This window comes from Juglans microcarpa x Juglans regia, chromosome 2D (genome assembly GCF_004785595.1).
Source record: "Juglans microcarpa x Juglans regia isolate MS1-56 chromosome 2D, Jm3101_v1.0, whole genome shotgun sequence".
Lineage (NCBI taxonomy): Eukaryota > Viridiplantae > Streptophyta > Magnoliopsida > Fagales > Juglandaceae > Juglans > Juglans microcarpa x Juglans regia.
In genome coordinates, this window is record NC_054596.1 from 3,470,265 (window position 1) to 3,721,887 (window position 251,623).

The 251,623-nt window shown below is 37.2% G+C and overlaps 21 protein-coding genes, 3 long non-coding RNA genes and 1 pseudogene across 60 annotated transcripts; 8 read left to right on the forward strand and 17 right to left on the reverse strand.

Moving 5' to 3' along the window:
• Nucleotides 1–1,093: 1,093 nt before the first annotated feature.
• LOC121249125 (pentatricopeptide repeat-containing protein At5g40400) lies at nt 1,094–3,778 on the reverse strand. The gene has a single exon (XM_041147801.1). The coding sequence runs from the start codon at nt 3,680–3,682 to the stop codon at nt 1,745–1,747; it is 1,938 nt and encodes a 645-aa protein (XP_041003735.1). The 5' UTR covers nt 3,683–3,778; the 3' UTR covers nt 1,094–1,744.
• A 5,260-nt stretch (nt 3,779–9,038) lies between these two features.
• On the reverse strand, nt 9,039–42,245 carry LOC121249122 (protein RST1). Of its 6 annotated transcripts, XM_041147798.1 has the most exons (25): nt 41,829–42,245; nt 41,125–41,409; nt 40,898–40,984; nt 40,454–40,730; nt 39,596–39,846; nt 39,061–39,244; nt 38,755–38,942; nt 38,522–38,622; nt 37,381–37,456; nt 36,771–36,902; nt 36,607–36,688; nt 27,859–27,931; nt 27,336–27,504; nt 26,892–27,022; nt 26,711–26,802; nt 25,428–25,519; nt 25,148–25,363; nt 24,949–25,026; nt 24,284–24,466; nt 12,117–13,016; nt 11,717–12,013; nt 10,814–11,440; nt 10,358–10,517; nt 10,044–10,162; nt 9,039–9,553 (listed from the first exon to the last, which is right to left on the reverse strand). In XM_041147798.1, the coding sequence occupies exons 1-25, from the start codon at nt 42,219–42,221 to the stop codon at nt 9,176–9,178; spliced, it is 5,571 nt and encodes a 1,856-aa protein (XP_041003732.1). In that variant the 5' UTR covers nt 42,222–42,245; the 3' UTR covers nt 9,039–9,175. The 6 variants fall into 6 exon arrangements, with proteins under 6 accessions (XP_041003732.1, XP_041003729.1, XP_041003727.1 ...); XM_041147795.1 differs by lacking the exon at nt 41,829–42,245 and having other exon boundaries at nt 40,902–40,984; nt 41,125–41,260; XM_041147793.1 differs by lacking the exon at nt 41,829–42,245 and having other exon boundaries at nt 40,454–40,733; nt 40,902–40,984; nt 41,125–41,260.
• LOC121249128 lies at nt 30,911–36,600 on the reverse strand. The gene is made up of 2 exons (XR_005937596.1): nt 36,255–36,600; nt 30,911–31,061 (listed from the first exon to the last, which is right to left on the reverse strand). It is a non-coding gene; the product is annotated as an uncharacterized LOC121249128 (long non-coding RNA).
• A 153-nt stretch (nt 42,246–42,398) lies between the features above and the next one.
• Nucleotides 42,399–48,716, forward strand: LOC121249126 (protein ANTHESIS POMOTING FACTOR 1). The gene is made up of 10 exons (XM_041147803.1): nt 42,399–42,576; nt 42,752–42,852; nt 43,901–44,010; nt 44,101–44,167; nt 44,653–44,752; nt 45,010–45,126; nt 45,203–45,340; nt 45,584–45,665; nt 47,241–47,290; nt 48,310–48,716. Exons 1-10 carry the CDS (start codon nt 42,508–42,510, stop codon nt 48,490–48,492), a joined length of 1,017 nt encoding a protein of 338 aa, XP_041003737.1. The 5' UTR covers nt 42,399–42,507; the 3' UTR covers nt 48,493–48,716.
• A 212-nt stretch (nt 48,717–48,928) lies between these two features.
• LOC121249127 (oleosin 5-like) lies at nt 48,929–49,817 on the reverse strand. Its single transcript, XM_041147804.1, has one exon. It carries the CDS (start codon nt 49,713–49,715, stop codon nt 49,251–49,253), a length of 465 nt encoding a protein of 154 aa, XP_041003738.1. The 5' UTR covers nt 49,716–49,817; the 3' UTR covers nt 48,929–49,250.
• An 11,319-nt stretch (nt 49,818–61,136) lies between these two features.
• Nucleotides 61,137–63,246, reverse strand: LOC121249139 (LOB domain-containing protein 25). Of its 2 annotated transcripts, none has more exons than XM_041147837.1 (2): nt 63,003–63,246; nt 61,137–62,158 (listed from the first exon to the last, which is right to left on the reverse strand). In XM_041147837.1, exon 2 carries the CDS (start codon nt 62,145–62,147, stop codon nt 61,635–61,637), a length of 513 nt encoding a protein of 170 aa, XP_041003771.1. In that variant the 5' UTR covers nt 62,148–62,158; nt 63,003–63,246; the 3' UTR covers nt 61,137–61,634. The 2 variants fall into 2 exon arrangements, with proteins under 2 accessions (XP_041003771.1, XP_041003773.1); XM_041147839.1 differs by lacking the exon at nt 63,003–63,246 and adding an exon at nt 62,615–62,976 and having other exon boundaries at nt 61,137–62,156.
• A 5,852-nt stretch (nt 63,247–69,098) lies between these two features.
• On the forward strand, nt 69,099–75,222 carry LOC121249136 (mitogen-activated protein kinase kinase 3). 2 transcript variants are annotated; one of them, XM_041147834.1, is made up of 12 exons: nt 69,099–69,256; nt 69,341–69,378; nt 69,467–69,582; nt 69,728–69,985; nt 70,565–70,783; nt 70,901–71,038; nt 71,186–71,353; nt 71,543–71,656; nt 72,178–72,285; nt 73,282–73,373; nt 73,929–74,319; nt 74,969–75,222. In XM_041147834.1, exons 3-11 carry the CDS (start codon nt 69,481–69,483, stop codon nt 74,296–74,298), a joined length of 1,569 nt encoding a protein of 522 aa, XP_041003768.1. In that variant the 5' UTR covers nt 69,099–69,256; nt 69,341–69,378; nt 69,467–69,480; the 3' UTR covers nt 74,299–74,319; nt 74,969–75,222. The 2 variants fall into 2 exon arrangements, with proteins under 2 accessions (XP_041003768.1, XP_041003769.1); XM_041147835.1 differs by lacking the exon at nt 69,341–69,378.
• LOC121249140 lies at nt 73,420–100,030 on the reverse strand. The gene is made up of 3 exons (XR_005937598.1): nt 100,020–100,030; nt 95,316–95,321; nt 73,420–73,526 (listed from the first exon to the last, which is right to left on the reverse strand). It is a non-coding gene; the product is annotated as an uncharacterized LOC121249140 (long non-coding RNA).
• LOC121249138 (denticleless protein homolog) lies at nt 82,036–86,723 on the reverse strand. The gene is made up of 17 exons (XM_041147836.1): nt 86,449–86,723; nt 86,236–86,348; nt 86,001–86,109; nt 85,821–85,885; nt 85,172–85,210; nt 84,813–84,909; nt 84,612–84,708; nt 84,391–84,454; nt 84,243–84,319; nt 84,043–84,121; nt 83,714–83,793; nt 83,502–83,586; nt 83,334–83,402; nt 83,190–83,257; nt 83,065–83,113; nt 82,476–82,977; nt 82,036–82,389 (listed from the first exon to the last, which is right to left on the reverse strand). Exons 1-16 carry the CDS (start codon nt 86,513–86,515, stop codon nt 82,600–82,602), a joined length of 1,536 nt encoding a protein of 511 aa, XP_041003770.1. The 5' UTR covers nt 86,516–86,723; the 3' UTR covers nt 82,036–82,389; nt 82,476–82,599.
• LOC121249135 (pescadillo homolog) lies at nt 89,829–97,958 on the forward strand. Its single transcript, XM_041147833.1, has 13 exons — nt 89,829–89,993; nt 90,121–90,206; nt 90,754–91,002; nt 91,129–91,254; nt 91,414–91,498; nt 91,602–91,715; nt 92,300–92,393; nt 92,580–92,866; nt 94,540–94,647; nt 94,791–94,912; nt 96,993–97,212; nt 97,351–97,566; nt 97,742–97,958. The coding sequence occupies exons 1-13, from the start codon at nt 89,970–89,972 to the stop codon at nt 97,829–97,831; spliced, it is 1,821 nt and encodes a 606-aa protein (XP_041003767.1). The 5' UTR covers nt 89,829–89,969; the 3' UTR covers nt 97,832–97,958.
• A 26-nt stretch (nt 100,031–100,056) lies between the features above and the next one.
• Nucleotides 100,057–127,270, reverse strand: LOC121249133 (titin). 22 transcript variants are annotated; one of them, XM_041147827.1, is made up of 28 exons: nt 127,030–127,267; nt 125,391–125,530; nt 124,606–124,772; nt 124,183–124,473; nt 123,901–124,002; nt 120,355–121,566; nt 119,745–119,873; nt 119,487–119,648; nt 118,264–119,394; nt 117,606–117,893; nt 117,392–117,511; nt 116,784–117,287; nt 113,134–113,652; nt 112,508–113,026; nt 111,883–112,401; nt 111,269–111,787; nt 110,661–111,164; nt 110,049–110,567; nt 109,426–109,944; nt 108,809–109,321; nt 108,183–108,701; nt 107,566–108,078; nt 106,940–107,458; nt 106,315–106,833; nt 103,226–106,207; nt 102,939–103,109; nt 102,662–102,856; nt 100,057–101,053 (listed from the first exon to the last, which is right to left on the reverse strand). In XM_041147827.1, the coding sequence occupies exons 2-28, from the start codon at nt 125,485–125,487 to the stop codon at nt 100,328–100,330; spliced, it is 14,478 nt and encodes a 4,825-aa protein (XP_041003761.1). In that variant the 5' UTR covers nt 125,488–125,530; nt 127,030–127,267; the 3' UTR covers nt 100,057–100,327. The 22 variants fall into 22 exon arrangements, with proteins under 22 accessions (XP_041003761.1, XP_041003747.1, XP_041003749.1 ...); XM_041147813.1 differs by having other exon boundaries at nt 120,355–124,002; nt 124,183–124,455; nt 127,030–127,268; XM_041147815.1 differs by lacking the exon at nt 116,784–117,287 and adding an exon at nt 115,569–115,631 and having other exon boundaries at nt 117,455–117,511; nt 120,355–124,002; nt 127,030–127,268.
• A 16,181-nt stretch (nt 127,271–143,451) lies between these two features.
• On the reverse strand, nt 143,452–145,347 carry LOC121250382 (EIN3-binding F-box protein 2-like). The gene has a single exon (XM_041149507.1). The coding sequence runs from the start codon at nt 145,086–145,088 to the stop codon at nt 143,661–143,663; it is 1,428 nt and encodes a 475-aa protein (XP_041005441.1). The 5' UTR covers nt 145,089–145,347; the 3' UTR covers nt 143,452–143,660.
• A 1,604-nt stretch (nt 145,348–146,951) lies between these two features.
• Nucleotides 146,952–153,213, reverse strand: LOC121250152 (glycosylphosphatidylinositol anchor attachment 1 protein). Of its 7 annotated transcripts, none has more exons than XM_041149118.1 (8): nt 152,988–153,213; nt 152,792–152,883; nt 152,598–152,697; nt 151,178–152,036; nt 150,879–151,012; nt 147,987–148,801; nt 147,763–147,805; nt 146,952–147,233 (listed from the first exon to the last, which is right to left on the reverse strand). In XM_041149118.1, the coding sequence occupies exons 1-7, from the start codon at nt 153,077–153,079 to the stop codon at nt 147,780–147,782; spliced, it is 2,118 nt and encodes a 705-aa protein (XP_041005052.1). In that variant the 5' UTR covers nt 153,080–153,213; the 3' UTR covers nt 146,952–147,233; nt 147,763–147,779. The 7 variants fall into 7 exon arrangements, with proteins under 7 accessions (XP_041005052.1, XP_041005051.1, XP_041005049.1 ...); XM_041149117.1 differs by having other exon boundaries at nt 146,952–147,263; XM_041149115.1 differs by having other exon boundaries at nt 147,763–147,808.
• A 7,120-nt stretch (nt 153,214–160,333) lies between these two features.
• LOC121250780 (nuclear pore complex protein GP210) lies at nt 160,334–189,552 on the forward strand. Its single transcript, XM_041149992.1, is given in 42 exon segments — nt 160,334–160,751; nt 161,228–161,493; nt 161,644–161,810; nt 161,898–162,114; nt 163,213–163,559; nt 164,082–164,261; nt 164,614–164,752; nt 164,879–165,027; nt 165,907–166,018; nt 166,103–166,698; nt 166,803–166,926; nt 167,024–167,301; nt 168,578–168,688; nt 168,935–168,997; nt 169,579–169,770; nt 173,331–173,390; nt 173,461–173,529; nt 173,696–173,842; nt 173,948–174,067; nt 174,334–174,453; nt 174,705–174,860; nt 174,933–174,995; nt 175,120–175,229; nt 177,377–177,788; nt 178,319–178,421; nt 178,509–178,621; nt 178,870–178,941; nt 180,249–180,324; nt 181,735–181,842; nt 181,976–182,117; nt 182,547–182,630; nt 182,714–182,930; nt 183,301–183,355; nt 183,845–183,936; nt 184,566–184,626; nt 184,767–184,960; nt 184,963–185,093; nt 186,981–187,021; nt 187,122–187,285; nt 187,405–187,504; nt 187,605–187,774; nt 188,618–189,552. Coding segments are annotated over 42 exon segments (6,816 nt in total). The 5' UTR covers nt 160,334–160,566; the 3' UTR covers nt 189,128–189,552.
• A 4,757-nt stretch (nt 189,553–194,309) lies between these two features.
• LOC121250187 (protein kinase PVPK-1-like) lies at nt 194,310–199,266 on the forward strand. Of its 2 annotated transcripts, none has more exons than XM_041149186.1 (3): nt 194,310–194,607; nt 195,376–196,555; nt 198,188–199,266. In XM_041149186.1, exons 2-3 carry the CDS (start codon nt 195,396–195,398, stop codon nt 199,056–199,058), a joined length of 2,031 nt encoding a protein of 676 aa, XP_041005120.1. In that variant the 5' UTR covers nt 194,310–194,607; nt 195,376–195,395; the 3' UTR covers nt 199,059–199,266. The 2 variants fall into 2 exon arrangements, with proteins under 2 accessions (XP_041005120.1, XP_041005119.1); XM_041149185.1 differs by having other exon boundaries at nt 194,310–194,604; nt 195,373–196,555.
• A 1,609-nt stretch (nt 199,267–200,875) lies between these two features.
• Nucleotides 200,876–204,538, forward strand: LOC121249978 (altered inheritance of mitochondria protein 32-like). Its single transcript, XM_041148868.1, has 5 exons — nt 200,876–201,287; nt 201,648–201,733; nt 202,254–202,559; nt 202,660–202,743; nt 203,801–204,538. Exons 1-5 carry the CDS (start codon nt 200,928–200,930, stop codon nt 204,153–204,155), a joined length of 1,191 nt encoding a protein of 396 aa, XP_041004802.1. The 5' UTR covers nt 200,876–200,927; the 3' UTR covers nt 204,156–204,538.
• A 1,172-nt stretch (nt 204,539–205,710) lies between these two features.
• Nucleotides 205,711–207,250, reverse strand: LOC121248551 (U-box domain-containing protein 41). Its single transcript, XM_041147046.1, has 2 exons — nt 207,036–207,250; nt 205,711–206,652 (listed from the first exon to the last, which is right to left on the reverse strand). Exons 1-2 carry the CDS (start codon nt 207,248–207,250, stop codon nt 205,851–205,853), a joined length of 1,017 nt encoding a protein of 338 aa, XP_041002980.1. The 3' UTR covers nt 205,711–205,850.
• On the forward strand, nt 206,476–207,165 carry LOC121248552. The gene is made up of 3 exons (XR_005937478.1): nt 206,476–206,617; nt 206,794–206,934; nt 207,029–207,165. It is a non-coding gene; the product is annotated as an uncharacterized LOC121248552 (long non-coding RNA).
• Nucleotides 207,251–209,491: 2,241 nt separating the features above from the next.
• On the reverse strand, nt 209,492–210,878 carry LOC121251240 (annotated as a pseudogene).
• An 8,111-nt stretch (nt 210,879–218,989) lies between these two features.
• Nucleotides 218,990–220,623, reverse strand: LOC121249171 (alkane hydroxylase MAH1-like). Its single transcript, XM_041147877.1, has one exon. The coding sequence runs from the start codon at nt 220,537–220,539 to the stop codon at nt 219,028–219,030; it is 1,512 nt and encodes a 503-aa protein (XP_041003811.1). The 5' UTR covers nt 220,540–220,623; the 3' UTR covers nt 218,990–219,027.
• Nucleotides 220,624–225,538: 4,915 nt separating this feature from the next.
• Nucleotides 225,539–228,960, reverse strand: LOC121249174. Its single transcript, XM_041147880.1, has 6 exons — nt 228,824–228,960; nt 228,612–228,668; nt 227,159–227,317; nt 226,246–227,072; nt 226,042–226,153; nt 225,539–225,954 (listed from the first exon to the last, which is right to left on the reverse strand). The coding sequence occupies exons 1-6, from the start codon at nt 228,833–228,835 to the stop codon at nt 225,805–225,807; spliced, it is 1,317 nt and encodes a 438-aa protein (XP_041003814.1). The 5' UTR covers nt 228,836–228,960; the 3' UTR covers nt 225,539–225,804.
• A 5,312-nt stretch (nt 228,961–234,272) lies between these two features.
• On the reverse strand, nt 234,273–236,084 carry LOC121249173 (alkane hydroxylase MAH1-like). The gene has a single exon (XM_041147879.1). It carries the CDS (start codon nt 235,953–235,955, stop codon nt 234,411–234,413), a length of 1,545 nt encoding a protein of 514 aa, XP_041003813.1. The 5' UTR covers nt 235,956–236,084; the 3' UTR covers nt 234,273–234,410.
• A 956-nt stretch (nt 236,085–237,040) lies between these two features.
• Nucleotides 237,041–239,354, reverse strand: LOC121249172 (pentatricopeptide repeat-containing protein At4g21065-like). Its single transcript, XM_041147878.1, has one exon. The coding sequence runs from the start codon at nt 239,154–239,156 to the stop codon at nt 237,279–237,281; it is 1,878 nt and encodes a 625-aa protein (XP_041003812.1). The 5' UTR covers nt 239,157–239,354; the 3' UTR covers nt 237,041–237,278.
• Nucleotides 239,355–239,412: 58 nt separating this feature from the next.
• On the reverse strand, nt 239,413–241,881 carry LOC121250913 (putative pentatricopeptide repeat-containing protein At3g01580). Its single transcript, XM_041150160.1, has one exon. It carries the CDS (start codon nt 241,704–241,706, stop codon nt 239,598–239,600), a length of 2,109 nt encoding a protein of 702 aa, XP_041006094.1. The 5' UTR covers nt 241,707–241,881; the 3' UTR covers nt 239,413–239,597.
• Nucleotides 241,882–247,155: 5,274 nt separating this feature from the next.
• On the forward strand, nt 247,156–250,807 carry LOC121250543 (putative glucose-6-phosphate 1-epimerase). 2 transcript variants are annotated; one of them, XM_041149676.1, is made up of 9 exons: nt 247,156–247,517; nt 247,618–247,765; nt 248,504–248,578; nt 249,091–249,147; nt 249,234–249,391; nt 249,522–249,653; nt 249,874–249,976; nt 250,117–250,216; nt 250,310–250,807. In XM_041149676.1, exons 2-9 carry the CDS (start codon nt 247,688–247,690, stop codon nt 250,525–250,527), a joined length of 921 nt encoding a protein of 306 aa, XP_041005610.1. In that variant the 5' UTR covers nt 247,156–247,517; nt 247,618–247,687; the 3' UTR covers nt 250,528–250,807. The 2 variants fall into 2 exon arrangements, with proteins under 2 accessions (XP_041005610.1, XP_041005611.1); XM_041149677.1 differs by having other exon boundaries at nt 247,158–247,279.
• Nucleotides 250,808–251,623: the final 816 nt, after the last annotated feature.

Below are 251,623 nucleotides of genomic sequence, written 5' to 3' on the forward strand. Positions count from 1 at the left end.
TTTCAGTCTCAGCGGCGTCTGTTACAACAAACCTAGTCGAGTCCTCTTTGTCGGCATCTATTACTTCCATGGCAAACGAGATCGAGAGAGTTAGATCGAGAGAGATTGAGAGAGTTCGAGAGAGTTTGCGTCCTTGGGAGTCTGGGTCTGGGACGAGAGAGTTCGAGATCGAAAGACGGAGAGAGATCGAGAAAGAGAGAGAAACTGAGGAAATGAAGGGGGTTTGACATGCGTGAGCGGGGCGGGGGATTTACGGAGAGGGGCTGAGCCTCCTCTATCCCGCGCCTTCGTAACGCCCCTTTTATACAGGCGGGGGGCCTTGCCCCCGTCTGTGAGGAGTGGATCCCCCGCCCCACCCAGGCGGGGGCGGAGTGAACGGGGCGGTGCAGTGGGTGGCAGGCACCCGCTGCCCACCCCTAGGCGAGGGGGAATTAGACTCCGTTTAGATACAGAAACACTCTCAATCCATTTCATATCATATCATCTTTACAACTTTATCAAATTCTAATATAAAATATAATAAGCAATTCAACTTTTTCAAATTTTAAAATAATAATAATATTAAAAAATAATATTCTAATAATATTTTATTCAACTCATCTAAAATTATCTCATCTCATCTCACTATTCAAACAAGTTCTTAATGTTCTATTCTTAAATTCTTGGCTTTTGTCTAAAAAATAAAAAAGATGTGATTTGGGCTGTACAATTTATTGGACTAGACCTAATCAATCGAGATCTACTTCGCAAAATTTTGGGTGATAATTTGTAACTATACTTTATGCACTGTAACTGATTTTAAACGGTACACTTAATGTGCAAAGATGGAATCCGAACCCTTTTCCTACCGACTATTGTAACTCTACCACGGTCCACGACCGAGAGCCTCGCAGTCTATCGGTTTGGCTCTGCTATCGATTCTTGAAGATACCAGAGCACTTTAGAAACTTCAATATCAGACGTGTTCAGCATCTCTGTGTAGAAAACACAGAAGCTAAGAAATCTTTGGTTAGCACGCAATCTCATGTGGTTGATATAATTTTTTACATGAATTCAACCACCAAAGTGGGCACTGTACAGAACATGTTTCCCATTAAGTTTTCGTTCTTTCATTTTCATTTGCAAAACTATTCACGAGGGTTCTACTTACACCATGGATTGGAACTCAAACTTCTACTGTGATACTTGAGGTCTAGATCAATTTGAGGACATTGACAAGATTTTCACAAATAATTATCCCGAAACTCATCAAAGCTTCTATTTGCATGTGGTGAAATTGAGGATCCTACTTACCCATAAAAACCATGTCCAACGGTCCCATGCTACTTCTCCGGTGGTAGATAATGACAGCCGCTGTACTTGTACCCTACTACGGAAAAGTGGATGCCATTCTCTTTGCCATTTAGTGCCCAACTACCACGCCCAGAATTGCCATGAGTAACCATGACAAAGTGAACATGCAAGATCCACTCAAAATATATAACCATGACAGGTTGCCTACTGCAGCCTGCCCTTATATATACCATGTCAGCATTAAGCCCTTAAGTTTATAATCCACATCACCAACCAAGCAGCTCAAGGACCACCACAGAACCACCACTGTAAGCGCAATTTAAGCTGATGCAGAATGCAGTATACTTGATATAAATTGCTCCCGACTGTGGATACTTGTCACTTGATGCATAACCCTAGCTAGCTCATCTATCTGGGAAAAACAAGGCACTCTGCCCTGAAATTTCTGTCCCTACACGCATTCCACGTTGAGCTTGAGTTTGACCAGCATTGTAGCTTTCCATAATCCATCGATCACAAACTTGCATGTTAGGCTATTCGGAGCATATCCCACTTTTTGCATCCTATCCTGGATTTGCATTAAAGAATCCACATCAGCATTCTCAGAGAGGACTTTGACTAGTGCATTGTAACTTTCAGTATCAAAAATTTGAAATTCCTTGGCAAAGAAGCCCAATAATGATTCTGCCTTTAAAACATCTCTTTCCTTGCAGTATCCAGTAACTAAGGCCTTGCATATTGCTGGATCAGGTGGCACACCAAATCTAACCATCTCTTCCACTAAAGATTCACCATCCATGCTTCTGCTTATTTTACTCAAGCAGCTTATCAGAGCTAGGTATGTACTAAGATTGGGCTTTATATTTTTAGTTACCATCTCAGATTTCAAATCCAATGCCTCTGCCACATGATTGCATTTGCAAAGCGACTCAATCAAATCATTGTAGACAACAATATCAGGCACATAACCATACGGAGAGATTCTGTCCAGAAGACTTCTAGCTGCAAATGGCCGATTTTCCTGACACAATCTGACCATTAGATGACCATAAATGTCATGAGAAATTGGGATTCCAAATCTCTGAAGCTCCACAATCAAATTCAAAGCTGAAAGTAATCTACCTTCTTTTACATATCCCTCCATGATAATCTGACAAGTGAAACTATCTGGGCAAACCCCATTTCCTATCATCTCGTACAATAATGACCTAGATTCTTGCATCTTTCCCTCCTTGCAATACCCACAAATAAGAGTGTTATAGCACATAGTATCTGGAGTTATCCCTCTATGAACCATCCGATGAAAAAGCTGATGAGCCTCCCTAACCTTCCCTTCTTTACAAAGACCATTCATCAAGGCAGTATAAGAAAACAAATCTGGCAACACGCCCCTCCGATACATAATCGTATACAAATAAAACGCATCTTCAAGCCTTTCTTTTCTACAATAGCTGTTAATCAACGTATTATATGTCACCACATCGGGAATAAACCCTTCTTCTTCCATCTTCTCCAAGAACCCATTCACCTTATCCACATCTAGATCCTTGCACAAACTATGAGTCAATATATTAAATGTATGAGCATTCGGGTGTATCCCAATTCTCCCCATTTCTTCATATACTTCCCAACATTGATCAACCCAATTCAGCTTCACCAACCCATTCAAAAGCCTATTACAGGCAATCACGCTGGGGACAAAACCAACCTCCACAGTCCTGCTAAATGTCCGAAAGCCTTCCTGAATCATGTTGGCTTTCACATAAGCCTTGATAAGCATATCAAAGACAAGCGGATCCCAATTACAATCTTCACTGTACAAAATCAAACTTTCAAAAACATCATCATTTGGTGACACATCCCTAGCAATTTCTATCAATTCAGACAAAAATTTCATGGCTTGAGAAAGTTGTCGAGACCAGGCCAATATATGAACAATAATACAGTAATTCTGGGTAGTGGGTTTCAGACCCAAATCACTTTTAACCCAATTGAAGAAATTGAGAGCAGAAGAGAAATCAGATTGGCACCTCAACAAAACTCGAGAAATTTCATGGGCACCCAGATGGGGAAGAAGCCCTTTAATGTCATTTTGAAGAAGAGCTAGGTGAGTATTTTCTTGTTTAAGGTTTAAGCAAATGAGATTCACTAAGTTGTTGGGATTCCGGGTTTGGGGTAGAAACTGGTAAAGCGGCTTCGAGATTGACTTGGATTCTGAGTCTGGTAATGTTTGCAGAAACGAAGAAGAACAAGAGGAAGAGAAAGAGCAAGTTGATTGGAAAACGAAATTGATGGTCGGGAATGGTCTTGACGGAGATCTCGTAAGAGATGCAGAACCGGTTAATACGATGAGGATTTGATTAAAGGAATAAACTGAAGTTCGATGCATTAGTTGGCAGTTGCTATGAAGGCCGAAAACACAGAGAGAGAGAGAGAGAGAGAGAGAGAGAGAAGCGTACCAGGCGTTGGATTTGGAACGAAAGGGGCAGGCGTCAGATACCGTCTTAAAATTAAGATGAACGAGTTTTCAATGATCATTTATTAAAAACTCAGATCGAGTCATTTTTATATAAATTTCAAATTTATCCATTTTTTTTAAAGAAAAATTCTCTCTGTAATTCTTACTTAAAGACTATATATGTAAACTTTTTATTAAATGAGAAAAAATATAATTTTAGGAAGGATATTTTTGTAACTTTAAAAAATTTAAAAGATAAAATTACCTAGACTTGCATTACAGTCTCCAAAATAGAGACTGTACGTAACATTGTTCTTTTTAAAAAAGAATAACAATTTAAAACTGTAAATATTATTTATATTTAAAAAAATCTTATTTAGTTGATGCTAAGGGGAATAACAATTTTTTCTTTAAATCAGTGTTCATGATTTTTCTTCAAAAACAAGTTTGAAGACTGATTTCAGATTTAATAACGATGAGAATCCTCATTAGCTTGATCAAATTCATTTTCAAAATTTAGTCAATATTACATTTCTTTACATTTGCCTATTCCATTTAAATTCAATCCTTATATTGGATTATCCATTCACTCTCTATATAATAAAAAAATATTATTAATTTAATAATTTTTTATTTAATTTATTTTTATCACATTTTTTAATTCTACCAGTTAAATGTTAATAATAATTATATTCTAATTAAATTAATATTAAAAAATCATATTTTTAAGAGTCATTTAATATTGCTAATTACAAAAAATATTTGATTAAACTCATCTAAAATTCTATTTAAATTTCTTAATTACAAACCAAATGGTATTTTTGTTTGGAATAAAAAAACTAGTATTTTAATGTTTAATAAGTCAGCAATAGTTTTCTATATTTGGCCAAGCACTGTAGCTGAAATTTTAGATATGCCTAACCTAATATGAGGTCTTTTTGGTACAAATTACCCAAATTTTGGCTATCATTCTCATTTGACCAAGTCAATGAGGATGCGCTTATAGCGGTTCGAGTTGCATATAGCTTCAAATATTTTCGGTAGCAAATAGCCTTGAAAAGTCATAAAGATTGGAGTCGCAAATTGTAATGAGCGTCAATCAAATCTGTAAATAAAACTTTTTATAATTCAGCAAACATTTCATTAACATAACTAAATCAAGATACGTGAGGAGAGGGAGTGGGTTTTTCCGATAAACATGCCATTACAACAAACACAATACAAAAGTGGAAAAAAGAAAAATTGGGTCTTGAGACTAAAAACTTGGTCTCTGCCCATTCCATGCAAGAAGGTCGCTGTCTTAAATGACCCTTTTTTACAGTTTGCATAAATGTACGAATTGTGTTGCCATCGTTGGAGGTGGTGGATGTTGGTGGTATACTACAGTTTGTCATCTTGAAAGGTTTATAGAAGAGATAGGTGTTCCCAACCTCAAGATCTTCAGTTAGGGAAAACAAGAACATAATAAGGTGACCAACATCGATTGGCTAGAACTGCTACTTGCCGAGTTTCTTCACACTTGCCAGTGGCAGCGTTGTGGATTTCACACGCCGGTGATAGCGATATGGGGTGGGTCAAATCTAAAAGATCTTGGAGTGGCAAAGCTGTTGGTATGACACGTGTAACCATCATATGCTTTCCAGCGCAGTGGCGCTGATGGCCATGTTGTCAAGATCCTATAAAAAACCGCCCTATGACATAGTCCTAGGCATACATGGGCCAGCCAAGGCCCAATGTCGTGGGCCCCCATGAGTTCCACACCACTATCAATTCTTTATTTATTTATTTTATTTATCAATGGACCTATTAGGGTTTCCACTTTGTATTCTCTATAAATAAGACCCTTAGGCATTTAGTTTCATCTTTTGAACCTTTGACAAATTCTCTAAGTGAGTAGACTTGTTCTTGAGATCATCCTTCGGTGTTTAGTACTTGGGCTACTTGTGTGCAATTCGTGAATCCCTAATAGATGATCATCACCTTGTAATTCGTGAATATGTGTGATTCAACTTATCTTGTTCTTGCAACTTGGTGCAATTCGTAAATCCAAGTTGTTATTATCTTTGTTACTTTCAAGTTTATCAATAAAGAGATTTATTTCATCTATGTGCAATTCGTGAATCATAGTTGAATTGGCTATCTTTTGTTCACTTTGTTCTTGAGTGTTTATCACTTGTTCATTGTGTTCTTCATTTGTCTTTGATGTTCATATATTTTATTGCATATCAAAATATCCATATAAACAAAAAATAGAGTCTTAATATTCCTTTGTTGAGTTCATTCATCCTTTTATCATACTCTTCCATCTTGTTCATCCATATTGTTCATCCATCTTGTTCACTCATATTGTTCATCCATCTTGTTCATGCGTGTTTATCCATATATTTCCATTGCCTCATTCAATCCATCCATACACTATAATTCGACCACTATAGTGTTTGCCCTAGTTTTCCATATCCCATATTTACCCTTCATCCATCATGGCCATTAGCCCTAATCGAAATTCACTTAACCTTCATCTTGCCATACACAAATCTTCTCTTCTTTGGTAACCCTAGCCTTCCATAAGGATTTCTTAAACTGTAGGAATCCTAACCCTAGCCACCCTTCATCCAATCCATTGACCTAGCCGAAATTCCCTTGCCACCATCTTTCCATATTAGTCACTTACCATACCTAGTCTCCATCATCTCCATAAACTCTAACCAAAACACTCGTCTTCCATAAACCCTAACCATCCCTCAAGAGTCCCATTTGGCAACTTCCTTAATCTTAGGAAATTTGACTCATCCTTAAAATCACTCAATCACTCAAATCACCCAATCCCTTGATCCTAGGAAATTCCATTCCATTCTATCTCTTATCTCTTAAATCTCTTCATCCATCTAATCACTCAATCAATCTCATAAATCACTCATTTCCTAAAATCACTCTGGTCAACTAAAATCTTCTCTACTTACCAAAATCGAAACTCTATATTTCCTTGATAGATTCCTACCACTTAGGAATCTTCCCTCAATCATCTCTATCATTCCAAAATCCTACCACTCCCTAAATCATCTCCTACAAGTTAGGAACTCATCTTCCATCTTCCAATTCTTCCCAAATTCAAAATACATCCATTGCCTTAGTTAAACTTCCAATTCCTAACAACTCCCATGCATCTTACCATTTAAGATTATCCCTAGCCACCTTACCTATCATTCAAATCCTATCTTCAATCTCCAATCCCTTAATTCTCGAAACTTCCTTAGAATCACCCATCCCTTAAATCTCTCAACTCCTTCTATACACCTAGTCAACCAAAAACTCAATCTCTTACCATAATCAAATCCTACATTCTTTATTTTATCCTAGTCAATCCCTTAATCCTAGGAATTTCCTTAGAATCACTCAATCCCTCCAATCACTCAACCAATCCCTAAAATCCCTCAATTCCTAGAATCTCTCAAGTTAACCAAAGACTAATAACATCTTACCATATCCAAATCCTATCTTGACATATTCAAATCCAATCCTCCATTCCCAAATCCCTAAACTCAAGGAACAATCCTTAACTCATTTAAACTCCATCTCATCTACCATATCCAATCCCTCAAATCTCTCATTCCCTAAAATCACTCTAGTCAACCAAGACTTTCCTCCAATTGCCAAAACCGAACCTTTCCATTCTTGATCCTACATTTTAGGGATTACATTAACCATCACCATATTCGGCCAACCCTAGCCTCATTCTTCCACATCATTCCCAAACCCTAGCATCTCATCCAAAGACTTCAACCTTAGTCCATCTCTTTAAATCTCGAAATCATCCTTAGTCACCACACAAAACCCTAGCTACACTTCATCTTACCAATCCTAATCATCTTCCAAGTGTCCCCAACATCAAGGACAACCTTCTAGCCATTCCACATTACATCAAACACCCTTATCCATCCCATAGATTACCCAACCATAGATTACCCAAACTCATCATCATTGCCACTTCATCACTAAACACCATTCCTTCATCAACATATGAACTTATCATTCCTATAATATATTACCATTATTGTTCAAAGTCCAAGCAAGAGGGCTTAAGCAATTGGTCATCACAAGGAAAACCAAGGCGAGGACAATCCAATGTTTAGGAACTAGACCGAGGTCCCTAACACATGCACTGTACAAGCCGCGTGTAAGGATCAGACATAGAGATTTTTGTCGTGGTTTTGTTTTGTACCAATAGATCGGGCCTAAACTAAATTGGTAGAAATAAAAGTTACAAAAACTTACAGAAAAACCTATAAGGCGGTGCAAGAAAAGGAAAAGGAAGGGAGAGGAGGATGAAAGCTCCTCCGCTCTGGCAGAGCAACAAAATGGCTAGGATGAGAGACTTTTTTTCAAAGTTTTAAATATTGTACCGTACCGATTGGAATGGCTGGAATTTATAGTGTCGGAACAATAACGGGCACATGATAAGTCAAAGTTTCATACCAGATCAAATACCAACCATTTTGGTACATTTCAGTCAATATCAACAAGTTTTCAGTGTTTCGCCCTGTATGCAAATTTTAGTCCTATACGTAAAACCCAGTGGCATGGAAATTTTGTAATTAAAGTTACTGATAAGGGCTTTTCTGTAAAGTTGGACTCAAAATGAAGGTTTTTTCTGGTTTTTTTCATAACCCCACATCAGACCGTCAGGCCTGATAAAAAGCATGTGTCGAGTCTTTTCACACTAAAAGCATGCATAAAATATTTATATATATATCATTATTTTTTAAAATTAACCAAAAAATAAAAAATAAATTTAAATAAAGTAGATAGTATACGAATTCAAAACTTTGTTTTTTCCTCTAGAGAGAAGGACTCTCTCTTTTTAAGAAAGAGAAGCAAAAAAGATAATCTGTACGTAAAACTTGAGTTGCAGATTCTGCTCCAAAACTTTGTTCCTATTTTATTTTCTGAGATGTTACCTTACGGAAAATAATCAGGGGCACTGTTAAATTCATAATCAGGGGCACTGTTAAATTAAAATTTATGGTTGATTTTCCAAAAGATTCTCGACATGGCAGTGGAAAGAATGAGTGGAGACAACATAGAACTCAAAACCAATGCTTAGAAATCAATCCATTAAGCGAGTAAATGATATTCACCTCAAAAGAACTTCCCATCCAATGAACCCATGTCCTCACTTATGAATCTGAAATGATTTCTGAACTTAATAACTCTCTTTGCTCCATGAAAATCTGTAGTGGGGGCCAATATCCAAACTACAGATACCAAAATTAAATGAAAAGAAGAAAAGGAAGAAGAAGATAACTATCATTATTTCTAGAATGCAAACGGAAGTCATCTGAAAATTTACATGCAAATTTAGAAGACCACAATTTGGCCAAGTAAAGAGACACAAATTGCCCGCGCACATTCTGGTTTTAACCTCATTCAAAAGCCCACGTTTTCAAGGATAACCATATTCGCAAGCTTCAGCTGTTTGTCTAGAGGCAAGTGGTCTTTCAAATATCCACAAGTCCTATGCATTACACGCAATAGAAAAACAGCCATATAACTCTCACTTTCATCTATAGGTTGTGTGTCAGCTGTATCATCACTGCATACTTTTTGTGTAGCCCATTTGTAAATGCGCTCCGTTGATGCCCAGAGATTAGAAACAACCGATTCTGCAACAACATCCCAGCTGGAGTCTGACATGAGAGAAGTGAGGGTAACTGGTAGATCACTCAGCACAGCATGTTGATCCACAATCAGAAGAGGCATGTATTTGCAGCAGCTACCACATAGCAGACCGAGAAACTGAAGTGCCTGTGGAGAAAGAATTTTAGTAAAAAGCATGGGCAAGTCAAAGGTAAAATTTAGATTTCATTAAATCCACAGCTACCGCAAGTCATTACACTGTCCAGAAAGGCATACGGATCAATTCACCAAAAAGCAAGGCAAGGGGGAATACCATCCAAAAAAAAAACACTTGAAACTGTTCACCTAAATGATTTTACTGTTAGCAGCACTTAACAAAATATATGTAAACTGTGCCATCAGCACTACCCTGCATGTCAAACAAAACGGTTTTAGGCTTCATTAAAGAACTGTAACGAATCCTTGACATGTCATCAATACTGATTTGCTGTTTTTCATTGTACCTCATTTCTCCCCATTCAAGTCACCATTAACAAGAGTTTTTTGTCTTACAATCCTAACAGATGTGAGAGTGACCATGCCCGTATTTATAATGGTCCCCTATGTTCTTTTAATTTTAATCATTCCACATTGAAGGGATTTGATGCTTAATGCCTACCGTGGAAGGATAACTTGATATGCAGCTAACTTCTACTGCATCGGCAACCCACTGTCTTTTGACACTTTGCTCTGCATGTTGCAAAGCTGCTACAACTTCAACGAGCACATCCCAGATACCTGCAGATAATATATTTCATATGTCAGAAGCTTTAGATGCTTTCAGGTATGTAAGAGTACCATAAAGCAATTCTCATTCTCTTCAGCATTGTGGCTGGTAACATGCAATTGTTCAACAATTTTTTATTTATTTTTTATTGGGTTTTCTTATCTTCCCAAATTTTATGTTGGTTACCATGGCATAGAGAAACTAACCATGTGATTCAGAGTTTAATATATAAGCTTTTAGTCTTCCCAGCTCAGTCAATGGGAGGGAACCCATCCTAACTAGCTTGGCTTTGGCTTGCATCTTTTTAATTAATTCGATAGACTGAGTCAACTGACCATCTCTTCGAACTGGTTCCTCCTCTGCAACCTGTGATATAATTATGAATTCATGTAAGTCGATCAGTATTCACAAGTTAATGTAGTGAATTACGAGGGAAAAAGTTCAATTAATTTGTACCTGTATAAAAAAAGTTCAATTAATTTGTATCAGAAAAACAATGGAAAGCATGATATTCCTTAAAAAAGTGTAACCAGTAAAGAAGGCTCATACTATCTCAGTGTCATTGGGGTTCCGTCCTCTTCTAAAAAAAAATGTTATCTCAATGTCAGCATTTCTATGAAGCAGCAAACTAGAACAAGAATTTTCTCAAGTGACAGGCATACCTGCAGAAAAGTCAATAACCAAACCCGTCGAGCCTTCCCTAAACATCTAATGGCCTCAGACCACTCTACAGAACTAAGCTGATCCACTTCTATGATGGCTGCTGCTCCCAATACCGGCAACTGGGCAAATAGCACCTCCATGCACCTTTCAATGTGGGATATGTAGTCTACAGAGTCAAGAGAAGCTTCATCTAGGCACTGATATAGACCCTTCCAGCACGAACTCCGCAACATTGAAGTAACCGAAGGCAAGTAGTAAGTTAAATCATTAAACAGTTTCTCAATCCTGGAACCTGAAAATACTTTTATCAGGTCTGCCAGGTGAATGAGCAGACATGATTGCAGATTCAGTTCAAGTGTCTTAAATCTGGACAGGTCAGACATCTCATCGAGGAAAGTTGCTAGTGGATCAAACTGGTTTGCATGAGCTAATGAAAACTGCAAACATTGCTTCCTGAGGATTCCTTCTTCAAGAGATGAATCAGGTGTTAACAACTCAGCAACTTTAGCCTCGTATCTCATGCAGCGTCTTATGATTGCACCCCAATCCAAGACTGGCAACCTAGGAGCACGTGAAAGGCACCTGAACACAGTAGCTACAGTGCCAACATGTGCAATGGGGCCTGTCTGAATGAATGAAAATTAAGAAATTAAATAGATTCGTCAACAGAATCCTTTTACAGGACATACTTTCCAGTATTAAGATTATGTCAGCCAATCAAGATAAATGAGAGTAAATGTACTAACCATAACCATATCAACAGTGAGAAGAAATGGTAGTAATTGACAAGCATATTGGATATAGACACACATATCTTAGTTTAAAGGAACTGCCAGACAGCCTGAGAAAATAAAAAAGCTTTGGACATAGTGAACCCACAGAACTTGAAACAACAGACTTACCTCAGAAACATCCAGATGCATTAACCACAAACAGAGCCTCATAACCACACTGTCCTCAGAAAAAATTTGAGACACAGATTTTGAACCAGCTTCACTAGTCTTGATACCGCTGTCAATGTTGAGAGGTTCCTTGTACCACAAATGATGCCGAAGAAATGAAACTGCCCATGCTGCATATTGTTGCAGCTGATGCCCATCAGAATTTTGGGCAACGAGAAATATCTCCTGCATCAATGATGTCAAATTTGGCTCACAAACTGGACTTGAAAGTAAAGGACCCCTGAGATAGCGAGATTCCTGTTCAAAAAACACGAATAGTAATTTGAATGCATAACTGAACAAGAAGTGGAAATCGGTTAAAAAAAGAAAGATGTTATGGTAAGAACAACAAAAAAATTACCTTTCGCTCAAAACCGGTCTGCATTGAGGAGGTTAGAGGATGCACATGAACCAAAATCCCAGCACCTGCTCCCATGGCATTGACAACTCCAAACACCCCACCCACTTGGATAAGAGGAGGGGAAGGATTGGAATAACACTCTCTAAACAACTCTAGTAAACCTTTGACACACTCAACTTCAATAGGATGCACCCCTTCATTCAAAATGCAGGCAAGGAGGCCTCCAGCTCCAATGCATGATGCCATTAACAAACACTGACGAGAAATGCTAGATGCTTTAACAGAAACTAAATCAGAAATGAGCTCCCTATAGCCATTCACAAGATGATCTAGTTCACTATCATTCATCAATTCTACTCTCTGGCAGAAAGTCACGACAATGGGAAGTGCAAGACAGGAACCTACTGACAATACAATCTCAGAATCTTCACTGCAAGAATCAAAATTTTGAACAAGAGAGTTCACATGTGGAATCCACGATATGATTAAGTCCTTTATCTTGAGCACAGCATCATGTGCCCCAGCTCTGTATATTGCACCAACAGAGCTCGCCAAACCAAGGACAAGTCCACCAACACCCCAGATATCTTCCTCCAAGTCATCACAGTTCTCGCACAGTAGATCAGCAGTTTTAACAGCATCAAGATCAGATGCATCTGGCATGATAGATGCAGAGAGACTTTCCACTATATCAGATGAGGACTGAGTGAGCTTACATATCATTAGCGATAAGACCTTTACAATCTTTCTTACCAAGTCCTCTTCCTGCATCTTTCTGGTGTCTTTGTCCAAATTAGAGTTATCAGTAGCTTCAACCCTGGTTAGAAGATCTTGGCATGAAAAACCCAAGCCAACACCACAAGCTCCTTTGACAAGGATGCTTTTGCTACTACCTAAAACCTGAAGCGAAGCACTATTGGTAAATACACCACCAGGTAATTCATTTAACCTTCTTAAATGCACACCGAGTATATATAAAACTCTTGATGCTTTACAAGCAATAAGGATTAGATGGCTAAGCTGGACAAGAAGATAACACAGGAGTAACAACTAAATGTCAAGTAATTGTACCCTATTTTCAAAAACATTCTAACCCCTAAGACTTGTGATCCAAATAACAGGTAAACCCCATGAAACCCTCCATCACTTGTCATTATTAACTGTGGCAGAATATTCTTATTTCAAACTAATTTTTCATGCAAAAGTAAACCCAAGTGATGATGCAGTTCCCTCTGGATAGATAAGGAAAATTAGAAAACAAAAACATGACTACTTCAAAGGGTGAGTCTTCATTTTTAAAATAGGAGATAAGTGCTGCACTGCTGGCTATTTACCAAACCTCAAGGTGCATTTGCATAATTTATCCTAAATGGTCAATAATCTTAGATTCTTAACCAATGAGAACAAAAATCTAAAAATATTGTACGAGAAGAGTGACCACGAAGTAAATTGCACAATCTGGGAATTCAAATATCTACTCTAATCTTTAACGAGTGGGCATTCAATTGGAATCATATGGTGAGAAGAATAGATAATGAAACCAAACAATTAATTCAAAAGTCCAAGACATATAACAATGTTTGAGTTCATGAGTAATTGTTCATATAAGCAATTAATGACAAAGGATTTCACTCTACTCAAGGGACCAAATGAAATTGCTGCTTTCCTTAGACTGGAATGATCAAGCCAAAAAAAATCTAGAAATGTAAATCTTTTTATTTATTTTTTATCGGTAAACAAATATATATTGATCAAAAGTGTAGGCAAGGGCCCAAGTATATGGGATATACAAGAGCAACGCCTAAGCATGCTAGTTTAAAGATACAAGGAATCCATGGAAGGTCATGCCATGAAAATCAATTACAATCGACCAATGAAATAAAGTGTTGAAAAATAAGTTTCTAAACTCATCCATTGATCGTTTTTAATCTTCAAAACTTCTTGCATTCCTCTCCCTCCAAATGCACCACCATAAACATGTTGGGACCATCTTCCATATTAATGCAATTTGAGAGTTGCCCCAAATGCCTCTCCAAGAAGCTAGAAGATCTCTTACCCTCTCAACATATCCCAAGCTAGTCCCAACCGAGCAAAGACTTCATTCCACAAAGTCATGGCAATCTCACAATGAAGTAATAGGCGGTCAACGGACTCTCTGCTCTTCTTGCACATACAACCAATCCATGACTATGATTCGACTTTCGTCAAGTTTTCTAGAGTGAGGATCTTCCCTAATGAAGCTGTTCATACAAAAAAGGCTTTATAGGTGCCTTTGTCTTCCAAATGCTCTTCCATAGGAATGGATTTGTGTTGTGCGTGGTCAAGGCCTGGTAGAAAGATCGGACTGTGAAATATCCCTCTCTTAGAGGGGCACCAAAAAATCTTGTCTTCAACTCTCCCCAACAAACGGGTGTAATACACAAGGTCAAAGAATGTCTAAAAAACATCAATTTCCCAATCTTGTGCATCTCTAAGGAATATAACATTCCATTGGGGAATACCATTGAAGATGATTAAATAGATCCGCAATCGAGGCTTCTTTCATTCTTTGCTAAACCATAAACTTGTGGATAGGTTTCCTTGAGTGCCCTTTCGCCGCACCATGCATCATGTCAAAATTTGACCTTGGCTCCATTGCCCACAATAAAGCAGGTATTAAGTGCATATATACCCCAACCTCTTCTTATGTGCTTCCACAACCCCACTCTATAAGGCGATGAGCCACCTTAGCGGGGAACGGGAATGATGAGAGGAAATAAGTTGGCAAATTGGAAAGAGTACTTTTGATTGAAGTGACCCTACCACCTTTGGATAAATACATCCTCTTCCCACTAGCTAATTTCCTCTCCATTTTTTCTAGCACATAATCCCAAATAGATTTCGATTTGAATTTAGCACCCAACGGGAGGCCAAGATATTCCATGGGCAGTTGAGATATCTTGCATCCATTTTCTCCACATTAGGAACATCCCCATTGACACTACTTCTGATTTTGCCAAGTTCACCTTCAACCCAGATACAACTTCAAAGCATAATAATAGTAAAGCCCTCAAAGCTTGAATTTGATCAAGGTTGGCCCACAAAAGATTAAGATATCATCGGTGAATCATAAATGAGATATGTTGAGCGAGCCAGTAGTAGCCTCTCCCACCAAGAATCCAGATATGAACCCACCCTCCACAACACTTGAAATTATCTTACTAAAGTAGTGGAGATAGAGGGTCACCTTGTCTTAATCCTCGCAAGCTTTTAAAGAAGCCTTTTGGCGTGCCATTCACCAATATAGACAAATATGCTGTAGAGACACAATGATGGATCCATGTACACCATTTCGTACCAAAGCCACGTCTCTCGAGTATGTATAGTAAGAAACTCCAATTGACATGGTTATATGCCTTTTCCATATCCAGCTTGCACAAGAGCCCCAACTCTCCCGACTTGAGTCTACTATCCAAGCATTCATTGGAAATAAGCACTGAGTCAAGGATTTGCCTACCTTTGACAAAGGCATTCTGAGGCTTCGATATTAACTTCTCCAACACCTTGCACAACCTATCCGCCAATACTTTGGAAAGAATTTTGTACAACCCACCCACCAAGCTAATGGGACGGTAATCTTTTACCTCTAGCACTCCACGAACCCACCCACCAAACTAATGGGACGGTAATCTTTTACCTCTAGCACTCCACGCTTTTTTGGTACGAGCGCTATAAAAGTTGCATTTAGGCTTTTTTCAAACCTTCAATTTTCATGAAATTCATGGAAGACCCCCATGACGTCTTCTTTAAGCACTTCCCAACATGTTTGAAAAAAAGCCATAGAAAAACCGTCTGGACCTGGAGCTTTGTCACCCCACCATGCGTTTCAATACTTGTCTAACCTCTAACTCATCAAATGGCCTTTCGAGTTGTTCCATTTCCTATGGATCAAGGACATAAAAAGCAAGCCCATCTAATCTCGCTCTCCAAGAAAATTGTTTTGTGAGCACATTCTCATAGTAGTTGACAATGTGATCTATGATGTTGGTTTGGTTGGAGGAAGCCACCCCATCAATCATCAACATCTCTATAGCGTTATTTCTCTTATGTGAATTAACCACCCGAAGGAAGAACTTGTTGCATCTATCCCCTTCCTTCCACCATAATGCTCACGATTTTTGTCTCTAGGATATTTCTTCCAATAAAGAAACCCCTTCAATGTCTACAATCACTTGGGTTTTACGAGCCCTCCCTGCTTCAGATAGTTCCCTCTCCTCTTCCATTCCCTCCAATCCCTTGAGTTCTTCCAAGAGAATATTTTTGTAGCTTTCCACATCACCAAATACTTGCTCATTCCACACCTTCAAATCTTTCTTTAGGGACTTCAATTTGCATGCCAGGATATAGCTTGGGTTGCCATGAAGTTGGAAAGAAGACCACCGTTGTCAGACTTTGTGAAATCCCTTTGACTTCGACCACATGTTCTCAAACTTGAAATACCTTGGACCTCTATGAAGACCACCACAATCAAGAAGGATAGGAAAGTCATCAGAACACAACCTGGGGAGTCTCTTTTGAAAAAGGTTCGGATATTGTGCTTCCCATTTCGGTAAGATAAGAAATCTATCAATTCTTGACCAAGAGGGGCGTTCTTGGTTGCTCGACCAAGTGAAGGAGCTACCTGCAAGAGGAATATCCAATAAATCTTGTTCAAAGATGAAGTTAGAGAAGTCTACTATAGCTGGTTTGAAGCTAGAACCACCAAATCTTTCACTCGGGAACCAATGACATTGAAATCACCATCAATACAACAAGGTAGGTCCCATGTGCTGTATAGTCCAGCCAGCTCATCCCATAATAAATTTCGCGTGCAATCTAGGTTAGGACCATAAACTTGTCAAATTGGATTGAATGCCTCCTTTGTGAGGATTTCCTTTCATTACATAGGCACAAGTGTGTGTGATACAAGGCTAGAATCAAGCCAAATTTACAGCATTCAAATCTGTCTACAAAAGGAAACTAGGACTATTTACATAATTTGTCTAAGTAAGGAACATGATCTGTCTAAGTAAGGAGGTATATATATACAAATTAGGAAAGCTAAATAAGGAAGGTCTTGTCGTCATCCCCCCCCAAATTGATGCTGGTTGGTCAAGACACATCAATTTGCCCACAAGAAACTTATGACGTTGTCGTGTCATGGCCTTTGTAAACACATCAGTGATCTGGAGGTCAGTAGAAACATGAGGAAGAGAAATGATACGAGTGTCCAAAACTCCCTGAATGGAATGACAGTCCACCTCGATGTGTTTTGTACGTTCATGAAGAACAGGATTTGCAGCAATCTTAATGACACTAGTGTTGTCTGCATGGAGAGGAGTAGGATTGGACTAAACACAACCAAGCTCAGCAAGAAGACCACGAAGTCATAGAATCTCAGAACAAGTAGTGGACATCGCATGATATTCGGATTTGGTGGAAGATTTGGAAACACGATCCTGTTCTTACTCTTCCAAGATATCAAAGAGTCACCAGGAAACATGCACCAACCCATAACAGATCGTCGCGTATCAGGACATCCTGCCCAATCAGCATCACTATAAGCCACAAGGCGAAGAGAAGTTCCAGTAGGGAAGAACAGGCCACGACTAGGAGATCCTTGAAGATATCGAATAATATGATGAACAACAGCTAAATGTAGATGACGTGGAGCCTGCATGAGCTGACTAACCTGCTAGACAACAAATGAAATATCAGGTCGAGTAATAGTCAACTAGTTCAGGCTACCCACTAACTGTCGATACATAGTAGGGTCAGAAAGGAGATCACCCTCCTCCCGACGATACTTCGTGTTTACTTCCAGAGGAGTATCCACAGAAGAAGTATCTTGAAGGCCAGCCAAAGTAATCAAATCCTGAGTGTATTTACGCTGATTCAAAAAAATTCCGGATGGATCAGTATGAACTTCCAATCCCAAGAAGTACGTAAGAGGACCAAGATCCTTCATATGAAATGAGGCTTGAAGATGTTGCTGCAATCCGGTGATTAAGGCGGAATCCGTCCCAGTAATAACAATATTATCAACATAAACCAGAAGAAGAACAATACCAGTAGATGTCTTGTAGAGAAATAGAGAAGAGTCATATAACGAGCATCTCAACTTACAGACATCCAAGGAAGAAGAGGATGACGAACCAGATGGAATGGTCATGTATATCTCTTCTTTGAGATGACTATGAAGAAAGACATTTTTTACATCCATTTGATGAAGAGGCCAACCTTGGGATGTAGCAACGAAAGGACAATCCGCACCATAGTCATCTTGGCAACGGGAGCAAAAGTCTCCTAATAGTCCACCCCATACTCTTGCCTATTGCCTAGTGCAACCAATCGTGCCTTATACCGATCCAGAGTCCTGTCAGAACGCAGCTTGATAGAATAAACCCATTTGCAATCAATGGCTTTAACCTTAGCAGGACAGGGGACAACATCCCATGTATGATTATCCTGAAGAGCCCGAAGCTCTTCGGCCATCGCCTCATGCCAACAGTCATGTTTAGCCACCTCGGAATAACCTGACGGAATGGGAATAGAAGACAAAGTAACATGAAGAGAGGTATGCGAGAAACCATACCGATCCGGTGGAGGAGACACTTTAGTCAAACGTCGAGGAACTGTGGGGTTGTCCGAATCATCCGTAGAAGATATAGTCTGAGTAAGCTCATATGGCGGATCAGGCTTAGGAAGGGGCAAAGTGGGTCGTCGTCGTTCATATACAAGTCCAGGTTTGAATCGGTCAGGAGAAGGAGTCAAGTCAACAAAATGCGGCAAAACATGCATCTTAGGCAAACACTCAACATGAGAAGAAAATAACGACTGATTTTCAAAGAAGACAACATGACGGGAAATGCGAAATTCGTTAGTGCATGGATCATAGCAAACATAGCCTTTGTGTGAAACACTATAACCCATAAAAGCGCACTTAACAAATTGAGCAGATAACTTATGACGTTCATGGATGGCAAATGAACAAAACAAACACAACCAAAAGTATGCATATCAAGATAACAAGGATGTCGATGATAAAGACGAAAGCAAGAAGTTTCAAAATTCAAGACACTTGACGGCAATCTATTAATTAAATCAACTGCTATAGATAATGCTTCAACCCAAAATTTAGGTGGAACATATGAATGGAGCAATAAAGTACAAACAACATCAGACAAATGTCTACTTTTACATTCAACGACACCATTTTGCTGAGGTGTATAAGGACAAGACCGCCGAGAAAAGTCTTTTTGTTGGAGAAAATTGTGAAACTCACAAAACATATATTCACCACCGGAATCAGACCTTAGAATTTTGATTCTGGAAGAAAATTGAGTCTCAACATAGGTGATGAATTGTTGGAAAACAGAAAAGACCTCAGATTTAGACGAATAAAATAAATCCAAGTATACTTGGTATAATCATCAATGAAAGTAACAAAGTAATTATAATTCGCATGTGAGATAACAGGAGAAATTCCCCACACATCACTATGAATCAAATCGAAACAACTTTCAGCATGACTACCATGAGATGGAAATAAAAGAGACTTACTTTTACCTAATTTGCATGTGGAGCAATCAAAAGAGAGATGAGAAGAAGAAAATTGTTCTTTATTGCCCAACAAACCAAAGTTTATTAAATGAGATAAAACAACAGAGTTAGGATGACCCAACCGTTTGTGCCATACTTCACCCTTATTGTTTACAGTATTACAAGAAAATGAAAGAACAAGAAGAATGGAAAAATGTAGAGGAAATAAACGTCAAACTTTAGGCCCATTCATGAGTATCTTAACCGACATCTGATCCTGCACAAGACAACCATCACGAGAAAAACGAACATCACAGTTGTTATCAACCAACTGACATACTAATATAAGACTAGTGGAAAGCTCAGGAGATACAAAAACATCTCTAACTGTGGAATTAACATCCCCAATAGCATGAATAGGTAACTGACTACCGTTAGCAATCTGAATGTGCGACAAGCCACTATAAGTCCGAACATTGCTAAGTGTATCAAAAGAACTAGTCATGTGATTAGACTCACCCGAATCAACAAGCCACAATAAGGATGGAAGTGAACCATTACCTTGCAGCCCTAAGGCTGAAAATGCTGAAATAATCATCTGTTGTACCATCTCAGGAGTAAGAGCAAATGAATCACTAACAATAGTAGAGTTAGCGGAAGTAGATGGACTCACAGTAGCCTAATAAGCATTAGCCTGACAATTCTAGGAACGTATATGACATTCTTTGATAATATGCCCTGGCTTCTTATAGTAATTGCAAGATTTCCTCGCACAGTGAGCAGCAATATGGTCGTATTCCTTGCATTTGAAACATTGAACTTTCCTCATGTCGCGTCCCTTGCCTTTCCCATGAGTCGCATAAGCCACTGCATTTGGTAGCATTTTGTCTTGCTGACAAGTGGCCTGTGTGGCAAGATGTTGTTCCTCACGAAATAACTCTCCAAAACAAATGTCCAAAGAAGGCAATGGAGCACGGTTCATCAAGTTGGAGCGAGTGGCCTCAAATTCAGGTCATAACTTCATTAAAAACTGATCTCGCTTGCTTTGTTCATGAACTTTCTGCACAACAAAGAGAGATTCTTCTGGTACCTTGGCATAAATCATGTCAATAAATTCTCCCCAGAGATTATTAAACCCAGAAAAATAATCTTGAATGGAGAGATCATCCTGAGTGTAACTGGTGATCTTATACTCCAACTGAAAATGCCGAGCAGAATTGTCCTGATTATACACTTTCCTTAAGTATTCCCACATAGTTTTAGCAATCTTATATGGCCTCAGATTAAGAATAATAAGAGGATCAACAGAACTTAAAATCCATGTCATCACCCTAGCATCTTTGATTTTCACTGAGCCAATTTAGAAAGCTCAGTAGGAGCGGGATCACTACCATCTATATGACCCCATAATTCTTTCCCCAAGACAGATAAGCGAAATTGAAATTCCTAGGCAGAATAATTCTTACCAGTGAATTTCACAGCAAAAGAGTCTGAAGACATGATGCTCATAAAAAAAACAGCCAAGAAGAATACCTCACATATCTACGGAGCATCAGAAATTGAAAAAGACGAGAACCAAAAAAGAGAACTGCCGCAAACCAAAAGAACAAAAAGCGTCGGGAACTTCAACAACTCACAAAAACTGCCGAGAAGCCTAAATCCTTCACAGAGAATGCCGAAAGCAACAAATCCACCACAAAAATTTCCGTAAACCTCAAATCCTTCACAGCCCAGCAAAATCGAAGGCCACAATTCGCACAGACAGTGCCAACGATGGTAGCACTAGTGTCCACCAACGAAAAAAAATTCCCACGAGGAAGAACTAGAAATATTTCTAAGGTTTGGCTCTGAAACCATGTTAAATTGGATTGAATGCCTCCTTTGTGAGGATTTTCTTTCATTATATAGGCACAAGTGTGCATGATACAAGGCTAGAATCAAGCCAAATTTACAGCAATCAAATTTGTCTACAAAAGGAAACTAGGACTATTTACATAATCTAAGTAAGGAACATGATCTGTCTAAGTAAGGAAGTATATATATACAGATTAGGAAATAAGGAAGGTCTTGCTGTCAAAACTCCTACGAAAGCCTACTGGTATCCATCCACGACATTCTTAAACAAGCAAGTCACCATAAAGTCTCCCAAACAATCATCTATCTTTTCCACCACTCTTTTGTCCCACATCATTAAGATACCTCCCGATGCTCCATTGGAAGGTAAGTAATGCCACCCCACTTGGTTACAACCCCATAAACTCCTTATAGTGTGAAGGGGGATAAATGCCAATTTCATTTCTTGCAAACATACAATGTCTACTCTCCGTTTGCGAAATTGATTTCTAACTTTAAGGCATTTTTCCTTCTCAATTAATCCCTTTACATTCCATGAAAAAATTTTGGGTTTCATAAAACAACCGTCATTGCCCTTCCCTTCAATCTTCTGCAATTAGAGCTCCTCTCTCTTGCTCCATCATTTACTGTCCAGTCAAGCCTCTTTAATTCTCTAGCTCCCTTCTTAGCTGAAGTGAGCTCCCCAGGTGAGCTAGAATGGGTTTGTCCGACCTCTATAGCTGCAAGGAGAGCTATGAATTGGTCTTTAAAACCGTCGCACACGATCCCCACACAAGTTTGAATCTCCTTTGCCTTGTGTATAACCCATTATAAGACCTGGAAACCGTGGCTTGGATGTAGGGAAGACAGTGGGATTGGTTCATCCCAATGATCCTCTTCACTAACCAAGGGGTTTGTTCGTACTACATCCATCTTGTTTGAGACATGATCCAGCACCTGCCAATGCTCTCCCTCAACCCCAACCGAGTCATACACAACCAGTGTATTGTCTAAAAATCTCATTTCCTTTGTGATACTACCTTCACAAACTCCTGCCTCTGTTTGAGCATTTCCTAGGAACGAAAGGCCTTCTTTTTCCACAAACAGCATGTTATGGGTTGATACGTACGTGTTTCCGTCGATTTGGACACTCCAGGAGATGATTTTTGCATTAGAAACCAGTCCAACATCCATTATCCTCAGCGCCGGCACTGCCCCTCATCGGCCGAGTTGCTGGCAACCGAGTCGAATGCCTCCGTTGGTCGGTTATGTGGTGTCACCATTCGGTGTATCGTCAACATCGACGGTAATGTTGCAGCTCCGGAAGATGACCTAGTTTCGTATGTGGAGAAGCCCAAGTGTTTGACCCGCCATGGCCTAGTTGGGCGCCTTGTTGGATCATGGGCTTTCTGCTTTCCTTTCTCGCACCCTTGTTCTACGTGGTTCTCTATTTGCTTCTGAGCCCCTCTGTGAGTCCATAAACTTAGGCACGTATCGGGCTCTAAGCCTAGCCCCATGTCCTGATTTAACTTGAGGATTAAACCCATGACCCACTCCCTTAAGTCAATCAGCTCCTCTTTTATGCTTTGTATAAACTTCTTCTTTGCACCATGCCCCTTGAATAGAGAGCCCCATCCCTTCTTTTTTTTGATCGGTAAACAAAATTTTATTGATCAAAAGAGAGACAAAGAGTGTCCAAGTATACGGGACATATACACGAGCACGTTCACAATGTCTAGCTTAGAGATACAAGGAAATCATGAAAAGTCCTGCCATGAAAATCAATTACAATCGACCAATGGAGTAAAGTATTGAAAAACAAAATTCTAAGCTCTTCCATTGATCTCTCTTGATCTTCAAAGCATCTTGAGTTCCGCTCCCTCCAAATGCACCACCATAAGAGCCCCCATCCCTTCTTGCGTAAGGCCTTCTAGCTGGTGGCACATCAGGCCTTTTCTCTTTGCCTTGCTCCACAACGGTAACTTCTCTCTCTTTCAAAATACCATTACAACCCTCTACATCTCAGTACAACCCTACTCTTATCAGATACTCCTCTGTTCTTCCGACGCCTCCTTTGATGGCTGGAGTAGAGCATGAGACTACCTCGGTGTAGGTCTTGCATGTGACTATTTTGCAAGGTTGCTGTATGATCTCAGCACCCCCATATTTCTTCCCTCCAGCTTTATCCACATTGCCACACAGCTCACTAAGTTCCAAAGCCATCTTTCTCCAACCTTTGCCTTCCACTTCCTAGGGAAGATGAGTAAACTTCTCCTTCCACCACCTCTGTACTCTACTATGGTCAGATAACGACCATAAGCATTTGAGGACCTTTGTGCAATATAGGCACTGCCACCAAAGCTGAATGCTCTAATAAATTCTTTCTTGCCATCCGATTGAACGCAATCTTCCAGAGACTGAACAACCCAGAGCATTGTTAAACTACTCAGTACTAACTCTTTAGTCACCTTCCTTCCTCTCTCTATAATATGAACAGCATGACTTCCTGAGTATGAAAGCTCAAAAGTCTTTGTCTCGATGAGGACTACCTTCGAGCAACCCATCCAAAAAAGTCAATGCCTACGATAAGCAAGAATTCAACCCGAGATTTTGAATCTAACAATGGCCCTTTTTTATAATACAATCCAAGATATCAAAGCTTAAAACATCACAATTTCAGAGCAAAGAGATCGTTCCCACCAAGTCAAAACAGATATTTTTATTTTTTGAAATACAGTAATGAGTTTTCTTAAAAAATCCAGAACAGCGAACACCTCAACAAGTCCAGTGATGATCTGAAATTTCTGCTCATGATCGGTTACATGAAGGCAACTTGAGATCAATCCAAGAGAAATAGCAGCTGACCATTGGCGGTGTTCATGTTCATGCTGGAACAACCAATTAAACAGGAACTCTGAAGCAGTTGATTTAACAGTATGGGCAGATGGAGGCAAGACCTGACAAAAGAATGTCAATCGTGAAGTCAAATTCTTAAAAGAATACATTACTGAGTGCTACAATTTATTAAAAAATGTTGAATGCATGGAAGACACTTGAGAGGACCACATGGGGCCAGGGTCCTTTCTGAGCCTACCATTTGATTCTAAAATTTCAATTTTTAATGAAGAAGACAGAATAAGTTACTCTGAAAAAAGGACGACTTGCCATCTGGCACATTTATAATGCAAAATTATCCATAACTGAGGCATATGAGATAGGGTTTGTTCCCACAATCTAGATATTCCATCTTGGAGTACACAGGAATAATTTTAAAGTCTTTTCACAATGATTCCTTTGATCTCATACGTTTCCTTTGACAGTTGACTGACAATATGCATTTTTTTTTTTTTTGATGAGAAATAGGCAGTTGACTGATAATATGCACAGCAGTAGATTATAAATCTAGAAAAAAAAAATTACAATCCTGTAAAATTCATACTGAACAAAGTGCACCAATGGCTAATGCAACATTTTCAGAAGCTCTAAGGATGGCTTCTTCTGCTATTCGTATCATACTCTGCATGATAAAAAAATATAAAAAGAATTAGACCACCTACTACACAGAATCTCTTTGATATTAATGCAATAAATACAAGGTTGTAGAAGCAGTATTTTGAAAGTTCAAGGCGATGGTCAACCTTAAGGATATCATTAGCCGCTTTGGAAGATTTATCCAAGACAGTGGGAGGTGATTTAGCATCAAAATACAACATATCAGCTCTCATCCAACGTCGCACAAAGGGATCCCATGACTGCAGTGAAAGAAGTGCAAAGAAAATATTTCTTGAGAGCTGAAGAGATGCTGCTATTTCCACCATTGCATTCTCATATCCAGCATGTGGATCTCGTAATCCCTGAACAAAATACAATCTTAGAGTAAATCCTCAAGAAACACAAATCATCAATTATGTATCTTACCCTTGATGGCCCCTGATTGCTCACATCTTTAGGAGTGAAGGAAAGAGATAATAGAGCTGCACCGGGTAATTTTTTGGCATTACTTCTTTCCTCTGCAAATGCAATGCTTAAAAGATCAGAACAGAAATAGCCATGGGGAAGGGTGGAGGGGACTATGCTGTTAAGATTTGATTAGTTATCATCACAGAAAAATTCACCACCATAAATTATTTGATTAATTGCAATCATCAAAAGCCGCTGCCATCACTTCGCAATATGCCTAGTCTTTTCAATGAAAAAATAATGGAAAATAATAAACCGACAATTAGTCTACAACTATTTTACCACTCTACTTAAGATGAAGGGTAGCTATGTAAAATATAAATTATTTTTTAATGAAGTGTCACAATTACATTGGTTGATTGTAAACGAATTTTAAAATATTTGTAACCAAAACAAATCAAGCTTCAAGAAAAGTAGGGAGTTACAACGTCTTTTTTCGGCAATCAACTACGACGCTAAGAGTGGTAGTTCAACTAGAGGGAAGTCTAAAGGAAGGGCATTATCAAGGTGTTGGGGTTGGTGTTCGGGTAGAGTTTTAGTTTTACGGGAAACAAGGGATTGGAGTCGAGTTTGATGTACTTTGGGTTGGTTTTTTTATGGGCTTTTTGGGTTATTAGGGGCTTGTTGGGTCATTTTGGGCAATGTGTTTTCTTGTATACATTCAGTGTACTTGGTTTCTCCCTTTGATATATACAATATTTTTACTTATAAAAAAAAAAGTAAGATAGTTAGTTGTACGTGTATCATTGTCCAAAAATAATTATCTTTTGAAACCTATTGCTTTATACTTTCATCTTTCTCTTATTTTACCTATGAAACTTTGTGCATTGTGCAGGCAAAAGTAGTTAAGCAACTTTTTGAAATAAGAAAAATTTGTTTTGAAGCCACCGAAGCGATGATTCAATACTATGCATGTAACGACCAAGGAAAGCGCTAGCCACATTTGTGCTATAAGCCCAAAAAGACTAGTCAATTTGAAGTTTCCTTAGAATCACTTATAAAGCCCAATTTCACTTAGCAATTATCAAATGTGAGACTTAGCACCCATGACTACTTTTATGACCTACCCACTCTGTGGATCATTCATATTGTGGGATTAGAGAGTTACAAAGCACTATCATCCATGCATTTTTTTTTCAGTCAACAAAGAACAAAGTCAAAGTAACTAGCATTAATTTTGATGGCACGAGCAAATTAGCATTTCTTTTGTGGATGCCATATGGACCAGTAGCTCACGATACCTGAAGAGAGGATAACCTGAGGAAATACATCCAGCAGCTTCTCAATCTTACTTCCTGCAACTCTTTTCTCCTTGATCAATCTTCGGCGAGTGCTGAAGCATGTTGACAAAAAGTTCATCCGTCTCCAATATATCTTGAACATATGGAGCAGTAAAAAGTTGAAAGGAAATTTAAAGCTTACACGTGCTCATATGTTATGATCTTGACATGAAATTCTTCCATGGCCCTGAGTACATTGGAGTTGGTCTCAGAAAAAAGCAGCTCCAAGCTCCTATTCTTGAATTCTGGAATACTTTTATCAGCATGTGGTACCTGAAGAACATTATATAGAAAAAAAAAAATTATTTAAGAAGATTGCATTGAAAAAAAAGTAAATTCAAAGCAGAAAAATGCGATAATATAACCACCAAATTGGATGCAGGATTTAATATAGTCTACACATCAAAGGCATAAAGTAATTAAGATTGGGGGAAATTTACTGCAACTATTCGTAAAGTAAATTCAAAGCAGAAAAATGCGATAATATAACCACCAAATTGGATGCAGGATTTAATATAGTCTACACATCGAAGGCATAAAGTGATTAAGATTGGGGGAAATTTACTGCAACTATTCATAATATTACCTCATATTGGATCAAGGCCACAAAAGCAGAGGTCCTTGCCTTTGCCCATTTTAAGTCATGACCAGGATGGGCAGAGGTACCAATGCCCCATAAAATATGCAAAACATTCTTTGAAGCTTCTGGGTATGCTTCAGCATCCATTGCACCCCATCTCAGCAGAAGGCAAATGCTGCCAATAAAACAGTCTTTTGTAGGTAAGAATAAAATTTTATTAATATGATAAAAGGGTGCTGCCTTGTACAGAGGAAGTATATGGGAGATCCACCTAACAAGCAAAATGAAAGAGCTCTAAAATTCTAAAAAAGAAGAGATACAAAAAGTTGTACTACTCTCAAAAAGGTATTAAGAAATGATGCCTTGAATGCCAGTAACCACACTACGTGCATTTCTTTCCTGACAACAAGCAAGACGGAATAATTCTCTATAGTAATGCGCATTGAAGGCTACTAAACTGCCCTTTCCAACTTGCTAGGAGCTCCCTCCCTCCCCATAATCCAAAAATATCATACCCAGACATACTTACCTATGTGCAAGAGCTGGGTCAGTGAAGTAATCTAGCAAATGCTTCGCAATAACATCCCAAGCTGTATAAAAATCTGGACATATGCAAACATTGAATACTTTCAGGATACTTTATTTTAGTGAAATACCTATAATTCAATAACAAATAACACTTGAAATTAACAATTTCTTAGGAAAAACAACAATATTGAAGCATTCGCAAAGTACAAACGGATCCTGAACTTTGATTCTGTCTTTCCCAAATATCTTTTTTTTTCAAAAAAAAGAAGAAGAAGAAGAAGATAGAGAAACGATTTGGGTTGCATGGAACAAAAAGACTTTCCTCAGATAACTTCAGTTATCCACCCTCATCCTCATTAAAAGGTTCTCAACTGAAACCAAAGAAAAATGCTCATGTAAGCCCAGCCTGGGCTTATCATTCACTAAAATGTTGGACAAGGCTTAACAGCATATCCATATACTGCAAGAGTTATCGCCAAAGGTTCCAAACCAATTGTTAAAACTTTGAAGAAAATAATAGGCCAATAATCATGATTATGGAAGCACTGCTACGACTATTTCTTCAAACTGTGTATGCTCTTCAGGATTCCAATCAAGCATTATGTGCAGTAAAAACAGCACCACAACCAACTAGTAGGTGAATACTGTACTCGTTTCCAAGGCCCGGTTTGTATTCGCAACCCATCTCAACTCATCTCACTACTATTCATTACTATTCATCAACTTTAACTCACAAATCTCACTACCATTCACAACTCATCTCATTACTATTCACAACCCATCTTAACTCATCTCAACTCATCTTCGAATCCAAACGACACTTTAGTTAACTCAGAAGAGTGCGCTGATTGATGCCAAGTTAATCTGCCAATTAGGGATCATAGGACCTTGAGGGCACCCTTTTTTTGGCATATAGTCTAGTAGACTACTTTAAGGTATTTGTTGCCACAAGGATGCTATTTTTTTTTATTGAAAGAAAAGTTAATATTTCACATTAAGTTTGGCAAAATAAAAATCAAGCCGTTATTTTAAGTCCAACCAAGCTTTCATTTTTTGATCGGTAAATAAGAATTTATTGATCATAGAAATAGGCAAAAGCCCAAGTACACGGGTCATATACAAGAGCAACGCCTAGGAGTGATGTTCTAGTGATACAAGAAACTCATAGATGTTCATGCCATTAAAATCTACAACAATCAACCATTGGAACAATGTGTTAAAAAAGAAGGTTCTAAGTTCATCTAATGACCGTTCTTGATCTTCAAAGCTTTACTCGTTCCTCTCCCTACAAAGACACCACCATAGGCAGATTGGAACAATCTTCCAAATTGCGGCAATCTAAGAAGTGCCTTGGAGACCTCTCCATGATTTGCCGTTTCCTTAGGTTGCCAGTAATGAGAATCTTCCCCAAAAAAGCTGTCCATACAAAGAGGGATGCCTTTAAGGGAGCTTTTGTCTTCCAAATGCTCTTCCACGAGAATGGATTTACATTACGCTTAGAAATGGATTGGTAGAAGGAGCATACTTTGAACTTCACTTTCGCCGAGGGTTGCCAAAAAAGCATGTCTTCACCTACCTCCCCTCATAAGAACAGAATATATTAGATTGTAAAATTCAGAAATTGCTTCAACTTCCCGATCATGGATAGCTCTAAGAAATGTGATATTCTTTTGGGGATTACTGTTAGATTGGTCAAGGAGGTCCACAATCGAGGCTTCCTTCATTCTTGCTATACCAGAGAAGTCGAAATAAGCTTCCTTAAGGGTACGTTTGGATCTCAAACTCATCTCAACTCATCATTACAACTTTTTCAAATTCCAACACAAAATATAATAAACAATTTAACTTTTTCAAATCCTAAAATAATAATATTAAAAAATAATATTCTAACAATATTTTATCATCTCAACTCAACTCAACTCAGTTCAACATCTAAATGCAACCTAAGTGCCTTGTCACCACACCACATGCCATGCCAGAATTTGATTCGGGACCCATCACCCGCCTCAAAACGGGTAAATCTAGAAAATTCAGTCCATCCACGTTGAATGTGCTTCCAGAGTCCCACCCCATAGGATCCACTCACCTCGGTCGAGCAACAATCTCCCCATACTCTACCATACTTTGAGTCTAAAATTGTTCTCCACAAAGCTCCATGTTCTATGGGATACCTCCATAGACATTTGCCCAACAACACCTTATTAAAAGCTGCAAATCGCGAATACCCAAATCTCCTTCGAAAATTGGGGAACAAACGGTGGCCCATTCTACCAGATGAAATTTGAACGCATCGTTCATCCCTCCCCATAGAAAATCCCGCTGTATTTTCTCCATGCAGTGAGCCACCTTTGATGGAAGCGTCAATAAAGAGAGGCAATAAGTCAGTAGGTTGGATAGGGTACTTTGATAAGTGTAACTCTGCCACCTTTGGATAAGTACATCCGCTTTCAACTAGCAAGTTTCCGCTCCATCTTTTCTAGTACATCATTCCAAATGGATATCGATTTGTAATGAGCACCCAACAGGAGGCCAAGATATTTCATAGGTAGATGAGAAATCTTACATCCCAAAATAGTAGTCATACTATCCACATTATGCACATGCCCACCAGAACTACCTCTGATTTGCCCAAGTTCACCTTCAAACCGAAAATGACTTTGAAGCATAGAAGGAGAGCCCTCAATGAATGGATATGATCCTAGCTGGCCTCACAAAATAACATGGTATCATCGGCAAATAAGAGATGAGAAATATTGAGTGAGCCAATATTTGCCTCCCCCATTATAAAGCCAGATATAAAACCACCCGCCACAGCCCATCGATCATTTTGCTAAATGCTTCCATTACGAAAACAAATAGTAATGGAGATGAGGGATCCCCTGTCTCAATTCTTGTGAGCTCTGAAAGAAAGCATTTGTTGTACCATTAATCAAGATAGAGAAATGTCCCGTAGAGATGCAATGTTTGATCTATGAGAACCACTTCACCCCGAAACCACATCTTTCTAGCATATAGAGTAAGAAGCTCCAATTGACTCGATCATAGGCCTTTTCCATGTGTAGTTTGCAAAGAAGCCCTGGCTCTCCCAACTTGAGTCTATTATCCAGACATTCGTTGGCAATAAACATCACATTGAGTTTTTGCCTCCCCTTCACAAAGGCATCTTGGGGCCTTGATATTACTTTCTCCACCACTATGCTTAGCCTGTGTACACAAGAAGTATACAAAAGAACACCTAAATACATTCTAAAATCAAGAGAATAAAGAGAAGAAGTCATGCACATTGTTTCGATTTAGCACAATGGCTGAAAACCAAAGCATTAAAGTGTGTAAGAAAAAATTCTGTAGTTCCGCCATTGTGCGCTCCCTATCTTCAAAACACTGTTCATTTCTTTCTGACCAAATACACCACATGATGCACAATGGAATCATTTTTCACACTGCTGCCACTTGAGGATGGCCTTGAATCTTCCTCCAACAAGCCAATAAATCCACCACCCTCGAAGGCATCACCCATGCAACGTCAAGTCTTCTAAAAATCATATCCCATAACACCTTTGTCACCTCACAATGTAAAAGTAAGTGGTCCACTGATTCTCCATCCTTCTTGCATAAATAACACCAATTCATCACAACGTAGCCCCTCTTTCTCAAATTATCCGTGGTCAATATTTTCCCAAGAGCAGCTGTGCATACAAAGAATGCCACTTTAGAAGGCACACGAGACCTCCAGATAGACTTCCAAGGGAAATGTGCATCAGCTTGTGATAATAATATTTTGTAGTACACCCTGACTGTACATTTCTTGCTGCCATTAATCCTCCACTGCAGCTTATCCCCCTGTGCGGTGGGAAGATTAGTTAGAGTACTCTTGTGAGCCGACCCCCTTTCGATAAATACGTCCGTTTCCAACTAGCCAGCCTTTTCTCTATATTCTCCACGACCACATCCCAAATGGCTCTAGCCTTAAAAGTCGCCCCCAAAGGGAGACCAAATATTTCATAGGCAACGAGGATACTTTACAATCCAGGAGACTAGCCAAACTGTTGATGTTGGGCACTACACCCACTGCGACCATCTCGGATTTACTCAGGTTCACCTTAAGCCCCGATATAGCTTCAAAACATAATAAGAGAGCTCGTAGAGTTTGAATCTGGCCATGATCCACTTCACAAAAAAGAAGAGTATCATCTGCAAACAAGAGATGAGAAATTATGACTGAACCATTATTGCCATTACCCACCGAGAAACCTGATAGAAGACCCCTCCCACCGCCGCCTTAACCATCCAGCCAAGTGCCTCCATGACTATAATGAAGAGAATGGGAGATAATGGATCCCCTTGCCTCAACCCACGAGAACTGTTAAAGAAGCCAGTAGGGGTGCCATTCACTAGCATTGAGAAACGGGCGGTGGAGACACAATGTTGAATCCAAGAAATCCATCTATCACCAAAGCCACATCTCCCAAGTAGGTATATGAGAAAATCTCAATTCACATGGTCATATGCATTTTCCATGTCAAGCTTACATAAAATGCCGGGGACTCCATCCTGCAATCTATGATCCAGGCATTCATTGGCTATAAGAACCGAGTCTAGGATTTGTCTCCCTCGAACAAACGCATTTTGAGGCTTAGAAATAATTTGTTCCAAAACCAAACTTAGGTGATTGGCCAAGACCTTCGCAATGATCTTATAAACTCCACTTACTAGGCTTATGGGACGAAACTCCTCAATTGTCGTGGCCCCATGTTTCTTTGGAATAAGAGCAATGAAAGTCGCATTGAGGCATTTTTCAAGCTTTCTGAAAGAGTGGAATTCCTCAAAAACCTGCATGACGTCACATTTTATAATATCCCAACATGTTTGAAAAAATCCCATCGAAAAGCCATCCGGACCCAGTGCTTTATCCTTGGCCACGCTAATAATAACCTAATGAATTTCATCTTCTTCAAAAAGTCTTTCCAGCCAACTCGCACTTGGCGAATCAATGGACTCAAACAAGAAGTTATCAAGCTCAGCCTCCAACATGCCGGTTCCGTGAGGAGATCCTCATAGTAATGCACAATATGATTCTCTATCTCAGAGGGAGAAGTGAGCACTTGAGTACCTGAATGAAGAGTCTCAATGGCATTGTTACGCCTATGAGAATTAGCCACTTTATGAAAGGATTTCGTACATTTATCCCCCTCTTTCAGCCATAGAGCCCTGGATTTCTGTCGCCATGAAATCTCCTCCATCAACAGAACCCTCTCCAAATCCGTCACTACTGAATTCTTCCTCAATTTCGCCTCCTCCAATGTATCTCCCATCAACTCCCTTCCCTCTAAATCATGTAGTTCCTCCATAAGAGACTCTTTTTGGTTGACAACATTACCAAAAACTTCCGAGTTCCACTTTTTTATATCTTGTTTCAACGCCTTAAGCTTACCAGCTAAAATGAAACTGGGGGTACCTTCAAAATGATAAGAGGCCCACCAAAATCGCACCTTCTCCCCAAAACCATCATCTGCTAACCACATATTTTCAAACTTGAAGTACCGACGTCCCCCATGAATGCCTCCACAATCTAATAGGATAGGAAAATGATCCGAGCAAGCACGGGTTAGCCTCTTTTGGCACAAATCTGGATAATGGGCCTCCCATGATGGAGAGGCTAGAAATCTATCCAATCTCGACCATCCCTGACTATTAGACCATGTGAATTCACCACCAACCATGGGAAAATCCATGAGATCTAGATCAAAAATGAATTCTGAGAACTCTTCCATAGCGAGAGAGAGTCGACAATCCCCCGATCGCTCGCTAGGAAAACGGACGATGTTGAAATCCACACCCATACACCATGGCACCTCCCAAGAAAAGTACAAGCCCACCAAATCCTCCCAAAGTCTTCTCCTATCTCTATCCGAGTAAGGCCCATATATACCCGCAAAAGCCCACTCCCACCCATCTACCACATTTTTAAAACGGCTAGCAACCAAATAAGAGCCAACACCCTCCTCTACCACCTCCACCACCCTTTTATCCCACATAAAGAGAATACCACATGACGCTCCAGACGAAGCCATATATGACCAACCCACATACAAACACCCCTACAAACTACGAATAATTCTTCTATCAATGACCCGTAACTTTGTTTCTTGTAAACACACCACATCAACCTTCCATGATCGCAAGAAAGATTTAATGCGAAGGCGCTTATTGCGATCATTAAGCCCTCACACGTTCCAAAAGAAGATCTTAGGCTTCATAAGCAAGAGTGGCTCCCTTCCCCTTGAGTCTACCTCTTCCACCACTCCCTTCCTTTGCTGCATATTTAATAGTACATTCCAGCCTTTTAAGTTCCCGATCTCTCTTAATGGTTGACTTCAAACTATTGTCTTCAATGGCCACTAGAAGAGCTCTAAACTGTTCTTCATAACCTACACAGGACACCCTAATGATATCTTGAATCCCTTCAACTTTCTTAAAAACCCACTCCGATATGAATCTTTCTGAGTTAGGGCTAGGATGAACCATACTTATGGGATCAGCAACCCCCCCCCCCTCTCAAGGCAGTCCCCTTCAGTGCCTTCACAGATGGCCAACTGTAAATTTCCAGCTTTTGACCCCCCTAGGGAGCACCTCAAAGTGGTCCCCTCCAATGTCCGATGAGTTCTCCAACTCACGAACTCCAGTGGGAGAGTTACAAATACTCTGCTAGCCAGCGACATAGGGGATCCCGATGGGATTAAATCCCCAGTTATCACCTCTTCACTTTCCGACGTGCTAATCACCTGGGTTAAACACAAGGGAGCACCAGAAGTCACCGGTGAGAGGTTCTGTGCAGATTCCGACATTGAAGGATCGCCAGCGCCCGCAACAGAGTTATTGAGAGAAGCTCGACAACTGAGGTTCGCGTTTCCGTTCTCTATAAAGGTAGTCGACGTCGGCAAGGACTGCGACGGAAGGTTGGCAACCTTCGGAGAGGTCGCCTGACCCTCCACCTGCGACGGTGGCTCAGCTACAGTCACAGAGCCCATGCCCCGTTGCGTTTTCTTTCTCCATACCGTGCCTTGCTGATTACACGATGGAGGCCTCCCCGTGGGCTTAGGCCCAGCACCAGAGCCCAGGGCCCTTTCAACTTCCTTTGGCTAGCCAGTGACCTTGCAACCCATGGGCCCTTTATCTCGGCCCGAGTAGGAGCCCAAAATGCCACAAGCCTGACCCAATCCCTCTTGCAGAAGTCCCTTACCCTTTACACACCGTTTTAGTCCCTTCACTTCCTCAACTATATCACTCAGATGCTTCTCCAACTCGTTCAAAGCCATCAGTAAACTTTCTTCTTTCAGGCCAACCAATTCTCTGCCTTCCCCCTGACGATTTTGAGCCTCTACCGAAAGAGTGGTGCCCCTATACCTGACCTGCCATCCGTAGCACTGCACTGCACGTCTCGAGGCGACCTCTTCTGGGTTTGAAGCATCTCCATGTACGACCGAGAAGTTGACGTGTGCCCCGTCGTTGTTGATGGAGGCAGACGCAGACAGCCACCTCCAGCTTCCAACAGCTCCTGTGCAAGTTTCCTCCATCCCACTCCATTCCTATCTTCAGGAATAAAGATGCAACTCCGACAACCTCCCCCGCCGTACTCCACTAACGCCATGAAGAAACCTCTGAAGTTCAAACACTGCTGGGCTATATACCCTCTATCTCCTTCTCGATATGCAGAGTAGAACTCCTTCCTCCCAACCTCCAGGCTATCTTCCAATGTTTTAGAGAACCAACGAGTTGTCGCTAGACCCAAACTCATCTCTGTTGCAACTTTCCAACCCTTCTCAGACAAAGTAACCTGGCATCCATTTCTTATCACCACAAACATTTTATGTTCTATTGTAATGCCCTTCGGAAGACCCATCCTACTTGATCCCAACGCAACAACAAAAACTCATACAACGCAAAAGAACAACTAAGAAAGCTAATCATCCCAGGATTTTTCCATCGAAGCAGAAAAATTTCAACAACAAAACGAAAACAAACATTTTTTTTCTCGAGTGTATGGAGAGAAAAAATGCCTTGTGCACTTATATTATACAATATGTATGGTCATCAACATTTTTATTCTGGCAAGGCCACATGTTTGCTAATTCAGTAGTCACTACAATATTTCTCACTACCAAGTCACATCCTAGTTGGCCTCTCACTCATTCACATGTAAATTGACCATATGATTCCTTGCCAAGTTAGTTTGGTTAGAGTTTGAGATACGGATATTTGAAATGGGGGACAGAGACAAGATTTGATTATGGCACAATGTATGATGTGGTGGTAGAACTCTCAAGGAAGCTTTTCCAAATGTCTGGTGTTCTGCATGTTAAGGACTCTTTTATTGTAGAAAATCTGGAGATGATTAACCTGTTCGCCAGACTTTTGAGATGATTTTATACATCCCACTCACCAAGCTAATAGGGCGATAATCCTTAACCTCAACCACCAACCAAGCTTTTATAACGGGGAAAGGAGCATCATAATTTATGATGTTGAAATCTCTCGTTGGTTGATCAAGGAGTGATATTCCGAATCCTCATTACTAATAGTTGCTAAAGATATCATGAGGTTTTTAGACAAATCAGATATGTTCAGAAAAATCAGGAAGCCAAGTCTCCATGTTTAAGCTTTTTTATAAGTATTTTTCAATTTTAAGCTTTACTTGAGGAGTATATGGGAAATGGAAAAAGAATTTAAGTTCACAGAAAACTAGAGTTACCAATTACATCAGCTTCACAGAGGTGGGCAAGACTTTGAAAGCCAAGAGCTTGAACTACAGGATCTCGATTCTCAATGCAAGCCTATTAATTTGAAGGCAAAAAAAGTTGATCTTAGAATGGCACACATAAGACGAAGAAAAGAAACAGCTTTGAAAACTCATACCGAAACAGACAAGATGAGGTCCACACCCCTATCAGGGTTTTTTCTGCAAACATCCCGAATGGAAGCAGCAATACTGATACATATATTTCTCTGAGACACGAATTCATTGAACCGTTTTGGGAGTAGGGCACCCTAAATGATGAGAATAAGAGAATTATAAGAACAACTTGGCAATAATAACAGAAAAAATGGCAAGTGCACATCATATGACATATTTTGCTGGGGTTTGGTGTATCTGCTATGAATTCTGATGGTTCTTAAGTCAATATTTTAGGGGGGAAAGGTCATCTGTATCATCTTATAAACCAAGAAGAAAAGAAATTTTTTATTTCATCTTTTTTCCTTAATCAACATGCAGCTTTAACGCATTGATTAGGAACAGAAACTAATATCTACGTTACTAACAAGAACTGTCCTTTGATATAGCCCTAAATATAGGGCCAAGCTTCACCCAAGTATGCTCCGAGTGTGTCCAGCCTGCTCAGGCACTGCTAGAGTCATGGTGAGTAAATTGTAGCAAAAAAGGCCAAAAACTTGTCTTATCCACATTCAATTAAAATAGGATAGATGCAATCAGACAATAGAGAAAGAAGCAAAAGAAAGTTCTTACCTGCAAACTCCCAAAGGTACGGTCATTGGTCTCCCAGGTTTGACAGAGCAAACGAGTCGCTGTAGCATATAATGTTCTGCATATAAAATAAAAAGCTATTAATGCAGGCCAAAAGCAACATAAGTCATAAGAAGACCACCTAATTTTACATGTTAAATTCACAAAGATAACAAACATAAGAGGCAATTAAATCCCATCGTAAGAGCCACGTGAATTTCATATGAGACCTAGGTGAGGATGAAGAGCACCACTAAGTAGTGCCAACAAGTCATCAGTCGAGACCAGATAAGCAAAAGTGGGAGGTTTTTAATAGATTCAGAGTCATGGGATGGTTCAAGACCACGTTTGGACATTAAAAAGACTCCATACATATTGTTAGCTTGGGGATAGTGTGAGATACACTGATAGGGACAGCGAGCCAATGGAACGAGAAATTTTAAGAGAGCCCTTGTCTCCTAAGAAACAAACAAGACAGGCCCCAAAGACCTATATAATATGGTAAGAGATATTGATGAATATATATATATATATATAAACAAATCCAAATGATGGTATATGGAGTTCAATTATGGCACCTGCATTTATTTAGAATGGGAAAGGCAAAGCAAGCCACGGTCCTCCCAGAAGATAAAACTTGTGGTCCTATCACATAGGATTTATGAGATGTTCCTTCTGGTACAAGCATTTGTGAAGGAATAATGTCACATTACTTTGACTGCCATATCTTAGGATAATTAGATCTGTGTGCGTGGCGTAGAGCAATAGCACCGGGCATACATATGAGCTCTTATTATTTGCCAAATTAAATAATCATTCATGCAACAAAGCTAAAGAGTATATATGTCCAGGAAAGGACTGAGCTACAAAATAAATACAAATAAACATGAAGATTTATCACATTTCACTCTCAAGTTATGGCCCTTCGCCAGCTACATGTGATAATTAAAAGCGAATTTTCACTCTAACAAAACAAATGCCGCATAGAACAATTTAAGCATCAGCATCCAGTATGTGTTTGATGACTACGCTCCATGACAGAGCAAAATTGCCACAAAACATGCAGTCACAAGTTAAGGCCACCAAAATGATCACAAAAATATAAAATGAAAAACACAAAGGATGCTTTCTTCGGAGTACATACGGTTTTGCATCCTTGTGAAGCATTGGCATGATAGTTTGAACTATGAGTGGAATCATCACAGAATGCGAACCAAGTGATGGAAGCATTCCCAAACTCTTTAGCTGCAAGAACAGTTGGAGGAAGAAAAAAAAATACCTAGATAGTATGGTAAATGGCAGAGCCAAAAGACAAGGATACTATGCCCTGCATTAATGATAAAAGAAACAAAACCAGCATGGGAAAGGAAAGCTTACCAACATATTCTGGTTTAAGATATCATTCCTGGTGAAAATGTCATTGTAAAATAAAATTGCTAGCAACAACGGAACTCCCAGTTTAGCGTCCATAACACCAATAGAGGCCAAAGAATCTAGAGCAGCACTTCCCAGCGACTGATGGATCACCAAAACACCAGCAACAGCACTGAGTAACAGGGGCATTTCTACAACGCATATAAGGCAAACATGTGACATGACGCAAATGAAACTTATCTTCTAAAACAATTAGGCCAAATCAAACCACTTTTTAACATTGCAAGCTACGTAACACCAACCAATTACCATTTAAAAACAATTCTTGAGGCATATAGAGATGTGGGGAGGATTTTCGTCTGTCAACGATCCATAAAGAATATTGTCTTAGCAGAGACGCCCAAGATCTTGGTAAATTAAGCATTTCTTTGCCATCAGCTTTACAACTAGAAGAAAAATTTAAAAAGAAGAAACTGGATGATGAATACTGATCCTGAAAAGACAGAACAAAAAGGAATTTTATATTGCTGGCAAGAGTTCCATAGCTATAAGACTATATTCCTAATATTGGACCATCCTCTCACTTTGAACCCTAAATTAGAGACTGGTGAACAATATTGTGATTATTATTAGATTCAACCTTATTTTAAGAGTAGGAGTCATATAAAACTTGAATATAGAATGAATGTCATGAAGTTGAAACATAACACTAGTCCACTTTAAGCACATAAAGTATTCCGCTCAACATTGAGCTTAGCACTCTAATAAGTAGTCATGGGATCCAAGATCAACAAAATATAATTTCAAACATAAATGGTCCAGATATGAGATAACAAAAAGAAACCTGAAACCATAAATGTTGCAGGAGCCGAAAAACAATAAATCCAGGTGTGCTGACAGATGGAAATCTCCTTTCCATTGCAAGTTCATTCTTCGTTGCCACCAATGTTTTTACTAGGAGCTTTTCTAATGTGACAAGCAACTCAGTTGCTGCTCCTTTGACACACTTAGAAGGTGATGACATGAGGCTGATGACAGGAAACACAAATAAAAGCTCTTCGCTCAAAACAGATACAGTTCTGCCGATATCATACCCTGCAGTTGCAAATTTTATATAAGCAAAGTATTTAACTTCTCAAAGAAAAAAGATATATTACATAAGCAAAGTGGCAGGAGAAAGAAGAAAAATATTATATAAAATAATCATTAGCACTTCTGAATAAACAGAGCAAGTCAGAACCAAACTAAGCCAGATGAACAAAGATCAGCTGTTGCTGGAAAATAAAGATCAAAGTGTCGTTTCAGTAACTACACATTCATTAAAGAAGCTAAGCATATATTATATAATCAAAAGGGTCGATTGGTGAGTATGGCTATCAAGACATATAGCGGACATAATTTGTGGGACCCTATAAGGAAACAGTTTATTATCACACGCATGTGGTAAGAACAAGAATGGGAATCAAATGAAAATTAAGTTCCCGAGGCGTATAAAAAGATTGAGTGGATGTAATTCCCTGCATAACTGCATGGATATTCTTGATCAATAACATGGATTCACATTTTTTTTTATCAGTACTAACATGGATTCACATTGACAGAAACCTCTGAACATAAAACTAATGTAATTAATTAACAGAATGTTTATGAACTTGCTATTTTTTTAACCTATAAAAAAAATGAACTTGCTGGTTTAACTTACCATTTTCACATTTCCACTTTAGGAGGAAGTGGAAAATTTTCAGTATCGAAAGTTGTTCATGTTCAAGCTCTGACTGAATGAGGATAACAAATAATGATAGCACAGATGATGATAATTCAGGTACATATTGCAAACCATGATCTCTTTGGACAAACAATATTCGCTTCCCCAGTTCAACTATGGGCTCATTTACACCTGAGAACCCGTGATGACATGTACATAAAGAAAGAACAGTCTCCAACATTTCCACACCGCATAGTTGAGCTTCAGTAATCAGCTGCTAACATTGACAGAGACAACAAGAAAGGAACAAAAAAGTAGTAACTACAAATGAACCAATGCAAGAGAAACAAGGTAGTACAGTCAATGTACATCGTGACAGCCGATTGAAGACACAACAATAAAGAAAAATTATTTCACGTGCTGAAGTCAAGTCATAAGAGCATACCAATCCCTTCCAGCCAAATTTCTCAATACCACTATATACGTATCCACCATACATTCCACAAAGTACGTATAATTCCTACATCCCTGACAATTATCAAGACATGAGAACCCAATTAGCATGAAGCTGCATTGAAACAATCAATCCTATACTTAAAATTATCACCTTGACAGGAGGAAATGAAGCCTATACTTCTTAGACAACACTTTGCCAAAGAAGTACTTACTTCTGAGTTTTTCCGAGGAAGATACTTGGTGCATTTCATTAGCAACTTCAAAATTGGCATTGCCTCAAGAGGGAATGAGCAAGAAAGAGATGCCATTGATGATACTAAATGCCTTGCAAACAGAGAGGATGAAGAATCCGAAAAGGGTATCCTTAAAATTGAATAATTCAAAAAGGGTCTTAAAAATTCGCAAACTTCCACCATTCCCAGCCGCTTATTTTGTGCCATAAACAATAATACTTGCTGCACGAGCTCAGACTGAACCTCTGGTCGGCACGAGAGAACCTGCCACCCATTTCAAACACTGCTTCAAGGCTAAAAATCTACAATGACTTGGCAAAACTAGGGTCACCAGCATCCAAATTTTCCAATAACGACGATTGTTTAGTTATATCGAATTTATACCAGAAGTCTTACTTGAAATTCTATCGTAGATTGCTTTAGCAACAATAATTTGCACTGTATTCACATATATAAATCGTAAAATACGAATTTAAGTTCTACGCTGAAAATTACAGTCCTGAGACCCAACGACACACGATGAAAGTTAGGACAGCAAGTGATGATATGGGTCGCCGACCCTCTGGAGTTATTTCTCAAGCGAACTCCATTTGAAAATTAAAACATTCCTATGAATTCCTTCCAATCTACTTAAAACTCTATACTACACAGCCCAACTCAGTTAAGTCATTCATTTCTCGCACCTTGACAAAAGGGTGAGTCTCCGTCGAACTAAATCTCCACGATCCATTATTCTTCTCAAACCCAAACCGAACCAGAAACCCCAGCCCTTTAACAAAAAGGTCGATGTATTTCGGATCAGATCCTTCCAGGGCGGACTGGAGCTCCAGCAACCCGCGAGGGATATCCATTTGCGAGTCCGTTACGAGGCGGCATAGCTCTCGAACGGATTGATCCACAACGGCCGGGGAGGTTGAGTGGAGACACTGAGAGATGGCCTCTCTTCCGGGTTTGGATTCGGAGTCCAGGTACTTCGGTGCGGACCGCAGCTTCGAGAAGATCGAAATAACTGCGAACTTCTGGAGCGAAGGCTGTGGCACTCTGGTCTTTTCGAGTAATGGAGCGTAAGAGTCCATGGAGACAGAGAGAGAGAGAGAGAGAGAGGATCGAAAATTGAAGACGACGATGGCGGCAAGCAAACGACGCCGTGTAGTGTGGCAAACATACGTACAATTCGTAATGGGTTCATTTACGGGCCCGTCCAGCCTCAACAACATAACTTTTAGCAAAACGGTGCGCATTGTCGTATTGCGCTTGCACACCTTTTCAAGAGGTCAGGACTCAGGTCGTCAGAGAAGACAGAAGGGTACTCGGTCTGTCTGTCTCTCTCCCTCTCTCTCCGAGAATCAATCAACGAGAACGATGTCGCTTACGGTGCTCGACGATGATATGGTTCGCAGCATGTCAATTGGAGCAGTTTTCTCTGACTTCGTAAAGCTTCCGCTTCCTCTTTTAACTTCTTAAGTCTTTATTTGTTTGTTAAATCGTATACAAGGATTGTATTTTTATTCTCCAACACCATACGACACTGAAACTGGAAGTATATATGAAGTAAAGTCTAAATGTTTTATAAGCCATGGTATCTAAGTTACTGTTAAAATTTCAGGTTGGAAAGATAAATTCGATAGATTTCCATCGGAAGGAAGATTTATTGGTCACAGCCAGTGAGGATGATTCGGTGCGATTCTACGACATTGCAAATGCTAAGTGAGTTCTTATCTTTTACCATGTTTGAGCAAAGATGGTGATAACAGCATGTAGCACATAGTTTTTTGTGTTATTTCAGTGAAGCCTTAAGAAAGTTTTTGGCACATTAGTGCTTATTCTTCAAGTTGAAAATGCACCAAAGCTTATGTGGCTAGTAAAAAATATGGGTTCACATTAGCACCAGTAATTTTTGCCACCATCTGCAAGTAATTTCTGACATAAATCTGGATAGTGAGTCTCCCAAGAAGGAGAAACTAGAAATCTATCCAACATTGACCCCCATCTACTGTTAGACCAAGTATAATCCCCTCTGCCAATGGAAGATCCACAAGATTCAGATCAAAAATCAGCTCCGAAAACTCTTCCATAGCCACAGATAAAGTAGATGCAGCCGCCCTCTCACTAGGAAACCGAACAATATTAAAGTCCCCGCACAAACACCAAGGCACATCCCACAAGTAAAACAAATCTGCCAACTCCTCCCACAAAAACCTTCTCTCCCTATCCACATTAGGCCCATACACACCTACAAAAGCCCATTGCCAGCCATCCTCAATATTTTTAAAAGAACCAGCCACAGAATAATTCTCAATGCATTCCTCTACTAACTCCATCACCCTCTTATCACACATCAACAACACACCTCCTGAAGCACCCAACGAAGCAAGATAACTCCAACCCACAAAAGAACACCCCTAAAAACTACGAATGGTGCTTTTATCAATAAAACTCAACTTAGTTTCTTGAAGACATACAATATCAATTTTCCAGCTATGGAGGAGGGATCTAATACGGAGACGCTTGTTGACATCATTAATCCCTCTTACATTCCAAGAGAGAATTTTAGGCTTCGTTTGATGACCAAGATCCCCTCCCTTTAAAGACAGGCAAATAGGAAGGCACATCATACATAGTAGAATAAATTGTGAAAACGAATTATACAGTACTTTATTTCCTTCCTTCCTTTCTTTCTTTCATTTCATTTTAATTTTTCTTTTGTTTTTGTTTTTGTCCTTTTTTTTCTGTTGCAATTTGTTATGAGCTTCAGGTTGCTCAAGACCACATATCATAAGAAGCATGGTGCTGATCGTATATGCTTTACCCACCACCCTAGCTCTGTTATATGCTCTTCAAGGCACAATTTGGAGTCCACAGGAGGTGAGCTTCTTGGCATAAACTAATTGGTTTGAGGATCAGCTCCAGTGTTTGTATTTGAGAAATGATTTCTTTTTGGGTTTATCTTGCCAGAATCCCTGCGGTATTTATCAATGTATGATAATCGGTGCCTTCGTTACTTCAAAGGCCATAAAGAAAGGTTTGGATCTCGTGACGATTGTCACTTCTGCTAAAAAAGCAGGAAAGTAATTTTGTAATCTGTCATCTCTTTGAAATTAGAATATGTTCCTTACCTTATATGGTATGTACATAGTAGTAGAATCTTTACCTTCTCATTCCTGTGTACCTGGCCTTGGCCTATTTCTATTAATAATATTTCAATGATTACCTATCAAAAAAAAAAAAAAAAAAAAGAATCTTTACCTTCTCATGAAAATCATGCCACTCTTCGGCTATAGTAATTTTGGCTCTCTACCAACCTTATAGAATTGCCCATTTTTTGTTTTGGTTTAACCAAAAGATAATGAAAGAGTTCGTCATCTTTTGCATCTTTTAATTGCTGATAGAACGTAAATTTATGTGCATGGTACATAAAAATGGATCTATCAATACTGTTTATTTATTTTCCTTACATATCTTCTACGAGGTTGTGATGCTGATTACACTGTAAATATGTTGCTGTAGAGTTGTTTCGCTCTGCATGTCTCCAATTAATGACAGCTTCATGTCCGGTTCTCTCGATCATAGTGTCAGAATATGGGATCTTCGTGTAAATGCCTGCCAGGTTTGTTTCTGTTGTCTTATGATTGATATGAAATTATGAATACTGTTGGGTGAATGAGTAATCAAGCGAAGCTGAAGTATACTAATAAATAACATACCTAGCAAACTAGAGACTGAGCGCCCCCCCCCCCCCCCCAAAAAAAATAAAATCAATATCGGACCAAATTAATTTGACATGGGCAGTGGAGAATTCATCTGCATTTTCAAGTCTTAAAGAAATATGTGATTATGATTTATTCTTACTTTCATAGTTTTCAGGGAATTCTACGCTTGCGTGGTAGACCTACAGTTGCGTATGACCAACAAGGCCTTGTCTTTGCTGTAGCGATGGAAGGGGGTGCAATTAAATTGTTTGATTCACGTTCCTATGACAAGGTTCTTACACATAATGCTCTAACTTAAAAATCTCCCAATCCATATGTCACAGTCTTCATTTATTTTCCACTTGTAGGGTCCCTTCGACACTTTTTTAGTTGGCGGAGATACAGCAGAGGTTTGCGATATCAAATTTAGCAATGACGGAAAATCAATGCTATTGACGACCACAGATAACAATATTTACGTTCTTGATGCTTATGGAGGGGAAAAGGTTGGCTCCTATTCATGACTTTTTTTTATCTGTCTCATGAATTCTTGGAGTTTTGTGTGCATGTGCCTGTGGGTGGTTGGTGGGTTTCTGTGTGTATGAACTTCTAAATCTTGTCTGCTGTCCAATGGGGTGATTGAAATTTTGGAAGTGGGCCTATAGACTCTGTTGGCTCCTTGGTCTAGTTAGGTTCTTGACATAGGTATGAAATGTCTACATTAACATATCAATCTTTCCTTTCCGCAGCGCTGTGGGTTCAGTTTGGAACCATCTCAAACAACAAATATAGAGGCAACTTTTACCCCAGATGGCCAGTACGTGGTCTCAGGTATTTAGTTGTTCTGTTTTCGATGTAGATATAGAATTTGAATTTAAATTAGCTTTCATTCAAATTAAAAATTTATGTATCTTACTCACACTACATATCCAATGCAGATATAGAATTTGAAATATCTTTCATTCAAATTGAAAATTCATGTACCTTACTCAAACTACAAATCCAGTATTCCGTATATATGGATCATAAACCTTTACTGAATGTGGTATTGAATATTTAACATAAGTTTTCAGTCTAGTAAAACTTGTAAATGAATTACACATAATTTAGACACCAGAGAATACCTTTCATTTATTTTTCTTTTCGAGCTATAAATTCACTTATCTTCCACAAATATTAGAGAGATATCCAATGTCAATTGTTAATGTTGGAGTTTTCACTAGCCAACAGTTACACAGAATGATACGGGATGATAGGGCTAGTTTGGGCACTAAGGTATTCTCATATATTCTTAGATATTTTCTTTTCCAAACATCACTCAAACTCAAAACACATTTCAATTTCAAATATTCAACTTTTTCATATAATCATTATCCAAACACAAAACCCAATACAACTTTCTTCATTTCCAAACAAAACACAAAAAACAATACAACTTTTTCAAATTTTAAAACAAAAATAATATTCAAACAATTATATTCAAACAATTTTTTAACTTTATAATATTTTTGTTTAACTTTTTCTCACCTTTCCCAAAACTCAATAAAATATCTTAACTCAAATCATTTCACTACTATTCACATACCATTTCGCTACTATTTACAAATATTCTGAAATATTATAAGACTTTGTTTTTGTACACAGGTATTCTCAAGTATTCTCAGATATTTCTTTCTCAAACATCACTCAAACATAAAACACGTTTCAATTTCAAATTTTTAATTTTTTATCTAATCATTAACTAATCATTATAATTTTTCTAAACTTTCAAACAAAACACAAAAAATAATACAACTTTTTCAAATTTTAAAACAAAATTTATATTAAAAAATTTTATTCAAACAATATTTTAACTTTATAATATTTGTATTCAACTTTTTTTTTCTCATTTCTTAAAATTCAATAAAACATCTTAACTCAAACAGTTTCATTACTATTCGCAAATCATTTTACTATTATTAACACATATTCTGAGATATTCTAAGTGTCCAAAGAAGCTCTTATTTTTTTATGTTTTGTTCACTTTTCTATAAGTTATACTTCAAGAACAATGTCTCTTCAACAAAGCATATTTTCGTTTTGTGTTTTGTGTTTTGATTAATTTGGTTAAAGTTTTTATTCTCTGCGGCCCGCATTATTCTTTCCCGATCCCTCACGACTCTTTCGTACGGGAACACGTTAATGCCGTTCCTTCAAAATTCTCTCATTTCCAATAACTGCACAAACTTGAAGCTCTCCCAATCCTATTTAACTTTTGCACAAACTACTATATGTCAGATTAAAGTTTGACATCTAAGATCTTTTTGTGATTTATTAATGCTAATCAAATGCACATTTAATTTTGTTCTTCTTCCTCCTTTTGTTTGGGACATCGGAACTATTTTTTTCTTTTTGTTTTTGGTCAAGGCTCAGGAGATGGAACCATACATGCCTGGAGCATCAACATGCGTAATGAGGTATCAATCTATTGTAATTTCCTGCCTGACAAGGTTTTTGAAGAAACCTGTTCGTGGCAAGGCATGGACATGGCTAAATATTATTTTGTTGTCTCTCTCCCTTTCTCTCCATCCCCTTCTCCCTTATGTCAAAAATAGGCTAGAATGGCAGAAAACTGTACCTATTAAGGCTGTGTTTGGATGTTGAGTTGAGCTCAGCTGAGCTCAGTTCTTTATGAATAGTAATGAGTTGAGTAGTGGAGGGAGTTATGTAGGGCTCATCTAAACTGAGTTTAAAGTGTGTTTGGATGTTAAGATGAGTTTAGTACTTTTTATGAGAAGTTGAAAAAGGTTATTGGTCCCACGTATAAAGATGCGTTAAGTTGAAAAAAGTTATGGGTCCTATGTGTAAGGATGTTTTGAGTTAAGATGAATTTAATAATTTGAGAGTTGGGTGTTTGAATGTTAGACTTAGTTTAAAATTAGACTGAGCTTAGCTGAGTCTTGCAACTAAACGCAGCCTAAAACTTAATTTAGTAGGATAGTTTATCAGTAGGAACTTAACCTTGATGACCTTTTTAGTTGCTAAAGAAGGACGCTTCACTACTATTGATAGTTGATACTAATTACTGAACCTCTACTTTTGGAGCGAAGTGGGAGTTCATTGCCATTGGATATAAACGGTTTTTCTGAGAGTACTCTCGAGGAAATCTATATGAAAAATCAAAATCTTATATGTGATATCCCATATGATAATGATAAGGATAGGTGGTGAATGAGATTCCACATTGCTTGAGAATGAAAAATTATTGCTCTTTATAAGATTCTAATTGAGCTCCAATTATATCATTGACTAGACTAGTTTTTTTGGAGTATACGGCATGTAATTTAGACCTTCCATTAGGACGTTACATTATTGATCACCTTTCTGTTGATCGTAGTTCATTATATCACTTGGTCGTGTAAAATTCTGGACACTGGTATCCTCAGTCGAGGGTATGATTTATGATTTGATTTGGTGAACAATATGATTTGTGTAGGTGGCATCCTGGAACAGTAACATTGGGGTGGCATCGTGCTTGAAGTGGGCACCCCGTAGGGCCATGTTTGTTGCTGCATCAACTGTGCTCACGTTTTGGATACCCGACAATTCAAAGCTCAATGCTGAGTCTGGTTCTATGGACACCGAACCTGCGACTCAATCCCAACATATTTCCCAATGAACCAGCCTCTGTTCTATATTCAGGAAACTTTTCGTTCTCAACCATTTCAATTTCCAAAACTCTTTACGTCGAAGAAAATGGTTGCGACTAAAAATATTTGTATCATGTTTGCTGGAATTTTCGATCAGGCGAGGATCGAAATTAGTTTTTGTAAGCGATTATATGCTTGGCCAAGTGCCAAAAATTTGGTTGCGATCGAAACTGCTGTATAAGTTCTGTTTATACTCCCTGGTGCCCATGCTTCTGCTTATACTGATGGATGCCCTTTTAGCGTTGATTATTCAAGTTCTAGTTAATTTCTGAGCTCCATGACTGAATTAAATGGTGACAACGAATTGAGTACCTCGAAAGGACACTAGATGAATTGCCCTCGCGTGGTCTTTCCAAGTCCTGAAAAGGGTATGACACTAAATACAAGTGAAGCAAATCAAGGACATAACTAAACACGTTTTAATTCAACCATGCAACCATAGAAAGAACACAAAACGCTAAATTTCCAAGAGTTCCCCAGAGCTTAATGCCAAATCTACTTCTAAACACGCTGACAATTACATGAACAAACACGTGCACTTAAAAACCGACATTAGCACTTATAAGAAACCCTTCAAAGGTACATTACTTCCATTCCTCAAATGCTCCTCCCTCTCCCTCTCTCTCTCTCTCTCTCTCTCTCTCTCTCTCTCTCTCTCTCATTATTTATTTTTTACCCACCCAGAGGGATGGTTGTTAAAAGCACAAACCGGCCTCTAGCCTGTTTTTCATGTCCTCCTTCCCTCTTGGGCCTTACTCTGGATCTCTTGGCCCACCTCCTTGGTCTTCTGGCCCACGTAAGCCGCCATGTCCTGCATGCGCCTCTTTGCCTGATCCATCTCCTGCGGCAGGGACCGGCTGGCCTGTCGGAGGTAATTAAGTACCCAAGACAGCGATACCAGCCCCGTCAACCCTAAAGCTCCCGAGCTCAAAAATCCAATGATAGCGAGGCCGATAGCAATGGCGGCCGGGACAAGAACAGGGCTGCAGATGATAAAGAGTGGGGTGGTGATAGCAAGCCCAATCATGCTTCCAACGAGCGTCAAACCAGCAAGTGCAAGCAAAGTGCCGCCTACAGGGAGGCCGCCGAGGACTGCTAGGATCTTGGTCGCCGATGGGCCTCTCTGGGACTTTGGACCACCGTTATAATGGCGTTGCGGGTGAACTAGGAGCTGGTGTGGACGGTCAGCCATGGCTGATATGTGGTTGAGCTCTGTGAGCCAGCAAGGAAATTAAAAAATATATATACGATTTTGTTCAGAGTGATCAGAAACAAAATATACAAGAGAGAGACATGTGAGAAAGGCGGGCTTAATGGTATTATATAGAGGGGTGGAGGGTGCAAGGCGTTGACACGTACATGTTAGATGGTGAGTTGGGGCTTTGCATGAGGAACAAGTTTCAGGGGTGACTTTTTAGGAGCATTACCCAAAAATTAAAAAGGGTGTTAAAAGGAGGTGGCTCCTTTGGCAGGAGTATGTTGCCAAATTTTTGTTTCTGTTCGGCAAGATCGATGTGCTGTGCCTAATGTAGTACATGCAAACTCAACAAGTGGGTTTTGGTTCCTGGAGCGTGACTCGTGCGCACACCGCTGCATGTGTTTGCTGGGTTCAAAATTTTTGCATGTTCGGGTTAAAGCCGCTGTGTGCTTGCGACAAAAGCCGAAATGGCAATCTTCCTTTCATGGGCTTTCGAGCTCTTTCTTGTTGCTTACAATGCATGGTTTTGTGGTTTGCATCTGTACTTACTTGATTCCTCGAGAAGTGGTGGTATTTTGGACTATGAAAAAAGCTGTTTTGCCCATCAAACTTAGTTAAAAAAAAAAAAAAAAAATCTTAATTATTTTTTTATTTAATGATTAAGGAAATGATTTGAAGTGTATTTTTTTATTTTTTTATTTTTTAAAAATATTTAAATATATTAAAAAATTGTGAATAGAAAAATTTTAAAAAAAACTACAAAAGTAACTAGCGGTATGAATGAGCAGCGTTACTCAAGCAGAAAAGTAGCACTTCGCTTTGGACTATTGGGCTGGCGAGGACACTGAGATCAAGTCGACATTAAGAGTAGTGCTACTCTGCCTCCTAAGTAGCACCGCTCCATTTGACCACTAGGCCATTTTGATCTCTTTTTTTTCATTTTTTATTTTATATTTTTTAAATATTTTTAAAAAATAAAAAAAATACATCAATACGTTAAAAATCACTTTCTTAATCATTAAGTAAAAAAAATAAATACACAAACAATCAAAACGAGTGGGCAAAGTAAGAGGGCAAACTAACATTTTTCCAACATTAATACAATTGTCGGGTGTGGGAACTCAACCCGAATATGGATGAGTGGAAAATACTCTCCCTAAAAAGAGATTACATAAAAAATAATCTCACACTAATGTAGTTTGATGTGGTTCGTTATATTATAAAGTTATTTTTATTATAAAATGAATCTAACGGATTAAAAAAAACCACATCAATTTATGAGATTATTTTTATGTAATTTTTTTGTGAACGTAGCATTACTCGACTGAGTTATTGCCTATACACACGACCTTTTGCGTGATTACAGGTATGCCACTTTTATGAAATTGATCCCCGTGCATGCCTTGTCTATCTCCTTTTAAACGACCAATCTTTCATGATCAAATATAACTTAATGAATGAAAACATACAACTTCTTAAGTGAAAAATATAAACAAAAGTAAATTTTAATATATTTATTGTAGTCTATGTGAATTGTTCTTGTGAGGGGAGTAATCCTCAGGGCCAGGTCCAAGCATAAGATCTGGGCTGGGCCGAGTCGGCCCAAGAGGCCCAAAAAGAGAAGTAACGAGGCAAGGTACACTAACAAAAAGACGAGAGGGAAGATAGTTTGACACCATTACTGGTCGACAACTCAGGACATCCCCTGACCTCGAATCCTGGCTTTTAGACGAGTCAGAGAGGTGGATATGCCTGACTACAACCACGCTGCATTAATGAGACAAAGGCAGGCACACCAGGAAGGAAAGTCACGCCGCATTTAACGCTTCCCGGGGCTCTGCACGCTACGACGTGCCTCCTAGCGTGTTAGGGACAATTGCGAACAGGTTTAACTGGTCTATAGCACTGTAGCACAACAGGTAAGTGGCAAGGACATTCGTCCTCGTACGGAACGGCACACCCACTACCTCCACCTCGGAGACCAATCCAGCCAGGTATAAATATCCCATCCCACGACCGGGGAAGGAGTTCACACTCTTCAATACTTTAACTTTCATCTTCCTTTATTGGTCATTTTTTATTTTTTCTATCATACACTGAAACTAACTTAAGTATCAAAAGTACCACGGCCCTCGAGCTCCCCATTCTTCATCTCAACAACAACCAGGTCCGAGCTCAACTGTGTAGAGTTGCCCAGGCCGTGAAACACGACATCAACAATGGCACCTTCTGTAGGATCTTATTTCCTCTCTTCGCCAGAGGTGGGAGAATGACGATTTTTCGGCATGCTGAATAATTACTAGACGAGCAGATAACATCCTCCATATAAGTATTCTTAGTTTTTTAACTTTTACATTTATGAAAAATACTGTTGTAGAAAATGGGCGAGTAAATCTTTTCTCGCCTAGACGAGAAACCGAGCTCTGCCAAATCAACAGCTAGTTGGGTACAAGTCCATTGGCTTGCCAACCTTCATGCTACAAGCTCAGTCTCAGGACTGGCCGCGATGCATTGGTTAAATGCTAAAGCCTACCGAGCTCTGCCCCATCTACAGCCAGTCGAACACAAGTTCCTTGACTCGCCACGATGCATTGGCTAAGAGCTAGAGCCTACTGAGCTCTACCCCGTTCACACAAGAGTAAAAGAGTAAGGGAACGAGAATAAAGAAAACACGATCGCGGCAAAATTATCAAATGTATATATATTTCATTATCCTTTTTACATTGATAGCCTAGGCGGGCATAAAGAGTGCAAAACAAAGTAAAGCACCAATATCAATAGGGCAGTAATCTAGCCTAGCTAAGCTGGTCTTTGGCTTACCGAGTTTGACTTGACTCAAAATACTCGAGTTTGAGATTTTTTTATATTCTTTGTTCGAACTCGACTCAATAAACTAAACTTTGAACTCGAGCTTGAGCTCGTCTCACAAACGAGTTCGAGTCGAGCCGAGCTTGAGCTTGGATTGTTTATTTTTTTAATAAAATTTAATAATTAATAAATTAAATAAATAAAAAATAAAAGATCTAATATTAAATTTATACAACTAACAAGTATAACTTTTATTGAATTATAAAATTTTAAAAAATTTATAAATAATTAATATCTAACTAATTGATATTTATCCAAAATAACAATATATTATACGCCCACATATATTATTAATACTTAATATGATAGCATATATCTATTTCATATATGGTTCCCACATACTAATATATGAAATTATTAAATTTTATCAACTAATTATTATACAAATTATAAAATATACCTACGAAGTATATTCACTACATAGACATAAGTAATTAGATTTCATATTATATACTTAATTATAAAAGTGGTGTGCTTATATTATTAGCTAAATCCATATATGTATATATATATATATGTATATATAAGTAAGTGTATGTATATATTTATCAATATATGAAAGAGTTTTAAACGAGTCGAGCTAATGAGTTTTGTCGGGTATGTGTCATTTACAAATCGAGCAAGTATCTGCTTTCACGAACGAGTTTTTTTTTTTTCACGAGTAGAGTTCAATTCGATTTTAACCGAGTGGGCTATTGAACAGACTGGTTCATTTACAGCTCTAAATATCAAGACGGAGGAGGAGCATTACAAAAGGCCAGCGGCTTGTTCTCTGAACGCAGGATTTGGTTAGACTTCGCCAACCTGTCCAGATCTTTGGCGGACCTCCATACGAGCCAGAAGGCACAAGGAGCAGAGTGCCCTGTTCTCCTCATCGAGGGCTTCCCGTTTGCTCACAATCATATTCGCGAGCTAATCAACAGCCTGGAACGAAAATGAGTTAGAGGAAAAGCTAAAATGCGGGAATCGTCGATACCTAAGCAAAGTGGGGCCTGAGCTTCTGAGCCTCTCGCTCGACTGCTTCCGCCCGGGCCTTCTCAAAGCCTGGGCCAGTCTCTTGGGTACTCCTGCCCGCCGAATGAAAGGACAGCTCGGCACCAGCCAGCATCGAGAGAGATGAAAGCACCTGAGGAATGACCTCAGGAGAAGCCAAGCTCGGGCTTTGTTGAGCCCCACTAGCAAGAGCGGGTCCCTCCGAATTTAGGCCCCACGAGAAGAAGAAGGCTCCCCTGGTTGGTGACCTGACCCCGAGACTCTTGCTCGGCTCTGGCAGACATCCCCGTCAAGACATCGTTCGGCGTCGCAGCCTCCTTGCAAATGACAAAGGTTGAGGAAGAGGACAACTCCACCATCACGGGTGTTTCCTCGACCACTCCAACCTGGGGGACGTCGGACCTGAGAAGGCGGGCTGTTGCATTTGGTTGTCCAAGACCATGAAAGACTCAACGTCGATCTCGAGAAAATGCCCCAGCATGGGCAAGGGACTGGAAACCCGGTCGTCGATGGGCTCTTGTACTTAGGGGGAGCCTGGCTCAGGCTCCCTGTGGTGAGTAGTAGTCAGAAGCATCAAGGGAGAGGGGAATCCATCTCCTAAGCCGGAGGCGCGGCATGAGTAGCTTCCTCCTTAGTGAGAGCGTCTTCAAATGAAAGTTAAGGCTCGACCGGTGGGCTGGCCCCACGAGGGGCAAGATTGAAAAGGCATTAAGGAACATGACATTTAGGGCAATGTCATACTCCTCATCCTCACCGACACCAAAAGCAACTACCGACGGTGGGAACACAGGCAGCAGGGGCGAAGGGCGAGCAGCGCCAGTGGTCGAGACCTGACGAGAAGAGCTAGGTCGGTCTTGGTGGGAGGAGCTCGCCAGAGTTGGGGAAGAAGTGCTGCCAAAGGTACTCTGGGCAGGCCCCAATGACCCTCGGCAAAATGGGCTGCGAGAACCACCACGAGGAGGGCCCAACGGAGACAGTCAGGAAGTAGTATCGAACTCACTAAAGGGAGACCCCTGCAGAGGCCGACGTGATGAACTAGCAGGGGCCCCATGAGAGGAGGACGATGGAACGGAGTGGGAAGAGCTGGGATGGGAACAACGGCCTCGAACCCCTGGCCCAGGGGGGACCCTAGCATCGCTGTCATCGAACAGACATCGTTTGCCCCGATCGTCCCTTACGGGATGAATAGACTGACGCTTCCTTATGGGAGAAGAATGGGAACAGACAAAAACTTCCAACCAAGCACGAAAGATCGATCTTGCGAGAGCAGGTGTCGCCTGATGTTTACCTCCATTAGCAGTGCATCTGTCTCAAACGCAGAGGGGTGAGTGGCCACCCAAGATAGAACAGTGGCCACTCGGGACTCTTCTCTCTCGAACAACTTGATCAAGAGAGCTTGACTCCTCGGCACATTGGCCTAAACGACCCGAACGAGAAATTCTTGATGAGCTTCCTCTCCCTAGGGTTACTCCCAACCGTAGCCGGTGACAAGGAAGAAGCGTCGTTGTCATTCCTTGATGGAAGAGAAACACCTCTCCAGTATGACGACATGCTTCTCAGCAGCTCAAGCTTGGAAACTGCACAAGCTCCCATCAAGTCGGAGGATTCTGTAGACCAACAAGAATTCTTGAGCAATCAAGTTAGGATAGTCTTCGGAGCCCTCACTCAACACTTGTCAGAAAACTATACAGCTTGCCACCATGATTCGCCAGGTGTTGGGGTGGAGTTGCGCGGGAGTTAACTTCAAAAAATCAAGGATGTCCTAGATGGGATGGCAAAACGGCAGTCGTAACCCGTTGGAGAACATCAACGGGAATAAAGACACTCACGTTTCCATCCCCTTTGCATCCACAACGGAAATACGATGATCTCTATAACCACCTCGAAGGAATGTTGTCGGACCTTCGCCATGCACGCAAATCGTCAGTAGTGACGATCAACTCTCAGTTCCTCCTGGTGAAATAAATGAGCCAACCTTCGTTTTCACTAAAAGCAGCTATGATAGGACTTGCAAATGAAATGTGGAAGAATCAAAGATTTTGGGAACTCAAGGGAAAGCTCGAAGAAGAGAGAAATAAAAGTTTCGTGAGCTTGGAAGCAAAAATGGGAGGATCAAAGTGGGAAGAAGGGTTTAAATAGGAGGGTAGATGATGGTTGGTGTTCGGCGAACAGCGAAGCGACCATGGCTTAGAAACCGAAGGGACATGACAGTCCTAGGGAAGAGAACGGGTTGACAGGATGACGCCAACAGCCGCCAGATGGGCACATGGTCAGCACGACTCATGGGGAAGCCGAGGCATCGCAAGGTCGTTCCAAACCGTTGCATCCTCAGGAAGTCAAATGCGCTCTACCTAGTTCAACAGTCGGGAGACGTAGGGGCCACAAAAATCGAGGTGACGCCAGCATTGACTCACGTGGGCAGGTGGCCTCGGGAAGCCCAAACAGTGCAAGGTTGCGCAAACATGGGGGTCATGTTTGGCATGTGACGAGCACGCTCCAATGCATGGCTCGGGACCTTGGACCACCTAGGTCCAAGGATAAGGCCAGGGCTAGGCCGAGTCGGCCCAAGAAGAGAAGTAATCGGGCAAGGTACACTGACAAAAAGACGAGAGGCAGGACAGTCTGACACCATTACTAGCCGACAATCTAGGACATCGCCTAACCCTGAATATTGGCTTCTGGAAGGGTCAGAGAGGTGGATGTGCCTACCCAAGACCACACTGCATTAATGGGACAAAGGCGGGCATGCCAAGAAGGGGAGTCACGCGGCATTTAATGCATTCTAGGGCTCGGCACGCTACGACATGCCTCCTAGCGTGTCAGGGACAGTCATGATGAGATTTGACTAGTCTGCAGCACATCAAGTAAGTGGCAAGGACATCCTACCCAGTACGAAACGGCACACCCACTACCTCCACCTCAGGGACTAACACAGCCAGGTATAAATATCCCCCTCTCATGGCCAGGGAAAGGGTTCACACTCTTTAATACTTTAACTCTCATCTTCTTTGGTTGATCATTTTCTCTCTTTCTCTCCTACACTGAAACTAACTTAAGTATTGGAGGTACCACTGCCTCCGAGCCCCCCATTCTCTATCTCAACAAAAACCATGTTCGAGCTCAACTGCATGGAGTTATCCAGGCCGCGAAACACAACATCAACAGTTCCAACGATATATATATATTATATTATATATATATATATATATCTATCTGATAAAATTTTTAACCTCGAAAATCTTGATCCATCTCGAGACTTGGGTGGTGATCATTTTGGACAATCTAATACGCCAAGCCAGAAAACAATCGATCTCTACATATATAGTCATGTTAATTTTTGTCCGTTGATGATCACCATTCAGTACATACACCATGATGATCATGATCAGGCCTTCCTTTGTACAGTACTCCATATTTCTAGCAATCACTTGGGATTATTTGCTTGTACGTACGTTTGAACTAAAATCAAATTAGTTAGATTAAAAAAGATATGAAAATGATCGTTTGATTGAACAATTCCGACCAAAAAAGAAAAGGAGAAGGCGAGAGATATACTTAAAATGTAGAATACATACTATATCAAGGCTTAGTTCTTGTAGCCTCGTACGTGTGTCTCATCTCAACTATATAATTATTAAGGCTAATTAGTTATCCAACGGTCTATTGGAAGTAAATTAAAGTACTAAATTAAAGTCAACATATATATTGGGAAATCTTTTGATCAGCTTAATTACATTTGAGTCGACTAATTTAATTAATTAATTAATAAATTGCTAAATCTTTTTTAAAAAATGATATATGATAAATGACTTCTAAATAAAATTTATATTACATTTGAACTTGAAATTGAAAATGACTATTTGATATTATAATTGGAGTCCTTTAAAATTATTATAAGTCGCAACAAATTCTCCCTCTTAAACCATGATATATGCGTAGAATTATTTGAGTAATGCTTCATACAGTCGTAGAGTACGCAAACATCGTGTAATCGCTTTGAAGAGTAAGGTCTACTATTAAAAAATTAATTTTTTCATGTAAATGTCGTATTTATTTATTTTTTTCAAAGTGATTGCGCAGTGCTTGCATAGTCACTGCTACAACTATTATTTCTTTTTATGTTATAAATATAATTTTTTTAAATCATTATATAAATAGCAAGAAGTTCTCCCACCTAGCTATGACCATTTTCTCGTTCCTAATTTAGTGACCTTTACTATAATACATTCTCGTGTCATTCATCATGATTAACCTCTTTTTCTCGTTTAAAACTTGATCTTAATTTTTTTGTCACACCATTTTCATATTTACTTGTTTTTTTTTTTTTTTTTTTTCACTTTTGAAGTTTTCTTCTATGAGCGAGACAAAGCTCATGTGAGCCCCTTTAAATCCGGCCGTTGTCGACCACAAAGGAGGACCGTGATCCTTTTCCATGCAGGTGAATAGTCATGCTTCAGTTTGGCTTTCCTCGAAGAAGTTCATGTACATGTTTAAATGAATGAGATAGAATGGCTCCTGATTAAGACCCCCGGCCCCATCACGTCGGCATGTGCACACACAAACACAAACGCAAACACAAAGCTCACAGCCTCACACACGGCTTGGGGCACGTCCAATCAATCAATCGGCCACAGATTGCAACGTTTTGCAATGAAGAGGGAGCATGTCTTGGTCTTGGACCTTTAGGGTCATGAGTTTGATCCTTTGGGCGGTTGTGGGTGGCCCATGCCTTTGGAGTGTACGTGATGTATATAGACGTGACCTAGGACCCATGCATGTCCTAGATTAAGACATTCTGAATGCACCCATTCTGTTACCCCTGCAGTACGCGTGCTCATTTTTGCATGACAAAGAGAGACATCGAATATCTTTCCTTATCATTATTTCATATATTTCATGATCCATTTCTTCTCCACTTATATACAGCTTCATATTCTCTCGATCGGCTACGTACTAATTCATGTGATGTTGATCGTGTATGATGATAAAAAAAAAAAAAACTCGAGTATATATTTATTAAGAATATAATATAATTAATTAAATCTATATCTTTTAATCAGTTTAAATTTTTAAGACAAACATTAATTTCACATTATATTATATATAGCAGATATTTCAAACTCAAAACCTGACTAGCTACACTCTACCACATTTAAGGTGAGTCCGACTCACACATGAGGCAAAATATTAAGAATATATATAATACAAATAATTAAATCTATATCTTTCAATTAATTCAAACTTTTAATTAAGACATGCTTCAATTAAACCTATATCTAATAGTATTAATTAGGACAATATGTATATAGTTAAATTGGGATTATATATACAGCAACTTTACAGCCAATAAGAGGTGAACCTCAATCAAATCAAATTAAAGTTTATTTAACTTTGTGAACTTCTTTATGAATTTAAAATTTATTTCAAGTACCAATCCTAGCTAATTAAGTGCATCTATAAAGAGAAGAATGAGGGGAGGACGGTGCGTGCTAGATAGCATGCATTTCCCCCTCAGTTTTGTGATTACTTTTGAATTAAAAAAAAAAAAAAAGTAATTTGATGGAACGGAAAAGGCAGTCTTCTTCTCATGACTAGGTTAGAGAAAAAGTTCAGATTGGATAGGCATGAAATCTTTATCATCCCCGCCCGGAATTCTGATCTCTATTAATTACATGAAACTCTAGAGATGTAATTGATCGACCAGCTAGCTAATTGGATTTGGGATCATATATATTATAATCATTTTTTTTTTTTGGTTGTAAAGAACGCGGCTAGCTAGATCATATTGACCCTGATGGGGGATCGGCCACTAGCCGGTTACTGCATTTTTCCTGTAGGTTAGAGATCAAAAAGAGATATTGATAAATGAGTTTTTTCTACTGATCATCATCATTACACTATATATATACTGAAAAATAATAAAAAGTTAAAAAAATAAAAGAGCGTAAATCGTGGGTGGTGTAGAAATGATGAGTATAATTTTCTTGATGATAAATAACAAGTGAAGGGTAGAAGAAGACATGAAAGTAGAGGTTCAAAAATCAATTAAGTACGATCGATCCGCATGCATGAAGGAATTTTTGTAATTTTTCTCCTTTTTTTTTTTTTTTTTTTTTTTTTTATGGTGGTTAAATGTTCTTTCAGCACATGGGAGAACAATCCCTTGGATGGGTCTACAAGGATAGGCATCTCTGGAACTCACTGCTTCAGATAATGACAATATATATATGTTACCATATGGCGGCAATTGAATTTCACAAATAAAAGCTGCACATGATGACAACACAAACGCACACGCACACGCGCGCATATATATATATATATGTATGTATGATAATGTAGTTCCTGTACATGGACTACTTCAAAGAAAAGTCAATAAATTTGCAGTTTCACTTTTTCTTTGTCTTGAGTATCATAATCTCTGCTGAATGGATGAGAATTAATTAATCAAGTTGTAACTAATTAGCAGCAGCTTGATTTGCCAAAAGCTCAAAGAATCTCATTAACATACTCATGGATCATGTGTTCACACTTAGGCCTACAACATTAATCTTCACGCTGAACAAAAAGGGGAACCCATTTATTGGCAGGATGAAATCATGCGTGTGTACATTTCCTTTTCACTGTGATTTGATATATATATATATATATATATATTTATATATATATATATAGCAGCTTATAATAATTTTCCCGATTAATTTCTAACGAGAATATGCAGTACAGTAGTTAACTCCGGTCTAGCTATCTTGTAATTAGAGGCAGGTGATCTTTTAAATTAAGAATATATTCTGCTAGCTAGAAATTAAAGCTATCATGAATATTTATTTAAGAATTATCATGGATTGAGTGGCATAATTCACATCAGCTTCAATTGTAGTACATGATGTACGTAAGGACCAAGCACATGCATCATGTACGTACATGTGGACCAACAAATTGTAATTCTACCCTGCAGTAATTAATATGATGTCACTGAATTACATGAGATAATTATAAGGTCATATATGAACCAATTACAAGATTGATGATCGATCTAGACACAACTCAGTACATGAATTGATCAATCAATAGCTAGCTAGAGGCCGGATTGATCTGCACTAACAAATTATGCCATATTAATGGACCATTGAGCTAAGTTTGGCAGTAAAATAAACTATAAAAGTGAGGTTGGTGGCCGCCTTCAAACTGAAGGCCAGACACCATCAATCATTATCATAAATTAACCATTGAAATTAGAAAATACAAGGAAAGAAATAATATAAGGATCTTCTTGATCATCATCATGATCATATTAGAGTTAGTACTACATAGATTGGCCGGTACCTTTTGGATATTTTTGTTTATTAGTAAAAGAGATAATATGATGATGATCATCATCTTTTCAAACCAAAGATCACCCATATATTCATTGATCATCAGATAAGCAAAAGGTTGGAATACATCATATCAGAATTAAGAAACTTCATATATAAAGCTTCTTTATAAACAACGGATATATATATATTGATTATCGCAGTCTTCATACCCTTATTAATATAGGAAACATTAAGATATATCAAAGATCAGAAACTTCCAATATATATATGTACATGCTCCAAACCATACCCAAATATTAATGCACCAAAGATATATATAGTGAATTAACATTAATGATTAATAATCAAGCTTAGGAACACCCTCTCTCTCTCTCTCTCTCTCTCTCTCTCTCTCTAAAAGCTTAATAATTTACATATATATAGAAGCACTCCCACCTCGGCCTATATACACTATATAGAATCTTGATGGTGCATATAATTTAAGTTGACTCATTTGCAAATTACATATATAGCAATATTCGGTGCATATACCGCATAGTAATCTAGTCATGAGCGGCCGGGTCTTCGCAGCATAGCACATGCCATGTTATAGTACCGCGCATGATAGGACCTTCCCGGCCCCTTTCCAATTCATTGAGAATCTCCAGATGGTAAAATTGAGTAGATGTCTCAATGTACGTACGTACGTAGTCATATATAGACATAAGAATGGTCAATACAATTAACCAGCTGCTTACATATTTCCATGATCTCCTCCTGATCTATCTTGGCTATCCTGATCACAGGGATCATTATTCCATGGAGAAGAATAATACGAACCAGAAGTACTTTGACCAAAAGAACTTCCTTCATGAGTACCCATCCTCCTTCCAAACTGGGGTGTTGATGTAGGCATCTCGTTGCAGGCATACCGCATCAGGTCTGCATTTGTGGCTTCCAATTCCTTCTGGAGCCGAAGGACATGCCTTTGGAGGACTGAGATGGCTCCAACACAGCCATAGACCGGGTCTTTTATTCGTGCCTCGGCTTCATAGGCCAGAGAGTTGACTGCATCCTCTCTCTGATGGGGAAGGACTTCGTTGAGGAGCTTACTCACATTGCTTGCGCCAAAAATCTTGTGAACATTGGCAAATTTCTGTGGCTCTTCTGGCGGAAAATATGGTGCAAAAATGCAATCTGGCATGCATTTTCTCCGCAAAAATTTACAGGCAGCACAGGGAGAGTTGGAGTAGCTAGAAGAGGCCATATTACTTCACTGCAAGATCAGAATTAAAGCCCATCTAATTTATTATCAAGCAGTTTGTAGCGAATTCACTTGAAGTTGGAAGACATTATAAGTTCCCAGCTTTATGGATAAATTAATATGTTCGGTTTTTCGAGTAAACTAACTAATTAGAATATTACTGCTGGCTTCTTTGAACTGGAAATTAAAGGCTCACACATATTGAACTAGGGGATTTCTGGGACAGTAGAACTAGGGTTAGCACCACATGCTTCTGTATATATAGCTGCTAAAACATTCAGTACTTATCTTCTTTTCAGATATTTTTAAAATTTTTTTTTCTTTTCTTGAAATATACATGATCAGTGCCATTTTCTGTGAATATTGCATAGCAAATCCCCGCCTCCCCCACTTTGTTTATACAAATAATAACAATAAAAAAAAAAAAAAAAAAAAAAAGAATAAGACACATGAAGATAGGGATGTTTTACTGTGTTAGGATTCTCCATGATGAATTTGCTCAATAGTTTTGTAATTCAACTAGTATGCTAGTTGTCCTTTGAAAAAGTCTGTCTGTCTCTCTCTCTGTTCTTCTCTCTCTTTTGTTAGTCAATAGAGCATGGGTCGATATCCCTACTGTAATTTCAGCTTTTCTCTCTTTCTTCACATCACTGGAATTCTACCTGTCCAATTCCAAACCCCAAATAACCCCGGGGATCAACTTCTATAACCTAAAAATTGAAGAAACATTTCATTCGAAAGAAAGGAAAGTACGTTTTATATGATATAAATAAAATAAATTATTTGAAAGGCTGCACCTTGTACCTACCCTCTTATCTATGTCGAGGTCTATTCGATCAGAAATATTAATATTATTACCTTTTTTTCCGAGGCGTAGGCTAGCTAGCTCCTTCAAGATCTATTCTCTGAGAGGTCCCAAGGATAAGGAAGCTGCAGCTGTATAGAGGGAACTTCAAAGAAAGAGGAAACCCTAGTTGCAGGTTAGATATATATAAATATAGTACTGATAGAAAGGTAGACGAAGATGAAGGGAGGCAAAGAGCATTTTCAGTGAGAAGGAACGGGGAGCAAAAGACAAAGGGAAATAAATGGGGTTACAAGAAAAAGAAGGATGACTATGACATTGCCTTTATAATAATATCAAACACTGTTCAACTTCAATCGACAGCTTAATTAAGTTGAAACTTGTCCGACAAATTTTATCTATTATTAAATTTAAGCACAAGCGGTGATTTTACATCCCATCGTAATTTTTTTTTTTAACTCCCGTTATATATATATATATATATATTAATTACAAATTAATTGAGATCTACTAATTAAATGCAAAACATTAATTTGAAATGCTTGTCTGGCTCTTTTATTATTGTAGATGAAAATCTCTTTTCATTCTATCTCGTTTATTTTTACAAAAATTTTTATCTCATCTCATCTCATTTAATCTTTACAATTCTTTTAAATTTTCACACAAAATAAAATAAACAATTCAACTTTTTCAAATCTCAAAACAAAAATTATATTCTAACAATATTTTATTCAAATTTCAACTTTTATCTCAATTCATTTTATATTATTTATAAAAACAAACGAGACTTAAAAGTGCATCCATGCATAGAAATTAATTTTCGCGCGCATTTGTTTAATTAGACTCGATCCTAAGATATTCTCTTAAGCTTGCATGTGATCAAAACCCTAGAAACATATATAAATTTCAGCATCGCATTGAAGTTTAAAAAAAAAAAAAACAAGTAAATTACCTGGTCAAGGCAGTCCAAAGAGAAGAAATCATACTTTTAGATCATATAATTAATTTGAACTTTGCCTATTATATATTGTGCCAAACATTCATGATCGGTATAATGTTCTCTCTCTCAGAAAAATTTCAGGGTCGACATTGTTCATGATTTGTTTAAAACCATGCGGTATATATGCAGGGATGCCATCCAGCCTCAGAGATATTATATATACTGTTGGCTTCAATTATTGAGTTCGAGACTCGAGTAGCAGCACGGCCAAACTCCGAAAGTAATTTTACTGTTTGCAGCTTCCATTATTGAATTCAGTAATTTTCAGCAAGCATACAGCGCTGCGAATCATTTTCAGTACTAAAGTTACAGATCGACAAACTTGACTGAAATTTATTTTATATATATATATATATATATATCTGTGTGTGTGTTTTTGGTTGACTTACCTAGCTAGTACGTACGTACTGATCATCACAAAGTCATACTTGCTGCAGTATATATTATGGAAAAAGATAGGATCCGGATTACTACCATTCTACTATTCTTTTTATATATTTTTTTATATTTTTTTATTTTACTTAATAGTTAAAGGAATGATTATTAGTACAATTATATATAATTTTTTTTAATGATTAGGGATGTTAAAAAAATACTTAAAAATAAAAAAATAAAAAATATAGTATTAGTAGTAAAGGAGCCGGAACCGGTTGCAAGGGTATCATTACGCTATATTTATTGCTGCCAATACGTAGTGATCATGAGATACAGCTTGCAGGTTGCAAGAGAATGAAAAAAATCCTTACAAAATTGAAACAAAAACCCAGATCATCGATGTACGTACCAACATTAAGGCAACAATATATATCTATATATGTACGTACGTACATATACATGATGAATGCACTATATATGATGGATCGGATGACAATTTCGTATAAAGAAAATGAGGCATATACGTAGTTAATTTCCATGCATACAATATGATTGATATATATAGAAGTTCATGTGTACGTACGTACGTAGTACTATTCTTGAATACTCATACGTACGTCGAAAATGAAGATTTTCTTGCAAGGGTGCGTGTGTATATATATACAATCTAGTTCGTTTGGTCTTTCATAGGCCAAAAAGGCATGATAAGGCTACTTTATTTTTAAAGGTAATTGGGTGGTGGGGGTCGATCGTTCCGTCTTCTTTCTTCTTTTTTGGCTTTTTGTTTAAACGGTTCCTGCAGGTCCTAGAGGTAGCTAGCTAGTTAGGTAGCTAGAATGCTTTCCCAACTTTGATAATATAGAATTCATCCCCAATATTTTTCAAATCACAACTTCTATATATCAAATTAATTACTTGATTTATTATAATACACAATATAGTTTATATAATTAATTAATTAGTTGATAAAGTTATATGTTTATTTAATACCATGTTACATGATCATTGTCGAATGGTAGTAATGAACATGGGATCGATGATTTTTATTTAGATCTCCTGATCATTAATGTACGTACATGATTCTACTTAATTTTTGTAGCCTCTTATCATATGTGGACAGGTATCTGCGCGCATATATATATATATATATATATATATATATATGGATGTATTTATGCATATTTAAACTTGATCTATTTTATTATTATTTGGCTGGGTTATGATCATGGCCTAGCTTTGGGCATCAAGAAGCTGCAAAGTGGAGCTAGAGATCATGATGGGCACTTTGATCAGATCCATATATATATATATATATATATATATATATATATACACACACTCATGCGTTTCGGCCAAAGTGCGAGTCTCGATCCTTGCTAGCTGCATCGATCGTCCTCATGCTGGGATTCTTTACACAGTACTAGTACTATTGATTAGGGTCATGTTGCAATTGTTTATCAATAATTAAAGGAATAATGGCCCTAATGATTAGAGCAGCAATTATTGGTTGATAGCAGATATATTTATATATCACGCTCGGTTCAATATATGTTCAACATAATGGCTTAATGATTCTGTTATATATTTTGAACTCGAAAGATTGGTTATTGATTATAATATTGATTGACAACAAAAACGGCCTGCCATCCGTCCAGCCTTTTCTTTAATTAGCAGCTTCTACAATCTATAGGCATAATAATATAAATCTTATGATTTTTCAGTGTAAAAAATTAAAGTTCCAACTCGATCGATCATGTGTAACATTAATAAGGCCTCCAGTCCAAAATATTTTTTTTTTTTTTTTCTAAAGTCCAAAATAATTTGGTTCAATCTTTAAGAATGGTTAAAAAATAAGGCCCCCAGCACGACATGGACTTGATCATCTAGATAGATCTTTGTACAAAGTTTAATTATTAGGGTTCTTCACCTGCTTGATACTACTGGAAACCATTATCTTTTTTAGTACTGCTTTATACATTTACTATGCAGGCAAATTAAAATGTGGTTTGGAAAGTGAGATGAGATAGTTTTAGATGAAAATTGAAAGTTGAATAAAATATTATTTTTTAAAATTATTATTGTTTTGAAATTTAAAAAAGTTGAATTGTTATTATATTTTGTATATGAATTTAAAAAAATCATAATGATCATGAGAATAAAATATTTTCACTATATATGAACCTAAATGTCCTGTACGTGATATCGTCCACACGATCGAGATACGTACTAGTAGTAGTACGTACTACTACATAATTAAGCCTGACGGCCTGATCTATGATCGAGCAACCTCACATTTTTTTTTCTACAAGCTGCAATTTGAGGAGGTGGCCGGGGCCATCGATTCCTAGCCTAAATGATCCGACAGTGTAGGAGGGCCGGTTGATCATTTATCAACGTCCTTAACATGTCTGTAGACTAGTACTCTCCATGATCATTTACTACATAATCTTCTCTTTGTCACTTAAAATGTTATCAAGCTCGGACATGACCAGTTCATTAATTATAATGATCTGCTGATCGAGCAACATCGATCGATCGCTTTGATTCAAGTTTAGTACTAGTAGTGTTGCGATCTTTCGTACTGCCCATGTTTTGTATCTGTTATGGGAAATGAGTCACCATGAGTACCCCATGCATGCATATATTGTTCTTCCCAAAGCTGGCAGGCAGGCGCTCCAGATCATAGAATTCAAAGATGATTCCGTGGTCGTAGTTTTCTCGGTGCATGGGTCATTCATTAGATTAGAGGCACTGAGAGATAGCTACGCTTACCAGGTTACAACATCAAAATTTCCCTCCCGCTTTAAGATGTCCAGATCGATCTAGTACGTATAGACGAATCAAGCTTTTCAGCCGCTTTCTTCCCGGACAATTAATTAGCTCGTAGGCCTTATAGTACTAGTTGAAATTCCTTTATAACACTACTAGCGACCTTCAATTACTTACACGTACTTCTACGTACGGACCTCGATCCGGATCATGATCCCTGCCCATCTGCTATCAATTTATTGACTTGAATTATTTCACAGTCATGTTCCACTTTTTGAAGCCACCTGCCCTCTAGTAATTACATGGTCCAGAGACCCCCACGGCTGCATTTGTACGCGCGTTGTCCCTCGATCTCTGCTTTTCGACTAACATCAATGACATTCCCGATCAAGTACTCATGCATATGTATATACATGCAATTTCTCCTGCTGGTCCTTCAGGAAGCAAATATTGTCAGCCACGTTGAATATTGAGATTAGGATATAACAAGTTACACCCATATTTAGCAATTAAAGATGTCAGAGCTAGGGAGAACAAATTAAAGAAAAGAGATCGATCAGTGACGGCTGACAAGTGTTTTTAGGTAAAATATAATTGCTGCTTTGGCTTTATGTTTCTACAAAGTGGAAGGCTGTCTTAGAATAGTCGATCATGCTTGCTGAAGAAGACTCATGAAACGTCGCGGCTCTTGCATAAAAGGGAAATGGCTTTTGAAGTGGAGGATGGCGGCGGCCGGGTGACTTTATGAATAGACGTCTGAAATTAAACAGATCGAGAAAACTCTTCAATATTAAGCTGCACCTCTGATCAGCAGTGTCTTATATATAGAAGTGGGGTTATTCGATCCATGTAATTACTTTCACCAGTAGCTAGCTAGCTGATTTATAAGGCATGACTTATTTAAGCATATATATGGTCGTTTCTATAAATATATATATATATATATATACACAGGAGGAAATCATTCTACATAATTATATATGTCTATACGAGGAATGCACAAATGAATCGTCGTAGACGGCTAAATTTAGGTCAAGAATATTCTTTAGAATTCTCTAGTCTCTTTGTAGATCTGAACTTCACGATAGAAATTAACTATCACATGTTGATTACTTCAATGATAATGCTTAATTTAAAATAAATAAATAAATTCAAATACAAGACGGATGCATGCCTTCATGCATCTTAATTAGATATCGACAACCAAAACACTCACTACAAGAAAATACGTCATTTTGCGAGTGTTTTCATTTAGCCTCAAAAGAAATTGTCACAAATAGACCTTAATTAATTGCAACGTTTGTCATTTTGTCGTTAAATTCCAGTGCAAAGTTGGAAAATGCTGATGAGAAATTCATTGTGCAATCATTTACGGCAACTTTATACCTATTTTGACCTTTTTGTTGTCGCAATAAACATCAGTAGTACAAGAAAACATAGTTTTTGCGAGATGGGAGATGGTGATCACGAGTACTAAATGTAATCATGTTTCCATCACCTTAATTGGATGCCTTTATCTTCAATAATATTATAGCCTAGGGGTATCCATGAATTTCTCAATATTCCATCTTCTGATCAAAGTCACTTTCTTTTGCCAATATATATATATATAAATATATATATATATATATAAATATATATATATATATATATATAATATAAGGTGATAGAAAATGAAAATACTAAACTACCCATATAAGGTAGTATTTCTTGGGACGCAATTATATTGAACGTCCCCCATTTATAAAATAATATTTTTTAATATTAGCGAATAAATTAAAAAATAATGCTTTAAAAAATTTGATTGTTTCTTTTTAAAAAAAAAATATTTCAAGTCGATTGGAAAAAAAAAAAAGACACGTTTGAACAATTCGCTGTATGAGCTGGAGCCCATAAGCGTAGTGAGCCTCCACTGAAGCGTATCAACGTCGTACTAGGGCTCGGCCCAAATGGAAATTACATAATGACGACCAAAACGACGACGTCGCCTTGAATGCGAGTATTTCGCAAAATTCAGATTCGTGGCGCTACATGATTTGTGTGTCATGCCAATGCTGCAGAGACCCTAAACGCAACGAAACCATGGTCTGGTTGGCCTAGGATTTGAAGCACACCAAAATTGAAAATCCGTGAGAATTGAGGAGTTCCAGTGTTTCTTCACTTGTAAGTGTCTTCCCCCATTAACTCGCTTTCCATTGCTATTTCCTCTCCGTTTGAATCTCTTTTTCGCATTGGTTCAAATACTAGGTTATTACCTGCTTATTACAAGCTTTAAGAGCCAAGAGGTATAATCTAGGTTATTTTTTCCAGTAAATTGAATTGATTTTAAGCCAAAAATAAGGTAATTTTGGGTTTTAATTTGATGAATTACAGTAGCGAAACCATTTATGGCTGGATTGGAGGAACTAAGAAAAAAGCTTGCGCCATTGTTTGATGCCGAAAAGGGCTTCTCACCCGGCTCGACGTTGGACCCTTGTGATTCTTATACGGTAATCTTTATTGCATTGGAGTCGGAAATCGAGATTATGGAAAATGGAACACTAAATTGTTGTTATTATTATTATTATTATTATTATTATTATTATTATTTATCAAAAAAATTGTTATTGTTATTATTATTATTTTTTTGTGCAGCTATCGGACGGTGGGACTGTTAATTTATTGAGTAGATCCTATGGAGTGTACAACATTAACGAGCTGGGGTTGCAAAAGTGCACGTCTTGGCCGCTGGTGGACGAGACAGACAGAAGTGAGAAGACGTACCGGTGTGCTTCACATGAGATGAGGATATTTGGAGCCATAGGTAGTGGAGCAAGCAGTGTTGTTCAGAGAGCTATACATATTCCTAGTCATAGGATTTTAGCCTTGAAGAAGATCAATATCTTTGAGAAGGTATATTGCTAGCCTGCCAAGTCTTACTTTCTTTTAGAATATAATGCTGTGAGAGTTTGACTTGCTTTCCCATGCACTAAGATTTAAAGAAATAGATCAAGTGGTTTACATATTTATCTCAATCCGAGGAGGTCAAGAGGTCATGTTTCTTATTATTTAACTTTCCCATTTGGTGAAATTGGATTCTTGATTGTAAATGAAATGCTTGTGAAGTGTGCATTAAAACTAAGGTCAGTTTTGGCCTGCTCTTCTGGTGTTTAAATAATGTCGTGAAGGAGGAAATTTAGAGAAGCATTCTTTGCTTAGTCTACACTCTTTAAAAGTATCTGAAGTTGGTTTGCACTTGGTGCCTCAACAAGTTTGCATATGTTGCATGCCCTGTTGTGTATGAATAGGCAGTATCGTATATGACTCAAAAAACCATTAAACACGTCCTACCATTCTGGATTATGATAGCAACTTAGGCGCCTCTACTATAGAATTACATTATTTCGCTCCTAAAGTGTATTGAAAGGAACTAATTATATTCCTATTCACTTGTCATATTGTTTTACATAAGTTTTCACTTGTGCGTGCCAGGAGAAAAGGCAGCAACTTCTCACTGAGATACGGACATTGTGCGAAGCTCCTTGCTATCAGGGTCTCGTAGAATTCCACGGGGCATTTTATACTCCAGACTCTGGGCAAATAAGCATAGCTCTGGAATACATGGACGGAGGGTCTTTGGCAGATATCTTAAGATTGCAGAAAAGAATACCTGAACCTGTCCTTTCATCTATGTTTCAGAAGCTCCTTAACGTAAGAATATCTTTTCAGTTTCAGATGGATTTTCCTCCATATGGAGGATTCTGATTGACATCTAGTATGAACCTGATACATTCTTGTTTACTAAAATTGTGTTTTTCATCCTGGAAGGGGTTAAACTACTTGCATGGAATTAGACATTTAGTTCACAGAGACATCAAGCCAGCAAATTTGCTTGTGAATCTGAAGGGGGAGCCAAAAATAACTGACTTTGGCATAAGTGCTGGTTTAGAGAATTCAATGGCAATGGTTAGTTATACATTCTTGATGAATCTAGTAACATAAGTACTGGTTTTATTTTCATATGCTGCTTTCTTGTTAATGCATGTTGAGTTTACACTGAAGATGATTATTGAGCTTTAGAGTCGTTACTAATCTCTGAATTTAATTTGCCAGTGTGCTACTTTTGTTGGAACTGTTACATACATGTCACCTGAGCGAATTCGAAATGAGAGTTATTCGTATCCAGCCGATATTTGGAGCCTTGGTCTTGCTCTATTCGAATGTGGTACAGGAGAATTCCCATATTCAGCCAATGAAGGACCTGTCAATCTTATGTTACAGGTGACATGCCAATACCCATTCAAAATCATGTAACCAAAATGCTATTTCAGTGGTCTAATTCTCTTAGCCATCAAGAATGAGGAAGTTGTGCTCCCATTTATAGATGTTAGGGATATATGTATTCATATGGATCCTATTGCCCACATTTCATGCCTTTGTCTAGCAGCTAAAAGTTTCTCGGTTTGGCAGATCTTGGAGGACCCGTCACCGTCACCATCAAAATTAAATTTTTCACCAGAGTTCTGCTCATTTATCAATGCTTGCTTGCAGAAGGATGCGGATGCTAGGCCCACAGCAGAGCAGGTGAGTAAATGGCAGAAGTTAGCTGCAATATGGAACATGATAAAAGCTGTGCTCAATGATAATGGAGTATAAATCCATGGTTTTGATTTCCCTCATCTAAGCATAAAAGAAGATTTTAGTGCCTGAATTTAAAAGAAAAAACTGAATTGTGGAAAATATGCGATGATTAACTCAACAAACTTCTTTAAATTTTCAAAATCACTATAAACAGATGCCTTTTGTGCTGCCTCCACTTGGAGCATGTAACTACTTGTGTAGACATTTAGTTCTAAGTTATTACAGTGGATTTCCATTTCTCCTTTTTTTAATTATTCCTCCACTTATCATCCTTGCCTTTTTAATGTGTCATTAGAGAAATTATCTACTTTATCATTGTCAAATGCAATTCCTCTGGTCAATGTAGTAGATCAGTTCATTTTTGATGTACTTCATTAAATGTCGATATGATGCTTCAACTTACACTTTTTTTTTTTTATAGGTAGCTTAAACTTACACTGTTAATTAATATTCTTGAATTGCAGCTACTTTCACACCCTTTTATGACAAAGTATGATCATGCTGAAGTAGATTTAGCAGAATTTGTCCAAAGCGTTTTTGATCCAACGCAAAGAATGAAGGATTTGGCAGATGTAAGTACAGTAAACTTTTACTTCTATATCACCCACTAAGTGTGCTTACACAATAATAATTGTCAATGTGAGATAGGTATTCATGGGTTTTTAAGAAAAATGTAATCCAATAACATTGGGTCAATATGAGGAAGTTAATTAATTATGAACGAGGTTGTTGTGTGCGAATCAGGCTATTATGCTTGTACATATTAACTTTCAGACAACGAAACTTCTATATTCCTGCTTTAATTGCAAAAATGGAGGCCAGCATCTTCTGACCTTAATATTGCACCCAAAATTCAAGTTTTAGTTTTCACTTGCATAGTATCTAAGAACCTACACCTAAGGGGATGCTTAGGGAATGAGATGAGATGAGGATTTTGTGAATAGTAGTAAGATGGTTTGTGAATAGTAGTGAGATAGTTTGAGTTAAGTATTTATTGGCTTTTGGAAAAGGAGAGAGAAAAAGTTGAATAAAAAATATTATAAAATAAAAATTTTGTTAGAATATATTTTTTTAATATTTTTTTTGTTGAGATTTGAAAAAATTGAATTGTTTTTTGTTTTTTATTTGAAAGTTTGGGAAAGTTGTAATGATTAGTTTGAAATTATTTGTGTTTGAATGATGTTTGGGAAAGAAATAAAACGAGATGAAATGGGATGAGATGAAAAACTTTTCCAAACATCCCCTTTAGGAAAAAAAAATCTTAAAACGTACACACTGGGTGATCCTTTTTAGGGATTTTCCTATTTTAAATTTAGCAAATTCAGATTAGATGCAATAGTTTAATTTGCATTGAATTTTTCTGTAACATGTTTTTCGATCAGTCTCCATCATTACAATGACACAAATATTGGGCCTTCCATTATCATTTAATCAACCTAAATTCTATATGTGGACATGTTAGGTTGTGCCAATAAAATGTTTTGATATGGTTGCAGACCTGCATGAGAAGTAATCATATGTGCATATGCATCATGGATACTGATCAAGCTCTTTGTGATTCTAATCAGATGCTGACGATACATTATTACCTACTCTTTGATGGACCTGATGAACAGTGGCAGCATATTAAGACCTTATATAAAGAAGGTTCAACTTTTAGGTGCTGAACTATGCCGCAACAACATTTTACTTTTTTTTTTTTTTTAATTTTTCTAGAAGAAAATTCTAATTCTGAAAGGTGAAAGGTTTAAATTGATCAAACATTGTCTGTCTACTCAAACTTCTTCAGAAAGGAGCTTCATACATCTTTCAACTAAATATCAATGGAATCTTTAGTGTTGAAGATTAATTGTTCCACCTTTTTGCCAAAAAAATACCATCTGCAAAATTTAATCGCAATAGGAAAGAAACATGTAATTTTTTTTATCGGTAAAAAAAACATATAGAATGTCTCACAGCTAACTGAAGAAGAACAACAGCTAGCTTTTTTTTGGATATCTATTTTATAGAACAGCGGAATAATTGCATAAATGTCACACAACAGATAAAATCTCTCTCTCTCTGGGGTGGGTAGTTTTGTCGAAAGTCATTTTTAAACTTTAAAAAAGGAGAAACTGGCAGTGTAGTATGTTTTTCCCATTTCATGCCCACTACTTTTGTTTTTGTTGATAAGTAACACTTGTAGTGCCAGTAATGTGATCTTTTATCCTTCTAGTTTCTCTGGGAAGAACTCTGTTGGTCCAAATGATATCTTTACAACTCTTTCAAGTATCCGGACTACATTAGCAGGTGACTGGCCTCCTGAAAAACTCGTGCATGTCGTGGAAAAACTTCAGTGCCGTGCTCATGGGCAAGATGGAGTTGCCATTAGGGTATCCGGATCCTTCATTGTTGGGAATCAGTTTCTTATTTGTGGAGATGGCATACAAGTAGAGGGTTTGCCAAATTTTAAAGATCTTTCTGTTGATTTATCTAGCAAGCGAATGGGAACGTTCCAAGAACAATTAATTGTGGAACCAAGTAATCTCATTGGCCATTACTTCATAGCTAAGCAGGAGCTGTATATATCCAGTAGAGAAAACTAACAGTGAAGATCTTCCTCCCAGGTCAGTAGATTCGGCATTTGTTAACACTTTATTGATTTTTTGAAAGTGTTTCTACAATACTGTAGCTATTGCTAGTTTTAAATTATTTTGAATGTGAAGGTATTTCTTTTTAGAAAATTATCTTGGTTAAGGAGTAATATGCAATTATTACAAACGATTTCAGCATGTTGTATCTGTCTCTGTATATTGCTAGCTGCCAAATGGGAAATGCGTTCTCTAGACTGAAACTGGTTTGTGTTCATGGTGTTTAGGCATGGAGCAAATATTTGTTTAACGATAATCAGTAGTGATAATTGTTTGCTGCTATCATGAATTTCTTGTATCACTAGAACATTACTCCTAGGCGTTGCTCTTGTATATGATCCATGTACTTGAGCTTTGCCTATTCTGATCAATAAAATTTTATTTACCAATCAAAAAAAAAAAAAAAACTGTTTGCTGCATCATCGCTGCACCTCAAATGGCTTTCGATGGGTTCAATTCTCACCAAGTCCCTTTTCAAAAATTTGAATACTTTTAATTTCAGATGGAATTGGTTTGGGACTTCTGTTCTACTCGAATTTGAAAATTGCATTTGACTTTGCATTCTCTTGATATGCAATTTTGTTCTTCGAGTACAACTCACATGAAACTTATATTTTGTTGACAGATATTTCAACTGTGGCTCCGGCAAAGTCAAACTAACAAACTCTTCTCTTGTTTCTGTGACCCCGCTTTATAGGAACGAATAATTATGAAAATGTATTACTAGGTCACAGAATTTACGTTTATTTCGATTGGCAGTGTTAAAGTGGAAGCATGTATACAGCCAATGTAATTATTCCATCGGTAAATTTTCAATTGTATCCTTGAACGTTGTAAAAAAATATATATATCTCCAAAGCTTTCCTAATTTTCTGTTCATCTGGACAAACCTTTTTATGTATCATTGACATTATTACAGTTGTGAAAAATTCGTCTCCACATCTTTTCTAATTTCCTGTTCATCTGGGGAACTTTTTATGTACCATTAACATTATTGTAATAATTGTTTCGGCTTTTGTTGTATCCTTCGGCCTTTATTAGAACGGCTTATTGATGCAAGGTCTTTAGCTTCAGATGTTTCTAGCTTAAACCAATTGGTCTGGATGTATCATAGCATTTCCATCTATTTTCCTAAATTTTAGTTAAAAATGACACTCCCTATAATTTTATCCTAAATTTTACTAATCTTCAAAAAACTTTTTACATCTCATATCCTATCTTTTCTCTATTCTATTAAAATAAGTTTCTTGTATTCTTTTTTTATTACTTTTTTCTCTCACTTCTATTTCCATTCTTAACTACCAACTCTTTTGTCTTATTATCTTCTTTTCAAATATCATATTCTAATAATTTTATAAATACTTATACAAATTTTTTTTTTCCAAATACAATATTTTTTTCAATCCAACATCAGTATTAAAAGTAATATTTTTTTTTAATGTGTAATTTCCAACACGATGGTATTTTCTAATTTGATTTGGTTTGCATATACTTGAGTAATATTTTATTTGCATTTGTCTAACGGTAACATTTTTTTCATTTTCATATATTGGTAATATTTTTTTCAATTTCTCTAACGGTAATACCTATCCGCGTATTAATGATAAAATTTTTTATCTTTTCTCCAATGGTAACATTTTGAATTCCTGCCTCTAACGGTAACATGCTTTGTCCTTTCTCCAACGGTAATTTTTTTTGTCTTTTCTCCAACAGTAACATTTTTTGTCCTATATGTAACGATAATTTTTTCGTTTATAAATACGCCTTTTGTTGCATTCACATTCTCAGAAACCCAAGTTTCATTTGATCTAAGAATCAAAATTCAACATTCCCCCCTCATCTCCAACTCCCTTCATCAAATGGCTCGTTCCTTCTTTCACAAATTGCTCACATACTTATCCTCTAAAGATGAGTTGGATGTTGTTCTTAATGCTAAAGCCGATGGAGAGTCATTGAGGCATCGTGGCAATCGCCAACACCATAAGTTTATTCGACGTGATTATATTCAAGGGCACGAGCGCCTTTTTCGCGACTATTTCGCAGAAAATCCAGAATATCACTCGAATCTATTTCGAATGAGTCGTCTCCTATTTCTCCGTATTCTAAATGAAATCGAGGCTTACGAACCATACTTCGTCCAGAGAAAATATAATACCAGAAGACTCGGTTTATCTTCTATGCAAAAGATAATCGCAACACTTAGAATGTACAAGCCATACTTCGTCCAGAGAAAATATAATACTGGAAGACTCGGTTTATCTTATATGCAAAAGATAACCGCAACACTTAGAATGCTGGCATATGGAATTGTTGGAGATTTTATGGATGGACATATATATTGGAGAAAGCATCGCAATGGAGAGCCTTAAAAAATTCTGCAAGATAATCGTAACTGTTTTTTCATATGAATATTTGTTGTCTCCAAATGCTAATGATATTGCTCTATTATTTGCGGTTGATGAAAAACGTGAATTCTCAAGAATGCTGGAAAGCATTGATTGCATGCATTGGAAGTGAAAAAATTGTCTCGCTGCCTGGAAATGTATGTACTTCGACCACATCCGTGAACCAATTATTATTTTAGAACCAGTTGTTTCTTATAATCTTTGGATATGACATGCATTTTTTTGTATGTCTGGTTCACACAATGATATTAATGTGTTAGAGATATCTTTTATTTTCACGGAACTTGCTCAATGGCGTGCTCCTCTAGTCAATTACACAATCAATAGCAACGACTACACTATGGGGTACTACGTTGCAGATGGTATTTATTCCAAATGGTCAACGTTTGTGAAGACGATTTCATCACTCCAAGGGAATAAGAAGAAAAATTTTACCGCAACACAAGAATTCGCAAGAAAAGATGTCGAGTGTGCATTCAATGTACTTTAACAATGATTTGCAATTGTTCATGGACCATCCCGAATTTTCAAAGTTAATGAGCTAACAAATATAATGAAAGCATATGTTATTCTACATAATATGATCATTGAGAACGAGCGTGATGATAGTCAGGGTCCGAACATGGAGTATAATCAAGTTAATGATGATATTTCATAACTGTCACGCAATCCAACAAGCGAATTTATCAACTTCATTCAGTGCCATCATGAGATTAGAGACAGCTCGGCACATCATCAGCTACAAGTATATTTAATTGAACATCAATGACAAATTTATTCCCAACAATAGAATAGAATTTTCTATTGGATTTTTTATCTTCTCATTATTAGCGATTATGTATTCCTGTTTCCACAATTTTCATTCCAAAAAATATATTTTCTTCAAGAACATGCTAATTGTTACTGTAATATTTTCAGTATCTGTAATAGTTTAAACATTTGTAATGTCGAAAGTAATCAAGCAACATCTATCCATATTAGACTCAAATTCAATGACCACATGCCATATGTCATATCATAATTACTTACTAACGTACAAATTATAAAATACAACAAATGTGTCAAATATTTAACAATAACCCTCAATATCAGTCTCAACACTCAAGCAAGTTATACAAATGTCCGAATACTGGAAATAAATTGTTACAAAAAATATCAAAATCAGTTATCTAATGCATTGCGTATCGCCAATATCTCCCTTTGAAGTTGCTAGAAATATACCTATTGAACTCCAAGCACCGTACTCACATCGAGCAACATTACTCGCTCCTCTCTCTCCCACCGGGCAATTTCTAGTTTCTCCGCCTCCAACCTCAGTCTCTCATCCTCTTGTCTAATTTTATTTCTCTCACTTTCTCGACCATATGTCATCTTCTCGAAAAGTATACTTACGCTTGCTCAGCTCCACAAACTCATCTGATGGCCTGCCTTGGGCCTTACGTTTTCATTTCTTAATTTTTCTTTCCATTAGCCTATCCAATTCAATGACATTATTATTCATAACATTCTCGACTTCTGTACCACCAAATGAATACATAGGTGAATCAAGTGCAACTACTGAGCTATGCGAATAAGTTGGGGACATCGTCGACCTTCGCTTCATCTCGTCTTTTGTGCAACGCTGAATCCATTTCAGTTGGTCCTTCAACAGCTGCCAACAATGCTCGAACTGAAATGACGTTTTCTCAAGCGATTGGTACATGATCTTTGCTTTGTCAAACTTACAATTCAAGCATAAAATCAAATAATTAACCACTTATTAAAGATAAAGGAAACATAATGCATAAATATCATAATTAAGTGTAACAATAATATAAAAGTGGATGTTTATACCTTGTCTTGCTCAATCATACCACTTTGATTCTACCATTCAACTCGGGCGAGTTTAGCACAAAATTTGTTCGTCGTCTTTTGAATGGCAGACCACTGATGTATTAAGGACCCAATACTCCGCTCATTTATACTTTATTTATACTCATTAAAGTATTGACTAACTTTTTCTCAAAGTTGGGCGTGTTTTTTGTTCGTTCCCTGTAACTTGTCTTCTTCGGGGTGAAGTTTGGACCCCTAACTGATTTTTTTTTTTAGAGAAAGGCTCTACTTGGGATGGGGGTGGAGAGTCATCTAAAGTCATGGGAGATTGTTCACTTTGACCACCATAAATGTAGTGAATTTCAGGCTATTGAGTCAAGAGGCTAGTGAAGAATATATTTCCATAGTTTTGTGAATCCATCTCTAAAAGATCTTCAACACATAATAATTGGTATACATGTTAGACAATTAAGAACAATATTTGCAAGTGAGTTTGGTAGCCAGCTCAGGAATCCTATGATAACATATGACCACACTTGACACCCTCTCTCGCATGGGTGTAACAATCGGTTGCCACTATTTATTGGTCATCCGAGTTACTATACCATGAAAGTATGTGTCAAAGTGCCAAATGTCCCCACGAGGATTTCTCATCATCAAAGCTGAGGGGTTAGAGAACTCAAATCCAATAGTAAACAATTTGCAAAATAGAAAATAAAAGCATTCTCATCCACTTCCTTAAACACTTGTGTGTTTTAAATGTTGCTCATAATGGTTTGCAAAATTACATCATGTGTGAGACTAGGGGTGTGCAAAATTCTGAAAATTTCGACTCCGTCCGACTTCCGCTCTGACTCCGACTCCGACTTCGTCGGAGTCATTGGAATTCGGAGTAGCTCCAAATATCTATTCGAAGTCGGAGTCGGAGTTGGAGCTCCAAGAAGCTCCGATTCCGACTTTGAAATTTTTTTTTACTGTACACTTTCGCTCGAGCGAGGTGTCGAGCGCAAGTCGAGCACATGTTGTATTGAACATTGGCTCGAGCGACATGTCGAGCGGAAGTCGAGCGAACATCTCTGGAAGAGTTATGCTCGAGCGACATGTCGAGCAGAAGTCGAGCAAACCTCTTCCAGAGAGGTTCGCTCGAGCAACATGTCGAGCAGAAGTCGAGCGAACCTCTCTGAAAGAGTTCCGCTCGAGCGTCACGTCGAGCACACGTCGAGCTCCGATCTTATGTCGGATCGGAGGAGATCGGAGCTCCGACCTCTGATCGGAGTCGGAGTCAAAGCTCCAATTTGGCTCCGACTCTTGTCGGAGTCGGAGGTTGGAAACGAGCACTCCGACTCCGTCGGAGTCAGAGCCCAGCCCTATGTGAGACAGAAGTTCAACTAAGATAATGGCTACAACACCAAAAAAACCCAGTTGCCATTTACGAAAACGACTACAAAATAGTTGGTGGTCATCCGGGTTTGGATTACCATGCCAAATCGATGGAGCCCCATTAAAAACACTTGTCTCATGGCCCCCTCCCATAGAGTCCTACATCCCATCATCACAGCCTTACACTAGACATGTAGCCCTGGAGAATAGGCCTAAATCAGTATCAAACAGTAAATGAATGCATACGAATGCATTGGGTAGAATTCAATATAACAACAAGACAAGATATACCATCACTACAAATAATAATGGTAATTAATAATTACTAATGATGCACAAACTAATCACAAGTTCATGGCCAAATAGCTCTAAACAAACCAATACCAACATTCTGCAAGAAAGTCCATGTCGCGAAAGTAGCAAGCTACCTGAGATTGTTCAATTTTTTCTAATTAATAATGATGCACAACTGAGCACAAGTCTATGCACAAACTAATCACAAGTCGTAAGAAAAGAACACGACCCAACTGAATAGTTGCAAAACGAACCATGAATATCAACTCAAACACATTATAATTTATTTTACCCAATTCCAATACTAATCAAAAGAAAATTAATCAATTAAGCCAAAAAAAAAACATCTTTCTAATTCCACTCAAAAGATTTAAATTAGTAGATTTAAAATCATTCAATCAGTTTAGTAGGAAGCTATGTATAGGTTAACATGGGTTGAAAAAGAATAGATTATGGAGATCAGAACAATATGCATAATGATACTATAAAATGCTGCAAGCACAACTTGCAACATCATGGAAAGCTCTATTTATTAGCACAGGTCCATGCCTAACCAAATCAAATATAGGATTCCTTAAGCCAACAAAGAACCAACAAGCAGTGAATAATAAAATGCCCAAAAATCTATTAATTTATTGAAATTGCTCACAACATCTCAAGAACAAACAAAAAGTCCAAACTCAGCATAGGGTCCAAAGACAAACAACTAAGAGTTGATTTTTGAAATTGCTCACAGTAGCTCAAGAACAAACAATTTTCTCAAACATCACCTCTCAGAAAAATGTCTCAGACCACCAAATCAAATATAAGATTCCTTAAGCCAACATAGAAACAACAAAACAATGAATAATAAAATGCCCAAAAATTCATTAATTGATTGAAATTGCTCACAACAGGAACAAACAAGAAGTCCAAACTCAACACAGGTCCAAAAACAAACAACTAAGAGTTGGTTTTCGAAATTGCTCACAATAGCTCAATAACAAACAATTTCCTCAAACATTACCTAAAAGAAAAATGTCTTAGACCGCCAAATTAAATATGAGATTCTTTAAGCCAACATAGAAACCCTAGAGCAATAAATTATAAAATGCCCAAACAACAAACAATTAAATCAATGTTAACCACACTTCTGAAAAAGAAAAGCAAATCAAGATGCATAGCTCCACGAAGTCGAAAAGGCAACACAAAACACAAGCCATGGCAGATTTTGAGAACAGATCCAATCAAAATGCCAAACCCAAAAAAGCACTGTCACAAGGACAAGGGATCGCAAACATATTTCAATGGCCAAAATTAGATCCAAAGGTAAGTAAAAATTATACAGAACAATATGCATCAAATTCAGCCATGAGAGAGGGATGATGTGTAAAATCGTGCATCAGAGAGGACAAAATCAAGCTATGGGAAAGGAGCTTCAGTGAGTAAAATCGTGCAAGAGATGAGTATAACTTACATATACTTAAGTCGATGAAGAGAAACCATTGTCAATAGTGGCAACAGGTGCGACAAAGGGCAACGTTGAAGAGGACAACCAAGAGTGGAGAAAGAGGAACGCACGAGATCAACCGTCCGAAAGGAATGTAAGAAAAAGATTGATGATGTACAATAGTAATATGGGGAATCATAAAATAGGGAATGGGATGGGAAGATATTTTTCATCTTCTCCCTAAATTTTCCCCCAAGATTTGGAAATAACAGTAATCGAGTTCAATTAGCAATCACATGACAAGGCCACAAGCTAGCATTGAAATTCCGACAGGAAAGATGATGCAGGCGGGAGTTGAGGAACTCGGAAATAGGAACCGAGAAAATAGTTTAGTACCGCTTGCAATTATTTTTATATATGTATATATTGGGCTAAAGTCATGATTTAGATAGTTAGACCCATTATTTGTAGGCCACACCTCCAAACTCAGAGTTTAACTCCCTGAAAAAAAAAACTAATTTACACGATAAATTCATGCATGTGAATGAGCTACATAGATTTTGATAACTCCAAAAACTCTTTGTATTTTATAAGAATGTACATCTATCCCGTCTGGTGCATATTTTTGTTCAATTCCTAGTTGACCTGAATCCTGAGGGAAAATTGACGAGATATAATAGTCAAAAAATCCTGCAGCATCTCTCGCTTGCAATTTCCGATGCAACCCTGCAGAAATAAAAAGCAAAGGTTACAATTCTCCCTCGAAATAGCCATATTAGAAACTCAAAGCTTTCAGGAAAAAAGGTACTTACTATAATGTGAGAAAAGAGTGATGCACCAGCTCCTCGGTTCGTCAAGTCGTTGATCCAGCAGCGAATTAAAGAAGACTTCACTATAAAAACTCTGATAATTATCCCAAAAATAGAAACCATCAAATTATGAAGCCGCATGAAAGTAATCTCGGATTGTTCTTTTTGTAGAGGAAGGAGGGTTCAAGACAGAAGATGGGCTCTTCACTGTAGCTTCAGGGGTTTTCTCAAATGCCTCATTTAAATCAGAACCAGAGAAAAATCTTTTCTTCTGGCCCTCAGGAGTGCTGATTTCGGGCATGATGATTGTGTAGGATGAGTTATTTTGGTGTGATACATCATTGGAAGGAAGCCAACTGTCTGGATCCTCTTTAGGACAACTTGGTTCATTTACCATAAGCTTTCTACATTCCACCCTAGGGATTGCCATTACTCTCCTTCGATTGGAAGATGGGGGGGATCCTGTGCTCGAGCAAATACCGTTCTGGGTGTTCCACATGCGAACCTAACACATTAACTTAGAGTTGTGATACAGGGATTACTAAAGGGAACAAAGACTGCTATAGATTTTTTAATTTAATAACTTGCTTACCGTGAAATCATCTGAACAAGTTGCTATCTGCCCATCCTCAAAAGGACACCTACAAAATAAATTTGAGAACTTTACCTTTTTTGCTAGTGAAACAATTAACCGCAGCATTAAGTTTAAAAATTTACCAATCTACTGCTGTGACTTCTCCATCATGGCTTTTAAATGCAACGGGATCCTCATGCGGTTTGTTAACCTGGTTTGACTTGGCAAATTAATTTAGACTCCAAAGAAACTCGAACAAAGAGCCATTTATAAGAAGGAAAGCTAACCTGCCAAATATAGGCATTTCCATCGCTAGAACCACTGATTATGTGAGTCGCATCAGGGCTGATTGCTGACTGCAGTTGAACAAAGTATATTAAAGATACATTAATACATTGATTATCAATTTCAAGATGATTAGGGTTCTTTGAGCTCGCAAAAAGCAATTGTCGCACCTTTACATAAAACGATTCTATCCGGCATCCAGAGAAAGATCTCAAAGGTCCCTTTTCAAGCTGAAGTAAATTGTACAAGTATATTCTGGAAGAAACAAGAGTAGCAGATTTAAAATATTTATTATTACGCAGATTTTAGGATAATGTAGTTTGAACAGTGTGTAAGTCAGTTTGTTTGATAGAAATAGACGCTAATCAATACAGTGAAGTACCTATTGTCCATGCATGATGCTGAAAGAAACACTCCATTCAAATCTTGGGACAAGCTAGATATACCATGTAATCTTCTTTCCTGAAATGAGAACAAAGAATCAGCAATCACCAAATCATCGATGAGTCAAACTATCAAACTCTATTTCAAAACTTCTGTTTATGGAACAATACCCTGACCAAGAATTCAGCCTTCTAATTCATAAACCTAAGCATAGATCCTGACATACCTAAGTGGATAGCAATGCTCAATAAATATGACACTTGATCTGTTGCTTACTGCAAGGAAATAAGCATTACACAATAGGTTCGCAAGCCAGTAAAATCTAACCTTTTCGGTTGACTGGGGATGAGGGCATGTCTGTGTTACCACACTTTTCAAATTTCTGCTATCCCAGAACTTCAAAACGCTGAAACAAACCAATCAAGGGAGATACCAAACAATGATTTCAAATTATCAGCATGAAACAGCTTCTGACCGCAGAACCAAGGGTTTAATTTCATATATCCTTGCAATCACTACACTGATACCTGTCCACTGCTCCCGCGGTAGCAATTGAAACCTCATCTTTGAGATAAAGAACCGATGTAATGCTCATGGAAGCTGCCTGAAGAAAAAGAAATAATCAATAAAGAGATGAAAAGCACTGATCATGAAGAAACTGAATCAGCAATATACCTTGCCCCGCCTAATCCGTTTTGCTTGAGGGGGAAGATGTGCTCCTTTAACCACAGCAGTTGAACTGTGTGAAGTAATTAAACATTAAAAAAATGCTATAAATGGTAAAGGAAAAAAGAACTACATTGAGGTGAATGGGGGATAAAGACAAACTGATAAACTAGAACTCAAAATTGCCAATGTTTGGCTCACAAAGACAACCTACTGGAGCCTTAACTTACCCTAAGCAAAGCTCCCCGTGAACACTTCTGGAATTAGAATTACATCTCAAGTCCCACAGAGCGAAGGACCCATCTCTTGAACCGGAGACAACAATGTCTGTCGGAATAAAAAAAAATGGATTCAAATGTTATCATTCTAAGACAATACGAGGGAATTTAGGTGAATATAAACTAATGATATACGTGGAATTAGAGACTTACCAGGATTGGTTGGATGAGAACATATAGACTTTACACTTCCAGTGTGCCCCATCAACTCTGCAATGCATTTCATTTCCTGGACATCCCATACCTTCACCTGTGAAAAGGACAGAGATAGACATAACTAGCATAGAAACTGAATATTCAAATTATTTTGACATCAATAGTATCTCTTTTTTTCCCAGGAAAGTTCCATATTCTAACTTCTGTTAGTTACATCTTCCTAAATTCTAAGCCTTAATTCATGTATATTCATAATGTATGCCTTGCGTGTTTGAAGGTAAGACTTGCCAATAAAAGTGAGCCTACGCTAAACAGATTCAAATTTCAAGAAAGCTGCCATAGAGTTTATAACTTACTGTTTGATCACCAGAAGCCGTCAGAATTTGAGCGTCTTCCTGCAAACAAAATGTTGAAATTACAAAGAATATTAAACAAACTTTTGGATTGGTCGAAATTAAAAACTAATTACACCAAACAATAGCATCGCCAAAAGGTTTTCTGTTTGAACCAAAACTCTTTTACTTGATTAAATTGACAAAGAAAATGCTATATACAACACTTCCTGATATTTCATTCCCAATCAACCCTTGAATCTTTAAAAAAAAATAAAACAAAAGTTTATCAATGGCTGATGACAATAAACATATCAACGTGATAGAATGAAATTGTAACAAAGATGAAATTGACAAAGAAACTGCTATATATATACAACACTTCCTGATATTTCATTCCCAATCAACCCGTGAATCTTTAAAAACAAAACAAAAGTTTATCAATGGTTGATGACAATAAATCATATCAAGGTGATAGAATGAAATTGTAACAAAGATGTAGTATATGATCTAACGCGATAGAGAAATACTACCCAAATTTTCCACTTCCCATTTCTCACAAACAGTTTAAATACCCAATTGGCACAAATAGGAGGATTGTAAATTTTATCTTCTTTTTTCTTTCCTTCCATACGGGATCCACTTCGAAATTACCAAAGGAATTCGGAAGTACCTTAATCCAACGTACATCGAACACGGCATTGTGATGCGCGACCCAGTCGCAAACCTTGGCTTTCTCTGAGAACCCGTAGTTTTAAAAAAAAATCAATACTTCATGAAATCAGTAGAAACAACAGTTATAATAGAGAGTTTCGCCGAAATACCAGAATAAATCTGATTTAGATAATTAGACCTGCGTTTTCTTGGTGAGATGCGGAGCAAGAGAACTTGCGGCGAGTGTCGAACAAGCTCACGTACCCGTCTTCGTCGGACACGGCAAGGATGTGCGAATTCTTAATATTCTGGAAAAATAAGAAGATTTAGGCTTTCGAACGTACTAATCAGAAAGAGGTAAATATTGGAAATAAGTACGAATAAACTATGCAGTTAAGAGACAACAAATTGTTAACATAAATGTATTCATATACCTTGCAGAATGAGATGGCCAATGGCGGAGTCTCATCGCCGCAGTGTTCAACAGTCACAGCTCCAATCTCGATTATATCTGATGCGGCGTCGCTAATATACGGTCGCTTTCGGACTGGAACATACGCATTTGATGAGAGTGAGAAAATTATTGTATACACTACCTTACATATACATGTGCATGTGCATATAGGAATAGAGAGAGGGAACGGGACCTCTGAATCCGCTTAGTTCTCTGGATCTGATCTTCCGAAAGAATGATCGGGGGCTTGAGCTCTCCATTCGAATTAGTCTGTAGCTGCACAGAGAGCGATAGAGTAATGGCGTTGGGAGTGATATGGAAACTTGGAAAGGATGAAAAGGAGAGGAAGATGGAGGTGTGTACCGATCAGATGGTTTTATTGTTTATGGGTTTGGCGCGAGCGAGGACCATCTCTCCGAGTGATTGGCGGGAACTTCTAAATTTCAACGTTGGCGGACGCGGGTTTCGTTTGCATCTCCTTTTTCTTTTTAATTTTTATGGCTTTTTTATGTAGCAGTGATGACTAATGAGTTGTGACGGCGAATTATCTCGATTTAAAAAGCCATTCCTTAACTGCTTAGGATATTCGCTTTATTGCATCGAAAATTCTGACTAATAAGGTTAATTCCCATCATACTTGGCTTCCCATCTGCTATAATTTTTTTTTTTTTTTTCCCTATCAATCCGAAAACTTTATCGGTTACCTTCCCGTAAATTATTATTAATAAAATAAAAACAATTAGAAAGTGAGAAAAAAAAACCAATTAAGGTTTCGTTTCCATAGTTTCATTTTATCTCATTTTATTATTATAATTTTTTTAAATTTTTATATAAAATATAATAAATAATTTAACTTTTTCAAATTTTATAATAATAATAATATTAAAAAATAATATTATAATAATATTTTATTTTATTTTTAATTTTTATCTAAAATTATATCATCTTATCTCACTGTCTAAACGAAACCTTAATGAGCAAAAATTCGTGACCACCTGCAGAATAATTTGTTAACCCATTTGTAAGACTCTCGTGCTCTCTGCAGACATTATTAAGCTCTATTTGCATATAAGCATGAGGATTTAAAGTAATTTGAGAACAATGGAGAAAATGATTTGATTGAGGTATGTTTTCTGTTTCGCATTAACCATCGTTACACGTGCCTGTGATTAAAAGTTTAAGATGAAGGTGTGTGTATATATGTATATATATTGTAATAAATTATACCGTAGAAGTAGAATATGTAAATGGCAATGATTATTTATAACACAATCAACATGTGATCGTCATCTTAGGTCTCGTTTATTTTTAAAAATGAGATGAGTTAGGATTAAAGTTAAAAAGTTAAATAAAATATTGTTATAATATATTTTTTAATATTATTTTTGTTTTATAATTTAAAAAAGTTGAATTGTTTATTTTATTTTGTATTGGAAATTAAAAAAATTATAATAATTAAATGAGATGAGATGTGATGTTTTCTAAAAACAAATGAAATCTTAATATACAAAAGATCATAGTAATGATGTATACGATTCTCGGTGCATATATACTAAATGGTTGATTGTGTTATAGAAGCACCTGTCCTTTTTTTTTTCTTTTTTTTTTTTCGTTTTTTCATAAGAGATACACTTCAGCCTTCATTCATACTTGAATAATCAATAATAAGTTAAATCAACATGTACAGTGACAATTAAAATATACCAAACGTAGGCAAAGGAATTACTAATTAACTTCCAACAATACTCTATTCAAGATCAGGATAGGTATGCTGCCATTGAGCTGCATCATAAACTTTGTGAGCATGTATAGCTAACAATGTGTTATGTCATTACCCTGTTTACGAACATAGCAAATGTCACGAGCTGTAAATTATTGAAGAAGTTTATGTATTTTCATAAATTTGACTTTAGAATTATTATCATAAGTCCTGCAATCCAGTCTATCTATCAAATCCGCTCATCCCTTAAGGAACGGACGAGCAACCAACCCACTCGAAATAAGGATAAAATCTGAATGAGAAAAAATGTATAGGGGTGATGGACAGGGGGTGGGTGAACCGTGGGGTACCCACCCGCCCGTATACTTACAAAAAAAAAACTCTTAACTATAAATAGATTAAATTTTATCTATCCTCTCGTTTTTCTTCTTTCTCTTCCTATCCTCAACTCTTACCATTTATGCCTTCTTATCTTTTTTTATTTCCTCTCCTCCTTGTCTTTTCTTCACGCCTCAATGGCCTCACAAGTCATTATCCTCTCTTGTATTTCATTTATGTTCTCCTCCCAATTTGGCCTATCTCTTTGTTGCTGTGGATCACAATTAGGTGTCGTTTGGATAATGAGTTGAGATAAAATAAGATGAGTTGAAATTAAAGTTAAAAGTTAAATAAAATATTTATAAAATATTATTTTTTAATACTATTATTGTTTTGAGATTTGAAAAAATTTAATTATTTATTATATTTTATGTAAAAATTTTAAAAAATTATAATAACGAGATAAAATAAAACATTTTCACTATCTAAACGGGGTTTTAATTTTATTAATATCAAGAAGAATTAAAAAACAAGTTGTATTTATAACATTTTGTGTAAAAAGTAGAAACCAACTTGATTTATTTACCCGGAAAGCCTGTTAATTGGTTCCAATCGATGCTAGGGGTGTAAAATATAAGGTTTTTTATTTTATTTTTTGATATATGGAAAGGGAGGATTCAAACATTGGTTTTTTAGGTGTTGTTAATTGATCTAAAAGTTATTGGCATAAAATATGAGGTCAAGAAACATGAAATGATAAGTTAAAAAAAAAAAAAAAACTAAAAAGTGAATAAATATAATTTCGAGGCCAAGAATTAGAATGGTACGACGCTTCTCAATAAACTACAATCGTTTTGGGGCCACTGGCCGATGCCGATATATATTCGTTTCTTTTAAGAGTATTAGTGTTGGTATATGTATATGCATATATAAACTCATATTTATATAATATAATCTTAAAATTTTTTATATTAGCTTATACATATCTAAATATTTAGCTATTTATGGACAATACTTATCTAAATTTGGATAATTACTATTCACTTTACAAATCATATTTTAATCATTATTTATCTCTCCTCCCACTCTCTTTCATAATCATTTCATTTTCTCACTCCTTCAACAATACAATAAATCTTCACTTGCACATTTATTTTATTATTATAATATATTATATATTTTTTTAATTTAATATATTTTTAATATAATATATAAAAAAATTATATTTTTTATTATTACATTTGTATTATTAATGTTGAATGTATGTAGTAGATGTTAATTGTAAACTATATATAAAAAAATTGATTTTAGCAAAAAATTAATAATAATAAAATAATAATTTTGTCTCAAATATGCATAAACTAATATGGAAATTTTGCTTAAATGGCAAAGTGATATGCATAGAGTCATAGACCAATACTAATGCTCTAACACGGTCAAAACGACGCTCAGCTTAGAATCTTATAGATCATTAACTACCCGACTATCTGCGGGCGGGTTAAGATTAAACTCGACCCGACATCAACCGCCCTTACTAGTGACTTGTAAAGCCTTAAACCCTAACTTCCATTTGTTACCGTTCCTCTTTCCCCCAGCCTCCATCAATCTCTCTCTCTCTCTCTCCCCCTCTTTCTCTCTCTCTCTTTGTCCGTGGCTCGGCTGGTTTCCCTGTAACGATGGTGAAACACTACAGGCCTCCCGTACGTTCTTATTCTCCACTGTGGAGTTTTTCGATAACCTGTGACCGATGTGCAAATGGAAATTCCTATTTAGTACTATCTGTATTTTGTCATACTCTCGGCTCAAATTTTCTCTCGTGTTTTCCAGGGAAAGAAAAAGGAAGGGAACGCTGCTAGGTACATCACCAGGTCGCAGGCAGTCAAGCATCTTCAAGTCACTCTTCCTCTTTTCAGGTCCCTCGCTCATACATACAGTGTGTACATGTAGTTAAAATCTTGCGGTTATTCATTAGGGGTGTATACTAGGAAAATCATGGATATACAAAATCGTTTTAAATTTGAACTCGATTTTGCTTTATCTTGGCTGCAGCGAAATCATCAGTTACTCATTTTCCGTTTCTTAAGTAGAATTTAGTTACGCACGATTACTAGGCATAATATCTGTCATTTTGGGATATCAGCTTTGGCTTTGGATGGTTTGAGCAACACTTCTTAAAAAAATAACAGGTGGAAAATGCCAAATAAAATGTACCTTCGATATTAATGGGCAATAACGTAGCTTTTATTTGAGCTTTCAGGTTCTGTTTCAGATTTACGGTATCGGGGAAATTCGTGTTTGGTCAAAAGTTGTTTATAAATTCTTACTCAATAGTTTTCAGTCAGTGCTGTTCTGTACGCTTGTCGGGGCTGTTAAATCATGTTAGAGGCTTCTTTTACTTAAACCAAGTGGGCAGCAGCGCAGGAGTATAGACTCATCATTCTAATGGCTTGAAAATTGTAGGAGACTGTGCATTCTCAAAGGCGTATTCCCCCGGGAGCCAAAGAAGAAGGTGAAAGGAAATCACCACACGTATTATCACGTGAAGGATATTGCATTCCTGCAGCATGAACCCTTACTTGAAATATTCAGAGATAAGAGGGCATACGAGAAGAAGATAAAGAAAGCTGAGTCAAAGAAGAATCCAGACCTCGCAAATCGTTTGCGAACCCGCATACCTACTTATACGCTGGATAGGATTATTCGGGAGAGGTTTGTTTCCATTCATTGGCTCTGAAAGATATGGTTGCCAGTCACTTAAAAAAGAAGATATGATTTCCGGTTGCTTGTTGGTGATGAAAAATACTCATATTTGCTTTCGTAATGCTTGGATTGTAGGTATCCAAAGTTTGTTGATGCACTCCGAGATTTGGATGACTGTCTCACGATGGTGCACCTTTTTGCAGCATTACCTGCATTGGAGAGGGAAAAATTGGAAGTGGACCGTGTTCATAACTGTCGAAGGTATATATATTTCACATGCCCAAAAAAGACACGAGAATGGCCTAAGATTTATGCTAGTGTTCCTCCATAAAAAAAAGGAGAAGTGGTTTGATGACATTTCTGTACAGACTTATTGACTTATGAAAACTTATCTTCACTAAATCATGGCTTATTTGGTAGGCTGAGTCATGAATGGCAAGCATACATATCTCGCGTTCATAAATTGCGAAAAGTATTCATATCTGTAAAAGGCATATATTATCAGGTACCATTACCGTTGTTTATCAGTACTGTTAATATTTACCTCGCCAGCATGTGGAGATTATCGTTATTTATACTCTAGATCTTTGTGCTGTTTCTCCTTGAAGGCCGAGGTCGAAGGTCAAAAGGTCACATGGTTGACCCCTCACGCTCTGCAGCAAGTTTTGCCTGAAGATGACGTTGACTTCAATGTCATGCTAACTTTTCTTGAAGTTTATGAGGTTTGTTTTTGGTGGTTCATTTGTTTTATTTTTGTATTTGTTGTTCCCATCAATTTTGCCCTTATAAGGGGGAAAAAAGGTTTTATATTTGTGCCTATCAAACTACAAAAGTTTAATAATACTGCCTGCCATGAATTTTTGACTACCCAAAAATGAAAGATGAACTAGACTGTTGGACAAATGCTTGTTGGGATGATGAACTATGGAAGGGGTTTTGGGCCTGGCTTGATATAATTAGGAGTGTGTTACGAAACACACATGAATAAGGAAGCTATAAATTTTTTTTAAAAATGTTTTTGTTTATTATTATTATTATGAAAAGAGGGAAGGCATCTCTTAAATCAGAAGAAGCAAAGATAAAAGAGGTTAAATTCAGGCACCCAATGAAGGTCCCTTTTATTGCTAAAGATTTTTTAAGATGACTTTGTCAAACAGAAAGTTTGATTATATTGGATGATAATATTTATATTTCCGATGACTTCTTTTTCTATCTACCAAAGCAAAACAATCTCGTGATCGGCAGATGTTTGTTCTAATACTTCCCCCTTCTCATTGTCCATTGTACTTATATGTTGTGGGTGCAGACTCTTGTCACCTTTGTAAATTTTCACCTTTATCATTCAATAAATGTGAAGTATCCACCCATTCTTGATCCTCGACTGGAAGCGTTAGCATCAGGTACGGTTGTCATTGTTCAGGACAGAAATCTCCAAGTTCTTATTTAGAAAATGTGACTCTCATTGAAGTATTTTGGCAATCTTGAAGCTATGTGGAGAAATTCTGTTTTTATGGTTTTGGTTGGTAGTTATTCTCCATGCTGTTTATTTGTTAAACATGTAATCTAGTACTTTATCACCTATGCAGATCTTTATGCATTGTCAAGATACTTTGATGCAAACTCTAGGACTTCTATGGTGGATCCCCAAGCGTCCAATACGTCTGGATCTGAACAAGTTGAGGCCCAGCAGAAGGGGACACCACCTGATGAGTCCGAGCTAAGACTAGCTCAACTCCAACATCATCTTCCTTCAAATGAACCTGGTGCACTGATGCGCCTTGTGGAGGATGTTGCTGGTGAGGATGAAGAAGATGAAGATACAAGGGAGTGCAAAAAACTCTTTAAGAATCTGAAATTCTTCTTGAGTCGTGAGGTGAGATCCGTTTTTTGTTATTGACTTTGATAAGATAGTGATCTCTGTTGGGACCAATCCATGGGATTGTATTCCTCTGTCTTGTTTGGGTGGATGGGGCAGGGGAGTTTACATTACAAGAAGATAACTAAATGATGTAAGAAGAGGTCAATCCTTTCTCATTAAATAAAACCATGAAATGAAAATATAAAAGCTGGCCAACAAAGTTGCAAGTTTCCAGGTAGAATGTCAACTTCTTAAAACCTTATTAATCAGTGACGTTCTCTTTGAGAAGAAATAATCATCTTCTGAATTAACCGTGATGGGAGTCAATGAAGTTTGGAATGGCCATCAGTTTCTGCATTAGTTCTGAAGTCTACTTTGTTCCATGTCCATTGACCAGACCATATGAATGCTTTGCACTAACCACTACAGCTTCGGAAGCTGGACCCTTTCTTATTGTATTGTCTATTATCCTGAATTCTAAATTTTATGCTGGTTTTTTGGTGGGTCTTCATAATTTAGTTCTGGAGATTTTTGTTCCCCATACTCTACCAAGGCATAGATTTACTGTAAGAAAAAAGCTACTCAGCTGCCGGTTCCCTTAAGGTACACAACACACCTGATGTGTGAACCCGGTTTAAGGCCACGTCACGGTTTAAAGAGAAAAAAAAACCTATTTCCCTCTTCCCTCTCCCTCTGAAAGCAGATGTCTCTATTCTGTATGGCTTTTCTCTTCCCTCCCCCTATCTGAAAAATTTGTCTATGTGCTTCGTCCCTCTCTTCCCTCAAAACTCGTCTACTGTGCTTCATCTCTCTCTTCCTTCCCCTCTGAAATTATCTAACTTCCCTCTCGAGCTCCTCTCTCTTCCTCTATCCCGTCCCAATTTCATCCTCTCTCTTGGCGTCCTGTCCTGTGATCTGCGAACTGGAGTTAATGTCAAAGAGAAACCACACCTCATTCCAGATCTGCTGCCACATCACTGTAACTTTGAGAGAGAGAGAGAGAGAGGGCTGTGTGAGATAGGGGGTTCAGTGTGTGTGAGAGAGAGAGAGAGGGGGTGAGAGAGAGAGCTGATGAGAGAGAGATGGGGTTCGGTGAAAGAGATGGAGGAGAGAGAGATGGAAATCATTTCTGATGTGGATGGGTCCTGACATAAAAAAAGAAAAAAGAAAAAAAGTGTGCTGTGTACAGGCTGCTGTGTAGCAGCAAGAGCAGTACTCTTGCTGTAATATCGGATTATATTATTGAGTTAACTCTTTTGGTAAGCAAAGCTTGGAATGTGAGACCTACTCCTACTTATTGTTTTTTGATAATTGACCTACTCCTACTTATTCAGGACATATATTGTGTTGGCTAATAACCAGGGCATATATGTCCATGGATTGACAATTAACTAACACAATTGCTCTCATCTTATTCAGAGATTTGACTGTCATACCAACAAAATCCTCCTGCACATGCTTGTTTGGTTGTTTATTTTTTTAATTTGCTGATTTTAGTGCTTTTCACACCTAAACAGGATATTATACATAAAAGACTTGGGAAGAGACGAAGATTAGAGATATAATCAATAACCATGACTAATCCCTCTGTTTTTTTATTTTTTATTTTTTTTAATAAATTAAATTAGATTGGAGATATAATCAGTTGCTTATTGTCTCTTTTTATAAATTAAATTTCTTACTTTCAGGTTCCTAGAGAGTCTTTACTTTTTGTTATTCCTGCTTTTGGTGGTGTTGTTTCTTGGGAGGGAGAGGGGGCTCCATTCAATGAAGCTGATCAGAGCATTACTCATCAGGTTTGCCGTTAAACAATTATATATGACAAGACTTTTTTTATCAGTATGTATGAGAACACATTAACAAATTAATACCTGTAGCTATAGAATTGTTTGAAAATGTTTAAAAATGATAACTTGAGGGATTGCTTTTTTGTGTGCAGATTGTTGACCGGCCAACACAAGGCCATAAATTCCTCTCCAGAGAATATGTGCAACCTCAATGGGTGTATGATTGTGTAAATGCACGTATCATTCTGCCAACTGAGAATTATATGGTGGGAAGGTAGTTTTTCTTCAAGTCCCTGCTATGTTTTTGTAATCTGATTAAAATATATTAACCTCTCTTTCCTTTGCCCATCATTGTTATGTTTTTGTTCTCTTTTATGGATGAGCTTTGGGTTTTCTTTTTTAATAGTTTACTCCATTGGTCGATTATATTAGACTTCAATGGTCAGAATGTTCATGAATTCCTTGTATCCATAGCCAATCAGGCCTCTAGGTGTTGCTCTTGTATATGTCCCGTGTACCTGGGCTATGCCTAGCTCTCATTAATAGAAATCTTATTTACTGATAAAAAAAAGGAGTTTAACTTCACGCTGGACGCAGTGTTAATAGTATCCATTAGCCTCAGCGCAAGATCAAAACATGTTTTAAACCAAAAACACTTTGATTGCAGCGCCTCTCACCCCCAGCTGAGTTCGGCCCCGTCCCCCCATCCGTCCCCAAAACATAGATCACTTCTGTAGATCTTTAATTTGTTTGAATAGTATCCATTGGTCTCAGCACAAGATCATCCAATAATCAATTGACCATTTTCTTCCCAATTTCAGCCACCGAACATCCCATTTCCATTCCCTCCGTCCCCCCTTAACCCATTTTTGTCGATTCTCTTGCCATCGTGAAGCATTACTGCAACTCAGTTTGGATTCAATCTTTGACAGGTGATCAGTATATCTCTCCCCAAACTCCTTGTTGAGGGCCTATGCACCCTCGGGATTAGTCGGGACGCTGTTCCCGGACACCCGGTGCCAATAAAAAAAAGAAAGTATATCTCTCCCCATATGGTCTCTCTTTCTCACTCCGCCTTGAGCTGCTCTCTTGATCTGACCACACCAGAAACTCATTTACAAAGATAAATCATGGAACTGTACTGGCCACCACCAAGCCATTTAAGGACAAAGTGGAAAAAAAAAAAAACAAAGTAGCTCTGCAAGTTTGCTTCTTGGTTTTCTTTGGACTCCAAATGCAACGATTTTTGGGACTTGATTCTTGGTCTGGAAGATCCTAAGGTTTATTCTTGGTCTAAGTTGGATGCTTCTGTTTGGACTTGATCGAAATTAAGGTGCTTAAGCTTTTGTATTTATTTGAGCCACCATACTGTGCAACTCCAAAGATCTTATGACTAGTTTTTGAATTTGGGGTCACCTATAAAGCAAGCTGGATGGAGATTGTTCTGGGTTACTCAAAAGATTGTGCTATAGTATTAAGAGGCGGAATTGTCATGTCGGGTGAGTAGGGGACTTGAACAAGTCAGACTTAGGCCTCGTTTGGATAGTGAAATGAGATGAGAATAATAGTGAAATGATTTGTGAATAGTAGTGAAATTGTTTGAGCTGAGATGTTTTATGGGGGTTTTGGAAAGAGTTGTGCTTCAGGCTGGATGGGTGCCCAACGTGTTTTTTCACCGGCCAATAGGAATATGCCATGTAGGCATTTCATGGAAGAGTAAAATGAAGTGAAATGCACTGGATTTTGTCTTATAGTCACAATAATTACTTCTCTCATTCTCTCTCCCTCTCCCTCCCGAATTTGAGTTCATTTTGAGTTATCAACCAAACACAAAATCACTTCCCTCTGCCTCTCCCTCTCCCTCCTGAATCTGAGTTCATTTCTCAGCCAAACACAAAATCACCTCTCTCATTCTCTCTCCCTTTCCCTCCCGAATCTGGGGTTTTATGTGGCATAATCTTATTGAAACCACTCACTGATGTTTTCATGATCCATGTGGCGAAGAAGCTTGATCTTGTGAAAGGTTTCTTGCGAGCCTCGTATGCTAGTGTCAACAGCAAGAAATGAATTATTTGTCATTAAAGCTTTCCGCTATTGTGCTTAATGGAGGGTCTGCTAATGAATTTTTGTTTTTGTTTTCTGTTTCTAGAATGTAATTTGGTGTTTCTTTTGTATACTTCTTGTATTCATGGGATTTGCCTATTTCGTTCGATGAATAAAAGTGTCTTTCTTATAAAAAAAAAATTATTTTTCATTAAAGATTGATAATATTCCTTTATACTTTTGATGTCAAATCTAGTGCACATTTTTTTTTTCTATATCTCAATGCTTGACTTAGTGTTTATTGTCAACAGGGTTCCTCCACCACACTTGTCGCCTTTTGTCGACAATGAGGCTGAAGGTTATGTTCCTGAGTATGCGGAGACCATAAAACGGTTGCAGGCTGCTGGTAGAAATGAAGTCCTTCCACTACCGGGTGTGGGGAAAGAAGATTTGGAAGATCCTCAGAAATTACTGGTTGAAGGTATTATTGACCGGGCAGAAGCTAATGAAGCTGCTGAGAGAAAGCGGAAGGTAGGCATTCTTTTGACTAATTGAATTGTGGTGTGGGACAACTGGATACAGGGACGTGTTTTATATAAAATATGATGCTATTTGATTTTTTCATTTTTGTGGGATGCTCATAACTTCATCCTCATGGAATGGATGCAGATGATTCTTGAGCAGAACCGTTATCTTGATGAATTGAAAATGGAAGTTGATGGTGTCCGGTCTTCTTCAACTGTCCCAGACAACAAGCAGACTTCTAAAGTGAAGAAGGCTGGGGAAGAATCTGATCCTGATATACAACGGGTTGTCCAGGATCATGCAAACATGTCAAAGGTTGTGATGTCACGTAATAAGAGGAAGCTTTATGAAGCCATGGAGGTAAATGTGTCAATTATGCTCTTTTTATTGTTTTCTGATGGAAAAAAGAATGCATGTATCTTGAGTTTACAGAGTTAAGCTGCCTTTGATTACTGAGTTCGTTTTGCATGTGGTCTAATGCATGTTCGATGTGGATACTGTTTTCTTCTGTGGTGTGACGTTCTCTCTCTCTCAGATTGGTAAAAAGCGGAAGCAGGCTCATGTTGATCTTCTCAAGGAACGGAAGAGAAAAATTGAAGGAGCTAAGAAGTCCGGGGAGACTTGAAGTGCCCTTGGAATTTGCATGTGTTGAATTTATTGCCTGACTTCTTGTCTGTGATATTTGGTTAGATAGCTATTTATTTACTTGATTACCTTAAGCTATATAACGACGCATATTAAGTTGAACATTGCCAATTGAGGTTGTTATTGGCTAAAATTTTGGTAAATATGTATGAGATTTCTGTATTCAATAAAATTTTCTTTTTACTTTAAAAAAAAAATATTTCTTCAATATTAAGCGCACATCATTACCTTTGCTTGCTGAAACCAAACTCTAGGGTCCCGTTTGGGTTGAGAATCATCTTAACTCATCTTATCATTATAATTTTTTCAAATTCTCACATAAAATACAATAAATAATTCAATATTTTCAAATTTTAATTCAATTTTTTCAAATTTTAAAATAATAATAATATTTTATTTAATTTTTTTTAATTTCCATGTTGTTGCGACCATCTTCCGAGTTATAGCTGAAAATTGAAGGGGGTGGGGGCAGCTGACATTGTTAGGTAGCCCTTCTTGAAGCAGTTACTGTATTTTTCGTAGATAAGTTATAAAATCTTGTATTACACCACATTTTCTTCCCCTCAAACTAGGTAGTATTACAAGTTTTGCAGCTGACCTTTACCATCCCGTGTATGGATCAAGGCTACTTCTCAAAGTTGATCTGAACAATCAAATAGATTCACCTGCAAATGTGAAAGCTGAAAGCGAACTTTTACTATTCTTGAAATCTGACACTGACAGCACTGGTGTCAACTCTTATTAGTGTGATTGCTGAAAATCAATTTTATATAGCAGCCTTTTGCGAATCTGTTACAGAAGTTAAAACATCATGCTTGCTAGGTTATTTTGATCAACGATAATGGAAATTATGATACCTGAACGTGTTCTGGAACGTATACTGCCGTCCCTTGCAGTGAGGAATTAGGCAGGTAGTATGGGCCCTCTTGAGTCTCCGACTTCCAGCTATTTGCTGTGCGGCTCCCGCGAAGCGAATGAAGGTTAGTGCAGAAGTACAGCCTTTAGTATTTGCAGTAGCCATTGCAGATCAATATCAAAACCATGGGATCCTCCTGCTGATAACGCCCGGCAATGAACACTTGAATCGAGAAAGGACACTGGGGCTGAAGTTGAATAGACCACGTTCGAGGTGTAGTTCCTCAAGCAAAAATGATGACAGACTAAAATCGAAAAAATCATGATTGGAATAGAAATGGGTTGCTGCTGGCACCGACTCTTACCCACTTTTTTTCTTTGAATTTGCACTTTTTTTTTTTTTGAATTACTATATGCATACAAACCCAAAGAAGGATTGAAAAGGGGAGTTAATCCGGCGGGGTCGTTTCTTTTGAATTCGGGTTCATTTTGGCGCGTAGTGATCCTGAACCAAAAATTATATGAATAGGTAGTTTGGCACCTACACGGTACCGTGCACCTTCTTCAACTCTAGACAGAGTCGACATTTTCAAACCAAGTTCAGAACTCGCGGTCTCCGAGAGTACTCCGTCTCCCAAGCGTTCGCCGATGACGGTTTGTCGCTGCCCAACTGAAAGATTTCCTCGACAAAGTTCATACGGTCAGTTCCAAACCCCTCTTACCTTTTTTTTCCCTTTCGGTTTGGTTGATAAATTACAGCCGCTCGGTAATCTTCTGCCTTATCAACACGGTGGAATTTGGGATTCGAGTGATTTAGATTTTGCTGGATATTAACATTTTTTATTGGTTCGTAACACGTTGCTTAGATAAATATTATCGTTATTTACGCTTGTTCCACAGTCAGATATAATTCTTTATTCTTAAAAAAAAGAAGATATAATTCTTCATTTATATGTAATTATGTATTGAGCGTTGACGTATGTCGTGGTGGTGAATTGAAACGTAGCATAATCATTTTAATAACGTAGCATAGTCATTTTCGAAAAACACTATGCCCACAGAGGATTTCTACCGAAATTCTTTATCGAATTTTTTTTTTAAATTTTATTTTATTTAGTGATTAAGTAAGTGTTTTTAAATGAATATGTGATTTTTTTTTTAAAAAAATATTTAAATAGTTTAAAAAAATAGTGAAAGAAAAAGTAATAAAAAAAAAAATTTAAGTGATCGGTAAAGGATTTCGGTAGAAATCCTCTGTGGATGTAGCAACGTCTCAATCATTTTCATGTGTAAATCAGTATCAAGGTACTGACGGGGGTGGCTCTTTCTTGTTCATGGAATCTCCCTACCTTCAAGCAAATAATCACTTTGATTTATATAATCACATCTTGATACTTGTCTGAGCAGAATATGTTTTACAATATGAGGTTGGCTATACAATAACAATCATGCCGTTGTTCGCTTGACTCTTCACAAATAATGAGTCCGAACTTATTCAAGCTGTACAAATACACACCACACTCAAAGAATTTTGAAACTTCAAACTAACAACAAGCCCTTTTTACATAACCGTCTCTGCATCTGAATTTTTGCAACTGAAGGAGTCATCTGCTTTCTTATATTATTTCAGTGATGATGTCTTTGGATGAGAAGACTTGCCGGTAATGGCTTTCTTCACCTTGGAAATTGAATGCTTGACCTTTGATCCAACACCTGATAGGATATTATGAGATTTCTTGTGAGGAACCTTAGCCTCGGTATCTTTAGAGGCTTCTACCATGACTGGAGCATCAGAATCTGGTTCTGATCTTTTGTGTTCATCTCCTTCCTCCTCATCTGCTCTTGCTTTGTCAATTTGTGTCGTTTCTGCCCCTTCATTTTTTATTTCTGCTTTGCTGGGCATTGGTTCTCTCTCCTTTGTCAAGTTTTTAGCCGCGTGCAAACTTTTTTTCATGGATATCTGCATGAGGTCGGATGATGACATCTTTTCTGAATCCACTGATGCAGACTCCTTGTTTATTTCACCTGAACCCCCCATTCTTTTTTCTCCTTCACATTCAATCCTTCTCTCTTCTGCATCAACCTCAGTAGCTTTTCCAGGTCTTTCATGTTCTAGCTCAACTTTCTGCAAGGCTTTGTCACTTGGATGCTGTAGCACTGGTAGAACATCTTCATTGTCTGTTATAAACGCTGCCTCTTTGTTCTCACTGGGCTCTTCTTCTACTGGAATCTTTTTTTCAGATGCTGCATAAGAGTTCTTCTCCAGCTGCTGAATGTCTTCAGTGATTTCGTTGACTTCTGAAAAACCTGCAGTGCCTTCCTTCTGTGATATCTCTACAACCACTTCCTAGATATAAGACAAATAAAAAAGCTTCTCAGTTTTTTCTTTTCTATGCAACTTTGATCTTTAGGTTCCATTCAGATTTTCAAATGATTGGGTATATGCTAAGAAATCATTAAAATTAAACTCAACAATGGCTACATTAGTACCGTTCCAGGCATACTTTGTTCTTTCCAAAGTTAAAATAACAGTTGAAGATACATCCTTGCAGGGGCGAAGGTAGGATGTTTATCTTTGGGGAGGGGGGCTAATATAATTCTAAGTGTGATCTAAACATATTTGATTAATAATTGATTTAAACTAAAGCTTCAAATTCTTGTATAAAAACATATTTTGTGTGGTACCATCCATGTCCCAAAATGATTATACAACTCAAAGAACAAATAACAATATCTATTACCTATTCAAAAAAAAAAAAGAACAAACAAAAGTATCTCGTTAACATTGAGTTCTGGTATTCAGAAGAGAATAACAAACAATAACATAAATGTACTCAATGCACCTTCAATGAATAAAAGTCATTAGTTACTGAGAAAGAAAAAGGAATAAAAACCATCAGCTATAAGTAAAAAAAAGATCTAAGGAATAGTCAAATTCAATTAACAAGACATTAGGAGATATAAAATAGCTTTTTTATGTGTGATGCGTCTATAACATTAAAAGAGAGTTTTGGGAATAGAAAGTACAGCACGGCACGAATATGAAAGTTTAAGGAAGTATTAAGACATTAGAGTTTGAAAATAGGAAAATGATGATAGAAAAAAGAAAGAAACGAAAATGAAAGGAAACAATAAGAATTTTGTAAGCTCCATACTTGTGTCATTTTATTTTTAGTTTTTTTTTTCTTTATATGCACTTGCATGCAAAATATCCCAAAAAACGCATAGCTGTTGAGAAAAACAAAAACTAGTCTTTATAAACTTCAAAAATAATTTTCACAAAACATGCCCAAAATGGTTGAAAAGTCAAGCAGTATGGGTGATAATAACAAAGGAAAGCAAAACAAAGCATTATGGGGTATAAGCAGATAACTAAGGAAAACAAATATGTATATGGTTGAAAAGTCAGGCACACTCATTTACAATGCAGCTCAAACGATGTTTCTGCCGGTGATGTTACTCTTGTTTTCAAGCTGCGTTTGGATGTTGAACTGAAACTCAAATCTCAAGATTCATCCTTACATCCTTGGAAATGATCGCAAATCTCAAGATTTTTTAGGTTCTCTTTAATTTTGTAGTAGTAAAGGGAAGAGAGGTGATCTTGAGTGCATGACTCCATGTGGTTGGCTTCTGCATTTATTTATTTGTTTATCATTATTATCAACCTCTCCAGGGGAAAGGCTAAAGCTCTTGTCATTTATGATTTGATAGGAACATTCCTTTTAAGATAATCGGCGACTTTTATTTATTTATTATAAATTATAATCAGTGAAAATTCTTACTGAATCCTTGTTTAGAGCGAAAACATGTTCAAATCACTTTAGCTATGTCATTTTCAGTATTTCTGTGGAGATCTCATAACAAAATTAAAGCGACAAAGTTAGAATCCATTTTGTTTTCTAAAATTTTGACCTCTATGGGCAAGGAAGGAAGGAAGGGTTGAAGGTTATCTGACCTTTTCACTGAGAGCTATGACTTCTGTTTTCTCCTTTGTGATGTGTGTTTCACCACTTTTATAATCAAGGTCCAGCTCACTTACTGCCTCCTCAATGTTCTTCCCCTCTGCTTCATCCAGATAGCTGCTCTCTTCTGCTGTAATCTTCTTTTCAATGTTCTCGCTTGCACTGTCCTTGTCAATTAGTTCAGGCAACTGTATAATAGATAAAAGCTTGATCTTTATAGTTCAACAGAATCAGGAAAAGAGATAACAAAAGCAAAATTTAAATTTGTACCTTGAGTGCTTCATGCTGATTTGCATTCGTTGTGGCTTTAAAAGTTTTGTTCGTCTCCTCTTCAGGACACGCTACTGCTTTTAGTTCATCTCCTTGATGGCTCTCTATAATTGTTTCGTCACCCAGAGAAACTGATTGAGAATCCTTAGCAACTTCATTTTCCTCCATGACCTGTTATATTTTCACACCGAGATTATAGTTTTTCAATTTATAATAGTTACAGAAATACAAGGGTGAGAGCAAAAAAAAAAAAAACTAATCTGCATGAATAATAAACCGCGATTTACCTCTCTGACCTCTTCCATAGAAACTCGGTTCTTGAATATTTGATTTTCCTCAACTGTTTCCTTGCACTGACTCTCTTCAGCGTTCAAGTCAGTCATTGCTGCCTCAAGATGCTTTTCTTTCATATCTTCTGATTTTGGGAGTACTTGATGACTCTGGACAACTGATGGAGAATCATCATATTTCATCTCTTCTTTCTCATGAGGCTCTAGTTTTGAAGCTTGATCTAGCTTGCTGCCTTCTTCCTCTTGTACTTCATTTGAGCTGCCCCTATGTGTGGCCTTACTGCTTTCAAGCCCCAGTGTGGATACCTCGAGCTCCATGTGCTCTTTCATTTTTAAGCATGTTCCTTCTGTTGTCTTTGCAGCAGAAGAATTGTCAATACTTTCGTCACCTATCATTTTAGCTCCCTTCATTTCCTCTTCTTCTGTCCTCTCGCCTGCGGTTGTGGTTCCATGCTCCTGTTCCCTGGAAAGAAATGAAGAAAATATAGTTTGAAGTTGGTCTCCCAACTTCCCTGCAGCGAGTGTCTGACCAGCAATGACATCATCTTTGCTATCTGCTTCAACACATAGAGCCTTAGAGTTAGATGATGTTTCTGAAGTTCCTTTGGTTTCTTTACCCTCAGCTGCATCCAGCTTCTCCACTGTTAGTCTCTCCCCAGTTTCATCAGTTTGATATTTGGACTCGAAAACAGCACCAGAAGCTGTTTTGGTTTCCTCAACTTCATTTGCATCTATACTTTTCTGGCTTTCACTTGCTTTCTCTGAATTTTTGTCAACAATATTTGGGAGTTGAGTCAGAAAGCTTGATGAAGTTTTTTCAAGATTCATGCTAGCAACTTCTTTAGCCAGTGTACTGGACACCGTTTTAACTGTTTCTAGACTACTCTCGACTGAGCTAGTATCCTTTGTTGACACGTCATTCAGTGCAGCTTCCCCTGAGCTTGATTCTGTTGTTTCCACATTTGAAGTTGCATTTTCAGTCTTATCACAACTATTATCCACTTCAAGCTTCACAATACCTTCATCCTGTATCTTTTCTTCTGGGTTGAGTAGTACTTCCTGACAGTGAACATGCAACGCAGATTCAATAGATTTTTCACTTATTTCAAAGCGAATATTGGAAGCTTCCTCAATTGGTTTTGTTAGTTCTCTGGTTTCTGATACAATATGAGGGTATGTTCTCTCTTCGTTTTCCTCAGTCTCTAATTTTGAAAATCCATCTAAAGTGCAATATTCTTCCTCAAGTGATTTATTTAAGCTGCCCTTCTGTACTTCTTTGTTGATTTCTAGACCCAATGTGGAGACTTTGAGCTCCCTATGCACCTCTTGCTCCAAGTTTGTATTTTCTGTTGCCTTTATTGCTAAATTGTTGATATTCTTGTCGCCTAACATCTCCATTTCCTTTATGCTGTCTTCTTCTGTCTTCTTGAATGCTGCTTTAGCAATGTGTTCTTGTACCCCGGAAAGCAATGTGGAAGAGAGGGTTTGAAGTTGCTCTTCCTTTTGCAGGCACGTCTCATCATCAAGCATCTTCGCTTCTGTTGTCTTGATTGCTTCTGTGTCCATAACTGCAGTTGTAGGTCCATGCTCTTGTCCCAAAGAATGCAATTCAGAAGATTCTATTTGAAAGTGCTCTTCCAGATTCACTGCAGGGAGAGTCTGATCAGGAGTCATTTCATCTTTGGTAACCGTTTCAATGCCCAGAGATTCAGATTTAAACACTGTCACAGAAGATTCCTTGACTCCTTCCTCATTTCCTTCTGAATCCAGCTTTTCAACTCTAAAACTTTCCCCAATTTCATAAGTTTCTTCACCACCAAAGTATTTGGGCCTAGAGTCTGCGGCAGAAACCGTTTTGGTTACCTCAACGTCATCTGTATCTTGTTTCTCTAGAGTTGCACTCTCTTTCTCCACGTGTTCATGATCCATGGGCTCCTCTTGCTCCAAGCCCGTCTCTTCTGATTCCTTTATTGCTGAAAAATTGTTGATATTCTTGTCATCTAGCGTCTCCACTTCCTTTGTGCTTTCTTCTTCTGTCTTCTTGAATGCTGTTTGAGCTTCATGCTCCTGTTCCTTAGAAAGCAGAGCAGAAGATAATGTTTGAAGTTGCTCTTTATTTTGCAAGCATGCCTCTTCTGTTGCCTTTGTCGCCAAAGAATCATCGATATTCTTATCATCGATTATCTCCTCTTCCATTATTTTGGTTGCTTCTGCCTCCTTGACTACGGTTGTAGGTCCATGCTCCCGTTCCAAAGAAAGCAAAGCAGAAGATGGTGTTTGAAATTCCTCTTCCAGATTCCCTGTAGGGAGAGTCTGACCATAAGTCATTTCACCTTGGGTAACCATTTCAATGCCCAGAGATTTGGCTTCAGACATTGTTCCAGAATCTTCTTTGATTCCTTCCTCAGTTCTATCTGAATCCAGCTTTTCCACTCTTAAACTTTGCCCAGTTTCCTGGGTTTCTTCAACACCAAGGTACTTGGAGCTGACAACTGTGTTGGGACTTTTTTTGACATCCTCGACTTCATCTGCACCTGGTTTCACCGGAATTACGCTCTCTTTCTCTTCATTTTTGTGAACCATGGGCTCCTCTTGCTCTAATCTTATGTTCTCAATTGTGATAATTTCTAAACTCTCATCCGAGCTAATTTCCTTGATAGCTTCGACGTCCATATGAGCTTCTCCTATGCATGATTCTGCAGGTACTGCAGTAGCATTGTCATTCTCATCTAGAAACTTATCTGCTTCCACTGCGGTATATTCTTTAATCTTTTCTTCTGCATCTTTAGCTTCTATTGTCAAGACATTTGCAGGCTTGAGACTAACCTCATCTTGTATATTTTCTTCTTCCAAAGCTTTTGTGCCGGATAATTCTGTCTCCATTGTTTGTTCTTGGATATTTGCTTTAACTGTTGCTGTCTGCTCACTGGGGTCTGTTGCCTCTAGGTAATTAAAAGATTTTGTTCCACAATCTTCCACCTATTTAACAAATGGCATATCAAAATGATGTTCACTGGAAGAATAAAAAAACCCAACACTATGTAAGATTTATGCAACATAGGATTTCTTTACTAATTGATCGTCACCTTCTGAAGTATGTCATCTTCAGCAGATACTCTATGAATTTCCTTCAACTCACGCTCTCCATGCATGGCCAGTCCTTTGATGCCTTCACTTCCATCAACTTCCTCAATTGGGAGTTTCTTGCTGCCAACGTCTTCAACTTGTGGACAAGGCTGAATTGTGACAGTTTCTAAACTCTCGTCCGGGCAAGTTTCCTTGACAGCTTTGTCATTCATGTAAGCTTCACTTATGGGTGACTCTGCTGGTACTGCAGTTGCATTGTCATCCTCATCAAGAATATTATCTGCTTCCACTTTGATCTTTTCTTTAATCGTTTCTTCTGTATCTTTAGCTTCTGTTGTCAAGACATCTACAAGCTTAAGACTGACCTCGTCTTGTATGTTTTCTTCTTCTGGTGCTTTTGCACCAAGTGCTTCTGTCTCCCTTGGTTGCTCTTGAATAAATGCTTGAACTGTTTCTGTCTGGTCACTGGAGTCTGTTTCCTCTAGGTAATCAGAGGATTTTGTTCCACAATCATCCACCTGTTTATCAAATAGCATATCAAAATGATGTTCACTCAAAGAATTAAAAAACCCAACAATATGCAAGATTTATGAACATAGGATTTATTTACTAATTGATCCTCACCTTCTCAACTATGTCATGTTTAGCATATACTTTATGTATTTCCTTCAACTCACTCTCTCCATATATGGCCTTTTCTTTGGTGCCTTCACTTCCATCAACTTCCTCAAGTCGGAGTTTCTTGCTGCCAACTTCTTCAGCATGTGGACAAGGCTGAATTGTGATAGTTTCTACACTCTCATCCGACCTAGTTTCCTTGATAGCTTTGTCATCCATGTGAGCTTCTGGTATGGGTGACTCTGCTAGTACCGCAGTTGCATTGTCATCCTCATCGAGGAAATTATCTGCTTCCACTTTGATCTTTTCTTTAATCGTTTCTTTTGTATCTTCAGCTTCTGTTGTCGAGATTTCTACAGGTTTCAGACTGACCTCGTCTTGTATCTTTTCTTCTTCCGGTGCTTTTTTTCTGGATGCTTCTGTCTCCCTTGTTGGTTCTTGAATATCTGTTATAAGTGTTTCTGTCTGTTCATTAGAGTCTGTTTCCTCTTGGTAATCAGAGGATTTTGTTCCACAGTCTTCCACCTGTTTATCAAATAGCATATCAAAATGATATTCACTGGAAGAATAAAAAAACCCAACAATATGCAAGAGTTATGTAACATAGGATTTCTTTACTAATTGATCGTCACCTTCTGAAGTATGTCATCTTCAGCAGATACTCTATGAATTTCCTTCAACTCTTGCTCTCCATGCATGTCCTGTTCTTTGATGCCTTCACTTCCATCAACTTCCTCAATTGGGAGTTTCTTGCTACCAACGTCTTCAGCTTGTGGACAAGGGTGGATTGTGACAGTTTCTAAACTCTCGCCCAGGCTAGTTTCCTTGTCAACTTTGTCCCCCATGTGTGCTTCACGTACGGGTGACTCCGCTGGGACCGCAATTGCATTGTCATCCTCATCAAGAATATTATCTGCTTCCACTTTGATCTTTCCTTTAATCGTTTCTTCTGTATCTTCAGCTTCTGTTGTCGAGACATCTACAGGTTTAAGACTGACCTCGTCTTGTATCTTTTCTTCTGCTTTTGTACCTGATGCTTCTGTCTCCCTTGTTGTCTCTTGAATATTTGCTGTAAGTGTTTCTGTCTGCTCACTGAAGTCTGTTTCCTCTAGGTAAGTAGAGGATTTTGTTCCAGAGTCTTCCACCTGTTTATCAAATAGCATTTCAAAATACTGTTGACTTGAAGAAGCAAAACAAGCAATTTGCAAGATTTATGTAACATAGGATTTCTTTACTAATTGATCATCACCTTCTCAACTATGTCATCTTTTGTAGATACTTTATGTATTTCCTTCGACTCACTCTCTCCATGTATGGCCTTTTCTTTGATGCCTTCACTTCCATCAACTTCCTCAATTCGAAGTTTCTTGCTGCCAACTTCTTCAGCTTGTGGACAAGGCTGAATTCTGATAGTTTCTATACTCTCATCCGACCTAGTTTCCTTGATAGCTTTGTCATCCATGTGAACTTCTGGTATGGGTGACTCTGCTGGTACCGCAGTTGCATTGTCATCCTCATCGAGGAAATTATCTGTTTCCACTTTGATCTTTTCTTTAATCATTTCTTTTGTATCTTCAGCTTCTGTTGTCGAGATTTCTACAGGCTTAAGACTGACCTCGTCTTGTATCTTTTCTTCTTCTGGTGCTTTTTTTCTGGATGCTTCTGTCTCCCTTGTTGGTTCTTGAATATCTGCTGTAAGTGTTTCTGTCTGCTCACTGGAGTCTGTTTCCTCTTGGTAATCAGAGGATTTTGTTCCACAGTCTTCCACCTGTTTATCAAATAGCATATCAAAATGATATTCACTGGAAGAATAAAAAAACCCAACAATATGCAAGAGTTATGTAACATAGGATTTCTTTACTAATTGATCGTCACCTTCTGAAGTATGTCATCTTCAGCAGATACTCTATGAATTTCCTTCAACTCTTGCTCTCCATGCATGTCCTGTTCTTTGATGCCTTCACTTCCATCAACTTCCTCAATTGGGAGTTTCTTGCTACCAACGTCTTCAGCTTGTGGACAAGGGTGGATTGTGACAGTTTCTAAACTCTCGCCCAGGCTAGTTTCCTTGTCAACTTTGTCCCCCATGTGTGCTTCACGTACGGGTGACTCCGCTGGGACCGCAATTGCATTGTCATCCTCATCAAGAATATTATCTGCTTCCACTTTGATCTTTCCTTTAATCGTTTCTTCTGTATCTTCAGCTTCTGTTGTCGAGACATCTACAGGTTTAAGACTGACCTCGTCTTGTATCTTTTCTTCTGCTTTTGTACCTGATGCTTCTGTCTCCCTTGTTGTCTCTTGAATATTTGCTGTAAGTGTTTCTGTCTGCTCACTGAAGTCTGTTTCCTCTAGGTAAGTAGAGGATTTTGTTCCAGAGTCTTCCACCTGTTTATCAAATAGCATTTCAAAATACTGTTGACTTGAAGAAGCAAAACAAGCAATTTGCAAGATTTATGTAACATAGGATTTCTTTACTAATTGATCATCACCTTCTCAACTATGTCATCTTTTGTAGATACTTTATGTATTTCCTTCGACTCACTCTCTCCATGTATGGCCTTTTCTTTGATGCCTTCACTTCCATCAACTTCCTCAATTCGAAGTTTCTTGCTGCCAACTTCTTCAGCTTGTGGACAAGGCTGAATTCTGATAGTTTCTATACTCTCATCCGACCTAGTTTCCTTGATAGCTTTGTCATCCATGTGAACTTCTGGTATGGGTGACTCTGCTGGTACCGCAGTTGCATTGTCATCCTCATCGAGGAAATTATCTGTTTCCACTTTGATCTTTTCTTTAATCATTTCTTTTGTATCTTCAGCTTCTGTTGTTGAGATTTCTACAGGCTTAAGACTGACCTCGTCTTGTATCTCTTCTTCTTCTGGTCCTTTTGTTCCAGATGCTTCTGTCTCCCTTGTTGGCTCTTGAATATCTGCTGTAAGTGTTTCTATCTGCTCACTGGAGTCTATTTCCTCTAGGTAATAAGAGGATTTTGTTCCACAGTCTTCCACCTGTTTATCACATAACATATCAAACTGATGTTCACTAGAAGGAGAAAAACCAGCAGTATGCAAGATTTATGTAACATTGGATTTATTTAGTAGTTGATCGTCACCTTCTCAAGTATGTCATCTTCAGGATGTACTTTATGAATTTCCTTCAACTCACTCTCTCCATGTATGGCCTCTTCTTTTGTGCCTTCACTTCCATCAACTTCCTCTATTCGAAGTTTTTTGCTGCCAACTTCTTCAGCCTGTGGACAAGACTGAATTGTGATAGTTTCTACACTCTCATCCGAGCTAGTTTCCTTGACAGCTTTGTCACTCATGTGAGCTTCTAGTATGGGTGACTCTGCTGGTACCTGAATTGCATTGCCATCCTCATCAATCAAATTATTTGCTTCCACTTCGATTTCTTCTTTAATCGTTTCTTTTGTATCTTCAACTTCTTTTGTCGAGATTTCTACAGGCTTAAGACTGACCTCGTCTTGTATCTTTTCGTCTTCCGGTGCTTTTGTTCCGGATGCTTCTGTCTCCCTTGTTGGCTCTTGAATATCTGGTGTAAATGTTTCTGTCTGCTCATTGGAGTCTGTTTCCTCTAGGTAATCAGAGGATTTTCTTCCACAGTCTTCCACCTGTTTATCAAATAACATATCAAAATGATGTTCACAAAACCAGCAGTATGCAAGATTTATTTAACATTGGATTTATTTAGTAGTGATCATTACCTTCTCCAGTATGTCATCTTCAGCATATACTTTATGAATTTCCTTCAACTCACTCTCTTCATGTATGACCTGTTCTTTGATGCCTTCATTTCCATCAACTTCCTCAATTTGGAGTTTCTTGCTGCCAACTTCTTCAGCCTGTGGACAAGGCTGAATTGTAATAGTTTCTACACTCTCATCCGAGCTAGTTTCCTTGACAGCTTTGTCATCCATGTGAGCTTCTGGTATGGGTGACTCTGCTGGTACCGCAGTTGCATTGCCATCCTCACCGAGCAAATTATCTGCTTCCACTTGGATTTCTTCTTTAATCGTTTCTTTTTTATCTTTAGCTTCTGTCATCAAGATTTCTACAGGCTTAAGACTAACCTCGTCTTGTATCTTTTCTTCTTCCAGTGCTTTTGTTCCGGATGGTTCTGTCTCTCTTGTTGGCTCTTGAATATCTGCTGTAAGTGTTTTTCTCTGCTCTCTGGAGTCTGTTTCCTCTAGGTAATCAGAGTCTTCCACCTGTTTATCAAATAACATATCAAAATGATGTTCACTAGAAGAAGAAAAACCAGTAGCATGCAAGATTTATGTAACATTGGATTTATTTAGTAGTTGATCGTCACCTTCTCAAGTATGTCATCTTCAGCATATACTTTATGAATTTCCTTCAACTCACTCTCTCCATGTATGGCGTCTTTTTTTATGCCTTCACTTCCATCAACTTCCTCTATTTGGAGTTTCTTGCTTCCAACTTCTTCAGCCTGTGGACAAGGCTGAATTGTGATAGTTTCTACACTCTCATCTGAGCTAGTTTCCTTGACAGCTTTGTCATCCATGTGAGCTTCTGGTATGGGTGACTCTGCTGGTACCGCAGTTGCATTGCCATCCTCATCGAGCAAATTATCTGCTCCCACTTGTATTTCTTCTTTAATTGTTTCTTTTTTATCTTCAGCTTCTGTTGTCGAGATTTCTATAAGCTTAAGACTGACCTCGTCTTGTATGTTTTCTTCTTCCGGTGCTTTTGTTCCGGATGCTTCTGTCTCCCTTGTTGGCTCTTGAATATCTGCTGTAAATGTTTCTGTCTGCTCACTGGAGTCTGTTTCCTCTAGGTAATCAGAGGATTTTCTTCCACAGTCTTCCAACTGTTTATCAAATAACATATCAAAATGATGTTCACAAAAACCAGCAGTATGCAAGATTTATTTGACATTGGATTTATTTAGTAGTTGATCAATACCTTCTCAAGTATGTCATCTTCAGCATATACTTTATGAATTTCCTTCAACTCACTCTCTTCATGTATGGCCAGTTCTTTGATGCCTTCTTTTCCATCAACTTCCTCAATTTGGAGTTTCTTGCTGCCAACTTCTTCAGCCTGTGGACAAGGCTGAATTGTAATAGTTTCTACACTCTCATCCGAGCTAGTTTCCTTGTCAGCTTTGTCATCCATGTGCGCTTCTCGTATGGGTAACTCTGCTGATACCGCAGTTGCATTGTCATCCTCATCAAACAAATTATCTGCTTCCACTTTAATCTTTTCTTTAATCGCTTCTTTTGTATCTTTAGCTTCTGTTTCCGAGACATCTACAGTCTTAAGACTGACCTCGTTTTGTATTTTTTCTTCTTCTGGTGCTTCTGCACCAAATGCTTCTGTCTCCCTTGGTTGCTCTTGAATAAATGCTTTAACTATTTCTGTCTGGTCACTGGAGTCTATTTCCTCTAGGTAATCAGAGGATTTTGTTCCACAATCATCCACCTGTTTATCAAATAGCATATCAAAATGATGTTCACTCGAAAAATAAAAAAACCCATCAATGTGCAAGATTTATGAACATTGGATTTCTTTACTAATTGATCGTCACCTTTTCAACTATGTCATCTTTAGCAGATACTTTATGTATTTCCTTCAACTCACTCTCTCCATGTATGGCTTGTTCGTTGATGCCTTCACTTCCATCAACTTCCTCAATTCGGAGTTTCTTGCTGCCAACTTCTTCAGCCTGTGGACAAGGCTGAATTGTAATAATTTCTACACTCTCATCCGAGCTAGTTTCCTTGACAGCTTTGTCATCCTTGTGAGCTTCTCGTTTGGGTGACTTTGTTGGTACCGCAGTTGTATTGTCATCCTCGTCCAGAAAATTATCTGTTTCCACTTCGATATATTCTTTAATCTTTTCTTCTGCATCTTCAGATTCTCTTGTCGAGACATTTGCAGGCTTGAGACTGACCTCATCCTGTATATTTTCTTCTTTCGGTGCTTTTGAGCCAGATAATTCTGTCTCCATTGTTGGTTCTTGGACATTTGCTTTAACTGTCGCTATCTGCTCACTGGATTCTATTGCCTCTAGGTAATCAGAGGATTTTGTTCCACAATCTTCCACCTATTTATCAAATGGCATATCAAAATGATGTTCACTGGAAGAATAAAAAAACCCAACAATATGCAAGATTTATGTAACAAAGGATTTCTTTACTAATTGATCGTCACCTTCTGAAGTATGTCATCTTTAGCAGATACTCTATGAATTTCCTTCAACCCACGCTCTCCATGCATGGCCTGTTCTTTGATGCCTTCAATTCCATCAACTTCCTCAATTGGGAGTTTCTTGCTGCCAACGTCTTCCGCTTGTAGACAAGGCTGAAATGTGACCGTTTCTAAACTCTCGTCCGGGCTAGTTTCCTTGATAGCTTTGTCATCCATGTGAGCTTCATGTATGGGTGACTCCACTGGTACCGCAGTTACATTGTTATCCTCATCAAGAATATTATTTGCTTCCACTTTGATCTTTTCTTTAATTGTTTCTTCTGTATCTTCAGCTTCTGTTGTCGGGACATCTACAAGCTTAAGACTGAACTTGTCTTGTATGTTTTCTTCTTCTGGTGCTTTTGTACCCGATGCTTCTATCTCTCTTGTTGTCTCTTGAATATTTGTTGTAAGTGTTTCTGTCTGCTCACTGAAGTCTGTTTCCTCTAGGTAAGTAGAGGATTTTGTTCCAGAGTCTTCCACCTGTTTATCAAATAGCATTTCAAAATAATGTTCACTTGAAGAAGAAAAACCAGCAATTTGCAAGATTTATGTAAAATAGGATTTCTTTACTAATTGATGATCACCTTCTCAACTATGTCATCTTTAGCAGATACTTTATGTAGTTCCTTCAACTCACTCTCTCCATATATCGTCTTTTCTTTGATGTCTTCACTTCCATCAACTTCCTCAATTCGGAGTTTCTTGCTGCCAACTTCTTCAGCATGTGGACAAGGCTGAATTGTGATAGTTTCTACACTCTCATCCGACCTAGTTTGCTTGATAGCTTTGTCATCCATGTGAGCTTCTGGTATGGGTGACTCTGCTGGTACCGCAGTTGCATTGTCATCCTCTTCGAGCAAATTATCTGCTTCCACTTGGATTTCTTCTTTAATCATTTGTTTCTTATCTTCAGCTTCTGTCGTCGAGATTTCTACATGCTTAAGACTAACCTCGTCTTGTATCTTTTCTTCTTCCGGTGCTTTTGTTCTCTCCCTTGTTGGCTCTTGAATATCTGCTGTAAGTGTTTTTGTCTGCTCTCTGGAGTCTGTTTCCTCTAGGTAATCAGAGTCTTCCACCTGTTTATCAAATAGCATCTCAAAATGATGTTCACTAGAAGAAGAAAAACCAGTAGCATGCAAGATTTATGCAACATTGGATTTATTTAGTAGTTGATCGTCACCTTCTCAAGTATGTCATCTTCAGCATATACTTTATGAATTTCCTTCAACTCACTCTCTCTATGTATGGCGTCTTTTTTTATGCCTTCACTTCCATCAACTTCCTCTATTTGGAGTTTCTTGCTTCCAACTTCTTCAGCCTGTGGACAAGGCTGAATTGTGATAGTTTCTACACTCTCATCCGAGCTAGTTTCCTTGACAGCTTTGTCATCCATGTGAGCTTCTGGTATGGGTGACTCTGCTGGTACCGCAGTTGCATTGTCATCCTCTTCGAGCAAATTATCTGCTTCCTCTTGGATTTCTTCTTTAATCATTTCTTTTTTATCTTCAGCTTCTGTCATCGAGATTTCTACAGGCTTAAGACTGACCTCATCTTGTATCTTTTCTTCTTCCGGTGCTTTTGTTCCGGATGGTTCTGTCTCCCTTGTTGGCTCTTGAATATCTGCTGTAAGTGTTTCTATCTGCTCTCTGGAATCTGTTTCCTCTAGGTAATCTGAGTCTGCCACCTGTTTCTCAAATAACATATCAAAATGATGTTCACTAGAAGAAGAAAAACCAGTAGCATGCAAGATTTATGTAACATTGGATTTATTTAGTAGTTGATCATCACCTTCTCAAGTATGTCATCTTCAGCATATACTTTATGAATTTCCTTCAACTCACTCTCTTCATGGATGTCGTCTTTTTTTATGTCTTCACTTCCATCAACTTCCTCTATTTGGAGTTTCTTGCTTCCAACTTCTTCAGCCTGTGGACAAGGCTGAATTGTGATAGTTTCTACACTCTCATCCGAGCTAGTTTCCTTGACAGCTTTGTCATCCATGTGAGCTTCTGGTATGGGTGACTCTGCTGGTACCGCAGTTGCATTGCCATCCTCACCGAGCAAATTATCTGCTTCCACTTGGATTTCTTCTTTAATCGTTTCTTTTTTATCTTCAGCTTCTGTTGTCGAGATTTCTACAGGCTTAAGACTAACCTCGTCTTGTATCTTTTCTTCTTCCGGTGCTTTTGTTCCGGATGGTTCTGTCTCCCTTGTTGGCTCTTGAATATCTGTTGTAAGTGTTTTTGTCTGCTCTCTGGAGTCTATTTCCTCTAGGTAATCAGAGTCTTCCACCTGTTTATCAAATAACATATCAAAATGATGTTCACTAGAAGAAGAAAAACCTGTAGCATGCAAGATTTATGTAACGTTGGATTTATTTAGTAGTTGATCGTCACCTTCTCAAGTATGTCATCTTCAGCATATACTTTATGAATTTCCTTCAACTCACTCTCTCCATGCATGGAGTCTTTTTTTATGCCTTCACTTCCATCAACTTCCTCTATTTGGAGTTTCTTGCTTCCAACTTCTTCAGCCTGTGGACAAGTCTGAATTGTGATAGTTTCTACACCCTCATCCGAGCTAGTTTCCTTGACAGTTTTGTCATCCATGTGAGCTTCTGGTATGGGTGACTCTGCTGGTACCGCAGTTGCATTGCCATCCTCACCGAGGAAATTATCTGCTTCCACTTGTATTTCTTCTTTAATCGTTTCTTTTTTATCTTCAACTTCTGGTTTCGAGATTTCTACAGGCTTAAGACTGACCTCGTCTTGTATCTTTTCTTCTTCCGGTGCTTTTGTTCCGGATGCTTTTGTCTCCCTTGTTGGCTCTTGGATATCTGCTATAAGTGTTTCTGTGTGCTCACTGGAGTCTGTTTCCTCTAGGTAATCAGTGGATTTTGTTCCACAGTCTTCCACCTGTTTATCAAATAGCATATGAGAATGATGTTCACTAGAGGAAGAAAAACCAGCAATGTCCAAGATTTATGTAACATCTTTACTAATTGATCGTTACCTTCTTAAGTATGTCATCTTCAGCATATACTTTTTGAATTTCCTTCAACTCACTCTCTCCATGTATGACCTGTTCTTTGATTCCTTCACTTCCATCAACTTCCTCTATTCGGAGTTTCATGCTGCCAAGTTCTTCAGCTTGTGGACAAGGCTGAATTGTGATAGTTTCTAAACTCTCATTGGAGTTGTCATCCATGTGAGTTTCTCGAATGGGTGACTCTGTTTGTACCATAGTTGCATTGTCATTCTCATGAAGAAAATTATCTGCTTCCACTTCGATCTTTTCTTTTATCATTTCTTCTGTATCTTCAGCTTCTGTCTTCGAGACATCTACAGGCTTAAGTCTAACCTCATCTTGTATCTTTTCTTCTTCTGGTGCTTTTGTACCAGGTGCTTCTGTCTCCCTTGTTGGTTCTTGAATATCTTCTTGAACTGTTTCTGTATGCTTATTGGGGTCTGTTGCCTCTAGGTAATCGGAGGATTTTGTTCCACAGTCTTCCACCTGTTTATCAAATAGCATTTCAAAATGATGCATTGGAAGAGGAAAAACCAATAGTCTGCAAGATTTGTGTAAGGATTTGTTTACTAATTGAACGTCACCTTCTCAAGTATGTCTTCTTCAGTAGATACTTCATAAATTTCCTTCAACTGACTCTCTTGTTGTATGGCCTGTTCTTTGCTGCTTTCACTTCCATCAACACCCTCGATTCTGAGCTTCTTGCTGCCCGCTTCTTCAGCTTGTGGACGAGGCTGAATTGTGATAGTTTCTAATCTCTCATCCGAGCTTGTTTCCTTGACAGCTTTGTCATCCATGGGAACTTCTCCTACGATTGACTCTGCTGGTACCACAGTTGCATTGTCATTTTCTTCAAGGAAATGATCAACTTCCACTTTGATCTTTTCTTCTGAATCTTTAGCTACTGCTGTCATGACACCTTCAGGCTTAAGACTGAACTCATCTTGTATCTTTTCTTCTTTCAGTGCTTTTGTACCAGATGTTTCTGTCTCCCTTGTTGCTTCTTGGATATCTGCTTTAACAGTTTCTGTTTGCTCACTGTCTGTTGCCTCTAGGTAATCAGTAGATTTTGTTCCACAGTCTTCCACCTGTTTTTCAAATAGCATTTCAAAATGATGTTGCTGGAAAAAGAAAAAACCAACGGTATGCAAAATTTTTGTAACATAGGATTTCTTGACTAATGGAACATCACCTTCTCAAATGCGTAGTCTTCAGCAGATACTTTATGAGTTTCCTTCAACTCAATATCTCCGTGTATGGCCTGTTCTTTGATGCCTTCACTTCCATCAACTTCCTGAATTCTTTCATGCACCTGTTCAATTATTTTAATATCATTAGAACAATTAGAACCTCGGGAATCGCTCATATAAAGAAAATAATGGCTATGTATGAGTTGATCTCCTGACCCCTTCAGTTACAGTGTGAGTTGTAATGGTCTCTTTTGTAGTTGGTGATACATTTATTTGATCTTCAGCCTTCAATTTGGTCTCCATTGCCATTTTTGTCTCTGTTTTACCTTGAACTTGTGGTGTAATTTGTGGTTCAACTGATTCAAAATTCCAATCCTGAACATCATTGCTGTTCTCTTCAGTTTGGCTCTTGTTGGTTTGAGGTAGTGTTTCATGACTTGGATCTTTGGCCTCTGATTCGGTGCCGAAAACTAGCTTTTGACCCAGATCATCTGATTCAAGATTCTGTTCCAGACCAATATATTATTAAAAATATCAATGCTGTTCATTATAGTAGAGAAAATTCAATTGGTGGTGACCTGATTTTCCAAGGGGAAAGAGAAAGAAACATAAGAAAGTTATTTAAACACCCTGGTTAGTCATGTAAGGAGTGCTCAATTTGAAATTATGATATCAATAACTGAAAGAATGTCTTCTTTTTATAATTTAATATACAATTAGAAACAATGGGACAAATTGACTTTCTCAATTTATTAAGCCCTCAATGGTTTCATCTCTAATACTTACTCGCTTCTTATGAGACAAAAAAAGTAAGCAATTTAAGTTGAATCTGTTTTTTAGTGCTCGGTCATTAGAGTGAAGTAATTTATTTTACCTTTTCTGCCAATAGTTCATTGGTTTTGGCGTTTGTTGGTTCACATTCATGGCTACAAACATTTGTTTTCATGCCAGTTGTTCCTTTCTCTACTAGAACACCTGTTAAGATTCCTTCAGTCTGAACAAAGTCCCCTTGTTCCAAGATAGTCTTTTCGCTACCTTGATATGGACTGACTGCAATGGGCTTTGAGGGGTCATCAGATGGATTTTCAACTTCCAAAGACTCCAATTTGCATACCTCTGTTTGATCTGCTAAAGCACTTGTTTCTCCTCTCTTTGATATCTCCACATCTTCAGTTTCATAGCTGTTCTTTTCAATGTGTCGCTTTGGGGGCATGTGCAACTCTGCATCCTCGTGCTTTAGTTCTTCAATCGCACCATCCTTCCCGTCATCTGAAGACAAAAGTTCAGAGACATCTGTTGGATTAATGGATTCATCTTCCTTTTGTATTAACTTCTCGTCTGTTTTTTGCACACTTGAAGGAATTTTTGCAATTTCATCTCTTGCCGAAGTCTCTTCCATTATCTTGCCCACTTCGGTTGTTGTGGGCTCATGTTCTTGTAATGGCATTATGTAAGAATCTCGAGAGCCATCTTCTGATATGCCATCTAAAGTTGTCTCCCTACTGGTCAATGATAATTCATTGTCAATTCCCCCAGTAGGAGCTTTATCTTCCATTTGATGCTCAATTTTTTCTCCAGTTTCATCTGCTACTGTTAAAATCTTCTTGCTCATATTCTCTTCCGACTTTGAATTTTCCTCTGATTGCACCTCAATATCTACAGAGTCTAGACTAACTCCTGTTTCAATGGTTGCTAGACCCTTCTCTTCAGGAACAATATCAAAGCTTTTGGCATGCTCTTTGTTATCTGGTTTGGTTTCTTTCAACCCTAACTCACTCACAACTGCTTCAGATGCAGAGTCAGAATCAATAATTGTGTTTTTTTCTTGCTTCAGAAGCTTTTCATTAATCTCTTCCACAGGCACCTCAGGAATAATAAAATAGTTCTCTATAGTAGTCAAAGCAGTGAAGTCTCTACTTTGCCCTGCACAGTCCTGTAAGGTCTCTGCTTTTGCTTTCTCTGTCAAATCTGTCTGTTTTATGAACTCCAAAGCTGTGCCTCCAGCCTGTTAAACAATTATAATTGTTAGTCAAAAACTGGGAATGGACACAAAGTGGAAGATTTGGGAACCAATTCAGATTTTGTGTGCAAGCTGACCTCTTCTTTTAACACCGTAACATCACTTTCTTCTTCCTTTAAGCTTTCCTTTACTGTTTCTTTTTTATCCGATGAAGACGGGAGTTCTGCAGTAGCTGGTTTCTCTATGACTGATTTTTCTGTATTTGTACTTGAAGCTGCTGTCTCTAATGCCCCACATTGCTATTGGAAAAATAAAGAAGAAAAGTTTGTTAGTTATAGAAAAAAGAACATAGACGAGGTCATTTATTGAGCTTAAAATTTGTATCTTAGTCCAACCTGTTCTTCTATGGAGTTTTCTTTGGTTATTTCCTTCTCATTGAATTCTGGAGACCGGTCCCGAACATTATGAATTTCCTCTGCCATTTGTACTCCAGTTTCTTCGCTGAAACTAGTAGTATTGAACACCTACATTATAGATGAAGTTTTGAATTAGGGTTCCATAGTTTCAATAGAAAAGGAAATGAGCAAAGTGCACCAGTGATGTTAAATTATGCACACATCTTTGACACTTGACAGTAATGCACAATATTGAAATCAATGAAATATGTTAATCCCAGACCCCTATGATGAGTATAAGGAACTCAGTTTCCTTGTTTTCATTTAATTTTAGGTTGTCTTCTGCAAACTATCAATTCTCTGTACTCCTAACAGCTGGGCAATGGGTTCTCAATATTTCTAGTGCCAAAAATGCTTCGAAAAAATGTATGACATTAGAAAAGGAAAACACAATGAAAACTACACCACCCAAATTGTACTTTTCATCTCCCTCAAAGACTCCTCTGGTTTAAGATCTACCAGCTTGGTGGTCAACTTAACCTATGTGGGGAGACAGCTTTCCTGTGCATGACCAACTAGTGACTTTTAAGAATTTTATTCTATTATTTACCTTTTCTATTGCAGCTTCTTTTTCTTTTTTATCATCCACAGTTTTTGTTTCTTCTTTCTTTTCTACTTCCGAAGTTTCTTCAAGATTCTGAATGATTCCTTCCTCTTTCACGAGGGTAGTATTTTCCATCTTTTCGAGTATATATTCTGCCTCCTTATCTTCAGATACCACATCTAGAAGTTGTTCAGGCTCCTTTCCTGGTTCATCTTTCTGTAAGACCTCTTCCAAATTTTCTTCACCTTTTCCTGTTGCCTTAACACTAATGTCTGCAGCCTCAGCAGCAAGCCCATCATTGTCATCATTATTGTTACCTTTGGCTATTTTCATGTAAGATGTGTTCTCGTCTCTTCTCTCCACTGAAGCTTCTTTTGAAATCAGGTTCTCACCTTCTCTCTGCAGAAATACCTCTTGGTTAACCAATGGACTATTATCAAATTTTTCAAGGCCTTCAATTTCACGATCTGCCTCACAGCCAATGATCTCTTGTGCATCTTTACTCAAACTATGTTCTGAATCTTCAACTTTGGGTGTTCCCTTTGGACTGTTTTCTCTGTCCTCATCTTGCATGTTGTTTTCGGCTTTGTGTCCAGCCATTTTGACAGGAGGTATGTCCTCATCTTTATTCTCCATTGAAGCTTCTGTTGGAGCCAAGTTCTCACCTTCTACTTGGAGGTCTTCCTCTTGGTTCACCAGTGACTTATCAAGATTTTCTTCAGGTTTTTCAACATCATGATTTCTCTCCTGTATGGGTTTCTGTTGTGGATCATCTTTCTGCAAGACGTGTTCTGAATCTTCTTCACCTTTCAGTATGACCTTTATACTGTTCTTTGTAGTCTCAACCGGCCCGATATTGTCTTCGTCTTCAGCCACTTTGATAGAAGTTTTTGTCTGACCGAGGTTATCACTTTCTCCTTGCATACCTTCCCCTTGTTTCGCCAACAAAGAATCAAGATTATTTTCAGGGCTTTTGACATTGTGATTGGTCAGACCTCTAATAGTCTGTCCTGGTTCATCGGTCAGCAGTACCTTATACGAATCTTCTCCAGATTCTGATAGTATCTTTGTATTTCTTTCTGTATCCTCAGCTAGCTTGTTATTGGCATTGTTGTCTTCAGCCACTTTGAAATAAGATATGTCCCCCTGTCTTTTCTCTATTTCAGCCTCTGTTGGAGCCAACTTCTCACATTCTGCCTGCAGTCCTTCCTCTTGTTTCACCAATGCGGGATTGGGAGTGTTTCTGGGGCCTTCAACTCCATGATTTGCCTCATGTGCAATGCTCTCTCCTGTTTCATCTCTTTGTAAGGCATGTCCTGAATCTTCTTCACTTTCTGGTGTTGTTTTTGCACTGTTTTCTGTAGCCTCAGCTTGCCCGTTATTCTCAGTCTTGTCCCCAAACACTTCAACAGAAGATGTGAGCTCATCTTTTTTGTTAATTAAAGTTTCTGGAACCAGGTTGTCATCATCTCCCTGCAAGTAATTCCCTTGTTTCACAGTATCAAGAATCTCTTGAAAGGCCTCACAATTTGTCTCTCCTGATTCATCATTCTGTAAAACATGATCTGTTTCTTCATCACCTTGTTGTACTACCCTTGCATGGTTTTCTGTAGTTTCAGCTGGCCTGTTATTTTCATCATTGTCTTTGGCCACTTTGATGGAAGACATCTCCTCATCTCTGTTTTCAATTGAAGATTCAGTTGAATATTGGTTCTCAACTTCTCCTTGCAATACTTCCTCTTGTTTCACCAATGCAGAATCAGGAATGTTTTTGGGACTTTCAACTCCATGATATGTCTCAAGTGCAATGCTCTCTCTTGTTTCATGTTCATGCAACGCATGCTCAGAATCTTCTTGACCTTCTGGTGTTGCCTTTGCACTGTTTTCTGTAGCCTCAGCTAGATTATTATTGACATCTTTGTCCTCAACCACTTTGACACAAGATGTGTCCTCATGTTGTTTTTCTATTTCAGCTTCTGGTGATGCTATCTTCTCACATTCTGCCTGTAGTCCTTCCTCTTGCTTCACCAATGCAAGATCAGGAATGTTCTTTGGGATTTCAACTCCATGTGCTGTCTCGAGTACAATGCTCTTTTCAGGATCTTCTTCACCTTTTGGTGTAGTTTTTGTACTATTTTCTGTACCCTCAACCAGCTTGTTATTGGCATAGTTGTCTTCAGTCACTTTGACATAAGATATGTCCCCATCTCCTTTCTCTATTTCAGCTTCTGTTGAAGCCAACTCCTCACATTCTTCCTGCAGTCCTTCCTCTTGTTTCACCAATGCAGGATCAGGAATGTATTTGGGGACTTCAACTTCATGATTTGTCTCAAGTGTAATGCTCTCTGCTGTTTCATCTCTCTTTAAGAGAGGTTCTGAATCTTCCCCTTCTGGTGTTGTTTTTGCACTGTTTTCTGAAGCGTCAGCAAGCCTGTTATTCTCATGGTTGTCACCATACATTCCGACAGAAGATATGAGCTCATCTCTTTTGTTAAATGAATTTTCTGGTGGAACCACTTTTTCATCGTCTCCCTGCAAACCATTCCCTTGTTTTACAGTATCAAGAACCTCTCCAGGGCTTTCAACTTCACAATCTGTCTCTCCTGGTTCATCATTCGGTAAAATCTGATCTCTTTCTTCTTCACCTTGCTGTATTACCCTTGCATGGTTTTCTGTAGTTTCAACTGGCCTGTTATTTTTGTCATTGTCTTCAGCCACTTTGATGGAAGATGTCTCCTTATCTCTGTTCTCAATTGAAGATTCGGTCGAGTATTGGTTCTCAACTTCTCCTTGCAGTACTTCCTCTTGCTTCACCAATGCAGATTCAGGAATGTTTTTGGGCTTTTCAACTCCATGATTTGTCTCGAGTGCAATGCTCTCTCTTGTTTCATGTTTATGTAACGCATGCTCAGAATCTTCTTGACCTTCTGGTGTTGCCTTTACACTGTTTTCTGTAGCCTCAGATAGACTATTATAAGATGTGTCCTCGTGTCTTTTTTCTATTTCAGCTTCTGGTGGAGTTATCTTCTCACATTCTTCCTGCAGTCCTTCATCTTGCTTCACCAATGCAAGATCAGGAATGTTCTTTGGGATTTCAACTCCATGTGCTGTCTCGAGCGCAATGCTCTCTCCTGTTTCATCTCTCTGTAAGGGAGGTTCTGAATCTTCTGGTGTTGTTTTTGCACTGTTTTCTGTAGCCTCAGCTAGCCTGTTATTCTCATGGTTGTCCCCAAACGTTTTGACAGAAGATGTGAGCTCATCTCTTTTGTTAATTGAGGTTTCTGGTGGAACCAGGTTATCATCGTCTCCCTGCAAACCATTCCCTTGTTTTGCAGTATCAAGAACCTCTCCAGGGCTTTCAACTTCGCGATCTGTCTCTCCTGGTTCATCATTCTTTAAAGTGTGATCTGTTTCTTCTTCACCTCCTGTTACCCTTGCACCGATTTCTGTAATTTTTATAGAAGATGTCACCTCATCTCTGTTCTCTATTGAAGATTCGGTTGAATGTTGATTCTCAACTTCTCCTTGCAGACCTTCTTTTCGTTTTACCAATGAAGCACCAGGAATATTTTCCAGGCTTTCCGTATTATGAATTGTCCCCAGTGCAATTCTCTCACATGCCCTGACACTGGCAGTCTGCTGCTCATAAAAAGTCTGCATCATAATTAAGGATATACAAGTTGAGATTTTGAAAGAAAGACCAAGTAAGCCTTATTATTTAGAAAAAAGCTAATCTCTCCTTTGTACTTCTTTGCTTCCTTCTTTAAATATAAAACTTAATATTTTGAAAGAAAGACCAAACAAACCATATTATTTAGAGAAAAGAAAGCTAACCTCTCCTTTGGAAAGGTTTGTTGTTTCCTTTTTATCATCTTCAAAGTTCTGAGTTGGACCTACTCCTATAGACTCTTGCGAAAGGTCATTGACATTGCCTTCTTTTATACTCTTTAAACAGCCATCCTCTTCTCTTGAATCTTTTGTTTCATTTTCTCTGTCTTGATGGTTCTTTGGCATTTCTTCTTCAATTGGTTTTGGGGTGACAAATACAACATTGGCTTCTGCAATCTGCTCTCTGGGGATGGCTTGTATCCCATGTCCATCATGAACCTGTTTTGACAGATGAGGCTTCAGGATGAAAAGAAATTGAGATCAGAGGATGAATATGGTCACACACACAAATATATATGTATGAATCCATGCACATGCATGTGTATATGTAGTATGTACTAGATTTTAAATACTACAGTAGATTCAAACCTCTTCCACTGTTGTATTGTTCCCCTCATCTTCACCACTCGATTTTGATGCTGCTTCCTCAGGACTTTCCACCTGAAAGCTTGGCTTTACAATCTTCTCTCCAGTATGTACAGTGCTGTAGACTTTAGTGGTGTCATCTTCAAGTAAACCTTCTTCAGTGTCATTACCTGCATTAGATGTTTGAGGTCATTATTACCGGATCATGGTACTCTCTCTCTCTCTCTCCACCCCCAGATGACACACACACCGACAGATGCATTGTTGAATGCACGTGTAGTTATATATTTCAGCCTTACTAAGTGCTGTTGAAGCAGTGAACCGTCTAGGGCATTAGGTTGTAGCTTGTTATTGTTCATTAGTGTTTATCCAACCTATTTTGTAATTCCCATCTTTATGGATAGAGGGCATTAGCACAATTACAAACTTTTGCTTGTGATAAGAGTGTGCACGGTTCAATAAATCAATTCATTTGACTGGGAAAGAGGACTATGGTGCATGCTTACTGAACTACGGTTCCATCCTTGCAGCCAAAGCTCCAAAAGTTATAAATTTTTTTTTTTTTTGTTGAGTATAAATATCTACATAGGATAGAATTTCTCCCTGTATATGGAGATTGTTGTCTTTTTGAGTGACCAGGATCACTGTACAGAGATCATATATGCTGTGATCCAAAGCTTTTGATCCATTTTCTTGATTTGTTTAAACTCTGAAGTTGGTTTTAGATATTACTAGGATGTCCATGAAAGTAAGAAGACAACAATGTTTGAAGTCTTGAAACAACTCACTTCTTGGCATTTTATCTTTTACTCCCCTTCCTGTCTCTTCTCCAGCCTCAAATCGCTCGCCTTCCTGGAGCTGCTCTTCATCCTCTGATAGCACCATTTCTGCTTGACTTGATATTTCATCAGCCTTACAATTTGCTCATCTGCAATCAATTTAGGGACAGTCATTTATATTTCTCATATGATATATCCTATATGAATTAAGTATCATATCCTCCTTTACCCTCATCTTCTTAACCTATACTTGCAATATTATTTTGTCTAGATCAAAGGAAACAAATGAGCCCAACTTGTTAACTGTGCTATGCACATTTGACTCTTGTCTTGTTGATCACGTTGTTGCGTTTGACATTACATCTGGTTTCTCAGTGCAATGAGATGATTTAAACTCCTATACAAGCAACAAATACAGGTCTTTCCCTGCAAATAACGTTCCTACATTTTTGTTTGGATCTTTAAACTGGATGATTAATATGAGATACACAACTATTTAGCAGAGTGTATCTTTTTTTAATCTTCTGAGCCACCCGTAATGAGTTAATTTTTAGTTTGCTATATTTGCTAGCTATGCTCCTATAATTGACTACTTAACCATCTTTATTTATTGCTGGTATAATTAATCGATTTCATTTTTCCTACAGCTATGTCACGTCAAACCTGATCTTTCTACTTCATAGACTTTGATTCTAGTGCTGTAGAACTCATTTCAAATGTTCAATCTATATTCCATTGAATATCTAACAGTATTGGAATAGAGGGAGTGTAATGTACAAAATTGTGCAAAATTGTGCTTCTTTCTTCTTTGGAAATGTACAAAAGTGTCATAACTAAATGGTAGACATTAGATTCTTGGGTGCCCGGCAGAAATAGAAATATAGAGCATGTGCATATTTTTCTGTGACCATTGTTGCTTCCATTTCTGGGAAAGCTTTTATTCTCCGGTGAAAAAAAATGAATATCGGCCAAGTATCATTGTTTGGTCGTTCCCTAAACTATAAACTAGGGCGCCATCGCCTACATATGAGATGCAGTATGGAGTTTAGAATAGGTTTTATTGTCTCAAAATCAACTATCTGGCCATCCTAAAGATGTTTCATGACAAATTAGAAACCACACGATGTGATACTTGCATCATGGATGAACTGTTGGTTGCCTCTGAAATTTACTCTATTATTTTGCTGTATCAAGATTGAGACAGATTTTTGTAAATATTATTATGATCTTGAAAACTTTAGGACTAGTAAAGAAGTATCAAAAGTCTGGTCTGCTGTAAACCTTTTAGGTCTAATTTATAGAATTCTAAGCTTGTAAAAAATTATTTTATCTATAGAATTCTGCTTGGATGTAAGATATTGATTTCAAGATTGCAGAAATTTAATATCTTTCTGTCAAGAAAAATGTATCTTGTAAGTTTCTGTTGCTAAAATGCTGTTTCCTAAAATTTCCGTGCGATTTCAGTAACCCAGAATCCCATGTCTCTACTAAGCCGATCTTTACAAATTTTCATTTACCATATGCAGATATATAAGCTTCTATCTAGCAAAAAAGAAAAAATATATATGTAAGCTTATCTTACAAGTAAATTTAATGCACAGAGTAGAAACCATTTGACAATATAAAGACTTAAGGTCGGGAGCCATACCAAAAGAAACAGATTATGATATATCATCATTAGTTGGTATTTTGCATGCTGGGGTGCTTGAATCTACTGTGAATTGTCGTTTGAAACTGCAAAAACTGGCTGAACTTCTCTGTATTGCCTTCTGAAAGTTCTTGTACCTTTGAGTTGAAATTCTGGTCGTGTTCAAAAGATCTTGTGGCGTGCAGTTGAGTCTGTGGATCCTTAGATATATGTATTAATCTCTTGATAGTCTGTTACTGAAGTAGGCAAGAACTGACAAGAGGCCACTTATATGGCAATATATTGGTGAGTTGGCCACAAAGGAAATGGTCCTACTGATTGATTAGTCACATGCCCTACTAGACTAACAAACCTTTAGTGAAACAGCACATTCAATTAGGAAAATTATCCTAGACTAAAACTTTTATGATGTCCCCACCTACAAAAAGAAGAAACCAAACTTTGAACAGTTTCTTTTTGTCAAAGACTATGTAAGTTGTCTTGTGAGAGGTGATATTTCCCCTGTTGGGGGGGTTTAATAGTTCCAAGGATAAGTCCCCTTATGTTCATGGCAGAAGACAAACATGACCAAATGACCTTGTTCATACCAATATGTTGCTCTGCCAACTTCAAGATATAAATCTAAAGTCACTTTAGTGGAGGTTCTATCTATGCCTCATTTGAAAGTCTGCTTTTTGCTTTGTTTAAAGTGAGATCCACTAAAGGATTTGCTCTTAACTCATTCGAGCTAGTTTAAAAGGTGATACTCACTAAAGTTTATACTGAAATCATGGTATTAATCTTTGTACCTTAGAGTATACAGCTTGCATACTGGTGATTATGTTATCCAATATTATATCTTCAACTAGAAGAAGATTGCATTTTGAAGCTAGTTTGAGTGGTCAAAGAGCAATTAATAGGGAGAAGAAAATTCGAAGAGGCAGATGGTTTATAATTGGTTAGCTCTGATAATCCTCATGATAGCCATAACAATAATCATACTGAAGGCTCATCTAAGCAGAACATGGTGGAATCTTCTGTTCTGTATTACAAGATCTGATTATGTATTTTATAGTCGGAATTAGCCACCACAGAGGGTCCCACTCTTACGTGTACTCTAAAATCCATCCATCTACCAATAAGCTCTCAATGGGAATAGTAGTTGTGAATGTTAGAAAAGAAGAAGAAGAACAAGTTTTTAAGGTTTGAAACTACTTTCTATATATTAGTCTCTGTAAATTTGGTAGTGTATGACAACTGCTTGATGTTTGGACCTCTGGCTCGAGATAACGTTGACATCAAAATTAGGTAGTCCCCCCTGATATGATAGACACCCGAGATGATTATTTCTTAATTTGGTGAGTTTGTTGATAAATTGCTTAGAAAACTTGAAAATATTTATATATAAATAATGAATTATGTTTTTTAAGCAAAAAAAAAAAAAAAACACACACCCACACACACACGTGTGAGGATCAATTTTGTATCATGCTTAAGAACTTGAATTTTTTGTTTTATTTTTTACAGTTGATGATTTTAAATGGGTATAACCAGAACCGAACATGAGAGGATATATTTTAGGCGAAAGCAATGAATCTATAACATTTAAATCATTGTTAACACAATTTTACTCTTACTTCTAACCACTTTTATAGGAAGTTGGAACTTTTCACTGATGGCGTTAGGACGTTGGCACGTCAATGTAGTGTTCATACAGCTACATAATTGGTCTTTGATGGCCATTTTAAGCTTGGCATAAGATAAAAGAGTAATTCTATTTGAAAATCTTTACACCACACACCATTAACATAATATAATTTGATTTAGAAAATAAATTTATCTTGAGTTTTGTCATGCTCGGTCACACTAATTAATATATTGGAAAATGCTAAATGTACTTAAGAAAAATTTATAAAAAATAAAAAAAATAAAAAAAAAAACTTGCATTTACACGTGTAAGTTATTGATATGTTGAAAATTATGAAATTCAAAATTAAAAAAAAAAACTAATAAAATCATTCTTATAAGTAAAAATGTAAGTACATGTAATACTACTCAAATATATTATATTCTAAGTGATTTTGTATTCAAAGTGATTGATTTATGAAACAACATAAAATGCATTGTATATATCAATATGATAAAATCATGAACGAGGAATAACATTATTGTTCTAAAAAAGATAAATTCTTGATGATTTATAAATAATTATCACTAAATCCAAGCACAATACCTCATTTTTGTAAGCCTCTGTAAATAATCCCGAATAGATATCATGAAGCACGCCTGTAAAGCATAACATTACAAAACAAAGGATCCCAATCAGACCGACCAAACATTTTTTCTATGCGCCGCCCTTACGATGATAAGGAGGGCCATGAGCCATCTCCCAAGTTGGCCTTGCCTTTTCATTAAAAAAATGTAATTTTAAATTAAAGTTTTAACTGCTTTTAAGGAATGCCATGGTGGATATTTTGTCAAAACACGGATGCCTTGAGCATCTTCTTCTTCAGAAGAGTTCAAGCATGCATTATATAATATCAACAAGTAATTTCTATTTTATGTCAAAGTCATATCATCGATGCTTTGTGTGACGGTGCCATGTAGAATTACCTCCCCTCCCCCCCGGGGGCGCCAGCGCTTACATCACCTGACATGCTTTTCTTATCGTAACCATTGTATAATGGATGGAAAGGGTATGATTAATGCAATTTTCAAGCACACGGATAATATGTTTAATTAAATAAATTAGGCAGCGGAAGCGTGGTTGTAAATAAGTAGACCTCACCAAAAAAAAAAAAATATAAACAAACCTTTTATTTTTTAGTGGAGCTCACATTTTTATAAGACTTATACGAAATTTTGTTTATTTAGAACTTATATCTAACATTACTCATCATTTGTAATACTTCAAATGAGAATCAAGTTATATTTAGGCTTATACTTCAAAAATATTAATTAATAATATAATTTGAGTCTCATTTGAACTTTGATAAAAAATAAGAACTTATCATTTTTAAATAATGAAAAATTTCATACACTATCTATCTTTATCATCCAGTATGGGGTATCAAAATTTTAAAAAACTAATGCCTCTATATTTTACACATAATTTGTAATATCTGATTTGCAGAAAAATATTGTCAAATATATATATATATATATATATATATATATATATATTTAGCATGTCTTCAATTTTAAGTAAAACTTGCAGTTGGTCAAATCAGAAATGTTACTCATCATCTTTACACTACATATCAATATGTGATTTATCATTTTTATTCTTGATGTGTAAATATATATATTTACACATCAATATATGTGTATTTGAATAGAATGATAAAAATGACAAATCACATGTTGATGTGTGATGTAGCGAATGATGAGTATAATTTTTCAATCCTCAATTGGGTATATGTTTATGAGGTGAGAAATTTTACTCATCATCTCTACACACTACACATTATATTTATTTTTTATTTTTTATTCTCTTATCAAATATATAGTATATGGATGATGAGTAAAATAATTAAATTAGATTAAGAAAAATAAAACAAAACAAAAATTAAAAAAATAATAATAAGTGTGAGTAGAAAAGGTCGGCTGGGGTTGCTGCACTCTCCTGCTAGAATCTGATATTCTGTTTTACCTGTTGTTCTTCTGTTTTTTTACCACCTGGGTTTCATTTTCCTGAGAAAAAAAAGGGGCTTGTGTCAGACTTGTTGTCAGGGCCTATTTTTCTTGGCAAGTTGGCGACACCGCACTAACCTTGCGTTACGTATTCAAAAGCTGATTTGGATATTCGAAAGCTGATGTGGTGATAAGAACTTTACCATATAATAATAACAATACGTATCCAAGCTGATGAAGATGGAGGGCCATGATTCTCTCTGAAGTGTTAAAACATGGGGCGGGTCATTTTCATCACCACCATCCAAAACGAAAGAGAGGTACGATCAATGTGGTCATTGGGCGGTCTAAAATTGGCAATTTGGCACCGTCTTCTTTGGTCTGGCAAGTGGCAATGGCATGGGGAGGTGGGGGAGAGGTTCTCGTGGGATCCACATATTTACAAAGACCCATGTGAAATTGACAATGATGTGATCCCTCCCTCCCAATAATTCTTAAAGTGACAGCCTGATTATCTACGTGGCACCAAGTCAGCAGCAGTTCCCAAATTGGCTTCCTATTGGGTGGGCTAGGCCCTGGACCCCACCCACAACAGTTGCTCTACCGTATATATCTGGGTTTGTTTTTGTCATTTTGTACTGATTTTTTTATTTTATTTTATTTTTAATTTTGGCAGGCATATATGAGGAAGGCCTACCCGACTTTGAGTGACTGCTTATTTCAGCACACATCTTCTTTGCTCGTTTTAGGGATTAAAATAAATAAATAAAAAGTCCAATTAAGGCTCGAAAAAGTAGCATGTATGTATTAAAATTTTTTGATATTATTATTATTTAAAAATTTAAAAAAATAAAATTATTTATTATATTTTATGCAAAAATTTGATAAAGTTGTAATGATGAATTGAGATTATTTGAGGTAGATATCCAATCCAAACCAGTGTTTCAAAACCGACTGATAAGGCCAAAATATACTGTACCGGCCACTGGTTTGGTATAGGTATTAGATACATTTCGTACCGGTCGGTACCTGCTATATCGGTCTATATTTCAGCTTGTATTTCGGCTCGTATCGAACGATATTTTGACCTATAATTTAATTTTATTTTCATTTTTTTAAACTACAAACTCATTTTTTGACTCTTAATTCAGACTAGACTATTTATAATTTATATATATATGTATTTATATATAATTTATTCATATATCGAATATCCTGAAATAGTATCAGTATCGAAATATTTTGTTTCAATATCTTGACTGATACAACATCTGATACGGTATTCAAAATATTGATCAAACTGGGACTAAATCTATCCCCATTGATGTGTGTATTAAAATTCTCATTTAATTTGTTGATACGTATGTTGCATGCTTCCATACAGTTTTTTTCTAAAGAAAATAAGTGAAGTCATTGTCATGTTCAAAGATTCTACCCAAGTTTATTTTACTTTATTTTTTTCCTGACAAGAAAAAATCGAACACATTTATTTATTTATTTGTGAAGTGGTCGGGTCAAACCCAATAACCTGTGCAATAAATTCACCCTTTAATATCATATTGGATTCCAAAGACTAGGCAAGCTATGAGAGCTAGTTTTTCTGAGAGACTGACTGGGGCATCATCATACATTTACAAAGACCTTGGATCTGGTTCTGGTTCTGCATGCATTGGGATGGTCATGACGGACGGAAGGACGGGCTTGCTTGCTTGAATATTTATTGTGGAGACTAGAGGCCCAGTAGTTGCCTAGTCAGTCAATACAAGACTTGTTTTATAAGCAAAGCAATCTTTGTTTGTTCTGTTGCTTGTTTCAATTTTTCAGCCAAAATCAATCTCACAGAGCAATACACAAAAAGGAATAATAAATGCAAATGTATGGTCAGTTTAATTTTCGTTTTAAATAACATTGATTCTCAAAGCACCTTTTTTTTTTTTTTTTTTTTCTTTGAATCCCAAAGAAAAATTAGGTCTAGTCTGGGCCTTTTTTTTTTTTATCGTTTCTGATCATACAGCCGACAATAGCACAAGCTGAAGCCCATTCAAATGAATGGATGCATCCACAACACATAGTGCTGCCGGTATAAACGACGTCGCTTTCACGCTTGCGCCTGCCAGTCAGCAGCGCCATTCCCTAGACCCTTAAGAATAAAAATTAAGAGAGAGATAGAGAGAGTGCTACGATTGTCAAACAAAGGGAAACCTCGAACAAAAGGCGGGAAAAAGAGCCGTTGCCAACTAAAATTCTCGAGGTTTTGGCGCCAAAACCAAGTTCACTCTGTTTCGGGCCTTCGGCTGCCCGTAAATTTGCGGGCAGCGCTCTCTCTCTTTTCCCCTTCCTTATTATAGTATCGCGTATTTTTTTTCCTCTCTAGAGAGAGTAGCTTTTTGCAAATTGGCTTAGCTCACGGGTTTGCCTCCCTCCTTCACACACGAAATCAACAAATTATAAAACATCTTTTGCTCCAGCACGAACTCTTTTCTTATTATTTTCCCACAAATTCTACCTCTTCCTTTCTATATCTCTCCAGAGTCCTCAACTTGCAAAGACCCTTTTCTCTTATTCCCACCCTTAAGTCTTAACTCACTTTTCCAATCTGATTCTCTAAACTGGTTTTTTCTCCCTCCCTTTAACTTGTTTTCTTAATTTGTTCTGATTCTCAGGCAAAATCCCATCTTTTTCTTCACTTTGGTCCAATCCGATTCTCCTAGCATATCTTTCACTTGGTTTTGTTTGTTCTTATTTGCAGATCACAATCCCATCATTCTCTTCACTCTGGTTCGCTCTGTTCTCGTTTTTTTTTTTTTTCGAGTGGTTTTGATCAGAGGAAAGGGCGTTTCCTTTCTTGGGTTTGCTTCAATTTCCGTTCAAAGGGTCTAATTTTCATTTTGTTTGGGTTGGACATGGGGGTCTCAAAGAAACCTCAAGTGGATGGTGGACTAGTTAGAGCTTCGTTGAAGCCGATAAGCACGAAGCCCAGAGGGAAAGAGAGCCAAGACGATGACGAGGTAGCGTGTTCCACAACCCCAACAGCAAAAGAAGCAAGAATACCAGAGAGATTGTCTTGCCCACCAGCCCCAAGGAAGCGCAGGCCTACTTCAAGATGTCATTTTGACGGTGTCAGGGAGTATTTCACTCCTCCTGATTTGGAGACAGTTTTCAAACTCCATGTTGAGAAAGCAAACTGAGTTGAGATTAGTCAATTCGAGGAAAAAAAAAAAGGAAAAAAAGGTAGCGTTGAGAGTAGTTGGAAATTAGAGTTAAGGTAAGAGTAAAGTAAGGGTTTTGTTGTGTTTTTCTGTGTCTTTTCTCTGTTTTAATATTGCTTTCTCCTCTCTGTTGTGGGTGGTGGAGGGAATCTGATGTACAAAGAAGATATTTAGCAAATGGTTATTCTAGTTTGGTTCATGTTTTTGTCAATGAGAAGTCTCTATATCATTTTCAAGCTCCTTGCTTTAGCTGGTTTTTTAGTTGCTAGTTCATGTCTGGTGTTTCTGTTGGAATGGACTACTTCGACTGTTTAATGCTTTCTTTATCACTATTCTTTTTAGTAAAGGAGGTCGCTACGGTAAACATGGCTAATACAAAATGGCCATAGGTTTTCTAGTCAGTCGCCACAACGCCTACATCTTACATGCTTGGTCTTTCTACTCTCCGTAGTCCCTCCACACATAAATACACACGTGTGTTGAGTACATAGAACTGCATAAAACGAGCCCATACCTAGTTAGGTTGCCAAAAGTTGGCCAATATAAGTAAAAAGTAAATCTTTTTCAAGGCCGAGATGCTGCACGGATGCTTCGCAATCGATTGACTATGACAAATACCTCATATAAGTCATCAGCTTAGAGCCCAAGTACCCTTTTTTTTTTTTTTTCCTATATGCTCTGCCACACTCTTTAATCTTCTTCTATGTCCCACTCACATGCCCACCTCACCTGGAACTCTATGCAAAGCCAAACCTCCTCGTAATGCTTCTCTGATTATAAAAGGACAAACAAATATAAGGTTGTAGATTAGCATCCTAGGTGTGGTAGAGGGATTGTTTGGTAATGGTACAACTTTCAGATTGAATACTTCAGGCAGGCACATGACATGATGACAAAGACGGTTTGCCCAAATACGGTGTTTGGTATGGCAAACTGACGTGTTTGTGGATAAGATTTTAGGCATCTTTATCATTTCCTAAAGGCCAGTTGTTTATAATGGAGTAAAACAAGATATGTTCTGCATGATCAAGGGATATGCTAAAAAGTGACTGGGAAGTTTTTCTCAATCAATAAGGATCTCTTTACCATTAAACAATGGTTATGGGGATTAGGACCCTTTTAAGTAGGTTAGTAAGCATGCATACAGTAATGCCGTAGTAAAAAAACCTAAGATCCTACTTTGTCAGATTTAGGTCCCTTTGGATTATTTGAGAAACAGTCACTATAATGGTGCAATTGGACACCACCTGAGGTGGGCTGCTGTTTGCTATTTTGTTTTCTTACATGAATACTTCTTTAATTGTAACATTTTTTTTTTAACCGTACCCTTGCTTCCTTGGGGGGAGCAGCAGATTTTGCAAAGAAAATTCATTTGGGGGGCTCGATTATGTAAACTTGATTGGGTGAGACTGTACTGAAAAATGGAACTGTGTATTTGTGACTATTATGTAACTGAACAATCCATTCCCTCTTAACAATCAATTAGTCTGGTTCTACAGTTTGCAAAATCACCCACAAACCGTCTCAAATTCCAGTTAATGTCTTCCTCCTTGAGCTTGGTGTCTTATCCCGTGAATTCCGGCCTCTAAATCTGCAATAATTCTATTTTTAGTTGGTCTTTTAGTGACGATAAAAACAGTAATTCACTGGTTTCAGTTCTGTTTGGAGAGTAAATGTAATGAAAGTAAGTTGTTTAGCTCCTCCATAAATCACCCTGCAATGGACAAAGCACCGAATCAATATCCTTTCCTTGTCTTGATATACGGATTGATGGATCATATCCTAAGGGAAATGACACATTTTGTGGTGTATTGTTCCATACCGTCCATCATGGCTATTCATAAATTGCATTGGTCAATTGAATCAACTGAAATTGCCTTTAGGATATTGGTCCGGATTTGATGCCTTGAATAAGCAACACGTCAGAGTGACTGGTTGGTGACAGTTGAGTTCTCCTATATTTGATATGGGTAATGCTATATACAATTGTGGATTGTGCAAACGTCGTGCAATCATTTTGAAAAAGAGTGAAATTCACTATTAAAAATTTTTTTTTTTTTCATGTGAATCTCATATTTATTTACTTTTTTCAAAGTGATTGCGCGACACTTACATACTCACAACTGCGACTATCATTTCTCATTTAATATTGGTCAAGTTTGGAGACGTATTGACTCACGCCTTGTTCTTGTACTTCAGCACCCTTAAATAACTTGCATGGCTAAATAATAATGTTTCAAAGATACTTCAAGGAATACAGAGATATTCATTTCAGGGTCCCCTATACAAAAGGAAACAAAAGCATTATTTCTGCCACAGCATGTGATTATAACTCCTAATTACATGACACACAGGCCCCTAACATGGAATTGTTTAACACAAAGCAGAGTATTATTGTTCCAAAACCATGTGATTACTCTGAGCAGCAGGTGACCCTAAGCTTGTTGAGTTTTAAGATGCACCATGAATATGATTCTCATACTTTTCATTACCTGTTTAAAGAAATTAAAGTCATAACATTGTTCAACGAACCCCTGTGAGTTATTAATTGGCATGTGGCATGTTGATAGGCAGTCACTTTGTTCCCAACCAAGGAGTAGGTCAGCTGGTCATGGTCCTGGTACAGCCATTATCTCTGCATGACAATTGCTTGCATGTGCATCCCACATGAATAACTCAATTTATTTAAGAGTAATTTTACATACAATCGTGAAGTACGTAAACACCACGTAATCGCTTTGAAAAAGTGTATGGTCCACTGTTAAAAAACTAATTTTCTTCATGTGAGTCTCATATTTTATTCACTTTTTTCAAAACGATTATACAGCAGTTGTAGAATTCACGATTGCAAATATATTTTCTTATGTTTTCTAATTGGCCACATACAAGGTAGAGGAAATACCATGTGGGATTCGACCAAAATACCCAACACCATGTTGGATCTGAGGGGCATCAAAATAAACACAAAGACATTATACAGGAGAGAGAAATGGAAGGAGAGAGATGATTGAATGAGGGTTTTGAGGTTATTAAATTGTGAGGGAGAAAAGATAGGGGGATTCATATTAATATTCCATTACATTACATTACATTTTTAGCCAAAACTCCATAAGAGAATCCAATGTACTGAAATTTGAATGAAAAAAAAAAAAAGAAAAGAAAAAAAAAAAAAAAAGGGTCTTAGACAAAGTACACATGAGATGGGCCTCCAGAGGGAATCCTAAGAACCACCGAAAGATTCTTATTAAAATGTTTTTAAAAAAAAACCCAACACTAATAAATATAATACATTTGATTCATACAACCAATCATCGACTTTCGTTCCCCTTTTTCTTGACCCAAAAAAATATATATATATCAACGCGGTTTTGTGGACTCCTGCCCCAAATTCTCAGCCCCATCTATAGCCCACCACTTTGGGTGGTGCCTGCCCCTGCTGCCCGGGACTTTTGGCGGGAAGCTAAAACCCTTGGCCATTAGTTTTTGCGAGTGTTTTTTTTTTTTTGATAGTTTCGCGCCCAAAAACAAAATTGTACGGCCGCGAAAAGCGGGCTGTGACTCGCGTCTTCCTTATTTATTTATTATTTTTTTTATTTTTGCCCTTTCAAGAGGTATATGTCAAAATTTGCTACCGGTAATTGAATCCTGACCGTCGGAAATATTTTGTGGAAGTGGGTGGGTCCCCCATGATGAAGACAACATAAGATTCTGGGTTCATCGGAGGCCCGACGTCAAGTCTCATTTGATTAATGGGGGGGACCATAAGAACTCTTTATAATCACATAATTAGGGTGGAAAACATGGATAATCTCCATCTTATTCAAATAATAATTACTCTAAAAATAATATAGAGATCATAATCAAGGTCCAACGACAGTCGACCTGATTATGATCATAATCATAATTTTATTTGTGAGCTTGATTCAACACACAATTGATACATCACATGTCAGCGGCATATGTGACCATCGTATTCTTATAGTCTGTTGTTCCACTCGCTAACCAGGTCCAAACGCAAACTTATGACCCATGTACAAGAGTCACATCTACCACTGAACTCGTTTGGTTATAAAAATAGAAGAGATAAAAGTTGTAAGTTGAATAAAATATTATTAAAATATAACTTTTTAAATATTATTTTTATGAATAAATATAGATAGAAGCCACTATTGGGAGCATCTATTTTACATATATGATGTGGTATTATTTAGACTACACATCTCTCCAAGTGAGTGTTGGGAACAATCAATTAGAAGCAGTCATGCAGTGAGTGCAAAGTATGCACTGCTATAATAACTTCTCTCTAGTATTATTCTATTTTTATTTCGAGATTTTAAAAATGTTGAATTGTTTATTATATTTTGTATAAAAAATTAAAAAAGTTGTAATAATTAGTTGAGATTAGGGCTAGGGGTGGGCAAAATTTCCGAGATTCTGACTCCAGCCGAATTCTGACTCCGTCGTAGTTGGCGAAATTTGGAGTCAGACTCTAGTAGTTAGAGTTCAGAGTTGGAGTCGAAGCCCATGTGGGCTCCGAACTACGACCCTGAACTCCAATTTTTTTTTTTTTAGCAACACATGATCAAAACGACGTCGTTTTGTGAAGAAAGTGGTCCAAAACGCAGGACTACCTTCTTCCCCCCTCACTTTCGCACAACAATCCCTTTTTCTCCACACAAGTTCACCTCCCCCGCCATCTACCGTCACCTAAGGCCATTGCGAGCCACCTTCCGGAGTTTATCACAAATTGTAAAAATGATTTGTTGTCCCTCCTCCAATAAATTTGTTGTTCCTCCTCAAATTGTAAAAATGTGAAATGTGATTTGTTGTTCCTCCTCCTTTTGTGAAATTTGTATGATTTGTTGTTCATTTCAATTATTTGTGGTTTGCATTTCAATCATTTCAGACTTTAGGCAATTAAATTTAAGAATTTGGGGATTTAGGTTTTGGAAAAATTGGGTGTTTTTGTTCCAAGAGATGTTCGCTCGAGCGAAAGTTACACAGATTGTTCGATCGAGCATTCGCTCGAGTATGGCTCAAGCAAACGTCACACAGATTGTTTGCTCAAGCTTTCACTCGAGTGTAGTTCGAGCAAACGTTCATTTTTTTGTATTTTATTTATTTTTAAAATGACAAACACGACTAGTCATATGTTTTTCCTTTTCAATGTGTTTCCAGTTTGTAGATAATTGTCATAACATATTAAATGACATTTGTTTGTTAATTGTTTCATATTATTTGCTCAAATTATAGATGATATACCATCTTGTTGCGATTCTCCACAAGAAGATGATGCACGGCCGTTGGCGTCACCGAGTGCTATACCATCTTGTTGTGATTCTCCACAAGAAGATGATGCACGGCCGTTGGCGTCACTCGGTGACACCAACGGTACTTCAGGTCATAGACCTCCATCTAGAACAACTATCTTTTATGCAAGTAGTCAAGTTCTAATAGATCTAGAAGACATTGATATGCTTAATCAGGAGGAGGAGTTGATGAATATTGAGGCTGATCCACCAGCATGACCTAGTAAAAAAAGGTCGTGGACATGAGAATATTTCACCAAAGTTCTCGGTGATCGTGAGAACCCGCAAGCTTGATGCCACTATTGTGGGCAACTATGCAGTTATCATTCGAAAAAGCAAGGCACGTCAGTATTAATAGCACATCTTACGGGCTGCTTGCGGTATAAGATATACAAAGGGCTTGTAGCAACTGATCAGACGAAACTGAGTTATGAGACTTTTGAAGCCACTAATGACACGTAGATTAAAAAGCTATCAATCCCTCAATACAGTGAGAAAATGTTGAGGGATGTCCTTGCAGAGATAATCATCACCGATAAGATGCATTTTACCACGGTTGACAAGGTAGGCTTTTGCAAATTTGTGCACACTTTCGAGTCACGATTTCTTATACTTTCATGGTATACAATGATGCACGATTGTTTGAAGAGACATGTCAAGGAGAAGGCAGCGATGAAGGAAATATTTGTCGCCACTGGCTATAAAGTGTCATTTACAACTAATACATGGACCTCCATATAGAATGTGAGCTACATGTGTATCACAACCCACTTTATTGACAGTGAGTGGGCGTTGCAAAAGCGGATTGTCGGCTTCAAAGAAATTATTGATCACAAGGGTTCATCCATTGGCAAGGAGATGTATGACTGTATAAAGGATTGGAGGATTAGAAAAGTGTTTTGTATCACGGTTGACAATGCCAGTGCGAATGACACTACTATTGATTGATTCAGGTGGAATACGACGGTAAATGAGGATATTATTCGTAAGAACCAGTTTATTCATCTTCAATGTTGTTCTCATATCATCAACCTAATAGTTTTTTAGGGATTCAATGAGGTTGATGATTCCATTATTAAAGTCTGGAACCTTATGAGATATGTGAGGGCTTCCCCCAACAGCTCCGCCAGTTTAAGGCAATAGCCGAACAACTTGAGATCTCATCTTCCAGTATGTTGCAACTGAACGTTCCAACTCGATGGAACTTTACATACATGATGTTGGATGTAGCACAGAAGTACCAAACAACTTTCAAGTGGATGGAGGTTGAGGATGGAGGCATGAGGTATGCTTTGCTGGAGTCAGTTGGAGGGAGAATGGGGCTCGGTGCGCCAAACAAACCCTCGATATAAGTTGGCGATTGTAGAAAATTGGATTAGAGACGTCTCACGGCCCAAGCCCAATTTGAGTAGGGTAACTGGGGCCCAGTAGCTGGGAAGCCCACTTCACTCCGACCGAAGTCAAAGTAGCTTTTGACCTCCGACTTGAGTCGAAGTCTAAGGTCAAAGGTGGGCACTCCGACTCCGTCAGAGTCGAAGCCCACCCCTAGATGAGATAAGATAGTTTGTATAACCAAACTTTGCAGATGAGATGAGTTGAGATAAAAGTTGAAAATTGAATAAAATATTGTTAGAATATATTTTTTTAATATTATTTTTATTTTGAGATTTGAAAAGTTGAATTATTATTTTATTTTTTTGTAAGAATTTAAAAAAATTGTAATAATAAGATGAGCTGAGTTGAGAAATTTTGTAAAAACAAACAAGGATTTAATTGGACGCAACTAAAGACCTTGGTTAATCAGCCCAAACCCTGGTCCCCCAACTACAGAAAAAGGAACAAAGCATAGGGGAGAGAGATTTCATGCATCCGAGTTGGGCAAAGTTCAAATCTTGTTTAAGACCCCTGATTTCAAATCAAGCCCAAGACCTTGATTTCATGCATCCCAACTCATGATAGAGATGGGCAAAGTTCAAATCTTGTTCAGTGCTTGCCACTCTCCTACAAACCCAAGCCCAGTTCTTCATCTAACATTTGTTACAGGTCCATCCAAGCCAAGTACATAAATGTTACACTAATTGAAATGGAGGGGAGGACGCTTTCTGGATTGAGAAGTGAAAACTTCAAAGATTGAAAAAAAAAAAAGAGAAGTGGACGAATTAGATTTTTTACATAACTGCACTAATTACGGTCAATACGTTCAAGTTGAATGCATTGATATGTACTAAGGAAAGCTAATATACTGTATCAATCCATTCATATAAATATATATATATATATATATTCATAGGGGCACGCCGCACACGTACACATATATCTCATGAATATTAAAACTTTCCTGTTTTGTGTTTCATAGCCATTGGACTGCATCCAGCTAGATCCTCAAAGCATTTGAAGGACTAACCTTTTTGTCATGAAAGACCAACTATTTTTTAAAGGTTTTGGAAATGATTATGAGTACTTTTGTTTTCAATTCACGTGTGATGACTTATGATATAAGTTCCTAGTTCCCCGCTATATATCTCGTATTTCTAGTAAATAGAGTTTCAGAAAGGGAGGGGACTGATCTTCAAAATGAAAATGACTTCATTCATATCCAGACACTCTTCCAATGCTTCATCAAAGTTATTTCAGATCTCCCAAACAGTTTTGATCTGTCCAACCAAATGATGCAAAGACCAAAAGGCAAGGAGGACTTGCCCATGGTTCTTTACAGGCATGCTAATATTTGGAGGTAAAAAATGGAAAGGTTGACTACTAACTAAGAGGTTATAAATTAGGAAGATGGAGTACCCATAAGCAAAATAACAAGCAACCTAGCAAGAGGCCTAGATAAAATTCAAGGCAAAGAGAAACCCTAGGGATTGGCTCAAGTGGTAAAGACCCTGGTGTTGGTGGTATGCTCCCTCCAGGTTTAAAGTTTGAATCCTCTTGAATGTCAATAATTTCTAGGGGCCATCAGACTGAGGGAACTTCCCCTTAAATTATCCGAGGTGCACTTGCAAGAAACTTCTTGCCAAGGGGCCTGTGCACCCCGGCATTAGTTGGAACTTTGTTCTCAGACACCCAGTGCCAATAAAAAAAAAAAAAATCCAAGGCAAGGAGGAAATGCCAATGGCTCATTACAGGCACGTTAACATTCAAAAGCGAGTATAAGAGGGTGAATGGAAAGACCAACTATTAACCAAGGGATGCTTTAAATCGGGGAGAGCAATCCTCAACCCACACCGGAAAAAAGAAAAAAAAAAAAAATATATATATATATATATGTATACACACACAGCTAAAATAGTTAAAAATGAAGAACTATTCCTTTCTGTGCTTGCAGAATGTGAAGCAAAAAGTTATCCTAAAAGTGTGTATATAAGAGTCGGATTATCTCAAATTGTCTACTTTTAAATTCCATAGCTAGCAAATCTTCAAGAATTTCCATTTTTCATTTGTCCATTAAGTTTAACATTACTACCTGACCTTCAACCTAGATGGATCAGTGCCGAGCAAAATTTTCTACGTTTGGAATATCTATATACAACCTAATGAACTTCCACAATCATTATTGTATTATAATATTGTTTGTATTCAAGGATACATCTTACTGTACTTGCAGATCAATTCCTGATGTTGGCAACGTTGTGCAAAACCATCTAGAGAGTCTACCTCGGAGATACAACTATTCTCATGTAAAACTAGGCATAATATGCTCTACCAGTTTTTTTTTTTTTTTTTTTGGTGAAGCTCAAGTTTGCTTCTATCTTATGACATCTAAAACTTCAGAACGAAAATACATTTATTTATAACTAACCATCTACAAGCTAACGCATTGACCATGGAAATTGAACAAACCCATGGCATGCATGTTTCTCCACTCTTCACTATCTACAACTAAAAAACTAGCGTTATAATTTACAAGTAAACAACCATAAGTACCATTCTTGAGTCCAATTATCTATGACCTCTAAATGACTAGAACACCTAGAATTTTTTCTTAATGACACCAACAGGCAATGTATCTGCCTAAACCTTGAGCGAGCAGATCATATTATTACTTGCAAAAGAATAGCCCTCAATCATCCACAGAATTGAATATGTTGCTTTGGGCTTCAAGCATAGACCAACAAATGCTTAGGCTTGTATTTTATGAAAGAACTTTTTAAAAAATAAAAAAGGAAAAAGAAGATCTCATAATCAGTCCAAGGTAAGATGTCTGAGTAGCATGAATATGAATCAAGGAACATGCAGCTCTCACAATGCTTAACTAGTGCCAAAGAAGAATCAACACAACATGCTTCAAAAGCTCAAAGTTCACTAGTGTGATATATATTATTTAATATTATACAATCATATTCATAATTATTCACAGAGCTAGAAGTCTCTCCTTGTGTTCCATGAAATAAGCAACATAAATTTACAAACATACTAGAACAAGTGGAGTGATATGTACCCGTTTCGCTTGAAACTTCTATCAACTTGAACAGCTACTCTTCTGCAGCATGTTCTCCGATTAAACAATAACCTCAATAAACTTAGTGGATGCCCATGTCCTCGCAACATCGGAAAGCTTGCTTTCCTCAACCTGCATCCGTCTCAATTGTGGAGAATTCAGAACAAATAGCTCCACTGCCTCAGCCTCAATTCCACAACAGTGCATAATATCAACATTCTTTAAGCTCTTGCAACTCTTAAACATAGAGACCATGGCTGCATTTGTAAGCCCTTTGCACCCTCTCAACCTCAAATCAAGAATATCATTACACGAAGCTAGCATTGAAATAAACTCCTTATCAAATAACATTTCATTAAAAGACAAATCCAACTTCCTCAATTGCCTCAGATTCTGCCCCAATGTGGCAAGCAACCCCGGTTCTCGTTCCACAACATCACAATTTATCAATGCCAATTCTTCAAGCCCAGAACTCATGGCAACCCCAAGAGCCTTAAGGCCTTCACCAGTGACAAGGCAACAACTTTGAAGCCTAATACTCAAAAGACCCCGGAAATTTAATGCAACAGCCGAGAGGTGCTCGTTATTAAGGTCGAGTGGTAATCGAAGATCGAGTTTTTGCAAATTGCACCTGCACTGGCTAATGAACCTCAGCAGACCCTCTCTGCTACCACCATCATAAACCAAAAGAGAACTCAGAGAATTGCAATTCTTAGCCAATTTTAACAGCACCCCATCAACAATACTCCTACAGGTCCTGAGCTCCACCTCTTCAAGACCCTGTAAGCACCTAACAAAGGACGAAAAAGAGCCACCGTCTCCAACACCTCCACAATTCCGTAGCTGCAATTTCTTCAGCCTTTTGCAGCTTCTCCATAGCCAACTCAAGCCCCAATCATCTGCTCGAATTCCAGACAAACAAAGATTCTCCAAGCCCAATTCCGCATCAAAATCCTCATTTTCCCACGACCCATATTCCCAAGCAAACTCAATTTCTCGTAATAGGCCTTCCCCAGAGCATACGAAGACTGATAACTCCTTTAAAGCAGGAAATTTCATAACCCAAGTGAAAAGGATAGGCCTAGAGAGATTGATACAGAGCGAGGTAAGGTGGATACAGGTTGAAGAGAGAGAATTCAAGGAAGAAAGAGAGACCGGGCCCGCCAAGAACCTTAAATTATGAAGCTTGGAACAAAAAGTAGAGACTGCGAGGAGGAGGAGGTCAGAGAAAGCGGCGGCTGTGGCTGCGGGTTCAGAGGAGAGGAGGAGAGAGAGGGACAGAAGAGAAGGGTAGTGGGAGAGGAGGGAGGAAAAGGAGGGGATTGTGGAATTGTGTGGGGTAAGACGGAGAGAGAGGGAGGTCGTGCAGTTGCGGTAGAGATAAAGCCAGCGCTTGGACACCAAAGAGACTGACAGTGAATAAGAGGGTGATGGTGGAAGTCTCTGAAAGATTTCTTCAAGGAGCTCGTCGCATAGCATGTTGTCCATCTCTATATCTCCCTCTTCTCTGTTGTTCTTGTTCTTTCTAGTACTCCGTCGTGCTTGGTTCGAAAATTCAGGACATCATTGGCGTTTCTTATCTGTTTTGGATGTCAGAGAGAGAGAGAGAGAGAGAGAGAAGAATCGAGAGGGAGAGGGGCAGGGGTCGAGAGACGGAGGTGGGTGAGGAGCGAGAAGAGGGGAGGAGTTGACATGAGCCGGTTTGCGTAAAACGCTAATTGGAGAAGTGTAATGCACGTTCTTATTCGAATGAAGTAATGCAGCTTAATATTTCAAAAAAAAAAAAAAGTAATGCAGCTTAAATACTAAGAAGCCAAGCAATTACGTACCTTGTTTTCTTTAATACCTTTTCCCCAAATATTTGGAGAGGGGGACTGGATGAGTGAACGAAGATAAAACAATATTTTATGATTAGTTTAGATAATGAGATGAGATGAAATGAGATGAGATAAATTTAAATGAGTTGAATAAAATATTATTTTTAATATTATTATTGTTTTAAAATTTAAAAAAATTAAATTATTTATTATATTTTGTATAAAAATTTGAGAAAATTTAATTATAAAATGAGATGAATTGAGAGTATTTCTGTATTCAAACCGAGCTTTAAACTTGTGTTTATATGTTGCTGAAATTTTATTATTTATTTGATGTCATATTAATCATCCTAATTCCTTAAAATAAATTTATTTTTAAGGAAGAAATCAATGTTTTAAATGTCTGATATTGTATTTATTCTAATCGATTCTATTTTCCCAATTTTTTTCTTTCCACTTCAATTTAATTTTGACTCACGCGCTTCAAATGCGGGTGGGAGTGATAATTTCTTATATACATAATCCAACCGCATATACACAACTACTCCAAAGTTCCAACTACATATTTATATAAATATTTATCTCTCACCGTAAATAGGACTGGAAATTAAAATGGCACGTGGTTAAAATAAACCATGTCCAAAATCAGAATTATGCCGCCACAAAAAAGAAAATTCTCCACCCTTGAATTCATGATTCTGTGTCCGTACCAACCATTTCCCTCTTCAGCTTTCTTTCTTTTACACCTCTTGTATGTCTTCTAGTTCTTGTGTATATTACGTGCAATCCACATCACATTCACTGGGGAGCCTTGCTAGGTATAAGCGATTTGGCACACCAAATTGCATACCGATACTGACATGACTTTTTCTATTAAAAAGAAAAATAAAAAATTTTGAGAGAATAAAAAATCTTCTATCTCATGAAAATTATTTTCGTTTTTAATTCGCACCGTTTCATTATATAGACGTCTTACATGTCAATAATGGTGCACGATTTAGTACGTAAACTCGCTTGCAAGAAGACTTTTCCTTCATTGGGAGAGCCCATGCCCCTTTAATAGGTTGTGTGCACTAATCATCAAAATGAATCCAATGATACTGACTAATTGAGTGATGTCTTTCAATGCACAACCACCACAAGCTTAGGCTTCGTTTGGTTCATAAACTATCTCAACTCATCATTATGATTTTTTCAAATTTCAACACAAAATATAATAAATAATTCAATTTTATCAAATCTCAAAATAATAATAATATTAAAAAATAATATTCTAACAATATTTTATCATCTCAACTCAACTCAATATCCAAACGTAGCCTAATAGAGGCATCAATCCGATTTCCTATAATTTTCTTATATAAATAATTTCTATAATAATTTTGAAAGAGATATAGACACAATATCTAAACCGATACTATTTAACGTGGAGATATGCATTGTTCATTAAATGCAGCCTACAAACTGTGTCTTCCTCCAAATAACAAAAAGTATCATGTTCACGTTCCCATACCCTTAAGATAGTGTTAAATGGAAAAGGCATGCAAATATTATAATTTCGTGGTATATTTATTTGTACATCTCCACCAATCAATTGCAAAGAAGTAAAGCTCATCCCGCAACAATCAATTCTAAAATTTCATGAGAATCTGCTTTCTGTTATTCCTTGCTCTCAGTGAGTGCGGAATATGGGCTTTTATTTTTCTACCTTCAATCATCAATGGCCTAAAGGATTGGAGCATGACCCTAGGCAAACAAAGCGTCCGGTCCTCGTCATCCTCTATTTATTCACTTTGGACGCGAATGCCTTCTCTTTCTGTCACGTCAACCGAAAAGGCCATCTCATCTCCAAATAGAAAAACAGTGTGTACCCGAGTGAAAGAGAGAGAGAGAGAGATCCAATCAATATTCCCTATTGGCAAGTACTCAATATTGTACTGGTGCGGTAGTGAAGAATCTATATTTACTTTTTAACCTAACTGGCGTGAATCCCACCCCATAACATTGGTGCTAAGCAAAAAGCCTGCTAAATGGATTTAAAGAATGATTTAACACACCATAACCAATGAAACTAAACCTTAGGACCCCCACCTCTCAGTTGGGAAATTAGTGCTCTCATGTTCGGATTGCAGGTCTCACCGTTGGCTGAGGCTCAGCGCATATAATCAAAGCAAGCTCACTCACTAAATGGGCGTTCTCTTATTGACAACCCTCTGATCAATCATTCTTAGGTATGTATATGTAGAACCTCAATTAAAATGGTGCATGTCAACCAACCCGTGCCTCGGGAGTGGCCCACTGTGTTCATGATACTAAATTGCTCACAAAGATTGAAGATTATATACCTGAAGCACCTACTTCTCTATGACCTAGTTCTCTCGAACCAGCCTGCTGTCAATAGTGAGCAGTTTACACAAGAAGACAATAAACATTGAGATTAAACTCCTTTTAATTTTCTGATTTGTATGTCAAATAGAGCAGTGATACACGGTAAAATTGAGTAATGCGTGTCAACAAGGATGAAGTAAAACATGAATGCACAATACCCAGCATGGCAGGTGAACCATACCTATATAGAGGTAAGTCGCACTGCTCCATGACCAAATGGACTCCAACCAATTCCAGAAGTCACCAACGGTAATGCCTCCAAAACCTTCAAATGCACCTTTCAACACAAAAAACCCGGCTGGTGGAAACCCAAGAAAACCCAAAGCCAGATTGCAAGCCACCCTCAAAAATTTTCTCAGGCTTCTAGATCTAATATCAAGCTTCAAAGGTTGAGCCATCAAACACATTGGGACCACTAGTAAAGCCCCAATTTCGGCAGTAGCAAAGTTGATGACTGACATGAGGCACAGACCAATGAAAGCAGCTGAGATAGTCACTGATTTCAGGAGAGTCCAATCTCTTTTTTGCAGTTGAGAGGCCCTGCCATAGGAAAATGAAGAACCCAAAATCAAGCTCAAGATTGGCAGGCTGAAGCTTGAGAGCAAAACCCAGACTACAAAGCTGGTCGTTGGAGTGCAACTGGGTATTTGACAGATGAAATATGGAAGGAACGAAACAACAGCACCCCATAAGTGAACTAAAAACACTTTTTTTGCAGCATTAAGCCATTTGCATGATCTCAGAGTGATGCTAAGTTCGTCAGTAGCACTGGCTTGAGGAGTGGACTTGTCGATTCCAAAACTAGGATCCACTTTATAAGCATCAACATATAGAGAAGCTGCAACCACCGGCAGTGATGCCACAAGGAGTGCAAAAGCAATCATGTAGACTCCAACTGACACAAATTTACTAGGTGATGTTAAAAGGTACAGGAAAAATGACTGGTGAAACTTCTCGAGGAGGTTGTTTACTGTTCGTATAACTCCTTCAATTAACCTGCACCGACAACATGAAAACCTTCAGTCTGACGACACGACAGTGAGTCTTTCACTTTTAACTCATGATCATAGATAAAGAATAGCACAAAATAATAAACAAGGAATTATGAAAAGATTATACCAAATAATGATACTTAATACATTGGCAATTTTTTTTCTTTTTAGATGACAACAACATAGACTGCACAAGCAACATGTCTTTCTACCCGATGAAACCCCTGATCTGTGTAACACACCCACATTACACAAATCAGGTAACTCGTCGGCTTTTCACCGATGGGATGGGGCCCTTAGAAATTGTTTACACCCAATGATTTGGACCTTACACCTAGGGAAAGCATATCCACCAAGACCAAGGCTAGTACCACTTGAACCAACCTCTAGGGCTTTTGGCAGTTTTTTTCTTTTTTTTTTTAAACTAGAGGATTTGATCAAAACAAGAACAATTAAACACTCAACAAGAAACTAAGGCATGATGAGAAAAACTATTCTCTGTTTCAATTATTGCCCAAATAAGTTTCTTGGGCTAACAATCAAGGTTTTAAAATTCGTTCCATTCCAGCCGGAACAATAACTGGCACAGTGTAGGTGGGTATTCCGTCCCAGATAGAATTCCGGACGTTTCGGTGTGTTTCGGCCCATTCTGGCCGGATTCCAGTATTCAGGCCAGAATGGACATTTTGGTTCGAAAACTTAATGTTTGTCATTTTTGTTAATAAGTTGAAATGGATGGCATTCTCGTAATTCCAGTCATTTTTAGCTTCAGCCCGTTTCTTTCTAGTTTCCCCTTCCCTGCGAACAGTTTCAAAACCCTAGATCTCTACAAATATTTTGCTCTCTGTGACTCCGTCTGCACACTCCGACGATCAGCACCGACACCACCTCCACACCATCGCAGCTCGAGCCTTGTGTTACTCCACACTGTCACAACTATTGTTGCTCCGTCGAAGTTCAGTTTGCTCGTGTTGCACGATCCGCTCGGCCGCAACTTGTGTTCCTCCACCGCAAGTCGACGTCCACGATCCACCTCCACACTCCACCGCCCACTCCATACCGCAGGTGTTAAATTATTAACAGTAACTTTATGGATTGGAGATCCCCCTTTTGCTCTGTGTATTGAGAATCTGAGATTGATGGTCATGCTATTATGGTTTTGTAATTGATCAAGAACCTACATAGAGCCCCTTGATAATTCCTGAGATTACTTCTTTAATCTCTCTCTAAGAGTAAGAATACGAAGCTTACTTATCAAAAAGAAAAAAGAACACCGAGCTGTTTGTGGGGCATCTTGGGTTTTCAGAACCTTTGGTGTAAATAATAAATATAGTAACGGGTCTAGGAATCGAATGAGAGTCCTGGTATATTTGATTCAGGAGCTCTATGGTTTATTTTGGAAATACAAACCTCTGATTTTATTGACCAGAAAATGGTAAACTGACCAGACTTTTCAGTATCATGTATGCAGTCCTTGGCAAAGGCAAACTAACAAAAGAACTGATGAAGATGTGTGATTTTATTTTTTTAACAGTTGGATTGAGAACTTAGAAGTACTATTGAGTTTTTCAAGTATGTATTTTTAAGACTTGTATTGATATTATTTTGGAATATAGTTTTTTCTATATATAATTTATCCATATATCGACTATCCCGAAACAGTACAATGAAACATACTGGTACCGAAATATTTCGTTTCAGTACCTCAACCAGAACGGTCACTGGAACAGAATTCAAAACTTTGCTAACAATTGAAGATGCCTTTAATTGAGTATGACTGGAATTTTCCAGCCCAAATCGATTAAACAGCATAAGTAACAAGCAAGGTAATAATATATAACTACACCCTAGCCACGGAAAAAAATGAGAGAGAGAGAGAGAACACTGATGGTTATTTGAGATTAGAAAAGTATTCAACTCAAGCAACAAGTCTTCTCCCAAAAGCCAACAGACTAGAGTTTTGATGTCCAGAACACAATCCTACCAGTGGCAACTACTAAATTCCTTTGACTATATCTCCCATAAATTTCAAAGAAAAAGTTACAACTGCAACTCTGAATTAGATGTAAATGAGGACTGACCTGCCACCTCGGAGAAGGAAGTCATTTTTCCTTGCCTTGTTATTCAAAGCAACTCTGGAAGAAATTTCCATAGTAATTGCATCTATCTCATAATCACGAAAAGCACCATGAGGACCTGTGGGAACGCCCAAAGCCTGACAAAATAAAATTGACATTGGGGATCAGAGAGAAGAATACATAATCCCTTCAATTTTTCTTCTCCAATCAATCTGAAACAATAAATAGTATCAGATGCCACCAGTCCCGCCAAAAATGGACACGGTAGATTAAATAATTAAATTGACAGGAGAATAAACTACCTGGTAATACAGCGAACTTGCAAGCGTAGCAGCGCCCTCAACATAATCTGCAGCTGGAATACCAAACTTCCACTGTGGGTTTAAGCTTTTAGCCACATGTCCTAGTGATTGGAGTATTTCACCCAGAATCTTGAGCCATCTGCAATTAATTAAAGACCGCATTTTCTCCACCTTTACTCGCAAACCTTGCCTATGAACTGCTAAATAGTTGACGATATTGATAAGGTCTAGGTTTGGCATCTGTCCATTGGATGCTTCTGCATAGATGCTAAGACTATCCTCAAAATGTTCTCTTCCATCTGTAACCTTAATTACAAGGGCTGCAGCCATAGTCCCAGCACGTCTAAAACCATCATTTATCTTTCTTTCTGTGGCACGGTTCTCTTTCAGTTCATTACGAACGTTACTCACAGGACAAATTTCAGCATTTAGAGCACTTAATCCACTAAATACTGGCATGTGATAATCTCTTAGCCAAGCATCGACAGCAGTGTATTCTCCATATCTTGAATCCGCAACAAGCCATATAATATCCTTAGCCAGCCAAGTAACTTGGGTTAGCAAGGAGAACACTGAGTATGCGATGCCCAGTGATAAAGCCTCGCCCAGACCAACCTTTAAAGAATTGTAAGGCGTCACCAAGACAATGGCTTCTTTCCCATCACCACGCGGCGCTCTTATTATTCCAACAGTGTTAAGACCATGCGATATACAACTGACGTTCTCCCGAGCCGATCCAGAATCAGGATAAGAGAAAAAGTGCAGTGGATGAAATTGATTCGAACGAGGGTAGAACTTGTGATAGCTAATCTCAGCACCCAGATCAGACATATATTCAGCTATCAGTCTTTGACTTTCTCTGCATTTATTCAAAAGAGGTAAACACAGAATAGCAAATAAGTCATATTGTATGGATTAGGTTGTGCACGGAGGATTTGGAATTATGAACTTATGCCGCAAATGGTAAGCGAAAGCATAAACATGGTGCAGAAGAAAAAAATTAAAAACTTAATCTACCCTATGGTGTGAATAGCATGTAATTATAAAATAAAACAAAGTGAAAACAAAATATGCAAGGTGACCATATAGCAAGCTGCATGATAACACAGATGGCATGCTTTCTCAGCTCGTAATTGAGTCGATCAGTGTTTGTATCGCTTGATACTGGGCTAAACAAGCCAGTCTCAATCCCATTCGAGCCAAATAGCCAACCTTAAGAAGCCTACCAAAATAATCTACTCAGCTCAGCTCTGTTTAGCTGTTTAACAAAAACTAAAAATCCTTTCCACCCACTAATACTAAACCTCTTTGATATTAAAAAGTAATGTTACGTGATCAAATAGTTTGTATCAGAGAAGCCAAAACTAAATCAGCTGAAATTCACATTTGAAAAGAAAAAAAGAAGGAAGTAAACGCGTACATGCCACTGCCCACAGGTTTCGAATCCAAACTGGTTAAGCTCTTCACCAGTCTATTTGCCTCCGACACTTCCTGACTAGAGAACATGGGATTTGCAGAACCTGCGAAATAGAAACGAGTAATTTTTTAGCTTAATTTAGTTCGTATAAAAGAAAAAGGAGGGGAAAAAAAAAAGAAATATAAGTGGAAAAAGACCTGGCATGAGGGCATTCTCGGAAATGTAGGTGTTCTTGGCGAGAACAGGAAGCAGCAGAAGAGTCAAAACCCCTGCTGTGCAGCAAATCACACTGAAACGGAAACAGCAGACGCTATTTTAACTCCAGTTCACCAGATTCGAGCCGAACGTGAGTGAACAAATCGAATAAGTGAGGGATAAAGAAAAAAAAAATACCTAAAGAGGCAGCTGTGGGAGATGAGGAAGATCCCGAGGCGCACGATTGGACGTGGTTTCGCTTTGGGGGCCTCGGCCTCGCTCTCGGCCATGACTAGATTGGAAGGTCGTGTTAATGGAAGTGGAGATTTGAAGTTGGAGACGCTCTAATGGCACTGAGATTATCGGCGTTTACTTTTTGGTTTCGAGGCCCGAAACAGATCCGGATTGGTCCGAAACTCATCTCGGGTACGGCAGTATACCGAAAGATAATTATGCAACAACAAAAATATTTTATAAAAAAAAATATAAATTAATATTGTTATATGATGCATTATGGGGGGTTTGGATAGGCAGGTTAGATGAAAACATCTCATGCGAAAAAAAAAAAAAAGATGAAAACATCTCATATTCACATGTACCATACATTAGTTTTGGTTATCCAAATACAATATTTCATCTCTTAAGTTTTGAAAACATTCACTTATATTTTTTACAAACTATATCATCTCATCTTAACACAAAAAATCTCATTACTATTTAAAATATCTTACAATTCACGGTTACAAATATATTTTCTCTATCTATTTTATCGTAATTTTATAATATGATGTACCGCATCAAACTATATTAATTTATGAATTTATTTTTGTAACTAAAGCATTTTTTATTCTAACATCTTTGAAAACCGATTACCTCAATGTTTACAAGGAAATAGCAATGCTATTGTTGGATCTTTTATATACTATCTTCATAGGAAAATTATGGATGCAAGAGATTTGGAACAAGGATTGCACACGAATGATCTATGTGGAAAATGAGACGGTGCGTTTTGCACAAACCCACCATTCGGATTCCCTCCTCCATCTCCCTCATCCATCTACAAAGCTTCCTCATACTTGATATGGGTTTCTAAAACCTAACCTTCTCATCTCCATTCTCCATTCTCTCTGTCCTCCATATCCGAAACGCAGCCAAGACCCGAGATGAGTTTTTGGACCCAGAAATCCTAACCTCCGTCATCTCCCTCCCTCCTCCATGTCGCAACCCGAATATGAGTTTTTAAACATTGTGGAAAGGTTTGACGGCCATCATTTACATCGATCCCATGAATGTGTTCTCTCTATCTCTCTCTTTCTCTCTCGTTGATTCTGTTTTGTTATTGATCGAAGGGGTCAAAGTTAATTCACGTTGAGTCTGGATTATGAGCAATTTTTCCTAAATTATGACATGTCTTGTTTGCCTATTTTTATTCAATTGAATGGTGGAACCAGCAATAATACACGAAACAAAGTACCATAAATAATAAAGTTATTTTTGTTTCTGTCATAGTTTTGGCTTCAAATATACCAACTTGTTGGCTGGAACCAAGTATGAGTAAGAACAAATTAACTACATGGATGACAAGCATTGCCCATATTGTTGTATCACATGGATATCAGCCTTTTTCTACCCGGGTAAAATTGAACCATCAACATCATCTTTTCTTTTTTAATTAGATGTGAAACTTGAGGTTTTCGACAACATAAAAGTTTTGTACAATTATAAACACCCAAAAGATCACCCCATGGAAATAATATGACACACACTGTCTATAAACTTATACGATCACTCTATAAGAATAATGTGCACCCAAATTTTGGAGGAAATTAACCCATTTATCACAAATGATGTCAAAAAGTTGCCAGTCGTAAATGAGGGAGGCGAGCATAAATGATAAGGAAATGGGTTGCAATTCTTCTACGAGTAGGAAACGACAAACGTCTCTAGTTGTGTTTTGTGCGTTTCAACCTTCCTAGTTCCGTTTGTGTTGGGCAATTGGCCATATTCCATTTTTTTTTCCTTTTTATTTATTTAGTTGTGGTTGATGTGGAATTATAAACTCGTTCGTGCGCAATCCTTGCACCAAGTTCCTCGCCCATAGAAGAACAGATTTTCATATTATTTTATTAGGTAACATTATATGATTTAATTTGTTATTATATTTTTTTTGGTTAACAATTATTTGACATTATATTAAAACAAATTAAGGAGATAGTAATTAAAATGATGATAAGTAAATTTTTTCATAAAGAAACTTCTTAAAAAAATTGAAGTAGAAAAACTGTCGTAATTATTATTAAAGATAATAAATAATAGAGGTTGCTCTCAAGTGCCTATCATCTAATTTATAATTGAATTTTAACTTCTACTTTTTAAAAACACGTTCTCAGAGTATTAGAGATTAGTCTATGGACTCGATCTCAACTATTCAAAACTTGATACGATGATAAATATTTATGCATTTTATTTTTACCATCAAGATCGGATGCTAACAGAATGTTCAAATTGCCTGTAATGGCGTTTGGATGGATGTACGATGCTTTGGTGTTCATCCGTAATTAAAATAGTAAATAATACACATAACATACAAATATATAGAGATTTGAGATTTACATCTACTAATTTTTTGAGCAAAATCAACCATATTTTGTAGTTTTATAATTTCTCGTAACTCACTTTATTCTTAATACAATACTAAGAGTCGGTTTGGGATTGAGTTTAAAAGCTTAAAAGGTGTTTTTAACTGTTCAAAAGTTATTTTAAAGAAAAAATTGTATATTTGGTAAATTTATAAAAAGTGCTTTAATCACCTAAAAAAATTGAAAGTCTACTATTTTAAAAAGTATGAAATTGAAGCTTTTATCAAAAAGTTCCTGCAGATAATTGTATATTTTTAAAAAATGAATGTAACTAATTTTAAAAGTATTTTAGATACATGTTTATCAAACAATAAGTAACTTTTGAAATATAGAGCTTATTATTTAAGTTATAAGTTATAAGCCCTAAAGCTATAAACTATATTTCCAACCACTATTCCAAACATGCACTAATAAAAGAAGGAAATAAGAGGTTGAAGATGGTTCTTTAGTTATCTTGAAGTGAATAAATTTATAAATAGTTTATCTTGCCCTTTTTTTTTCTCTCCTTTGTTTCCTTTCAAGCTAATCTCATTTATTTTAATGGATGATTAGGGAATGAAATGAGATAATAAATATGTGAATAATAATGAAATGATTTGTAAATAGTAGTGAAATGGTTTGAGTTATGTTTTATTGAGTTTTGAGAAACGAGAGAGAAAATGATGAATAAACATATTATAAAGTTAAAATATTGTTATAATATAAATTTTTAATATAATTTTTATTTTGAGATTTGAAGAAGTTGATTTTAATTTTGATTTTGACTTTTTTGTTTTGTTTATAAGTTTGATGATAATAAGCTTTATGTGTAAGTCCTTTTCGCGCCTCCCTTTTGCTTTGGCAATAAATCTTTCAATTACCAATGGGCTGAGCAATGACACATTTTATCCACCATAAACAAATTAAACAATTAACAAGATTGAAAAATAAAATATTATTGAATTTTATAAAATGAGAGAAAAAAATTAAATAAAAAAATTATAAAATTTAAATATAGTTATAATATAGTTTTTTTTCCTAAAATTTGAAATTTTTTGATTGTATTTTGTTTTTAAAGTTTAGAAAAGTTGTAATTATTAGATAATAATTAGATAAAAAAATTAAAATTCTGAAATTAAAATAATTTATATTTAAGTAATATTTGATAAATAAATTATGAAAATTTAATATGAGATTACCTAATTTGGATACAAGAAGTGTTTCATCTCATCATTATAACTTTATCAAATTTATATACAAAATATAATAAATAATTTAAATTTTTTAAATTTTAAAATAATAATAATATTAAAAATATTTTATTTAATTTTTAATATTTATCTCAACACTATTTCATTTCATTTAAAAAAGTTCGTGCAAAAGATACACACTACGTGTTTGATTGCACACGTATCTCAAATTACAGTTGTTGTCAGAAGATGCACATTACATGGCGATCGGCATGGAAGTGAAAGGTGGATAGATTTCAGACTCTCGGCATGCGGCGAAAACGTGGCAACAAATCTTGTAGCATTTGCTCGCCTTCCATATATCAAGTAGACAATAACGCGTGAAATTCACAAGTCATGGACACGAAGAACAAAAAAGTGAGAGATACCGAAGAGATTTCACAAGGTATATAGAGGAAGTTGCGGATGAGGCACCAGGTGTGAACCATGCTGATGGAAAAAATATAGAGCAGAGAAACGACGACAGGGTAGCGAGAGGAAAGGAAGAACCCAGAGGCCGGGGGCTTCCACGCCAAGTAGTAGTCCCACAGCGGCAGCCTTGGGTTGAATTCTCCTGCGAGGCCCTGGAACAAGATTACATATGTTTCCTGTTAATTGCAAGCCCATGTTCACTATATCGTTTAGGATTATTGTTCCCTTTTGTTTTGTTAGTTGTCTCGAGACTCGAATTTGTGTAAAAACTAGCGGTGCAAAAGCTAATTCGATTCCCACGAATGGTTATTGGCCCAATGTAGGTTAGGGTGTCAAATCGTGTTAACGATCGGGTCGTATTCGTATCGTGTTAAAATATGTATATTATATATTTTGGGTCAATCTTAACCCGATCTATTAAACTTATCGTTGTCAAAATATCAAACCTTAATACGACATATTAACATAACGAGTTAGATCGGGTCAATATGTTTTGATCAGTTTATGTAAATGGATTAAACAAAATTTGAAATTAATCCGTTTAATTTAATTAAATTTAGCATAATTTTATATAAATGTTAAAATCATAATATTTATAAAAAAAATATAAAACTAACTACAAAGTCAAAATTACAATCCAAACAATAAAAATATCGAAATTAAAATTTCAATAATTTTATTTTTAGGTATAAGAGTATAATTGTAACTTTAACTTTTATTACGGGTCAAAATAGATTGATCCATTATCAATCCGTTAAATAATCGTGTCTTAACTGGTTAACTCGTTTTGACATGAACCCATTAAAACTAAACTTTAACTCATTTTTATCGTATCGTATTCATTTTGAATTAATAAATCGTATTACATATTATCACTCCTGATATAACGTAATACGTGCACATGGACCATGTCGGTTATGTTTTGAATATGAATCCGCCCTTAATGTTTGCTCGTGAAAATGAAAATAGAAATCAAGTGCGCGAAAGTGAGCATATGAAATGGGTTTGACCTCCGCTCTCGAGTTTGGATTAGTTATTGAATTTATTTTGATTTCATGTATTTAAAATTTTTAAAAATAATATCTTATTAGGAAATGGACTGTATACCGGAGATGTTGCTCTGTCACTACACAAATATTTCACTCATAAATATTTTACTTAGAGCATTAGTATTGATTTTATCAAAGTTATCTTTAAAATTTGATAAAAAGTACATAATTTTTATAAATTTAAAACTTCTCTAGTCATAATTTTACATTGAATTAGCTATTAAATTCATCAAAATAATAATATAATATTATTTTTTTAATAAAAATATTTTTATTTTTTTTCATATTTTACAATTACACTAATCATATATTGATTAATAATTTAATTTGATTCTTATATTATTATTACAAGATGATTGGAGATTAAATGTGAATAAAAAAGACCTTTAGAGATTAAAAGTAAATAAAAAATAGATTTAATGAATAAATAGTAGATCTTCAAATTTAAAGAAATCTATAGATTTATTGTAGTTTAAATTTTCATATTTATCTATTTGATTAATCTAATATAGCCTTATTTTAATAAAATTTATCAAATTTTACATCTGATTAGACTTTTGATAAAATCAATGGAAATTTTCTTATTCAATTGAGTCGGCTTTTAAAAAAAAAAATTATAGCTTTTGAAAGGGCCGTTATCCCCAAGTCCTCAACTACTGTACCAATTTACAGCTACTTCTAATTCTTAACCGTTGACTATTGTGAGAGCTCCAGTTTAGATGATCAGTACGTTAAGTAAATGAGTAGATACGTACAATCGTAGAGTTTATAATCATTTTAAAAATAAGATTTATTATTAAAAAATTATTATTTTTTTATATTTATTTTTTTAAATAATTAGACACAACTTACAAACTAACAACTGTAATTATCATTTATCAAAATAAATAGATTTTCAATTTATTGTTTTTGTCGATTGTAGCAAATTTAAGCTAAGCACCGTTCTATGAAATTATCGATTTTTAGGAATTGGTTTTGAAATACTTGCTTGAAGAGCCTTCCTGGTCGATGATAGAGATTCCATAGAGGCTAGGAGATCTTCACTCGCACCTCCTTAGCTCCCCTTCCATGGCTACACTGTCAGGATCGCTTTAAGAGCGAGCTGTGAAAGCCCCATTCTCGATGCTTCCTCGATTACTCATCTTGTTAAATCTCCGGCATGAGGGTGGCCTTCATAGATGTCATGCCACCCATGATCGAGTTCCTCAATAACTAATTACTGCGACTTATAGTCACTCTTTTAAAAGATTTAAATCAATTATTATACATACTTTTTAAAATTGTAAGATTTTAATTTTAAAAAGATGAAAATTATAAATTGAAAAAACTGGTCCCACTTAATTATATGTAATATTTTGATCCCACCTAAGGTTCTCCAAGCTTAGGACCAAACGGGAATTATAATGGATTCCTTCATCTCGAAGGAGGGTAGTATTTATTTATTAAAAAAAAATATTTGTAAGAAAAATGGCACCCAATAATATGAAAAAAATATTTTGTAAGATATTTTTTTACAAAAAAAATAATAGTTATAGTTGTGAATGTATAAGTGTCGTACAATCACTTTAAAAAAAGTGAATAAATCTGTATTTATTTATTAAAAAAAAATATTTGTAAGAAAAATGGCACCCAATAATATGAAAAAAAAATTTTGTAAGATATTTATTTACAGAAAAATAATATTTATAGTCGTGAATGTATAAGTATCGTATAATCACTTTAAAAAAAGTGAATAAATCTGTATTTATTTATTAAAAAAAAATATTTGTAAGAAAAATGGCACCCAATAATATGAAAAAAAATTTTGTAAGATATTTATTTACAGAAAAATAATAGTTATAGTCGTGAATGTATAAGTATCGTATAATCACTTTAAAAAAAAATGAATAAATACGAGATTTAAATAATTTTTTTTTAATAATAAATCTTATATTTTTTAAAGTGATTATATGATATTTATAAACTTTACAACTGTATATTATATTATTTTTTTAAAATGTTGCAAGTATTTGATTACAATAAGATAAACAAATAAGTTAAACTTTTTATTTACAAAAGTGAGCTACGTGTTGCTCATAACGATTACTTTGAACAATTTAAAACTACGCCGTCCATAAATGCAGTGCTAACTATCGAGACGCCGGGACCCACTGTCCAGATATCAGAATCACAAGCCGAAAGCGGGCCCTAGATCTCCGCCAGATGTTGGCGAAGAAACTACTCTTGAAACACTTTCCACCAATCACACTTCGCCACGTTTCCTGCTTCCCGATTCAGTACTTTCTCCTCCAAAACCCTAAACCCCTGATTCTAGGGTTCCATTTTTCTCAGTTCAAATTTGAAGCTCAAGTAGTGCTCAGGAAAATAAAAAGCTCAGATAACTCACTCAGCTTCAGAATCTGGCTGACTTCACCTGCCACAGGTGCTTTGCCATGTTGCGGTAGACTCCATGTGCTCGAAGATGTTGTACTTCGTGGTACTGCTTGCTCTTCTTCTTCTTCTTCTGGGCTTGGGCCCTACGACGTCGTACTCAGCCTCCGGTCCGCACATAGCCGATGTTAATATACTGTTACCGCCCAAAATGACTCATCCCGTGGAGTACAGGCTTCAAGGAAGTGATGGTTGCTTCAAATGGTAAGCACACACTCCGCATATACATATACAATGTATTTATTTCTGTATCTTGATGCTTTGAGCTTATTTTTGTTCAATTTGGATCGTATGAATGAACCTTGGACCTCTGTTTGGCTGCGAGAAAATGTTGGAAACGAGAATATTTTTGACTCTCGAATCCTACTACCTAAAAAAAGAGGAATTTCTACTGAACTTAGTTGAATCCAAGCGTTTGGATAAGTTGGATCCATGTTTATTCTATAGCATTAAAAAAATGCTAGAGTTTAAATGGGCCCAACTGGTAACGCTATAGACCTGTAGCTGAGAACTGCATTTTTTTACTTATATATATATATTTATATATATAAGGCTTAGAGCTGCATTTTCGTTGTACCTTTGTTCTACATTACTCTGCATTTTATTTGATAATCACAATGCTGAATAACTTTTTTTTCCTGCATGTTTCGTATTTTTCAATTTTGAAAATACACATACAGGTCATGGGATCATCATGATATTCTATCCGTGCTACCTGAATATAATTCAAGTAGTCAATGCTCAACGAGTGCACGGCTGATATCGATTGCCCCTTATAGTGGTCGAAAGGAGACAGCAATATATGCTGCTGATGTGCACACTGGGATTGTAACTCGCTGTAAAGTATTTATTGATATTTTCTCCAGAATCCAGATATTTCATAATTCTATCAAACTTGATTTAGATGGGCTTGCTACCCTCCGTATCCGCGCCTTTGATAGTGAAGGTACTTTTGAAACAAATTTATCATATTTTAATACTGTTGGTGTCGGATATATCTATTGAAACCTCTGTTTTCAATCATTCTAGCTGCTTTTCTTGAATATAATTTACCCTGGCTGTAAAAATCTAATTCGGTGGCCATCCTCTGTTGCAGAAAATGTGTTCTCATCATTAGTGGGCTTACAATTCATGTGGCACCTGATGCCTGAAACGGATGGATTGCCTCATCATCTTGTCCATGTTCCGCTGAAGGATTCTCCCCTAAGTGATTGTGGTGGATTGTGCGGTGATTTAAATATCCAAATAAAACTTGAAGATAGTGTATGTGGGCTGCTAGTGAATGTGAATGAGCATTGTCTGTGTTATCTTGTGCTTCTTAATAACTGTTTTCTCTGGTATGTGATGCAGGGTGTATTTTCAGATACATATCTTGTAAAAGGAATCGAAATCGGCCAGGAGATTGTTTCTGTTCATTTGCTTGAGCCAGGATTAGAGCACATGGCTGATAGGATTACTCTAACTGTAGCTGAAGCCATGTCACTTGATCCCTCTTCACCCGTTTTTGTCCTCATTGGTGCTGTTGTTCATTATAGGCTTAAAATAATCCGTGGGAATATTCCCCAAGGTTCCTTTTCTGAACACTTTTAATAATACCATAAAGTATTACATCTATGTCTAGTTGAGTCTACCTCCAGTTTTGATGACTGTGTCTACCAAAATTATGAGACATATTAGATGTACCCGTGTTCTTTCGCTTGGTAGTTTCAGTTTTTATTCTATTTATTGAAAATTCTGAGTAGCAATATAGGTATGCAATAGCAATTTATTTTTTGAAATTCCACAAGTTTTTCTATTGTATGCACTAGTCCAGAATTATGGAAAAACCTTAAAGTTGTTGCAAAAATTCCATGATGCCAAATGTTCTCGATCGGTTCCTATTTTTAGCTTTTGATAGAAGCTTTCCCCTCTCTTAATATCGTAAAGTAGACTAGCAGAGGGGTACACCAGATGAACAAGTAGTCTTTGAAACTTGATGCGAGGATGTTTTGATCTCTGAGTAGTTCTTGCTAAAAATGGTTACTTATAAATGAAAAAAATACATGGTGTGTACATAGCCGAAATAGCTACCTATTATACTGTAAAAGCTAGTCACAGCATTATAACAGATATCTTGAGTTCGTTGTCTCTCTCCCACTCTCCACTTGAAAAATATTATTTACCTTTTATGCTGATCATCTTAATATGAAAAACCAAAACTCTTCTTGGAATTACATGTGTGTGGGATTGCCATTGTAGAAGTAATCTAGTGTGGGCTTTGCATTTTTTTAATTTAGTTTTGCTAAAAGTCTTGATTGAGGACCTAGTTTCAGATCAGGTGTTCAGGTTTCTTCCACTCAAGTTTCTTTAAGTCATATATCCAATAGTTTTGGCGTCATGCATGTAGAGTGGCCTTTTTCAGTGATTGACATTGGATTTTGGTTTTCTTAAGGGCTGTTTTTGGCACCTTGTCTATTAGTAATTATTTTCTGCTGGGCTAAGGATACCATGCAAACTGTATCATGTTTGCCGTTATGATGCCTTGCTTTATGTTATCAGCTGTTTTGCCTTTATTCTTTAACATCGTGCTGATATGCCACTTATGTAGAACTATATTGACTGGATATATAACGATTCATTATCGGCATATTTCAATGGCCTCACCACTTTTTTCCTGCTATTTCAGTGGTCACTTTACCGTCTCCACATTATCGATGGTATGTTTCAAATTCTTCAGTTGCTCAAGTGGACCCTATCATGGGATTAACGAAAGCACTGGATTTAGGGTTAACAACTGTCGTGGTTGAAGATACAAGGGTTGCTGGCCACATGCAAGTTTCATCACTTAATGTTGTCTTACCAGATACTTTACGTATGTACATAGCACCAGTTTCTACTTCTGCTGATGCTCTAGAAGGAGCAGAAGCAATTGCAGCTGTGGCACGTTGGTATGTTGTTTCTGGCCGTCAATATCTCATACAACTGAAGGTTTTCTCCCGAGGACCTGGTGCACAAGAAATCTACCTTACGGAGGTAGCTTATGCATCTTTTAGTATCAACTACAATTAGATTTACAAACTTAGATTTACATTTTTTGTGGATCCTCAACAAATAGAATAGTTATAAAGATTTTTATGTCTTAAATCTCAATTTCAAACTATGCTGGTGTGTGGCAAAAGGTTCAAGGACACACTCTTTGTAATTTAATGGAGCTATAGATACTTCTACTTTTAATCTGTTTTTTTTTTTTGGGTGAATTCCCGCCCCCTCTCCATCTCTATATAGTTTCATGGGGGAGCTGCCTCTTGAGATGGTTTCATCTGCCAGAAAAATTGCATATCTTTGATAGGCTATGTATAGTGGCACTATTTGCATTCTTGTTCAATTTACTTATTCTACTTTTTTTGTTTTGCTATTATTCTTTGTGTTGATAATTTGTAGCTTATCTGTTGGCATTTTTTGGTTCTTTTCATTCACTTTTCCCTACTATACCAATTGCTTTTTCATTTTCTTCTTTTCTCTCTTCCCCTCAGAAATTGCTTCCATGCATTGCAGAGTGATGATGTTAAGTTGTACGATAAGCAGTCTGATTACTGGAGAACTTTTATTGTGAAAGATGAGATTGCAGTCAAACATGGCTGGCAAAGTTCTAGAATCCTGGAAGCAACTTCTCAGGGACTGGGAAAATTGATGGCTTCTTTGACATATTTTAGTGGGCATCAAGAAACAAAGGAGGTACCACCTTGAATTAGCTCATAATTTTTTGCCTTCTTTTTACTTATAAAAAAAAAAAATTTGTGCCTTCTTTTAATACATGATTGAATATTTTATTGATAAGAATGATAGGCATAGCCCCAGTACATGGGACTTATTCCATAATTTTGTGCATTTGTTACGAATTTCTTTTTGTTTTCTTAGGTACTCTTATTTTTAATTTTATTCATTTCTCATGACTGTTGTATGTTGAATTTTGGTCTTCTGTTCCTTCTTAACCCTTTTGAATTGTGGATGAGTGCCTGGTTCTTGTTAAGGAAATAATCTAAGAGTAACATTTTTGCACATCTTTTCTGGTTGCATTCCCTTTTAGATTCTCAACGTTGTGCAAGAAATCATGGTTTGTGACCAAGTGAAGTTTAGTTTGGAAAAAATAAGTGGTATTACACAAAGCATTCTCCTTCCCTGGGCGCCTGCTGTTTATCAGGAGGTGGAACTAAAGGCAACAGGAGGTGGGTAGCTTTATACCTGCTGAGATTTTTTATTTTTTATTTTGTTATTGATAGGTACGTGCTGAGTTAAAATGCTTAACTTGCTGAAACAATGTGATTGGCTCTGATTTCTATTAAATTGTTCAGGTTGTGTAAAAGCATCTAGTGACTACAGATGGTTTTCTTCAGACACAGCTACCGTATTGATATCTGCTTCAGGGGTTGTCCAGGCCAAGAAGCCTGGTAAAGCTACTGTTAAAGTGCTATCAGTTTTTGATGCATTGAATTATGATGAGGTAATGCTGCTATAAGGCTCCTAGGTCTTGTTCCCAATGATTTTTTTTTTTTGGCATACAGGTCTTGCCTTTAGATATCTTAAGCTTTTATTACATCCAATAATTACTTCCACCATGGAGTTTATAACAGGAACTTGAATATCAAAATGTTGAGTACAGAATGAATACTGATCATATACTGTAGCTACAAATCTTATTTATCAACGTTGAAAGTAGATTTAAAAAGCATGTATTCTAAGATCGATTGACATGAGCATTAAAAATCATTTAGGTGTTCTTTTGTATATCTCCTGTGTACACGGGCTATGCCTATTATTATGAATAAAACTTCTTGATTACTTATCAAAAAAAAAAAAAAAAAAAAGAGAGTATGTATTCTAAGATCGATTGACATGAGCATTAAAAAGCATTTAGGTGCTCTTTTGTATACCTCCTGTGTACACGGGCTATGTCTGTTTCATTCGTATCAATAAAATTTACTCTTACTTATAAGAAAAAGATTTAGAAAGCATGTATGATGTAACCATGGTTTTAAAAAGCATCTATTCTTTCGCCCTATCATAGCCATTATGTAGATGACACATCACCCATCAAAGAATAAAAATAAATACTTGAAAATGTTTGTGTGATCCCTTTGCCTGTAACTAATGCTCTCCTTCTTACGAGGAACGGTATAAGAGTTCATTTACATCTGCTTGCTGTGTCCAACAATGCTCAAGAAACTAGAATTCCTTTACACCTTTTTCTTTTGATGCACTAAGTTTTAATATTTTAGTTTCTCTAGGTGTATGTGATCTCTATGCAGATCTTCTCTCTTTCACTCCGTCCCCCTTTTGTCAACATTTTCTTGTATTTATAATGTTAAAAAATTTTTGATAGGTGGTTATTGAAGTTTCCCTGCCCTTATCAATCGTTATGCTTCATAGCTTTCCTGTGGAGACTGTTGTGGGATCACATCTGCCAGCTGCTGTAACAATGAAAGCATCAAATGGTGATGCCATATCCTGGAACTGTCTAAACTTTCCTTTTCTTGTTGCTGGCTAACTCTTTGTTAAGGTTGATTTGTGAACTGCAGGTGCCTATTTTTATAGATGTGATGCTTTTAGCTCCTTCATTAAGTGGAAATCTAGAAGCGAGTCTTTCATTATTGTCAATGCAACGGGGGAGAGACCTGTCTTGGGGATGCTAGAAAATATCAGGACTCATCCATCATTAAATGGTCCTCCGTGCTCTTGGACCTACGTATATGCTTCTGGTCCTGGTCGATCTATGTTGCATGCGACTCTGTCAAAAGATTATAATCATGTTGAGAACTCTTTACGTGAACCTATTGCATTAAAAGCATCTTTACGTATTGCGGCATACCTTCCACTTATCGCTTGTCAGGCATGTGACGGAAGCAAATTTGGTGGTTATTGGTTTGATATGGCTCAAGCAGAATCTGAAAATCTATTGGAAAGTTTGGATAAGTTATACCTTGTTCCTGCAACAAATTTAGATGTAATGCTTCTTGGTGGACCTGAGCATTGGGATGAAGGTGTTGAATTCGTTGAGAATGTGGAAAATCTGGATGAAGGGCATGGTCGCATTAAAAATGGAGTTTTTGTGCATAAGGTTTCTGGCAACGGTAGGAGTGTATACAGAGTTTTATGCAAAACACTGGGAAACTTTGTAAGTTTCTGTATTTTTTACTTGTTCATATTCAAGACCTTTCTTATTCATATTCAAATCTCAAAGTCATGACGTATTTTCCTTTTTGGTTTAAAATGACTCAGAAACTTGTTTTCAAACGTGGTAATTTGGCTGGGGATGACCATCCTCTGCCAGCAATAGCGGAAGTTTTGTTGTTAGTTTCGTGCAGCCATCCTTCCTCAATTGTACTAATAGCTGATGAACCTGGTACATTATCTCCTTACAATAAAGTTGTATGCAGTGACAATTTACCTTATTTTTTCATAATATTAACTTTTCATGTTTTTGTGTTGCCACCGTCAAGTCAACAAAATCAATGCCATACGGGCTGCAATTCAAGCTGACCGCAATTCAGGGCGAATTCGAGTTGCCCCTATTACTGTGGCAAATGGACGCACTATTCGCATAGCTGCAGTTGGCATTAGTAACTCTGGAGAAGCCTTTGCAAATTCATCTTCTCTTTGTTTGAGGTGGGAACTAAACGGTTGTGATGGGCTAGCCTACTGGGATGATGATTTTGATTCAGATAGATCTAAATGCAGTTGGGAGAGGTTTTTGGTCTTGCAGAATGAGCCAGGACTGGTACTACCAATACTTCATTGCTTGATCTTCTTTTCATCTCTCTAATTCTGCCTTGTGGTTGCTTGTTTAGATTTTAAGTTATAAGATCGAACTCTAGAGATGATTATATCTTGTTGTCTATGTTCTATGTGATAAAGCATTTGCATTATGATTTCAACTTTTGAAGCCTTTTCAATGATGCACAACCCACCAGATTTTCTAGGTGAGCTTAGCATTATAACACTTATCATATGGAATACTCTGTCTCTCCTTTGAATGAAAGATTTTCAATATGAACTTGCCCGAAAGTTGTGGGCAGCCATTGCACTATGAAGAAATTTGAGCATAATGGCTTTCAACTCTGGCACTGTCCTCAAAGGTTCTAGCATTATGCCCATGCCACATACTCCATGTTAAGCACAAAGGAGCCATCCTACAGACATTGATGCTAATGTGCCGACCCAAAGGGTTTTTCAACATGCCAGCATCTCCACCTCCCATTAAGTCATGAACCGTCCAAACCCAAAAAGATAGAAGATCGATACCCATAACTCCCTAGCCACCTCACTGTGAAGTAGAAGATGATCAATGTGTTGTCCACTCTGCTTGCAAATACAACATCACTCCATTATGATGGTCCGTATTTTTCTCAAGTTATCCACCATAAGAGTCTTCCCAAGGGCCGCTGTTCAATAAAATAAATGCTACCCTTGAAGAAGCCTCATTATTCCATAAGATCTGCCAAGAAAATAAACCTCCAGTTTGAGGGATGTGTGCATGGTAGAAAGATTTGGCCTCATAGGTTTGTTTTTGGAAGGCAGCCAAGGTATGTTACTGTCACCCCTCCTCTCACCCTTACATAATATACTTGGTGCAATCACGTGCTTATCTGATCTGATCTGATGTAAAAGTTTTCCTTTATGGGATAACGAGGCACGGTAGTGCTGTTCTGAGAGCTTTCTGACATTCTTTGTATATAAGTCATGCAAGTCCTAGAGTTAGGAATACTTCCTAGCCTTTGATTGCCTTTTCAGTTGCTAATTATATGGTTGCTTAATTTTGCTATCAGTTGTTAGAGATATTTGCATTTTAATCTGCAACTTCTATCTGATCTCAATGGTCAGCTACTATGCCTAGACTGCCCTTGGAATTTTGAGCATAAGAGTTTTCTTGTTTTGAGGTTTGGGTTTATTTATGGTTCCTGGTCCTGCTTCAAGTTTGCTAAATACAATCCATGTCTTGATCAGCAAAATTGTGATATTGATTTTGGTCTGAGATTTTGAATGCTTCTTCTCAGTGCATAGTTCGTGCTATTGTTATTGGTTTCCGTGATACCGTGACTGATCATTATTCTGGCCAACTGCTAGAAAGCTCAGAGAATTTTCTTACAGATGCAATACAACTACAGGTGTGAAGTTTTGTCAATTTTTTTTTCCTTTTTTGGAAGAAAGACTTTGTAGTTTTTTTCCTTGCACTAATTTATTAGATTTGTTGACTTTGTTGTGCTTGTTCTTAATTCTTCTTTTTTAAAAGTAATAATATAATTAAATGTACAAAAGGTGCATTTAATTGTGCTTTAATAGGCATGCTATTCTAATTGCTAATTCTTCCTTGAAATTTTGGGTCTAACCTTGAGATTTGCTCAAATATGCAGCTTGTTTCTACCATCATTGTCAGCCCAGAGTTCAGCTTGCTATATTTCAATCCTGATGCTAAGGTCGACTCTAATCCTAGTACTCTGGCATTTTTGGTCTCCTTTCAAATTTCATTGTCCATAACCTATTTATACTTGGCCTAGCCTCAAGTCTTGACGAATGAGTTCTTTACCTAGCAAGAAAAAGAAAAGAGGAGAAAGAAAAAATTAACCTGTTTGAAGCATGTTCTTTTGAAGATCTTTGAAATTTTTTCTTTTCTACTTTGAGTTTGTGGGCTAAGATCTTTGTAAGGAATGATGATAATGTACTGAATCTGTGTCTGTTTTAGTTTTCCTGCTTTCTAGAGTGTAGTAGGTATTTCCTTTGTATACATCCTATGTACTTTGGCTGTGCCTATTCTTGGTAATAAAATTTCTTATTAAATATCCAAAAAAAAAAAAAATGTTTGTCTAGTCTATGAGCATTGTGATGCTCAGAAAAATGTAAAACTCCGCTAGTCTTGATTCGTATTTGGGAAAACTCATCTAACACTTCGTTTTCAGAATATATAATCATTGTATATTTTTTTTTTGTAAGGGAACATATACTTATTGTATTACAAGTGCTATAACTGTTACACAATGCAATTACTATCTTATTTCAGTTAAATCTATCTATTATTGGTGGAAGCTGTTTCTTGGAAACTGTTGTGAATGATACTCAAGTAGTAGAAGTTGTTCCACCCCCACCGAGCTTACAGTGCTTACAACTGATGTTGTCTCCTAGAGGTTTGGGTACTGCACTTGTGACAGTTCATGATATTGGGCTGGTTCCTCCAATTGCAGCCTCTGCTGTGGTAATACTTTTCATCCCTTCTGTTCTTTTAGGTAATTTGTTTGCCGAGGGAAATTGTTCTGACAGTTCTTATCTTTTTAATTCTTGCCTCTTCCACCTGTACCAACTTTTCAATTCTATTTCCAGTATTGATGAAATATTTTCTTATTGTGAGTTTACAGTATTTTAAACTGAGTGTTTTTCCTTTTGAAATCATTTATTTCATGGGGAAACTGATAAAAAAAAAATTTATTTCATGGGGAAATCTTTTTGGAGAGCTGGTTCGGGTAGCAATGCTGTTGGAAAAATATATTTTCCTCAGTATTGAATAGAGATGAACGAGCCTCAAACAAATTAATTTAGGCTTTGTTTGCTTCTTAAACTCATCTCAACTCATCATTACAACTTTTTCAAATTCCAATACAAAATATAATAAACAATTCAACTTTTTCAAATTTCAAAATAATAATAATATTAAAAAATAATATTCTAACAATATTTTATCATCTCAACTCAACTCAATTCAACTCAGTTCAACATACAAACATAGCCTTACTGGAAACAATTTTTAGATCATTTGTTCTTATGAACAAACAATCCAAGAAAGCTATATCTCTATGATAAATACCGATATACTATTTTATATAAGTTAAATCGTGTTGCTCCCTTGAATTTTGAGGTGTGACACATACCCCCCCCCCCCCCCCCCCCCCCCCCAAAAAAAAAGAAGAATGGTGCAAATCAAAATGCATCGTGTAGGTTTTATGTCAACTGTCACAAAATCCAACTGATGCTTAGTGGTTATTCTGTGTATGCTTCCTGTGTACTTGGGCTATGCCTTTTTCTATCAATAAAGCTTTTTTTTTTTTTTTATTAGTAAGAAGTAAATTTATTCATGTGAATGAACTAGGCATAGCCCGTGTACACAGGAAGTATACAGAAGAAACACCTAGATACATTCTAAATTAAGGAAAGAAAGTCATGAATATTGTTTCCATCACGTACAATAGCAGAGAACCAAAGCATTAAAGTGCGCATAAAAAAATTCTGAAGCTCTGCCATTGTGTGCTCCCTATCTTCAAAGCACCTCTCATTCCTTTCCGACCATGTACACCACATGATACACAACAGGATCTTCTTCCACACTGCCGCCACTTGAGAGCAGCCTTGAAGCTCCTTCCAACAAGCGAATAAATCCACTACCCTCGAGGGCATTACCCAAGCAATATCCATTCTTCTAAAGATCTCATCCCATAACCCCCTTGTAACCTCACAATGCAAAAGTAAGCGATCTACAGATTCTCCATGTTTTTTATACAAATAGCACAAATCCATCACAATAAGTCCCCTCTTTCTCGAATTGTCTGTAATCAAGATCTTCCCTAGGGCCGCGGTCCGCTCACAATAAAGCTTTACTTTTACTTATAACAAAAACCGACAGAAGAAGCACACGCACACGCAGCCGCACATGCACCCAACAACCTCTTGGCTCTTATGGTTCAAATTGCCCAAAGCACAAACACCACAATGCAATACCAATTGACGCAAACACCCCCACTGTTGCATACCCCATTGCACTTGTTGTAATGTCCCAATGGAAGGCCCAAACCACATGACCTATTCTCCAAAAGGAGTAGTCAATGATACAATTAGAGCTCTATTGGAACATTATAAAGAGCAAGAACTTTCCAAGTTATGTGGGATTCCATACACCACCTACCCTTATCACTTGTCAGAATGGGTTATCACACGTGCTTATCTGAACCCATCATCATCTGCCCTTGCTGCAAACTTAGGACCACCATTGTTCAAGCAAGGAAGTGATACCCCACTACCAAAAAATGCTATGGCCGTCCCCCACTAGCATCCTATAGCATCACTGCCACAGTTTTCAAAACCACACAAGCCCATCATTCACAGAAAAATTCCCCATCATTGGCGATCTTCAAGAATATCCATAAATATCATCCCACAATCATCCTGCAACTACTGCCGAGACTGCCATTCCAAGCTGCCCTAAACCATATCACAAAGATCACACAACCACAGCAAATGTTCTGGCTTCCAAATCTTACAATACTATGAATTTGTTCTCTCTAAAATTTTCACTATATCAGCACAGAAATAAACGATTGAATTCACCACCCAGCAACCAATAAAATAAGAAATGAATTTGGAGCTCTCATCTTAGTTGGCAGAGTTAGAGAATGATTGCAGGATGATATTTGGGCGCATTACACAGGTTCATGGTTTAACCGGGTAAAGACATTTGTGTCTGCAGAGTCTCCGGGGTGCCTCGTCATCCAAAAAAGTTAGCGAGAACAGAAACAAAAGCTGTATTTGATGTACAGACCCTAATTTTTTAAACGGTAAAAAATTAAAAAATACAAGACAGAAAACAGATATCAAAACAATCATTCAATCAGGCTCCTAAAATTGTCTATGAATATTGCTGAAGAAGAATGAACTAAAAATAAAATGCAATTTCATATGCATATGTACCTAGACCAATCCTCTATAGTTACACAAAAACAAATTTACAAAACTACCAAACCAATGTTGACATGCATTTGTTTTACTTCTAAGTATTTGTTCCTCTGTGGTCATGGACTGTGAATTGGAGCAGAATAAGCACCGCTATGCCTATGACCATGACCCAGAAGGCCTTTATTTTCAGTGGTTGTCATTGCACGGGTGTGGATAGATGATGTTTGGGGTCATAACTGGGAAACAAAGTCAGTTCTTTGATCAACTTATCGGTCTGAATGGAGTATGGTTTCAACATGCAAGCTGGCGATTATGATTGAATGTCACAGGAGAGAGAAGAGGAAAAGGGAAGATTTGAGGCTGCACTGTTTCATTGAGTGAGAGAGAGAGAGAGAGAGAGAGAGAGAGAGAGGGAGGGAGAAATATGGCAGAAGTCATTTGGGGGCTCCATGCTTTACAGGCAAACCATTTGAGGAGTTTTGTATTTTTCCCTTATACTTTTATGGTTTATCATTCAAGTTTGGGCCTTAATGACAGTATCTGGATGTTGTGTTGATGTTAGCGCTACACACTTTCTTTCTTTCTACTTGTGAAGCATTACATGATCCTGAATAGTTATAAGGTTATTTAATGTGGATGCTTTAGTAATGCAACCTTGCCATCTAAGTCATACATTCTTTGAAATAAATCCAATGATAGGTCCATATAGATGCAATTCAGATGTAGAATCAATCCAAATGAGTCCCTTTCTAGTTGCATATGAATGTTATCTTTCTTGCTTGTATGTTTAAAAAATTCAATTTTGACATGATTGTGAGGTGAAAAAGAAATTTTCAGTTGCCGTGGAAAGTGGGTATTTAGTTTTGCAGTATCTCTCACTTTTGGGTACAGCTAGAATCTTGACCTTGCGCTGTCTCTGTAACATATAATCTTGTCCAAAATATTAGCTTGGTGTTTCTCTAATTCTAGAACTGTGAGCTTTTTTCTTTTCTTTTTTTTCCTTTGCCTTTTCTCTTATTGTTTATACTGGTTAGAACATGTTCAAATTCCTGACCCACTTTTGTGGCTTCTCATGGACGTATGGTTATTTTACAGGTCCAAGTTGCAGATGTAGAATGGATTAGGATTACGTCACAAGAGGAGATAAGCCTCATGGTTAGTCTTTCATGGGTGACATTTTTGTTGTCATCTAGCATTAGTTTTAAGCTTTCTTGATATTTTTCAGGAAGGAAGCTCACAAACTATTAATCTAATGGCTGGGATAAATGATGGAAACACTTTTGACTCTTCTCAGGTTCTAACCAATGTCATTTATTTATTTTTTTCTCTCTTTTCAAAGCCGTGCATTCCGGTTTTTACCTTCACTACTCATGTTTTTTTGGTGTGTGCGCTAGTGATTCTTGGTTTTCTATATCTTTTCTCGATTATAGCTTAATTTTGATTGGGAACTTGTGTTGCAGTATGCTTACATGAATATTCATGTGCATATTGAGGATCATATAGTTAAACTCGTAGGCATTGCTGATACCTCCAGTCCTCCTGGTGAATATGTGAACTCGCCCAATTTTGAAATAATGGGAACTCATCTTGGGATCACAACTCTTTATGTAAGTTCACTGTTGATTTATACAAATATTTTATGTCTCCAATTGTCTTATTTCTCCATCAAGATTTTGGGGTTATGCAAATTTACAGATAATACTTGTTAATAGGTCAGTGCTTCACAGCAATCTGGGTATGAAATTTTGAGTCAACCCATAAAGGTAGAAGTTTATGCACCACCAAGAATTCACCCTCCTGATATTTTCCTGACACCAGGTGCATCATATGTGGTATGTTCTTGAAATAGGAATATTACTCGCTTGTTCCTTGCCCTTAGCAAATGTAAGTTTTAGTTGGAAATGCTAAGATAAATAGAAATTTGGCAGTTGCAACTGCAGATGTTTATATCTCATTATGCCTTTTCCAATGAACTTGGAAGTTTTTAATTTCCATGCACACAAGAGTATAATTTAATATGTATGTTTTTGTGAATGGCTGTGTTTATGGTGAAAATGTTTCAAACTTGTTTAAGAACCTTCTATTTTTGTCTGCTTAGCTTTCTGTTGAAGGAGGTCCAACTATCGGTGTATATGTTGAGTATGCTAGTATGGATGAGGGGATTGCAGCAATTCAGAAATCTTCAGGACGATTGTTTGCAAATTCACATGGAAATACCGTGAGATATGATTTCCATTTTATACTCAACACGTTTTCAACGATTTTGTTGAACTATTTTAATGCGTTGATTAGGGAACACTTGTGTTTACTACTGCATTTTTTTGAGCTATTTTTTAGTTCTCACACTCCTGGACAATGCAGCCTTCAAAACCTCGTTTTTTTCTCAAGTACATATTTACTATTTATACCATGCATATACTGCAAATTTAATGCATTCTCCTAATCCAATACATTTTCTATTACGATCAGACTGTTCTTGCCACATTTTTTGGCAAAGGAGATACTGCAATTTGTCAAGCATATGGCAGTGTTAGAATTGGAGTCCCATCTGTGATGATTTTGAATGTTCAAAGTGAACAGCTTGGTGTTGGCTGTGAGATGCCAATATATCCTGTTTTTCCTGAGGTGAGAATTGAAAGCCAACTATTAATTGAACTTCTATTATTAAAATACTGATCACCTTCCATGCATCATCAGGGAGATTTGTTTTCTTTTTATGAGCTCTGCAAAAACTATCAGTGGACTGTAGAGGATGAAAAGGTTGGATAAGTTCCGTGTTTAACTACCTAGTCTGATTTCTCCTCGTCATTTAGTTCTGCGTTTATCTGGAATATTTTGACTTCTTGCTGTGAAAGCAATGACTTTTTTCCCTTTTCCTGTTTAGGTGTTGAGTATCCATATGGCGACTCATTTATATGGTGATGCAAAAGAAATTACTTTCACTCGTCCTTTGGATGAGAAAGAGCTTGGTTTCATCAAGGTTTTATATGGAAGGTACTCTAGAAGTACTGGCACATTGGATTTTGTGTTTTCTGTGTTACGTAACAAAAATTATACTAAAAGTTTTAGCACCAAATTGAGAAAGTAATTGTTCAATAATTTATCAGATCTGTCTTTTTTGTCTATCTTATGGCATCCTGTCTATTTAGAAAAAGAGCAAGATGTTTCAGGTTCACCAATGACCAACCCAAAAGTTATGCCGTCTGTTCACATGGACAATTTTCATGTTAACCATTTTTCCTACACCATGAAGTAGTGTTGTCGTTTAAGATGTAAATTTATGCCTGGCTTGTAGTTCTATTTTGAGTGCTTCTAATAGATCCATCTTTCAAAGCTTAGCAAAGATTCGTGATATGCGGTTATGAAGGTTATGGTTATTAAGCTTTCATGTGGTTCATTTGGAGGGTGGACGATTTCTTACCTTCTGAGGATTGGATAAATGATTTTTGAAGGCAAATTTCTTGGGATTGTGGGGTTTACATGAATAAAATATTTATACTGTGGTTTCATTCATTGCAGCAGATTAAAGTCGTCAACCGCTATCAAGGACTGGAAGTTGTTTGTTTGTAGTGTTTTGCTCAACCTTTGTTGTTATAGTTGAGATAGGTGCCTTGCATATCTCTTCTCTAAAAGGAGAGATCCATGTGCTTTTAGGCAATCACTTCCAATTTTTTAATGGGGCAGAATGGTAGAAGAGTTGAAGTTCCATATGGTGAATCTGCCCAAGGTATGCTCTCCAATTTTTAGGGTGGTTTGGATATCAGAAAATTGATCACATTCAGCTGACCCCTCCTGAGGAAGTTTCCATGGAGGCATGTCTATGAAAGAGAACCTACAGAGAGTGACGATTAATATGAAATATGGTACTCCTTGGGGTAATTGGAGCTTTAATGAGATGATAAGACTTGTGGGGTTGGATTATGGAATAACTTTAGAAGGGGTTGAGGTAGCTTTCATGCATATCAGATATGGGGTGAGCAAGAGATTCAAGACAATGTTTTGGCATAACAAGTGGTGTGGAGATTATTCTCTTAAGAGGGGCCTTTCCAGATCTATTCTGCATCGCTTAGGCTTAGGACACTTCGGTACTGAATCATTTACAGCTCTAAAATGGATCTCCTTAATGGACAATGGTCTTTATCAAAACGGTAAAAGACTGGGATATGGATCTTTTGAACTCGTTTATGTTTGGCTGTATTCATCTTGGTTCAGACAAGATGGGGAGGACAGAATGAGCTGGGTCATGTATAAGACAGGGGTGATCGAAGTCAAGTTGTTCTTATTAGCTTTCCATAGAGAAGTCCATATGGAGGACTAAGAGAGCACTAGGGGATATTTCACACTGAAAAACCTATGGATGAGAGATGCTTTGGTAATGGAGTGATGTTGCATGTTTAGGTGGGGTGAGGAATCACTGGATCACCTTTTAATCCATTGTGAGACAACTAGATCTTTTTGGCGAGCAAGTTTTGGTCTCCTTACACTAGACTGGGTTATGCCTAGATGGGTGACATACTTATTAGCATCCTGGAAAGGAAGACTTGAGAATGATTATAGCAGGCTCTTGTGGAGATCGATTCCAATATGTTTAATGCAGTGCATATAACAAGAAAGAAAAAGTTTACCTATAAAAAAAAAATTAATAAAAAAAAAAAAATAATAACAATAATAATAATAACAAGACAGAAAAAGTTGGAGCTTCAAGGACTGTAAAAGAAGAATGGAGGAACTCAAAGCTATCTTTTCAGATACACTGTACCGTTGGATGCTTGTCCACTTATGCTTTTCTAGCTTTGGTTTTCAGAGTTTTCTTATTCTCTTTACTTTCTCTAGTTTGGTGTATATGATATATGCTACCTATGTGCTTGGATAATGCCTTTTTGATCAGTAATAAAATATCTTAGGAAAAAAAAATTATGAGTGCTTGCTTGTAATGCTTATCACTCGGTTCTCTTGAATATTTTCTTATAAAGCATGGCGTAATTTGAGGTGTTTTGAAATGTAACATGCTGAAGATTGTTTGTGCTTTTAATAATTCTGTCTTATCCTCTTTGGTGTGAGTTAGGTCTTTTCCATCTATTCCAGTCGACAAATCTTAATTAGCTCAGCTTTTCTCGTATGTAATTCCATCTCCATTTCAGATCTGCTGGCAGGACAAACATCACAGTCGCTTTCTCATGTGATTTTATATCTCCTGGTTCTAACTTAGGGTCAAGTTTCTACAGTGCATCAGTATCATTATTGGTGGTGCCTGATCTCCCTCTTGCTCTTGGAGCTCCCATAACATGGATTCTTCCTCCTAATTATACCACCACAAGTCTATTGCCTTCATCTTCAGAATCATATGGCCAACGGGATGGTCAGAGTCGAAAAGGAACTATTGTTTATTCTTTATTAAGATATTGCGGTGAAAAGAATGAAATGCAGAAGGATTCTATTTCCATTCATGGGCCTAGGATAAGGACAAAAGACAGCAACAATCTTGCATGCATTCAAGCAAAAGATCGCACAACAGGAAGAACTGAGATTGCTTCTTGTGTCCGAGTTGCTGAGGTATGAATATTTATCTTATTTATGGCTGGCCATCAGTCCGAGTTGCAACCAAGCTTTACTATTTATAGAATGGTTCTCCAGATATATATTGGTGATACCTAAGTTACATGGGCTCCTTGCAGAAGATGGAAAAAAGAAAAAGGTTGCATGATTCTGGTATGGGTGTGAGGTGCCTGCTTGTGTCTTAAGTGTTGAGATATTCCAATTGATTTCACCAAAAAAAAAAAAAAAAAAATTGCATTAATGGACCACTTCTCCCATGACAGTATAGGGCGAGAAATCCGCATAAGCCCACCAATGTTAACGGCTATAATTTCTTAGGGAGTTTGATTTATTTAGAGTTCTTACTATTTGTCAAGAATGCTATGACTTCGTAATGTTTGGTATTTACTTGCCTTTACTTCATCTTAGTCCCATTGACCTAGAGTCAACATTCTTTACAATTCATTTATAATTTTATGATCCACCACAATATTTGTCAAAACAAAAATTTATGATCCACTATACTGATGTCTCTTCATTTTGGCCAGGTGGCTCAGATAAGGATAACAAATAAGGAGTTGCCTTTCCATTTAATCAATCTTGCTGTTGGTGCTGAAATTAAACTTCCAATAAGCTATTGCGATGCTTTAGGTAGTAGAGTATTAGTAGCAGAAAATGTTTTTTGGGAAATATGTTTTTATATTCCTCAACAGTTTGCTTGTGATTTCTGTTGAACAGGAAATCCATTTTATGAAGCATATAATGCAGTTGTTGTTAGTGCTGAAACTAATGATCGTGATGTTGTCTCCACAAACAATACATGTGATGAAGATGGAAATATTTGTCTCAAGGTTCGCTGATTAAATATAAACTTCTGAATTTTCAATATGCTAAGCTTTCAAGAGCAAGCTACTGAGAGAAACTGCAGCTTGGACTTTTTGCCATTTTTATTTTATCATTGCTTTTGACCATGAAAAGTCATTCATGCAAAATTGCGGATGGATGAACAAACAAACTACTCTTGTTTCACTATTCGTTCCTTTTATTTCTGGCCATATCATTTGACTGTAACTCATGAAGTTACTAACATTTCATGAAGGCAATACGGCATGGTAGAGCTCTTGTGCGAGTATCAATGAGTAGTTCAAACCTGAAGTCAGACTATATCCTAGTAAGTGATAATCTTTTTTTTTTTTGTTTTTAAAAAAAACCAATAAAAGTGTATTCTAAAAAAGTTTTATCCTACTTGTAAAAAAGTGCATGCTAAAGAAGTTATTAGTTGCTATCCAGCTATAAATCATACATTTCTTGTCTCGATTCTGTAGAAGTACTTTCTCTATCCGTAAAACAAGGACTTAGCCCAAGTTGACAGAAAATATACAAGGGTAACACCTAAGCACTCGATTCTGTAGAAATACTGCAGAAAGGAGTTGAATTTTTCATGCCAGTGCTCTTAAACATACTTAACTTTATGATTCAAATTATGATTTTTTAGTAATGGAAGATTGCTGACATTACTGTTTCAATTTTTCTCATTCCACTTTGTTTTTGTTATTTTAGAATCAAAAGAGATCTCAGTTCTTGTTTAATCATTGCTGGATATACAACCAATGTACCCATGGTTCGAGACTACCACTAGATGTTGCCATACCTAGGGATGTAAATTGCATCAGCTGCTCATGAACAACTATGACTTAGCTGGCTTGGCTTGTTTCGTTAGCTATTGAACCAAGCTTGGGCTTTCTTTTTATGCTTGCTTGGTAGGGAAGTGAAGCCAAAGGGCTAAGCATAACTTAGCTCTACTTATTGGGCTCAACATGCTGGATTAGGAAATGAAAAATAATGCTATTGATTTGTATTTTTGCCGATAATCCTTTACCTGCACAGTTCATACTTGAAAAATTTTCTAGTTGCTTTTATTAGTCATGTTCATCAAGACATTCTAAAATCATATTTTTTGGTTACTAGCCACCTACTTAATTAAATATGTAATTGATCACTGTTAAGTGCAGCAAGCATAACTTGAGCTGGAACTGAGCTCATTACCAAAAGATAGGAAGCCGAGCTAAACCTGAGCTTTGCTCATCATTTCATGATCCAAGCTCCAAATGAGCTCAACTCGTTTGTGCAGAGCTTGAACTCTTTTGCTTTTACTGAGCTGGTCTTGAACAGCCTGGGGCTTGGCTCATTTGCAGCCCTTCCTCAACTAACACATTGTTTGGGTCCATCATCATAGAATATATCATGGAATTTTTCCAGCTTGTTGTCAAACCTCATGGCACACTCCCCGAGAGTTATATCTGAAATAAGCTTTTGTTTGTTAACAAAGAATATTTGGTTCTCATGATAACATGGAAAAGTAAGCCTTCTATACATTTTACTTTTTTTTTTTTTTTTTCCTTTCTTCAGAGATCCCTGCTCATTTTTTTGCTAGTTCTATCTGCAGCATAAAATCAGTTGATTACTTAATTTCTTCAGATTTTAGTTGGTGCCCACATACAGCCTCAAAACCCGGTCCTTTTCAAAGGAAGTTATCTTAACTTCAGTATAGAAGGTGAGTATATGGTAAAAAGCTTACGTTTCTTATTATTTGACCAATAACTACATGTTGTATCTTCTTGCAAACCAGCTGTCAAGTTGCAAACCTATAGTTCTATCTATTCTTGTATTATAAATATAGGTTCTTTATTATTAGCTGAAAGCTCTAATAGTTGTGTTTGTTAAAGTGTTAAAAAAGTCTATCTATTCTTGCTATTATCACTATAGGCTCCCTGCCAACTATCCAAAAAAAGGAAACTATAGGCTCCTGTTATTATCTGAAAGCTCTAATAGTCGTGTTTGTTTAAGTGTTAAAAAGTCTTCTTCCTGTGTATATGGGCTTCGCCTACTTCATTTGTATCAATAAAATTTTCATTTTACTTATAAAAGAAAAACATTGTTCAGTCCACTCTGGGATGCTTGGAAGATGGGACTTTCTTGTTCATGTTTGATAGGAATCTTCATAAAACCAGGGTTACTTGTATACGTCCAGTGTACTTCGTTACTCCTATTGATATGTATAATATTTTTACTTATAAAAAAAAAACTTGTACACACAACTAACAAACCAGAACCCCTTTTTTTTTCTTTTTTTCCACCACATTTGCACTGTGTTTGTTGTTTTGGGGTATTTTGTTGGGGAACCCCACCCCCTCTAACATGTATCATCTTTTATTTTAATGAAGTTTGCTTGCTTAGAAAAAAAAAAAAAAAAAAAAAAAAACCCAGAAAGCAGTTCATAAAATAAGTTTTTCTTTACTCCTAAGTTCTTCTGAGATCTGCATTACTTTCCTCATCTTTCTTTAATGAATATATTTCAGTTATACAGATATAGATTCACTATAAAAAATATATTGCTGGATAACCCCCCAAGGGGTTGGCTCAAGTGGTAAAGACCTTGGTCTTGGTGGTATGTTCCCTCCAAGGTCCAAGGTTCAAATCGCACTTAGTGCAAACAATCTCTAGGGGCTATCGTATTGGAGGATTTTCCCTTTGAATTACCCGAGGACCGAGGTGCACTTGCGGGAAACTCCTTGCCGAGGGCCTATGCACCCCCGGGATTAGTCAGGATGCTGCTCCCGAACACCCTGTGCCAATAAAAATATATATATATATATATATATATATATTGTTGGATGCCTTTGTATCTCAAGGTGTGGGGAGTCGATAGCCACAATAAAATGTTAGGAAATATTTTGTCTTAAAAACTTTGTTTAGATTTAAATGTTTAAACTTATAGAGTAGACTGAACAACGTGGCTTAACAGGAGCAAAGCTCTTGCTTCAGAAATTATGTATGTTATAGATCCTAATATCTTCTTTGTATCATCTTGTTCTTCATGCATTGCAGAAAAGTGATTGCGGAATTCTTTTCTCTTCCAAAATTAGTTTCCAGAAATGTTACATTGTTTAATTTAATATGGTAGGTTTACATGATCAAGTTTCTGGACAGTGGTTTACTGCAAATGAGAGTGTTATATCTGTAAACATGCTGTCTGGAATAGCTGAAGCAATTGGGGAAGGTGCAGCACTAGGTAATGAATAAAAAGTGTCACTTAATTAAAGCCAGTGCTCCAAATGCGAGATATTTTCTCTCTATGCTTCTATGATTTTCTCCAAGTATGATGGTAGCGTTTTTCACAGTGGCAACTTGTTATCTCTGAACAGTTATTTTCAACGGTTCAAGTTTGAAACTACAAACAATGGTCACAGTGCTAACTGGTGATATTATTTCTGTGGATGCTCCAAAAGAGATGCTGACAAATGTTCCTTTTCCCACAAAAGGATATAAGTTCTCTGTGAAGCTCAGGTTTGTAAACAATGAGTTGTGGATTAGGACATAGGGTGCTGGGCACAGCAAGGTTTATAATGTTGGACATATGTCTCTGTGTTTTAAGCATGACGTTTGCATGCAGAAGAATAATAGACGATAAAAAATATCAGGAAAATGGTTGTTCATAAGTATCCGAACAAAAATAGCGCAGAGTTAAAAATTAGTAAGGTAAATTGGATGGCTTGGCTCAACAAGAGCATAAGTTCCTGTTTCTTGAATTATATATGTTATAGATTTACTTATAAAAAAATATATATATATGTTATAGATTTATGTTGTGCTATTCATAAAATATTTATCTGACATTTGATTTTCATTTTACTAGCAATCTTTTGAAGGTTAATGGCATATAATTGATGATGCTCTATTAATGCCTTTATTTTATTTTCTCTTTTACTGCAAAAGTAATACTTATGGCAACAAGTTTGGATCTCCTGGGAATAGTAAGGAAGTTCCATATGACTGTATCGTGGACCCTCCTTTCGTTGGGTATGTTTCTTCTTTTCTTTGGCTGCATATCTAGTGAATTATTTTTCATCTGCAAAAATTATTTTCCATATGTGGGCTTGAAGGTATGCTAAGCCAAGGATGGATCTTGATACTGGGAGTACATATTGCCTCTTTTTCCCTTATTCACCGGAGCATTTGGTACACTCTATGCCAAAGTCAAAGGACATGAGACCAGATATATCTGTTTCCATAAATGCTTCAATGAGAGAAGCTAATCATGTTTCAGGATCTGCTTCTGCTCTTTTTATCGGAGGGTTTTCGGTATTGGAGATGGGGGAGGTAATGATATTGTCCTGGCTAGCATTTTAATCGGAAATAACAAAATATGAGAGTGAAATTTTGATTCACCACCTATCCCTTCAGATGACTTTTGCCCTTTCATGACTGTAACTTTGGTATTGGCTGGCAGGTTGCACGATTATGCCCTAGATAGTTGAAGTTGTTAGGAATATTTGAATCGTTTTAGGACTAAATTCGATATGCTCTATTTGAGGGCTGAAGAACTAATCTATAATATATGGCCCCTTCTTATTACCTATAAAAAAAATAATATATGGCCCCTGTAAACCGTATCATAAAGTTCTCTACCTATTCAATTTCACTAGTGTATGATGTTGAGTATCTTTTAATGTTTCAGAATTTGATGCAGTTGAATCTGACACCGGACTCGAACACGTCAATCATAACCATCTTGGGGAATACAGGTACACTGACAGACAGTTTGCCCTTGCTTCTTTTAGTAGCAGGTTTTGAACTTCATTGAACTCCTTTCACCACCTGAGCCGACTGGGCAATGAAGGTGGGAGTTGACACCATTTCTTTACTAGAAACGCTTAGAACTTTACTGCAAAAGCTAGCTAGCTAACACCTCCATTATTATTAAAATGGGATGCTCATTTTGGAATTACTACATGTATGGCATTTAAAGATACGATGTTGCTACTAGCCATTGAAACATGCTCTTTTTGGTGATATTGAACTTACAACTTTCAAAACTTAAACGCATAATAAGCTGGGGGCTTTTTGTGCACCTTTATATTGTTTTCTCAAGGGACCTAATGTGCCCTTCAACCTTCAACCGTGTTATGTGGGAGTTTCCTTGCTTGCCTTCTTTAGTGGTTGAGGTCAAACCCACCACCTGTTAACTGATATAAGTCCTCTGCTTACTTCATTGGTGGTTTGTCTCATTTTAGATGTTGAAATCCACTGGCACAAGCACGATCTGTTAATGATCAGACCCATCTTTAGTGAAGAATCTGGGATTGGTGGGCGTGCGCAATATGAGGTGAGCACTATGTCTCCATGTGTTCTCCATACTACTTCGAAGGTAAAACCCATCCTATGGAATAGAGCTCTTGGAACAAAATCAATTCTTATTAGGAGAGGAAATAAAAAAGATAATGTTAAATTTGAAATTGATGGAGTACCAGGCAGTTATCATCAATTTCTAAAGCTTCAGCCATTAGGAAATTTGCCAACAATTATACAGTAACTCTAACCCCCCGCCCCCTTTTTCTCTCTCGCACTGGCTTTCCCATTCAGAAATAAACACCGAGAACGAAACTGGAAGTCAATGGTCATTAACAGAAGACAGACTGAAACAAATGGGGGTTCTCAGGAGTCGAACACATTTCGTTAATTGAACTACTTTGATACACTGGTAGTGATCATCAATTTTCCAAAATTTTAACCTGTCAGGAAATGGACCAACACTGTGCATCAAACTCACAAACACTTAACTTCAACATGCAGAATCATGGATGATACCATCATTTCCGAAATTCCTGATTTCCAGCTGACTACTATCTAAGATAATAAATATAACTAGTGCACTGTTTCATCTGTAAAGCTGTATAGAATGTGACAAATTACTTCATACTCTAGATTGATCATCTTTCTTTTCCATGTCTTCAGATCAAATTGCTAAGAGACGAGAGATTCAAAGACAGAGTAACCATCACACTGCCAACCAATGGTGAGCCTCTACTTAGTCCTGAACCCGACACAACTTGCACTCCCTTCAGCAACTAAGAAAGCATGTACCTGAGAGAGACAGATAAGAAGATGCAGTATTAATAAGACCAAGCTTACATCCTTATCATGTCTGTTTTACAGGGCAGAGAGTGTTCATAGAGGTTGACTACGAACCCGTCCAAGGAGCGTCAGGAACTACAATGAATAAAACCCTTTGGGCAACTGTAGTTGGCTGCTTTGCCCTGTTGGTAGTGACTGTGGTCATCTTTATACGTTTCCTCGAGAGGCCCAACAGATCTCAATCATCTATTGCTGTTCCTGCTCCTCCAAGAACCCCAGGCCCGCGACCCCTGACCATAGCCGCCCAGCTGTCTTGGACGAGTCTCCTCGAACACCTCAGCCATTCGTTGACTACGTGAGAAGAACAATAGATGAAACTCCATACTACCGGCGAGATGGAAGGAGGAGGTTTAATCTACAGAATACATTATAGAATTATAACCTCATGGTCGGATTAGATCGGTTGTCTCTTACTCTTACCATCGGAAGATTATGTAAATTCATGTAGAATATGACATTTTGCCAATCAAAGTTGTGGAATCCGTTGATCCGCCTTCTCTTTTTTTGGAATTTTTTAAAGGAACCGATTAAGATATTCAAAATCAATGGTGAACGCTTGCTCTTTTACCTTTTTTGTTTGAACTCAACACATTAAAGTTGGCCAAACCAAACCCCCAACAACTAACAAAAAAAAAATGTGCACCGAGAAAGTAAAAAGAAACTGGAGATTCATTAGTTGAGGATGAAAATTGAAAAGAGAACGTTATCAAAACTCAGTAGAGATTTGAAGGATTATTCCATTTTCCTCGTAGTTTTGCCGTTTACAAGTTATTGTGGAACTCGATCAAAAAATACAAAAACAAAGGAGAAATTATATTTAGAGTAGTGTTACTATGTCTCCTCAATTTGCCCACTTGGTGTGCCTTCTAGTGCAAATTGTATTTTTCTTTTATTTTTTATTTTTTTCAAACATTTTTTAAACATGTTTAAAATTTTTAAAAAAATACTCATACACTAATAGTCAATTTCTTAACCATTAAAAAAATATATGAACGGTCAAAATAAAGAGATAGAGGTAAATTAAAGACAAAAAAAAAAAAAAAAAAAAGTGCACCGAGAAAGTAAAAAAGAAACCGGAGATTCATTAGTTGAGGATGAAAATTGAAAAGAGAACGTTATCAAAACTCAGTAGAGATTCAAAGGATTATTCCATTTTTCTTGTAGTTTTGCCGTTTACAAGTTATTGTGGAACTCGATCAAAAAATACAAAAACAAAGGAGAAATTATATTTAGAGTAGTGTTACTATATCTCCTCAATTTGCCCACTTGGTATGCCTTCTAGTGCAAATTGTATTTTTCTTTTATTTTTTATTTTTTTTAAATATTTTTTAAACATGTTTAAAATTTAAAAAAAAATACTTATACATTAATAGTCACTTTCTTAACCATTAAAAAAAAATTAAAAAAATATATGAACGGTCAAAATAAAGACATAGAGGTAAATTAAAGAGAGGTAGTAGCTTTATTCTTATATTTATGCCAATAATTACAAATAATTTTTTTTTTTTAATTGAATGCCCTGAGCCTATTGGATATCTTCTCAACGGTAAAATAGTAATGCACTTCGGACCCATTTGCTTTTTCTCTCTAGATGCATAAGTTCTCCTCTGTCTTTCTATTCTCCGGCCCATTTTCAGCCCAAACCATCATCAGAAGGACGATAACAGCCCAATAGGAAAAGTTGAGATGAGCCGCTTCAATGTTCAATGGTCCCAAGACCACAACGAACAACCCTTCTTTTCCAGTCGATCACGCTGCTTGAATGCCTTAAAACTAGGATTTTAGGGCTTTTCGGTCCGAAAACAACATCTAGGGCTCAACATTGTTTCTTCTTCTTGTTCCGAAACCCTCCATAGTATCATCCGTTTTGAATTCGGAGTCCTATGGACCCTCAAGCCAACGAAACTAGCTATGACAGAGAAACTGATGACGTAAAGACCTCCGGCCTCAGAGAAGAGGACGACAAGTCTCAACCTCATTCTGGTGACGGTGCCAGCGCCGGGTAACCCTCTCTCGCTTCGTTTATTTTCTTGTTAGTTTGAAAATTACAATAGTTAAATCCTGGAGAACTCAGCAGCTGACTCTGTAGGCTCGTTTATTTGGATTAAATAAAGGGAAAGTAAAAGACGGGAACATTTTCAAAATTGATAAAATTTACTGAAGATTATAATCCATGCAATGAATCATACAGATGATTGACCTATATTTTTGCATGCTTTGCGCGTAATTTTGCAGAAAAATTTTTATAGGTGGTTTAGCGCGAGAGACTACTGATGGTTAGTTCTTTGCAGTGTGCTGATTCCGTATGTTAATTGATTTTGGTTTCTGCGTGTATGAGCTTAATCTTTTCTGCTTTCGTTTAATTGTACTATGCAGCGCAGTTTGTCAAGCATTTTGGTAGATATGGTGAGATTATTGATTCTGTGATAATGAAGGACCGGAAGACAGGGCAACCCCGTGGATTCGGGTTTGTGACTTATGCAGACCCCTCTGTGGTTGATAAAGTCATTGAGGACGCTCATATTATTAATGGGAAACAAGTAGGGTTTGTGTTGCGTGCCAATATTGAGCTAGGTTTTCTCTAGTTTGAATAAGTTGTTGTCGTTTCAGTTGTTCACTTGGTTTACGGGTGTTTTGTGTGGTTTTGGGACCGGTATAGGTGGAAATTAAGCGGACTATTCCTAAAGGAGCTATTGGCTCTAAGGATTTCAAGACTAAGAAGATTTTTGTGGGGGGAATCCCTACAACCATGAATGAAGGTGATTTTTATTTGGTTTTATTTTCACCGTCTTCTGCGACATTAAGGGCTGTTCGCATGGTATTTGTCAATGGGGCTATATGTTTGTTATAAATGGGCAGATGAGTTCAGGGACTTCTTTACACAATTTGGAGAGGTCAAGGAACACCAGATCATGAGGGACCATTCTACCAGTCGATCTCGTGGCTTTGGATTTATTACTTTTGACGCAGACCAAGCTGTTGATGATCTCTTGTCCAGGGGTAACAGATTGGAAATGGCAGGAACTCAGGTCAGCTTAAAAGGCATTAATTAGTGTATTATTAATTTTTATTAAAGTGCAAGTTTTCGTTTAAATGGGCCTTAGATAGAGCTTGCTCAGAATTTCTTAACTTTTTCAGAGAGTTAATATATGGTTACATTGTCTGCTTGAAGGCAAAACTGAAATGTACATCCAAATATGGATGTTTCAAATTGTTAGTTGTTTGCCAAATCTGGTGGGTTTAAGTAGTCCTTTGATTAATTGATAATCACTTATTTGATTAATTGATTGTCACTTTTTTGATTAATTGATCATCACTTATTAGTCTATGTTTTGCTATATCTTCCGTCAAGACATCATGTACACATGGCTGCACAGTTCTTTTTGGGTATATGGCAAGCATGGTGCTTGGTGTAGAGTTCCGTAATTTTATAATTCTGCATTTTGAATTGATTCCCATGATGTCATTTTGGTAGGCATTTTGTTTGTTTTTTGATGTGATGGAAGGTTTTCAGTTCCCATAGAAATTTGCATTGCTGACGGCTTACATTTGTGCCTAGTTGTAGATTCAGCAATTGTTCTCATAAAATCCCACTGCTTTTTAATGTTGCTACCATTGAATGATGCACAAATTAATGGAGATTGCACACATAAAGATAAAAGAAGAGTGGGAAAAGAAATGGGGAAGGGGAAGAGGGCTTAAAACTAAAGTTGATCATTTTCTCCATCAATTAAATTCCATATGCATTGCTTCTAACCATATTAGTGAGGAATATTATAGGATTTTGTAACAGTTACACGTTCTTTTTTTCTAAATACAACCATCATCTATCACGAAGCACTGCAATTTAAGTCCTCAGCTCATTCTTGTAGGTGGAGATAAAAAAGGCAGAGCCAAAGAAGCCAAATCCACCACCTGCCCCATCCAAGCGTTATAATGATTCTCGGCCCACATTTGGTGGTGGGTTCCGGGATGGTTATGGTGGATTTGGAGAAGGTAGCTTTGGTGGTGGCTATAGGTCAGGTGGGCCCAATGGTGGCAGGGGAGGTGCTTATGGTGGGTACGGTGGAAGTGAATTCAGTGGTTATGGAGGATATGGTGTTGGTGGTATGGGTTCATATAGGGAAGAGCCCTACCTTGGATACTCGGGTCGTTATGGAGGAGGCTTTAGCAGAAGTTATGATCTAGGAGGTGGTTATGGTGGACCTGGTGAGGGTTATGGGGGATATGGTGGTGGCAGTACTGGTGCTACTGGTGGCTATGGGAGTAGCTATGATGGCAGCCTTGGCAGTGGATATGGAGGGGCCAGTGGCTCCTTCTATGGAAGCAGAGGGGGCTATGGTGGTGCAGGGAGTGGTCGATACCATCCTTATGCGAGATAGAATGTTGTACAAGGAAGAATTTTTAGGATTATAATAGTACCGGCAAATGTCAAGTTGTCGTGGTTTGTATCATTGAGCCTCAAGTTTGTTGATGTATGTTTTCTGAGATTCTTTTATTTTCTCAAGGAGGTGCTTGGTACTTTTTGTTGATCATTTGAATGTGTTGACCTGCTGCTGTACGAGGAGTACGAGATATGTGCTCTCTGGTTCTTGAAAGGTGACCTCAGACACAAGTGGCAAATTACTGTTATTGAACGCTCATTGTCTTTGGTAATCAATTCTTCTAACCTGAGGAAGCACTCAAAATACTAGGGCTCTATTTGCTGTATCATCTAATTTCAGCATGGATACAGGTGATTGGAACTATCCATTTATGGTCCTTGACGTCCACTCTTTGAAATATGTGTTATGCTGGTTTTATTGAATTCACAACCCAGTACTTTTGGGCATGATTGATTGTGTTAGATTTCAACCCCGACTGCATGAGCACTGTAAATGGAAATGTAACAAATCTCAACCATTGTTAATTACACAATATTGTCGAAGAAAGCCTTGGCCCTGATTATTGCCTCTCGAATCATTTCTCACGCTGAAGAGAATATGCTCGTGCCACATGAAGAACATTTGGGGCAGAATCCGAACTAAGCCCAGGTAATTTATGGCAAACAAGGGACTGGAAATGAGGGCTGCGTTTGGATGTTAAATTGAGTTCAGATGAGTTGAGTTCTTTATGAATAGTAGTGAGTTAAGTAGTAGACGGAGTTATGTGGGGTTATTTAAATTGAGTTTAAAGTGTATTTGGATGTTAAAATGAGTTTAATACTTTTTATAAAAAATTAAAAAATGTTGTTAGTCTCACTATAAAGATGTTTTAAGTTGAAAAAAGTTGTGGGTCTTATGTGTAAAAAGGTTTTGAGTTGGGATGAGTTTAGTAATTTGAGAATTTGATATTTGGATGTTAGACTCAGTTTAAAGTTAGACTGAATTTAATTGAGCTCATCCGTATTTGGTTGTCAAACGCAGCACATGGGGGACATGGGCACAAAGATGCATGCGTTTTTCGGCAGTAGAACTTCCCAACAAATATCTTGGATATTGTTGAATTAGCAGCGGTCCATTTGCTGTTTTCAAATATCATATAGGGGTCGATGTATTTGTCGTGTCTGGGCTTGTTGGATGGCTTGTAAGTGAGCACTATCTCATAAATTCAACAAAATTTAGATTTAACCCTTCTATCATATATGTATGTCTACTCATCATAGTTTTTCTTTTTCTTTTTCTTTTTCTTTTTCTTTTTGGATACAAGGGAGTGGGGGGTTTTAAATCCAGATTTTCTATTTGGAAAACCAGGTCATATGTTATTAAGCCATCAGGCTCTTGACAATAGTTTCTTAGATAATTAAAGGGTGAGAAATAAAAGAGAATATAAGTACAAGAATAAAATATAGAGTAGATTGATATCTAGTAAGACATTTAGGAGCAAAATCAATAATCACATGGGTAGTATCTCAAGTTGGCCAGTTATCACATGCCAAAAATAGGCAAAACGGTATTGGAATCAGAGTTACATTACATATAAACGAAACAAAGAAAAGGGGATTTGGAACTACTTCATGAAATCTGGTTTAAAAATATATATATATTTCATGCAGCTAATTAGTGTGATGAAGACGCATGCATCGGTTGGTCAATTTACAAAGAGGCCAGTTGGTGCTCGTCTTCAACGCACCTGTTGCCGGCATGCTAAACTATAATAGAACTCTAAAGGCGAAAGAGAAAGAGGATTGAGAAAGGTCAAGCAAATATTCCTTTCATCCATGTGAGCTGCCATCGCTGGCGACTGGGGTCATGATCCAAGAGACACGGAGATAGTGAAATTATTGAAGACAGCATGTATGATGGATCATGTATGATGGACAAGGATATATATACATATATATACAGAAAATCTTATGAAATCCTTCTAAGAATATGCATCATGCGGGCATTAATATACGTCGGTTCCTTCTTTCAAACTTAAGGCATCGAATCCTCTTATTCAGCTGTAAATTTCAGAGATCCAACATGCAGAGAACTATTAGCAGTTGACCTCCGTGTCAAGTTTTTATGTGCACCCAACCAAAACTTTTGATGTTCTTTCTATCTGTCATGTCATCATTGCTGCTACTCGTGTTGATTCATTCATGGGTAGGCCCAGCATAACTTGTGAATTTAGAAACAGCTAGACAAAATGTTTGGATCAGGGTATCGATGTTAAACAGCTTCTGTATCCATCTCTCCTTCACCTTTGTTTTTATTGCATGAGATCCTTTGCAATTTGTAGAGACTGTATATATATAAACAATACAAGGCCAAGCCTATACTATTTCAGCTGTAAATCATCGACACCAGCTTGTATGGCAAGGGCAAGTCTGAACCAGGCGAGAATTAAGAACAATCTTGATGTCTATTTTCTCAATAAATTTTCCATACGCATTTCAAGCTAGAGCTGGCTTCCCATCACTACACTGTACAGGGACCACCCTCTTAAACTGTATGATCTTAATGCTATAGTTGTAACAGCTTTTCATGTGCAATGAAAGGTAATTAATGACTTTAATGTATCGCTTTTAGGTGTCAACTTTCATGGGTATTACCATTTTCACCTACTAATTTCCTGTACCATCATCTGTTTCACATGATATGTTTTCATTTAGTGTATTTAGTTATTAGATCAGCCACTACCCACCACCTCCAAACCTACCCCGTTTTTCTCTACCAATTTTTGTGTTAAAACAAAGCCACTATCTATCTTTACAGAGATTCAAACCATCGTAAAAGTATTCAATTTTTTTTAAAATAATATTAGATACAATTATAAATTATATAAATATGACATACTCTTTTTAAAAAATTATTTTTTAATATAAATTTTATACATAATATTTATACCTTCTATAATTATAAATATAATTTTAAAAGAGATACGTCAAAACTTTGGTCAAAGAGACTAGAAATTTGGTCACGGTTGCTGAACATTGATCCAAGAGGACAGGAACGAAGAAGTACAGAGACTACAAAAGTGGTCAATGATAGTTGGAGGCAGGGGAATAATAGGCTACATTGCACGTGATTAGCTGATTGGGTGACATTTGCCACCTCAACTCGGGACATCCCATGTCTAATTTCCACCTAATATTGGAATTTTGGACCTGTAAATTCAATGCGTTTATCTTTTCCTTCAAGAACCCTCTTGTATCCGTCCGATCGGGAATTCATCCGAAGGTCAATGTTGGGCAAATTATGTGGGACCCCACACCTTAATGAGTCAGTATTTTGGGAGGAGTGACCCCACCCTCATTGAGGACTACTCAACTACCGTATTCCCCTTCCTGCCTACCGTCTGCACTACATGCAGTGGTCCCTCCTCCTCTAACACCAAGTGGTGTAGGGCCCGCTAGAGTGGCATCCTGGCCCCACATGTTTGGGTGCTCGTTTAGGAAAAATAAACATTAACCTTAGCTCGCTCAAGGGCGTAGGATAGTATCATGCGCCGAGCATGACAGCCGTCCACGTGCTTCTGGCCAGGTTCACGTGTGTGCATGTGACACTCTTCCTCGGCCCGCGAATGGGGTCGATGGTTTTTGTGCGGTTACTTAAAACCCCATGTGATTACTATTAATGTCATTAATTTACCAACGGAATTTACGAATAAACGACGCAAAAACTTGTAAAATTCCACGTTGTCCTCCGTGAATTTCGTCGCTCTTCAAGCCCATGAAAAAAAGTGCCAGCATGGCAGTTGATGGTGTTGTCCTTCAATGGAGTTTCGTGGATGCCTCTGAAAAACTGCCCTTTTTCTCTTAACTGAGAAAAGAGAGGAGTCTTTCTACCCTTTGTCCAGACATTGAATTTTGACCACTGCAGAAACGGGGAAACGGGTTTAAGCATTGGTCTAGTTGTCTAGTTAAAATTAAGTCTAAATTTTAATTAAAAATTAAGGTTAAAGTCAAAGTCATTGAATAAACTAGTTGATAGGAGTTATCTTAAAATTAAAATAATAATATAATATTATATATTTTAATAATAACTTTTTTTATTTCCTAATGTTTATTGTATTTTACAATGTAAAAGGAAAACATAATTCACAACACAACACATACATAATTCTTAATTTTTATTATTGATTATTTGAAAATAAAATACGAGTTGATGGATATACAGTATCTCTCCAAATTTGGAAAAGACTTTAAAATTACTATAACTCAAAACTTAAGCTACATGTTTTTTATGAGTGCAATGCAAGTCATTTTGACAAAAGTTATCTATATTTTAGACTTTACTAGCATTTGTCCAATAACAGTGTTCAAAGAGCATAACTTGACAAACCCCAAACAATTGTAATTTTAACCATTAACAAACATAGAAAGCATTAATGTAAAGATAGACAAACAAATTGTGTAATCTTTTTAACCCTCCATGTTTTTTTCTTTGAGATCGCTGCTATTATGTTGGGGACTCTGTTTTTTTTTGCAGTCAAATCTTGTCTTGACTTAAAAAGAAGGTGTTTGACATGAAAATATTATTAGCAATTGTTTCATAGCCCATTACTGTAAGTGATGGATGAAGTGATTTAATATATTTTAATATATATATATATATATATATATATATATACACACACAAAATGAAAGACCTATATGATAAAAAAGAAAAAAAAAAAAAAAGCTATATGTTGATGATATATCTCTGTTTGGTGAAGATTGATAGAGGCCATGGAGTCTTTCAATGAACAAGTAGAGGTAGACACTTTGTGATTAATGAAAAAGTATCTTCTAAGGAATAAGGATATTCATGAGTCATCACCATGAAATTTTTTATTTTATTTTTAATATTTTTTGGAAGAAGTGGTTATTTAAATCACTAAATTAGTAAATTGGATGGAGGCGCCCCGGGAATCAAAATTGAGGTGGCCCTTTAGACAGTGCCTTTTAGGAAAATAAAGAACAATAAACTAGCAAGTATTTCTTCAAGCATGAATTGAGGGGAAGGGGAACATACAAGGATCAAGGACGGCTTTATCGATTATTTATTATATATATTATTGTTAAATTAGCTTGTCTTTGATTTGCCTTGTTTGTGACATGTGAAGTTGCTTTGTTTAATGCCATCCATCGAAATCGCCCTCATAAGTAATAACAACACGACGAAAAATAACACAGAAACAAAAAACTTTTGAGCAAAACATTATTTGTTGTTCTTGTTCTTGTACGTTGTAATTACTCCTGTCCCCTCCAACTCTCTCTCTCTCTCTCTCTCTCCCTGTGCTTCGATCGGATCTGAAGCTCTTCTCCATAGGAATAGAAAGACACCACTCCCGCCATCTCAACCCACCAAAAGTTGTGTCGCTTTACTCTTTTATTTGACGTTTTGGGTTCTCACTCTTCCAATTGTCATGAAGGACTGCTTGCTCTGCATTGCACTTTCGCTTCTCTGATCAGTATGCCATTACTTGTTATTTCTTCCTCGCCCCCCCCCCCCCCCCCCCCCCCCCCCCCCCCCCCCCCACCCCCCCCCCCCCCCCCCCCCCAGTTCTGTAGTTCTTTTTCTTTTGGGTTTTTTAGCTTGTTTTTGTTTGCTGCGAGAGATTGTAGGAAGAGATAAAGAAGGGAAAGTCAAGTCAGTTGTATTTTGGCTCAAACAATGGAGACGTTGGTTTTCTTGTGTTTTAAACAACGAAAGCTTCGAGCTTTATTTTTTTTTACAAATTTCAGCTTCTATTCTTTTACCTATTTTCTCAGTAACCAAAGAGGCATTTGGATGGTTGGGGAAGTTCTTGATGGCGCGTTTAAGTTTCAAACCTATGTAATCTTCCTTGGGCTCTCATGCGATTTGACAGTCGTTAGTGTATTACTTACGTTCAATACCTTGATTCTCGGGTCAGCCATATATTTCTGGCTTTCTCAGGCCAGCTTTAGGTTCTTGTTTGCTCCGTAATCTATGGGATTTTCTTTAATGGTGGGAATATTTGTGTAATGCGTCTCTGAAATTCCTCTCAATTTTATTTTTGTTTGAATTTGGATAGAGGCTCATTCAAACACATACCTTTGTTTCAACAAATGGTTATTATCCAAGCTTTTTCATATTTTAAGATTTAGAAATTCATTTAAGTTGAAGATTTTGTAATTGATGGCCTTCCCGGGTGGGGTATCGGTTATCATTTTTGCAGTTCTTATCTCACAAAGTCACTGTGGATTTTGGTGTGACAGAACCTGTGCGAACTTGCTGAATGGAGTCGCCTATCGATGCAGTTCATTCTATATCAAAAACTCAGAATTTGGTAATAGGCAACAAGCCTCCAAGATCTGGGACTCCTCGCTCCTCTCATCCTCCATCTCCAAAACAAACTAGAAATGGAGTGGCTTCTTTCATTTCCTTTGCAAGTGCTCATAATCATGATGGCCTGAAGACAGCCCGCCTTCCAAACGGTTATGTGGTTAATCAAAATCCTTTCTACGAAGCGGCCCTTGATAATGTGCAGTATGAAGAATCACCTAGTATTACGAAATGCTTTGACAACTCAAATAAGGTGAAATCCGAATATGCAAGCCACAATGATGTTCTGAATAAAGCAGTTGAAACCTCTCATGTGGAGAAGGTTTCTGCTGTGGAAACAAAATTTTACTCCAAGAATCCCATTGCTGATTGCAAAAACAACTCAAGTGGCTTAATTGAATCTGAAAATTCTGTTTTGGGCCCATCTAAGGGAGGGGCTGCACAAGTAGACAGCCACGTAACATCTCAGTCGATATTAACCTTTTCTCCAAGTCCTCAGAATAGTGTCTATTCTGCGACCTTGTATTCAGAAGCCAAGCAAAGCTTTACAAACACAGAAGTTAGTGAATGTACGAGCAGTATCGAGAAGTTTGGTGATAGTGTTGAAGTTACTAATTCTTGTGATTTTGTCGAGAGCAGGAAGACCAGCATCTATAGAGGCAGTACTGGCAGTGACATCAGCGATGAGAGCAGTTCCAGTAGTTTAAGCAGTGCCATGTACAAGCCGCACAAGGCAAATGATATAAGATGGGAAGCCATTCAGGCCATTCGATCTCGTGATGGGATGATGGAAATGAAACATTTTAGATTGTTGAGGAGACTGGGATGTGGAGATATTGGCAGTGTCTATTTATCAGAGTTGACTGGCACTAGAACATATTTTGCCATGAAGGTTATGGATAAAGCAGCTCTAGCGAATCGCAAGAAGCTTTTGAGGGCTCAGACTGAAAGAGAAATACTGCAGTCTCTGGATCATCCCTTCCTACCCACATTGTATACACATTTTGAGACAGAAAAGTTCTCTTGCTTGGTAATGGAGTTCTGTCCTGGTGGAGATCTGCACGCACTCAGGCAAAGACAACCGGGGAAGTATTTTCCAGAGCATGCTGCCAGGTGAGGAATTCTTTCTCATTCTTTTTCCCCTTGTTACTTGAACAACTAAGACAATGCATTTGGATTTATGCAAGTTGACAACTCTGTTAAGCTTATCATTAATATTTATGTTGATACCAGTAAGAGAAAATTTGTTGGTTCTCTTAATGTTATTCAGGAATGCTTGTGAGCCCAATTTGATTAACATATAGTCGTAGAATTTGATGGTCTCACCAGACTCTTTTTGATGTTATTTTTATTTAGAATAGTACTGAAACGTCTTGTTGGACTTTGGACCAGACTTCTGTAGTGTGAAAAGACCATGTGAAAAAGACTTCTGTATGGAACTGACTTTGGACCAGATTTCTCAAAGTTTGGATGGGAATAGGAATCATCTTTGACCATAGAAATGTTAGAGAAAGATGATATTTATAGCTTAAGAGCTGTAATCTCTGACGTGATGATATCAATCCATTGTGTCTAGTGCATTGTGTGACATCTTTATGTCTTGCCATTATTATGGATGCCACCTACTTGTGATGCTGATAAAACTGTTGGACCAAGTTAACATTGTTGTTGTAATCTATATCTTGGTAATACTAATCCATCGACTCTAGTGCATCATGTGAAAAACTTGGATCTCACCATTTTTATGAATGCCCACCTATTTGTGACATTGATTTTTATTTTATAGGTAATCAGAAGTTTTATTGAATTTCACAGAACGCATGGCCTACTCATGACATTGATGTCTCCGTCTTTGTGTAAAATCGTTGTTGTAGAAGTTTCCTAGTAATTATGAGTTCCCTTTGCCGTAAACATTCCTTTTGAACTAACCCAACTCACAATTCTATTTAAGCAACCTCGCTAGTGCAATCACGCAACAAACATTTACCACCTGAATGGAGATTGGTATTGCACCTTGAATTTTTATACAACTTATGTATGATCTTTACCTAATTTCCCTTCCCCTTCCCTTCATCATCGTGATTTGAACAGTCATAGCAAGTACCCATTTTCTTCTTTTGCTCTAGGTTATTTAATAACTGGATGGAAAGTTTCTTCCACTAACTTAACCCACTGCATCTTCTTTCTCAATCACACCATACTAGATTGGCTTGTCAATGCATCCAGGGTCAATGATAAGTTGATTCAATTGTTGCATTTATTATCATCTAATAATGAATATGTTCCACAAGCCTAACAAGTATTGGAGTTGTCAATCATTGTTCTCAAGCCAAAAAACTTCAGAACCACTTATCAAATACTAGCTAAATTTGTATGTTATCGCTTGTCATTGATACAAAAACTAAAAATGGGCAAAAGGGGAACACATTTTCTTTTCTTCCTAGTAGAGATTTTGTTGGATATTCAGTTATATATCAAAAGAAATGGCAGGTCTTTATTCTCTTGTACACACTCATCTAGGAACACGTGGATCAGGGAATCTGGTGTTAGAGAACTTTCTAAACATGTTGGATGAACTAGGAATTCATGCACAGATGTTCTTACCGATCTATCTTGGAAACTTTTGGTTTTGATGGTGTTAGAGGTGTAGTTTTGTATGAAAGATAATTGTACTTAGTGTTAAAAAAATGATTCAGTACCTCTGGTTGTATTTTCAGCCCACTGAGCTCCATTGTCACCCTGCAGGTTTTATGTGGCTGAAGTTCTTCTTTCTCTGGAGTATTTGCACATGCTTGGGATCATTTACAGAGACCTTAAACCAGAAAATGTGTTGGTAAGAGAAGATGGACACATAATGCTCTCAGACTTTGACCTCTCTCTAAGATGTGCTGTCAGCCCAACTCTGGTGAAATCTTCAAATTCAAGCTTGGAGGCTAAGAATTCAGGATACTGTGTGCAACCTGCCTGCATGGAGCCAACTTGTGTAATGCAGCCAGATTGCATCCAACCTGCATGTTTCGTACCACGCTTCTTGTCAAGCAAGCCGAAGAAAGAAAAAAAGAACAAGCCAAAGAATGAAACATGTCATCAAGTAACCCCTCTCCCTGAGCTCATTGCTGAACCCACAAATGCTCGATCGATGTCTTTTGTTGGTACACACGAGTACTTAGCACCTGAAATTATTAAGGGTGAAGGCCATGGCAGCGCTGTAGATTGGTGGACATTTGGGATATTTCTTTATGAGCTTCTGTTCGGTAAAACACCATTCAAGGGAGCAGGGAACAGGGCTACTCTATTTAACGTGGTTGGCCAGCCCTTGAGATTTCCAGAGTCACCTACTGTGAGCTTTGCTGCTAGGGACTTGATCAGGGGTCTACTTGTGAAAGAGCCACAGCATCGTCTTGCTTATAGACGCGGTGCTACAGAGGTTAAACAGCATCCCTTTTTTCAAAGTGTGAATTGGGCCCTCATTCGTTGTACAAATCCACCAGAGGTGCCAAGACCGGTTGCGATGGACATCCCTACTAGAACTGATGTGCCAAAGGCACCCACAACCGAAGTGCCTGGTGTTGATGTGAAGCCTTCAGGTAATTATTTGGAGATTGATTTCTTTTGATTTCTGTATCCATTTTCTTTCTTTGAACCAGTTTCCATCTCCTCATTTGTATTGTGCTTCAATGGTTTCTTTCCATTGCTAAAAAGATACAAATTTGAAGTTCCTTTGATTGGCACTTGTAATAGTGCCTAGGCAAATGAGAAACAACAGCAAGGAAAAAAGCCAATGCATTAAAATGAGGAAAGAAGTTGCTGATCTTTCTTCATCACACACCTATTGCTCCTTCCAAATTCTTGTCTTACCAAAATTGCACTGGGAACATCAGAAACATGCAGGAACCCTTCTCAAATCTAAAACAGTTGGGAATGAGTAATCTTATTGCACATGTTTAAAACTTGCAATGCATCCATCCATCCATCCAAGCCAGATTGTGGCTTCCTCATATTTTCAACAGTAAATCCAAGGAACTGCTCAATTGCAGTGCATCCAAAGCATTGCACTGCCCAATAGATCTTGGATAATGAATGAAACAGCCAGGTTTCTGTGCATCTTTTATCTTTAGCACACGTTATTTAGAGTTCTTGGGCAGGCCATGGGTGAGGCCCACTTGAAGTAAGCGTGTTTACCTCTGATTTTGCTGGTCTCCTAGGTTTAAGTCCACCAAGGCCCACCTTGAATTTCTATTCGTAAGTGCGTGCGTCAGCAATCAACATCTGCAAAATAATACCCCCACAAAGTGGCCTTGAGAGAGAGAGAGAGAGAGAGAGGATGCTCTTTGGGCAGCCTTTTATTTTCAAAAGCATCACAGTTCCGTGAAAGAAATTATTCGATATTAGAAAAGAAGTTCCTCATACACGTGAATCTAATAATTATTCAAGAGTATGCTAAACTTTCACGTCTCTCTTTTCTAGCTAAAGAGAAGTAGTGATGATCAGTGATACATATACAAGTTTTTTTTTTTAATAATTATATTTATCACCAAAATCCATCATAATGCAAGACTAGCACGGTTTTATTCATTTGCAATTTTCAAATAAAAGTGCAATAAATAAATAATAATACTGTTGATGGGAATACATCATCCATTTTAGACTTGCAGTACTCACATCTCAAATAAGAAAAAAAAAAAAAAAAAAAAAAAGAGAGATATTATATTCAATATTCTTATCTCACTTTATCTTTGTTTTATAAATCCATGAATGTTTTTCCTTACAAAAACAAGAGTTAAGAAAGCATTATGTGACAAGAAAAATTTTATTTGAAAGTCTTTATACCACATATTATCTATGTGGTATAACTTAATTTAGAAGATAAATTTTATAAGAGAAATAATATTTACAGTTATAGAGTGCGTAAACGTCGCATATTTATTTTGAAAAAATAAGTAAATATAGAGTTTACCATTAAAAAATGGTGGACTCCTGTTTTTTTTTAAAAAGAGTGCATGACGCTTGTACAATGTATGACTATATCTAACATTACTCATTTTAAAATTTAAATTTTACACATCAAATTATGCTATATAGATGATGTGTGAAAAATAAATCTACTTGCAAAGATATGATGCTCCATTATACTTCCATACACCCGCGAGCACACAATATTCACCAACTTTCTAAGTTAGGGCACCCACGTTCCTTTTCGGCCCTTATATATTTTCTCTCAAGAGTAATATTACACAACTTCTCAATCTTCGTATATCATAGTTTTTTAAAAGTTTTTTTGAATTTATTCATTTTAAATTAATTCAATTATTCTATTTAATATTCATATATTAAATTTTTTATAAAAGAAAAAATAATAAAAATTAAAAAATATATGATATGTGAAGATTATGTAAATAGTAGGAGATTGCGTAAACTTTTTTATCCCCCAAACATCCGTCACAATCCAAAACCATCTCCACTTCCCACGGCCTAGACTCGCCATATGCGCATTGCGCACGCTTCTCGTTCTCTCATTTCCGCTGCCGCCCACCGCGTTGTCTTCCCCACATTTCCTCTCTCGCTTGCTCCAAACCTAAATTTTGCCTTAGCTTTTGCCATGGCCTCCGAGAACCTCTCGACCCTCGCCAACAACAACGAGGACGATGAGAAGTATGGGTTCCAGCGATCGGAGATGTACAAGGAGACCCTTGCCGGCACAGTCGGCGCTTACGGCCGTCATGTTTTCCTCTGCTACAAGAACCCCGAGGCCTGGCCAGCGCGCGTCGAGGGCTCCGAGTCCGATCTGCTCCCTAAGCTCCTCTCCTCGGCTATCAAAGCTCGCAAGGATGGCATCCCTCTCAAGGTCAGCTCCATAGCTGTAAATTAAGTTGGATTAATCTATTGCAGTTATTTCGATTTTTTCTATGATTTTAGTCCTTGATTATGCTTTAGAAATCAGATTAAACGGTGAATTCCAGAGTAATCGTGGTTTAGATCCGAGTTTTGGTAGAGTCGGATTTTACTTTGAAACTTGGATTAATCGGTTAATCACCTGTGGTGATTATGATTTGGATACGACCTAGGACTCGAATTCTATCGTAAAACTTCGATTAATTGGTTAATGATAGGCAGATAGCAGTAATTCCGATTTTGCTACGAGTTTGGAGTTTTGGATTTGGTAATGGTTTCATTGAATCGGTATTTTGGCTTTTGGATATGGCAGACGAACCTGACATTATGCGAGGGACGCGAGGGGACCGACTTTTCTGACGGAGACGTCTTGATATTTCCCGAAATGATTAAGTATAGGTAAATCGTGAGGACATGAATTTTCTTTTTTGGGTGGTTTCGGTAAATTTTCTTGGAAATGACAGATATAAGTTGCTTGTTCTAAGGTTTCAAATGGAGAGGTTTTATTTGATGTGCTTGAGATTGTGTTGTTTTTATGAAATTGATTGGATATGGTCATGTTACAAACAACGGTTAGGGTTTGTTCAAAACACTGATAATTTTCCGAGAAGTGATTGGATACTTGGTTGTGAGGAGTTGTTAGGGTTTACTGTTGACTTCTACTCTCTCTCTCTCTCTCTCTCCCTCCCCATGCTGTTAATGATATATGATTAAACTAAAGGATTTATATTTTGATTGAAAATTTATTCGTTGATTCCAATGTCATGGTTATTCTATATTAACATTTTATAAATTGCAAAATTTTTGGTTTGGTCAGGGATTATGCACTTTTTCTTTGGATATATGATTGGGTGCTGGTGAGATGGGTCTCTTTTTCTTTTTTCTAATAATTTCTCTGTTTTTGTTTTCATTATTGAAGAGGTTTGAAGGACTCAGAAGTGGATAGTTTTGTTGAGGATGTTCTTGTGAATGGTAAACCATGGGCGTCTGGAGTGGGAGAGGTGCTGACTGGTTCGCATGTTTTTGTGTGCTCTCATGGTAGTCGCGACCGGAGGTGTGGTGTTTGTGGACCGGTTCTAATTGAAAAGTTTAAAGAGGAAATTGATTCACGAGGATTGAAAGATCAGGTATTTGTTAGCCCATGCTCACACATTGGGGGGCACAAGTATGCTGGGAATGTGATTATCTACAGTCCAGGTCCGGATGGAAAGATTATGGGTCATTGGTAAGATCCGAGTCATAGTTACTTCCTCTCACTCTACAAATTTAAAAGAAATTTCTTATAATTTTAGGTGGTGTTACATAGTCCTTGTTAATGATGGCAGGTATGGGTATGTTACTCCGGATGATGTACCCGCATTGATTGATCAGCATATTGAAAAGGGAGAGATCATAGAACACCTTTGGAGGTTTGTCCTTTCGTGGCCATGCATGTTCTTTTCAATGAAATGTTCGGTTGATGATTTTCTTATTAATTCTATATGAAAATTTAGTGGTAATATCACAGATTAGTTCGGTTTCATTGGTACATGTGGTATATGTTATTCTGTATGTCAGTCAAATTGCAGTATGGTTGATCCTGATCTATTGCCAGGATGACCATTAAAAAAATGAAGTTAAACTTTCCAGTCTTTTTATATAAACCACACAATAAAATCGTTTGAATTAGCAATTACCTGTAGTCTGTTAGTTTGCTCCACTTTTTTTCTTTGATAGGTTACACCGTTACTCTGTCTGTTCCATAACATAGGTTGGTTCTATATGAGCCTAATACAAGAATTGAAAGCAAAACCTCTCCATATGAAACTGTGCTGGAAAGTTTTTCTTAATGGGTTTGAAGTTTCTGGAAGAGTAGCTTTAACCTAGTAAGTCAGATGCATGCTTCTGAGATACTGGATTCAATTATGTGACTCCTTATACAGACCTCTTTCCTGTCTTCAATTTGATTCATCTTTGGACATGGATTACATCACATAATTTTGCTTGTTGGGTAGCCTTAGTAGACTGATTTTTACCATCCAATACTTCATTTTTCTTTTACCTTACATGTACCAAAAGTTCATTTCCAATATGAGCCTTTTCAACTCTAATACAAAGATCTAAGTTGAAAGACAATTTCTTGCTGATCGTCATCAGTTAAAAAAAAAAAAGTAATGCAATAAGCCATTTCCTGTCGTCTGAATATGTGCCTTTTTAAGTCTAGTCAAAAGGTCTAAGTTGACAGATAATGTCTTGCTGAATATCATTATTAAATCTATTTACATAATGTAATGACCATATCTTGTTGTCTGTAATATTAGTACAGATGATCAATAAAGATTAAAAAAAGAAAGTATTTTGGTGTTTTTTTTTCCTTACATTCGTACTTGTAAAAAGGTCTTTTAGTTTCCAATCAATGATCACACTTTCAATCATCGGCATTATTCGAACAATGGTTGAGCATAAAAGTAACGAAAATTATTCCAGGGGGCAAATGGGGGCAGCTGACGAGGAAGGTGGAAAAGCGGATAAGCAAAACCTTCCTAATGGGGATGTGAAGAAAAGCAAGAAGAAGCCTGAAGAAATCAGCACACAGAGCGATAAGGATAATGTGGCTGGCTGTTGCCAGGGTGCTAATGGGTTTAATTGTTGCAGGGATGGAAGTTTGGAGCAGAACAGTGTGAGTGAAGCAAATAAGGCAGGGCATGAAAAGAAGGGGCTGGGCAAACTATCTTGCTGGATAGGATCATGGGAGCAAAGTGATGTTCTTACAGCCGTTGCTGTGGTTGGAGCAGTGGCAACAGTGGCTGTGGCCTATAGCTTTTATAGGAGGTCAGGCTGAAATGTGCTCTATGTTCCACATGTTCAAGTTTGTTTGTGGGTCTGTATACCCGGGTTTTTTGTAGCGGGATGTGATAGCATCTATAAAATAATCCTCTGAACCACATATCTCTATGGAAGGAATATTATAGGTATATGTTCTAACTTCTGCCTAGCAGTCGGATGAATTACTGAATACTTTTAGTTGGTTTCAGATGAACAACTTCTGTACCCTATGTTGTTAGTTTATACTGCTTTCCCAGAGTTGTTTCAAACACCTGGTGACTAGGTTCGTTTATACTGGAATTTGTTATCAGTCGCGTGCATAATGTGGTAATGGATTTGTTATTTGTTATTAGATGATTAATGCATCTACTACAGGGTAGTGATGCTTATTTGATTCTATTGGACATTTCCTATACATGAAACATAGAGTATCTATTTTTGCAAAAACGTAAGAGTGTTTTTGTCATTTTAACACAAACACTCCGTAATTTCCACCTGAATGGACACCTTTCCATTTCAAGTGAAGATGAAGGAGATCCTTGTTCCAAATGTCAAGATGCCGCAGGGAGGATTGCTCTCTTGCATGCTATGGTTTAAATATCGTGAGCAGGTATATTCTATTATATGACATGGTTTAGAGGTGTCCTGAAAGCTGGTCGGTGCTACAGTTTTGTGCCAATCCCAACTTATATTCCTGGGTTCATGTGCGAGTTAAAGAGATGTAGGAAGGAGGCAGCCTTTTCACTACCCATCAAGAAGGCAATATAGAAGAGCTGTTAGCCTAAATTCCTCGCCTGGAATATTGTATCTTCTCATGCATATTTCTGGTGCATAGAATTCTCCATACATTTCTGGTGCATAGAATGCTCCATTTGGAATATTGGGATGTTGCAGTCTATTCCTTTGCAATATGGTATCTTGTCTTGCATTTTTCTGTATAATCTTCTTTATATGTTTTAGTTACTATATATAAAATAAAGCCGTGGAAGCAAATAATCATATTTCTAAATTATGGTTCTAATTAATTGGAAGAACAGTTCATGTTTAACTGAAAAGGACAGCCAAGTGGTATATTGTCTTCACATGCATTTACGAAACAACCTTAAACAGATAAGTAATACACATGCAGTTCATTGGCTGTCAAAGTGCTATAAGCATTTCAACCTGGTTGCTGAAAGTTGATGATTACTTTTACGCTAAATTTAGGTATAGTTTGTTTTCAAAAAATAGCTCATCTTATCTAATTATTATAATTTTCTCTATTTTTAATATAACATAAAATAAATAATTCAATTTTTTTAAATTTAAAAATAAAAATAATATTAAAAAATATATTCTAATAATATTTTATTTAATTTTTTAATTTTAATCTCATATGATACGTAAAAATAAAAAAGCCCCGATTCACTGTAACAGGAAACTATAACGGATACTATAAATTTGTCGGAACTTTGAGCCTTTGTCTCAGAATCTTGCAGTTGCACTAAAGTGGTCAGTTCCAAATATAATTTCCTCTTTATTTTATTTTTTGTTTGTCGTTTTCAGTAACGTCAAAGATCAGACACCTTATCATCAAAATAAAGATCAGACTCCAAAATTAGCAGAAGAATCCGAAACCAATCCTGTATACACACACATACATACATACAACCTTCCCAAAGCCTATTTCCTAGACAAAAGACTTGGAATTTTGCAGGAAATAATGGCATTGTCATGTACTAAGCTTCGCAATCATCTCCTCCACCAGCCTCAGTGTCGTCCCCTCGACGTTCTCCCCTGCATCAATTTCTTGCATAATCTGCTCTATAAGCTCATGTTTTGGTTGCTCACTACTTGAACCATAACTCGAGCAATCCCTCAAAAGCAATAGCAATTCTCTAGCTGCGTTTTTAGCCCTCCATGTCCCATCTACACTCAACTGAAGCAGCCCTGGCATGACTCCTTCCCTTAGAATCAATCCCCTGTATCTTTCTCTGCAGCTCTGGCAAATGAGGAGGAGAATTCCCACTGCGTGCTCTTTGCATTGTGGAGAACCATCCTCAACAGTCTCGACTAATGCTCGAATCGAACCGCCTGAGCTAGCAGTTTCACAAAGTGCAGTCTCTGACATGGAAACAACATTTTCAAGCAGACCCATTATCTTTTCAACTAACTCGGATGATTTTTCCGAGTTGTGGATTTGTTGAAGCAAGGAAAACGGTACACCCGAGGAGACAATTAATGGAATGATCTGATGACAAGTTGAGAGATTGTGGAGTGTGGCTATTACATCGAGCTTGGCTCTAATGCTAATGCTGCTATTCATATTGTTATGATCACCGGCATAATCCCCATTGAGAAATTCCACCAAGTGTTGGATGACTCCATGAGACGCGATTGCCAGCTTGTTTGCTGTGCAAGAAGAGAGGATCAGCAAAGCCGCAACCGTGAGCTCAATCAATGACTCACTTTGGCATTGAAGGAGACTTAACAAGACAGGTATGGCGCCAGACTTCCTGATCCGGATCTTGTTTCTGTAAAATCAGTAAAAAAAAAAAAAAAATTGATAGTTTCGGAACTTTCCCATCTCTAGTACTGCTGAAAAACTTTGTAGAACACTTTCGTACAACACAAGAAAAATAAGTTCTCCAATGTGTTTTACATGTCAATGTCAGTGCATGAGCATCATTGTGATTGGGGCCGCTATGGAAGGACAAGCATTATTACAGGAACATATTCCGTAGTCCTACTCAAGCAAAGAGCATGGAGGGGGGGAAAAAGTAGGACTTTCTGTGATAATTCCAACACAGTATCAGGTAAATTGGAAGGCACAATGTGGGTTAGTGTCCTTATTCTAGTAAATTGTAAATGAACTCAGAGATTGAAGACGAATGCATAAGAGTTATATAGGGCTAACCGTTCACTGCCAAAGGCCAGACTGAGCAGAGCAAAGAGTGCAGCTTCAATGGCGTCGTAGTCTTGTGAGTGAAGCATCAAAATCAATGGCTCTATAACACCTCTTTCAGCCAGCTTTTGCCTCTGCTTACTACTAAGTTTGCTGAGGTCTCTAGCAGCTTCAACCTGCACTTCTCTCTCACCATTGAAAAGATTTTCAATCACCACTTCCTCCATCAAAGCAAGCTCTCTCTCTCTCTCTCTCTCTCTCTTCCTCCCTTGGGGCCTCCCAACCCAGTCTAAATAACTTCCTTTTTCTTAGGCAGTGGAACTGCTGTTGGTATTGTGATTGGTTGCTTGAAGATCATGTAATGTTTGGCTTTTGTGGCTACGAAAATCCATTGTTTCAGTTAGAAGCAACTCCCCATTCTTTTCAGTCAGCTTTTTTGTGAATGTCTGGTTTGGAAATACAAAAACGATTCCTAAGAATGAATCTTTAACTTTCCTTTTACAGAAGCAAGCGCTCGAATTAGCTTTATGTAGATCATAGGGCGTAGATAATACCAAGTGATTTTCTTGTTAAATTTTTTTTTTATTGTCAGTTTAATATGTGTGATGTTATATAGATATACATAACCTAGCCCTTCAACATCCGACAACCAACAGAGATCATGATATAGTTTACGACTTTTCACACCATTAAAAGATGAACTAGTAAGCTGGTTTTTAGTTTTTTGCATTAGATCTTACCTCATTATTACGTAAAAAGAGAAATGATATATACAAGCCTCAAATAGATAAGTTTCGCATAAATTTTTATAAAAAAGTAGACTCCATCTTAAAAAAGTATAAAATAAAATTATTTTTTTAATAAAATCTACTTTTTTACATAGGACTTATACGATACTTATCTATTTGGGACTTATATCTACTACCTAGCATTAATCACCCAGATTCTCAGTTGTGTGTCTACACATGATCAGCTTGTAAATAGTCGAAGATATTTATAAGTTAGTTATCCATAGAGTCACATGAATTAACAAATCCAAAGTATCCAACTTTTTCATACAAATACAGTGGGGAAAATTCAAGCTCAAGCAAGGACCTCGTCGAGATTGTTTGCTTCCCCAAGCAACATGAAACCGGCCTATTTTCGTGATCCAAAGCTGACGAATTTGTATGAAAATCTAAAAGCGTGGATAACGTATCTCTCATTTATCATTCCAAAGCATACGACTTTTGGAATAATACACTATATATTTAATATGTCATGGAACATGTGTTTTTTTTTTTTTCCCTCTATTTTCATTCATTTTTTCTTGTTAGCCAAACAACTAACTCTAAACAAGAAAATTATAATGATTTCGCCGCTATACGGCGGCATTTTCTTTGCGGAAATGCTTCCCCAAACTTTCATGATGATTCCTCCTGTTGGTTGGTGCCCCCCACTCTCTCCTCTCTCTCTCTCTCTCTCTCTCTCTCTCTCTCTCTCTCTCTCTGTGTCATGAATGAATTCCTTCCTAATCATATACCTGAAACCGACACAAAGACTGATAGCGATTCTTGATCTTTGACTTGATTAGGCTGGCTTATAGGAAGGAGTAACCACCTCGAGTTTTTTAATCGCATCTCTTTAGTACTATCACAATCTTTTTGAGTTTTTCCATCCGTTTGTTTTTTAATTGGGTAAGGAGAACATTATTTAACAAAGTTGGTCAAAAAATTAAAGAAAATGTTAAATGTATTTAACACACTCCACGTGTCAGTTATGATATGTTGAAAATAATAAAATTTTAAATTAAAATTTTGAATCTAAAAAAAAAAATTAATAAAAAAATTTTATAAATAAAATTATAAGTACATATATCACTTTTTGAAATTTAAAATCGGTTGTGTTGCCTAAGAAATCAAGAGGGCTGGTTTGGGTTCGAGATTTTGGACCCAAACCCATGAGGCCATACAACCATTCCATTGTGGCAAAGCAGTAGAAAGTCTACGAACCATTAACTATTTAAGTGCAGTTACTTTAATCATCTTTACGTATTTTTTATGTACTCTATTAATTATTATTTTTAATATAAAATAATTAAACATACATGAAATACGTAAAAATGTATTGTATAGCACATAAAATGGAAAGCCTGGTTTCCACATTAGGTATATAAGTAAAAGAGGCACAGATAGCTAGCACTAAAAAGAGCCATGCTTTTTTTCACTCTTACCTTATTGAAGTTACCTTGCTCATCAGTATTTAATAACAACCACATTTAATTCATTAATTGCAGCTAATTTTGATGACCACCTTTAGAGGACAAAGTACAAATTAGTTTGCTCCATAATTTATTTATTTATTTATTTATTTTAAGAAGATGACAGTATTTTAATTTTATTGATAGGTCTCATTTTTAATAAAGTAAAATCATATTTACAACCAGACACATGGATTACAGATAAGCATAAAGAGCAAAACTCACGTACCAAAAATCAAAAGATCCAACCATAAACTAAGAAAGTTAAGAAATTACAAACCAAAGGTAAAATTACAAACCATAACTTTCTCCTGCGAAATTTATTTTCGTCAAATCAATCTCTTGCTTAAATTAACCTTCAAACCATGTTTCATATGAAGTATAATAGAGATGCTCGGCGAAACAGGATGACCTTTAACCACCTGAACATGATAGTTCCAAATGAGGGTGCTGGCAACCATTTTCATTTGAATGAAGCTCATGTCCTTGCCAAGACAAGTCCTGGGACCTGCATTAAATGCGATAAACTTGTAAGATGGTACATGGGCAATTCTTCCTCTCTCCGAAATCCATCTCTCCGGCATGAACTCTAAGCAATCTTTGCCCCATATGCTTTCCATCCTTCCCACTGAGTACAGAGAGAACAACAATCTCGTATTTGGACCAATACAATGGCCGCTAGGAAGAACATCAGATTGAACTGCATGTTTTTGTTCTATAGGTACGGATGGGAAAAGTCTTAGGGACTCACATATGGCTCCATGGAGATAAACTAGCCCACTCAGCTTATTTATACCCCACTCAATCTCGTTGTTAAGCAGCAAAGTTTCTCTGATCTCTTCGAGAATCCTAGTTTCAACTGATGGGTGAGTTGCAACAAGCCATAGAAACCAGGTGAGGCCTGCACTTACGGTGTCCCTACCTGCCAACAAGAGATTAAAAGCAGCGTCCCTGAGAAACTTGTTGGGTTTTGCAAAACCATCCATTTCTCCTCCTTGCTCTATATAAGCTGTCAGTAAGTCGGACTCTGCTGTCTCCACCTTCTGGGTTTTGCCTCGGTTCAGTTCTTCACGCTTGGATGAGATGCATTTGTTGATAAATTGATCAAACACTTTCCAAGCATCGGCTAGCCTCTTCTCTTCTCCAATTTGGAGCCATCTTTGCAACTTCCAAATGCTATCTGGCACAACGTGTCGATAAAATATACTCTCCTCTATTTGGTCGAAGGCCTTTTCGTACGCGACGCTCGGCAAATCAATTGAGAGGCAATTGGTATCAAAACCCAAAACCATCAAGCAAATGTTATCAAAGGTGAAACGCTGAAAAACGTCTTGTAGATCCACCTCGTTTCCTAGACTTGAGACGCGATCCAGAATCGGAATAAGGCTCGTTCCCAACTTTTCCCGCACAACTTTCTGAAAGAACAACTCGAATTTGTTTTTTTTTATCAACGACTGAATCAGTTTCCTCTGGTTCTTCCACGAGTCAGAATCAGATTTGAAAATCCCATCTCCTAGAGGTTAAAAAATCTCTCGGAACACGGGCCCTTTTTCGTAGTTGGAAAAGTTTCTGCTCAATATGTGGTGGATATTTGCAGGATCACTGGTGACCACATAGTGAGCCAAGGTCCCTTAAACTCGAAAGTACCCCCCCCCCCCCCCCCCCCCCCCCCCCCCCCCTCCAGAGATGTTTCAGAATCCCAGTTATGTACTCGTGGACGTGCTGTACATTTTGAAGTAGCCCCGGAAGCATTCCGACGACCGGCCAGTTTATGACGGGGAATGTGGGAGGAAAAAATATACTAGCTCATAAATTAGGCCAGTCCATCAAGATATCACTAGGAATAAAAAAGAGGAATAAAAGAGATATAAGGTTACAAATGTCAGGAGAAGAAGAAAGGACAAGAGGGATATATGGGTTATGAATGTCAGAGGAAAATAAGAATGGATCAAGGAGAATAAGTCAGACACGCCAAGGGGAGAAGTCATATAATGGCAGGGAGTTTCAGAACATGCCAGAAAGAAAGTAGGCCAATGAAAGAAGTTGACACACGCAATAAATGGGTATTGTGAGGGGAAAAAATACACTAGCCCATAAATTGGGCCCAGCCTATCAAGATATCATTAGAGACAAAAGATGGGGATAAAAGAGATATAAGGGCTGCAAATATCAGGAGGGGAAGATGGGACAAGAGGAATATAGGGGCTGTGAATGTCAGGGGAGATAAAAAGGGATTAAGTAGAGCAAGTCAGACACGTCAATGAGAGAAGTCATATCATGGCAGAGAGCTTTAGAGCATGCCAGAAAGAAAGTAGGCCAATGAAGGAAGCTGACACACGTAACAAATGGGTACATATATAAAGCATATAGCCAGATGAAAAGATATACACTAATGAACGACTTCTACTTCTCAGAGGAAATGAGCTCTCCCTTAATAAGATTTTCTTCTTCAAGCAACCCCTAAAGGAAGACATCGCCCTCAACAAGAAGAGTTTCAACCTTCTCTATACAGTGAGATATGAGGATCTATGAGTGATTGTAAACTGATGTATTATATTGGAGACTTCCCTCTCCAAACCCCGTGGATGTAGGCATATTGCCGAGTCACGTAAATCTTGTGTCGTCTCTTTTTACTTTCACAATATTTATTTTCCATTCACTGCTATCGACGTACGACCTGCCACGATATAGCATCACTGGAACACTGTCGGGGGCTCCAAATAATTCACATTGTATACCGAGGGTGTGAAGTTGCCTAGACCTGCGAAACACGACATCAACAATTTCGCTAGTCTGTGGGATATTTGTTATCCTATAACTAGCGTGTCCTTTGTAGGCCGGTAACAACACACTCTCAGAGTTCGTGATGTGAAGAAGAATAAACTGAAGTAATGGAAGGAAGAATAGTCAAACAATCTACGATAACACAAAAGAAGAACGCAATAAAGGTGGAAGAAGTACGATTTTTCCAGTGCACCAAATAAATTCCGAATAAAGAATGGAGCTTCTTCCAAATAAGTATTCTCAACTTTCTTAAATTTTTACATTTATAAAAAAGGGGGCGAGTAAATATTAACACGCCTAGTCGGAGATTCGAGCTCCATTGCACTCAGTTCATTCTAATGAACTGTGCAAGGATTAAAACACACAGTAAATATCGAATGCGTAAAAATCACGTTGCTCAGACGTTACAAGTAAAATACTGTGCACTTAAGTGCACAATAGAACAAAAACACTCTTCATACCTGTATAGTGCTCGAGGAAAACACTGTGCACTTAAGTGCACAGTGCATGGGCATGCACGTCCGTAGGCACGGCCACGGTGCACCAAGCGAGGGCATGGGGCCCAGCCTCCCGTGCGCTAGGAGCTCGTGGCGCCACGCGAGCCCAGTCACTAGCCGACGGTCACCACCTGGACCGCGGCCCTCACCAGGGGGCATGAGCTGTGCTTCCCGTGCGCACAGAGATCATGCCGTGGCCCAGCCACGACACGACGGCAGAGGGGGGCTAGCGCCCACCATGTGGTTCGCCGACCCCGTCTGTCTTTGCCGGAGCGTCACCTGCTACTCTGCCCACCAGGAAGCTGCTCCGATGAGAGTGCCACGCCCCGAGTTCGCTGCTACTACCGCGTGGTCAGCTTGCGTGAGACAAGGATCTCATAGCCCAAAAACTGCTATGGCACAAGGGGATTTGCGGGGACATTATCGGTGGTTCGCTAACCACCTTTGTGACCGCCTTAATGGCCACCTCCTATGATGGCCGCCCGCAAAACACATCTGCGAGTGCATGGCTTTATGCACCCGAGATGATCTCGGATCATGCACGGTGGATAGTGGTGACAGCCAACAGCTACAATGACCATCGGCATAATCTGCCACGACCATGGCAATCATCTCCTCGACATCACTCATTAGCATGAAGACCCACCTACCCGAAATACATGCACGGAGGCAACAAAACTTGCATGAAACTCAGTACGGCAGACTCAGCATGGGAAATTCTCAACTCAGTAATCTGCATGCACGGGCTTCTCAGCTCGGCAACACAGGCACAAACTACTCAATTCGGCTACTATCTACTCGGATCCTTTAGCTCGGAAATTATTGCAAGTGAAGCGCCAACTCAAAAACCATCACATGGCTACATCTATCGTATTTTGGATAAAAATGCAAAACTTACATGAGACTTTTTTATTATGCTCGGTTCGGCTATTCTATTTTGCTCTACTGCGCTATTTTGTTCTGCACGGCTCGGATGTTTTGCTCGGCTCGAATTTCCTACTTGATTTGGCTTCTCTGTTTGGCTAGGTATTTTTATGCTCGATGTGATTTTTCTGCTCGGCGCAGTATTTCTGTGCGGTTCGGCTATTCTGCTTTGCTCTACTACGCTATTTTTTCTGCTCAGATATGTTTTTCTGTGCGGTTTGGCTATTCTGCACTGCTCTGCTGTGTTATTTTTTTCTGCTCAGATCAGTTTTCCTGCGCGGTTCAGCTATTCTGCTTTGCTCTGCTGCGCTATTTTCTCTGCTCGAATCGGTTTTTCCTGCTCGGCTCAATTTTCCTGTTTGATTTTTCTATTCTGATCTGCACTGCAGCGTAAGCAAGCACAGACTCTCCCTGACTAATCAATAACTCCAGGTTTGCTACTTTCAAAATTCATGTGAATTCTGTTTCTACTAACAAAGTTATCTCTATCATTGAAACAAACTGTCGGGAGTGATAGGTCAAGAACCACCCAACCTACCAGAAACAAGCTCGGTCTCTAGATCGACCACGAAGTATAAAGCACAGGAACCGAGCTATGAGCACTAACCTGCTAACAGCTATTTTCAATGTAGTCTAAATGACTTGCCGAGTTTCGTGCAAAAAGAAAACAGAATGCGTTGGTGAGGGAGCAGGGCCCTCGGGCTCTGCCAACTTATAAGTGTCAATCCACGAAGTATAAAGTACAGGAACCGAGCCATGAGCTCTAGCCTGCAAACAACTATTCTCAACGCAATCTAAATGACTTGCCGAGTTTCGTGCAAAAGGAAAACGGAACGCGTTGGTGAGGGAGCAGGGCCCTCGGGCTCTGCTATAAGTGCCAATCCACGAAATATAAAGTACAGGAACCGAGCCATGAGCTCTGACCTGCTAACAACTATTCTCAACGCAGTTTAAATGACTTGCTGAGCTTTGTGCAAAAATCTCCATCGAACATAATCTCCATTGATCAGAATCTTCGTCAAACAGAATCTCCATCAAAGCAAAATCTCCATCAATTGGAATCTCTATCGAACGGAATCTCCATTATAAAAAATGAGTCATTAGACTCTCGCGAGTTCCGCGCTCGCACTATTACGCGGTCGAGTTCACTCTCACACATTTGAGCTTCGCGCTCGCGCTATTACGTGGTTGAGTTCACTCCCACACCATTCGAGCTCCGCACTCGCGCTATTACGCATCGGAGTTCACTCCCGCACCATTCGAGCTCCACGCTCGCGCTATTACGCTGTCGAGTTCACTCTCACACCATTCGAGCTCTGCACTTGTGCTATTACAGGGTCGAGGTCACTCTCGCACCATTCGAGCTCCGCACTCAAGCTATTACACTGTTGAGTCCAACTCCCGCACCATTCAAGCTCCGCGCTAGCGCTATTACGCGGTCGAGTCCAACTCCCGCACCATTCGGGCGCTCACAACATACGCGTACTCATTAAAATGCTGGATATCAGTTTGCAAACCCGTTCACCTTCAACATACCCGCCCAGGTCAGAAATTTTCTTAAAAAGAAACTAAGGAAATATGAGCGAAAATAGATTAAGGAAATATAAGAGAAAGAAGCTGAGGAAATATGAACACAATAAATTTTCTTTATAATTTTTAGCTGCAAAATGGTGCTAAAAATTAGAGGGCTTTTGTGAGGGGAAAAAAAAAATACACTAACCCATAAATTGAGCTCAACCCATCAAGATATCAATAGGGACAAAAGAATGGGATAAAAGAGATATAAGGGCTACAAATGTCAGGAGGGGAAGATGGGACAAGAGGGATATAGGGGCTGTGAATGTCAGAGGAAGATAAGAAGGGATCAAGGAGAGCAAGTCAAACACGCCAAGGGGAGAAGTCATGTCATGGTAGAAAGTGTCAGAGCATGCTAGAAAGAAAGTAGGTTAAGGAATGAAGTTGACACACACAACAAATGGGAACATATATAAAGCATATAGCCAGATGAAAAGATATACACTAATGAACGACTTCTACTTCTTAGAGGAAACGACCTCTCCCTTAATAAGATCTTCTTCTTCAAGCAACCCCTAAAGGAAGACATCGCCCTCAATAAGAAGAGTTTCAACCTTTCCTATACAATAAGATATGAGGATCCATGAGTGATTGTAAACTGATATATTATATTGGAGACTTCTCTCCCCAAATTTCATGGATGTAGACATATTACTGAACTACGTAAATCTTGTATCGTCTCTTTTTCTTTTTATAGCATTTATTTTTCATTTACTGTCATCGACGTACGACCCGTCACTATACAGCCACACCGGAACACTGCTAAGAGCTCCAAATAATTTATATTGTATATCGAGAATGTGAAGTTGCTCAAGCTCGCAAAACATGACATCAAGATAGAAGTATCGGTTCCTTTCTCCAATAGGAAAGCATAATGAAGCTGAGAAATGCTACAATTATCTCTGCGTAACGAAGCACGGCCATTGTAGTTGTATGCGAAGTTTTGCATAAAAAAGAGAAATGAGGAAGTTTTGTGGGATGGCTTCTGCAGGTGAGCGTTTAATTGATTGAGCTTATGGGGTCGAGATACGATGATGTGCAAAAATTATTTAGGATGCGTTAAAAGATATAAAATAAATAATAATTTTTTTTTTTTTTATAAATTTAAGTTTATAAGATAAATGATAATTTTATATAATATTAAAATAAAGATCTTGAATTTAAGTTTCGATACTATACTTTATTCTATTTAATTTAATATTTCATAACTTATAAATAAAATAAAATATTAAAATTTAAAATTTAAAATAAATAATAAAATTTATTTTTTTTTATAAATTTAAATTGTTAGAATAAGTGGTGTTTAATGAATTGTTGGTACGTTTTTGTGAATTATTAGGGAGTTCGTACTCTCAAGCCCGCATATTTACGCACCGAAAAGGTGTCTGGTGTGGCTTGTCGCTTTCGAACCCCATCCAACTTGAATCATCACAACTTCCACCTGTAACACAAGAACAACCAGATGAAGAAGAGTATTCAAACGCTATCAAGTGATAGAGATGGATGATAAAAAAAAAAAGTGATAGAGATTGTCGTGATGTATTCAAACTCTATTAAGTAAGTGACAGAGACAGTCGTGTGATGTATTCAAATTTCAAACACTATTAAGTAAGTGATAGAGATAGTCGTGATGTAAACAAACTACTGCGTGATAAAGTGGGAGGAGTTCTAGTTGCACTATGCTTGCTTGTATATAACGTCTCCTTAGCATTGGCATTGTAAATGTAAATAAAATAGATAATTTGGTTAATAGTTTATGAAAATGACTTGTATTAAATTATCCAAATATAAATCAAGATGACTTTCAACTACAGTAAACTAGCTCTTCCGGTTATATTTAACATTCACGGTATATAGACCAAATCTATTAAAAAACTATTTCTTTTTGTTCGAACACGCTCTCTTCCCTCTGATTTCTTCCTTCGATCTCTTCCTCTTGCTTATAAATTCTCTCCATTTCACTAGTGTGCCTTTATAATATTATTTTGAGATATTTTATTATTGATAAAAAAATTATTATTGAAAAAATAAATATTATTTTATTATTCTCTCCATTTCCTCCCACCAACATTAGCATTTTATTATCGAAAAAAAATATTATTAAATTTATAATATTTTATTATTATTTTGACTAATATATAGATAATTTAATGCAAGAATAAATTTTAAATAGAATAATCAAATGTAAAATTATATAAATTTTATATTTATATTTACAAAATCTAATGCTAGAATTGGCATTGACATTGGTTTCATTAAAATTATCTTTAAAATTTGATAAAAAATACATGATTTCTATAAATCTAAAACCTCACAAGCCGTAATCTCACATTGAATTCATCAAAATAATAATATAATTTATTTTTTAATAAAAATATTTTTATTTTTTTCAAATTTTACAATTACACTAATCACATATTAATTAATAATTTAATTTAATTCTTATATTATTATTACAAGACCGTTAGATATTAAATATAAATAAAAAATACTTTTAGAGATTAAAAATAAATAAAAAATATATTTGATCAGTAAATAGTAACACTTTAAATTTAAAAAAACTTATTCATTTATTATAATTCAAAATTTAATACTTATCTCTTTAATTAATTTAATGTAGATTTATTTTAATAAAATTTATCATATTTTATATTTAATTAGACTTTTGATAAAATTAACGTCAATACTGATGCGCTTATAGGTGTGGAGAATAATTTCTAACCATGGGGCTCCCTCTGCAAACTCTTTTACCCCCAAATGCCAACTATACCCTCTTCAGTGACGAGCGACGCAACAGATATTCTTTTACCATTCTCTTCCACTTTTGCAGCTGAAGACAAGTCTACTGTATTATTTTGGCAGCAAACAGAGCATTCTGTCCAAAATCAACCTAATCAGAGAATGGGACAGCAAACGACCCATCTTCCTCCGTCCTCTCTCCGAAATTTGTGCACTTTGGATAAGATCGTACTCTCCCAGACTTTTGCTCTAAAATTTTATTTGCATTTATTTAAGAAACATGTTACAATTTTTTTGTAAACTATAGTAATTTAATATAATACATCTGTTTTGTTAGATGTTAAATTATGTCCATATATAAAATTAATTTATTTAAAAATTAAATATATTTTTTAATATATATATATACATACATTTTTTAAGATCTTAGATACAATAATGAATTATATAAATACTATATACTCTTTTTAAAAATAATCAATCTATTATTAAAATATTAATTTTTTTATATAAATTTTATATTTATTTATATTTTTTAAATTAATATATCCGCTTACACACTCTATAATTATAAATATTATTTTTTTATCCAAATTTTTTATCCAAATATGATACAACCATTCTTACGTGACAAAGCAGTAGAAATTCTCCGAACCATTCACGTGCAGTCACTTTAATCACTTTTACGTATATTTTATATACTCTATTAATTATTACTTTTTAGTATAAAATAATTAAATGCACATATATGCAACATTTCTCTTTTTAAGTATATAGTTATGTATTGTATGGCACATAAAATGGAAAGCCTGGTTTCCACATAAGGTATATAAGTAAAAAAGGCACAGATAGATAGCTCTAAAAAGAGACATGCTTTTTTTCACTCTTACCTTATTGAAGTTACCTTGCTCATCAGTACTTAATAACAACCACATTTAATTCATTAATTGCAGCTAATTTTGATGACCACTTTTGGAGAACAAAGTACAAATTAGTTTGCTCCAAAATTTATTTATTTATTTATTTAGTTTAAGAAGATAACAGTATTTTAATTTTATTGATAAGTCTCACTTTTAATAAAGTAAAACCATATTTACGACCAGACACATAGATTACAGATAAACATAAAGAGCAAAACTCACGTACCAAAAATTAAAAGATCCAACCATAAACTAAGAAAGTTAAGAAATTACAAACGAAAGGTAAAATTACAAACCATAACTTTCTCCTGCGAAATTTATTTTCGTCAAATCAATCTCTTGCTTAAATTAACCTTCAAACCATGTTTCATATGAAGTATAATAGAGATGCTCGGCGAAACAGGATGACCTTCAACCACCTGAACATGATAGTTCCAAATGAGGGTGCTGGCAACCATTTTCATTTGAATGAAGCTCATGTCCTTGCCCAGACAAGTCCTGGGACCTGCATTAAATGCGATAAACTTGTAAGATGGTACATGGGCAATTCTTCCACTCTCCGAAATCCATCTCTCCGGCTTGAACTCTAAGCAATCTTTGCCCCATACGCTTTCCATCCTTCCCACTGAGTACAGAGAGAACAACAATCTCGTATTTGGACCAATACAATGGCCGCTAGGAAGAACATCAGATTGAACTGCATGTTTGTGTTCTAAAGGTACGGATGGGAAAAGTCTTAGGGACTCACATATGGCTCCATGGAGATAAACTAGCCCACTCAGCTTATCTATACCCCACTCAATCTCGTTAACGAGCAAAGTTCCTCTGATCTCTTCGAGAATCCTAGTTTCCACTGATGGGTGAGTTGCAACGAGCCATAGAAACCAGGTGAGGCCTGCACTTACAGTGTCCCTACCTGCCAGCAAGAGATTAAAAGCGGCGTCCCTGAGAAACTTGTTGGGTTTTGCAAAACCATCCATTTTTCCTCCTCCTTGCTCTATATAAGCTGTCAGTAAGTCGAACTCTGCTGTCTCCACCTTCTGGGTTTTGCCTCGGTTCAGTTCTTCACGCTTGGATGAGATACATCTGTTGATAAATTGATCAAACACTTTCCAAGCATCGGCTAGCCTCTTCTCTTCTCCAATTTGGAGCCATCTCTGCAACTTCCAAATGCTTTCTGGCACAACGTGTCGATAAAAGATACTCTCCTCTATTTGGTCGAAGGCCTTTTCGTACGCGACACTCGGCAAATCGATTGAGAGGCAATTGGTATCAAAACCCAAAACCATCAAGCAAATGTTATCAAAGGTGAAACGCTGAAAAACGTCTTGTAGATCCACCTCGTTTCCTAGACTTGAGACGCGATCCAGAACCGGAATAAGGCTCTTTTCCAACTTCTCCCGCACAACTTTCTGAAAGAACAACTCGAATTTGTTGTTTTTTATCAACGACTGAATCAGTTTCCTCTGGTTCTTCCACGAGTCAGAATCAGAATTGAAAATCCCATCACCTAGAGGTTCAAAAATCTCCCGGAACACGGGCCCTTTTTCGTAGTTGGAAAAGTTTCTGCTCAATATGTGGTGGATATTTGCAGGATCACTGGTGACCAAATAGTTCATGCTAGTGAGCCAAGGACCCTTAAACTCGAAAGTACCCCCATGATGTTTCAGAATCCCAGTTATGTACTCGTGGGCGTGCTGTACATTTTGAAGTAGCCCCGGAAGCATTCCGACGACCGGCCAGTTTATGATGGATAAGTGTCGGTTCCTTCTCCAATAGGAAAGCATAATGAAGCTGAGAAATGCTACAATTATCTCTGCGTAACGAAGCACGGCCATTGTAGTTGTATGCAGAGAAGCTTTGCGTAAAAAAGAAAAATGAGGAAGCTTTGTGGGATGGCTTCTGCAGGTGAGCGTTTTATCGATTGAGCTTGATGGGTCGATGATGATGATGATGATGTGTAATGAATTGTTGGTACGTTTTTGCGAATTATTAAGGAGTTCTGCGTCTGCCTCTGGTGTGGCTTGTCACTTTCGAACCCTATCCAACTTGAATCATTGGGTCGAATCTTATAGATTTCGTTTTAAAATCACTGCATTAGATTTATTGTATACTCAAATCTGAAATTTTGGAAATTTCAATTCATCTCAAGATCTACCGTTCATGACTGTCGGTATTATTTTATCAATCCTGCTTTTTGAAGACCTACTGTTACCTTTGACGAAGAGAATCCTAATTTTTAAGTCGCGTGAAATGAATGCTCGCGGCTTGCTGGACCCCGTTAAACGCTGCGTATTGAGACTTGACTTCAACATTGTCGTTTTGATACATGAAGCTAAAAATAAAACGACACAGAAAATTGTGCATTGATACCGTTGCTCAAATCACATGAATTTAAAATTTTTTTAAACAATTATCTTTATAAACTTAATATTTTTCTACGTCTCAAATAAATGTAATAAGTCTAACAATGAATAAAAATTACAAAACTATATAAAAACTAAGGTTGGGGTAAAAAATTAATTAAGAAATAATAACTTAAGTATCAAATTAAATTATTAATTAATATATAGTTAGTGTAATTATAAAATATGAAAGAAAAAATTAAAAATATTATTATTATTTTGATGAATTTAATGACTAATTTAATATGTAGTTATAGATAGAGAGATTTTAAATTTTAAAAAAAAATATATATTTTTATTAAATTTCAAAAATAAATTTAATGAAACCAACGTCGCTCCAACACAAGAACAACCTGATGAAGAAGAGTATTCAAACACTACTTAGTGATAGAGATAGTCGTGATGTAAACAAACTACTGCGTGATAAAGTGATAAGAGTTCTGGTTGCAGTATGCTTGCTTGTATATAACGTCTCCATTATAGGTGCGGAGAATAATTTCTAATAAAAAAATATATATATTTATCATCTCAATTTTCATATTTTTTTTATTATTTTATAATATAATATTAAATAATTAATTTATAAATAAAATATAATAAATAATTTTTAATTATTTAATATCATATTATAAAATAATAAAAAATAGATAAATAAGTAGCATTACTCGCGACGAGCGACGCAACAGATATTCTTTTACCATTCTCCGCCTCTTTTGCAGCTGAAGACAAGTCTACTCTATTATTTTGACAGCAAACAGAGCATTCTGTCCAAAATCAACCTAATCAGAGGCATCGGACGGCAAATGACCCATCTTCCTCCGTCTTCTCTTCGAAATTTGTGCACTTTGGATAAGATCGTACCCTCCCAGACTTTCAATGGTCTAGAATTTTATTTGCATTTATTTAAGAAACATGTTACTATTTTTTTTGCAAACTAGAGTAATTTAATATAATACACCTGTTTTGTTGGATGTAAAATTATGTTCATATATAAAATTAATTTATTTATAAATTAAATATATTTTTTAATAGATATATACATATATTTTTAAAATATTAAATACAGTAATAAATTGTATAAGTATCATCTATTTATTTTAAAAATGAGTGAATTTATTATTAAAAATTTAATTTTTAAATAATTTTATATTTATTTATTTTTTCTAAATTAAAATGTGATGATTGCGTATTTTATAATTATAAATATTATTTTTTTAATAAAAATATGTTTATAATGCAATTGTATTTTTTAAAAATTCTTAACTATTAAAAAAATCAAATTTATTAATGATGACTTTCTTGATTTTTAAAAAACTAATAAAATAAAATAAATGGGCAGGCACATGATTTGGGACTCATCCAATTATTTTCCTTCTGGAAAAAATGAAAAAGAAACGTTCGTCTTCCTATTCGTTGCCCGGCTACCATTTCTTGACCGACAAGCTTCAGTGTTTTTTTGATAAAAAGGATCTCGTTCTATTGAAGAGGACATATAATTTTGACTTCAAACAACAAGTCATTTATAAACGTTAATAGAATCTCAGTACACTATTGTGACTGATATGGTCTAGTCCAGACGGCTTATCTCTAAAGATCAAAATCTAAGAGATAGCACAACTCTGCTCCCAACAGAGTTCACAGTAACCAAACATAAAACTCCATACCCAACTAGGTTGAGTATGGAGAAACCAAACCCCAACATCACCGACTAAGCGGAGGGGGGACAACACCCTTTGGACCTAAGTCCGAAGGGACAAATGTTTTTGGGTTTTCTTGTTTTCTTGAAAATAAAGACAATGCATAAATAAATTACATAGAGAAAATACTGTAAAAAGGAAAAAACAGTGCACAAAAAACGCTTCGGAAGGGAAAACCGACGGTCGGTCTTGGGAGATCCAGAGTCGCCGGTTGGGAAGCTGCCGCGCGTTGCAACGGCATAAAGCTCCTTGGTGGCGCATGAGGGCCACGCGCCGACGAGCTTCGGAATTTTCGTCCCGCGCGTGCAGGCTACGCTCCACTCCGGTTGGGGCCGTGTTCGGTGGACGTGTAGATCGGCAGCTGGGAAACCTCCTAGTGGGGCGCATGTTGGCTATAAGGACTCCGAAGACCACGAACGGCGATTCTCCCTTTATTTGGCCTGAAAAAATGAAAAAGAAAAAAAACAAAATACAAAGAAAAATCAGAGAAGTAGAAGGAAAGAGTGAAGGGGGAAGGAGCCGAAGCTCCCACCCCCTCTAGCCGGTCTGAAAGAGCTGGGTTTAGAGAGAAAGTTGCGGTCTGGGTTTGGGTTTAGAGAGGTTCCAATCTAGACAAGCTTCAGTTATTTTCTCAGAATCTCAGCTCCCAAACAATAATTTTCTCAAAGTCCTAAACTTCCTTCAAAAGTCTCGTCCTATTCTCTTTGTTTTTCCAAATTACTAAGAGTAATGTCTAGAATTGACTTCGTTAAAGTTATCTCTAAAATTTGATAAAAGTACATGATTTTTATAAATTTGAAACCTCTATAGCCATAATTTCATATTAAATTAGCTGTTAAATTTATCAAAATAATAATATAATTTTTTTTAATAATTTTTTTTTTCATATTTTACAATTACATTAATTATATTTTAATTAATAATTTAATTTGATTCTTACATTATTATTACAAGATTGTTAGAAACCAATGACACTGCTCTTAGGTTGTTGTCTAGCAATGGCCGTCGGCGTGTCGTCAAACATAATTTTATATTTTTATTTTATTTTATTTTATATTTTTTTAATATATTTAAATATTTTTAAAAAATAAAAAAATATACCAATATACTAAAAATTATGTTCTTAATTATCAAATACAAAAAAATTAAAAATAAATAAATAAATACATTAACAGTATGACAAATTCAAGCGACATACTATTTCTGAAGTCCTAAACTTCGCTCTCAGGATTTAAAATCATAATAATAATAATAATGATAAGGAAAAAAAAAAAAAAAAACTAGAGTTTTTGCCCCTTTGTGAGATTTCCTCGCCAACCAATCGATCTCAAGGCTCAATCTTGATAGTAATTCCCAGCACTTCGAAATCCAAACTTCACAACGCAGACACTGTAGCACAAACTCTGTATTTTTCGACGTTTTCTCGTCAACCAAATCAAATCTGAAAAACAATTAGCTCAAAATAATTTGATCAAGATCGTCTCGTTGGATCGGCCATTTCTCCTCAAATGCTCGGTAGTAAGGACCAACAGTTGATTAAACTGCTTTTAGTTCATTGCAAAACTTCCAAAATGAATTTGACATTGACCACCCAGTACGCTCGAGCTTTTGCTCCCTTGTTCGAGCTCTGGGAAAACTCTCTCCTCCTAACGTAACCTTCTCAAATTTTTATAAGAAGACGATGCATTGACTGGGTTTGCTTCTTTTGAGGGACGATTCATCTTTTTCATCTTCTCTAATCTGAATACTCTCACCTTTCGGATCCGTGGACCTTCCATAGTTTCTAACTTTCTTCGCTTGCTACTCTTTTCACCAAAGCTCTTTTCATAGAATGGGTAATGATTCGGTGAAGGATGTTTTTTTTTTTTTTTTAAGAAAACAATGAGACGCTGACGTGTTAGGTTTTAGGTGTAAAAGTAATATTTACAACGTCTGAATGCAAGATGCTCTCATTTTGTTCCCGTTGGAGGGCGATGGAACAGCAGAACTCAAGATTTTACAGGAAGTTGAATCTGCTGACACCAAGTGGTGCTTTTATCATGATGTCTGTGTCCCCCAAGCCTCCTTGCCCTCGATGTAGTGGTTGCTCCTGCTCCAGTGACAACGACGATGCCTCCATGGTTGTAGCTAAAACTGGTCTTAATTTTAGAACCCTCCCTCTTTTATCTGGCTATTACCATATCTCATTACAATTCTCACAATCCAAGATTACTATTCAGTTGTGCTGAACGTGCCTTTGTCTTGGGTGTAGGACGCCTTCTACTGTCTGAACACTTTGCGTTTTGGTGCTTATTTTGATTCTGATTGGCCGCGGGCAAGGATAGATCTGTCTCCCTTCGATTTAGGAGGCGTATCTCAGCGTTGATGCTTTAGCAGCTGTTGCTCAAGATGATGCTGATCATCCCACGAAAAAATCTGACTTTAAGGCTTCCCTTGGCGTCCATTGTGGTATCATTAATGGCAAGTTCCAGAAGGTAAGCACCTTGGCCTTGACACTTCCAGTGTTGCCGCTCCTTTTGATCTGATGGCTCCAGTCATGATGATTTAACAAGTGGAGGATTTCCTGCATCTTGAAATCCAAGGGTACATCGAGAGAACTTGTCACTGGCAACAATTACAAAGGCCTCTCGTGACTGCAAAGTCTTAGGAGGTCTACAGGAAACTTCAGTTTCTTATCCACGAAAGCTATCTTTGAGTCATTGTTGAGAGAATGAGAACAGTTCTCAGTGATGCCCTTTGCCCAAAATTTGCTGTTTACATTGCCTGTAAACCAAGTGATCCTTTCTCTGACTTCTCAACCTCTTGTGGTCCCATCTTCAAGCTGTCCTGAATTTGTTGGCACAGCTGAGGAAGTTCCAGTTGATTTTTGCCGGAATTCTGACGCCTCATGCTGATCACAAAACTTTACTTGCTCACTTGATTCTGAGATAACTCCTGCAATGCTTCTACTTCTTGTTCTGGAGGCCTTTTTAGACTAGAAAACTCAACTTCTTGCTTCTGCTCAGACTTCTTTATGTTTTCCCTCTTTTGTCCATCCATCACAGAATTTAGTGTCATGCATTGGCACCTCCCTCACACTTGATGAATTAATAATATCCATCAGCTGTTCCTCAATCTTCTTTGTCCTCTTCAACAATTCTATACATTTAGCCTACCATTCGAAGAGATTAAAAAAAATCTTCAATGAGTTATTTTGAAAAGGATCATTCAACATTCAAATAGATATCTTAACATTCACCTTTGATGTAAGTAGTGAAACATCATTTCCCAATCCGTGGCTTATATGAAAAAAAGTCTGGTTCGTCATAATAGCTTCATTGTTTTCTGACTCTTGGGATAATTGCAGGTCGCTATTTATTAGACAAGAAAAGGAGCAAGCGTGAGGTCAGTAATTAAAAGGAAAAGGGAAAATAAACATAAAAATAACTAGTAAGAGGCAAACCTAAGGCCAATAATATTGTGCCTCATTTCAGTTTGTGGTTCATTTAGTTTCCCAGTCATTTGATTCTCTAGTCCTTCTAGCTCGATCAGCTTTTCAATTAGTAGACTTTGTTCATCGTGATATGGAATCTGTTTGGAGCAATCTCTAATTTGGCAATCATGCGGCAGATTTCGATCTTCAATTACTTGATTTTTCTGTTCTTGAATGACACCATCTGCTTGTTTTTCCTGAATTTGTTCTCCGGTCGATTTAGTTTTGTCTTCTGCTGCGTTCAGAATGCCCACAACCACTTCAATTTCATGCCTTTGTGTATGACCTTGTTGTGAATTCATTTCATCTTGCTGTTTATGTTGCTGCTCTTGAGAAGGGCATGACTCTGCAATCACTTCACCTTTCTGTCCTTCAATTTGTTCATTAATCAATTCAAATTTTAGCAGTTTTGCTTCATTGTGTTTTCCTATGTGTTCCTCAAGCAATTGAACATCTTCTGCAACTTGGTTGTTATCTTCCATTTCATTGACCTCTGGCTCTTGGTCACTTTGCGCTGCTGCAGGCTTTTGTTCTACTAATGTATCAATTTGGTCTTCAGTTCCATTCAACTGCCTATGCTTTCCTTCGAGATAAAAATTACCGTTTTCAACAGGAAGCATATAACAGTTTTCAGAAGTTTTTAGAATCTCCCCCGTCTCAGTAAGCTTTTTCAAATGATGCCTCAAAAAACTTTCATGAGCCCATGGCAGATCCTCAACATCTTTTATAATAAACTCTGATATTGCTTCCTCAGTTGATCCCTCCCCATTCAATCCTTCAATCGCCCTTCGTATCATCTACACAAATTGTCATGTAAAGGTAGGACATCTAAAATCATCAGAGAAATAATGGAGAACACTGTCAAAGAAAAAGAGAGTATTACCAGAGCATAGGTGGGGTGATCAGGGGTGTGCAAATCAGAGAGCTTCTTACAAACATATTGTTCGATGTGGCTCCTGAGAGCAGGTCTGAGGGCATTGTAGGTAAATAAGGTTGTATACTTGTTCATGGCAGCATCAATGATCTTGTTTATCTTTAGTCCCTGCGCATGGTGTTCAAGAGTGTTGTTAACAGGGGTTGGGGCAACATGTGTAAACATGGAACATAGAATAGACTGGTTCAGCAATTACTGATTCAGCCAGCTAGATAAATAGCCCCATGACATTGTCTAATGTAATGTCATCAATGTAAAGCTAGAGGCTTGGACACACGATATGCACAATAACTTGTTGATAAATTAGTGATGGACACGAATTAATTAGCATAAATCTCACAAGATTGTAAAATTTATTCAACAGAACTCACAACCTTGTGATAAAAATTCCTTTAAAACGAAGCAAAACCAATAGCAATGACAAGAAAAAGTATCCAGATTAATCACATATGGCTTACTATAAAGCCCTAGAATAAAAATATGACTAATAAACATAACTTTCAGCTTACCATGCTCTGCTTTCTCCAATGAAATGGGTTTACTAAGAGTTTGGAATCTTGTTGACTATTTAACACGGGTAGCATAGGTAAGGTAAAAGTAAGGGGTGTGGTTTTTGCAAAGGTGTCCAATCTCCAATATTGTTCAATGGAATATAGTTAATCCGTTCAAGGCCTTAAACACACAGAAAAAAGGAATCATATGCATAACCAGGTATAATCATCCAGACCATTAACTATCAAAATACATAAAAGCAAAAAGAAACAAAAGGGAACTTGTATTATATCTGAAACATTTTCCCCCTTTTATTCCTTTCCAGACACCCCATTGCACGTTTTCCATGAAAACAATTAGAGAAACCCATATTCTAGTGTCAAACATATAACCAACATGGGTTCCTCACATATTTTTACAAAAATGTCCTTGTAGCCTAAGTTGCTATGTAAAGGGAATAAAAAGCTAATATCTAGTCAAAATAACTAAGTTACTTAATAAAAGGAAAAAAAAAAAAAAAGTATTTAGGAGTGCAAGAAAGAGGTAAAAAACTTTTTGAGTACTTAACCAAAAAATTTAATGGACATATGTTAGTGGATGGAAACTTATCTACTAAAATTATTGTGAACTTGATTATACTTTATTGTTCTTCTACTCATTAAAAAACACTTCATTGTTCTTTCCAATTCTACTCTCAAATTTATAATAGGACATCTTTATTGCATAATGATTACTAAACCTAAAATGACCTAATTTGATGGTCAAAGAATCCCAGAAACAGCCATGCCAATTTAGAATCAGCGCAAGTGTCTGCCTCTGTGTGTGCGTGCCTATACAATACGCTTTTCGAACACCCAGAAAATATAATCAAAAAAGATAAGTATACCGAAGAGGATAGTAAGAAACATACATAATGAGGGTCGACATCTGTTCTCACCCCTGATTTTTCTTGCTTCTTTTTTGCCTTCTGCATTGATAGTTAAAGAAAAAGTAATTCAATTTGACAAACCCCAAAACAAAAACAAAAATCAGGAAAAAAAAGAAGCCAAATAATAACACTTTTTTTCTTACTTGGTTAGCACAAAAATTAACAATTGGACAACGATTAGAGAGAGAGCTTACAGTTACAGGCATTACGGCTCAGTGGATCTTCTGATTCTTGACTAGCGCAGGCGCCACAGCCGCTCAAAAAGGGATGCAAAGTTTGTAACGGTGAGAAATGGTAGCAGGAACGCTATTTAAGCGTAGGATTAGGGCATGTTGTCTAGGGTGGGCTCCGACTCCGTCAGAGTCGGAGTTGTCATTTCCGACCTCCGACTCCGACAAAAGTCGGAGCCGAATTTCCCCTCCGACTCTGACTCCGAACGTAGTCGGAGTCCGATTCCGATCGGAGGTCGGAGCTCCGAACTCCGATTGGAACTCCGAACGGAGGTCGGAGCCCCGACCTCCGATCGGAGTTCGGAGGGAGTTCCGAACGGAGGTCGGAGCTCCGACTCCGAATAAAATTTCCGAACTCAATTTCGGAAATTTTGTTCTTTTTTTTATTATTATTTAAATTTTATTGTTCAATTTCGTTTCAGATAGTGAGCAACATATATATTTTTTTTAAAAGTAAAACGATCTACAAATATTTGGTTTATTCAAGAGTTTTCAATAATTTAAATATTCGTTCTGATTTTATTACTGAATTTTGATTATATCTTTAATTTGTTTTATGTCCGCCTGAAATTTAGCATTAAAAGTACTCATGACTCATGAGTTGAAAATTACATAAATTTAAAATTTTATAAAAAAGAATGATGGTACGAATTTTTATAATTCGATTAATTTCAGTTGGATAATAAATTCTAAACGTTTAAGAGAGGATGGATAAGTACTAATAGAAATTATAGAATAAAGAGTACTTATCTCACGTCTTTGCTCGGGATATAACTACATAAATATAACTATATAAATAGTTTAAAAAGTAAATAACATGTATGATGTAGCCATAAGTTATAACAGTCTCATTTATAACGTAATAACAATATGACTATAATTTGAAATATAACTACAATTCGATTAAACACGGATTTCACTTAAATATTTTTTGTTCCATTGGTCATGCTTGAAATGAAAATAGAAAGTAGCAATCAATAGATGAAAAAAAATTGATAATAAAAAATTGAATACGGTAAAAGAATATTTGATTCTTACCAAGAAAGGAGGTTCTCTCAACTCCATCCCAACTCTCAAGTAGCGTCCCTTCCAGACTCTCAATCATCGGTAATTATGTTAGCATTCACAATTAGATCTATAAAATCATAAAAATTAGAAGTTAGAAACATTAAAAATAATTAAATCATCATTTAAAAGCATATAAATTTACCCGATTCAAGCCTATAGCTCTCGGCATCAACGCCAACGGTATCTAGTCCAATAGGCGTTTCACTTATCCAATTCTGTGTGCAAACGAGGGCCTCCACAGTTGACGGTGACAATGAACTCCGATAAGCATCCAACACGCGACCTCCAGTGCTAAATGCCGACTCTGAGGCAACTGTAGTGACAGGAATGGCTAGCACATCTCGGGCCACACGGGAAAGGACTGGATACTCGGTGGAATTAACTTTCCACCAAGTTAATAACTGAAATACATTACTAGGTGTCTCGACAGCTTCCATAAAATATCGTTCAACCTCAGATATACAATGCATAATATTCCTTGTTGACATGAGTTGATGATATTGATGTATAATACGATTGCCTCTAACCCCTACAGATGAGTCAGTATCACCTGAGGAAACTGTCAATCCTGTCGGCCTCGAATGTGAGGAGCTACCAACTGCGGATGAAGGCTGAGCACTAGTACTGTAGTGATGATATAAGTCATCAACATCACTTTTTAACAATTTAATAAACTCTGCAGCCTTCAGTGCCTCGAGGACGGAATTTACCCAAAATTCTAGAACGGCCAACTTAACTTGGGGTCAAGGATCACAGCCACAAATAGCAATCTATTTATCTTCTCAATATTCCCCCAATATTTATCATATTTGATCTTCATCCTCGTAGCCATAGCAGATATCAATCCAGCAGAGTCAGTACAACTATTTTCCAACTGGAAGTGAAGCTCCGAGAGCTCGTTGAAAAATGAGTTCGCAGTCGTTTATTTGGATTCAGATAGCCGCATGGTTATCTCATAAAAAGTTCTTAAAAATTCAACAAAATAACTCACACTGGTCCAATCATGTGCGTCCGGCGCACCGAGCCCCTGTCCTGCTGGCTCCAACAAAGCATACCTCAGGCCCCCATCCTCGACCTCCATCCGCTCGAATGCTTTTTGGTACTTCTGTGCCACATCCAACATCATGTATGTAGAATTCCATCGAGTCGGAACGTCCAAGCACAGCATACTAGAACATTCAATCTTCAGATCTTCTGCTATTGCCTTAAACTTGGCAAGCCTTTGAGGGAACCCCTCACATATCGTACAATGTTGCGGATTCGGGTTATGGAATCATAAACCTCTTTTAATCCCTCAACAACTATGAGGTTAATGATATGAGCTCAACATCGAACGTGAATAAACTCGTGGGCTCGAATGACATCATCTCTCACCGTCGTGTTCCGCTTAAACCAATCAATTGTTGTTCCATTCGCACTGGCATTGTCAACTGTAATACACAGCACTTTTCGAATTCCCCAGTCCTTTAAACAATCATCCATCTTCGCCCCAATGGATGCACCTTTATGATCCATAATTTCTTTAAAACCAATAATTTTTTTATGCAAAATTCACTCACTGTCAATGTAGTGTGCTGTGATACACATGTAGCAGACGTTCTGTATGGAAGTCCATGTGTCAGTCGTAAAAGACACTCTCTGGCCAGTGGTAATAAACATCTTCCTTATCTCCTCCTTGTCGTTCTCATGCCTCTTCATACAATCTCGCATCACTGTATACCGTGATGGAATGGGAAATCGTGGCTCAACAAAATTTAGAAACTTTCGAAAGCCTATTTTCTCGACTGTGGTAAATGGCATCTCATCAGTAATTATCATCTCTGCAAGCATGTCCCTCAACATCTTCTCACTGTATTGAGGGATGACCAATTTCTTAGTCTGTGTACCATCAGTGGCTGTAGAAGTTTGGTAACTGAGGTTGGTCTGATCAGTGGCTTGCAATCCCTTCGCTATCTTATATCGTTGACAACCATTTAGATGTGCTATTAACACACTGGTACCTTGCTTCTTCGAATGGCATCCACAAAGTGATCCACAGTAATGACATCTTGCTACTGGGTTCGCAATTTCACCAGGAATTTTGGTGAAATGCTCCCATGTCCACGACCTCTTTTTAGAAGGTCGTGGTGGTTGATCTTGCTCAATGGACATCTCCTCCTCTTCGTTGAACATATCATCATCCTCTATATCAACTGGGAGTGGGAGTCGACTACTCGCACAAGATGTAGCTGCTCTAGATGTAGCTGCCCTAGATGTGGCTCTAGGGGTGGAAGTACCCACCGGTGTAGGAGTTGTAGCATTGGCATCCGCCACATCCCTTTGTGGACGATCATCTCCACTATGTCTAGGATCCATATCACAATCAATGAAGCTGAAAAAATTAAATTAGAAGCAAAAAATTAGTTTAAAAATAAACTAGGCTATTGTATTATACAATAGGACATGTATTATTGTATCATAATATATTATTGTATCGATGTATTATTACATCGAGGTTCGGTTGACTTGCGCTCGACTCAGCGGAACCCATCCAGAGAGGTTCGCTCGAAGTGCGCCCAACGTTCGCTCGAGCAGAACCCATCCAGAGAGGTTCGCTCGACGTGCGCTCGAGCAGAACCCATCCAGAGAGGTTCGCTCGACGTGCGCTCGACGTGACACTCAAGCAGAACCCATCCAGAGAGGTTCGCTCGACGTGCGCTCGACGTGGCGCTCGAGCAGAATCCATCCAGAGAGGTTCGCTCGACGTTCGCTCGACGTGCGCTCGACGTAGCGCTCGAGCAGAATCCATCCAGAGAGGTTCGCTCGACTTGTGCTCGACGTGGCGCTCGAGCCAATGTTCAATACAACGTGCGCTCGACTTGCGCTCGACACCTCGCTCGAGCGCAAGTCTGCAATACAATGTAAAATTCAGGGTTTTGAGCGCTGTGTTGGGACTATATTGAATATTCAATACAACCAATTCACAAGAATCACAACTGCTGGCTCCAATTCATAAGAGACGTGCTTGAATTAAATTTAGGGCTCACCGTAGGTGGAAACTGAATAGAGGAGCAACGAGGAACGGCGGCACGGAGGAGCAACGACGAACGGCGGCACGCTGGCACTGGGACGGAAGACGCAAGAGAGAAGGGATGGTTCAGTCACTGGGACGGGAGACGCGAGAGAGAAGGGAGAAGGAAGAAGAAGAAGAACTGGAGAAGGAAGAAGGAAGAAGGAAGAAGAAGGGGGGAACGTATGAGGAGATGGCTTCCTTAGGAAGACATATGAAACAACGTCGTTCCATATTAAGTGGAACGGTGTCGTTCAATCATTTTTTTTAAACCCAGTTGTAAAACGACGTCGTTTTACAGCTGGGTTTAAAAAAAAATGTGGAGTCGGAGTCGGAGCTACATGGAGCTCCGACTCTGACTCCGACTCCGAATCACTATTCGGAGTAGTTCCGAATTCTAACTCCGAATTCTGACAACTCCGACTCCGTCGGAGTTGGCGTCGGAGCGAAGGTCGGACGGAGTCGGAATTCTCGAAATTTTGTACACCCCTAATGTTGTCCATATGCTTCGTCGCTTTCCGGGTAAAGCCTGGATTTTTAATCGGCGGGATTGATTCTTTTGGACGAAAGAAAACAAAAATATTGATATTTTAATTTTTGTATATTAAATTTTATTTTTAATAAGTTATATAATTGCATTATTGATTATAAAGTAAATTACAAAAATAGTTATTTGAGTTTTTTTTTTTTACATAAAAACTAGTTATTTGAGTTAAAGTTATTTGAGATCTACATGAAAAAATTAATTTTTTAATCGTGAATTCTATTTTTTTTTCAAAAAAAATACACAATATTTACATGCTCTATGACTATATCTAGTATTGATCTTGTAGATATATATGGGTTGTGTATCTTGTTGTAATTTGTAATGTTTGTTTTCTTTTAGGCTTCTATTTCCAAATGGTTTGTCTAAAAATAATTATTTAGAGGTATAAACAAATTGAATTCAAATGAATTTAATATTATTTAAGAGCACCTAAATATTTATTAAGGATACAAATAACACCTAAATATGACTGATTGAATACAATCTGGTGAATTATGATGCAATTTAGGAGTGCATCAACAATGTATTTTGAGAAGTTACGTGGAGAAACTCGATGTTCAGGAATAACAATGACCAATCGTTTCATTGATCTCAACACGTTTTATTTAGAAAAATGCTAAATGTCTTAAAAATTTATTGCTCCACATATAAGCTGTTGATATGTTAAAAATCATAAAATTTAAATTTTAAAATAAAATTAATAAAATAAGTCTTGTAAGTAAAAGTGTAAGTAAAACTGTAAATACGTATAGCACTACTCGACAATTTATTACATAATTCAAGGTAGATATTCATATATACGTTCCATGACATTATAAATGCTACAACTTAATGAATATGCATGCATACATACGTAGCTCATTCCTAAAACCTTCGTCTCTCCATCATCAAAGAATAGTACTAGCCCTTGATCTTTTGGTGACCTTAACCTTCAAACCATGTTTCATATGAAGCACAACAGATCGGCTCGGCAAAACGGGATGATCTTCAACCACTTGAACATGATAATTCCAAATAATGGTGCTTGCAACTATTTTCATTTGAATAAAGCTCATATCTTTACCTAAACAACTCCTGGGTCCTGCATTAAATGTTAGGAATTTGTAAGATGGTACATGCACAATTCTTCCTTGCTCCGAAATCCATCTCTCTGGCTTGAACTGTGAGCAATCTTTTCCCCATATGTTTTCCACCCTTCCCAATGAGTATATAGATAACATAAGTCTCGTCCTTGCACTAATATGGTGACCACTAGGAAGAGTATCAGACTGGACTGCATGTTTGTGTTGGAAAGGTAGAGGTGGGAAAAGCCGTAAGGACTCGCATATGGCTCCGTGGAGATAAACTAGCTGATCCAGATCTTTCATTTCCCAATGAATATTCTCATTGTTAATGACCAAATTCTCTCTGATCTCTTCGAGAATCTTAGCTTCCACTGAAGGGTGTGTTGAAACAAGCCATAGAAACCAGGTGAGGCCTGCACTTACGGTATCCCTACCTGCTGCCAAGAAAGTAAGCATCGTGTCCCTCAGAAACTGGTTAGATTTTGGAAAACCATCGCTTTCATCTGTTTCTAGTCCTTGTTCTATGTAAGCGGTCAGTAAATCGAATTTTCCTTCCTCCAGTTTCTGGGTTGGGCTTGATCTGCTTAATTCTTCTTGCTTGGATGAGATGCATTTGTACACAAATTGATCAAATATTTTAATAGCATTGCTCAGCTTCTTCTCTTCTCCGATTTGAAGCCATCTCTGCAACTTCCAAAAACTTGCTGGCACGATGTGTCGGTAGAAGATACTTTTCTCTATTTGATCAAACGCTTTTACGTGTGTAACTTCGGGAAATTCAATGGAGAGGCAATTTGGATCAAAGCCTAAAGTCATTAGGCAAACGGTATCGAAGGTGTACCGCTGAAAAACGTCTTGTAAATCCACCTCAATTCCCATACTTGAGACGTGATCAAGAACAGGAATGAGGCCCTTCTCAAGCTTTCCTCGAGCAACGTTTTCAAGGAACAACTCGAACTTGCCATTTTTCATCATTGACTGCATAAGCTTCCTCTGATATCTCCACAAGTCCGAGTCGGAATTGAAAATCCCATCTCCCAGAGGTTCAAAAATCTCCTGGAACTCGGGTCCTTTTGGGTAGTTGGAAAAGTTTCTGCTCAAAATATGATGGATGTTCATGGGATCAAAGGTGGTCACGAAGTTCATGTTGGTGAACCAAGGGCCCTTAAACTCGCCGGTACCCCCAGTATTTTGTAGAAGTTTTGTTGTGTATTCGTGGACGTTCGGTGCATTTTGAAGAAGCCCCGGAAGCATTCCGACGACAGGCCAGTTTATGATGGATGAGTGTCTGTTCCGGTACCAATGGAAAAAAAGAAAGAGGCAGAGAAATGCTACAAACATCTCTATGTACCAAAGTATATTGGCCATTGGAGCTGTCTGCACGAAGTTTTTTTAATTGTGGTTTTTTTTTTTGTATCTCTGTGTGCCAATCTCCCGAAGGTGGATTGGCTTTTGTAGGAGGGCTATTCACGGCTTGGTCCTGGCTTGTGAAAACGATGATCAGCTCTGATCTTTTGAAGTCCAGCCGCAAGATCTTGTCTTTCCTGTCTAATCCACCAGTCTCCTTTTCGTTTCTCTCAATTGTTCTCTCCGTTTCTCTCACTTTCCAGATTAGCTTTTCTAGCTCCTAATCTAGAGAATTGTTTATCAATCTCTACTTATGAGATCCTAGATGCATTTCTTACTTTCATATCGCTTGAATTAATTGTCATACTATACTTCTTAATTCTCTCCAGTCTAGAATTAATTCTCACTTTTCAAATTTAACACGTTAACATTTTTTACTTAAATAAATGCTAAATACAAGTCTCCTCTCAGACTTGTTTGAAAAGTGAGATGATTCATCTCATTTCATATCAAATTTTGTCATAATATCTTTTCTACATATTACACAAACATAAATATTTTTCAATTTCAAATTTTCAACTTTTTTATCTAATAACAAAAATTATATTAAAAAATTATATTCTAACAATATTTTAACTTTATAATATTTTTATTCAACTTTTTATCTCTTCTTTTTTAAAACTCAATGAAATATCTTAACTCAAACTATTTCATTACTATTTACAGACAATTTCATTATTATTCACATAATTTTCATCTCATCTCATTTTCCAACACAAAAGTGGCTGAACAAAGCCAACCGGGTGGCTAGAAGGGAAAACTTGGCTAAACCGGGCGACGGTTAGAATCTATACAAAGGAGCCTGAAATGAGCCATTGGGATGATCCTAACTTCTTTGTGCATGGACGTACGTGTAGGAAAATAGAATTCTGGTGTCAGTGTGTTTTATGTGATCCTGGTCTGTTAGTCAGTTGTTTTAGGATCTTTTCGTTGAATGTTTGTCCCGTATGAGTAAGTTAAGGTGTCGCTTTGAATGTTCCTTTTTGTACGGTTCTCTTCGTGCGTGCATCTCCAACTGTTTTCATCTGCGAGGTGTTTACAGTTAAGTTGCTTTTGTCACGTTTCTTTTGATCCAACAACTTGGTATTCATTATCAAAGACGGTCAATTAAGGACCATAATATATTAATATTGTCGACCAAGAAAAATTTCATGGTGAGAAATTCAAGATAGTTTCCTTGAATCGGGATTTACATCTCTGTGCAAGCTTCTAAGCAACTTAAAGAAACCCGCGTGGCGGACTCAGCTACCTAACAACTAAGCACAACCAGAGATATCCATGTGATTACCAGTAATCTCTACACGAACAAGCTCCATCCTCGAAATGGTGAAACCGATGCATATCCCTTACAATGATGATCCGTTTCACAATCTTTGAAATGAACTTAATTGCATTATGGCAATCTCCACATATCCTAAGATTCTTTGTGACTCGAATTGCAGTCCCTGGGTTGGTGTTAATGAGGGCAAATGAAATAGCCAGCCTCTCGCTGTGGTAAGAAAGTGCCTCCTCTTTTCCTTCCTCTTCGATATCATGAAGGGCAAAATCTGTCAAGGGAACATAACCCAAGCGTTTCATCTTTGCTGCCAGCTCCTCAAGCTTAGATAAAATCCCATCCGACTGAGGATGAGACCGATCTCCTGCACTGAATCTATGAACTCTATCATTTAACTCAATCAAACTAAATCCCTGTATCTTATTGGCTCCGATTCTGGCCATCATATTCCGCACCATCTCGACTTTGTTCCATCGACCTTTAGCAGCATAGATATTAGAGAGTAGAACGTGATAGCCAGACTGTAATGGGTCTAACTGAAAAAGAACATCTGCAACTCTCTCGGCCAAATCAAGATTTCCATATATTCTGCATGCTCCAAGTAAAGATCCCCATATAGTTGCATCAGGTTTCACTGGCATATTCTCTATAAGGTTTTTTGCCTCATCTAGCTGTCCAGCACGGCCAAGAAGATCCACCATACATGAAAAATGATTGAGCTTCGGGGCAATCCAAAACACCTCTTTCATCAATTTGAAATATCTCCTGCCTTCTTCTAGCAATCCTGAATGACCACAAGCTGAAAGAATACAGGTGAACGTCACATGGTTCGGGCTTACTCCTGCTTCTAACATTGCATCAAAAAGATCAATTGCCTTCCTTCCATCCCCATGAATTCCATAGCATGCAATCATCGAACTCCAGCAAACAACATCTTTCCCTGCTGCTTCATTAAACAACCCACGAGCCAAATCCAAACTCCCACACTTGGCATACATATCCATTACAGCTGTCACAACAAGGATATCATTTTCAAACCCAGTTTGTATTGCATAATTATGAAACCATTCGCCTTTCCTTAAAGCTCCCAGACTACCACAAGCTAGAAGAACACTCAAAAGACTTACCCGGTTGGGTTTTACCCCTGAACCACGCATCAAATTAAAAAACTCGAGCGTCTCACTGTTATAACCGTTGTGGGCATACCCAGATATCATGGAAGTCCAACAAACCAAATCCCTCACTGCCATTTTATCAAATACCAACCGTGCAATTTCAACATCCCCACACTTTGCATACATGTCAAGCAAAGCAGCATTAACAAAAAGATCATCGCTGCACCCACAGCAGAGTAAATGCTGGTGAACCAGCTTCCCCAGCTGCAAATTAGACAATCCTGCACAAGATTTAAGCGCGAAAGGGAATGCAAACTTATCCGGTATTAGACCCTCTTGCAACATCTTATTGTACAGTTCCAAGGACCGGCCAAACTGGCCCTCAGTGGCATAGCCCCGTATCATATTATTCCAAAAGTAACTTGATGGGTTGGGTGTAGACTCGAATACAATATTTGCAGTGTCAACGTTATCAAACGAAACATACAAGATGGCAATTTTGATCGATAAATGTTTGTCATGTTGGAGACCAAAAGCAAAGGTCTTTGCATGTGCTTTCTTGACACTGCTCAGGTTGGTGCATTTTTGCAAGGCGGACGAGATACCGAGGGCTATCTGGTTCGTGGTTTTGCTTTGGATGAGCTCCAGTGGTCTTGGAGAGGATGTGGAACTGGAGATGGAAGCGCAGAGGAAGCTGGAGTTCGAAAAACCATTACGAGGAACAACAGTTATGATGCTAAAGCGTTGGAAAGGGTTTAATAGGGCTCTCATTCATTCATAAACGATATTTTCTTTCGCAGAAAGCTACAGAGAAGAAAGTTAGGAAGTATCACATATAACACGAGACGGACCAATTTAAATTAAGACCCGGACAACCATTACCTGGCCCTTGAACCAAGCTAATTTTATGTTTGCAGTGTTCCTGCCAATTTGGTTTTTATGTCAATTTTAACTGTTATGTCACGAATGTGCGAATGAGTTGAGTTCATTATGAATAGTAGTGGATTGAGATGAGTTGAGTTCATTTTGAAAGTAAGAAGCAGGAATTTCAAACCCTAAGACAATTTAAAATCATGGTATAAAAATGGCTAATCCGCCGAATGGTCACATCTGATTATTAGCCTAAGCCCGTCGACAATCAATGGAATCAGCTTGGTGAGTGAAATTGAGATGCCCATAACCCTACATCTCAAGTTTAAATCTTTCGCCACTTCATGTAACATAAACTGTGCCATCAAGAACATAGCCATCCTCTCTCATTATCACCTCCAAATTTCTCATAAAACCATAAATCTGCTCAAAGTCCGGGTGGAATCTGTCATCAGCCACAAATCTACGGACCTCATTCCTTATCTCAACCACACTTTGGCCAAAGATCTTCTTCAGCCCCTTCTCCTTTATTTGAGTTCTAACTTCTGCCGCATCATGCCATCTCTCATCCACAGCATAAATATGTGATAGCAGTATGTAATACCCCACATGACTAGGATCTAACTGCAGAAGATTCTTTGCAGCTATCTCTCCCATCTCAATATTGTGATGGATTCGACAAGCACCCAGAAGGGCTCCCCAAACATGGGGCCCAGCTGGATTTGGCATGTGGTTAATAATGTCCATGGCCTTATCTAACTGTCCCATCCGGCCGAGAAGATCAACCATTATCCCATAATGTTCCGAGTTTGGCTTCAGTTGGTATTCAAGTGACATCCTATTAAATATCTCCATCCCTTCTTTAACCAAACCTGCATGGCTACAAGCAGATAAAATTGAGAGAAGTGTTACATGATTTGGCCTAACTGCCGCACTCTTAACCATCAGATCAAATGTTGCTAACGCTTTTCTGCCTTGCCCATGAGTTCCATAACCTGCAATCATCGCACTCCAAATAACAACATCTTTGTTTATCATCCCATCAAATACTTTTGTCGCACTATTTATGCTACCGCATTTTGAGTACAACTCTATGAGTGAAGCACCTACAAAAATGTTGTTATTAAAGCCACTTGCAATTACATATCCGTGAAGGCAAACAGCTTGCTGGAGAATCCCTGATTCTGAACAAGCTGCCAGAATTTTCACCATAGCAACAGCATCAGGTTGTGTTTCATTGGATAGCATATCACGGAAGAGTTCCATTGACTTGTATGCCATTCCATTGTGAGCATACCCACCTAACAAAGCAGCCCAGGAAACCACATCTTTCTTGGGAACTCGCTTGAATACATCCATTGCTTTGTCAGGCAAGAAGCACTTCATATACATATCAATTAGAGCTGTAGAAACCAAGACGTCCAACTCAAAACCTTTCCAAGCAGCAAGTTCATGGATCTTCTTACCATCTTCTAAATTACAGGCATCTGCACATGCTTGTAAGGCACTGATCAGAGTAACTGAATTTGGTTCGATTCCCCTATCAATCATTTCCTTGAAAAGATCTAATGCCTCAATAGCAACACCATTATGAGCAAAACAAGCGACCATTGAGCTCCATGATATTATATCTTTTTCTGGCATCCTCCTGAACAAATTAACTGCAATTCTGATCGAACCCGTCTTTGCATATAAATTCAATAATGAGTTGACCAAAGACAATTCAGCATCAAAACCCCTTCTAATTACAAAACCATGTACACAACTTCCAAGCTTAAAATTCAATAACTGAGAACAAGCAGAAACCACACTGACAAGCATCACTGAATCAGGATTAACGCACTCCACCATCACCAGTCGAGAGAAAAATGCAATCGCTTCTTCAGGAAAACCATTTTGTTCATAGCCAGAAACCATCGAAGTAAACATAACAACATCCGGTCTAGAAAAGTCCTCGAGTACTCTTAAAGCTTCAGCCAATTGTCCACATTTGGAGTAGAATTCAATCAATGCAGAACCCACAAAGATGTTCATGGCAACCCGAGCATTCTTCTTCGCAAACCCATGAATCAGTTTGCCATATTCAAGCGCCCGCAACCCCGCGCAGGCCTTTAAAGCAATGGGTATTGTGAAATTATCAGGTTTTTCCTCGGTGGAAATTCCATTAGATATCATGCGATGGAAGAGATGCAAAGTCTCCTCCCATCGCTTCTCTCTAGAATAACTCCCGAGTACAGCGTTCCAGAGATGGACGGTTCTGTGGGGCGTTTCGTCGAACAGCTTGCGTACGTGCTGAAGACAGGTATATCTCGAATAGAGGGAGGTGAGTTTGACGGCAAAGAAACTGTCATGGGCAAAGCCGGCTTTGAGAGTCTGAGAGTGCAATTGTGCCACTGAATTGACATTGTTACATACTTCGAACAGCTTCACAAGCAGTTCCCTCCTTCTCATAAACAAAACGAAATAAATTCCGATATGACAAACGTTCACGAACCGGTTTCAGTTGAGAGGAAGCAATGACCCGCTTCCCTCCAGTGTGTACTCCGGTTCTCCCATTGCTCTTAGTCTCTTACTCTATTTGTGCCGCGTTGTACACAAATTAGAGATTAGTGATCGGTATAAAATTATAAATTCTAAAACAGCGGCGCTAGTCTGCCGCATGAGTAGCTTTTTATTTTTTTTTATTCATATTTTTTTATTAATTTAAAATATTTAAAAAAATATTAATACATTGATAGTCATTTCTTTAATTATTAAATAAATAAAAAATATGAAATATTAAAATGATAGAATAAGTTAAGTAGATGAAGTAACATTTTTCATTTTAAAAAATAGATTCTATTAAATAATAATATATTTTTTTATAATTTTTTAAGGGTGACGCAAAACCACATAGAATTTTCAGCTATTAGAATCCTCACCGAATGGTAAAAAAGTATTTTGTTAAGCATTTTAAAAATTTTGCTTAAAAAAATATTTTTTAAGATAATAAAAAATTAAAAATTTATATAAAAATACTTCTTTAATTATTTAAAAAAAAATAACCCAAACGGTGGATTTTATAGGTGAAAGTAGTGTTTTTCATTTTTTAATGTAAAGTCTACTTTTTTATAAATAGATTGTACATGGCTTGTTTATTAGGATTTGTATGAATCATTTTTTTAACTATTTCCATTTTTTGCTCCGTGAAAAGATGTTGATAAGGAAATCTCTATTTTAACCTTACCTACAATTTTAGTTTTTAGAGAAATATTATTAATGAGATATATTTTGAATAATTTTAAGTGTCAATCACTTAACTACATGCATTTAAATTATGCAGATAAAAACTATAATTAATTATTAAAAAATTTAAACTGGAGAACACCATTTTTTTTTATTTGAAGTACGTTTTGTGCAAAAGTCTTTCCTACTTGATAGAAAAAAAAAAATTCGATCATAAATTGATTTTTATATATATATTTGAAAGAGGAAAATTTTAAATTTCAGATTAAAAAATTAAAGATTATACGAATCAGATCACGTACCTTTAACGATTATAAATCGATTTTAATTGAGATTGTAAATTTCGAGGTTTTTCATGAATAAAAATCGAAAAATGATTTAGTTTTTAACCTTTGTTATTGGGAAGTTAATAGAGTGGCGAATGTGTCTAGCTTTGAGTGAGTGGTTTGGTGTCAATTCCGAATGTTTCATAATGCAAGACTGTTAGCTAGGGAGTAGAAATATATACACATCATTATCCACCGTTTAATAATACCAAATCTGAAATTAGGTAAAGCTATAAATCATGATGGACCCTACGGCTAGGATTCTTCGTTTCTCTCTGCATACATTTTCTAGATGAGTGGGACCATCCATGCATTGCAGATTCTTTTTCAACCAATAAAATAACATAGTTTTCAATGGACGATGGAGCTTAAAACAACACACACAACCGTAGAGCATCAATTTTTATACTAACTTTGTTTTTTTTTAAAAAGAAAGAAAAAACCCATCAAAATAATACTGATGATTATGTTCCAACAAAGAAGTATTTTTTTTAAAAAAAAAAAAAAAAAAAACAAGAACGATCAGTTTTGGATAACTAATTTTATGATTTTGATCTTTCCTTAAAACCCATTTAATGATCACTTTTTTTTAAAAAAAAAAAAAAAAAATTTACTTTATTTTGGTTTGGGTTCAAGGAGGATGGATATAGTAAGAATAACTATTTTTATTTAAGGTCTCGTTTAGATAGTGAAAATATTTCATCTCATCTTATTTTATTATTATAATTTTCTTAAATTCTCACACAAAATAAAATAAACAATTCAATTTTTTCAAATATCAAAATAATAATAATATTAAAAAATAATATTCTAACAATATTTTATTCAACTTTTAACTTTCATCTAAAATTATCTCATCTCACCATCTAAATTGCATCAAAGAGAAATATTTTAATTATAAAGAAATCTTACAAAAGTAAATTTATATACTGACATGACATGACTTGATATAAAATAGATTTAACATATTATATAAAATCATATCAATTTGTGAGTTTATATTTTTTTTTTTTTAAAAAAAAAAAGATGGTCATATGTCTGAGGAATATCGTGATAACAGACATGACACATAAATTTACACATAAACAATAAAACACGAGTAGTGATATACTAACAATCCATTTATAATTTATCTACTACTTCCTTATAAAATATAATTTTTTCAAAGTTTAGATTCATCAAATCAAAACCAAAAAGCAAAATCAAATTTTAAAAAATATTATTTTATTCAATAGTAATTTAAGAATAGTAAATTAGTTGCTAGTGTATCATTCATAAAACACCGCTCTTGTATCATTTTACTTGGATTCGATCCTTTGTGAGTTTACGTTATTTTCTATATAAAGATATAATTGATTGAGTAAACAATGGCCACCGACTTTTGTCTTTATTACTATAGGTAGTGGGTAACAGGCAAAAAGCCTATTCCTCAGGACCTCAGGTCAGTATTCTTTTTTGGAGTCATTTTCCAATTCAAGGTTACAAAGACCGAAAGCGGAAGGATTGCTGAAGGATCACGTTACATTCTTTTTTTTTTTTTTTCTTTTTTTCCTTCGTGCCGACGATGCTCCGCGTCAGATCAAAGCCGACTTGCAAAGTTTAAGTACATGCCAAAAACTCAAAAGCATTTTGCAAGAAAATAGACTCCTGCTGGCCATGGAAAGTCTTCTTTCTTTCTATTATTCATCACTACTTGATCTGAGTCCTTGGTTTTTAGCCAAACTTTGTTTGCTTGTGTCATGTGTTTTGGTCATGTTTGGGGTGTTCTTGGTTTTCTCTTATGGTCCTATTATATATAAATCCCATTGGCCAAAAGGCTCTTTAGTCTTTGGCCTCTCGTTTATGTATCTTTCATTTTCATTTCACAGCAAGTTTCAGGTCAGAGTTTGTCTTGAGTTGTAAATCATGGAAGAGTGAGATTTCTCATGTAACTGTCATGTAGATGGTGTGTGTGATCAGTTTCATATATATATATGTGTGTGTGTGTGTGTGTCCAATTTCATGTTTGAAAGAGATTTTAATTTTCCTAATAAGCTAGTTTACAATGCAAATTGCACACAATTCTCGTACCAATATTAAGTTGATTTTGAAGAGGGACACATCGTTCATAATGGCATTACTTTATACGGATGGTAGTTTATGGATAATCTTTAAAATGAATCCGTTAGATTTTATTAAGGAATGAGATACGGGTTAGATCATGCTCACAAGATATTATTGAATATTTACCCAAAGGTTTAAATAATTGATTTAATAATAATGTTGTGTTATATTTAAATACGTAGATTTTGTAACAAGTTGTAGACATCCAATGTCCTTAAAGTTAAAGAGTACTTAGACAGTTAATTAGAATTGTTTAAACTTTTTGGACTAATTTTAAGATCTAGAGAGATAAATAGATATATATATATATATATATATATATATATACACACACACACACGAAGTTGATCTTATAACAATTATTATTTTTGTAAGGGGAATTGTCATGATTCATTTATTAGAGAAATTTACATCCATGACCGGATACATTATGAGATGTCTCTATATCAAACATGACATCATAAACCAAAATAAGTTATTTGGAGCTCCACCAGTACACTATTTATTTTTGTGACTGGTCTAGTCTTCATTATTGCCGATATTCGTTATAGACAAACATCCAAAATATAACACGCTCTGCCTAAACAAAGACTTAACCTCTACAAACAAAAATGTTAGAGAGACAATTTTATTTTTTAATTAACAATAAGGAAACCAAGAAGGAAATCAATAAGATAGATGCGAAAAATAACAAATTACAGTTTGGACCAACTTCGATAGACTTCAAAATTTGTGAGGACCCACGAAGGCAACACACTTGTCTCTTTTCAGTCACAAAAGTCATATTTGAAATGTCTGGTGGTAGCAAGTTCGATAATCTAGTGTGTGTGTCGAGAAAAGCTGTCGGAAGGAGTGTCGTGTGAGGATCACGCATGATAATTTTTGCAAAACAATCACTTTCTTCCGAACTATTTTCAATCTGTAAATTTGCTTGTGTCGCGCGTATTTTTCGGGAGTTGTCGAAAAGCTATAGATCTATTTTTTTCGACCTTGAAGAAAGCAAAATAAAACTAAATAAAAGAAATATTGATAGATAAAATGTGTGAATGGAAGAAAGAGAAAAAGATAGGGAAGAGGAAGAGGAAGCTGAGAACTCATCCCCTCCGGCAAAAATCAAATCTAAAATCTTTAATTTTTTTATAACATTTTTATTATTGCTCGTGAGAATCTGTCGATTCATATTAAATGCATAATAAATACAACAAGACTCATATACTTATGTAATTTGATTTTCTTGAAATTAAAGTTTTAAACTTTAGATAAAATTGTAGATCATCTTCATCCGCTGATCATTTTCTTTTAAGATTCCGTTTTATTCATATCGTGGAAATGAATAACAAGAAGCCAAAAAAAAAAAAAAATGAATGGTCCAGATCTGCCGTATAAATTACAAATTTACAAGTGCGACAAAGCTAGGAAAGAAACAATAGCAAAATGTTCGAGTAATCAAGTTCATGAAATCCATATTCTTAATGGACGTTCCCAACACCGTTCTGTTTCACGGTCTAGAATATTAAAACGCCATCGACATTTTTTATTTTAGGTGTTCAAAAAATGAGAACCGTTGGTTCGAGTGTTCCTTAGAAAATTTGCATTTTATTTGTAGCATGGCTGTGTTCGCCTCAACTTGGGAGGTTCTGATCACCTGAAGTCACTTTCATAATAATCACCACAAGTCCAGACCATTACTGGTTTCGTTTTCTTCATAAGCAACGATTCATAGGGAAATAAAATACAATTTATTTTGAAAAAACATAGGAATCATTTTCATTGGTTTTAAGTTGTGAAATCGTCAGTTATTTTAAAAGTTTAAGTTAATAGGAAAAAATAAATTTTTATTATTTATTTTACATCTTAATATTCTTATTCACGTGTGGGTCAGACACTCCTTCAATGGGTGACTCAACACTTAAAATATAATTAGATGAGATAGAGTGTAGAGTCAAGATTCAAACTCAAGATTTTTATTCTGATATCATGTAAAATTATTACTTATTTCAAAAATTTAAGTTAATAAAAAAATTTAAATTTTTATTATTTATTTTATATCTTAACAGAAATTTAATTATTTCTATTTTATAAAAAATAAAAAAATCTGCATATCTCGTAACTACAAATATCATTTATCTTTATCAAACTTGCCGTCAATTCAATGGGGACCCATCCGAACAAGGTGGACGCGAATACAGGGGAACTTGCTTAGTTGAAAGAGACAACGACCAGAGCATCCAATGACAAAGTATCGAATAGAATAGTTGCGTTCTCTTTCCTCTGGATATCCTCTTCAAACATGTCTTTTCCCCTTCCTTAAATTATATACAATCTATGTGTTATATTATGGACTTGTCACAAACTTGGAGTTGTTGAATGGTTATTCTTCTCCTTCAAACTCGAAGCCGATAACATTTCTTAATCTGCATACAAAATACTATATAGTATTAAGCGTAAGCTTGCTTGTTTCTTTCTCCTCCATACTTATCTTCTTATTTGTTCATTTCTGGTTCACTACGTTGTTTTATCTCTCTCTCTCTGTGTCTCCTTTTCTCCTTGATTTGTTCTCAAATTTGATAGTTTCCTTTTATTTTTTTCCTGACTCGAGCACTCGGAGGTAAAAGTTTGATAAAGTTGTTTGCTTTCTTTCGAACCTGTTTGATTTTTTTGTTTGATATGTTGTGGATGAGAAAGTGTGTTGCTTGGTTTGTGTGCAGCTGGAGTGGAGGAAAGGAAAAGCTAACCCATTTGTGAGTAGCATACGGGCGAGTGTTGCAGCCGAGGCCGATGTCACCGAATATAGTTTATGATGCCAATGGGTTGCCCCGGATTAGACTGACTGAGCCAAACGGGTCGTCGGCAGAGGTTGGTTTAAGTGTCTATATTTTGGGTTGAATTACTATGAAACTGACAAGATGAAGAATAGCATAATACGTGGGACGCAAAATGATGAGTGATCTAGTTGGAACAGTGGTAGTATTCATGTTCTCTGTGTATTATGTACTTTTCAGATCGGTTAGTTGTAAAACAAGCAATTTGTGATCCAACGTTGATGGATAGTAATTATATTTTTGTGGTTTGGTTGGATGAATTGCAGTATACAGCAAAAATGATGGCAAACAAAAAAAGTTATTCTAACATAACTCAGAGAGCGTATTGTTTCAGAACCCTTAAAATCCCGTGGACATTGGGGAAAACATGGTCATTTTCCGGCAAACTGGGTTGGATAAATTCGAAGTCGGCATCATTAAAGAAATGATTTGACAATCACTGTGTCATGAGGAATAGCTTTGTTGAAAGAAATCCTTCTAAAAGTTTTTAGGAATTGTCCCTTTAGAATTAGATGGGGATGTATAATTCTTTTTTATTTCTTTTTCTAGCGGATGCATAATTCATTATATGAAGTCAGTACTCAACGTGGCGAACTCTAGAATTAGAAAGGTCTAACTGCATCCATAATTGCAAGGTTTGGTGATGATACAATCTGTAGCACTTGAATGATCAAGGAAATTAAAGAGTCAATGTACTTCTGATGCATATCAAGCACTTTATGTCACCGTAATTTTTTCAGTTTTCCTATCTTTTACAATTAGCCATGTTCAGGTGCTTTTGTATGGAGGGCAGGTCGTATCTTGGAAGAATGAACGAAGAGAAGAACTGCTTTTTATGGGAAGCAAGGTAAAGAAACTTAATCTTGCATGTTTAACTTGAGATATGCACTGTTTCGATTTAAGAACCATGGTTATGTTTGATGCTCGAATGGATAATGATTAGCAAAATGGTCAAGTGTAAATAAACCATGGCTAATGGATGAACAAAGATTGCAGTCCCACTAAATATTAAAAAATTTTACTGCTAGTGTACAAACTTCTACGCAACTCCGTTAACAATGAGGGAAAACAAATGCAGACTCTAATTGTGTGAGCACGCAGCACAATCTTAGTAGTAGGAAGAAATGGTACATAGAAGCTAAATTTTTTCATTGTTCTATATGATCGCCTGGTATACTTTCAACTCCATACTATTTTTCTTATTTTTTATTTAAGAAAATATTAGAATTGTCAAGAAAATCATGCACTTGTCATTGAATACAATTCCCCTTGCTTGTGTCATTTCCTTTCACTAGAGCAACAGTTCAAAGCAGTCATCTTTTTCCTCATATTCTTATGCTGTTTTTTCCCATTCTGCAGGCTATATGGAAACCACCTAAAGCCATAAGGGGAGGTATACCTGTCTGCTTTCCACAGGTCCGTTAGTAGGAAACTAGCAGAAACTTGTTGCTTTTTCTTTTTCTTTAAAATCAGGCATTCTTAACTGCTATTGCCTGTTGTAGTTTGGAAATCTTGGTTCGCTTGAGCAGCATGGATTTGCAAGGAACAAAATGTGGTCTCTGGATAGTGACCCTTCACCTTTGCCTCCAGCTAAGAATCAGTCATCAGTGGATCTGATATTGAAATCCACAGAAGAGGACCTAAAGACCTGGCCGCGTAGGTATGCTCTTAAATTATGTTAACACTTTTTTGGTTGGTGAATTATAAGGCACTTGATCAGGTATGACAGATGTGGAAGCGGATAGCCACTTGTCTAAAACCTTTGAATCTTGTATGGTGGTTTTCTACAGCTTCGAGTTGCGGCTTCGTATTTCTCTCAGTGCAGGAAAGCTAATTTTGATACCTCGGGTGAGAAATACAGATAACAAGACCCTCAGTTTTATGTTTGCTCTGCGCAACTACTTATCTGTATCAGATATCAGGTGAGCCTAGTAAATGTAGAAGCTTCAAGTCTTGAATGCAATGTAGTTTTTATTTGTGGAGTTGGGGGTAGCGTGCACAAGGGGTGTTATAATTTGTATGCAATAATTATATCCAGGTTTATAGGACCTTGGTAGATCCCTTCTTAATAGTCGAGTTTGGAAAAAAATACTTCATTGTTATCCTGTTCAGTGGCATTGCATGATGCTGTTTTATTTGCAGTGAAGTGCGTGTTGAGGGCTTGGAGACGCTGGACTACTTTGATAATCTGATGCGCAGAGAAAGGTTCACAGAGCAGGCAGATGCTATTACCTTTGATGGCGAGGTACGCACCTTTCTTAGTCTTCTTTTCCATTATTTCTGGATTTGAATCTGTTGTCTATAACTAAATTTCACCTATGTAAAGTTGTAAACAAACACACCTGTACAGTTGATCTCTAACGATAATTGGTCGTTCCCTTGTAGATCGATAGAGTTTATCTGACTAGCCCAGCAAAGATTGCTATCATAGACCATGAGAAGAAAAGAACCGTTGTACTGCGGAAGGATGGCATGCCAGATTCAGGTTTATATTTCACATTATTGTTATATCTCATCATTATTCAATACGTAAAAATTATTTTCCTTATGGTGATCTTGAAAATGTTGTGGTGAGAAGGTGTATGGAATCCTTGGGACAAAAAGGCGAAGGCTCTCCCAGATTTGAGAGATGAGGATTACAAAACCATGTTGTGTGTGGATTCTGCAGCTATCGAAAATTCAATTGTCTTGAAACCCTTTGAAGAATGGACAGGCTATCAAGAACTATCTACTGTGTCGTCAAGTTATTGCAGTGGGCAGTTAGACCCTCGGAAGGTTCTTCAAGGCATTCATTGACCCTATATGGTAGTAAATGGAGTTTTTTATATGATCAGATGTCTTAGTTTCTGTTCAATAAAAGTGGACTTACTTGTCCAATATAATCTTGATTGTGGTAATTAGGATTCCCAGACTGTGTAGCATATAGAAATATCATGCCAGGATCGAAATCAAAGTTGAGCAACAAGAACATTTTGTATGTTGCCACTTAGTAATGGGGAGAAATGCCTCTTGGCATGGAAGTGTACAGAAGTGAGATTTATGATGTTGCAGCTAATGGTATCTATTGAGTTTTTTATTGTTTGGATCCAAAAGCTATTTACTAAATAATCGGCCACATTCCATTATGATTAATGGATAACTGTTTCAGCATGAGACTTTAAAAGAGAAAGTAGGGACATTCCAAATTTTTCTTTGTGGTAAGGAAGGCCATGACAACATCACTGTCAGAGTTACCAACTGATACATTTCCTTTGTTTCTGGGGCTTCCCCAATCTTAGATTTTAGGTCTTTCAGTTTCTCATTGTCTGCATTCATCCCTGCAAGTTGAAGGATGATATGGCTTATGACCTCGGTAAATAGCTCTTACTATTGGCAGTTGCTATTCAAAATTAATATTCTGAAGTCGAAATTTATGAATCCTTAATGAGTTGTTTGAGCAAAACATGGGGAAGCAAAATTTTCGGCCCCTTGCAATCTTACTCTTTGGAACTTTGTGATCAGGATGTTAGAATTTTGCATCATTTAGCATGTTATTCTAATGTTTGTGCGAGTTCATGGATTCCACAGTGTCTTTCTCTTTCTTTTGGGCATAATATCTTAAAATATTAGTGCTATAAAAATAAACTCAACGATCTATTTATAAATCCCAGAAGATGGTGGTTCGATACCAAGAAGAATTGGCTGAGCCAAGATGATTAGTGCACGTGGAATGAAATGCATATGGCCTAAGAGCGCTAGACCAGCCTGCCATTCCACCGACGTGAGGGGCCACCCATTACATCACATTTCAAAAACCTCGTCCATCCCTATTAATAACAGGCTCAGTGGAGTGTAAATTTAAATCGAAAAATCTGCTCGGGCCGGTGGTCCGGTTTTGAACTGCTTCTGTCTA

Excerpts from the sequence above, each read along its gene's own strand:
- LOC121248551 (XM_041147046.1), bottom strand. The coding sequence starts at position 207,250 with ATGGAGGAAGTGGTGATTGAAAATCTTTTCAATGGTGAGAGAGAAGTG. Across the intron at positions 206,653-207,035 it reads CTGGCCTTTGGCAGTGAACG|AAACAAGATCCGGATCAGGA; the intron begins GTTAGCCCTATA and ends CTGATTTTACAG.
- LOC121249126 (XM_041147803.1), top strand. The coding sequence starts at position 42,508 with ATGTCGCTTACGGTGCTCGACGATGATATGGTTCGCAGCATGTCAATT. Across the intron at positions 42,853-43,900 it reads TACGACATTGCAAATGCTAA|GTTGCTCAAGACCACATATC; the intron begins GTGAGTTCTTAT and ends TATGAGCTTCAG. Across the intron at positions 44,753-45,009 it reads TTCGTGTAAATGCCTGCCAG|GGAATTCTACGCTTGCGTGG; the intron begins GTTTGTTTCTGT and ends CATAGTTTTCAG.
- LOC121250543 (XM_041149676.1), top strand. The coding sequence starts at position 247,688 with ATGTCACCGAATATAGTTTATGATGCCAATGGGTTGCCCCGGATTAGA. Across the intron at positions 249,392-249,521 it reads CTAAAGACCTGGCCGCGTAG|CTTCGAGTTGCGGCTTCGTA; the intron begins GTATGCTCTTAA and ends GGTTTTCTACAG. Across the intron at positions 249,977-250,116 it reads CTATTACCTTTGATGGCGAG|ATCGATAGAGTTTATCTGAC; the intron begins GTACGCACCTTT and ends GTTCCCTTGTAG.
- LOC121250187 (XM_041149186.1), top strand. The coding sequence starts at position 195,396 with ATGGAGTCGCCTATCGATGCAGTTCATTCTATATCAAAAACTCAGAAT. Across the intron at positions 196,556-198,187 it reads TTTCCAGAGCATGCTGCCAG|GTTTTATGTGGCTGAAGTTC; the intron begins GTGAGGAATTCT and ends GTCACCCTGCAG.
- LOC121250152 (XM_041149111.1), bottom strand. The coding sequence starts at position 153,079 with ATGGCCGAGAGCGAGGCCGAGGCCCCCAAAGCGAAACCACGTCCAATC. Across the intron at positions 152,698-152,791 it reads CGAGAATGCCCTCATGCCAG|GTTCTGCAAATCCCATGTTC; the intron begins GTCTTTTTCCAC and ends TCTATTTCGCAG. Across the intron at positions 152,037-152,597 it reads AAACCTGTGGGCAGTGGCAT|AGAAAGTCAAAGACTGATAG; the intron begins GTACGCGTTTAC and ends GAATAAATGCAG.
- LOC121249171 (XM_041147877.1), bottom strand. The coding sequence starts at position 220,539 with ATGGCCGTGCTTCGTTACGCAGAGATAATTGTAGCATTTCTCAGCTTC.
- LOC121249133 (XM_041147810.1), bottom strand. The coding sequence starts at position 125,487 with ATGGTGCTATCAGAGGATGAAGAGCAGCTCCAGGAAGGCGAGCGATTT. Across the intron at positions 124,474-124,605 it reads ACAATACAACAGTGGAAGAG|CCTCATCTGTCAAAACAGGT; the intron begins GTTTGAATCTAC and ends TTCATCCTGAAG. Across the intron at positions 124,003-124,182 it reads CAAACCTTTCCAAAGGAGAG|ACTTTTTATGAGCAGCAGAC; the intron begins GTTAGCTTTCTT and ends ATTATGATGCAG.
- LOC121249172 (XM_041147878.1), bottom strand. The coding sequence starts at position 239,156 with ATGAGAGCCCTATTAAACCCTTTCCAACGCTTTAGCATCATAACTGTT.
- LOC121249173 (XM_041147879.1), bottom strand. The coding sequence starts at position 235,955 with ATGGCCAATATACTTTGGTACATAGAGATGTTTGTAGCATTTCTCTGC.
- LOC121249127 (XM_041147804.1), bottom strand. The coding sequence starts at position 49,715 with ATGGCTGACCGTCCACACCAGCTCCTAGTTCACCCGCAACGCCATTAT.
- LOC121249139 (XM_041147837.1), bottom strand. The coding sequence starts at position 62,147 with ATGGCCTCTTCTAGCTACTCCAACTCTCCCTGTGCTGCCTGTAAATTT.
- LOC121249174 (XM_041147880.1), bottom strand. Across the intron at positions 227,318-228,611 it reads CAGATGTCGACCCTCATTAT|GGACTAAAGATAAACAAGAT; the intron begins GTATGTTTCTTA and ends CACCATGCGCAG. Across the intron at positions 225,955-226,041 it reads TTTCACTACTTACATCAAAG|GCTAAATGTATAGAATTGTT; the intron begins GTGAATGTTAAG and ends TTCGAATGGTAG.
- LOC121249135 (XM_041147833.1), top strand. The coding sequence starts at position 89,970 with ATGGTGAAACACTACAGGCCTCCC. Across the intron at positions 91,499-91,601 it reads TAAAAGGCATATATTATCAG|GCCGAGGTCGAAGGTCAAAA; the intron begins GTACCATTACCG and ends TTCTCCTTGAAG. Across the intron at positions 91,716-92,299 it reads CTTTTCTTGAAGTTTATGAG|ACTCTTGTCACCTTTGTAAA; the intron begins GTTTGTTTTTGG and ends TTGTGGGTGCAG.
- LOC121249136 (XM_041147834.1), top strand. The coding sequence starts at position 69,481 with ATGGCTGGATTGGAGGAACTAAGAAAAAAGCTTGCGCCATTGTTTGAT. Across the intron at positions 70,784-70,900 it reads TGTTTCAGAAGCTCCTTAAC|GGGTTAAACTACTTGCATGG; the intron begins GTAAGAATATCT and ends TCATCCTGGAAG. Across the intron at positions 73,374-73,928 it reads AAAGAAGGTTCAACTTTTAG|TTTCTCTGGGAAGAACTCTG; the intron begins GTGCTGAACTAT and ends TTATCCTTCTAG.
- LOC121250913 (XM_041150160.1), bottom strand. The coding sequence starts at position 241,706 with ATGAGAAGGAGGGAACTGCTTGTGAAGCTGTTCGAAGTATGTAACAAT.
- LOC121249125 (XM_041147801.1), bottom strand. The coding sequence starts at position 3,682 with ATGCATCGAACTTCAGTTTATTCCTTTAATCAAATCCTCATCGTATTA.
- LOC121249122 (XM_041147798.1), bottom strand. The coding sequence starts at position 42,221 with ATGGACTCTTACGCTCCATTACTCGAAAAGACCAGAGTGCCACAGCCT. Across the intron at positions 38,623-38,754 it reads TCTTAAACCAGAATATGTTG|CTAAAGAGTTTGGGAATGCT; the intron begins GTAAGCTTTCCT and ends CTGTTCTTGCAG. Across the intron at positions 25,027-25,147 it reads CGGCTAATGATATCCTTAAG|AGTATGATACGAATAGCAGA; the intron begins GTTGACCATCGC and ends TTTATCATGCAG.
- LOC121249978 (XM_041148868.1), top strand. The coding sequence starts at position 200,928 with ATGCGCATTGCGCACGCTTCTCGTTCTCTCATTTCCGCTGCCGCCCAC. Across the intron at positions 201,288-201,647 it reads AGGATGGCATCCCTCTCAAG|ACGAACCTGACATTATGCGA; the intron begins GTCAGCTCCATA and ends TGGATATGGCAG. Across the intron at positions 202,560-202,659 it reads GGAAAGATTATGGGTCATTG|GTATGGGTATGTTACTCCGG; the intron begins GTAAGATCCGAG and ends TAATGATGGCAG.
- LOC121250382 (XM_041149507.1), bottom strand. The coding sequence starts at position 145,088 with ATGGACAACATGCTATGCGACGAGCTCCTTGAAGAAATCTTTCAGAGA.
- LOC121249138 (XM_041147836.1), bottom strand. The coding sequence starts at position 86,515 with ATGGAGAGCTCAAGCCCCCGATCATTCTTTCGGAAGATCAGATCCAGA. Across the intron at positions 83,587-83,713 it reads GCATCATGCATGGACAATAG|AATATACTTGTACAATTTAC; the intron begins GTACTTCACTGT and ends TGTTTCTTCCAG. Across the intron at positions 83,114-83,189 it reads GAAGTCACAGCAGTAGATTG|GTGTCCTTTTGAGGATGGGC; the intron begins GTAAATTTTTAA and ends TTTATTTTGTAG.